The sequence below is a fragment of the Natator depressus genome, chromosome 18 (genome assembly GCF_965152275.1).
Source record: "Natator depressus isolate rNatDep1 chromosome 18, rNatDep2.hap1, whole genome shotgun sequence".
Classification (NCBI taxonomy): Eukaryota; Metazoa; Chordata; order Testudines; family Cheloniidae; genus Natator; species Natator depressus.
The window spans coordinates 6353295-6583617 of record NC_134251.1 but is presented as its reverse complement, the minus strand read 5'-3'; the positions used below and the strand labels follow the sequence as shown (position 1 = coordinate 6583617).

Here is a 230323-nt window from a genome sequence, read left to right as displayed (position 1 = left end):
TCAATGTATGTGCAGGAGTTCCCGAGGGAAGTGATGTTTATAATCCATGCAGATGCAAGCCAGGAGGAGGTGGCAACAATCAGAAACCACATGATAATGCCACACATTGTTATACTATGACTGGCCAGTATAGAAACCTCTGTTAGCTCCTATACTGATGCTTTAGCCTCCCTTTTGTCACTGTGCTAAATGAAGGCTGCAAAGTCTGAGGGAAAGAGGAAGTTTTATGTTAACTTCTGCCATGATGGGACTGGGCCTGACTAGTCTATGTGGTTTCCATTCCACAGTTAACCAGTGTGATTGCTGGGTGATGACAATTCAACTAGTCTGATCGTATCAGATCTACTACCTGATCTAGTTAGCCATGTCAGCTTCCTTCAAGCAGCCTCTCTCGAGCCTGCTTAGATCTAGCTGCACATCTGACCAGCTTCTCAGGTGCTGCTGAGCCCCACTAAAGATTCCTCAAAAGGGTTTTCAGCCCCCTGCTCCTTACAACACTAAAGTGATCAATGCATTTCTCACATCAGCACTATACTACTGCAATTCACATGACGTGGGGTTGGTGCAGGGAGGTATCTGGATGCTGCAGCAGGTGAGCAGCTCACCATTTAAACAGAATCAAAAACTTGTGAACACCCCACACCAGCCCCTTGCGTTGGCTGTGGGTTGAATTCTAGGATTAGTTCAAGACTTTTCTTCTCATCTTCAAAGCCCTGGATGGCTCAGGGCTGAGTTACCCGAGGGGCAGTCTTCTCCCTATGTTCCCCACCACATGCTACACTCAGTTGGGATGCTGCAGCTGACAGAGGCTGGGTCGAATCCTGTGAGGCTGCGGAAAGCTGTAGGATCCAGTGAGTTTTACAATCATGGAACAAACTTGCCAGCCTGATCCTGAATCTTGCCACGTTCACAGCACCCCACAAGGCACCTGTCTAGAATCATAGAATCTCAGGGTTGGAAGGGACCTCAGGAGGTCATCTAGTCCAACCCCCTGCTCAAAGCAGGACCAATCCCCAATTTTTGCCCCAGATCCCTAAATGGCCCCCTCAGGGACTGAACTCACAACCCTGGGTTTAGCAGGCCGATGCTCAAACCACGGAGCTATCCCTCCCCGATAGCTAAACAAGCATCTTCCTAAACAGTGTAGAAACAATATCCAAATCAGAAGGAATCAGCCCATCAAGAAAAGGAACTGCCTTAAAAGGAAAAGATCTGTCTTTCCTAGAGGTAATTTTGCTATGTCTCACACCGTGCTGAGAAGTGCCATAGAAATGCCTACAGAAGCTCCCAGATACCATGGTAATGGGCACTGGCAGGTATAAATAGACCTAAAGAAAATTAAGCTTGCCCATGAACACAGACCTATGTTAGCAGTGCTTGTTGGCTGGGAGTCCGCAGGGCATGATGGAAGCTGCTCCCCTGGAGGAGGGATCAGAGCAGGAGATCTCCCTGCAGGAGGGGGTGGGAGCAGGCTGAGGCCCCCAGGCCCTGCTGGGCGCAGTTTGCTGTTCCCTGCTGCTCCTTCTTTTTTCTTCATGTTCTAAAGGGAAATGAAAAAGACACAACTCGTAACATCAGCTTAAATGCAGCTGTTGTGAGCATCAGACAATGCTTTGGCACAATTGTCTCCAGTGGTTATTGCACATGGGAAGCCTCTTATGTCTGCTGATTCTTTTATGCGGCTGAGCACAGCAGAGAGTCTGGGGGTGGGGCAAGAGAGAGGCTGCTTCCCTTTGAAGTCCCACTGCCATCTTGGCCTTCACCAGGGACTGAACCAGCGACCTCCAGTGCCAAATGCATGACCATATACAGCTTGAGCTAGAGCCCAGTTCTGTAGTTGGGAGGGGTCACAGACTCCCATCCTCCATGGATCGGGCAGAGGGGGACACAACACCCACCCCCCCGACAGATGCATTACACAAACATTCCTCCTGCAAGGGATTTCCATGGCTTCCCCACTGCAGCCCAGCCAGAGAGTGGGGAGGGAGAGCTGCAGGCTTTGGCTACCTCCACTAGCTAAAGCAGGTCGTATTTTGCCCATTACAAAAACTGAATTTAGCAAAAGAGAACAGGGAGATGGTCTGAAACATTCCCCAAACGGCTCCTTTTTTCAACCCATCTAACATATTGGTGTGACCGGGGACAGGGTTATTGGAATTGTAGCAAAGCCCCACCACACTGCTAAGACCTCATCACTATTGCAACCAATAACTATCTGGCTTTGGCAGAGCCAGGCTGATCATTCTTAGAGGGCTGGTACCCGGTAAGTCAGCCTTATGCACCTGTAAAAGTGAGCTTCCACGTGTCTCAAACAACAGACTCTACAATCAAACTACATGTGGCAAGAGGAGCGCTGGGAGTGCCTCTACGGAGTGTGCTGGGGAAGTTTTACTTGGTGGAAGCAGCAGACTAACCAAGAAAAGCATCTCACCGCAATGTTCAGTTTGATGGTCTGTCCCTCCTTGAAGCCCAGGTCTAGTTTGGGTCCCTGATCTGGGTTCTGGGCTTGTTTTGCAAGCTCACTCTGCTGTTTAACCCATCTGTACGGGGAAAACGAAAGGTGTAAAATGAGGACAGAGCACATATGAGAGCTGCTCATGGCTAAGTGCAGTGCTGGTACAAGGAATGAAGGCCATTTAAAATCCACATTGGAAACAAGTTGCGTTTCTTTCATTACCAGCACAGTCTTAACAACGAATTTTAAAAATCCACTTTGGGTTTTTTTGCATGTCTCTGGGCCCTGACAGTTAAAAAGCCAGTTTCACTTTTGGGCCGTCAATTAGAGCTGGGAAAAATTTTTACTATTTGCCAAATAATGCATTTTGGGGGCACCAGAGCTCCTCGTCAAATTCAGCAAAGAGTTTCTGCCAACAAACGTCAGAACAGTTTGTTTTGAAAAAAATCAAAACAGGTGGTTTCAAAATTGTTGCTGTGAATAGATATTCGAACAGGATTGTTTCTGCTTGACCGAAACTTTCTCCAGTTTTCTGTTTCAGTGAGAAACCACAAAAAATCATTTTTGGTTTGAAATTAACTTCACTCCAACCCCCTGGTTTGGTCACCAAACAAAAAAAAAAATTTCAATTATTCAGTCAGCTCTGCTGTTAACACCGCATTGGTTGGAAAGCACGCTCTACAGTGGAAAACTTATTTGCTCAAAACCAACCTACGTGTGTATTTTTCAGCTAAATCACCAGGTTTTATAACAAATTCTCAGTTGGGGCTGTGATGCGGGCAGACCAGGTGTTAGGTAGGTCATAGCTGGAAACCAGACCAGCTCACCTGTATGTTAATATTGTTCAAGATAGGTGTTAGACTTGTAAGAATGTGTTTAGTCTCTATGGAATGCTTGTGAGTTGCTGCATGCATTAATTTAACTTGCCATGTCTGTATGCCATGCAATAAGAAGATTATGTATGTTTTGCTTTATAACTAAAAATGACTGCTCTGAACCCAACCCAGAGGAATGGTCCACCGCCCATCAAGAAGGGCTATCAAAACTAAATGGGCCACTGTGGAACATCATGATACAAAGACTCGGTAAATGGCCCCTCTCATGCCCATGAAGATGCTACTTGCAAGAAACCCAGCCCATCAGCTTGAAAGTTGGAAGAAGGGGATAAAACAGGGACACAAGAAAATATTCTGACTCTCACAGGGCTGGAGCTAGGAACCAGATGCAGAGATTCCCAGGATCAACCTGGGTGAGCCCTAAAAGACATTCAGTGCTAATAGATTATTACAACTCTGTCACCTTTCAGAACCACAGGCTAACTCCTTTGTGTAAAATATCTTGTAAATAACTCATTTCTTTTTCCTAGTTAATAAATCCTTAGCTTACTATAAGATTGGCTACAGGTGTTGGTTTGGGTGAGAGATCTCAGGTACAAACTGACCTGGGGTAAGTGACTAGTCTCTTGGCACTGGAAGCAACCTGAATCTTTTGTGAGCTTCAGTGTATGGCAACCAGCTATCACTAAGTCCAGCTTGCCTGGGTGGCAAGATAGACTGGAATGCCCAAGGGGACTGTCTGTGACTCCATGGGAAGACTGTTATTGTGCATCAGGAGTTCACATTTGTTACTGGCTTGGTGAAATCTAATTACAGAACATACCACCAGCTTGGGGTCTCTGCCTTGTGTTTTGACAGTCTGCCCTGAGGTCGGCACTCTCAGCCATGAACCACTCCAGACAGCGTGATGGGGCCATTTTGAGTTGTCCCTTTAAACAAATCTGACTTGCGTGGATTTCTGAAAGCAGCTCAGTGGATACCCATGGTAATGGGCAGTAAAGAAAGTGTGCAAAAACCAGCAGGCTGTTTTAAGGAAATGTTACCAAGTTTATTTTTAAAGCCTGCCTGGGTGCAGTAGTGACTCTTTCAATATGCATGTGTGTCCTGAGGACCAGCCAGCTGCAGTAACTGCAGTGAAGCAGCGCAGACAAAGCTACTCCTGCTATTCACAGTGACAGCAGCCCAGCACGTGCGATGTTAGCAAGGAACAGTTGCTCAGTCACCGTCTCACTGCTCTGCTCATCCCGACAGGCCCGCAGTGCGGGAAGGAGCAAATAACCTCCCTGGGCTAGTGCACAGCCTCGCTTTCTGCTAGCAGTTAGAACCACAGCCACGCCTCTCAGAGGTGGTCGCTCACCCGTTCTGGCCATGGGACGAGAACAAAAATGGCAACCAGCGGCTTGGAGGAAGGAGATAAAGGAGAAACAGCAGCCAGGGAGGAACCCATGTGGACTGGCATGTGAGGGCCCAGCAGAGATAAGTCTTACTCCCTCTGTGGGGGGCTTGGGAAATTTTGGCAAGACAAAAACATTCCACATTTGTTTTCTGTACAAACACTCCCCTGACCATGTTTCCCCTGCCTAGTGAGTCGAGAGCTAACAGCTTCCAACTGCAGCAATTTCGGCAAACACCTACCAAACTGTGCGAATGCCACAAAAACAGCCCAGAGAGCAAAGGAAGAGAAGAAAACTCACTTAAAGTGGTCTTGAATGGCTACATTGAAGTCAAAAGCATCCCCTCGGTCTACAAATCCAACTCCGATAAATGCACGGCGCCCTGGGAAACAACGGAGAGTGAATGCTGGATTCAACAACAAATTAACCACCCTCCACAAGAGAAAAGGAGACACTCGCTCTCCCTGCATTATGCTTTTTTCATAGCCCTGCCATTCTCTTAGGACTCAGGAGAGCATATTTAATAGCTGAATTCTATTTCTCATCCCAGCCTCTGCCTTTGCTCAGCCTACCAGCCGGGGGCATTTGTTTCTCCTCTACAGGGTAGTTGGATCAAAGGGCCCATCTACCCAACAACGCTACCCAACGTTTCCAATTTACATCAAATGAAGATGCAAAAGCTGGCTTTCAGGTGGGACACTCCTTTCCAGTGTCAGGAGTGTCCCAAGATCACGTGGGCTAAAGACTAGCTTTCCCCCTCCTTTCCTTTCTCCAACCTTCCACCAGAAGAAGATACTGTTCAGTGACATCTAGCTGCACCTCACCATCCTCCCACTGCCATTGGGTTTGTTTTGTGTTTGTACAGCCCCTCACACAATGGGGGCCCTGGTCTATAACTAGTGTTTCTAGGTGCTTTGGCAATACAAATAAGGCATTTACTAGGGCCTCTAATTTTCTTTGGGTGCCCTGTGGCAGCCACAGCCACCTGCAGTTTGTGGCCCCATTTAAGAGCTGCTCAGCCCCTGCGGCATTTACCTTAACTCCAGGTTTGAACAATCTCTCCAATAGGTATGGATCATAATTTGGTTCCTTTACGGTTAAAGTGAAGCCTATCCCCTCAGCCCTGAGAATATTGTTCAGCAGTTTCAATTTACCTTTCAGAACCTTCCCCTGTTTGACACCCTTCTTCCCTATATTCTCTCTCACTCGCACACTTAAGAGAAAGCAGGCTCTCCTCCCACTGCAATAGCCAGCTCTCCACCCTGCACCACAGCCAGCCTTTATTCAGGTTATAAAAAAAATCTAGGCCTGGAATCTTCCAGCCTTGAGATGGTTCCGTGAAACTCATTTAAAACAAATTAAGTGGATTTAATACTGGTGAAAGTTGTTAAGTTGACAGCACTGGAGACAGATTTTGTTTATCCACAGAAATGATACAGTAAAGCCAGCACCAGTACATGTTCCCCTATATTCTCCCACTTGTTTCTCACCCATGACCTGTAGCCTATTTTAGCCTTGGCCTCTCTGCTGAGACTGCCAATCAAGAATGCTTTTTGTATCGTGGTGTCACTTCCTACTAGAAACTGGACTAATGCCTGGTCCACACACAAAGTTGTCCCACTTTAATTAAAGGTGCAATTTTAAACAGATTTTATTAAACCAGCGTAACTGAGTGTGAACTCTCTTACATTGGTCTTATATCAGTTTAGCTTCTATTGGTAAACTTACATGAATAAGCTAAATGGACATAGCCAGTTTTAAACGAATATAAATGTATCCACACAGGTGCTTGCACAGCTTAACAAAATTGTTTTTTTTTAAACTGATTCAGTGTGTAGACTAGAATTGTGTGGAGGATGGAAATCCCATTTCATAAAGCATTTTGAAATCTGGCTTTGTTTTGAATTGGAACAAAACCCCAAACTTCATAAATTCTTTGAAAAGGAAAGTTCTGAGAAAAAATTGTTTTGGATTGATCAAAACTATTTCAATTTAGATTTGTATTATAGATTACATAGAATACAAAATTTTAAAAAATTCCAAATGAAAAGTAATTTCTAACAAAAAATTGAAGTTTTTGGCACCAAGAATGTGGAAATGAGACATTTTGACACAGTCAGAACTTTTATTTTGTTTTTTCTCCAAAACTAAATTTTGGAAAAATTGACATGATTTCACGAAGTGTTCCAATTTTGATGGAACTCCAATTTCTGACATAACACGGTCCTGGGAAAGTTTTTCCCATCAGCTCTAGTGTAGACAAAGAATTCATTTCATGCAGGAGGCTGAACCATAGTCTGGCGGTAACAATTTCTGATCATTATTGACTTCAAGATGGATCTGGACTGAAAGGCTCCTGATCCCATTAACTATCTCCTTTGCAATCAACTGCCCTACACTTCTAGGCTGGACTTTAGATGTAATGTACATTTATCCCTTTCAAATCAAGAACCTGTATCATCAGAATAATAATAATGGAAACCTGCTAAAGAAACTTATTCCCCAAGACTTGTATGCCTCAGTATGCAGAAGAAAAGTGATCTATCTGAACACCGCCCATACCACTTTCATCTTCAACCCGGATGACAAAATATCTGCTGGAATCTGTCACACCCTCTACTGCGATGCTAGGAAACTGGTCCACAGGTGCCTGGGCAAAAAGTTCTCCTAGAAACAAGAGTAGGAAACACACATTAGTTCAATAACTCAGTGTTCTCCTATTCTTCATCGGGATACAATACATACAAAAACAGCACTTTACACACAATGAATTAAGCGTGACAATTCTCCTGGATGGTAGGTTTTATCCCCAGGATCTAAGGGATTCTCATTCTGGGTTCTAACAATTCGACCACATTTCCTTTTTTAGACTGAGACCCCTTAACTCTTCCAGCCTTAGATAATAAGTCTCTTCTAGCACAGCTACTGACCCAGAATGAATGCACTTACTGGGCTACTCGGCTGATCCCAAGGAACGTAAGAGCAAGGCACTGCCACACAAGAAATCCTGGGAGAAAGAGGGGCCAAGGACACTGCAGTCACAGAGAGCCCAGGCAATCGGGGGTGGGGAGGGGAGAGAGAGAACTCTGTTTCTCTTCAGTGACCAACCTCTTTCTGACCTGAGCTTGGCGTGGGGAGAACAATGGGGCTCCAGAGGCAGCCACATGGAGTTCCCATCACCCAGAGTGAGAGCTGCAGTGATGAAGGTCCCTGCCTGGGGAGATGGGAGAATTATAATGAACACCCCAGTCTAGCAGAAGTGTTTCCCAGAATGCACCACTCATGCAGTTGTCTGTACATTTGCTTATGAACACAAAAGCACCACCTTGTTAAGCCACCGTAGCTACATCTAAAGTTCTGCTGTAACATTCACTACCCTGGAAGGGCTAGCAGCCTCCCTCTGGGAAGGAGGAAGAGAATTATTGCGCATGGGCTATAGATGGAAAGTGCTTTTCTGTGGACTTCACAGGCTGGAGCCAGACGGGTTTCCCCAGTTGTTGACCTGCAGCTTTTTATCAAGAGCACAGACCTGGCTCATTTCACACCGCAGATACTTGTATGGCTTCCTTCTCACCAGCCTCTTTGTTAGCTTCCAAGGCACTTTTCAGCACCCACATGAAGTCATTCTGCCACACGGGGAAGATGGCAGCTCCAATCCTGTTACTGAAGTGAGTTTTTCTCCAAGGCACCTATTGTCGGGGCATCCAAGCACTGCACAAGACTAAGGAGCATAAAAGCCCACAGCAAAGCGCATGGCAAGTGGCAACCCTCTCCAAAGAATTACAGTACAGAGAAAGGAAGAAGCCTACTGAGCAGGCAGCCTCTTTGGCTTTAGCACCACTCCCACTTGTAAAAACAACCCAGTACACAGTTTCAAATGAACATGACTATACATCTGGGATCTTTCAGGTTCCAGCACTGGGCATTTCTCTTTAAGATCATTCCTGACAATAGCTAACAAGGCTGGACAGGCCTGCCTGAGATGGGAGCCCTTTTCTGAAGGGAACGGAGGGGAGAAACCCTAAGTCTAAAGCACATGAATGCTGTATGGCTTTCCCTTTACCTGAATTCTTATCCTCCAGTTTAATGAAGGCCATCTTCCCCTTGGATGTTATCCGCAGCCTGCCACTCCATGAGGGCTGATCCAGCTGCCACTCTGCAGCTCTGTGGAAGAAAACTACTGTTAACATCAGAAAAGTCACTCAAATCTTAGGCTTCAAAAGTCCCTCTATTATCACTCTTTGTATTGCAATAGTGCCTAGGGCACCATAAAGGAATTGACTATGTTATTATTAATTGTACCGTACTACTGCGTAGTAGCCTGAATCAGGGATCCCTTGTGCTAGGTGCTGTACACACACAGAATAAAAAAAGTCTCTGCCCTAGAGCAGTAGGTACTCTACAGACCTACAAGAAGAGAAAAGTCCCTGCCCAAAAAGCTTATAAGGCCCTGATCTTGAAGGGGCCTGCCTAGGCAGAGCAGCTTGCACCAGTCCAGAAGACCATGGGGCTCTGCCTAAATGGAGCAGCTTGGAGGATCAGTGACATGGTTATAGCAGGACATAACAGGCGAATGAGACAAACAAATGGGGAGTAGAGCTGAGGAGCAGGATATAACTATGACTCAAGCAAATTACATTACATAATCCAGGCCTGGCACAGGTTAATATGTAGGTTTGTTTTGGAAAGATCTTTCTGCTTGCTTAACCTCCCTCCTTGGATTTTCCGCCCAATTCTCTATCAGCTGAAATCCCATTTGCACCGATTTTTGCTTCGGAAGACAGAGGCGGTATTCATCGCCACCTAATGCTGCCGTCCTCAGCTCAGACAGTTGCCTCAGCGTGCCATGGCAAAGAATTGCAGGCCTGTCCTCCAAAGCAGGTGTTAACACAATTGAAAACACAGTCCTTTGAAATCTCCCCACTATATTTTCCACTGCATGCATCCGATGAAGCGAGCTGTAGCTCACGAAAGCTTATGCTCAAATAAATTTGTTCGTCTCTAAGGTGCCACAAGTCCTCCTTTTCTTTTTAGTCCTTTGAAAGAAGCAGCTGCACATCAGGAGACCGTTTGGAGGAACGAAGCTCTGTTTTGCAGTTAGAGCCGAGATTGGCAGGCAGGATTCGAGCTCTTCTCTTGGCTTTTTACCTGACACAGTGTGAAAGTTGGTGCATTTCCCTTCTTTGCTGTACCTCAACTTCCCCATCTGTAAATGGGGATCATTTTTCACAGGAGTGCTGTGAGGCTTGCCCCTAAGGAGGTTTGAGATTGTTGCATTGTATAAAAGATGCTACTGAAATACATCTCATGACCCCAATGCAGGTTTTACATGACCACCACATGTGGTAGGTGAATCCCTGATACAGGGAGTGAACACAGCCAGTTTGATGCTATTTTAAGTGCCATTGTCGTGCCCTGTTAAACACAGTACACTGACATACTACAATAGAGCGAAAGAGCCCATACGTTTTTTAATTCATTTTTGTGGTTTGCAATTGCTGTTGCATTCTATAAACCAAGTTGAGACTGGATCTAAAATAATCACTTTAAGGAACTCATTATTATCTCTTTTTCCATCTCTAACCATTGGATTAAAAGACCGCTCATTCCACAAGCTGAGAACGTGATAACCTTCTATAAAGCAAGTCAGTCCCAAGAATCCCAGAAGGGCTGCAAGAAAACAGGCCGAGGGGTCAACATCCTATAATGCAGTGGTTCTCAACCGGGGGTACATAGAGTTCTTCCAGGGGGTACATCAATTCCTCTAGCCATTTGTCTAGTTTTACAACCGGCTACATAAAAAGCTCTAGCGAAGTCAATACTAACTAAATTTTCATATAGACAATGACTTGGTTATACTGCTCTATACACGATACACTGAACTGTAAATACAATATTTATACCGTAATTGATTTATTTGATAATTATATGGTAAAAAATGAGAAAGTCAGCAATTGTTCAGTCATAGTGTGCTATGACACTTCGTATTTTTACGTCTGATTTTGTAAGCACGTCATTTTTAAGTGAGGTGAAACTTGGGGATACGCAAGACAAATCAGACTCCAGAAAAGGGTACAGTCGGCTGGAAAGGTTGAGAGCCACTGCTATAATGCAACAAGTTTTCACTTCACTCTTCTTTGATCTGTATTTCAAATGCAGTTCTACATAGTGTGACAGTCAGTCGTATTAACTGATGGTTTCCGCACTCTCCATGTTTCCTCTTTGAATCTACTATTCTCTCCCTACCTCATTACCTATTTAAAAAAAAAATCATATTAAAAAATGCTAAGATGCGGTCTTGGGTAACGATGGCTGTGTCTGATGCAGAACACTGCAGTACCACCACACTAATGACGAAAATGTAGCCTACAACATGGAGAAAAAGGAGATCCCTAGAAAAATTAATTAAGTTAGTTTGTAGAATGACTTTAATACTCAATGCCTAACTGAGCGGCAGCGTGTCTAATGGATAAACCACTAGGCTAGGACTAGCAAGATCCGGCTCGTACCCCTGATTCTGCCACTGCAGTGCTGGCTGATCTTGGATAAGTCCAGGGCAAACGTGTTTGGCTATTACCCCTCCCTCCTCCCGGTATCCCCCCACACTCAGCCGGGGTCTCAGCGACCACAGGGCTCAGCTCTGCCTCTGCTTTCCCAGGAAAGGTAGGCCACAAGCTTTCTCCCTTGGTCACAGCACCAGGTTCAGGGACGGCGTGAAGATGGGGGGCGGCGGCCATTCCCCTCCTCGAGCCTCAGTGTTCACGCTCCCCTTTGTCGACTCACACCGCCAGCCCTTTGGGGCAGAGACCGTCCCGCTACGGGCGGCGCCTGGCGCGATGGAGGCCGCGAGGTGCTGCTGTAACAGCAGCCCCACAGTTCGGACACGAGCAGGGAGAGACATGCGGGGGGCGGCGGGGCAGGAGAAACGGGGCAGGCTCAGACACTGATCACGGAGAGCGGGCGGCTGGAAACGGGGCTGGGGGGAGGCGCCAGCCAGGCCCCACGGAGAGTCCCCGGGGGAGGGGGGTCGGGGTCAGGCCCAGCCCAGGGCTGCCCAGAGGCGCCGCTGGAGCCCCACGGGCGCGCGAGGCTCCGTGGATCCCCGGCCCCGCCCGCGCCGCTGCCACCGCGGCCTGGGGCCCAGACAGTCGCCCCCGGTGGGAGCCCAGAGGCGCCGGGCCGGCCGGGGGGGGAGGGGCTCGGGCCGGGGCCCGGCTCACCTGTACCCGCGGTTGGAGGCCCGCGGCGGCACCCGGTACACGTGCACCTCCGGCTTCACGCACAGCACCGACTCGTAATCGCTGTCCGCCATCTTCGGCGGGAAGGGACCCGGAAATCCGGGGCCTTCGCTGCCCCGCCCACCCGGGGGGAGGGGGGCGCGCGCGCGCGAACTCTATGGCAGAGACTGCAGGCTAGAGTGTCCCGCAGGGGGAGGAGCTCTTCCCCCTTGATCTCTATGGCAGAACCTGCAGGCTAGAGCGTCCCTCAGGGGGAGGGGCTCTTCCCGCTTGGACTCTATGGCAGAACCTGCAGGCTAGAGCGTCCCGGAGGGGGAGGGGCTCTTCCCACTTGGACTCTATGGCAGAAGCTGCAGGCTAGCGCAGCCTATCCAGAAAAAAGGTTTCTTCCCCACCCCCTCCCCCTGTAGCCGACGGCCTGAAGCTAGAGTGTCCCCCTCCCTAAGCCCCGCCCCCTTGGAGGTCTGAGGCTCTGGGGGTGCTGCCAGGCCTTGGCCCATAGACTTGGGCGGTTCCAGAGAGGGCGGCACACAGTGATGGGGGGAGGCCTGGGGGCCCTGGGCGCGTATCCCGTGATGCTCAGTCAGCTCTGCAGTTGGCTGAGCGGCTCTGTGAGATCTTTCCCAGTGAATGGTGGGAGAACGTGTCTGTCCCGTGTGGCCGCAGGGGCGGTGGTCGAAGTGAACCAGTTCCAGCCCGGCACCCCCCGACTGGCAGCTGTGGCCTTCGTGGTGTGTGGGGGGCAAGGCCTGGATCCTCCCCTGAACAGTGGCTTGCACCACACGCGGGCACCCGTGCTGCTCCCACTGGGGAACGGGAGGCAGGTGCAGGGCGCGAGACATGGTGGAGAACATTTCAGCAGCAGCTTGGTGCCGGGGAATTACAGACCAGTCAGCTTCACTTCGGTACCCGGACAGATAGTGGAGCACATAATTAAGCAATCAGTTTGCAGACGCATAGACGATAATAAGGTGATAAATAACAGCATGGGTTTGTCAAGAACAAACTGTGTCAAAGCAACCTAATAGCTTTCTTTGACAGGGTAACAAACTTTGTGGATGGGGGGAAGCGGTAGATGTGGTATATCTGGACTTTAGTAAGACTTTTGATACTGTCTCGCATGACCTTCTCATAAACAAACTATGGAAATACAGATGGAGCTACTATAAGGTGGGTACATAACTGGTTGGAAAACCGTTCCCAGAGAGTAATTATCAGTGCTTCACAGTCAAGCTGGAAGTGCATATCGAGTCAGGTCCCACGGGGACTGGTCCTGGGTCTGGTTCTGTTCAGTATCTTCATGAATGATTTAGGTAATGGCATAGACAGTACACTTATAAAGTTTGTGGACAATACCGAGCTGAGAGGAGTTGCAAGTGCTTTGGAGGATAGGATTAAAATTCAAAATGATCTGGACAAACTGGAGAAATGGTCTGAAGTAAATAGGACGAAATTCAATATGCAAAGTATTCCACTTAAGAAGGAACAATCACACACACAAAATGGGAAATGACTGCCTAGGAAGGAGTACTGCAGAAAGAGATCTGGGGGTCATAGTGGATCACAAGCTAAATATGAGTCAACAGTGTAACATGGGTGCAAAAAAAGCAAACATAATTCTGGGATGTATTAGCAGGAATACTGTAAGACATGAGAAGTCATTCTTCCGCTCTACTCTGCATTTATATGGCCTCAAGTGGAGTATTGTGTCCAATTCTGGGTGCCACATTTCAGGAAGGATGTGGACAAATTGGAGAAAGTCCAGAGAAGAGCAACAAAAATTATGAAAGGTCTAGAAAATATGACCTATGAGGGAAGATTGAAAACATTGGGTTTATTTAGTCTGGAGAAGAGAAGGCTGAGAGGGGACATGATAACAGTTTTGAAGTAAATTAAAGGCTGGTACAAGGAGGAGGGAGAAAAAATGTTCTTCTTAACCTCTGAGGATAGGACAAGAAGCAATGGGCTTAAATTGCAGCAAGGGTGGTTTAGGTTGGACATTAAGAAAAACTTCCTAACTGTCAGAGTGGTTAAGTACTGGAATAAATTGCTTAGGGAGGTTGTGGAATCTCCATCATTGGGGATTTTTAAGAGCAGGTTGGACAAACACCTGTCAGGGATGGTCTAGATAATACTTAGTTCTGCTTTGAGTGCAGGGGACTGGACTAGATGACCTCTTGAGGTCCCTTCCAGTTCTGTGATTCTATGAGAAGGGAAAGTAGATCAGCACATGCAGAAACGGAGGGGTGGAGACAGCTGATGCTGCTTGTAATGGCTGATACATCTTATTGCTAACCAGCAGTTCTGGACCATGACCACAAGCACTGAGTGGTGGGAAAACATCACTGAGCAGATCTGAGATGACCAGCAGTGGGCTCAGAACTTCTGCATGAGAAAACCCACATTCCAGGAGCTCTGTGAGGAGTTCATCCTGGCCCTTCAGGGCCAGGAGATGCTGATGTGAAGGGCCATGGCAGGCTAGAAGCGAGTTGCTATTGCCCATCAGTCATCAGATGATGCAAGAGCTCAGTGGCATAGGTGATAGTTTTCTACCAGAGTCTTGGAATAACTGTTCTCTTTTCCAGGAAGGAATCTCCAGGAAAGTTCATATCATCCAGTGCCACCACAGCCTGAAATAGTGCAAAGACCAGCGCTAATTGTGACAGTGCCCATATCATGCTGGGTGCCAACCAAAGACACAGAGTGTTCCATGCTCTTAAGTGTTCACAGTTAAAGGAGACATAAAGCAAACAGGGGCTAGAGCAGGGTAAAAGTCAGGTAAAAGTTTCCCCTTTCTAAATTCTTCCCATTGTTGTATAGAGTCATTTGTTTTAAGATCCAATAAATAGCACACTGAGTTTCAGTAGTTCAGACACTTTTTTGCAGGATCAATTTGTACCCTCAAAAATATGCTCGTGTTGTTCATGTCTGCAGATACAAATCTCTATCTGTGGCACGTGCATGGCTTCCCATCACTGTAGTATCTGAGCATGTCACTATCTTTAGTTTATTTTTCCTCTCTTTCCCCCCACTCCCCCATGTATGAGGCATTTCAGAGCTATCTTTCCCGTTGTACTGATGGTGAACCAAGGCACAGAGAGACTACATGACTTGTTCAAGGTCACCTAGGAAGCCTGTGGCAGACCAGGGACTTGAACAAAGGGCTCCCATGTCTTAGGTGAGGGTCTGAGCCACTGGACTATCTTTCCCTTCAGTAGCTGCATCTCCTACCTGATACCAAGATAACATACACCTTAGAAACACTGTGACATTCTGGCGTGTAATCCAGACCAGTGAGAGGCTGTGTCACCCTGCCCTGCAAACGTGGGTCCCTCACTATGCTTTGCTGCTGTAGCTCCTACCTGGGCAACTCACAGTCAAACAGCCTGCAGGTCACACCCTGAGTGTCTGTATATAGCTGCAGCCCACTAGTCACACATCAGTCACACTCTGGCTTCCATCAGGCCTTGGTTACCACTTGCAGGGTGACTCCAACACACTCCCACTTCTGGATTTCCCCCAAAAATGTGTGTTCTGCACTGTCCAGCCTTCTCCTGGACAGTCCAGATATATTAGGTCTGTTGCCCTCTAAGGGGATCAATATAAAACAGTTTGCTACCAGAAATGGAGTTACCCACATAGTTCAGTTTAAAGACAACACTGGTCTGTTCTTAATTAAAGAATAAAACAAGTTTATTTAACTGCAAAGAGGGAGATGTTAAGTCATTACAAACATAAGGCATTAAAGTCAGAAATGGTTACAAGAGAAATAAAGATAAAATCCTTCCTAGGACTAAAACATAACAAGCTAGACTTGGGTCAAGATAAAATTCTCACCACATGCTCCCAGCAACAGGGCTGACTAAATTTCAGGTCAGGATCTCTCCCAAAGTCAAATGGGCTTGTTTCTTTTGTTGTCTTAGGTGAAAGAACGAGAGATGGATAGGGAGAGAGAACTTGGGATGTTTTTGTCTGTCCCTTTTATAGTTCAGTCACCCTTTGAAATGCATTTTCCTGAGGGCTGTGCCTAGATAAAGTTCATTCCTCCTGTGTGGATGGAGACAAGCAATCTGGTGGTGAAAGAGGGTCCATGCTGTTGTTTGCTAAGATGCTGATTTGTTTGTTCCTGCCCTCACTCTTTGCCAAAGAATTGGCCACTTGACTGGTGATTGTCCATCAGTTTTGATGACCACTTGGCTAGATGCATGAGCTTGTCCTTTGTCTTTAAGAAACAGGTTCACTCCCTCCCCAGAATTGTCCAGCAGACGCACTTCAGCCATGATTTCAGCTTAAGTCCATAACTGTATTACACACTTTTCATCATATTATTGACCAGTGAGTTATTAGTTTTCAGATGATACCTCATAAGGCATATTTTGTACAAAGATTGTTACAGTAAGGTGTAGGGTGTGAACAGAGGGGTGCATTCCATCACAAATACCTAGGACGGATGCAATGACACAGATCAAGCAGTTAGGTCTGGCATTAAGGTTTGTGCCCACCATTCATTTTGGACACACTTCTTGCTGTACAAATTATGTAGACACTTTCTTCTTTTCCTTGCCTCCCTTCACACAAATAAATGTGTCCATTTATCAAAAGGGTTGTCTCTATATTCTCTCTGGTTGTTGCCTTCAGCTGTTGTCCAAATAAAGGGCCTTAAAACTTTACGCTATATTTGCTGGAGATGTGGTGGAGGGAAATGGTAGCCATGGATGTATAATTTACTTTGGGTGTTAGTTGAGCCCATAGAACCTGCTAAAGACTACCCATTTATCTCACGTGAGCCTGTGTCTGCAGGGTGGTGGTGGAATGGCCCTTCATTGTTTTGAAAACACATTGTACATTTGGGCTCAAGAAAAGCTAAAGGAAGTAGCTGGAGTTGTCAAGAGGTTCCATCTCCCACTGTCTACTTCTCGTTCCCTATTTTCCCCCTCCACCGCTAAACGGCCCTTGGCTGGATTGGAACCAGTGACCTAGAAGTGAACAGCCACCAGCTCCCGCCTTCAGTTCAGGTGTGCTTAAAGCAGAGGAAAGATGGCATAGGTATTAGGGTGCTCACTTAGAAGACCCATGTTCAATTTCTTGTTCCACCACAGTCTTCCTGCATGACCTTGGGCAAGGCACTTCCCCACTCTGGGCCTCAGTTCCGATCTGTAAATGGGTCTAATAGCCCTACCCTGCCTCACAGGGCAAATACATTAAAGCTTGTGAGGAGCTCAGGTACCGTGGCAATGGGAGCCAGATAAGTCCCTAAGACAGTAAGTATTTTATCAGCAGCGCCATGCCTGGGTCCTGCTTGTCTGGCATTGTAATGGCTACATTTTGTAGTGTAGTTTCCCTTTTGGTTGTTGATGGCCATATTGGGGGAAACTATTCTGTTGTTTCTGATTTTTTTTAAAGCAATAAAACATTTAAAACAAACTTCCACTGACCTTAGTGGGAGCAGGCCCAATATTAGTAATTCTCTTTTTCAGGTGCATCCCAATCATCAGTTGTTAATACACTCTCCACAGGAGATGTGATTTGTAGGGCCAGGCAGTGAAAGGTGCTGAACCCCTCAACTCCTGTTGATATCAGTAGGAGCCGAGCGTTCATCAGCTCCCAGGATCTGGCCTCACAACCACTCAGGTTGAAGTCGGTGGGAGTTTTAACACTGATTTCCCTGGGACCAGGATCAGGGTCTTAATTTACTCCAACAGCAGTTCAATCCATTAGAGCATCAAGGAATCCTTGCACTGCGGAGTCAAGGGGGTTAATGTAGTTTGCCAGGCACCCCACCACCGTATACCAGCCCTCCCCAGGCTTTGAGATCAGCCTAGCTAGTTCCAAGGGACTTTCTTTTTTGGGTTGTTGCTGTGTCATCCAAGTTTTCCCCTGAACTCAGTCCCTCTGTGAAACATTCCCAGAGCAGGGAGCCAGCTCCCAGTTGCAAGCAGAGGTGATGAGCTAATAGAAGCTGCCAAGGCTCCATCAAAGCATTCCCAAGTCCCTGCAAGCGCTGAGTCATCAAGGAAGGGAGGAGATCATGAGCAATGGTGAACAATTCCAAGGACCATGCAGATCAGAAGGCGGTGATGCTAGAAGCAAGCCCAGTAATTAAACTGGCAAAGGGACCAGCAGGGATAACTGGTAGGTTTGCTTGGATGAATGTTTAATAAATAGGACATGACAGAACATGCGTTACTGTGCTACAATCACCTCACCCATGCATCACAAGAAGCCTTATATGGGACCTTAATATTTAAGGTCAGACTTAAGGCTGGCTGGTGGTTGTTCAGGATGAAGGTAAAGCTACATGGGATGTGGATTGTGGAAAGGAGCTGGAGCTGAGATTGCAAAGGGGAACTGACTAGAGCTTATGCGGGGTGATGTTGAATGACGCAACTGCTTCTTTCCTAGCTGCGTGTGATTTGCATTGGTGGGAGGTGCAGGGAAGCATCTTAATAGGTTAAAGTTTTGTCTGAGAATTTCCCAGCTTTATAATGGATGAACATTGATAGTTCTTCACGTGAATGGCTATGAACGCGGTTGTGTATTATTTCTTGGATGTCTCCTGTGCCATCCTGAGCTGCATGGTTTGTCCTTATCCCACGATAGAGCCATTTCCCCTCCACTTCACAGTAACCCCATTGCCCAACTCCAGAACGTTTGCCCCCCTACATTCTGCATCTAGGCATTACTGTAATACACAGTATTCCATGTCCTGCTGTTACGTCTCAAGTACATTGAGATGCCCACATACAAGGTCGCATAAGATAGCGTAGCTGTAGTCTATTCATGAGCTATTTACTGTTGCTGTAACTAAGATCAATGCAGAAGGCCACTGGCTGGCACCTTGGCTTCACAGACAGCTGCAAGAACAGTAGGTTTGCAGCAGGAAAGGCAAGTCTGAACTCATGAAAGCCCCATGAAATCCTGTTCTAAAGCTTCCACTGAGAGTTCTCACAACAGGAAATAAAATATCCTACTTGCTGCACTTCTCTTGCCACTGGACCCCAGATCAATAGTTGGACTGCGAACAGAACATGGGTTACCACGACTTCAGCGTATCAGATGAGGGGTAGCAATTATGTCCCAATTGTGGCCAATACTATAACGGGGTTCAAATGGGAGCTAGATAGATTCATGGAAGATAGCCAGGATGGGCAGGGATGGTGTCCCTCGCCTCTGTTTGCCCGAAGCTGGAATTGGGTGACAGCGCATAGATCACTTGATGATAACCTGTCTATTCATTCCCTTTGGGGCACCTGCCATTGGCCACTGTCAGAGGACGAGATACTGGGCTTGATGGACCTTTAGTCTGTCCCAGTATGGCCGTTATGTCCTTTATGTTCTCCAAACAGCACTACAAGCAGTAGAGGAAGTGAAAACTGAAAGCTCCACAAAGGAGAGCTTAGTTCTGTTGTATGGTTGCTCCTAGGAGTTTGGTACCTAGCAGACAGTCTATCCCATGGTGCTGTGACACCAACCAACTAATCCCCAGCTACTGAAGAAACTGGTATAAACCTGAATCTAATCTCAAACTGCACCCGATTTCCTTGTCGTTCCAGCCTTAATGCTCTCTATAGAAATCACATCTTTTGCCTTCTCTCCAAAGATAACGAGATGGGATTGTAAAGTGAATTTAGCTCTGGAGAAATCTAAATTGTGCCACGCTGTATACAGACAGGGCACTAAGTTGTAAAAGAGCTGATGCTGTTCCTAAGCTTGAGTGCACCAGTGAAGCTGGAGGATGTGATGTTGTAGGATATCTGAATATATGGTGACTGACCATTCCTGCCCGAGGTCCAGGTCCAGTGATATGAGGAAAACTCATCTCCCTCCACTCAGGGATATGCACATAATGCTTTCTAGTGTTCAGTTCACTTAAGTCTCACATGAGACTGTTTGCGCTACCATCCCCATAGCCTGGGACTTGCACAGAAACTGTTAGTTTCTGTGATTTAGGAGAACCTCAAAAGAAAAGGGAAGTGTGTTTTGCAGAACAGAGGCAGCTTTCCACCCATGCTGCTGTCTAAATCACACGTTGTAAAGGACCCATTGAAGGCCACTCTGCTTGTTGTGTAGGTGACTTGAGGGTTCAGGATCCTACAGATATGTTTCTGTTTAGTACAAGGTGCCTTAGGACTTTTGACTGCTTAACCCGTTACAAAGGCTCTCAGACTTTTCATAGGCTCTCTTCCATAGTCTAGATCACAACTAGGATCCATGACAACTGCATGAACCATCCTGCCTTCCATCCATGGTTACTTACCATCCCAGGGGCAATTGCTACCAGTTACTTTGCTGGGATTAGCTGTCTAGGTAAGCAAGGTAGCAGTAGCTAGTTTCTAGTGCTTGCTTACTTTCCCCTCCTTAATAGGAGAGCCAGCATCCTAGAGCAGCCAGCTCTCTGAACCATCCCTCCACCCCTGCCCTCAGAAAGCACCCCTTTTAATTCAAGTAGTTTTCACATACATGGGAGGAGACCCTATTTCAATGACCTGCCCAGTACATTAAAAGCGTATTATAGAAACCCAAACAAGGAGACTATATAGGAGTCAAGTAGTTTCAATCCACTCTCAGCAGGAATGAACTCCCCTTGGCCAACAGTTATTCACAACCCCTTGTCCTCCCCTTCCGGTGTTGTGCCTCTTGCATGTGTTCTCACTCCAGTTTAGACTGTAAACTCCCCGGGGCGGCTTCTAGAGCCCAATTTAGCCCTGGGGCGCTCCAGGAAGAGGGCACACACAGTTTGAAAAAATAAAACGGCATTTTAAAAAGTTTAACACATTTATTTAAAATACAATTTATAAAATGTTTTTCTGCATACTTAGGAGCACTTCCATGGGGAGACAGACAGCTGTGTGTCCTGCAGCAGATGCACACAGCTTTGCACTTACCACCTGAATACACACACATGCGTGCACACGCATACACACACACACACAGATAACCATAAAGTGCCCCTAAGAACACACACAAAAAACCCTATAAACATGTATTAGAACAAGAGCTCTAGCCCCTCTGCGAACAGGGCCTTTGACTTATCCCAACACTGATTTCTGGACAGGATCACTGACCTACTGTCCACGTGGAAGAGGGGGCCTAGTGGCAGGTTTCTCCAGGAACGTTCCCCCCCCCCGCCCGCAGGTTGGAAGCATCCTGACTGACCACGCTATAAGGATGAATAAGCTGGAGAGGGGTGCCCTGGTTAGCTCCCCCCACATAATCTTATATTAGTTATGTGAGGTTGATGCTGGAGGACGTGATTTTATCCTATGAGCAGCTAGCAAGGATGTCAGACCCCTGATATACAGGTACCAGGTGGCAGAAAAGGGATACTGTTGTCCTAACATTGGCAAGATATCAGAAGCTAAATCAGGAGGCTTTTGCCATCAGCTGGCCAGCCAAAGTAATAGCTATTTTAATTATTGATTAAGGAAAGGCGTGGTGACTACACAGTTATCGCAAATGTCTTTCCCCATCCTCTTCTGTTCTACCCTCCCCCATCCAGCTACTCTTCCCATCAGTTTCTCCTTGCTGCCATGAGGGAAAGATGTTTCCTGTGAAGCAGCTGCTGGCGGCTTGTACAGGTGCTCATGCAGCACATTCCAAGCCCTACCTGAGAGGAAGTTAGGTAAACATCAGATTACAGTCTTATAAAACCACAAGGACTTGAGCCCAACTGCAGGCCTAATGGGACATCTGTACACCTGTGCCCACCTCTCTGATTACAGCAGCGTAAAAAAAAAAATTATAATCCTTTAACAAGCACTCCAAGGGCTCACTTGATTTAGGGAATCGGGGGAGGGCAGGACAGAAAAGAAATTCAGTTAAAAGATCAACGTTCTAGTAGATTTCATCTTTTGTACACAGGTAGTTTATTTTACCAGTTGTTTGCTGTATTTCTGTACACATCTTGGTTTACTGTATGGGAATCTCCCATACAACTCACTTTAGGCAGAGGTTCTGTACAGCTGCTTCCTTTCAGGCAAAAGAAGATGGGTTCAGGTGCCCAATATTCAACCTATTAAGCACAAACAGTGGCCCATGTCATATTGCACCTGTACAGAATACATCCTCCAAAAAACCAACTGTGTGGAAAGGCAGCTTCTGGAAACACAGTGAAGCAGACTAGCCCACGGTCCTTTTAGGTGAAGGGATGATCTAAATCCTTCTTGGCCTCTGGCTGCTGTCACAGAAAGATCGTCTGTTTCTATGCCACACATGCTGTATACAGTAACAGGTCCTATCAACATGCTGAGACATCTCTACTACTGGAGTCTTTCCAGCATACAAGATACATTCTTGTTGCCCCAGCAGAAGGAAGCTTTAGTGTTCATCTAATCCCTTGAGACAATTAATATTAAGAGTTGATCAGCTTCCTTGTTGTCTAATATACAGTTAGACAATGCAACACAACAGTATAGGGCACAGGAGAAGCAATGGAGTAGCTATATTTGACAGCTTGCAACAGCTGATTTGGTGGTACCTTAAAATTCTCTTCCATGGCCAGGACCCCTTCCTCAGACCCCTTTCTTTTTTGGGGGCTGGAGGACAGAGCTTAGCAGAAAGCCATTTGTTACCACCAATGCATGAAAACAGGGATTTTTTTTCCAAACTTTATTGAACGTGGTTTGTTCCCGATGTCTATGATTTCTAGAAGTAAATGCATCAAGTACAGCACTGGAATTGTACCATAAGCCATCGGTCCATCACAAGCCACTTAGGGTTCAAACCTTTGGAGCAGTGGTTGCCCAGCCTCCTGCCATACGTCAGCCTTCCAACAAGCACATGCTGCACAGAGCCAGGCTCGTTACCATGCACTAACCGGAGTGGACCAGTACAGCATTGAACTAGTCTATTCCTAGCTTGTAAACCTAGATGCAACAGAGCCCTGTTCCTTCACCCTGCTTTCTCTGCTGGAAGCCGCAGGCAGGCAGTAGGTGTCTCCATGGGATCTGTCGACATTCCCTTCTCCCCAAATACAAGAAATGTATTACTAAGTTTTTCCTCAAGCCAGCAGAAAACTAGCCAAGCTTATGACAGGTGCAGTAAGTGAACTAGGCCACTGGACTCCACTGGTTTCTGGGGCCAAGGCAATTAGAAAGCCCAGGTACCTGGAAGTCCCCTTCCATTTGCTTGGCAGCAGTGGAGATACAGAACGAGAAGCTAAGCTTGCCAAATCCTAGCCATTATATTGTGGAAATTCCTAGAAACTCCTTTTTTAGAACACTATCAACTACCTCTCTCAATTAAAACAAACTAAACAGTTAAAACCCTTCCCATGCACTTGGTTTAAAGTTGATCTGATTTACAAACAAAAAACAAAGATCCTTTGAAACAGAACTCGCTCAGAAGTGAGAGAGACAACATGCACATGTGGGGAGGCTTCCCATTCCTCTTTTAAATCCCAGGCTAATGAGTATGATAAACATTATTGCTGGCGCTAGCTTCAACTGAAGTGGCACACACGACTCTGCACCTGTTCAGAGTCCTTAACGTACCCCCCTTCCTTTTACAGTGACTTGGGACAGCCCTCGTCGGTGTGCCAATCACAGTGGGTGGAGCAGGGGGTCACAGTGCATGGGGTTCAAGGTCACAGTGGGCAGAGCAAAGGGATCACAGTGCAAGTAAACCAGGTAGTTCCCTCTGCTCAAGTCCATTTGTCCACCACGGCAGTGCAACCCGTGGCAGCTGACCCTGCTTTTGACAGCGTGATCTCTTGCCCATATCTATCTGCGTTGTTTGAAGCCTTGTGAACCATCAGGACCCAGTGGCTGCCGTATCACATTATTGGGCTGCCTGGAATCTTCTGGCTGGGAGATCCTTGTTGGCCTGCAGGAAAGAAATCAGTCTTAAAAAGAAGAAATACGTCTACCTCCCCCATGCAATTCCAACTAAGACGGGGAAGAGTCCATCAGTGGAAAGTCACCGCCATGGTGAAAGTGCTGCTGTACTCTGCAGGATCTCACAGGCAATTGAGAATTGACTAGTGCTCCATTTCCCCAAGCCCTGCTCTTCGGCAGCCAAAACTCAGGTAACTTCAAAGTCCAAGTTCCTACCCTACCCGAGCGGAATCATCCTGCTCTGGTTTTGTTACCAACTCCTTTGTTTACTGATGTTCTTTAGGAACATTTATCATTTCTTTCTTTTGTCAGAGAGCCATTTATCATTTCTTTCTTTGTCAGTGATGCACCTTTTCCCACCCCACGCACCCCTTTTCTTTTTTTAAACTGAAGTCCTTTGGTCTTTGGAAAGAGTGGCTGCTGCTCTGTTCAAACAGGACTCCAGTTTAAGCTGACCTCCAGCTAAACATAACCTTGGAGGGGGGGAATACACTGGGAAAGGACTACAGAGCCAATTAGATGTCGATCAGAAGGCAGGGCAGAACATGCAATATGGGGTGAGAAAGTGCCTCTGGAGCAACTGGTCTGTCCCTTTCTAATCTCCAATCAGTGATAAAGCAGCACGGCTGTGGGGGGGGGATGTAAATTCAGCTTGTTCCACACCATTTGAGTTAGGCTAGCCAGCTCAGCTTGATAGTCACAGACAAGACTCTCAACTCGGTAGCCCCCTTGCTTGGGGAAACAGTCACATTTTGTTGAAAGGTTATGCTCCCTGTGTAGACAGACAGACACTGATCTGTGCAGAATTATTTCTAATCCTTTTGTTTTACTATTAAAGACATTTGTATGAAACATGGCAAGTCCTTCCTTGCAGAGTCAACCTGCTCCTGCTGCCTAGTCCCCTGGTTATATCAGAGAAAGTTTTGTCCTCGATGAAGGTGTTTAAAAGCCCACAATCTGTATCTAAACACCTTTGCTTCCAATAAGCATTTGCTTTCATTTCTATGCATTTGAGCTATACCGTGTCACATTTGCTAACAGCATGCCCCCACCTCTCCGTGGGCTTTAGGTATGTGACATATTAGGTATCAGCCTGGCTCCTCTTCCCTCTGGAGGACTATCATCTGTAGGATGGCATTTGCTGAAGGACTTCCTACAGGGGTTAGTTCAGGGATGCAGCTAGAATTGCCATTAAGCCCCAGCCATTCTCACCTGTCTAGAATGGGTTTCTCCTGTTCCTCTTCTGGGCTTGCGCTGCCCAGAATTCGTTTTCTGGCTTCTGCGTATTCTGCTTCTCTCTGTGCCAGAGACTTTACTGGAAAAGCTGGTCTGCTCACAGAGTTGGGGTTACTAAGCACACCGTTAGTTGTGGGCCTCTTTAAGATCCTGATCTGTGGAGGAGGACCTGAGGGAAGGCTGTCGTCCTGAATGACAATCGGCACTTTAGGAGGAGATTTTGATTTTCTACTGTTTAAGAAAAGACACAAACATTTAATTAGTATCTGTATCCCACTGACAGAAAGTGTTAACTGCTGGGAGCGGGAGCCCTACCAGACGGATACCGTCTTCATGACTAGGAGGTGTCTTGCAACAATTAAAGACCTTGTTATAGTTGCAACTCAGATACTGTAGTAGAGAGCATCCTTATTTGAGATTTGCCCACTCAAGTCAAACGTGCAGAAGGTAGACCTGGTGCTTTGGTTCCTCTCCTTTAAAAAAAAAAGAAAAGGGGGGGGGGGGGGAAGAAGAAAAGGAGGGGTGCTAGGACACGGACCAGAGAATCTCACTTTCAACTGGGTGGGATGATGAATTAGAGTTTTTTGTTACCAGTTTCAATCTTAAAAATTAAAAGCCCAAAGTTTCTGAGTTGGGGTGTCCCAAGTTAGCTTGTAAATTCTTTGAGGCAGGAAGTATTCTATAGTTTTGTGAGGCATCTGGCCCATTCCTGAGTGCTAAAAAAACCCCATAGCACCTACATTTGAACATGTAGGAAGGAAAGTATACTTAAGTCATCTCAGGATTTCCTATAGCATGCATCAGCATTTGATATTCTCTCTCCAGCTCCACCCACCTTCCTTTCTGGAATTATGTCCCCACAACCCCACTGCACAGATTTTTGGTACAGTCCCTCTCCCACCTAAAATCACAACAAAACAATTCTGTTAGCTTAGGCATTTGCCCTTACTGAGCCACCAGAAAACTGAACCAAAGACTGACACTCATCAGGAGTTTACATTTTTTTTTTTTTTGGTTTGGGGGGGAGAAAGAGAGGTGGGGAGGGGAGGTAGAGCAAGCAGGAAGATAGAAACCCAATTCACATCACTGACAACAGTGACAAGTCATAGAATCATAGAATATCAGGATTGGAAGGGACCTCAGGAGGCCATCTAGTCCAACCCCCTGCTCAAAGCAGGGCCAATCCCCAATTAAATCATCCCAGCAAGGGCTTTGTCAAGCCTGACCTTAAAAACTTCTAAGGAAGGAGATTCTACCACCTCCCTAGGTAACGCATTCCAGTGTTTCACCACCCTCCTAGTGAAAAAGTTTTTCCTAATATCCAACCTAAACCTCCCCCACTGCAACTTGAGACCATTACTCCTTGTCCTGTCATCTTCTACCACTGAGAATAGTCTAGAACCATCCTCTCTGGAACCACCTCTCAGGTAGTTGAAAGCAGCTATCAGATCCCCCCTCATTCTTCTCTTCCGCAGACTAAACAATCCCAGTTCCCTCAGCCTCTCCTCATAAGTCATGTGTTCCAAACCCCCAATCATTTTTGTTGCCCTTCGCTGGACTCTCTCCAATTTTTCCACATCCTTCTTGTAGTGTGGGGCCCAAAACTGGACACAGTACTCCAGATGAGGCCTCGCCAATGTCGAATAGAGGGGAACGATCATGTCCCTCGATCTGCTGGCTATGCCCCTACTTATACATCCCAAAATGCCATTGGCCTTCTTGGCAACAAGGGCACACTGCTGACTCATACCCAGCTTCTCGTCCACTGTAACCCCTAGGTCCTTTTCCGCAGAACTGCTGCCTAGCCATTCGGTCCCTAGTCTGTAGCGGTGCATTGGATTCTTCTGTCCTAAGTGCAGGACCCTGCACTTATCCTTGCTGAACCTCATCAGATTTCTTTTGGCCCAATCCTCCAATTTGTCTAGGTCGCTCTGTATCCTATCCCTACCTGCCACTGTATCTACCACTCCTCCTAGTTTAGTATCATCCGCAAATTTGCTGAGAGTGCAATCCACACCATCCTCCAGATCATTTATGAAGATATTGAACAAAACCGGCCCCAGGACCGAACCTTGGGGCACTCCACTTGATACCGGCTGCCATCTAGACATGGAGCCATTGATCACTACCCGTTGAACCCGACAATCTAGCCAACTTTCTACCCACCTTATAGTGCATTCATCCAGCCCATACTGCCTTAACTTGCTGGCAAGAATACTGTGGGAGACCGTGTCAAAAGCTTTGCTAAAGTCAAGAAACAATACGTCCACTGCTTTCCCCTCATCCACAGAGCCAGTAGTGATAGGTTTGTGGCAGCACGATGATGTAACCCACCCAAGCCAGAATACAGGCACAAAAGTCTCACTGACACAGAGCACAGCAGGTCAAAAAAGAGTTGGTACATGAAGAGGTTACTTGGCTTTCACCAATTTCTTCATTCTATTTCAGTTTTGGTTTTTTGTTTGTTTTTTAAATGGCTTCCCTATAGGTGTGGCTATATCTGCTCTTGAATACGCTACTTCAGGGATCAAATTATCCCCTTTCAGCTACACTGCTACAGATTAGAGGTGCCACAAAGTGACATATTACATAATACAAGCTCCCCATTTCTTAGCTCAACTGGAGGTTAGTTACCCACTAAATTTGATATATCTAATGCAATTTACCCTCCTGTGCCAACTCTCTGAACCTGCAAGTGTCCAACTCCAGGCAGGGGAGCCTAGAACAAGGGTGTTTCAGACCAACAGATCACCATTACCTTTCCTTTTGTGTAATCTTCAGTTTCTTTTCCAACTGTCTATCTATTTCCTGTAAGGGATATGAGAAACACAGTGTGAAACCTCTCTCCTTTTATAGAGAATTTACAGATTCTACTTGAGGACACTTGTAATTTCTTTAGTCTCACTTTTTCCATTACAACAATACTCTTACTTGCTTGCAAATCACACACAGAAAGATACCAATCTGAAAAAAAAATCCAAACTCTTATACGAAAGGGTCATGTACATTTCCCTGTATTCGTTGGTATTAGCAGTAGGAGAACAGCAAAGCATTAAAGATCATTTGGGACCCATACTAATGGCTTTTTAAAAAGTTTCATGGTGATAGAGTGGCAGTTCATCTAATCGGAACAGCACCTTTGATCCCAAGGATTCCCCAAGCACTTAAGCGACCACTGAAGCTTCCTCTGGAGTGAAATGTGACTGTTTAACAATCAGAGTAACATTAAACAGTTTCACATATTATACACTCCATTGAGGAAAAAGGAAAATATACCTGAGTGTCTCTGGTACAGTTACACTGGAACAGACCACTGGGGTAGCTGCTGCTCCTTGATTCAGTCATGCAGGTGGTAACTAGCAGGGCTCAGGGAAGTGTATACCGCTGGCTCAGCTTGCTGTCCTCTGCCCATTTGCTAGCTTACAAAGCTATTATATGAACTCAACTCATAACCAGAACCATCGTGAAAGCTTGCTCCTAAGGAGAGAGGCTGTCTGCATTGCCATCACGAGCCATTATCAGGTTGGAAGCTATGTGGCCTACTGCCATCCATTCAGCTACATGGGGTTTGCATAGCAATTCCCCACTATACTAAGAACAGGGAAGGGGTGCAAATGCTAAGTCACTGACAACCCTACTTGGTTCTATATAAGTATGGTTTTACTATTGGTTGTGTGGTTCTAGGGCCACCAGCCTGAGAAACCTGTAGCCAAAAGCTCAAGTGACTATGTTGAAATTGGTAAAAGTACTACCAGATGGCAGCTTCATAATGTTCCACTGAGTTGTGTGTTCAAGAAGCCACAGCGGTCTGGGTGGAGCAAACTTTGATTTTAACTGGAAAAGGGCAATGAATGGTTTGGTAGGTTTTTCAATTGCAAAACCAAACCAAAGTTAAGCCATTTGACTATGACAATGACATAGTTCTAGGCACCCACAGCCTCTTTCGACCTCATAAAGACTCCTAATATTGTCAGAAAAGTTAGCAGCAAGTTGCAATGCTACACAGACGGTTGAGGGTGTATGCATAAATAAAGCATATCAGAAGCTGCCTACTTCTGACCACCTGCAAGAACAGAAAGACTGGCTGGGAACTGGAAGTGGAGATGCAGCCATCTTGGCTGGGAACTAGAAGTCTCCTGTACTGGCTGGTGCTGAATCTGAGGATCAAATCAAGGTGAAGGAGCTGCCTTATATGTCTGCACAAGTCCAAAAGAGGTTATTTCCTGCTATAGAAAAGAGCATTTAAAAAAAAAAAAAAGTGTTGTGAAAGCCAAGTGCTTAACTACCTCGCCCCAGGTAGTAGACAACTGGAAGGATGCTTCCTCAAACATCTCATTAACAACTCTGTTATTTGGGAGTAGGATGGGGAAAGAGCAGCATCTCAACCAGCTTACGAGTTCCATGCTTTTAATTTACAGTGCTATTTCAGTTACTTTGAACACCACACAGTGACCAAGCTTCAAAATCAGTCTTGTGTCCAAAACATCCAAGCCAATCGTGTCCCACAACTCCTTTAAACAGGAGCTGAATTTGATAATCCCCTTCTGGGGAACATGGAAGACTAGACTCCTTGTTACACTCAACATGCAGCCAGCAGTAGGGAACAGATACCTGGCAGGATAGCACAGAGAAAGGGTGTTACAGGTTTCAAAGTAGCCCTATGGAAATACAATTGGAAGATACAAAAAAAGCAAAGGGCTTACTGTAAGCACATGAAGCTTTACAAGGCGTCGAGCTGGAAAGCCTACTTTGATTTCTCTTAAATGTCTGACACGAGAGCATGACTGGGCTGAACCCCTTACAGAATACTGACTCTTGGGGGGGGGGGGGGAACGACACCTGTGTTTTGGGGAACATCACTGAATAGTTTCTCATTACAGCTCCTAAATCTCTACTTGCAAAATGACACATCAAATATCTGCCTGATGTATTTATACCTAGTGACAACTTACAGTAGCCAGTACCAATACCATTTCACAATCTTAAATAAGAGAAAAACTAACCCGTGTTTTCTCACGCAAGTACTGTCTTTAAGCTGCATCACATCACATCTTCAATCTGTATCTTAGAAAGAGTCCCATTCTCCAATAAGATCACTCTCTAGATCTCAAAAATTTAAGGTAGAGGCACCTTTGCTTTGCACCAGCAGAGATTCATTGGCATTTTGCCAGGTGTCTAAAGGCTTCAACCAATTTGCACATGTTGCAGAGAGAGATTAAAAAAAATACAACAAAGCCATACTATTTGCTTGAGGGTTTTGCTTCCTTGACAGGAGCAGAAATTGCTTTTCCAAATCAATCAGTAATAAAAGTCTGGGACTATTCAGCTGTCAATACCCTGCAGTCACACAAAGAGGGGGCTATGGGCCACATTTTAGAATCTCACAGGCAGTTTTCATGGCACACAGATTAAATTTTATTTTTTATAGCAGAGCATTCAGAGTATTCTGAAATCTCATTTTGGTGATGCTGGAGGGCTCCCACCTCCATAAACTCTTATTCCCTCCCTCCCCACCCTTTACTTTCTCTATCACCATCCTCAGAGAGCTAGTGCCAGAAACTTCCCCTTTCAGTCAAGTCAATTCAAGAGTTAAAAGCCACCTCTCTTGTAAAATTATTATGGTTTTCACATTAGATTCTTTTCTGCACATGTAAAGACCACTTCCTTGCTTCCTTGGATGCACTTGGAATGAGAGTCAAGGGGCTTGTCTACATGGTGAGTGAATGGACCACAAGCCAGAATGTGAACTTAGAGCACATGAGTTTCACACACACTAACACTGCTTGTGTGCACGTCTACAGTGCACTAACAGTTCCTTAGTGTGCTATGAAACCAAGTACATCAAAGCTCAGTAAGGAACTTTTAGTGAGCTGTAGCAGCATCCGCATGGCACATTAACGTATGTTAAAGTAGTGCGCTCTAGGTTCACAATGTGGCTTGCACTATACTAACTTGCTAGGTAGGCAAACCTAACGTCGCAATCCCTCTTAACTTTCTTCCGATCAAACCCCTAATTACAATCATACTAACAACTGTAAGTTGCTCCTGACAATTTCTCTCATTTCCCTGGCTAGAACAGCCTCACAATCAGAGCAGAGTTGAGATGAAGGAATATCCTGGTCATGCCACAAATCATTGTAATTAGAACGACTGGGTACTCTTCCAAGAGGAGATACTTCCCATCTTCACCCTATTCCAATTACACAAACACTTTGTGATCACACATGGGGGGAGGGATAGCTCAGTGGTTTGAGCATTGGCCTGCTAAACCCAGGGTTGTGAGTTTAATCCTTGAGGGGGCCATTTAGGGATCGGTCCTGCTTTGAGCAGGAGTTGGACTAGATGACCTCCTGAGGTCCCTTCCAACCCTGATATTCTATGATCCAATATTGCTGTCACATACTAGATCCAGCCCACGCAGTTCTTCCTAATAGCCCATGTCAGCAGTGACCCCACACCATCTTATCCTTCTTGTGCCACCCAAGTCCTCAGTCAGTTGGTCACATGAATCCAAGTGGGAGCAATTTGTGTGTGTGGGGAAGATACCACATGAGAAATAGGAAACACTACTACATCTCAACAATCTTCCCATTGGACAGGCAAGACCCCCATTTTTCCGTTTCAAAATAATCTATCAGTTTTATCAGGGTGCCCTTTTAGACTAAGAACGCCTGGGGTAATCCACGAAGGATGACACTGCAAAGGGAATGAGTGTATTGGAGGAAGGGTGCACACACATCTATGGTCCAGCTGAGTACTCTGGATCTTCAGCAACTGATTAGTCATGCTTAGTCAACATGGCATGCATAGTCATTTAACAAACCCCTATGATTTGGAGGCATAGCAGCTGCTCTAACTCAGATTTGAAATGGTTGGTCACAGAAATCACATGCCAAATGTCTTAACAAAATAGACTATAAGATTCCAAAGTGTCCTCACAAATAGCTGGCATTGTAGCCTACCAAAAGTCATAGTCAGTGGACTATATACAGTTGTACTCAGCTTAAGTGGTTCTACCATATATTTTCATTACATCAAGATTTAGTACAACAGAACACAGTAGAAGAACCTGTATAGAGCTGCTCTCTCCCACCATCCCTCCTATTACTGTGTTCTATTTCTTTCCTTCTCATGACTCCTTGCAGTGTAATTCCTTGGTCAATTTCAGGACTCCTCACTGGTCCACTTCTAAAGCATGATATGGCAGCACAGAATCAGCTTTTCCCCCACTGTTACCACCCTCACACCCTCTCCCAAAGAAGGTTTCCTTGTTACACCCATGATCCAAATAATCCTGACCACCACCCATGTTGGGGTTCTAACACCAGTCAGACACCCACTATGAACAGCAACAGACAATCGAGAGCTTCCAATTATGTTTAAAACTCCAGTGGCTAGCGCCCACCAAGGGGTTTACCAAGACATTTTGTAATTCATGTGTATTTATGCAGAGATACTGTATTAATCATATATTTTCTCTTGAAACAAACATTGTTACCTCACACTCTTGACCTCTATTTGAGATTGGTTTTTTATTAGGTGTTGCTATATTTTGCACTCATGGTAAGAAAAGTCAAGTTACAGTTTGCAGAATGTTACCTATTCAAATTATGTTGCCACCTTACTGGACAGTGTCCCTTAACGGGTCAGCAAAAAAATTTGGGATATTAGTGACCTCTCTTCCACACGTCTAGCAGTCCATAACACTGCATGCATTTAGGGCTTGAAAAGTTGATGCACCTCACAAACTTTGGTCTCAACACTTTGAAACTGAAACAAGATCACTTTAGGGGCTCCCAGCAGTCCTGTTTTTGTCAGCTGATTCTCAACCAACTTCAGCTACTATCCTCACATGCTGCACTGTCACTGAGCTATGCAGATAACATGTTAAAATTAGGGTCTGATTTATGGCTCCTGAGTGCCAGAAGCACTACAGCAACTGAAAGGCACGAGCTTACAGGAGAGACAATCAGACTTACTATTAGAAAATATCATGCAGCGCACACACAGTCATTAGTTGGGTTGGTCACACTGCATGAGAGCTATGTTTATCTTTTGAGATTATTGGATTCTGTTATGGGAGGATACCTCCTCTTCACGATTTCCTATATACCAGGTTTACATTAACAATAGCTAAGAAAGTCCATTTTACATTCCCCTTTTTCCCCTGCAAAGGGATCCATGAATAGATTACTAAATTTAGTAAAAGAATTCCTATATGCTGTTTTTGTCTCAGTCATTTTTTAAGACTCAAGAGAATCCAACAGAAAGCACAGTGTTTTGCTTATCCTTTGATATTAAAAGCCTGTTGTGGACAGGGGCTAACAGAAGCTATATATTTATCATGAAGTAGGTCTTTAATATCAAAATCTCCATCCATCTGCATTAGAGACAAATGCTATAAATATCAAGACCTAATGAAAAGTAATCTGTCGCATCCACCAAGAACAAAAGGCAAACCTACCACAATCACTGTCTACAGTCACTTATCCTGACTGAGAATTCCACTAATAGAGGACTAGTGTTCTGCAGCATGCATTAGAACATGTAGATGAAGGGCATCCATCTCCAAGGCAACCCAGAGATGCACATTCCAGACATCTTTTGGTTGGAGTCTGCATCCACAGTTCAGTACAGAGCTAGACGCCACACCAGGTAGGCATGGTTCTCCAATTTGTGGGGAAGTGGTGGAAAGGGAGAAGAGCAAGAATTAGCGTATCACGAATAGCCAAATTTGAGGTGGAGTCCCCACCTAGTTCTCCTGTTCCCAAGAGACTAAAATAGTGAGTGAAGGAAATTCCCTGAAGTTCCCCAGTGGCAGAATTTCTGGAAATGTGCAAATAGTGATAATTTGCCTTATTTCTGAAGATTTTTCTATATATGGACAATGTTTACACTTCAGATGTACTGGTATTTCTCCTATGTCTCCTGCATAGGCTATAATTTTTTTTAATGTTAAAATTAGTGCTTCATCAAATAGAGGAGTCTCATTTATGTCTGAAAAAACAAAGTTAATGCCCAAGGTTACTGGGAACTGAAAGTAAACAGTTATCTATTTTTTTTCCAGTTAGTTTACTTTGTGAATTGCGTATTACTGTCCTACTATTTCTCCTGCATAGTCAATTTCTCCCTTGCTGAGAATGAACAAGGGAACAGAAAAAATCCAGGCAATATTCTCATAAAACTATTCATTTTCTGAAAGAGAATCTGTTTTTTTAAGTTGCTCTTTAAGAATAAGCTTGAACAGCATTTTCTGTCACTTTAAGGAACAGTAAGGGAAGCAGTCGAGTGAACTGAAAACACAAGATTGGAGTTATTTTGTGGAAAACCAAGAGAAAATGTGTGGTGGAGCAGGCTGTAATGGTCACCAAGGAGAGAAGTATTATGCCACCTTAAAACACTGGAACATTTTGAAGTTATGATTCTGAACAGTAGCCATGCCCCTTTCTGAACTTTGTACAAATTACTGCTGAACACACCAAAAAAAAAAAAAAAAAAAAAAAAAAAACAACCACCCTAAATCCTGCTCACTTTACTCACTTGAGTAATCCCATTTGAGAGTGAATAAATGGAGTGGGATTGGGCTTTAGGAGTTGAATCCTTCAGCAGTGATGTTAAACAAGGTCCTTTCTACTTATTTGTAAGGATGCAGTTAAAACTCCTATGGCATTTTATGAAGCGTAGGGGGATAACTCTGAGGACCTGGCTAGAATATCCTTACTTAGTGAGAACAGGTTTTAAAATGTTCAAGGTTGCATGAGCCATTGCTGAGTGCATAATGCAGCCATTCAACCACTAATATCCAACTCACTGCTTCATAAGGTGCTTTGGGATATGCTTGAGTACGAAAGGCATTAGATACGACTAATTCTAAGATATGTCTAGTTTGTTTCCCCATTAATTTCTCTTCTCAGAAATGTTTCATTAATTAATGGAACAATAATTAATTTTCTAGGGTACTCCCATTAAATCCTGGCTGCAGTTTGTAGCCAGTGCAAGGTTCACAGTCAAGACTATTTTCAGCTTCACTGGGGCTTAGGTTTTCTGAAGGTAGCCAATTCTTAGTAGCAGCCTGTGCAGTTAGACAACTGGGAAACAGCAAGTACCACAGTTGTTCTGCAAGACTACATTAAATCCTAAGCAGCGACTTACAAACTTGTGTTCTGCGGCTTCAGAACAGCTAAATATTTTGATGGGATATAAAAGCCTTTAAATAGTTATTTCACAAATTCCTTTGTAATCCTTGAACCTCATACATTTTAAACCTCGTCAACATCCTCAGCCTTCAACTTTACCCTGAAGCCATATTTGTATGATTCTTTGTTCACACATTAAAATCCCATTGTGTTCCACCGAATTCAATGGATAATTCTTTTATGACAAGAGGACAATGCTGATTAGCAGTCACAGGGTCAGACTCCATAACTCTGAAATAACATTTCCCCTTAGCTGTTGTGCTTTGATCACATTTCAGGTCAATTAGAGTTTACTGCAACAGATCCTGGGAAAGATCCTAAAGTAAATTCCATATTAATGTAGGGAGGCAGTGTGATTTAGTGGCTGAAGCAAGGAATTGGGAGTCAGAAGACTTGAGCTCTGACTGCTACTTACATGCCTCTGCTAACGCATTTCACAGTGCTATGAGACCCACGAGTGAAAGGTAGAATACACAGCAAATGCACAGACAAAAAAAGTGCAGATCAGAAGTACAATCACTACTCTGCTCAATCGCTCTTATATATCACCTGGCTGCTAAGAATTTAGAAAAACTAAACTGTCTGCTCCCCATGGCACACCATGGAGCAAGATGCATCCTAGCCAAGTGGCCAGGGTTCAAAGTCAATTTAAACTTAGACTTTGAACTACACCAGGCTCAGTTTTAAGCTTCCACAAAGAGCCATTAGAATTAATATTTTAGCACTACTCCTTGGAAGAAGAAGCCATAGCACCATCAGCTGAACAGTACTACTATAATACGAGATGGTTGAGCAAATCTGAATTTATCCCTCCCACTGCTTCCGTAAGAGATGTTACCAATAAGTTGGCTTATTAAGTTGTTAAATTTGAAGCCACAGTTTGAGAATGGAAACAAGTTTCCAAAGAACAAAAAACTATCCTTAGGTTACTATCAGTTTCTTTGCAGGTAACAGTGACATAACACCTTGGGGAAAGAGTGGCACAGCCGTATTGGAAATGGCTATTGGTAAGACTCACCGAAGGGTTACATCAACGTTTCTGTCTTTTACATGAAGATTCAACAGCTATTTTTAAAAGGACGAATTGGAATCAGTCGCTTCACTGCAGGTCTGTACCAAGTAATTGGAATTTGGCTTCCAGTACAGAGTCAGTTTTACGTAAAGATCAGAATTACATCGACGGCGAAAGCGGTGAAGAATACTATTGTCACTAACATCTCTGTTTATGAACAGAAACACAGGCACGCCAACTCCTTCTAGCCTGTAAGCAATGGCAGCTTTTCCTTCCTACCAAGTTCAAGTAATGGTGGTGAGTTCTAGTAAAAGATGCTGAATTGTATGTCTGGTATACCATGTATCCTAACTAAATGTTATGCATGGATTATTTTTATAGACACGCAGGCTTTCCTTCTACCCTGTATTTTTAAACACCAACATTGTACTGAAGAGCAAAAAATGAAAGGTTAAATTCCATACAGCATCTGTCAGGGTATTTGGCTCATGAACTCTGAAGCTGGAGGAACATATTTGTTGCTGTACTGGTCTTCAAAGACGACGGCCAAAGAGATCATCAGGATTTTATAAATAACTATTAGTCAGGCCCAACTTACAGCTGCAGTTACCTTCACTGAGATTAGTAAACGAACAGTATACTCTGGGAGACTTCTGGCTGGGTGAAAACAAGCTAACGCTGTATCAATACAAACCTATTTCTGTCTTGAGGTACTGATATAGTGCATAATTTACAAAATACCATTGATGAACAGTTGATCAAACCAACATAAAGCAGGCAAATTAGAGCTCAGGCTGACATACCATTGGCTCCAAATGACCCCTTTTCTCCATACTCCCCATACACTTATAAGGCGGACATTCTAGCCTTGAAGTAGTCTCCAGCTTGAAGTCTACTCAGATTCAAAAAACAGATTAAAAATGGTTCTAGGTGCTACACCTACCTTTAGGCCCTCAGCTAATTTTTGTTGTTTTACAATTATTTTTGAAAAATGTTATAGCTGTACAGAGGAACTCTCACAAACAGGAAACTTAAGTTATGTTAGTGGTTAGGATGCTAGGCTTGGACTTGGGGGAAGATGTGCATTTGATTCTCTGCTCTGCCACAGACCGTCGACAAGTCACTACATCTTTCCATGGCTCAGTTTCCTCATCTGTAAAATGGGAACAAGCAGTATTTTCCCTACCTCCTGGGTGTGTTATGAGGATAACTACATTAAACATTGTGATTGTTCAGATACTACAGGAATGGGGGCCTTAGACAGAAATGCACAAAGTAAACCAACTGAAAAACATGTGTTTACTCTAGTCGCTCTGTTATAGTCATCTTAGGTGTAACTTGCAACAAGATTCAGAATCGAGATTTAAATTTATCTCTCTTTTAATTCTCAAATTCTTGATTTTTATTAGTTTAAAGGTGACCAGCAAAGAAAGGAGCTGGATTTATGCCTGATTTGCCTAAAAGTTTTTTTGTTTTAACATTTTCTGTTTTCCTTGACATAAGAAATTAAAGTCTTGTCTGCCCGGGAAATCTCTGGGTATATTTACACTGCCATTGGCAGTATGACTGCAGCACATGTAGACACACCCAAGCTACCTTTAATCTACCTAGCTAAGGTACCAATACCGGTGAAGCCACAGCAGCATGAGCACGTGCCCAGACTCCCTGGCAGGCTTGTATTAGGGCAGCTAGCCTGACGCTGCTACAGCTTCATTGCTGTTGGTGCCCAAGATTAAAGCTACTTTGGGTATGTCTATACACTGCGGTGCAGACATACCTTCTGATGACAGGACATCACAAGAATTGAGAGGGAAAGGCCATTTCCAGACAGCATGTTTGAAACTCTGACTCCTGGGCAACGAACAACTTTTTGAAGTTTCACCAACTCATTCTTTCAGTTCAGCTGTGAGAGCACACAATACATGTTTTCAGACATCTAGGAATTCCTCCAGCAAAACCAGGGAATACTAGACTAGATATTCCTGATATTTTAAGAGTATCAGACAAGACACAACTTTCAGGACAAGCTGCAGTAAAAGGGAATACAAAAGCCCAATTCTTTAAAAATCCTTCATACATCATTTTCCCCACACACATTTATTATTACTTAGGAGATAAAAATAAAATATATATGCAAATAAATCTACAAGTTCTATATTGCCCAACTGACAGAGTACCAACTAATGAGTCAATCTTTTGTAAAGGTATAATTAACAGGTAGGTATTCATAAAATTGTCCATAGGGACACTATCAAATTAAAAGTCATGTTTATTTTATTTTTTTTTGCTGGTTACTAATACCTGACACTGATAATATGTTTAAAAAGACATTTACTTTTCACAGTTTATTTTTTGCACCATATTCATCTTCACAAATGACTAGAATAATCAATGTAACTATCTAGCTCTCATGCACTAAGAGCAATGCTGCAATGTTGCACTAAGTATGCTGTAGAGGCATGTATAAATTCAAGTGAAACTTTTCATATGAAGTCTTAAAACGCACAAAGAAAGATTTCTATTATTTTTCACGGTTTTTTTTTTTTTAAAATAAAACAAAGAGGGTTTGTTTTTTAAAAAACTAAGCCCAAATTTCAGGCCTACACTACTCAGGAGTTCCTATTTAAACAACTGAGATATTTTAATATTTACGCACACATTTTTAAAGGAATACCATTTACAGAATGGCTTACACATTTTTCCAAACCCACCCGTCTTACGTGCCATGGTAGAATATGAACTACCTACAGTTAAGTACTTAACCTGTTTTGCTTCACCTGCCCATAGTGCTTCTCCAGATGGAAATTGACAAGCAGTTGTGCTCCACTGGGTAAGCTCTGCATGTCGTAGTCATTGGGATTGCTCTACGCCGAACAAAGTTTCGGTGAAGGAGAGAGAGAGAGAGAGGAGAAACAATGACCTATCAGCAACAGATGATCAGGTCAGTTCATGGGCTCTTGCACGTAGCTGTTCCCTCATGGTTCTAGTAGCAGAGTGATTCCACTAAGGCAGCTCTCAAATTTTATAGCCTTATAGCAGTTACAGCAGTTTACATGAAGAGTAAGCGTGTCTATAGCTATCTTTAGAATGGCAAGTGTTTTATCCTTTGTGAAGAGTCACACTGCCTGCTTTTACCATCTCATCTCATCTCCCGGACCACTCCCTGTATGTATTCTGTTCCTCTTTTCCTGTGGGATCTCTCTCCACCACTGGTGGCCCTGGTCTCACCGTCAGCTCCTAGAGTCTCCAACTGGTGGCTGGCATCTCCAACCTGAGGGTAGCTCCTGTTTCCTCTCCTATGTAGCAGCAGCCTCTATAGGAGGTAGCTAGGTTTGCTCCTTCTTCCAACTGCTGTTACAGGCATCAAGAGACTTGACAACTGTAGAAGCAGCTGCAAGTATGGAGGAGTTAGCACCATGTGGTCAGTCTGCTCTCCGTTGAGCAATATAAATACTACTGCACTGAGGATTACAGCAGTTCCCCCTGTTGGACCCACTGGGAAAACACTTTAAGGAAGACCACCACTTGAGATGAGAATTTCCTGTAAGAGAAGTTTAGAAACAACTACTAAGGGTATAGACTGGGGGGGACACAGAGGGAAAGTGGGTGGAAGCCTGGAATTCCTACATTCCTTCAAGTCATTGGTCTTGGCCAGAATCATCAGCAGCCCTCCAGACGAGTTATGTACCTTCATGGAACATTTTAACGAGATGGGGAATTAACACCAATGTTCTAGACAAATTCTAATAGCAATGATGATCACAGCATTGACAGACTGCATAATTGTTTCACTGGCAAACACTATCACTCCACTCCTGGCTTATTTAGCTTAATGGCTTTCAAACAAATTGAAACCCAATATCCTTTAACAGAGAAAAAAACAGTTTTACCCAAATAATGATAGTGAGAAATGAATTAATAAGTGTAAACAAGGAAGTAGAGAGACATTGTCCAAGACCAAATTCTATCTTCTCACACTTTAAAAGCTTACTGTTTATTTAGCTTGTCCACTCTCTGAAAAGGGAAGATGCTAGGGCACATCTCACAAGAATACTAACTCCCTGCTCCACATCACTGACAATTCCCCTTCCCTCACCATGCAGCTGTGTGCACCATACAGGTTACCCACCTACACTACCACTCAAATGATGACCGCATTTCAGTGGTGCTGTATGTAACACAACTTTGGGATTCTTCAGAATGAAAGACACAATAGATATGTAAGTTATTGATCTGGCTATTGAAGATCAAAAATGGGTGATTGATATTTGAAGTGAAACAAAGGGAATACTTGGTAATACTAAAACCAGGCACGTTCTTATCTTAAAAAAAAAAAAAAGTATAGAGAGGAATCATGCTTCTTGTCAGCCTCTGGTTAGAGATACCAGCTCTTTAGTTAATGAATTTAATGTTGCACGTTTGACAGAATCAAGTACCAGCTACCTTACCAGCCACATCACCCGCAGCAGGTGATGAGCCAGAGCCCACCCAACATCACGACACTTTGCAAGTCTCACTGCGTCTCTCTAAAGCGAGATTTCATTTGAATCTTTCACAAGAGCGGGCGAGTTAGCTGCAAAACTTTCAGCACCTTCCCTGTGGTTGCTTTGTTTCAGGCTATCTTTGGAGGTAGGAAATCCTGACTCTAAGCCACAGCCAGAACTCTGACTATTATTCAGCCTGCGATGAAGATCTCGCCCAGAGGCCCCCATTCATCGCCACATAAGCCAGACACATTTCTGGGGGGGGGAGCGATAGAGTTTAAACGCAGTGAGAGGCACGTGCGAGTCCAGCCCCAAGCCCCTGACCCGACCCAGCCCCCCAAGGAGAGCTGGGGCCCGGCAAGCCGGAGACACAATCCTGCCCCCGTGGACCCACGCGGGCCAGCAGCTGCCTGTCCCGCCGGGCCGGGCGGGGGCGATGAGGGCGGGGCAGACAGGCCCCAGCAGGAATGAGGACACGGCCCCTTTAAGAGGCCTAGCAGGCGCTCAGGGGCCCGGGCTCTTCGCTGCCGCCCGGCGGAGACCACCCAGGCGGGGCCCCCTGGCCAGGCCGCGCGGCCTCGCCCGCGCTCCCCAGCGCGCGCGGCTGGGCCCGAGCCGGGGCCCTTCCTCACCCCGCTGTCGGCCGCCTCCTCCCAGCTCTCAGCGACCTCCTCATCTTCCATTTTAACTCTCCGCCGCCGCCGCCAGGCCAGCCCGCCGCCGCGCATGCGCCCTGCCCGCGCCAGCGATCGGCGCGGCCGCAGCCTCAGCACATGCGCGCCGTGAGCCGACCTCGGCCCCCTTTCTGCACGTGCGCGCTCCTGCCGCCCCGCGGACATGCGCACTGCACAGCCAGCCGCCCGGCTGAGTGAGCTGGGGCGTGGACACACCTGTCCCCCCGGCCCCCAACCCATGGACACACCTGCCCCCCCGGCCCCCCATCCACGGGCAGCCGGGCGATGGACACACCTGTCCCCCCGGCCCCCAACCCATGGACACACCTGCCCCCCCATCCACGGGCAACTGGGCCATGGACACACCTGCCCCCCCCGTCCCCCAACCCATGAACACACCTGCCCCCCCATCCATGTGCAGCCGGGCCATAGACACACCTGTCCCCCCCGTCCCCCAACCCATGAACACACCTGCCCCCCCATCCATGTGCAGCCGGGCCATAGACACACCTGTCCCCCCGGCCCCCAACCCATGGACACACCTGCCCCCCCGGCCCCCCATCCATGTACAGCCGGGCCATAGACACATCTGCCCCCCCCCGTCCCCCAACCCATGAACACACCTGCCCCCCCATCCATGGGCAGCCGGGCCGTGGACACACCTGTGTCCCCCCCGGCCCATGAACACACCTGTCCCCCCTAACTCCCGCATCCACAGGCAACCGGCCCATGAACACACCTGTCGTCATCCCCCCCAGCCCATGAACACACCTGTCCTTCCCCCCCAAGCCACAGGCAGCAGGCCCCTGAACACACCTGTCCCCAAAGTAACAACAGGCAGCCAGCCCCATGAACACACCTGTCACCATGTCAGGAGGGGAGATAAATCTGACAAGGACCCGGGGAGTGTGAGGAGAACTGGGACTGGCTGGGCAAAGAGATGGACCAAGGAGCCAGTGGGGATGGAGACTTTGGTGATGGGGGTGGTGGGTGAAAAGCGGGCTGTGAGGGGAGGGAAATAGATCGGACAACGAGCCAGGCACGGGGAAACTGGGATAGGATGGGCAAGGAGAGTGGAGACAGGGAACTTAGGGTGTGAACAACTGGTAATGGCTTGGGAAGGAGACTGGGCTGGGAGCTGGGCATGGGGGGGGCTGGGTGTGAGGGAGATGAGGATGGGATGTAAGACTAGGACTTTCCAGGCAAGAGGTCTGGGAACAGGATGAAAAGCCTGAGGAGTGAAGACTGGGACTGGCTTGGTGAAGAGAATGGGGCTGGACCAGGAGATAGGGGTGGAGAGGAGACAGGACTGGGACAGGGACAGGTTGAAGGGGATGGAGCAGAAGGGGTCAAGCTTGTGGGGAATGGGCAGAAGAGTCTGTGCCCACCAGAGTGCGCTCCTCTCTAGAGCCGAGAACGGAATCCCAGATGCTGGAGTCTCACCATTCCTCTGCTGTCAGCAACTTCCTGTGAGACTCACTGGCAAATTGTTCCATCTCCCTCTAGTGCCGGTCCCCATAGAGGATGACAACCTACTTCTGCTAACAGTTACGCCATTAGGTCAAGTGGCAAAGGAGTGTGCAGTGACCTTGCCTGCTGTAGAAATCAAGAAGAACAAACTTGGACGGAGCCCACAGAGACCATTGTAAAGTCTACAGAAGCAGATTATCTCCAGAGCTCTGTTGATGGTTAACACCTTAGCCAACAAATTGCTCTTATATGAATACTGCCTCCAGCAGCTGCTGCTTTCTTGAGAGCACAGCAACATATTGCAAAGACCTCCTTTGTCTCACTCTCTAATATAGATATTACCAGCGCTGGGAATGACAGAAACCTTTGGTTTGCCAGTAATCGCACCACCCTATCCTGTGGTATCCATCAGCTCTCACAACGTAGGCAGGTTTGGGCTCGGCCAATACTTGCATAAGAGGCATCCAAGAAGCACCTTGGTGCTGCAAAATGGGACTGACAATTTAATAGATGGCGGGCGCCTTTCCTGTATGTTAATGTTGAACTAATGCCCCAGGATAGTCCTAAGAGTTGCGGTGGTGCGATTGGTGAGATGTAACTCCAAAGTCCTGGCTCCTTGGGGCTGTTGAAGTTGCCAAGGCATTTTGTAGGAGCAGAGGTGGCCAAACTCCCATCTGCCTCCCTAAATTCCCTGGTTTGCACTCTCAGGCAAAACTTCAGCAATGGTAAAGCACAACAGCTTCCTAAGTGCATCAGCTGGGCTGATCGGTTGATAGAAGGGATATAAAAGCATATGATGTCACTGTTAAAGTTTTGTGTTACAGGGATGTGACGTTATTGACATAATCTGGGACCGTATAGATCATCGTTGCAACCAACGTCCTGTAGTGGCACCAAATCATATAAAGGGGGCCAAATGAGGTGTCTAAGACAAGGTTATGGTTTGTTGATTATCCTGTCTATATGTGTGTATCATTTTTGTAGTTGAAGTTATGAATATTGGCTCTATACTGTCTGTAGTTCAAACTTGTGCTATGCTTCTGGGTGACACCCCAGACAAGCTGGTGTCAGCTCAGCTTAGCTTGCTTGATGGCCCATTAAGGACCATGAGCTATACAGCTGACCCATTGAGAGAAGGCAGACACGCCTTGGGACTCAGCAAGGCATGCAGGGACCTGCCTATGGACAGAACTCTGAGGTGTTTCCAGGCCATGGGATGGACAGCTTGTCCTTGGGACAAAGAAAGAGAGACCACATGGCAAGAGACTATAAAAAGCTGCTGCAGCTCCTCCATCTGGTCTTCAATCCTGCTTCTTACCTCTGGAGGGACCTAAGCTTTGAACCAAGGACTGAAAGACCCATCCCAGCTGTGGCTGTTCTCCAGAGACTGGATTTGAACCTGCAGTTTATTCCATCACTGCTGCAAGCCTGAACTAAGAACTTTGCCATTCCTGTATATAATTGATTCCATTTAACCAATTCTAGCTCTCATCTGTATCTTTTTCCTTGTATGAATAAACCTTTAGATTCTAAAGGATTGGCAACAGCATGATTTGTGGGTAAGATCTGATTTGTATATTGACCTGGGTCTGGGCTTGGTCCTTTGGGATCGAGAGAATGTTTTTTTCTTTTACTGGGGTATCGGTTTTCATAACCATTTGTCCCCATAACGAGTGGCACTGGTGGGGATACTGGGAAACTGGAATGTCTAAGAGAATTGCTTGTGTGACTTGTGGTTAGCCAGTGGGGTGAGACCAAAGTCTGCTCTGTCTGGCTGGTTTGGTTTGCCTTAGGGGTGGAAAAACCCCAGCCTTGGGCTGTAACTGCCCTGCTTTTAGCTGTTTGTACTGAATTGGCACTCTCAGTTGGGCCCCACCAGAACCAGCATTGTTACAAGGGAGCTGGCGGATGTGTTGCTTTTGGGTATCTGTTGGTGATGGACAGGAAAGCCTGATGGAGTGCTGGAGTATGCTATCGATAGCATTGTACCCAAAGTGAAAGTGGGCACGAAGGCACAAGTCTTTCCTCTTCACTCACTTCCATTCTTTCAAGATTTTGGGCCAATCCCTGGGGAGTACCCCTTGATGCGATGGGCAGGCTTGTGTGTTCCAATGACGCTCAGACTATGCCAGCGGGCGTTTGAATTCCTGGGAGGACTCCCTATGTCAGAGAGGTCAAAGGACAGCAAGCAGACGAAAAGCAGCCCAGATTGGATTTCAGTGATGGGCTAACAACATATCCTCAGAAAACAGGGAATTTATAGAAACACAGGAAGGTCAGTACTCATGTGGAGCCTTGTTCGTGGCCTAAGTGACATTGATGGCATGGAAAGGATTCTGATTCAGAAAGTTTTGAGTGGATGAAGTGTGTCCTGCTGCAACCTTGACTTCTACTAATCTTAGCGTTTGTTTGCTAGTAGTAACCCTTAGAGAGACAAGGTGCGGGGTGTCGTGTCTTTTATTGGACCAGCGTTAAAAGATGTGACCTCCCCCACCTTATCTCTCTCATATCCTGGGGACTGACTCGCTTCAACTACACTGCATACAACAGTAATCCCTGCTAGTTATCTAATTCCTTTTAGTGTCCACACAAGGACCCTGCCCTAGTCTCTAAAACCCAGAATTTGAATGGTATTAGGCATATAAAAAATCTGGGCCTATCTGCCTTGGTCATTAGTTAATTAGCCACATCAAAAAGATTGAATTGGCAGCTGCTCCTCACCTCAAACCCAAAAAATTATTAACTGTAGATTAAATCAACCCAATCAGTCCTGCCTGTGATGGAGCTTATCCCCCATCATGGGCAAGGTAAGAGATAAAACCCCAGTTAGTGAGGTGCTGCACCTGATTAACTAATGGCCTCCTAACCAGAAGAGACAGAGCTAGGCCTGATAAGTAGCCTGAGGGAGTTCAGGTGAGGGAGTTTGTTCCTCTCCTTTGAGGAAGGTCTAGGCCAGGTAGACTAAGCAAAGCTATAGGGACAGGACTGGCTACTGGAAAAAAGGGGTGAGATCTAGGGGAGACTGCAGAGAGGGCAGGATTTTCCTATAGAGGGAGGCTCATAGGGGGCAGAGCAGGCTCCTGTGGGAGGGAGCCCTGAGATACGCTTTGTAAGCAGATAAAAGACAGGGCAGAAGAATTATTCAGTTTTGCCTGAACCTGGCTGGAGGCTGGTAGCCTGTGGGAGGTGCTGGAGCTGAAGATAGTTGCAACACCCTGCCCTGACCCATCTGGGAGGGTCACCCAGGGTGAGTGAGTACTACCAAACCTCTCTTACCACAAACTGCTAGCTTCTATCCCCTCTCCAAAAGGCTGGATAAAGAAGGGCCTTGCAACCTTCCCTGAAGGTTAACATAGTCTGGCTACTTCTTTCTTTCTTAAGGGTCTTAAGTGGGAACACACGCAATTGACTGTATAAAATTGATTTCTAAAAAAATCAACTTCTATAAATTTGACTTAATTTTGTAGTGTAGACATAGCCCAAGGGTGAAGGGTCCTCTTGGAAAATGCCCTGCTATCTTATATCCAAGAGGCTGCACCTTTGCTGATCCCAACTGCAGCAGTATGAGAGGGGGAGAGATGTCACCCCCTTTAATCTCAAATAGCCAGGTCTCAGGCCAGATGGTGTTCCTAGGGCAATATGTTCCCTATCCTCAGGGATAAATAGCCAGTCAGTACAGATCAAAGACCTGGTGACCTAGTGTTGCCAGGCTGCACCTATATCTGTAAGCACTCTTCAAACATCTGGTGATAATCAAGCACATGGTACTCTCTCTACAGGAGCATGATTGAAGCAAATTGAGAGACTCCCAAAGCTCTCATTGACTTAAAGAACCCGATCCAAAGCCTATTTACTGCTTATCTGCCTTGCAGGGGTGTTGTGAAGCTTAATTACATATGTACAATACTTTGAGGCTTTTGCTTGGAAGGTGCAATTTGACTGGAGTTCTGAGGATCCACTCTCCTTTGAGTTTGAACAACAGTCAAAATTCTGGAGCAAAAATATGGGGGAAAAGATGCCAATATCACTTGTTGAGACACCACTTTTTCAGTCACAAAGGGCCTGATTCTCTCCCCCTGCTGTAGGATAGGCTTAATTCTCATTGATTTCAGTGGCAGCTACTGCTGACCTTTGGTCGGAGAATACAGATCACATTACCCCAGTGCCACACAGTTATGCAGGATCTTGAAAATAGTGGTGTAACCCACTGGTGAGTATGTGCCACAGGGATTATATGGTGAAGTTGCTTGTGATGACCCAGGAGGTCCATTTCAGTCTGATGTTCTTGGTCCTCCTCTGTGCTGGTCCACACACACAATATGAGCTGTAGCTCACGAAAGCTCATGCTCAAATAAACTGGTTAGTCTCTAAGGTGCCACAAGTACTCCTTTTCTTTTTACGAATACAGACTAACACGGCTGTTACTCTGAAACCTGACAATATGAATTGTCACAGTCCTCCGCTATAGAGCCGCAAAGCGCGAGCTACAATAGCTGGATTTAAACTCCAGAGGTTGGTCTGTGGTTCAGTCCCACTGTGTCAGCCAAGAGGGCAATTGTCACACTGTAACATTCTACAAACCACTAATCCTTCAGTTTCCTGGACAGATAACCTATAAAAGCCAGGGAGCTTATATTTACTCCACTTCCCTCTGACAATGGTATAGGGGTGGCAAGGTTTCAAATGAGCCCTTTGAAGAGTGGTTTAAAGTTAACTAATTCAAACAGTGGTAACAAACCTGAATTCTACCAGCGCTTGGGATCCGGGTTAGGGTGTGGGGAGGGAAGGCGTTTAGGGCCTGCCCTCATCGTGCCAAGGTGCTGAATGACTTCACTGGGAGCTGAAGCCAAAGGGGAATTGGTCACCCAGCCCCTCCCAGCACTGGGCTCTAAGAAGGCTGGTGTAGTGTTACATACAACTGGGGGAGTGGAGTTCATCTGCTGTAAGTGCAGGGGACAGAACCCAATTTGAAGGCCCTTCTGTGCCTCCTGCTGTTGTTTCACCGGACTCACCTGAACTTCTGGTATGCAGATTAGACATAATGGGCTGAAAAACTCTCTAGTGCAACTCCCCTTAAATCAGTCAAGTTACACTAGGGATGAACTTGGCCCATTCCCTTTCGCAGGAGCTCCCAAAGGTAAATGCCAGGCACTTTTTCAAGCCGTATTTGTTACTGTGGCTTGTGACTGCAGAGCAACTCATTAGGTTTATTTTTATTTTATTTATTTAGATTTACATCACAAAAAGACTCCTATGCAAGGACCCTAGGGCCCCCAACACTTAAATGTACAACATTATACTGCCCCCAGCAGCATTAGAAAGCAAACATTCTTACTAGAACAATACCTCAACCTGGCCATCTACAAAAAGCTCCTTTTCATCTCCATCATCCTGGGACCATCTCCTCAACTCTCCCCAAAACCTGACGAAAGGCAGCTGAATGCAATTACGGCAACGTACTAGCAGATGGCGACTAGCATCCTACGAACTCCACCTAAAAGCCTCCTGAACATGGTTAGGTTCTACACTCCTCCTTAGATCCCTTGTCTGACACCCCCTTTCAGCAGCCCCCACCCCATGCAGCTGAATCTGCAGTCTCACTCTCTCTGCGTGCTCTCAGGGGTGGCCAGTACAGTCATCCTCTCCTCTGGAAGGTTATGCCAACAAAACATCCAGCCTGTGGGAGGAAAAGATATTGCAGTGCAAAGCCTCTGCATCTTTTGGGCAGAATCTAATTCAGCAGTATGATGCCATGCGTTGAAGCAAAAGCTTCTGCAAGCCGCAGCAGGACTGAGAAAGGCTGTGAATACCTTCCAGCTGTCCACAAGGCTATTTGTGCATAAAGGTCAGCCTGACTCAGTTGCCTCTCGGACAGAAAGCATGGGCAATGCATTGCATGCCGTTGCGGGGGAGGAGGGATGCAGCATTGGTGGAGGTGCTGATCTCCAAGGGCAACATTAGGCTGCTTCTGTGCCTTTCCAGAAGGAACTGAAATGTCCCAAGGCACGTTTTAAAAAAAGAATCCAGAACAGATGTGTGTGTCCTGGGCAATAAAACAGCTGAGAATGTCCTTGGGAGCTGCTCTGTTTGCTTGCTTACAGGCTCAGATTCAGCGGCTTCCACCAGTGTTATCTTGGAGGGGGCCCCAGCCCTCTTTTTTGCCTTTGCATCTCCCCTGATCCCTTAGGAGTGATGGAGGAGGAGAGCGTCCCTATGTAATGCCTATGTCCAGCACATACAGTAAAACATATTCTAGTGACTGAGGGTAAAATGTTCAAAAGCACCTAAGTGACTTAGGTACGGGGAAAATGGGACCCAGGCTCCCAAGTCACTTAGATGCTTTGAAATATTTTACTCTAAGACTCGTCCCCATAGTACTTTATATGCTGAAGTATATGCACATCAATATTGGGGGATAAAGTGTATTTATGCCCTGAAGCAAGTCCTGGCCCTCACCTCTGCAGGCATGTGCCTCAGTAGAGGCAGTGAGCGGAAACTTGCTCTGAATGAGGGGGCAGAGTGGTGGTGCTCTGCATGGGGAGTCTGGGGCAGAGGAGCGTTGGGGTATCACAGAGAGGAGGAGGAGTGGGATGGGTGCTGTGCATGGGGAGCGAGGGGAACTATTGAGACTTGGCAGAGCGGGAGGGTTCCTACCTGTGCGCCGTGGTGGATGCTCCAGCCCCTCCTGGGTCCTGCTTCCACCACTGCCTCTCCCCCCACCACTTGCACACAGTTGACAGGGAATGACACATGGGGTGGAAACACAGATCAGCCCCACTATATTTCCATTGCAGGGCACTAGCTCACACTCCCCACAGTCCCATTCTGCTACTTCTGTGCCTCAGTGTTGCGGAGCCCAGGTCCACAGGGCTTCTCTGAGCAACCGTCCATAAGGGCTATTTAGGTGGCTCACGGACAGGTTCAGGTGATCTGCTGCTGTACATGTTGTTCAGTCCTTCCACCACACTAATGGCTGGAACAGTCTCAGTGGAGGGGTATCACTGCCATGTTAAGGGCTTGGAAGCACAATTCTTTCCCCACTATGGATCTCGTCACTGCCCAGCTGTGATACTTGGCCTGGGTGCTGAGGAGTGGTTACATTTTCTGTAATATTTGTATGAATCCTTTGCATGCCTCAGTTCCCCACTGTACTGTGCATTGCTACCCAATGGATGTGAAAGGATGAACACCAGTGCTGGAAGTGAGTGAGAGAGAGTGTGTGGGTGTGTGTGCGTGTGTCTGTCCGTCCTAGCTGTCTAGGTGGAATGACTGGGTCATTCCAGAGCTGGTTGAGAACAAGACAGATCAATAGAGGATCCAGCGATAATGAGACCCCGCAATGACTGAACAATCAACACAAGAAACCCTAGGAGAAGGGACATGTGACCTCAGCTGGAGAACAGATGGAAAAAGTGTCAAACAGCTGGAGTAAGGGCTGTCCTTTGGAGGTACCCAGCATTCACATTTGGAACTAAGGCCACAGAGCCAGATGGAGCTGATAACAGCCTTCATTGCACTGGCTTGGCCAGGATGAACTGTATTTAACCTTTGTCTCTCTGTGATAACCTAAGGACTGTCAGCTTCTGCAGCCAGGTCACTAATACATTGTTACCTTGTTTTGGAAAGGCTGCCACTGCCAACACTCACTGAGAGCATTGTGCCCTGAAGGGGCCCAGGACAAGCCTCCTCCAGGCATCTGGTTCAGCTGGATTCACTGCAGGGAGCCAGGGGGAGAAACAGGGATTGCTGGGGCCCGAAGGCCCAGTCTTGGTGGCCATGGGCCTGTCCCTGTAGAAACATGTGGGTCCTTGAGAGCCGGCACACTAAAGGGGTCATTCGTAAGGGACTGGTTACCGACTGGGGCATAGACCAGAGCCTGTGAATCCATGACACTTGGCCTGGGTGCTGCGGAGTGGTTTTGGCCCTTGATAATTCTGTATAATAATTCTAATTTTAAAGAAAAAGAAATTCACACACCAAAAACTTTGTGAACAATAGGTTAAGGATGCTACATTACAAATACTACGTACCATGAAAGTTGCCATGAAAGTTGCCATTAATAAAATCTAAGGGTTAAAGTATAGAAATGATAAACACTGTATATACCCTTATGGGAAATATATTGGCATGAGGAAAAAATGTATGAAGATCCACATTCAACATTTCAAGAACAATCTTAACACTTTCTCTCCCTCCCATGTCACAGCAGACATGGCAGTGACTGCTGTAATCTAGGTGGCCCGAATGTTTCTGTTCTCACCTATTTTCACTGTCCAGTCTCTGGCCCTTTGGGCAGTTTCCCAGGCATGGTCTCTGCCTGAAGCAGACTCCTCGTTAGCAATGGTCCCTGGGGCGCTTGTGGCTAAGAGGTGGCTGGAGCAAGCCTCACACCTTTTACCTGCTCTGCACGCAGGAGGGTTGGGAAGGGGAGACTTGGGGGCACCGGCCTGGCTGAGGCGAAGGGGTTTCTGAAGTGTATGCAGGATGCGGCTGAGCTGGTCAAGGGCCCGGCTAAAGGATTCACCCAGCGTAGGGTGCAAAGGGCTGGGGGACAGGGCCTGCAATGGCACTTTCTCTAGTCTGCAAATGACCTTCCAAACATGGTGCCCAGCATCGGCACTCTCCCTCCATGACTGCCCTTCTCAACATGGCGCCCACCCCTTTCACGCCCCGCTTAATTGCCCTTCCCAATATGGTGGCCGCATTCGCCCTCTTCAGTGACCTTTCCAATATGCCGCCTTTCTTTGCCCTCATACTCTACCTACCTCTATTTGCCTTTCGCAACATAACAACAACTCCCCTTCCTGTGCGAAAACTGCCCTTCCAAATATGGCGCTCAGCCTGTCCTTCTTCGTTGACCTTCCAATAATGGCGTCTGTCCTGTCTCATTTGTGTCCGTGCTGCGACTGTCCTTTATGGTTATTCGTTTTCTCCCTTCCCCATATGGCTCCCGGTTTGGTTAAACCTTCCTACTGGCCTGTTTCGCAACTGTGTAGCCTCCCCAGTATGACCCCCAGACTGCTCCCCTTTGCTTGACCTTCTCAATATGGCGCATTTCCCGTCCTTCTTCTCACGTGACCTTCTGAACACGATTTCCGCCGCTCCCATGTCACGTGACCGGGCCGGCGCGCGCCTGCGCGCTGCGCTCCCCCTCCTGGCCGGACTGGAGCGCTGCTGGTTGCGATGCTGCCGAGCGGAGCGAAGATGGCGGCAGCCGAGGGCGGCTCGGGCTCCCGGTGCCCGCTGCTCTGAGGGGGGTTGGGCAGCGCGGCCGCGGAGCAGGGGGAAGGGCCCCGGCTCCTGCCTTTACCCCGGGCCCTGGAGAGAGCGAGGCGGCGGCGGGGAGGTGAGTCCCGCCGGGGGGCGGAGCGGCGCCCCGGGACGTGGGGGAGGGGGCCCGGCCAGGAGCGTGAGGCGAGGCCCCCCCTTCCCCCCCCCCCCCCCGGCCGGGGCATGGCGGGGCCCGACAGCCAGTGCGGGAGGAGCCCCCGGGGCTGCGGGTGGGATCCCCCACGAACGACAGTGGGGTCGGGGAGGGGATCGGGTCTCCCTGTAGTGGGGGACTCCCCATGTGAACGGGGGCCTGGGAAGCTGCCTCTGGGGCCATGAGAAGGGAGCTAGTTCCTCAGCTTGGGGTGGGGGGAAGGGAAGGGTGAGGAGCTCTGCTTGGGGGCGCTGGGGTGTGGGGAGAATCCCTCCGCTCCCTGCCCCCGACCCCGGCTCTGGTTTAGGGAAGTGGAAACCCGAGCAGACATGTCCGCTCCCCGTCTGGGAGGTGAGAAGGGTCTACGGCTTTCTGTGTCCCGCCCCCTGCCGCCAGACCTGGGGACAGTGGGGCTTGCAGCCTCTCAGCAGGACTCCGAGAGAGGAGGTGGTTGTGGGAGCACCTGCAGCGTTCTCTGCTCTTTCCTGGGGCGGAAGAGTAACTAGCCCTGGGGTGTGCTCAGGGAAGACCTGTTCTGGTGTGAAGGTGGCTGGCTGCTTTTAGGGAGGGAGGTCTGGAAGGGGGGATTAAACAGCAAATCCAGGGACAAGAGTTGGAGACTCTGCCCATCCTGTTCGTTAGAGAAGCGCTTGAGTTCTCTGTGCCTAACGAAAGCTGTGTATTTTTGCTGTCTTTGATATAATGCTGATGAGGGAGTTACACTCCAGATTACACACCACAGCTCCTGCCAAACCCTGGTCAGTCAAGAGTAGTCTACATATAAGGCATGATTCTTTAAGTTTCCATTCTGATTGCTATGCTGAAGGGGAGGATGGTTCTGCTCCATCATAGCATAGTGCTTGTGTGGGGAACAGTTGCACTAAGATTCCCATTTGCTTTCTTTTTATTACTCACTAAATACTAACTTCTGAGAGGATGTTGCAACTTCACCATTTTAGGAATAAGGAAAAAGCTTGTTTCTCTTCTCAGTATTTTCATTGTCTCGGATATTGTTTGTAAGAGCACATTCTGAGAAAAGGGATTTCTTTCAATATGTTCTGTTTTTGTGAAAGGCATTAAACTCTGTACTAATGTCTTGGGACAGCCAAAGCTGTCATAAAATTGGGATTTCATTAAAAAACACAAACTTCAGCAATGCAGCACAAAGCATGAATTTCAAATAACGCGGATCCAGACAATCAGGACTGAGAGAACTTGCGTTCACTTGTAAGTGTTTTTCATAACAAGGCTGGTGTTATAATGAAGTTGCCAGTAGAAATAGCATTTTATATGTATAAAAATAAAGATGAGTCTAAAGAAAATATTTCAGATCCATGGAGAACTTGGTGTGAGTTCAGAATCTAAACGAGGCTCTGCATTTTGTGCCTTGGGTGTCTGTGAGAGATATATGTTGGATTTAAGAAGCTTACATTGTGTTAATGCTAGTGGTGAACATAACATAAACAGCAAGAGATGGTAGCATGGGTATTACTTTACATTATCCACCTTCTCTGGCTTTCTTCTGGTAGTCTGTTTCACTGATGGTATGAGTGAAGAAGGGCTTTTTGTTAAACTATGAACTGAATAGTATTACTTCGGTGGGATTGCCTCAAAATGCATAGCTCTTACGAGGATTACATTGTATTGCTGTAAGCAAGATGAAACCAAGCCTCTCTGGCTGAAGTATTTTGCACAGATGAATTCAAATTTGAAATCCTAACATATTCCATCTGAGAACAGGTGTTTATTTTTTCGTGGCCTCCGAGGCCGAGGGTGGAACATTGGCACATAGCATTCCTGATTTTGTGACCCAAACTCTGCTGTTGGAGGTGTTGGGGAAAGAACGAAAGGTATATGAAGGTATATTGAAATGTATGTCTGTAGTGTATGGCATCAGTTTGTTACCTGTAACTATTTCCTGCTTATAAACTAACCCAATTGTGGGACTTCTGTTGTGAGGCTTGCTTAATGCCTATTGATGGGCACATCATTTGCATTAAAATGGCTTCAGTTATCATAGTGAGAACTGTTTACACTGCAGGCTAATAAATGGTGGAACCTTACAAAAGAAACGCTGTTTATTTGGGCAGAGAAAAACAGATTTGATCTGGGCAGAAATCATGGTCCTTTCTAAAGGAGTGGTTGACTGCACTTGAGATACCACTACTAACCTAAATTCTAAACTTAAGAGTAGCAGTATTCAGCCTTTAAGAGCCATCTTGCCATCTAATGGCACCACAAAGCTGGAAAGAATCTGTGTACGATGCCCCAGTATTGTGTGCATTATGAAGTCACATCTACCTGATGACATTACATTGTCATGACAAATTGATGCAACATCACAATACAATGGTTATAATCAGGGAATGAAAAACTTATCTGATGTGCTAATCAGAAGACTGAACCTGTTAGCTAGATGCTGACTTGAAATATTAGGGGAGGCTTACCATCATGGTTTGGGGCAGTATTTGATGAGAAGTGCTAACCCAGCTTCTCGGGAGGAAGGGATGTTGGGATTCTTAGTAGGGTTTTGTCCCTGGACCTTGCTTGGGGAAGGGTAGGGACCTCTTTCTTAATAAGAGATTACATTGTTGCATACAATAGGTATACGCAAAAAGAAAAGGAGTACTTGTGGCACCTTAGAGACTAACAAATTTATTTGAGCATAAGCTCTCGTGAGCTACAGCTCACTTCATCGGATGCATTCAGTTTTCAGTGCTGTGTGACATTTCTCTCTCATACACTCTAACGGCAGCAGGTATAATAGTAAAACTGAGCTTTCTATCATCAGCCTTTACTGTCTCTCGATAAATAAACTCTCTTGCTAGCCCTCAAATTGTCAACTCCAATAATGGATTTTTCTATTCTCAAAATTCAAGAAAGTTGTAAAAGGACCTTTTTAAAGAATGAGGCTCATGCGCAAAGTGGACACAAACATTGTAGCTGTTAAAATTGTTAAAATTGTTAAAATACAATATCTCAATCATTCATTGGTAGTAAGGAGCCTGAATTAAATTTTACGTGATGGAGGATTTTAGGTAATCGGTATTAGAGGATACTACTACTGCTGTTTTTGTTTCTGGCTTTTTGCTGGTGAGGTGCATTTGGAAATCCTTTCGTTAGAATATTAAAATATTAAAACAGTCTGGCTCTGTACTGTATTTAGTTTTACATTTTCTTTTCATATGTTTAGTGGAAAGAGTGACATGAACTGTTGGCAGGGGACAAGGTACACATTTCGTGTGCAGAGAGGAGGATTATTATCAGCTCATTCCCAGAATATGAATGTTTTTTTAAATGTGTGTGTTCAAAACTTCACTAAACTTAAATTGCACTGTAGTCAGCTGAGGTAGTTGCCAATTTATGTTGCTTCCACAGCATAATTTATGCTGCTGAGAGTTGCTTAACAAGGTTACCAGTTTATATAAACACACCTTTGTGACAGTGTGAAGCTTTTCCCCCTGTATTTGGTTATCAGAGGAAGTTGTCAAAGATATTGATTCATGTCTCTCACAAATTTATGACACTAATAAACACTGATGAATTTCATAGTCTCATTGGCTTTTAAAAGACAACATCTGATATTGGACATGGGCTTAAGAAAACAAAGTTTGGCGTATAGTCTCAAATAGCTGGATTAAAATTTCCTTTCCAGAATGCTTGCATATAGCCCAGTGAGACATCTGTATCATTATTAAAGTGGCAATACTAGGCCTGGTATTGTGCAAGATGCAGAAAATATTGTTGTTACCCCTGGGAGTTTACAATCTCAAGTGCCATGAATGTCCTAGAGCTTTAGTTCCTTCCCATTAGATTGTTTTGTGGTTTGTCCTCTTCCCTAGTTTTCTAGAAACCATTGATACATGTATGCTCCTTTAGCCTGGAGATGGACACCACCCAAATGCCTGGAAATACAAACAAATAAAAATGGGAATTTACCTCCCATCTAATGTGAATTGAAGCATCATTTACACTCCAATAGTCTGTATTGCTTCCTCTGACTTGAATGCATTTTAAAATGTTTGTCTGGTTTATTTTGTCCTGTGAAGTTCCCGAGTTCCATACTGGACCGGGCATTCATTGGTTTTCGGTGGGTTCTTAGTGTTACCTGAATTTAGTTTTTGCTTGCTTGCTTACATGAACATCATTGCACTATGTCTGTAAATGTACCCTCTCTGGCCATGATTTTGTCAGAGCTAATAAGATCAGTAGTGTTAATTGCAGAACTCTGGGCTATCCAGGAAATGGTGTTGGACTCAGAGGAAGGTGTTACTCCCTGAATCAGTACTGAACCAGTGTATGGAAGTACTATGCTGATTGTGTACTGGAAGAGAGAGTCATTTTTCACAGTGGTAAGGATATAAACCCTGATGTCTTGGCAGAATTCAAATTTGGTAGGTGTACATTCTGCCTAATTAAAATGCCTTCTGTGGGTTGATGAAATATTAATTTTGCTGGCACAGAGGGGATATACTGTCCTAGAGGTGGGTGCATTTCATTAGTAGGTGAGTGAATATATGTAGTATTCAAACTGATTTAGGATCCTTCAGGATGAAAGCCACTGCATAAGCATAAAGTTTCTCTCTGAAAGGTAGACTCTCTTTATTAAATATGTCTGAACCTGAAAAAGCAGTAAATCCATCCATGTACTGGATTCAGGTGCCAAATTTTGTAAGTGCTTAAACAGTGATATTTTCTTATGGCATTTGTTTGACGGGGAACCTGGTACTGTCCATTTGTAAACTTTTGTCACACTGGAATTGAGACTGGGAACCATGAAAGAGGTGTTATAATGTGTCCAAAGTCCCCAGACTGCTTCTGTTTAAATCATAACAAATTTGGACATACTTCTAGTGTATAGGGGGAACTATAATAGTAGAGGCTTCATTCATTTTTATAAATTGTTGTGAATCTCCTTGTACTTCTCTGTGAACTCCCAGTCACAAAGAAGGGAGCTGTTTGTATTTGGGAGATGAACCTTTCTGAAAGACTGAATTCTTTACAAATCTATATTTTTCAGAAGGCCATTGGTTTACTGCTCTGACTGATGTTATGCATGATCTGATTGCAGTTCTAACGAGGCTTTTGCTTGTGTGCATTATGGTGGTAAGATTTTTTTTTTTTTAGACACAAGTGGATGGAAAATCACTAGTCTTTAAGTGTTTCTTGTGTTACGTTTGAGTAAATACATTTACAGACAAGTGTCAGTGGCTTTTTTTACCCTTTTTACATATTCTATTCTATGGAATCAAGTATATGAGCTAAAATTATTTAGATTAAAGGTAGCAGTTCAAGGGATAAGTGGGGAAGTTAACTTTTCCTGTCTTGCTGAATTTGTACTGTACCCCTTTCCCACTCCTAGGTCTGCTTCACTCTGGGGTAGCTAGGTGATTGTAGGTTTCAGAGTAGCAGACGTGTTAGTCTGTATCCGCAAAAAGAACAGGAGGACTTGTGGCACCTTAGAGACTAACAAATTTATTTGAGCATAAGCTTTCATGAGCTACAGCTCACTTCATCGGATGAGTGCAGTGGAAAATACAGTGGGGAGATTTTATACACACAGAGAACATGAAACAAGGAGTGTTACCATACACATTGTAACAAGAGTGGTCAGGTAAGGTGAGCTATTACCAGCAGGGGGGTCGGGGGGAACCTTTTGTAGTGATGATCAAGGTGGGCCATTTCCAGCAGTTGACAAGAGTAACAAACCATTATGAATTTCTAATGTCAGAAGCCCACTTGAGTATGATGATTCTGAGCCAAGCATTAGCCTGTTCCAGGCGTACCAGAAAGTGTAACTCCGAGACCTATAAATTGTGTAGCAGGTGTGCATGCTGTCTCCTGTCACTGTTTCAGAGAACATCTTTGACTCTTGGACTACAAACTTTTTAGATCATGTGCTGTTGTGTGCTATTAGATGTCATCATGTTTTGTCCCAGTAGTTGATGAAATGAGCCCATATATATAGTTCATTTTGATTGTAGCCACCTGATCACTCTGCCTTTCTGACAATGGGGAGCGAGGAGTCAAGAGATCTAGTTTCTAGTTCTCAGTGCACCCTGGTTTGCTTCAGTTGACCACTCTATAAAATGGGGATACTTTGTGAACTCTTGTAAGATCTTTGGAGGAAAGGTGCTAAATAAATGCAATAGAAGATCAAAAGTTAATTATTGAATTTGCCAGTGGCCTGTGTAATTTATTTGTAGTATCCTTAAAAAAAAGTTTCTTGGTGTGTTGCCTTTATAGGGCATTTTGCTAAAATGTTATAAAAATCTAAACAAAAACCAATTCTGAAAATAGTTGAAAGACAGGAGAGAGCGAAGCAAATATATACTTGTCCAACTTGTGTTTTACGTCTTTCCTCTTCTGACAAATCTAATGAGAGAAAACGAGCTATTATAAAACTCAGAATCCTTAAATTACTAATGAGAGCTAATGACCTGAAGAATAGCTCTGTGTTGCTCAAAAGTTTTTCTCCCACCATCAGAAGTGGATCCAATAAAAGATAGCTCAGCCCCCCGTCTTTCTCAACAATCTAACTAGAAATGTAATCTGTGAATTGTCTCTAGTATTGTACTGAAGCTGGATATTTGTACTTAACTTTAATTTCACATTTTTGTAGATTTGCATTGTGTCTTTCTATTCATGGGCCAGTCATCTCTTGATCTTTCTTAGTCACTGGGCTGCTTGTAGTTTTCTCATTGTCCTGTCCTCCTCCCTCTTAAGTGTGTAAAGATTTAGTATAAACCTTAATGTCAGATCTGTCCATGCATGTGGCTGATCACAGGGGAATCCAGAAAAATTACCACCTCATAATGCAGAATAGCCATTGTATCCCCAATAACTCGCCACCCTTAGAGCCAATTTGTTGTACTCTTCATCTTTGTATAATGTTTGGCTGGCTAACGGGGGAGGTACTTATCCTTCTCTTCCCCATCTGCATTACCTCCTTAAGAATCCAAATGAATCACTTCTGACTTGCCTGAAATAGATCAACACTCCAAATGAGACCAGTGTTCCTTCTGAATCCTGTTTACAGAGCTGCTTTTCCTCCTGCATGCATGTGTAGAAATACTATTGCTAGTCATGTAAGAAACATCATTTTTAACAGTCTTAAACCTCTAGCACTGGAAGTTTTAGCTCTTCCAACTTCTATTGGTAGTGCAGAGCTTATTGATGATTAGCATAAGGGATTCCAGACTGCCAGCTACAGAGTTAGTGGTAGCTTGGCAGGATTTTGATATGTAAGTAGAAATGTTGCCTTACAAATCAGTCCAATATTTGTCCAATTGTAGTTTGACTGTTGTAGGGACACATGGTGCAGTCATAATTACATGCATCCATTGTCCCTGTAATAATGTACTTGCCTAGTGCATATAGAACCCAGTGAAGAGATGCAAAATATCTTTCATTCTGAATTGCAGTATACTAAATATATGTAATTTTTTTTTATGTATAGATCAGCGATCAAAGTATTTATTGCTTCTTTGCTCTCCCTGGTCATATCATGAGTGAGAATGCCAGTGACAAATGCTGACACATTTGAATTTACATGTTAAACCCCTTTGCTCAATGTGACGGTAAACATTTGAGTTCTCTGCAGAGTTCTGTACTTACCTTTCTCATATTGGTATCCAACAACCTTTCAGTTTTTGCTTATTGTGTTTTTAGTTTAGTGCTAACTGTTCTCAGTTAACTGTCAAAAATATCAAACGAGCTCTCACAAATAGTCGAGTATTAATTTTAATATCTAGAGAGGCAGTGTCCTAGTTTATTAAGCACGGGTTAGGGAGCCAAAAATCTCAAATTCTAATCCCAACTCTGTCAGCAACTTGCTGTGAGTCTCTGCTTCCTCAGGTTCCTTATCTATAAAATAGAGTTAATGACCGCAGTGAAATGTACAGAGTTAGGCAGTGGAGCACCCGCTGTCTGAATGCTGTTGGAATTTATAATAAAAATATTATTTATGAACGAACTTAGGTTAACTTTTTTTGTAATTGAACAGCAGGTTTATACATATGAAGTGCTGTCTTTGAAGTGTGGTTTTTTTAATAACACACTTTTGGCATCATGTAAATTTTTTTCTAATTAGAAACTGAAAATTATACATGCTAGTGGTTTGTTGCATTAGTTTTGTCAGCTAAAAAGTAGTGCTTTAAAGAAAAAAAAAAAAAAGAAAAAGCCTTGTGTATAGGGAAAAACCTGAGGTGATGTTTCCCTCCTCCTTTATCCTGGTCAATATGAAATCGAAAGTTAGTAGGTGGTTAACATTGTACTAACTGATTTTTGTTGTCCTTTCCTTTGTAGCATGAAAGCTGAACGTGGCTCTCATCCTTTCCAGACCTACTGTACCCCTTTCAGGAGTCTGATTTGTCTTGCGTACCCCCAAGTTTCACCTCACTTAAAAGCCACTTGCTTACAAAATCAGACATAAAAGTGTCACAGCACACTATTACTGAAAAATGGCTAACTGTCTCATTTTTACCATATAATTATAAATCAATTGGAATATAAATATTGTACTTACGTTGAACAATGTAAGCAAGTCATATGAAGTTTTAGTTTGTACTGACTTCTCTAGTGCTTTTTATGTAGTCTTTTGTAAAACTAGGCAAATCTCTAAATGAGTTGATGTCCCCCGGGAAGACCTCTGCGAACCCCCAAGGGTGCAGGTACTCATGGTTGAGAACCACTGCCCTAGTTCATAGAACGTGATTCATGGGATCTGTGTGGTTATGATTAACCAAATGGATGCCATGAAGCATCTTTTTAGGACAGGCTTGGTTAGTGGGTCACAGTTCTTCATGGGATATATAGTCTAGAATACAGCGTTAATCTGAGTGGATATGAATCAGATACGGAGGAGACTGTCTGGTGCAGGTGCTAAGATGGTAATGTCCATGACAAACTAGCATTACCTAGATTCTCATGCCATAGCTGCTAAGCAGAAAGATCATTGCAATAGCCAACTCTTCAAAGCAGTGCATTCGGACAGCTTTAGAGATTGATTGATTAAATCCTGAATGCTGAACCTGTCCTTTGCTTTTGCAGCATCTGTTGCTTTTTGATCGTAAGTTACATGGCATTCCAGGCACTCTTCCTACCTTCAAATTAAATGTCTCAAGGCTCCTTGTTATGTGAATTTCTTAAGCAACATGACAAGGTGGGGAACGGAGCATCATGGTTCTTAAAATTAGGATGCAGTATAATTTTGCTTTGTTGTAAATACAGAATTTGCTTCTCTGCAAACACACTTCATTAAGTGTATGCATGCTTATTCAGAGGCTAGTAGAACTAGACATTTAAGATTTGGGTGTAGAGTGAAGCAGCATATACTGCTCTGCCAGTAATCCTAACTTTGACCTGGAGTTTGTGCTGAAAACTCCTTTTATTGAGAATTTGAACTGGCTCTCGGAGGCTAAGCATGAATCTGGTGGATACTTGTCAGAAATCTGAACTTTATTGAAGTCTCAGTCATACCAGTACACGTACTGGAAGCTGCAGTTGATTGCTTGACTTTGAGCATTAAACAAAGTATACAAATATTAATTACTAATTACTTTTCTTCCCTCAAACCTCCATCATCCTTCTAGACAAAGCTATATCTGCCTCCGTACTCCATTTAATGTACAAAGTCAGATGACAGTTTGTCTTAATTTCTCTCTCATTTCATTTTTCATTGAATGACAGTGTCCATAAGGTTACTTTGTGCAACTCAGGCTGTCTCAGCTGCTACTGGAACTCAGCATTAGGCCGGTATTTATCTTTCTGAAATTAAGGTTTTGAGGCACAGGCCTTGAACTGGGGGCAAATGTCCAGTATACAAAAGGAAACAGTAATTTTTTTTTTTAAAAAGTATCCCTGTAACTTTTTCTTGTGTATGCTTCCTGACTTAATGTTCTCAACTATAAAAGCTGTTTTTGGTGTTAGGGGTGCAGTACCCAGATGGTCAGTGTTTTCCTTTTGTGTTTGTTTTGTTTCCTTGTGGCCTGTTGAAATTTCATGAAGCAGGTGCAATCTAGCAGGATCTTTCCAATCCAAGAATGCTGCAAACTGTATGGAATTGTCACTCGCGTTGGGGTGCTGCTTTACTGTCAGAACAAGTGTAATTGACACATGGTTATCTCCCTGACCTTGTGTGACAATGCAGTCTTCTTGCACTCTTTTCACTTGGTGTTTTGCAGCATTAACCCCTTTCTTTCATTGTCATTAAGTTAAACATGGATGTCCTGCTGCTGAATTAATGCTGTCATGCAAATAACTAGTCTTTTTCAACTTGGAAATTCTTGTGTTACTGCTGTGACTGGACATAATATACCAGTTGTATATTTTCTCAGACCACTCTTCTCCTTTGCTTCTGCCCACATTTTGTCCTTGCATGTGGCTCTCAAATCTTACCTTCAGTAATCTTTTTGTCCTGCCCCATTACATGCTTCATGATTATTTCAGTGCTTGGTTAACTTGACCCCATTATTGGCAATTCCTGTGACTCTTGTTTTCTTGGTTCCCTTTCATCTGTCCCATGTGCACGATCAATTCTGTTTGGTTAATGCCATCTGATGCTCATTGTTAGTCTGGTTTTTCACTTTGATCTATTCAAGTACACAGTCACTCAGATTTACCACCTGTCCATTTGGACTACACAGGCTCATTTTTACACCACTCATAAATATTCTTTTGGCAGCTTAAAAAAGGAGAAATTGTGTTTGCCCTCCATTTTCCAGGTCTACTTATTTCCTGTGTTTGCTGGTGAGTTTGTTAGGGATTAAATTTATAGTCAGTCCTTTAAAAAAAAAAATCTGATTTATACACTAAATGTAGTTTTCAAAATTAGGATTAAATCCAAAAACAATTCTCAAAATAAATAAAAATTCCCATGTGGTCAGTTGCCATTTTACCTGTGCTATGTGTTAGTTGTTGGCTAGCTTAAATATAAACAGTCTTCAGATGGCCATTTGAGGATCAGACAGCATTTGCACATGTTTAAAAAATTAGGGAAGATCCTAAATTAACAGTATGGCTCAGGTATTGTTACTCCTGCATGATATCTCTCAAGTAGTACGTGTGTGTTTGATTAGCTCCTTGAAGAAACTAGCACCTTTTGCATAAAATCCCCAAATGCGTTAGTTCACCTGATTGTTAAACCTGAATTCCAAAAAGTAAACTTTGAAAATGAATGTCTTTGCTTATTGTGGAGAATTTTCACGTTCATCTCCCATCCCTTGCTGCTGATCATTGTCACTTAGTTGATGCTCTCTCTGATGCACAATTTGGCTTTGTGCATCTGGGGCTGGGAGTGGGAGGGTCACTGAAGAGTAATGTAATGGCTACAAGGGGTAGGACAGGGGAGTCTCTCAAACCTAGGTCCCAGTCATGTGAGTACCTGTTTCATAGTTTGTATTGGAAACAGTGGTTCATATTTATTTGAGCATAAGCTTTCGTGAGCTACAGCTCACTTCATCGGATGAAGTGAGCTGTAGCATACGAAAGCTTATGCTCAAATAAATTGGTTAGTCTCTAAGGTGCCACTAGTACTCCTTTTCTTTTTGCGAATACAGACTAACACGGCTGCTACTCTGAAACCAATGGTTCATATTGATCAGGTGGTAGAAGTAGTACAGGAAAATAATCCTTTATTATAGTAAAAAACTAAGATTAATATGTTACAAGTGATGTCTACTGCAGCGTAGCTGGAAAAAGCAGCCTTGAATATACCTGGGTTGCTTTAAATCAACTCCACAGTTCTTGTTTTTCTTCAGCAAAAACAAATTTTCAATGTAATTATCCCTGCAAAAAGTAAATTAATTGGTCAAATATAGGGATATTGTATTTTAAGACTGCACTGAATCATTTAGTCTAACAAAAATCTGCAAACATGGCATCTGTTTTATGACTCTTATTAGTATTACACACACAGCTCTATTGGTTCTAGAAGTATAGCATGTCTTCCTAATGACATAACTGTAGGCTTGATTTTATGCACCTAAACCTATAAACAAGTTGATTAGATTTAGTGGTCTTTGTAGGTTAAAAAATAATTTCAGACACCACAAAGAGGAACAGTCCTGCATAGTAACCTTGAGAGTTGTCCTCTAAACAGTGGATTTAATTTTAATTTACTAGTACAACTTCACATGCTCTGCAATCCAATATCCTGAGAAAGGAGTTGGGCTATATTTATTTAAAATATCTAACTGTGACATGTCTTGTAGCCTTTATCAAATGCAAACTGGGTTCTTGGTAATGATTCATTTTAGGCACTTTTGGAAAGACACCCAAATTCTTGCTGACGTTCCAAAATTTGTTCTGTACAGACTCTGTACCACCGTCAAGGTAAAAGCATTGTACTTTGTCCTCAACTTACATTAGGATTGGAAAAAAGTCTACTTATCTTCTTAAATCTTCCGATACATTCTGAAGCCTGAAAGCCATCTCTTTGCTAATTTGTGTCCTTTCCCCCTTTTTTCATTTGACAAGCATGCACTTCCCTTTTTACTTCGGGTGGAGCTGAAATCAACCAACTTTCTTTTCCCCCTAGGAAGGCACAGCTCTAAAAGTAGTTAACAGCTGATTCAGAGCCAGCAGAGGGAGCACAGGAGCAAAAACGTTTCCTGTGTACTTTCCACTAGAATAAGTGTTCTTCTCAAAAAGAAAAGGAGTACTTGTGGCACCATAGAGACTAACCAATTTATTTGAGCATAAGCTTTCGTGAGCTACAGCTCACTTCATCGGATGCATGCAGTGGAGTAGCCAGTACATTGCATGCAGTGCATGCATCCGAGGAAGTGAGCTGTACCTCACGAAAGCTTATGCTCAATTAAATTGGTTAGTCTCTAAGGTGCCACAAGTCCTCCTTTTCTTTTTGCGGATACAGACTAACATGGCTGCTACTCTGAAAAATGTCTTCTCAGTCTCATCAAGAGCAACACATTTAAAAAACAAATTCAGATACTTAGGTCTTGTCTGCACATGGAGTTGTTCCTAATTAACTTTCAAAGTGGTTTAAGTTAAACAGGAGCACTTATTCCAGAATAAATTGTTCACATATGGAGTTAATCTGCAGCATGTGCCCACAAGACTCCAGAGAATTAGTCCACTAGATTAGAACCGTTTCAAAATAGGGTCAAATTTGTGTCTAAATTACTTGAATGTCCTTTTTTTAATTAATCCAGATTACACAGTTTGTGCCAATTCCAAGCTTAATTTATATTTGGCTCAGTCAGTCTGGATAGAATATCTTTGAGTTTTTTAATCAGAGTTGATAGCTGGAAGTGTAGAATACACTCTTGATCTCAGGATTATAGTCCTGTAGTTAGGTGGGCCACCCAGTGGGAATCCACCCAGCACACAGGTTGTTGATCCATCTTTGTAACTATTTGACCTGCAGGCAAATGTATTTAGTGCAGAGTGTGATTGATCCAAAGCTTGTTGGGCTAATGATATGCATTGTGAACTTTAGCAATACCTAATTACATGACACAGAACAGCTCCTTTAGTGCTGTTGTTGTCTATTATGACAGCTCTTCTAGGAGAGTTTTTTCCACTTGGCTTTAAATAGGTTTAAAGAATAAAACTAGCATGAAGGCAACTTCAACTAGTAATAAGGCTATGAAACAAAACAGAAAAATCCATCACGTTTATTTGTGAAGGATATTTTATAGTGTACCTAGGTATTAAAGGTCTAAATTAATTTTATGCAGCAGGCTGTATGTGCAAAAATATGTGGAGAGAGACTAGGACTGAATGTCAGCTGTGGATGTAAATGTTTTTGTGTTTTAGCTTTTTGCCTGAGTTCTTGCAGTAATATTTTACCAACTTTTTCTTTAAAGATTCTGGTGTCTGACTGTGTTTTCAGTTTGTCACCAGAATTTGGTGATGGAATAAGTTTTAATATGTATGGTTGGGTTATGCTCAATATCGTCAACGATTTAGATCAGCGGTTCTCAAACTTCATTGCCCCAAGACCCCCTTCTGACAACAAAAATTACTACAGGACCCCAGGAGGAGGAACCAAAGCCTCAGCCCATCCGAACTCTGTCGCCAAAGCCATAGTCCACTGGCTTCAGCTCTGGGAGGGGGGCCTGTAACCTGAGCCTCGTTGCCCAGGGTAAAGCCCTCCTTCTTCAGTTTCAGCCCAGGGCAGTGAGGCTCAGGCTTCAACTTCGTCCCCAGGTGTCAGTCTTGGGTTTAGGCTTTGGACCCAGGCCCCAGCAAGTCTTATGCCAGCCCTGGCAACCCCATTACAATGGGGTCTCGACCCACTTTGGGGTCCCAACCCACAGCATGAGAACTGCTGATTTAGATAATGGCATAGAGTGTACACGTATTAAGTTTGTGGATGATACCAAGCAGGGAGGGGTTGCAAGTGCTTTGGAGGATAGGATTAAAATTCAAAATGATCTGGAGAATTGGTCTGAAGTAAATAGGATGAAATTCAATAAGGACACATGCAAAGTACTCCACTTAGGATGGAACAATCAGTTGCATGCATACATACACAATGGGAAATGACGGCCTAGGAAGGAGTACTGCAGAAAGGGATCTGCAAGACGCGAGAAGCGATTCTTCCACTGTACTCCGCGCTGATTAGGCCTCAACTGGAGTATTGTATCCAGTTCTGGATGCCACATTTCAGGAAAGAGGTGGACAAACTGGAAAAAGTCTGGAGAAGAGCAGCAAAAATGATTAAAGGTCTAGAAAACATGACCTGTGATGGAAGATTGGAAAAAACTGGGTTTGTTTAGTCTGGAGAAGAGAAGACTGAGTGGGGAATATAACAGTTTTCAAGTACATAAAAGATTTTTACAAAAAGGCATGAGAAAAATTGTTCTTGTTAACCTCTGAGGACAGGACAAGAAGCAATGGGTTTAATTGCAGTAAGGGTGGTTTAGGTTGGACATTAGAAAAAACTTCCTAACTCTCAGGGTGGTTAAGCACTGGAATAAATTGCCTAGGAAGGTTGTGGAATCTCCATCATTGGAGATTTTTAATAGCAGGTCAGACAAACACCCGTCAGGGATGGCCTAGAATTGATAATACTCAGTCCTGCCATGGGTGCAGGGGACAGGACTAGATGACCTCTCGAGGTCCCTTCCAGTCCTATGATTCTTTCATTTATAACAACACATAGTACTGGACTCTGTGTAATTGAAATAGGTTTTTACAGGCTTGTATCTGGTGTCCTTTATGTATAGTAATACTGTACGGGTTTTAACATGTTCAACAGGAAAGAACTACTTATGGAAAATCATTGCTATTGCATACATTTGAGTTTTACACATGTGAAACAGCAGGAATCTATGCAAATGTTTATTTCATTCTCAAGGTTTTAGATTTCTTTCTTTGGGTATCCTTTTGAAAAGCAGTTAGGGAGAAAAGCTCAACTTCAAACCTCACTTCCAAGGACTCCTGACTGTCCTGTCAGAGCTAATGGTGTTGAGAAAAAGCTTACTGAAAACATCTTCCCATGCCTCAGTCTGACTCAATCCTATGCAGCCATTTTATGTCTCTGCAGACAAGGTATGTTGCACATCATTCTGGTCCCCAAAGCTCATTGCCCAGATGCACATTTTTTTAGTCTGGATGTTCCAGTGCTTTATAGAAACATTTTTCTGCAAAGATAATTCATCCGATTTGCTAGGTACAGCAGTGTAATGACCAAATCCCTCTTCCTTTTTCCTACTCTGCTGCTGGACTAAAGTCAGGAAAAGAGTAGGATTTTGTTTCCAGCACAAGTGATGTCAGGTGTTTCTTAACCTGTTACTGACATTTACTTTAATCACAATTGTAGCGCTACTCTTCCCTTGCGAATTAATTGGATTTTGCAAAAGAATTCTAGAATCTCCCCAAGGGAAGTGGTTTTCCTTTATTATTGAGCGCCAGCAATTCAAGGATTGATTTAAATTTTTACATACACATTACAGGATCTCTTCCCTACCTCTCCATCCACCCCAAGATCCCTGACACTCTTAAATATCTGTTCTCTCCCTGCTATTCCTCCACCTGTCACTTAGTGCTTAACAAGTAGGCTCTTAGAATTGCTGTCTTATTCCTTGAGTTCCGTCATGTACGTTCAGTGCTCTTCACCTGACTGCATTGGACTTGACAGTCTGTACAATCTGTTTTTGTAAATAGCTTTTCTACCATATTTTTTACTGAGGAAATAGGATTTGCCCGTTCTGGCACTAAGAAAAACAAGTGAAGCTTGGATACCTCCTGTGGTTTTTGGGGTATTGGTGGTGCTAGTGGCACTGGGATAGACTTGGCGAGGCTTGATTATCTTGCTTTGTTTTATGCCTTAGCATTTTCCTTCAGTTCAGTGCTGCCACACTTTGTTTCCTATTTTGTATGAGACTATGGTGTGATCTTCCAGGGGGCTGGTTCAAAGAAAAAACAGTACTTGTAGCGCAGGTCAGAAGCTCTGAATATGTGACCTGTCCGGTGACTGGTCGTCATCACATGCATTGCCCCAATACCACAGCTTGAACGTTCCCCCTCTGACACGGTGATCTTTGGAAGGACATGGCTAAGTGCATAGAAGCCAGCCATTTTTATTTACCTACCCATTGCTTTTTTTTCCATTTGGCAAACATTCATTTTCCACTCTTGCCTCTTACTGGAACTGAAATGACTCCCGTGGTTCTTGTTTCCACCAGTATCCTTGGTAGTGCAGCTGTGGGCAGATAGCATTAGCTGTTAGCGAGAGCATGAAACAATCTGCAAATCCAACACAAAATGTCACTTGAGAATTTTCTTTTCTGTTAGAGGTGATTTCTTTAAGGGGAAAAAAACATAACAAAATCAACCCCCAAGACTTAGAATCTGAAGAACCCCTCCCATTAGATAAGTGTTTTTAAGGTAGGTTAACAATTGTCTAAACTACTGGAGTGTCTCAGTAAATGCTGACTAAGGCCATGTCTACACTACTGGGACGGCAGCAGTACAGCTATGGAGCCACAGCCCCATGGTGTCAATGCAGTCTGAAGTGATGGACATTTTTCCCTTCACTGTAGGACAGCGGTCTCCAACCTTTTTACGCCCAAGATCACTTTTTGAATCGAAGGGCAACCCAGGATCTACCCCCACCCCCTTCCCCAAAGCCCTGCCCCGCTCACTCCTCTCCCCCACCCTCACTCACTTCCATCGGGCTGGGGCAGGGGTTTGGGCTGCGGCCAAGGGGTTTGCAGTGTGGGAAGAGGCTCTGGGCTGAGCCTGGGGCAGGGAGTTTGGGAGCAGGAGGGGGCTGTGGGCTGGGGCAGAGTGTTGGGGTGCGGGAGGGAGTGCAGGCTCTGGGAGGGGGTCAGGGCTGGGGCAAGGGGTTGGGGTGTAGGAGGGGGTATGTGGTGCTAACTCTGGGAGGGGGCTTAGGGTGGGTTGGGGTGCAGGAGGGGGTACAGAGTGGCTCTGGAAGGGGGGGTCAGGCTTGGGGTTTGGGGTGCAGGAGGGGGTTTGGGGTGCTGACTCTGGGAGGAGGTTCAGGGTGGGGCTTGGGGTGCAGAAGGGGGTGTGGGGTGCTGGCTTCAGGAGGGGCTTCAGGGATAGGGGTTAGGATGCGGCCTCCTGCCAGGCAGCACTTGGAGCGGCTCCCGGTTGGCGGTGGGCACAGCGAGGCTGAAGCAGGCTCCCTGCATACCCTGGCCCCACACCACTCCGAGAAGGGGCCATAGCGCCCTTGCAGCCCCGGGGGGGGGGGAGAAGGGGCACGTGGCTCTGCGCGCTACCTCTCTGCAAGCACCGCCCGCTGCAGCTCTCCTGCCCAATGGGAGCTGCGGTGGGCAGTCCTTGCAGGCAGGAGCAGCGTGCAGAGGGAGACCCCTGGGGCGACAGGGCTGCACTGGCCGCGGGAGGAGTGTGGGGCCAGGGTAGGCAGGGAGTCTGCCTTAGCCACAGCCACACTGCGCTGCCGGAGACTGTGATCGACTGGGAGATCCTCTAGGATCGACGGGTTGGTGACCACTGCTGTAGGAACACCACCTCTCTGAGTGGTTGCGGCTAGGTTGATGGAAACATTCTTCTGTGGCTCTAGCTTTGTCTATGCTAGGGAGTAGGTTGGCATAGCTACGGGTTGCTCTGCGGTGTGGATTTGTTTTACACCTCTGAGTGATACAGCTATGCTGACCTAAATTTTAAATGTAGACCAGACCTAAAGCCTGGCCTACACTACAGAGTTAGGTTGAGGTGGGGGAGCTTACATCAACTTAACTCTATAAGTGTCTATGTTACAATTTTGCGCCCACTGATATGAGTCACTCACTACACCAACCTAATAAATCCACTGTGTCAGTGTAAATTGAGCAACCCAGGGCTCACAGCCCAGAGCCCTGCACTGCCCCACGCTGTCAGTTACATGATGGAAGTGCTCCTGGTGAGGACGCGCACTGCCCACAGAAGGAGCATAGTGTGGACATGAAAAAAACAAACGATTCAATGACTGTGGTGGCTGTATGTCAGCATAATTAAGTTGACTTAATTTTCTAGTGTAGACTTGCCTGGGGATACATTGGGCCTGCCTTCGCTTTGAGGGAAATGCTAAGCTTTAGGTAAGACATGTAGGCCTTTTGTCTTAACCCTCTCTCTGAATGCTGCATTCCTGTAGATACATTGTTTTGAAGAAGCTGTACTGTAGTGGTTCCCAAACTTTTTGCTAAGGTGACCCACCTACTCCATTTTGTCCTTTTTGGGTACCCATCCGCTCCCCCGCCCCAGCTCCCTGCTTCGCTCTTCCCAGCCCCATTGCTTTTGCTCTCTCAGCCCTACCCCCTCCTGCAGCCCCAGCTGGCTCCTCTCTCCCCATGGATGGGTTGTGATTGCTACAAGACTGCTGACTGTCTGCTTGCTGGCTCTGGCCATTTCCTCTGCATTGCTACAGCTACCCATCTCCTGCTCTCAGTTCCCATTGCTTGGGGAGTGTGCTCCAGGCGGCAGCAGCAGTGTGAAGGAAGCAGCAAGGGCCAGGGAATGGACAGTCAGCAGCCGGTGTGTGGCTTGGAGGCACTTCCATTGCCAGTGCAACCACTAGGCGAACTAGGCGGTCGCCTAGGGTGCCAAGGGTTGGGGGCAGCCAAAAGTGCACTCCGCGGAGGCGGTGGAGTGGAGGTGAGCTGGGGCAGAGGGGCGCGGGGAGGGCCGCCTGCAGCAAGTAACGGGGGGGGCGGGGAGGTGGCGCACAGGGGAACCACTCCCAGCCCCAGCTCACCTCTGCTTCACTGCCTTCTCTGAGCGTGCCGCGCCGCTCTGCTTTTCTCCCTCCCAGACTTGCATGCCAAACGGCTGATTGGTGCTGCCCGCGGCGTGCTCGGAGAGGAGGCGGAGCAGAGGTGAGCTGGGGTGGGGAGTTGCTGCATGGCTTCCTGGGCTGGGGGGGGGGCGCCTCAGGGTGGCGGGGAGCTGCTGTGGGGGGGGTGCTTCAGGGCAGAGGGCGTGCGGCGGGGAGCTGCTGCGGGGGGTGGGGGGGCACTTCAGGGTGGAGGGGGGGTGCAAGGTGGAAGTTTTGCCTAGGGCGCAAAACATCCTTGCACCAGCCCTGGGCAGTTCCTCCACGCTGCTGCTGCCCAGATCCCTCTCCCTCAGCCTGCTGCCCAGGGGATGTGAGAGTGCGGGGAAGATCTGCTTAGAAAACACTGCTGGACTGAGTCACTGTATATTCACCGACTGGTCGCAGCTCCTGAAGGGAAGTCTGCTGCAGGTACCAAACCCAGCTGGGCTTGCTAAGGCAGCAGAGTTAGTAAATGGGTGCTGTAGCCCAGGACCCAGTCTGAGTGGAAGAATTGCAGGATGCCACCCTAGCGAGGTAAAGGCTTGAGGCCGAAGACGTGGAGGTGGGTGCTCGCCAGAGAGATTAGCTAGGGATACCAGGCAACTGTGACAGGAGTGTTTTAATATTTATATATAAGCAATTTAACAATCTGTGGTGGTTCTTATCAGATTTCAAGACAAGTCTAAGATCAAAACAGTAATTTTTTTTGCTTACATCTAGCTTCCCCACGTTTTTGTTACACAGCAGTGAATGGTCACTTCAGCAGATTCCTAAAACAAGCAAGTTCTATTTCAAATGTATCTGGGAAGGGAGGGCAGGAAAAAATGAAACCCTATAAAATGCCAAAAGCAGTTATAAAATGCATTGCCAGTTGCAGCGACACAGCTTTTGGGGACAATCAGATAAATTTGATCATCACTAGCCTGACTTGAATTTTATTACATGAATTTGTTCATTTATTTATCTATTATTTTAAGTGTTTTGGATTTTCTTTTTGGTGGGGTTTTGGAGCTAGTTGGTAAATGTTTCGAAATGTTCATGCTGCTTTGGAATAAAAACACTTCTCTCAGAAAATGAAATAGGAGAATATACATCCGGTGAAAAATTAAAGGATGCTTCAGAGCAGTCCTATTATGTGATAAGTTGTTAGAGTAAAACTGGGCTCCAGTCTGTCTACATGTTGGGGGTAAATGAAGACTTTATATTTTTGATGTGGTGCCATCATTTGACTTCAATATAGATGCGCTCTTGATCTTGAGTATTAATGCTGCACAAATTAATATTTACAGCTTACCTAAACTGAAGCCTACTTTATAATGTAAATAGTGGACACTCAAAGTGCTAGATTTGCTGATCAATGATGTCTGGGAGCAAGTCCTCTATTATCCAGGAAGCCCTGCTTTGAACTGTTGGAAAACTTAAGTTCAAAATAAAACAATCATATGGAATAATTCATAAGGGGAAGATGATCTGTTCTTTCTTAACTCAGAAGTAGAAATAAATACTTCCTTACCTAGATAGTACTCTCATCTGCAGATGTCAAGTGCTTTATGAAGGTTGCATGTTAGAGATGGGGACGCTGATGCACAGATAGGTGATCTGACTTGGACAAAGTCATCAAGCAATTTAGTGGCAGAGTCACTGGCCTGGGACGCTGGTGCTGTTTTCTAGGATCCTTTTTCCCTGAATAACAGGTTCTTATTTTCAGTTTTGTTTCTCTGTAATAAATCTTCTGGAGTGGATCATAGCAAAAGCGTTTCTCCTTCCCCCGTCCCACCCCAAGGTAGGTGGAATGGACTGTAATCCTACAACAGTCTTATGGTAGCCACTCCCTGCCCAGTGTAAAACACTGCTTGTGTACACAGATTTTTCTGACAGTAACAAATCAAGTTGTGTAGAATTATTTGTCCGCAGATTTTTGTGTTTGTGGAGTTGAAGGAGTGTGTTACTAATTTGGGGGTGTGTGTGTGTGTGCGTGAGAGAAAAATAACAGTGGAAAGGCTTGGAGGAATATTTGTGAAACTAAAATGTTTAGAAAACCATAAACTAGCAAAGTGGAATGAATCCAACTATTTCTAATGTGACATGATTTTACACAGCAGGCTCTAATACATCCCTGGCTGGGGTTGTTAGGTTCGTTTCTTTGATTTCTGCTTGGAGAGTAAATAGGACTTTCATTGTTTCCATGTTGAATCCTGTAATACCAGCGCCCCACCAGTTTCAACTTCCTTTCAGTCCACTTCCTGTGATTTTTTTCCATAGAGAATTTCAAGATTACACAGATGACAATTAGTGTTAAATATAAATGTTGAAGGGATGCATTCACTGGAACTTGATGCTTAGTAGCCAAACTAGTTAGAAGCACTTTCTCCTGTGCTAGTCAATATCATACAGTTCATCTTAATATACACTTTCTTCATACACGGTATGAGGACGTTTTTATGTAGTCAAGTGTAAACTAAATCGTGAAGATTTTAGTATTAGAACAGATTAACTGGTTCATTTGGGGAAAAAGGTGCAGGAAATGAGAACGGAACAAGTGGAGCTGCTGACACTTGAACTAGGCTAACCCAGATGCTGATCACTCAGGCTAACCCTGCAGTGCTGCATGCTCTAAAGTGTCTGGACAACTTGCTTTTCGTTTCTCCACGCTGCTATTTGCAGCTATTTTTCTGGCCCGTGCCAAAGACTGAACTTGCTGACTGCGCTTGCTCCCTGTTTGGAAAGATTTGCTAGGATTATACTTCCTGAGTTTTTAGCCTATATAGAGAGGGCACCAGAACACCTGTTTAGGGGAAATGGAGTGCCTCACTGCAGCCTGATAGACGTTGTAGGCAGACATGAGATGGATAATGGAGTGGGGGAGAGCATCGTTGTTATACAGAGGACTAGAGTAGCTGGTTGTGGGTGCACAGGAAGTCAGATTGGGCATCAGGTGTGTTTCATATAACAACTGAAAGGAGGAGAGAAGGATAAAGTGACATACATACTGAAAGTGGACTAAGGGCTTGTCTACACCACGCAGTTTTAATGACCAAGGCTGTGTTGACACAGCCTTGTTGCTAAAAGTCAGTGTGTGTAAACGCTCTTCTTCGATACTTTCTCTGCACTTTAGCCAAAAAAATACTTCCAGCCCCACGAGCGGTGTTAGCTTTGTCGGCAGGAGAGTGCTCCTGCTGACAAAGCTGCTTTCACACTGCCACTTGCGTCAGCAAAAGGTTTGTCTTCGGGGGTGGGGGGGGGTGGGGTGGGGAGGCAGCTTTCTTAAGTCCCCATGAAAGACAAAAGTTTTGTCAACAACTTCGCAGTGTAGACAAGACATAAATAGTGAAATATATTACGTCACTTTTGGTTCATGAATTTTATCCCCTTTTGCAAGCCAGGAGAATTTTAAAATTATACATATGAAAATTGTGACTACGTTGGGTTAATTGCTGGAAACCTGGTAATCTGAAATGGATACTCTATAACCATGCCCAATGTAAAGAAAGATTCTCTGAATAGAACCTGTGCTGAAAATGTGTATGGCAGAGTTTAAGAACTAATTGCAATGTGGGTGGTATCCTTAAATAGAGAAGCAGATTTGTGTAGAACTTTATAAATGTGACACCAAGAGCTCTGTGCCCTCTGGCTAGGACGATAATGCAAGAAGCTGAGAGCAGGATAAACTACATCTCAGAGGTGCAGTGTCCCTAACTAGAGTGTCAGAAGTGCTCCGACTTTGCTACTCTCTCTGATAGGGTTTTGCTTCAAACAATGTTAGGGATCTTGATCACAAAACAGCAGTTTGGATAACTTAAACTAGCATGGAAGGAAAGGAGTACTTGTGGCACCTTAGAGACTAACCAATTTATTTGAGCATAAGCTTTCGTGAGCTACAGCTCGCTTCATCGGATGAAGTGATGCATCCGATGAAGCGAGCTGTAGCTCACGAAAGCTTATGCTCAAATAAATTGGTTAGTCTCTAAGGTGCCACAAGTACTCCTTTTCTTTTTGCGAATACAGACTAACACGGCTGTTACTCTGAAACCTAGCGTGGAAGGGTTTTAAATGGACCAGATATCTGATCTGTTACGACAAATATTGTGATAAAACATGAAGACTGGTATTACCTAAGGGATTATGGGCTCCAGGGCCTTTACACAAACTACTCCTAGGAGAAGTGGGAAACACACACCACTTTTAATCTGTTTCTGAAGCACCCTTCATGGTATCTAGGCACTGTATATAAATAATAGAAAACAGGGATCCCTCCAAACAGGACAGGCATTTCTCTGTTCTGCTCTCCCACTGGATCATTGATTGCTTTTTTAGAACAAAATGTTGCATGTTTTATATCTTTGTATTTTGGGGTAATGCTTTATGAAAGAGGTAAATTATGCAGCTTGATGGGAAGATGGCAAGGACTCTTCCTGATCCCCTTGGGCAGGTTATTCCGTAGTCTTGGTCTAACTACCGAGTCTCTTCCCCTTGCGTTTAGACTTGGGTTCCATTAGCCATGTTGCAGTGGGTCCTGGAAGGAGAAGTGAACCTTCATTTAGTATGGTCCTCTCAACAACTAAAAATGTTTTACCATACATCTACTAGCCAGAAATAGACATGAAGGACAAAGGTAGATATCTGAGAAACATGAATACCCTTGTGTACTCCATTACTGTTGATTTCTAGGTTTGCATTTGTTAAATTTTGGAGGCAGGTGTATGTTTTTATCTGTTCTTGTCTAAGTAGCATGCAGTTTGCTGATAGTAACAGCAGTTATGTCAAATCATTCTGGTTCCAGGCATTCTTTGTCATAACATTTGCTATATTAGGGAGTAAAGACGCTAGAAGATTTGAGAGCATCAGATGATATAACTGTAGCTTTTAGCAGTCTGTAAATTTGATTATATATTTTAAACTTTATTTCAAAGATTTTGACAGCCCATCTAATTTAGACTAGCTCTCCTAGAATTTTACATGGTTTTGCCTAATAAAAGCAGAGCAGTTCTGTTTAAAATGTACAATCCGTGCGTGTTCCTAAAAGTTATACAGAACTTTTCTTGTCTACTTCTATTCACCCGGCAAGTTCCATGGCTCTTTTGTTTGTTGATTCTGTTTCTATACCAGTTTGTTGGTAAAAATAAGCTGCTGTGTTTCAGGACTAACGGTGAAAATTACTCTTATTTGGTCACCTGGCAACACTCATCATACATGTGTAGGAGAATGTGCTGTGTGAAATTACTGACCTTTGAAAGATGACATGCATATATACAAATAATGTAAGACACGCACTGGTCACCTGCAAGGATTGTATTGGTTAATTGCATAATGGTCCAGCTATCCCATTTTTCACTTAATTGATCCCAGGAGAGAATTCTGTGGAGGTTGAATTCTTCCATGCTTTGTTTCAGCAACGGGGGTGTTTTTTTAAATGTTGATCTACTTGAGTACAGTCATTCGGAATTCAATAGGTTTCAGAGTAACAGCCGTGTTAGTCTGTATTTGCAAAAAGAAAAGGAGTACTTGTGGCACCTTAGAGACTAACCAATTTATTTGAGCATAAGCTTTCGTGAGCTACAGCTCACTTCATCGGATGCATACTGTGGAAAGTATAGAAGATCTTTTTATACATGCAAAGCATGAAAAAATGGGTGTTTACCACTACAAAAGGTTTTCTCCCCCCCCACCCCACTCTCCTGCTAGTAATAGCTTATCTAAAGTGATCACTCTCCTTACAATGTGTATGATGATCAAGTTGGGCCATTTCCAGCACAAATCCAGGTCCCCCCCAAAACCTACTCTCCTATTGGTAATAGCTTATCTAAAGTGATCACTCTCCTCCTTCCTGAGGAAACTACAATCCATTGGTGATCTTCCTGATAACACCATCTGGCCACTATGGATGTAGAAGCCCTCTACACCAACATTCCACACAAAGATGGACTACAAGCCGTCAAGAACACTATCCCCGATAATGTCACGGCTAACCTGGTGGCTGAACTTTGTGACTTTGTCCTTACCCATAACTGTTTTACATTTGGGGACAATGTATACCTTGAAATCAGCGGCACTGCTATGGGTACCCGCATGGCCCCACAGTATGCCAACATTTTTATGGCTGACTTAGAACAACGCTTCCTCAGCTCTTGTCCCCTAACGCCCCTACTCTACTTGCGCTATATTGATGACATCTTCATCATCTGGACCCATGGAAAAGAAGCCCTTGAGGAATTCCACCATGATTTCAACAATTTCCATCCCACCATCAACCTCAGCCTGGTCCAGTCCACACAAGAGATCCACTTCCTGGACACTACAGTGCTAATAAACGATGGTCACATAAACACCACCCTATACCGGAAACCTACTGACCACTATTCCTACCTACATGCCTCCAGCTTTCACCCTGACCACACCACACGATCCGTCGTCTACAGCCAAGCTCTGCGATACAACCGCATTTGCTCCAACCCCTCAGACAGAGACAAACAACTACAAGATCTCTATCAAGCATTCTTACAACTACAATACCCACCTGCGGAAGTGAAGAAACAGATTGATAGAGCCAGAAGAGTTCCCAGAAGTCACCTACTACAGGACGGGCCTAACAAAGAAAATAACAGAACGCCACTAGCCGTCACCTTCAGCCCCCAACTAAAACCCCTCCAACGCATTATTAAGGATCTACAACCTATCCTGAAGGATGACCCAACACTCTCACAAATCTTGGGAGACAGGCCAGTCCTTGCCTACAGACAGCCCCCCAACCTGAAGCGAATACTCACCAGCAACCACATACCACACAACAGAACCACTAACCCAGGAACCTATCCTTGCAACAAAGCCCGTTGCCAACTGTGCCCACATCTATTCAGGGGACACCATCACAGGGCCTAATAACATCAGCCACGCTATCAGAGGCTTGTTCACCTGCACATCCACCAATGTGATATATGCCATCAAGTGCCAGCAATGCCCCTCTGCCATGTACATTGGTCAAACTGGACAGTCCCTACGTAAAAGAATAAATGGACACACATCAGATGTCAAGAATTATAACATTCATAAACCAGTCGGAGAACACCTCAATCTCTCTGGTCACGCGATTACAGACATGAAAGTTGCGATATTACAACAAAAAAACTTCAAAACCAGACTCCAGCGAGAGACTGTTGAATTGGAATTCATTTGCAAACTGGACACTATTAAATTAGGCTTGAATAGAGACCGGGAGTGGCTAAGTCATTATGCAAGGTAACCTATTTCCCCTTGTTTTTTCCTACCCCCAACGTTCTTGTTAAAGCCTGGATTTGTGCTGGAATTGGCCCACCTTGATTATCATACACATTGTAAGGAGAGTGATCACTTTAGATAAGCTATTACTAGCAGGAGAGTGGGCTGGGGGGAGAGAAAACCTTTTGTAGTGGTAAACACCCATTTTTTCATGCTTTGTGTGTATAAAAAGATCTTCTATACTTTCCACAGTATGCATCCAATGAAGTGAGCTGTAGCTCACGAAAGCTTATGCTCAAATAAATTGGTTAGTCTCTAAGGTGCCACAAGTACTCCTTTTCCTTTTGCTGAATTCAATAGATGAAAAATACACTATTTCTGATTCCCATCCCCAGTCGTTTCTCTCATTCTCACGAAATGGCTGTACTTTCCCTCCTGTGAAATCCAGGAACATCAATATTAATCCAAAATTATCAGTCAGTATTATTGCAAGTCACTAACTCTAAATGACATTAATATTTTATATAGACAACAGACATCAAAATACTGTAACTTAGTTTTTAATGTAATCTAAATATATGTGAAAAGATCATAAAGGTTGCAAAGCTGAGCGGTCAGGTAACACCGAAATTGAAGTTGCCCATGCAGTCTTAATTTAGTCCTCTTGTGTGTACATTATGATTTCCACTTATGCTGATGTATTTGTGTCTTTAAGTAAAGACACCTTCCATACGCCTGTAATTCTCAATCTGGACTTGTTCTAAATAACAGGATTAATGTATTCCCCAGTTTCCAGCTGTAGGAAAGTTATCTTCCTATAAAAAAAACAAAAAACCAAAAAAAAAAAAACCCCCCCACTAAGTTACAATAACTTAAATTACAATTTCAGAGTAACAGCCGTGTTAGTCTGTATTCGCAAAAAGAAAACGAGTACTTGTGGCACCTTAGAGACTAACCAATTTATTTGAGCATAAGCTTTTGTGAGCTACAGCTCACTTCATCGGATGCATACTGTGGAAAGTTTAGAAGATCCTTTTTATACACACAAAGCATGAAAAAATACCTCCCCCCCCCACCCCACTCTCCTGCTGGTAATAGCTTATGTAAAGTGATCACTCGCCTTACAATGTGTATGATAATCAAGTTGGGCCATTTCCAGCACAAATCCAGGTTTTCTCAACCTCCCCTCCCCTCCCCCCCCACACAAACCCACTCTCCTGCTGGTAATAGCTTATCTAAAGTGACAAATTACAATGAAATGTTATCATACATGGTATGTAACTAACTTATTCAGGATCAGGTGAATACTCAAAGAACTTGGCTAAGGATGCCTGCTTACTGGTGGGGGAGCTCTCCTCTTCTGAATGCACTAAAAAGGATGACCAAATTTCAAAATAGCTATCCTCTTTTTGGCACTCTTCTTGTGTACGTAGTTGGTGTGAAAGCTTTTCTATTACAAGGACAGTCCATATTTTATAATACCACAGTCCATAGGAGGAGGAATCACATATTTCCAATAATGTGCAATACAAAGTCTAATTGCTTACTTAATACTCCAGTGAAGGATCTGCATTTTAAACAATGTGAGAAGGTTTATTTTATTATTTTATCCTTAACAAACTGGGGAATGCTAGCAATCCAGTATTTTGTCAGAAGATGTCTCTCTTTAATAATTTCCTCCAAAAACTGTCTTAACTCCTGGATGCAACCACCACATGTTCCTATATCCCCGCAAACCCTCCAGTGGAGAGCCTCCATAGTAGCAAAAATATTATGGCTCTTAACTGGAGTTCAACGCCATGTACACAGTAATTTATACATTTCCTTGAGCTACCCAAATTGAGGATGTATATCTCCTTTCCCATATAGAGACCCACTTTTCCATATAATTTGTCCAAATCCCTCTCATCTTTTCATCTGCTTTTCTTCTCAACATATTTTTCAATCAGAATTGTATATATTTTAGAAATTAAACCTTTTGTTCCAACTTGTTCCTGGGTCAACTCCTCAAATGTGGTTAAAGGTCTAGATAGAGCTGACTTGTAGCCAGAGTTCACAATAAAATGTTTGACTTGTAAATACTGAAAATACAAGATCTTTATATAGTTTATATTACATATCTCTTGGTATGATTTCAAATCAGGACCCACGAACAGCTGTCTGCATTGTGTAATCTCAGCTTTTACCTGCAACAAATAGGCACTTTAATAACCAGGAATTTATTTTTAGGCAATATCAGTGAAAGGGCCTTGATTGACAAGAATTAAAAAACAAAACAAAACAAAAACACTGTCCAAAGCTGCCAGGTGGGTGAGTGGGTGGTCTTTTTTATTTTTGATCTAAATTTCTTTTTAACCCAATAATTAAAAATAGTTATATTTAGGCTCCTGTCCTGTTTAAGTGGTCTGTCATTAACCCCGTTGATCACATTTTAATCGTGATGCATAATAAATCAAATTAGGGAAAGCTTACTTTTTAGGTTATACAGAACTTTCAGGTTCACCCTGTTTCTTTTATGTTTCAGTACAAATTTTAATAGCACATCCTGCCATGTTCTTAATGTCATGTCAGGGGTGCACTGAAACAAAAATAACTTTGAGAGGACACTCAACCTTAACCAAGGCTACTCTACCTAACCAAGAAATGTTATATTTGGTCAATTTCTCCAAGTCTTTTATTATTTATTCCACAGTGGAGGGTAATTTGCCTTTAAAATGTTTTCTCCACAGTGAGTATTTTAAAATATTTTAAAGATTCCTTTTCCCATTTAATTTCATGGAGCTGACCACAGTTTTTGATCTTTTTGGGAATATTAATTTCTAAAATTTCAGATTTATCATTTATTTTGAAACCTGATACCTGCCTAAATTTCAAAATCAATTGTTCTTATATTTTCAGGATCCAGAAGACTCAATTAAAAATTACAGAAGTCATCATCAGCATACAGAGCTATTTTGTGTTCTAATCCAGAAGGTGATTTGATACCCTTTATCAAGGGGCAGTTTTTCACATTTATTGCAAATGGCTCTATTGCCAAAACAAACGGGGACATAATGGGCAACCCTGTCCCTTACTGCTACATAAATTAAAAGAAGGGGATTAATGACCATTAACCACAGCAGAAACTCAGGGTTGAGTATAAAGAGCTGATATGTCCCTATAAAACTTATTTCCAAAACCAAACCAAATTCTGCCTGAGGTACTCCTATTCCAGTCACTCAAAGGCTTTCTCAGCATCCAAAGGAAGCAGCACTCAGGAAGATTACTAGAATTAACATTACAGATCAAATTCAGAGTTCATCTGCTATTACCAGATAAATGCCTGCTAGCAGCAAACTCAAATTGGTCAGGGTGAACACATTTGGACAATATGATAGCAAGCAAACTGAAAAAGTTCTTGGCATAAGTTTTAACATCCATGTTAATTAGGAATAGGTCTGTATGTTGCGCAGTTGGTAAGATCTCTTCCTTCAGGAGTGACCACAATTTTTGCCTCTTTCTAGGAATCTGGAATCTTGTTTCCTTGCAATACACCACTGAACAATTCAGTTATAACAGGGACCAGCACTTGCTTTAGCGCTCTGTAATACTCCCCAGAAAACCCATCAGGACCTGGCGCTTTATTGGATTTTAAATTCTCAATTACAACTTCAACTTCCTTTGCAGTAATTTACCTATCAAGACCTTCCTCTGACAGCTAAAGTAGTTTCACTCTTCTCAAATGTCTATAAGTTTAGGCTTTGGATGTTCTGAAGGGTACAAAGATTGGAAAACGTTTTAGTGATCTGTTTAATGCCTTTTTATTTCTAACCAGGATGGATGGCTGATTATTTGTTAATTTTTCTGGCTAAAAACATATCTTTATTGTCCTTTTTCATAATTTGATATCTGTTTGCTTAGTCTTACATGTTTGTAACAGGTGAATCTTCCCTCCTATCATATTTTTTTCTATACACTCCTTTAGTACCTGTAGATTCATGTCTACCTTCCAAAATAGAAAGTTCTTTAACCAAACTCTTTCAAGAGCTCTCATCCTTTTGAGATATAATGCTTCAATTATAAGGATCCTCCTCATTACTGCCTTTTCAGCACCCCAGAGAACATTTTTGATCTCTTCCATATAATTTTGTTCTATATATCTGAAAAATTTCCTTCAGCTTTTGAATTCTGAGGGAGTCCTATCACAAAGCTATATTCAACCACCAGGCCCTTTGTTTTTTCACTGTCTCAGGCCATATCTACACTACAAAATTAAGTCGACCTAACTTCCATCGGCATACAGCCACTTACATGTGTCTACACTTTGCTGCTTGCGTCAGAGGTGCGCGTACTCACCAGGAGTGCTTGTATCAATTGTACTGTCAGTGTGGGGGCATTGTGGGACAGCCCCTGAAAGCCAGTAATCATCAACATAAGCAACAGCGTCTACACTGACACACTGTAGACCGAACTACATCAACCTTGACTTTATCCTGCTCGTGGAGATGGAGTTATACCAAGTCAGCCTAGCAGGGCAGTTATATCAGTGGGAGCAAAATTTTAGTGTAGACACATCCACAATTAGGTCAACGTAAGCTGCCTTACATTGATTTAACTGTGTAGTGTAGAGCAGGTCTCAGTCTTTTAATCTAATATATTATGCAGGGACTTGTCAGACCAAGTAGTAACTTCCAGATCAGCTTTTTTGACCAAATTAGCCAAGGTCCTAGAAACAAAAATTACATCCATTCTGGAATAAGATCCATGAGTAGAAGAATGTGTAGACCCTGACATCTGGATTCATTTACCGCCAGATGCCCATGAGATCCTCTTTTTGTTTGTGATGCAACAAATTTGCTCTTCCTCCTCCTGATCACCTGCTGTGTCCATTTGATTGATCCAGAGTGGGGTTAAGCATCTCATTAAAATCTCCCCTAGAATAATGTCCCTTTCCCTAAAACTTCTTAAAACCCTTAAAAAAAACAAAAACCAAAAAACCCCAAAACAAAGCTCTCCCTGATTGAGAATATACACATTGGCTAATGTGAGAAGTTTACCTTTCAAGGACCCCTTAATTAAAGTATATCTGCCCTCTGTCTCTGAGTTGTGCAGAAACAACAAAAGGGAAGTGTTAAGCGAAGAGTATTGCCACCTCTCTTCTGTTAGATTGCCCTGGAGAGAGAGACAATGTCTGTGTCGAAGAAGTATTTAGGTATTATCATTTTTCTTCAAGTGTGTTTCCTGAAGATACTGGGGAAATCCTTTTTCAGTGAGCAGAATACCCTTTTCCTTTTTGTTGGATTGTTCACCCCTTTAACAGTAACAGTCATGACATTAATAAACTCACCCATGAATTCAAGTCTGTTCTTGTCTATTATATTACCATTGGTTAAAAGCAGTGAGCCCTCTTAGCCAGGTCTCCATTACATTTGTGCCTCTTTAAACATGACAGTTTAGATAGTTCCTATCATATAGCAATTTTAAAACTCCAACAAATATTGCTTTTCCTTTTTTAAGCATCTATATTGCTGTACCTGATCCGGAGTCTGATTTACTGTTAAATTTTTTAATTGAGCCAACATTTTTATTAATCTTTCTATTAAAACATAACATTTAACACCTGCTTGTTCTCTTATCCTGTTTCCGTATCTGTGCATTTCCCATTGTTGCCTGGTCCTCTCTGGTAGTGGGTGTCTGGGTTATACTTCCTTTATAGGCATTTTAGTTCCCTGCTGGAGGGGGGTTTCTCTTGAGAACTAATCTATATGTAATCTTATCAAACATCTTTATAATAGTGCGGCTTATGAGATTATTTATACCATCGCTGAGTTCACTTATTCTTAACATTTTCCACCACAGATGACCCTTCTCCAATTAACATAAAAGTTGGAATGTTTGTGATAATTCTGACTTCAAACTTTCTTCAGTAGGGGAGATCTGGGTCTCTTGATAATTTGTTGTTAACTTTGTTTATAATATAAATCACATTAAATTAACTAAATATTTTATATCTCTTAAGTATATATTACCCACAGAGTTAAATATCCTGTCAGCTAAAGTTTTTTAATCCTTAAACTCATTGTTTAGAAAACTCTTTACCTGTTGATTTTACCTAGATTTTACCTGCTACTCTTCCAGCCAGTGATCTCTCCGCTTCCATATTACATGCTCTATTAATCAGATATTAGATCAAGAGTCTTTATTTGAGAAGAGTGACTGTTCTGGCAACTGGAAAATGTTTCCTTAGCCCTCAACAGAACAAATAGTTGTTCAAAGTTTCTCTTCTCATTGGGTGCCTTTGTTAAATGCTATTCTAGGTTGTTAGCTTCTTGAGCTAGTCAAGACCACTTGACTTTGGAGTTTTTCTCCTTCATTGGTGGAGTAGGAGGCTTGGAGAGGCTTGTTAGCAGCCAGCTACCAAGTGGGATGCTCCCAAGTCCATCTCATGTTGTAAATTGGACTCTTTCATGCTCTAGTCATATTATTGGCAGACTACTCCCTCGAGTGGCTACATAAAGATAATAAGAAAAGGAGTACTTGTGGCACCTTAGAGACTCTCAAATTTATTTGAGATAATAGTCTCCTAACTTACTGCTTGCTATGTTAAGGTCTGATGTAAAGGTCAGGTCTGGGGAGAAAATGAACTGCTAGTTTCCCTTCAGATTCTCTTCCCATTCCCAGGGTGCATCGTCCCACCCCAATCGTATTTGAATCTGTGCAAGATGGTAGCAGTGTTCTGAATGACTGTATAGTTCCTGGCTCTAGGAGCCTTCAGATGTTCCTTGATAATCCAGCAAAGTTGTCTTAGGTTGATCAATTTGTTGGAAGAGATGAAAAAGATTGATGCACTTTGTATCACTTGCAAGTCAATGTTTATAATTTAGCATATTGTTTAAAATATATCTATACATAAAGGGAAATTTGTTACTTAAATAAAAAACCCCTCCCCTGGGAGCATGGAGAGATATTGCTCTTCATTATGGTATGATTGGAATGAACATTAAAAGCTGGTTTGAACTAGCAATGAGCATGTAATTATGGAGCAGCTGCAGCACCACCCATCCCACTGATGCCTTAGCCTGGCAGCTGTGTGTGTGTAAACTCAAATTACCACAACTCTTCCACTAAAATGGGATTAGTCATTCTCCTGGGAAATGGGGTTTGATGTTTTTAAAATGACTAGGATGGTCTTAATGAAGACAGAAGCCTGTGTACCACATTGGTTGGCAGATTGCCTGCAGCGATTGGTTTAAGGCTTCGAGCACTGCCTAGTCTAGCATTATTGTCACTGTATTATCCTATTACTTTTAGTCATATCTAAATAGCTGGAGATACTGACAAAGAGGTCTGAAGGGCCATAAACCCCTACTTTGCCTGCTGTTTTCTTCTCCATACCTGCTGTGGATAGACAGCTGGACACAGGTGGTATTGAAATAACCTTTTAGTTGTTTCTTATTTGTTTAAACTCTAGCGACTTGTAAGCCATCTAAGTAAATTATCAAGTCAGTACTTTTCTATCTGAAACTCTGCAGTAAATGTAACAAGTAGATTAAGTGATGACTCGCCTCGTATTCTACAAACTGGAGCTCTATTTTTGTCAAATATGAGACTCCATTGTTCTAGCATACGCAAGAGAAAATTGTTCGTGTGGCTAAGATAAAAGTGGGAGGCTGTTGGTGTCATGGGACACCGCCAGTACCAGGTCGAGTAACTGAGAATGCCGACCAGGGAAATAACCCATTTCCTTCCCTGACAAAACGAGGGATGCACCCCACCCATGTACTTATTTTCTACACCAGTACTGACTTGTACCCTTAATACATTCCATGGGTGGCATACCTGAGCCCCCTTATCCACTGACGCTTTAAAAACTCCCACACCCCAATCTGGATCTGTGCTGGTTATGTGATATGTATGTACCTCGGGAACCTTGTAACCGATACTTGCAATCCCCCATAACCCAAGCCCAACCCCAGGTGTACAGTACCTTCCCTCTTAACTTGTGTAAATTTGATTTTAAACATTAACTTTAATATTTTTAAAGCTAACACAGATTTCTGAAACATTTTATTAGCTTATCCTGCAGTAGAATTAACATTAATTTGAATATAGCTCTAACTGTATCAGGAGCAAACTCCTCCTACTTCTAAGCATATTTTAAAGTCAATCTTTATTTACACAACTGATCTCTAAATGAAGCTTTTGAATTGTATTTGATGGGAGTTAGGAACTGTACAAATAATGATGGACAATAATGGAAATAGTGACAGGCTGAAAGACCTTCACTAATAGAAAGTTTTTTCTTTTAATTTCTGGCACTATTTGGGCAAGTTGAGTGGTATCTTCTGTCATGAAAATCAAATGGTTTACAAGGACACAATGTGCGAGTGTGTCGATTATATAGGTACAGGGGACTATTTCGTTAAAAAGTTTGGAGTTTTGGCTCCGAATTTAGGTTCTATTTCTTGTTTTTATTTAATAAAAAGCTTTCAAACTTTTATAAATAGAAATAATGTATTTGTTTGGGTTTAATTATTTCCCAGTTTGAAACGCAAACATTAGAGCGCAGGGATAAGAAAAGTGTCTCCAACTATTACTGTTTTTATTGTTCAAACTGAGTGAAGTGAAGAAAATGAGTAGGTGACAGTAAACTGTCTTTTTGTGCTTTCAACTTCACTAATCTGTGGTGGCACAGGTAACCATTTGTCATTTTAACAATTATTTTTAAGCAGCCATGACCTCTGAATACTTTAGATTGACTAAAAGAAAAGGAGTACTTGTGGCACCTTAGAGACTAACCAATTTATTTGAGCATAAGCTTTCATGAGCTACAGCTCACTTCATCGGATGCTCAAATAAATTGGTTAGTCTCTAAGGTGCCACAAGTACTCCTTTTCTTTTTGCGAATACAGACTAACACGGCTGTTACTCTGAAACCTTTGGATTGACTGTCTCTCATTGACATGCACAGCTTATTAAACCCTTCCCTTGGCCATAAACACAAGCAATGGAGTTTGAGGCAATTGCTTGAAGTCTAGCTTAGCTTCATGATCTAGTCTCCTCCTTTGCTTTCAGCAGCAGGGCAACTCCCAGTTCAAGTTTTAATTTCCCCTTTTTCTCATCCTAGACCCCTGTCCCACAGGGGGGCCTAGAGGAGAAGACCCTGCCATTGTTGGGGCCCTGTGGTGAGTTCCTTGCTTGGCGAATTGCAAACTCGTTCTTGATTACATTAACAGATGATATGGGACTGAATTTCTTCATTGTGGTAACCTCTAGATCTATACCTGGAAAGAACCATTAAAATGAACGTGCAACATCTTGTCAGCCTTAAAAGCTTAACTTTTAGTAGCAGCAAATTTCATTTAAAGGCTTTTAAACATTAATGAGCCTCTATAGTCTGAAATCACCAATTTTCTGTTTTTCCCTTTATCAATAAAACTTAAGCCTGGGGTCACAACCCCAGATAAGATGGAACACTGTCACTACAAGTGGCATATGATGAGATCCACATTAGAAATTGATCCCACGATCATGGTAATAGACTGTAATGTTGTGCCTAAATTAAATACACTTAAAATTACCCATAAGAAGAAACTCTGAAACAGTTTTTCACCCTGGTTTTATTAAAATCCCCGTTCCCCCTTAAACGATCATTCTGTAGCTGGTGACCACTGGTGGTGGAGGTGGCGGTGGCTTCCAGCGTAAGGCTGGTTCCACTGATTACTTTGTGCATCTTGCTCACTTAAAGTAGGTCGTTTGTGCCATTGTCATGCATTATCACTGCCACACTTAGCAAGAGGACTGAAATATCAAAATATTTTGCCTCGCAGTTTATTGAAGCAGAACTTGGTGTAGATCTGATGTCTAAATCCAATGTGTGAGGCTTTTCTAAGCACACTATTTCTATATAACTTTAATGTGTTTTTTTTTTTTTCCTTCTTGAAGCTGTGGAGTGGAATGCCATGGCCAGTTCCTCGGACAGTGAAGATGACAGTTTCATGGCTGTGGACCCAGAAGAAGCAGTGGTGGAAGGGACAATGGAGCAAGACGATGAGCTGCGTGCTGAGCTGGAGGTTGAGGAGACCAGGCATAACCGATCGATGTTGGAGCTGCCAGAAGAGGTTTTAGAATATATCCTGTCCTTCCTTTCACCATACCAGGAGCACAAAACCGCTGCTCTTGTCTGCAAACAGTGGTATCGCCTCATCAAAGGTACAAACAGCAGCAGTGAGATCTTTTATCCTTTCATTTGAGGAAAGATCTATTAGTTTTCCTATCCAGTCTTTTTGCCTTGTTTTTAAAATTCATCTCACTGTTGCTTGCCATTCCCTCCACACGTTAATCTGGATGCTGCAGCGTCTTGTTGTGCTTACAGAATTAATGCCAGAAGAATAACTAAAGCTGTTTGCTTCATTCTGTGCAGATAGGGCTCGCAGGAAAGCACCACATAGTGAGGTCTCATCTACTAAAAAAACGTGGGGTGTTTGCTTATTGGCCCCACACCAATGTGACAGACTCTGTCAAGATAAAACTAGTCAGCTGACTACTTCTGTAGTACTCCCAGGTATTGGTGTATGCATTGTTGCCCACCTTGCATTCAGATCCCTCTCTTCCATTCACTGTAGCACTTTATTCGTTCCTGGACTCCCTGTCTAATGTGGCTGTACATATTGCAGAATCTCAGCCTTTGCGTGAAGAGAATTAAGTCGCTGGCTTTTGTGGTTTTGAAGATAAACTTCATAATATGAACTGCATGTAAACTGATGTTGTATATCTGCCTGTGTTTGCAGATAGCCTGGAACATTAGCCCTATGGTATGAGCTACTCCTGTTTACCTCAATGTAATACTAGTTTCAAAGCATAATAGGGATGTTTTAAATATCATCAGCATTCTTTCAGTGGTGCTCATTGTAGAAGAATCATAGAATAGAATCTCAGGGTTGGAAGGGACCTCAGGAGGTCATCTAGTCCCACCCCCTGCTCAAAGCAGGGCCAATCCCCAATTTTTGCCCCAGATCCCTAGATGGCCCCCTCAAGGATTGAACTCTCAACCCTGGGTTTAGCAGGCCAATGCTCAAACCACTGAGCTATCCCTTCCCCCAAAGAAGCATTCATCAAAGGTGCTTTATCATTCTTGGATGTACAGGCAGATACTGGACAAGTCCCCTGCTCTGCCACATGCTTCCTGTGTGACCTTATTATGCAAGGCATTTAGTCTCTCGGGGCCTTAGCTCCCACTCTGTAAAATGTGGATAACAGCACTGCCCTGGCTGACAAGGGTGTTGGGAGGAGAAATACTCTAAAGATTGAGGCATTCAGATGCTGCAGCAATAGGTGCCCTATAAAGTACAATGAATTAGGTAGACCCTCACCCAAATTTAAATTCACCTCTGTCTGCCCAGAATGAAGGAGAGCGGATGCTTTCCTTCCCCAGCGGTAAATGCCTCAACCAATGTCTTGTTTCCAAGAAACAAAATGCTCCCATGTCCCCAACCACTACCTGTATTCCCTGTCACAAGATGCTCAGATATTAGAATGATGAGGGCTGGCCAGGAGTGGATAAAAATCAATTAGTTTAAAAAAAATGGTTTTTTATTTAAATACAGGTTTATTATTAAAAATGAACTTATTTAAAATTAAATTTGAAATTTACAACCTAAATTAAGGCTTAATCTGACTGTAATCTGATTAAAAAGTAATTTTAAATAAAAAAGTAGTACATCTTTGCTGTGCAAGTTTTAAAGTCAGACCCCTGAACTGGTGGAAGTCACTGACTAAGCACCTGGAACCAGAGCTTGTCAAAGTGCTAAAACCGCTTTTGATGACAGTAGCCTCTTCTGCTGGTGCAGAGAGAATATTTTCTTCATTTAGTTTATTCAGCCAGTTCAGCTCAACGAGCAGTTGGTTCAAAGTAAAACTAGCTGGGAGCTGTGAAAGCAGGAAAACTACATGTGAGGTTGAGATCCGTTAGTTCTAAAATCCCAAAGGACATGGTGACCAGAAACAATCAGTCCGGTTCACGAACTACAGATAATACTTTCTTTTGTTTAATAAATTAGTTTTAAATTCAAAACATGTTCTAATAAACTTTTTTCTTATGTATCCAGCACATTTGAGGTAGTTTTGTTTAATTAAAAAAAAACCCCAAACCCTAAATGCTGTTTTTGTGCATTTTTAATTCTCAAATTTTCATCCAAATGGAGCCTGACACAAATAAAAATATTCATCTAGTAATAAGTAATGTAGCATTCACTTCAATTTCTAATTCAATTCATTTTCTAATATAATAAACTAAGACTGAGTAAATGTAGGTTAAGCTACAAATTACTTTAATAAATGCACATAGATATCTGGTTAGTGAAAAGAAGCACCAAATTTAGTGCAAAGACTATAGTTGAAAATCAGTATGTTTTAATGGTTACCAACTAATGAGAATCAGCCTTTCTTTAAGAAAATAACTAAAAAGTACAAGTACAAAACAAGATGAAAATGAATGATTTCAATCAAGGTTTCCTGCTTGATATTTAAATTGCCTTGATTTGCCCCAGGCTGGACTGGATAAATGCACAGAATCCTACAATGCCGTTGTTTTCAAAACAAAAATGTGCAGCACAGTAAGTTGAGGGCAGTGCAAGATAAATGGGAATTAATATCAAGCAGTAAATACTGTATTGATGGTATTAGATTTGATTAGGGCTGAATTATAAAAGGCAAACTTGTCTTATAGGACACGGGGTATTTTTACTTTCATTAGAGACTAACCAATTTATTTGAGCATGAGCTTTCGTGAAGTGAGCTGTAGCTCACGAAAGCTCATGCTCAAATAAATTGGTTAGTCTCTAAGGTGCCACAAGTACTCCTTTTCTTTTTGCGAATACAGACTAACACGGCTGTTACTCTGAAACCTTTACTTTCATTGCATTTTTTCCCTGGTCACACTTGTGGGCTGTGTCTTAGGCCTGCAGTTGCCATCAGTGTCCATTTGTTAAATGACCTGTGCTGTATTCTCTGAGCAGGGAGTTCTGCACCTTCTCCCACATTATCTGGCAGTTTGAGAATGTCGCCTGCTTGGTCTCCTGGAGGTGACGGCCATTGAAATGCAGAGGTTTTCTCTCTCTCTCTGCCTGGAAGCTGTGTGTCACCACCTGGTATTTCTGGAAAATATCTAACTTGCAGGTAAAGCACAAATCCCCATCTCAGTTTAAAAGATTTTGAGTGGATGGGGAGGACACATTGCTGCGATTCTCCCTCAGCTTACTTCTACCCCCTTTAAAACAACCACAACAAAAATAACTGCGCTGGTCATCCCGATACTCATTAGCTTGTTTTATTGCTGTCCCAAACTCTTCATCTGTGTCTTTTTTTTTTTTTTTAATTTATTTTTTTAGGCTGTCTACACTGCCGCTTTCAGCGCTAACACTTTAGTCGTTCAGGGGTGTGAAAAAACACCCCCCACGAGCGACAAAAGTTTTAGTGCTGAAAAGCGTTAGTATAGACAGCGCTTTTCGCTGAGACACATGCTCCCGGTGTTAAAGCTGCCACCCCTCGCTTGGGGTGGTTATTTTTTATCGTCCGGAGAGCTCTCCCCCGGTGATGAAGCGTGACTACACTGCCCACGTCACAGTGCTACCAAGGCAGTGTGCTGTAACATGGGCAGTGTAGACATACCATAAGATTAAGCCCTTTGGGGCAGGGGTTTTTGGTCTCCGGAGCTCTGTGTGCTGGCTGCTGTAGTATGCAGATTGGAGTTTAATAACAATGTGCAAAACTTATTGCTGGCTCTTTGCTGGCGGGAAAAATGAAGCAGGTAGGTGTTGAGACAGAAATACCTGAGTGTCTAGTCTTGGCTCTGTGGGGAGCCTGGAAGTCACTTTGTGCAGTCTTCTTTTGTAAAATGGGATTGGTACTTGTCTACCTCATTGGAAGGTCGAGAATGGATGTTTGCTGAGTTCTTTGAACATGTAAATGTCTATATCACGTCTAGGTATTCTCTCCCCTGCTCTGAGTTTGACAGGTCATAGTTCAGATGGAGCACTTCTGAAATCGAGCAATGCAAAATTCTTTCAGCTCATCAAGTTATGGGAGGTAACAAACACTTCTCCAGCACTCCTAAAGCAGCACAGCGTTCAGCCCCTCATCTGAAACTCACCCTCTGCTGCTATGTGATGTGCAGTCACCTGCTTGCTTGTTCTTGCAGTTACCATGGCTTAAAGGTATAAAGGAGAAGACTGGAATGAAGTAGAAATGAGTGATTCACCCGAAAAAAGAATGTGGGAGAGGCGCACTGTGTACAGCAGGGATGAGTGGCTTTAGGCAGCATACATTTGCGTGACTAGTTAGTCTTTAATGCTGGGAGTGTGGTGGGGGGAGTTGTTGTTTAGCAGGTATGTCATTTTAGCAGCTACTATTGACTATGGCAAATGTAGTTGCTCACCTGTACCCTACAGTCCAGAGAGGGTCACTTGAGGTAAATGCTGTTTGTTTCCTAATGCTTTAATTTTTCCTGTTTGTCAGGATATCTCTGCTTTGAAATCATATAATTAAGGTTACATTTCCAATGTGGCCTCCTGGGGACCAACTGCCCGGGGACCAACTGCCCAGGGATCTAGTGCTTTAGTTTGAAATTTTCCTGCCACAAATCATGAAGTATGATACTTAGGATTTTTTTTGGGGGGGGGTGGGTTTCCCAGCACAGGGCTTTCAGTAAGAATTTTTGGGAAAATCTCTTGTCAAGTTCTAGCATCTCCACTGTCATAGATTTCAAGGCTGGAAGGGACCATTGTCTAGTCTGACCTCCAAAAATGTCTAGAGCAGATCTTTTAGAAGAATATCCAGGCTTGATTTAAAAAATTCTGTGATGGAGAATCCACTACAACCCTTGGTAAATTGTTCCAGTGGTTGGTTACCCTCACTGTTAAAAAAAAATTATACCTTATTTCCAGTCTGAATTTGTCTAACTTCAATTTCCAGCCATTGGATTGTGTTATATATTTTTCTGCTGAAGAGCCCATCATTAAATATTGTTTCCCCCATTTAGGGGATAGTAAATTGTAAGTAAGTCACCTCTTAACCTTCTCTTCAAGATAGATTAAGCTCCTTGAGTCTATCTATCACTAGAGGGCATGTTTTCCTATCCTTTAATCATTCTTGTGGCTCTTCTCTGAATTCTCCAATTTATCAATATCCTTCTGGACACCAGAGCAGGACTCAGTGTTCCAGCAATGGTTGCACAAGTGTCAAATACAGAGGTTAAAATAACCTCTCTCCCCCTACTCAAAATTCCCCTGTTTATGCATCCAAGGATCTCATTAGCCCTTTTGACCACAGTATTGCACTGGGAGCTGATGGTCAGCTGATTATCCACCATGTCCATCAAATCTTTTTCAGACTCACTGCTTCCCAGAATAGAGTCCCCCATCCTGTAAATATGGCCTACATTCTTTGTTCCTAGATGTATACATTTACTTTTAGCTGTGTTAATACTTAAATGGTTTGCTTATGATCCAGATCACATTGTATCAGTGACCTGTCCTCTTCATTATTTATCATTTTCCCCCAATTTTTGTCATCCTCAAACTGTATCAGCAATTTTGTTTCTTCTTCGAGTGATTGCTCATGTGTATTCCACAGTAGGTGTGCATGCTTGCCATGTGTACTGGTGCCGGAAGTTTTTTCCCCTAGCAGTACCCGTAGGGGGGAGTGCCCCAGCGACCCCTGGAGTGGCGCCTCCATGGCGTGGTATAAGGGGATCTGCGCCTCCCCCCCCCTCGTTCCTTCTTGCCGCCAGTGAAGGTGCATCGGAACTACTCTGCTGCAGCTTTGCTGTAGCTCGGCCCCAGAACTGCTTGTTCGTTCAGTGTTAGTACCTGTAGTTAGTTAGCTGCTCAGTTAGTTAGAGCGTCCGGGCCGGGGCATGCCCCGTGCCCTGGATTTTAAGTCATGTGACACTTGTAGGCGATCTATGCCAAGGAGTGACTCACACGCAGACTGTTTATGCTTTTTGGGAGAAATCCATATCAGCGATCATTGCAAGATTTTCAAGTCGTTCAAACCTCGGACCAAGAGGGAAGGAGACATTAGGCTCCGGACCATTCTGATGGAGCTGGCACTGATCCCGACTCCGGTGCGCCACTCCGAGCTGACACCGCGAGCCTTCGACCAGTCGGCACCGCTCCCCATCCACGGGGCACAAGAAGGCGCAAAAGACTCCTTCGCAGCAGCACCGAGAAAAACCTGGGGCAGAGGCTAGACCCATGTCAGGCAGTCCTCGATCCCCTCAGGCTTCCAGGCCTCCGATTCGCGTAGAGCGGAGTAGCCCGGCCACTTCGGACTGGGTCTCCCCAGATGTCCGGATGCCCTCCATGCCGGAGGCCCTACAGGCAGACCGGGACGTCATGTCCATGCCGGTACTAGGAGCGTCACTGATGTTGGTCCCACGCTGCAGGGACAAGCCACCGCTGGGATCTCCGCAGTCGCCCCTGGCTCAGTACCGATCTCGGTCAAGGGAACGTTCCCAAAGCTGTTCGCTGCCCAGCGACCGTTCAGGGCAAAGTCCACGTGGATCGCCCTCAACTCCCACCAGACTGTCGGGTTGGGTGCCATCCGACCGAGACTCTCGGCACCGCTCCACTTCAAGGAGTGAGTACCAACGGGACCGAGGCAGACGTTGCCAGAGGCCCTCATCTCGGAGGGTTACCGCAGCTGGTCATGGCACGGACATCAACCCCCGTTCCCGCTCAGAATCCCACTCCAAGACCACGCCAAGGCATCGCCTCCACAGCCCAGGGCATTGATCGCCAGCGTCTCGCTGTCGCGGGTCCGTCCGTTGGAGCCGATCACAGAGCAGCTGCTACCGATGGTACCGGTCCTCCATGTTGAGATCGTGGTCCCGTGGTCGGTGTTGCTCCCAGCACCACTGCTCCTCCCGGTCCCAGGACAGCAGCAGGCCGTTCATCAGCCTGGCCTCCACTCGTAGTCGTCCCTCCATGGGCTAGGCCAGCCAGGCCGAGCAACCGGGCCCACTGGTGCCGCAGCAAGTGCAGTGGCTCCGGGCCCTGTGGCCGGCCCAGTGGTACCAGTGGGCACCGTGGCCCCTGACGCAGCCCCGGTGGGGGTTCGCTCGGTAGCTGGAGCCTCAGAGGCATCATCGGCCTCCATCTCCAGACCTCCAAGGAAGAAGTCGGTGGGATGTACACCTTCAGTACCGTACCCAGAGACCAACCAAATGGTGGACCCTCCCGTGCCGGCGGACACCCAAGGAACGGCACTGGCCTCCGCGGCCTCCCCGGATGAGGCGATTATGGCCTCGCTCCATTCAGTCGCGCAGGAGGACTTTAGGGCCCATCAGGAACTCCTAAAAAGGGTGGCATCAAGCCTCCACCTCCAGGCAGAGGAGATGGAGGAGCCCTCGGACTCCCTGTTTAATGTGCTGTTCTCTTCAGCACTGGGCAGGGTAGCCTTGCCTCTCCATGAAGGGGTGGCAAAAATTTCAAATGTTCTGTGGCAAATGCCGGCCTCGTTGGCCCCCACCTCCAAGAGGGCGGAACGCAAGTACTTTGTACCCACCAAGGGACACAAGTACTTATACACATGCCCGGCGCCCAACTCCCTGGTGGTCGAGTCGGTCAACCACAGGGAACAGCAGGGCCTGCCAACCCCTACCCCAAAAAATAAAGATTCACGAAGGCTGGACTCTTTTGGAAGAAAAGTTTATTCATCCTCGAGCTCCCAGTCACAAGAGGCAAACCACCAGGCTCTCCTGGGCTGGTATGAATTGAATCTGTGGGGCTCCCTTCTCAAGGTTGAGGACTCCCTCAAGGAGCATGATAGGAAGGAGTTCAAGGCGCTGGTGGAGGAAGGTACAGTGGCTGCCAGGGCAGTCCTGCAAGCGGCTTTGGATGCGGCGGACATGTGGTTTCCATAAGAAGGGCGTCATGGCCCCTGCTGTCCGGGCTGTCCAGTGAGGCGCAGGCCGCCATGCAGGATCTCCCATTTGATGGCAAAGCTCTGTTTGCGGAACAAACGGATACAAAGCTGCATGGTATAAAGAACTCCCTCATGACCCTCCAGACTCTGGGTCTCAATGTCCCGGCAATGGCGAAATTTAAATTGAAGCCACAGCAGACTCCCGCTCAGGCCTCCACCCAAAATACGAGGCTGCCTATAAGAAGGCATGGGACTATAAAAGGCTCCCTCAGAGGCAGTCGAGGCTGGCCCCGCAACCCGGGTCCGCCAAGGGCAAACAGCCGGGGAAAAGGCGATTTTGATGGGACGCTCGGGGGCGCCCTGCCAGTCCTCCTCAGGGATCCACCCTCAATAAAGCTCCAGTTCAAAGACAAGGGGTTCTACTCCCGCTATTTCCTTACTCCGAAGGCCAAAGGGGGACTCAGGCCCATCCTGGACCTGTGAGATCTGAACCAGTTCATGGTGAAGCTCAAGTTCCGCTTGGTCTCCCTGGCTTCCATCATCCCCTACCTGGATCCCGGGGACTGGTACGCTGCCTTCGATCTGCAGGACACGTACTTCCACATTCACATATTCGAGGGGCACAGATGCCTCCTCCGTTTCGTGGTGGGGCAGAATCACTACCAATTTACGGTCCTTCCGTATGGCCTGTCCACTGCCCCCAGGGTATTTACAAAATGTATGTTAGTGGTAGCGGCCTACCTCAGGTGCCAGGGGGTCCAGATTTTTCCCTATCTGGACGATTGGCTGGTCAAGGGCAGCTCCCGGTCGCAGGTGAGGGATCATGTGTTAGTCCTGGTTCAATGCATGGAGTTTATCAGGGCGATCCTGGACGCCTCGTCGGCCACAGCTTTTCTCCCACCGGACAGGTTCGAGACCATGAAGGGGCTCATCAACACTGTCACAAGGTTCCCAGTGACAACAGCCAGAGTGTGCCCCCAGCTCTTGGGTCACATATCCGCGTGCACGTACGTGGTCCGCCACACCAGACTGCAAATGAGGCCCCTCCAGCTCTGGCTGACCTTGGAGTTCTCCCAGGCCAGGGACAGGATGGACAAGGTCCTCACCATGCCCGACTTGGTTATCGCCTCCCTACAGTGGTGGTCCGCCCCAAGCAACATGATCCAAGGGGTCCCGTTCAGGGACAGGGCCCAGTCGCTGGAGCTGGTGTCTGATGCATCGGACCTGGGTTGGGGGGTTTATGTGGGGAATGTTCAGCGGATGTCTGATTACAGTGTAGACATACCCCCTGAGAGCATTGTGCCCTGAAAGGTCACAGTACAAGTCTCCAGCAGGAGTCTGGCTTGGCTGGATTTGGTGCATGGCGCCATGGAGAGAGACTGGGAATGCTGGTGCTGCCAGCCCAGTCTTGGAGGCCAAAGGCCTGCCCCTGTTGAACCGTGTGGGTCCTTGAGGCTTGGCACACTGAAGGGGTCACTCCCAGAAGACTGACTACAGTCTGGGGCATAGAGAGACTCCATGACAGTGGTGCATAACTGAAACTAGAATCCAGCTCTCAATGAGCTATTCTCTTGGTAGGTAAATCTGGTATTTGTTTGCTAATGTTAAGATTCTCTAAGAGCTAAATCCTCTTCTCTTGTATCTGGCTTAAGTATCGTGGCTTGGTACAGGAGGTTTTGTGAATGCTGGCAGGAGCGAATGTTTCCAGGCCTTAGAATGTCTGCCAGGATGCTCTGTGACAGCTACTGTAGCCCTGTGGCTTCAGTAGACACTTCTCCTTCCATTGGGGGCAATGTCTGGTGGATTCCCAGAGCCCCATCCCAAATCCCTCGGCATAAATCCGTACCCCACATACAGAACCTGCAGCTCTGGTTCTGGTCCTGCTCTGCATGGGGGCCTTTGTGGCCACAGGCAAAGGGGCTAAATCTTCCCCTTAGTAATGTGAGAAATGAACAGATTTTAATTATGGTATGTTCTAATAGGAATGTTTAATTGTAAATTTATTTTTAATGTTGCCAATAGCAGCCAACATGCAACATACCTTTATAAGGCATTGTGACTCCTCCAAAGGTTCATTTCAACAAACAGGCAGATGCTCATCTGGCAAAGAAGCAGTTGTGCACAGATATGTGATGATTAGGACACAACAGGCTTGCATGGCAGCGTAGAACACCGGCATTGTTGATCTTAAAACACCTATTTTCTAATGCCCAAAAGTGTACTAAGCTCCTAAGCTCCTTCACCACTAACGCAAAAAGATATTTATATACATCAGACATCTCTGGCATCCATCTCTCACCTGGTCTCTTCAGCGTCTGGCTCCAGCTGGCAGATGAAATGGTATTGCATTGTGGTTTGAGGGAGGTTCATTGGGCCTGCCACTGTTAGACTTTGCTTCTTTGTCAATACATTTGTCTCACCAGCCTGTATATCCTCCATGTTTCTCCTCTGCAGAGACCCTCCTTAACTGTAGTCTAGGCGTTTAGCACACTGACCCCAAACCTCCAAATTCTCACTGTCTTCAGCTGTTGAGCCCTCTGACCTATTTCTGACTCTAATTTAAGCACTTGCCTCTGAATCAGACTCATTAAGAACATGGTAATCTTACAGTGCTGGTAATTTACCCTAGCTAGCTGCAGGTTTTGGTCAGGAGAGGATAACTGATACAGACAATACGTGTACGTGATTAGATTGCACAAAGGGTTTATTCTGTCATCAACCTCTAGAAGTTGAGAATTCTTGAAAACAGATATTGTGCAGATCACTTATAATTAGTTACCACCTTTGGGCACACTCACTGGCTTTGAGTTGTTTGTCCTCTCCCCTCTTGAATCCTCTGTGGGCCTGCACTAGAGCAGTTATAGTCCTTTTGTCAAACTGCAAGGACTTACCTTCTGATCACTAACCACCTTCTTACACCTTCCATGCTGCTCCTCCATTACCAGCCTTATGACATCATTAATTAAACTGTAATTATTAACCTTTTATCATTTTCTTTTCCGACCTGGTATTGCAAAAAGGAACAGCAGTCAAGTCTGCATGGCTTCTAGGAGAAATGGATATACTGTCATTTATTTCTGTGGCTCCCATAGCCTTAGCATTTGCCATACTGAGTTGGACTGTTTGTTCATCAAGACCAGTGACTTAACCCAGGCCTAATTTAGGCATACTATGGGTTGTTTATTTTCCTCCGGAAATTGTGCAATGCTGATCATGGAGGAACAACTCCTTCCTAGACTTGTGACGATAAGTTTATGCCAGAAGCATACTCAAGTATTGTTTTCTCCCTTTTCTAGGTGTGGCACATCAGTGTTATCATGGCTTTATCAAGGCAGTCCAAGAGGGAAATATTCAATGGGAGAGTCGCACGTATCCCTATCCTGGAACCCCAATCACACAGCGCTTCTCACACAGTAAGTACCCATTTAGAAAGGAAATCTGAACTCTGCTCATCCAGTAATTTAGCGTGTTCCACCCCTAGCAGCTGCTGTCACGTTTGCAGAGCATTTATAATGCAAGGTGTTTGTACTTTGACCCAAGATGTAGCAGTAGTGCACATCCCTGTAATTGGGTAAAAGTTAAATGTATGTGTGCAATATGCTGTTCTGACAACACAAACAGTGTACGAGTATAGATACGTGATAAACCATTTGTTGTTAACACTCTGGTGTTAAGTTAAGAGGAAAAGTGACTGAGTGACTTAGGAGCACAACTCCTATTGAAAGTCAGTGGGACATGTGCTCCTAAGGCATTTGGGAACTTTTGAAAACCCCACCCTTAGACTTAACTAATTTTCTTCTTTAATATTCAGTCCCTCTTAGCTTTCTGCAGTCAAAATGACAGAACCTTCACTCTAATGACTTGAGTGCAGTGACATTGGTAGAGCTAATGAATTGGAGCCTATACATGGCTGCTGGATTGGCATCTGCGGGTTTCTGCAGTAGATAATGTTTACATATTTCTGCATTATTTGGAGGAGCTAAGCTATATTTTTCTTCATATAAAGCATGCAGGATTGCAGATTAGAGGTACTGAAGCAATCACATTTTGATATGGATCTGACCTGTTCATAGAAGCCAATGACTCAACTGATGCTGCTTAGTTTAGGAGTGAATCTTTGCTTTCTGCTTCTAAAGTTCTGTAACAAAATTGAAAAATGTTCTCATGCAGGGACGTAAATCAAATGACAATTCATTTGTATTCCAGTAGCTCCTAGAGGTTCTAGTCGTATTGTGCGAGGCAATTACAAACAAATAACACATTCAGTCCCTGTCTATCTACATCTCTGGCTCTGGCCCCTCTGGAAGATGGCTCTCGAGGGAGCAGGATTTCATTGTAAAAAGGTAAACAAATATAAAGTGAGTGGTAGGATTCTGAGCATCATCAGTCATAACATTTTCATATTCCCAAGTAGTAATTTATTCAGTGAGTGATGCACAGCGCCTGCACACACCCACACCCCTCAGGTTTAAGTACCAGTGCTAGTAAACCACCTGAAGATAACTTGCACATTGTTATGTCTTTCCCTCACCCGTCTGGCGCTATTTTTACTAATTGCCTTTAGTAGCCAGGCTCAGGGGGCAGCCAGGGAATTGGATACAGATTTCTAGGTTTAGGGTGAAACTCGCCAAACCCAATAAAACTCCCTGCCAGAGCAAAATTTTGAGACTCTTTACTAAAAATAAGCTGTGAAAAATCCCTCAAATTTCCTCTTTTTCAGTGTTGAAAATTGTAGATGGGTCTGTTCTGGTATATTTCAGGGTGCAGACACACACTGTGGCATCCTTCACCTAGGAAGTAAACGGATAGCAAGTTTGCTTCATGAAAAGGGATCTCAGCCAGGCTTGGTTGAAAATGCTGGAGAGAACTTTGGGTGAGAGAAGCTGTTAGTCAGGAGGATAACTTGGTAGTTAAGTTTAGGCTTTAGAATGCATGGTTGTGCCATTTTATACATAACCATTTGTTCCCATCTCTCTCTCTCTCTCTCTCTCTGCTTTTTATTTGAATCTCTATTCTTAAATTCCTTTGTTTTGTAACTGAGCTCAAGTGCTGTGCATAATACAGGAGTGATGGTCTAAGGTAGAACTGGTAAACTGTGGTACACTGTTCCTTTGGGAGCAGAGGATCTCTGTGTATCCAGTCATCAGGGTCTGGATACCTCAGGGGGACACCTGGAAGGGACCTGGGGACTGGGGTGCATCTGTTGTCAACCTGCCAGGCAAAGATGGCTGGTGTAGCCCAGAGGAGAATGTGGGTGGCTGACATGCTGGTTGTGCCTAGCTGATTAGGCAAGAGTCCCTCATGTTGGAGGCGGGTAGTAATAATGTGACTCTCAGCCCTGGGTGCCCCGAGAAGTGTCACAGTAGTATCTGTGTTAACTCACATCCCACACACCAGTCTAACCCTCAGCGAGTTCAGAGGGTTTTTCAAAAGATGCTTTGTATTCAGAAAAGATGGTTCGAATTAAGTTGTTTGGTGCTGTCCTTGGTCAGATTTTTGGACAATGTCTCAGTGTGGGCGAACAGACCTCTGGTTCTTGACTTCCATGTAATCAATTGTTCCATATTTTTGAAGATTCCTACATTAAAGCCTGGAGGGAAAAAATGCATTGTGTAGGTCTGATTTTTGCCAAGTGTATTATAAAACTCAAGCAATCTTTAGTCATACTGTTTTTGTCTTGATCAGAATAAATAAGAACCTATTATACAAATGTAGTATAATCTAAAAATATACAATTACAATAGAACAGTGACTCATCTAGTAAAACACAAGTGACTGATGCGGTCTCATAGCTACATCAAAAGGTCGTGGCAAACAGCAAAGGAATGTAATACGTTACGCCAGAAAAATTGATCCTTCAGTGGAATATTTGGTTCTGCAGTGACGTCTAAATCCCGAATCTTTTTTCTCAGTAGTGAAGCATGTTACCAGAATACTGGCTAATAGTTATTTTAATTGGGAAAATTCTGAATAGCTGTCAGCAGTCCAGATGGTATGTTCACACCTGTACAAGGGCATGGGGAGAGAGAAACTCAGAAAAACATACCCATAGTGGTGGTTGCTTCAAGAGTGGTCAAATTGGCTTTCAGCCATATGGTGGCTTACAATAATAGGAACAAGACCAGCTATGTCTTTTTCTTTGTACGTAACATTGTTAAATGTTTCTGCCTGTTGGCTTTCAGTTGGGTTGAAAGCTTGGACTGAAGGTAGCAGGCAAATACAATTTTAATATATAAAGTAAAACCATGGGAATTTTTTCACTGCAAACATTGGGGTTGGGGGGCAAAGCAGAGGAATGCAGGATTTAGTTTCTTGAGGTCTGGAATAGTCTATACTGGCACTGACATATCAGATTAAATCTATTCCTGCTTTTGATGTAGGTAGTGTAAACAGTTATTGTAGGCCCAGTGGTGGTCTTAATTTGCAGTCTTACCACCCATTGCTGTGGTGCTGTCAACTCTCTTAAGCTAAGCAAGGTCAGGCATGGATAAGAGAGCTCTAAGAAACCCCCAGGTGTTGGAGGGAGTGGTGCTGGTTATTTAGTGGATAGCATTATTTCCTCTGAGTCAGTACTGAACCACTGCTGCAGTGTGTTAGGAGCTCAGTGTACTATTGGGAAGGCAGCCTTTCATGAGAGATGGAAACTGATTTTGATGACTTAGGGTCATGAAAAACCCAGAGATGGTTTTCATAAGAGTAGGGGTTTAGCTTGGTGACTTCACTAAATTTTAACTCTCGTAACTGTGTTTTGCTTCCCTAAATTGGTGGTGGTGGTGGTATTCATTTCCTGTCCTAAACTGCAATGCCATGTCTGTGTACTATTAAATAGCTGCTGTATTGCTCCTCAGCAATTGCAGCACTTCGAGGGTGTGTGAAGGGATCTGTATAGAGAACCGGTACCAGTTTGTTATAGTGCTTTGGGACCCTTCACTGAGGAAGCCGTTGTATATAAAGGGCTGTCCTTACACTCCAACAGTCAGGTCCACTAAGGAGACTTCACAAAGAATTTACAATATTTTCATTGGAAAGGTGGTGGGGAATGCAAGTTGGATCTAAATAGAGCACATTTCTTTTCCTTCCTCTTAGGGTGAGACAGATAAACTTCCTTTATTTCTGACCTTTAAGGTAATTGCTGTACGCATACTCAGTTTTGATGCTCTTCGTTGTATTTGGTAAAGTTAACAAGTTGAACACTTTCTTTGATCTGAAGGGTTTTATGTACTGAATCCAGCCTTCTCTGTTATAGTCCGCTGATCTTATGCTGGCTGTCTCAAACTACTGTATAAGAAGCTGTGATATAGCATAGAAGTAATAGACAAAATTTAGAGAAAACACAAATGTTTAGAATAAGATAAATTTGAAATCAGTGCTGTTGATCATCTCTCTAGGGTAGGTATTCAAATATAATGGAGTGTTTTACAATATTTTTGTTTTATTTATGATGATAGTGGTGATGGTGGATTTTAGGAGCACAAATCCTCTTGACTTTCAGTGGGACTTATGCTCCTAAATCTTAGTTGCTTTTGAAAAATCTACCCTTAGTTCTCAAATTCTCATGCCATCTGCCCAGCAAAAAGCTCTAAGTACAACTACTTCTAATGGACCACATTTTCCATCCTACTTCATGGATTGATGCTGGCCCTTTAAATATATACAACTGGAATTTTCAGTTGTACTGTCATTTTTACATAAATGGAGCTGCCTTCCTTTTCCAGAAGCTTTAAATGGTTTGCTAAAGAGGGGCAGGAAAGCACAGTTTAAATTATTTTGGTCTACGATTAAAATACATACTGTGTTGACGTCATGGTGCCTGTCTGGCTGGCTTGTTTTTAAAACCAAATAGAGGAGAAAAATGCTGCCACCTCCCTTCAAAAAATAATAAATTGGCTGCACTATGATGCTGCTTGAAAGCAGCAGTTGCCAAGAGTTTGGATTGGGGTGGAGGAAAGAGTTTCAATAACTCTTAACCTGCCACTATTAGCAAATGATTGGTTTGCAGTTTGGCAGGGAATCCATCAGGCAGCCTCTAATGCTTTTGTATTTTCCCATTATCTCTTTGTATATGAACAAGGTGAAGTTATACTTGTATTTGTGTCTATTGATTTAAATTCCACAAGATATGGAAGGCTAGAAATAGATCTAGTGGACTAGTACCCTGCCCTTTCACCTGTAGAGACTGGGGTTCGAATATACATTGAGCCACTATGTGAAAATGAAATGTGGTGTTAGCCTAGTCCTTATCGGACATGTGCCTACATCACAAAACCACTGCAAAACTTGGCAGTCTCTGCTTAGGGAGAGGCCCAGGACGATGGCAAGCAGTGCTGCAGGTCAGCATCAAGGTGAGCTGCCAGAGCTTGGAAAGTAACACAGACACAATATAATGCAAGGATGGTACACCATATCATCCACCCTAAAATCTATCCCAATATTAGTTCTGCTATTGGTAATTTAGGGTTGAGTGAGTGTGGTAGATGTTAAGCCCTTCCGTTATGTGGCAATGGTATTCTGAGTAGGAGAAATAGGAAAAAATATTTGATTATACTCCCTGTCTTTGAACACGCTGTAAGCATGTATATGCCAAATGATTGTGCTCTGTGTAAGATGTTGACTTGGACCATTGTCCTTGCGTGCTCTGTATCTGCAAATCCCCAGTTCCTGCTGTGTGGTCAGCTCATGCACTGGACTTTTCTGTAAAAGCCAAGGGCATTAGAGCTATTGGCCTTTCTGTGGGCTTTGAATAGAGGAAGCAGGTGATCTGAATGACAAGTCACAGGTCAGACAATGAGCCATTTCTGAAAGGAGGAGATGGGTTTCATTGCTTCCCCTGCTGAGTGGAGTTGTCAGTGGTTGAATGTACTGTTTTATTACATCTAATTCATTCAGACCTAGTGGCTCTCTTTGGTGGGATGGATATGACTGGTGTGCCTATGGGTGGGCTGTGTTTAAAAAAGGGTCATTGACACTATGAATGTATTACTGAGTTAAAGAATTATGGCAGGGGCATTTGATCAGTAAAATCCAGGGACCTTTTACTAGTACTGAATAAACTGACTTTGAGTTCAGAATAAATCCTGTGAACAGTGACCTTTGGTAACAGCGACCTACCCTAACGTATTCCCCTGGCCACCAGAGTTTGAGCATCACTCCACTTGCTCCTGTTGTTCCACATTTCCCTTTGTTTTCTGTCATGGATATTTTGATTCCAGTTACGTCCACCAAGATGTTGGTTAATTCCATAACTTGTGATTTAGAGGAAGGGAAGGGCTGGCGCAGTTTCCAAATACACTGTGTCCTCGAGTTTTACGTCAAAGGACAGCAAATATCAGGGTTCATCAAAGCTGCAAAGACCGAGCTCTGATATTGTAAAAGGTGCAGCTCCAGTGCACTCTGACAACCTCGAATTTCCTTTCCAGCCTTCTTCCCTTCGTGGTGGGATTACCACCCTCCTATCTGCTGTTACTCGTATAGCTTTGCTTCACTTGTCTTGCAGGTTATTTATGATGGTGCTTGGTCTTGAACTTCCGCATCTGTTGCTGTGGTTTTGTTTGCATAATTAGAGCTACTCCTTCACTTCTGTGTTAGATCATCAACCACATGCTGGTCTACACCATTGGCTGAACTTTGACATTCTCATCTGTTCTTCTCCTGTCCTATCCCTGTCCCTTGCAAGGACAACTATCAGTGCTCTCTGCAAACCCCAGCTGACGCCCTTTAGTTTTCCCAAAGCTTAGAACACTTCACTCTTGCTGTACAGACATCTTTTTGGGGGGGGGGGGAGGGCTGTGATTTACAACTTGCTTTAGTATTAGCATTGCTATCACTTTGTTCAGTGCAGTTCTGTAGAACTTTGGATTTTCTTAATGGTTGGAAGTATCCGTACTGATATGTATTCAATCAGTGAATCCTCATTGAGACTTAAGTGCCAGTTCTCGGTGCCATCTGTTTTGGAGAGGGGTGGTTTTGCTTTTTGAAGTGGTGTGTCCAAAATCAAGCTTTGGAACAGCAGGTGGGCACTCCAAGTCTTTACTGACATTACAGCCCATCTTCATGGGCTGTTTCAGCAGAGAACAGAGCCAAAGATTCCAAGGCCAGAAGGGACCATTGTGATCATCTAGTCCGACCACCTGTATAACATAGGCCATAGAACATCCCCAAATGAAGTCCTAGAGCAGATCTCTTAGAAAAAAATCCAACCTTGAGTTAAAAATTGCTAATGATGGAGAATCCACCATGACCCTTGGTAAGTTGTATCAATAGGTAATTACCCTCACTGTTAAAAATTTACACCTTATTTCCAGTCTGAATTGTCTAACTTCAGCTTCTGGCCATGGGATTGTGTTATGCCTTTCTCCTAGATTGAAGACCCCTTTATTAAATATTTGTTCCCCATGTAGATACATATAGACTGTAATCAAGTCACCCCTTAACCTTCTGATTGTTAAGCTAAACAGATGGCGCTCCTTGAGTCTATCACTATAAGGTATCTTTCAGGGGTGCTGGAACAATTTGTATAGTTCGGGTGCTCAGAGCCATTGAACCAAACTGTAAACCCAGTATATGATGGAAACCACTTCAAGCCAGGGGATGTGGCATGTTTACTAATCCTTTAATAATTCTCATGGCTCTTCTCTGAACCTTCTCCAATTGATCAGCAATTTAGATTATGCCTATTGCAGAACTCCAAGTACTTGTACAATATTAAAAATACACAATCAAATGCAATAATCTGTCTAGCCAGGCCCTCAACAGCAATATAAATTAAATATCAGGAAATAAACTTCTTCCTCACCTCCAGCCATGCTACGTGCCTCTTGCCAAAGCTCTGAGAAAATAAATGAACTTTGCAGCATGCCTTGAAGGTTAAAATTTTGGAGCTATTTCAGATCAAGGATTAATTGAATTCCTGGGTGGAGGACCATTCATGGAGGACATCCCTCCCTTTCAGACCAGGAGAGTGACAGCTTGATTGCAGTTGTCAGAATTGTTCAGAGTGAGATGGTCTTTTGGTATAGCCCCATGTAGAGTGTATTACAGTAGACTTATTTTTAGGAGACAAAGGCACGGATAACTAGTGAAGTCTGCATCCCAGAGAAGAAAAACCTCACCAAGCAGACTGGAAACAGTCTTGCAATTTGTTACCTGATCATCTGGAATAGCTGTTGTGAATTTAAAATCTCTCTCCCCTCTCTTTCCTTTCACCAGTTTGCAAGCTCAAGTTACAAACAGCAGATGCTCAGCCTCAGTCAAAGAGGCTTATTAAAGTTCAGCTAATTCTTCCAGTTGCTTTCCCCAGCCTGCCTCTCCCTGACCTTTTGTCGTGTCTGGGTGATCCTGTGCCAGCTAGCTGTCTGTCATTCATGTCCCTGTCGCTGACACTGGGTTAGATGAGAGACATGAAAAAGGGTATCCTTGCCACACTGAACTATACAGGACTGAAGATGAAGTAACCGTACAGGACTCATGAACATAAGAGGGAAAGTGGTCATTATAGTAAGAGATAACAAGAGAACCCAAGACTTTGAGGGGAAATACTCAAATAAGGAAGTTCATCGGTATCATGTTGGCCTCTTGCACTAGTCAGGATAGTTTAGTAGTTTGAACTTCAGAGATCGTATATCCGGAATTTCTGTAGCCCCATGTTCAAACCCTGGCAGGATCAAGTCACTGTCATTCTTTTAGGGCAGATAGGACCTATTTATAGTTTCTGTTCAGTATGTTCTTGTTTACTCTTGTGAAAGGTGCTCCCATCCCATAGTGATGGTACCATGGGATAAAAACCTGGATGGGTAAATACAGGCATTATAGATCTATGTCTTAGTGTAAGAATCTGGGTTTTCTTCAGTCTTAGCCAAGATTTCCCCTTTTTACCCTCTTGTCACTTTTATGCAGCTTGCTGTGCATCAGCTACTGCTAGCTCCACCTGAAAGTGATCTGCCTTTTGGCTGCTTGTTAAGTGTTCTGTGCTTCTTCAGGGCAAAAAGTTCTCATAAAATATTATGTTACTTAATATCTCCCTCTATCTGCATATACTTGGGCTACGTGCTGTACACCTGTAGTCTTTGTGGCACCTTAGACACTAACAAATTTATTTGGGCATAAGCTTTCATGGGCTAAAACCCACTTCATCAGATGCCTGGAGTGGAAAATACAGTAGGCAGGTATAAATACACAGCACATGAAAAGATGGGAGTTGCCTTACCAAGTGGGCGAGTCAGTGCTAACGAGACCAATTCAGTTAGGGTGGACGTGGCCCATTTCCATCAGCGTGGAGCGGTTCTTTGGACTTCAGCCACGCCTGCTGGGGCTCAGGGCTTCAGCTGGAGAGAGGCTGACGCTCCAAGCCCTGTCAGGTGGCTCCCGCATGACTGAAGCCCTGGCAGGTGCACCCTGGCTCTCAAATTTCTGAAGATTTTGTTGTATGCAGCTCAGAGGGTGAGTAAATTTGGCTACCCCTGGCTTATGACCACAATCTGTAGCCCACTAGCAACCCCCACTGCCTTCTTTTCCCCCCTATAACTGGAGGGTTTTGAAATGTGTGTTAACTACTTATTCTAAACAATCTGTTCCACTTTGTATTTAGCTGTGACACTGAGTACCTTTCCCAGACCTGAAGAAGAGTTCTGTGTACCTTGAAAGCATGTCTCTCTCACCTGGTCCAATTAAAGTTATTACCTCATTCACCTTGTCTCTTACTAAAGTTTGACAGCAATACAAATCATATGGACTAGCTTAGAAGAAGTGAGCATGTTGAATGTGCGATTCTCAGATAATCTAACTGAGCTTTGAGGTGACAGGTTTTTTTTATACTTTCAGGAACAGGTCCAGTTGACTGGATAATCATTTTACAGCAAAGTTGCTGTAGGTTTACTTTGGTCCGTGACACTTCTAGACTACTTAGTGTTTATTTAAAGGACTCTAACATGTATTTTCTCTATTGTGAGCAAATTCCCTAATTTTATCAAAAATATGGGGGAGATAATTTTAACTGATTGTTTTTTGTCTCCTCCTTTTTTAGGTGCATGTTACTATGATGCTAATCAGTCAATGTATGTGTTTGGTGGCTGCACCCAGAGCAGTTGTAATGCTGCGTTCAATGACCTCTGGAGACTTGACCTCAATAGCAAAGAGTGGATCCGTCCTCTGGCATCAGGTGAGATGTTAAAGATCTTTGATTGCTCTTATTCTTATTCCTTACAGTAAACTACCCAAAGCTGACCCTAAGTGACTTCCTTATAGGGCCCCACAGCTTGATACTTAGCTTGTCCATTCCTATCATCGTTAGCTTCTTTAGCTGAATGCTTTTTAGGTTGTATCTGTTGGTAAATGCAGAGTTTTTTTTTGTCCTTCCATCCAGAGAACTGTACTCTGGAGCAAGTTGAATCAGAGAATCTCAGGGTTGGAAGGGACCTCAGGAGATCATCTAGTCCAACCCCCTGCTCAAAGCAGGAGCAACACCAACTAAATCATCCCAGCCAGGGCTTTGTCAAACCTGACCTTAAAAATCTCAAAGGAAGGAGATTCCACCACCTCCCTAGGTAACACATTCCAGTGCTTCACCACCCTCCTAGAGAAAAAGTTTTTCCTAATATCCAACCTAAACATCCCCTACTACAACTTGAGACCATTACTCCTTGTTCTGTCATCTGCTACCGCTGAGAACAGTCTAGATCCATCCTCTTTGGAACCCCCTTTCAGGTAGTTGAAAGCAGCTGTCAAATCCCCCCTCATTCTTCTCTTCCGCAGGCTAAACAATCCCAGTTCCCTCAGCCTCTCCTCATAAGTCATGTGCTCCAGTCCCCTAATCATTTCTGTTGTCCTCTGGTGCTCGCTTTCCATTTTTTTCACATCCTTCTTGTAGTGTGGGGCCCAAAACTAGACAGTACTCCAGATGAGGCCTCACCAGTGTCGAATAGAGGGGAACAATCACATCCCTCCATCTGCTGGCAGTGCCCCTACTTATACAGCCCAAAATGCCTTTAGCCTTCTTGGCAACAAGAGCACACTTTTGACTCATATCCAGCTTCTCGTCCACTGTAATCCCTAGGTCCTTTTCTGCAGAACTGCTGCCTAGCCATTCGGTCCCTAGTCTGTAGTGGTGCATGGGATTGTTCCGTCCTAAGTGCAGGACTCCACACTTGTCCTTGTTGAATCTCATCAGATTTCTTTTGGCCCAATCCTCTAATTTGTCTAGGTCCTTCTGTATCCTATCCCTACTTTCCAGCATATCTACAACTCCTCCCAGTTTAGTGTCCTCTGCAAACTTGCTGAGGGTGCAATCCACACCATCCTCCAGATCATTTATGAAGATATTGAACAAAACCGGCCCCAGGACCGACCCCTGGGGCACTCCGCTTGATACCGGCTGCCAACTAGATATGGAGCCATTGATCACTACCCGTTGAGCCTGACGATCTAGCCAGCTTTCTGTCCACCTTATAGTCAATTCATCCAGCCCATACTACTTTAACTTGCTGGCAAGAATACTGTGGGAGACTGTGTCAAAAGCTTTGCTAAAGTCAAGGAATAACATGTCCACTGCTTCCCCCATCATCCACAGAGCCAGTTATCTCGTCATAGAAGGCAGTTGGATTAGTCAGGCATGACTTGCCCTTGGTGAATCCATGCTGACTGTTCCTGATCACTTTCCTCTCATCTAAGTGCTTCACAATTGATTCCTTGAGGACCTGCTCCATGATTTTTCCAGGGACTGAGGTGAGGCTGACTGGCCTGTAGTTCCCCAGATCCTCCTCCTTCCCTTTTTTAAACGTGGGCTCTACATTAGCCTTTTTCCAGTCGTCCGGGACCTCCCCCGATCGCCATGAGTTTTCAAAGATAATGGCCAATGGCTCTGCAGTCACATCCGCCAACTCCTTTAGCACTCTCAGATGCAGCGCATCCGGCCCCATGGACTTGTGCTCGTCCAGCTTTTCTAAATAGTCCCAAACCACTTCTTTCTCCACAGAGGGCTGGTCTCCTCCTCCCCATGCTGTGCTGCCCAGTGCAGTAGTCTGGGAACTGACCTTGTTCGTGAAGACAGAGGCAAGTAAAGCATTGAGTACATTAGCTTTTTCCACATCCTCTGTCACTAGGTTGCCTCCCTCATTCAGTAAGGGGCCCACACTTTCCTTGACTTTCTTCTTGTTGCTAACATACCTGAAGAAACCCTTCTTGTTACTCTTAACAGCTCTTGCTAGCTGCAACTCTAAGTGTGATTTGGCCTTCCTGATTTCACTCCTGCATGCCCGAGCAATATTTTTATACTCCTCCCTGGTCATTTGTCCAAGCTTCCACTTCTTGTATGCTGCTTTTTTGTGTTTAAGATCAGCAAGGATTTCACTGTTAAGCCAAGCCAGTCACCTGCCATATTTGCTATTCTTTCAACACATCGGGATGGTTTGTCCCTGTAACCTCAATAAGAATTCTTTAAAATATAGCCAGCTCTCCTGGACTCCTTTCCCCCTCATGTTGTTCTCCCAGGGGATCCTGCTCATCAGTTCTCTGAGGTTGTCAAAGTCTGCTTTTTTGAAGTCCAGGGTCCGTATTCTGCTGCTCTCCTTTCTTCGTTGTGTCAGGATCCTGAACTCGACCATCTCCATGGTCACTGCCTCCCAGGTTCCCATCCACTTTTGCTTTCCCTACTAATTCTTCCCGGTTTGTGAGCAGCAGGTCAAGAAGAGCTCTGTCCCTAATTGGTTCCTCCAGCACTTGCATTAGGAAATTGCCCCCTACACTTTCCAAAAACTTTCTGGATTGTCTGTGCACCGCTGTATTGCTCTCCCAGCAGATATCAGGGTGATTGAAGTCTCCCATGAGAACCAGGGCCTGTGATCTAGTAACTTCCGTGAGTTGCCGGAAGAAAGCCTTGTCCCCCTCATCCCCCTGGTCCGGTGGTCTATAGCAGACTCCCACCACGACATCACTGTTCACACTTCTAAACTTAATCCAGAGACTCTCAGGTTTTTCTGTAGTTTCATACCAGAGCTCTGAGCAGTCATACTGCTCTCTTACATACAGTGCAACTCCCCCACCTTTTCTGTCCTGCCTGTCCTTCCTGAACAGTTTATATCCATCCATGACAGTGTTCCAGTCATGTGAGTTATCTCACCAAGTCTCTGTTATTCCAATCACCTCATAATTCCTTGACTGTGCCAGGACTTCCAGTTCTCCTTGCTTGTTTCCCAGGCTTCTTGCATTTGTATATAGGTACTTAAGATAACTTGTGGATTGTCCCTCTTTCTCAGTGTGAGGCAGGAGCCCTCCCCTCTCGCGCTCTCCTGCTGGTGCTTCCTCCCGGTATCCCACTTCCACACTTACCTCAGGGCTTTGGTCTCCTTCCCCAGGTGAACCTAGTTTAAAGCCCTCCTCACTAGGTTAGCCAGCCTGTTTGTGAAGATGCTCTTCCCTCTCTGTTAGGTGGAGCCCGTCTCTGCCTAGCAGTGCTCCTTCTTGGAACACCATCCCTTGGTCGAAGAATCCAAAGCCTTCTCTCAGACACCACCTGCATAGCCATTCGTTGACTTCCACGATTTGATGGTCTCTACCTGGGCCTTTTCCTTCCACAGGGAGGATGGACGAGAACACCACTTGCGCCTCAAACTCCTTTATCTTTCTTCCCAGAGCCACCTAGTCTGCAGTGATCCACTCAAGGTCATTCTTGGCAGTATCTTTGGTGCCCACGTGGAGAAGCAGGAAGGGGTAGCGATCCAAGGGCTTGATGAGTCTCTGCAGTCTCTCCGTCACATCGTGAATCCTAGCTCCTGGCAAGCAGCAGACTACTTGGTTTTCCCGGTTGGGGCGGCAGATAGATGACTCAGTCCCCCTGAGGAGGGAGTCCCCAGCCACCACCACCCACCTCCTTCTCTTGGGAGCAGTGGTCGTGGAACCCCCATTCCTAGGACAGTGCATCTCATGCCTTCCTATTGGCGGAGTCTCCTTCTGTTCCCTTCCCTCAGATGTATCATCTAGTCCACTCTCCACATTAGTACTTGTGGAGAGAACCTGAAAACGGTTGCTTACTTGGACATTCCCCTTTCTTCTTCTGGAGGTCACATGCTGCCAAATTTCTTCACCGTCCTTCTGTCCCCACTGTGCAGCCTGCTCTGAAACTTCAGAATGTTGTGTCCGTAGAAGCATATCCTGAAGTCTGTCTAGGAAATCTTCAGTTTCTCCTATGCAACGCAGGGTTGATACTTGTTTCTCCAGACCTTGAACCTTCTCTTCCAATATGGAGACCAGCTTGCACTTTTGTACAGACAAAGTCACTTCTGTCCTGTGGAAGAAAGACAAACATGGCACATCCTGTGCAGGTAACAACAGCTGAACGCTCCCCATCCATATTACCTTCCTTCTACGAGCTTCCTCAGGAGTTGTAGTAACTACTCAGAGAAGCCTGCAAGATGTAAGCCTCAGTGGGCTCTCTCCAGGCAAACTCCTTCTGTTAGCCTCTCCATTCGTGGCTCAGCTGGTTCGCAGCTTACTGGCTTTTTATAACAGTCAGGCCCACTCAAGGCTCACCTGGAACAAAGCACTCCCAATTCACACTTTTCAAACAATCAAGCACACGGTCAAACTGACACTGTCCCCACAACAGACACTCAGATACTCACCAACACAGCCCCCTAATGCAGCCCTTAGCGTACCACCTCTCAGACAGAATGCCTTTTCTATGGTCTAGCAAACTGTTTTATGCTACTTTGTGCTATGTATAATTAGTGACACTTAGGTGAAGTTGAGAGCTTGGGTTGCTAGAAGTCATTGTCCCAGTGCTGAGAGCTTTGAATAACTTTGGTGGTTGCCAGTTCAGGTATTTGGAGGAGTGGATAAAACATGTCTCAGCTGGTTACCCACAGCAACCAGGGAGCGTGGGAAACAGGTATTCATGCAATCCCCATATTGTGAGCTAGAGCAGAAAAGGGCTAAAAGTTATTTCCCACAGTGGTTTTAAACATTAAAAATCTGTGTTTAAACATGTTTTTTTTCCATATAACTCACGCTTTTGCAACTTAAATTGAACAACTGCAGAAGTAGAGGCAGCTCTTTGGAATGAAATGAGGTGGCAAGCACATGAAATAGAATTCACTTCAATGTGAGGTGCCCTCCTGTCACAAAGGAAGCCAATGGGAAAACAGTGTTATCACTACTTATTTGTGTTATCTTAGTGCCTAGGACTGTCCTTGTCATGGATCAGAACTCCATTTTGCTAGGCTCTGTACAGACACTGAGGAAAGATGGCCCCTACCCTTAGTATCTTTCATGCTCATCCCAGAGAGTTGGGTGCCGATGACCTTAACAATGTTTTTTTTAATCAGAAAATCCAATGTCTTGTATCTAAGGGTTAAAAATAAGCAGGTAGTGAGTGCTTAGACTTGAGCTCAAAGTGTATAAAGGTTTGACTTAGGCTGTGTCTATACTGGTGCTTTTGTCAGTCAGGGTGTGTGGGGTGGAAAAAAAAAAACATACCCTGACCAACATAAGTTTCATTGATAAAAGCACTGGTATGGGCAACACTGAGTTGGCAGGAGATGCTCTCCCACCAACATAGCTACCGCCGTTCATTTGGGGTGGTTTAATTATGCCGACAGAAGAGCAGCTACACAGGAGAACTTACAGGTTTGTAGAGTAGACATAGCCTTAGTGAGGAGAAGACATGGATGTTCCAAGATCAGAGTCATGAGGGTTTTTATGGGAATGATTTGCAGTTCTGTTATAAGACAATTTGCACAATTAAAAAGGAGGAGCTGATGAAGATGTCAAGATTGTTTGAGGCGCAAATTGTTGGTTTAAGAAGTTCTTTTATTTAAAGATCTGGGAGATCTGATCTATTTCTGATAACTAATCCTTGCAGGCGCTCAGATGGTGATGGACAACCTAATCAAAACTCAGGATTTTTTAAATCTTCTTACAATGCAATAACTTAACATCTGTATGATCAAACTTTGACTTATTCTCTTCTTCCTCTCCTGTTGTAATGTTGTTCCACCCTGGATATGTTTAATCTGGTGAGGAGTGGGGAAAGTGATGTAACTGGCAGTGGTTCTTCATTGAGGCTGAATGTAGTATATGGCCGGCAGGTTTTTTTTATTTAAAAAATGTTCTTATTGTGTTTAATGAATCTGGATACTAGCACCCTGATCTGCATCTAGATCCCTCTGTCAATAATATGTACAGAAAAATTCCCACTGTCTTAACAAACAGCGCTCTTAAAGAGCAAGTCCTGTGGGAATATGTCAGAGTTAAGTCCTATGGGAAGATCCCCTGAGGAAATATTTCTGCATGCTGTCATCAGCACACGTGCCCAGATCAGATCACAACTGAAACTTCAGACAAGGAGTCTAGCTGAACAGAGTACATTTCTCCATCTGTCTTCAGATGAGATGACTCACCCATGCTAGTGCTTCTGGTGGTTTCTTGCCCATAGCTAGCTGCCTTTTGGTGTCCTTGCCACATTATTCTCTACTGCCTGGAAAAAGAGTAGGAAACTAGAGGGGCAAAAGCAGAAAAACAGAGTAAGGACATTAAATTCAAATGAGTCCTTGAACAAGTAAAAAGAAATGACATTTAAGGCACATGTGGAATTCACTGCATCTTGAGGCAGAGGTAAATGAAGGAGGTGGGCTTTAAAAGGAGAGCTAATTTTATTAACACTTGGTTCTGCACAGGGAAATTAAATTAAATCTTACGCTTCAGTGTAAGCTAACAGCCTGTAGGGGATAGGGAAGAATCCCAACTACCTGTCTTTCAGATCCAGTATTACACATTTAACTCACGACACATTATGGGTTGAGATTTAATCTAGAGGCAGGGCCTCTGCAGGAGGCCAGATACTAGATTTGGCAAAGGCTTTGATCTGATATGACAAATTTGTGTGCTTATTTAGAATGAGTCTCTCAAGTAGTGAGAAACTGCTTGTCTTGAAGAAATTTTGGTACTGTACTTGATGGCTAAGTGGACAATGGAATTGCTTCCAGAGGTAGTTCAAAGTACACCTTTTATGATCGTATATTAAGATCCAGCTGATCCTTAAGGAAGAAGCATGAAAGATATTTAGTTTAGGGTCTATGGAATCTGTTTGTTTTTCCATTTGGCGGAAGAACAAGGAGCTATCTTGATTCCATTCCATAGGCTCAGGAATCAGTTCTTTGATACTTCCCATATTCCATCTTATCTCTGCCTCTTGGACAGCTGTTTTGTTGAGAGAGTGAGGAAGACCTGGCTATTGCTCCTTAAAGCAAGCTGAAGTGTGTTGACTGAGGGCCAGGCTGCATGCTTTGGCATCTGCCCAGTCTAATGATTTTAAAATGAGCTGAGAAAGGTCTTAATGCCAGTCACATTCCTACTGCCAGAGTTCCATAAATGGATCACACTGTCTGCAGGTGAAGGGCTTACTTTGTTTCAGTTCATACCTGTTGTCTTCATTTTGTTTTTGTCCTATGGGGGAATTAGACTAAAGGACAATGAGGTTGGGTACAGCATCTCCCAACGGAAATATTGTGCTTAAGCTAGCAATAAATATTTAGCTTTCAAAGAAAAAATTGGCTAATGCTTGCTTTCTCTCAAAGACATATGGAGGAGTGAAATAATGCCTTCTGGTTTAAAGGAAACCCCCCCATTGTTGAGATTTCAAAATACTCTGTTTATATCTGTAACCAAGGCAGGGCTTTCTTTTTATATTTACAATGTAGTTAACATTAATAGAGCTAAAATATTAATACCCTGTAGCAGGTTTTGAGACAGAGCAAAGGGGAACCTCTCTAACCTTTACTCCCTTTCACTCTTCTGGCCACATCCCTATCCCAACAATCTGCAGTTTCCACTCCATGCAAATCTGTCTTGGGCAGAAGGGTGTGTGTATAGAGGTGATTAATGGGCAGGATCACTGGGAAGCTTGCATGCAAGCTCACCACCAACTGGAGGGGAGAGAGCCAGAGCGGAAGACAAATATATGGGGTGGCATGCAACAGCTGCAGGGGAAGGGAGTTCAGAAAGGACACCTGGAGGTTTGGTTTAAGGAGGAAAATAGGTCAGCCAGGCTTGGAGGATTTACCAGTATTCAGGGCTGAGGTCAGGCTGGGTTCCCTAGTTGAGGCTGTAGGCATTAATGTTGTATGTGGGATCTCTGGAATATGTAGAATGTGCCTGGCCAGTGTGAAATGCACTAAATAGGATTCTTTCCTTCTGGGTGCCTAGAAACCACGACAGGACACAGGTCCTGGGAGCCCACCATAGCCAAAGAGTGAACTGTGTCCCGTCAAGACGTGGGAAAGGGAGTTGGGGAAATAATTTACATCAGTGGTGTCCAACCTTATTACACAGGAGGGCCACATACACCTAAGCACAACCTTGTGTGGGCCAAACAGATTCTGCATATTTTAATATATTTTACGTTCAGCTTGTTTTGTATGTATTTAGATAGGTTGTTTCTATGTATAGTAGTGTCTATTTACACACTTGTATAAATTAAGATGTAAACATGATGACAGAAGGCTAACGAATCGTCTGTTAGTACATTGGGTTGAAGCAGGCTGCAGGCCTTGTAAAATGCTCTGGTGGGCTGTCGGTTGGGCACCCCTGGTTTACATTAATCAGTATGCCCAGGTGTCGCAATAGATCATTGTTGGATAAATAGGCATAAGAGTGTATCCCCAAAGAGTCGTCATTCTGGTTAGTCTTTGCCAAAGGAACTCCTTGATCATCTACATTTTTTTCTAATCTCTTTTCCCATTCTGTTGTTCATATGTTTATATTCCTCTGGAGCCCTGCACTTGGTTCCTGTGTGCTTAGGCCTTGTGTCAAACCTGAAAATACTCTTTCTGACTGAGTAGAGGAAGGCCTACAGCACAGACCACAGTAGATTATCAGGATGCCCCTGTTCCCTAGTGAGGGAAAGGGGGGTTTGAGGGAGGGGACTTTAGAACCTGGGTGTTTATCTTAGCATCACAACCATGACAACATAACTGGTTTCCCAAAGTGATAAAATCCCAGGAATAACCATGACACAAGAGTAGTTGAAGTCCAAATGCTGTTCAAGTAGATGAGCCTCTTCAGAGCCTGCTGCATTCCCCATTGGTTCTGCCTCATCAGATCATTAGCTAAGCAGCCACCACCTTCTTTCTTGGTGCTGTCTTCCCTACAGCTACCTGGGGAGGAAAGCTGTCTATATTTTACAGCTCCCAAACTTCTCCCTTTCTTCAGCATGCTTTGCCATGAAAAGTGCCCACCGGGCAATGGCCTTCCCTTCCCCCTCTGATATCAGAAGGCATCAGTAGACTCATGGCTTACGTCTTCCTGTTTGCTGTGAACATGCATACTAAGCCCCTTCCAGTCAGAGCAGAGGGTAAAACTTTCCAGAACCTGCTTCCTGGTGCTTTCCTATCCCTAAAACCAGGCCATCCCAGCCTTCTGTCACTGGGGAAGTGGGAGCCTTCTCTTTCTTGGCTCACAGATTCATTCTCGGGGCCCTAACAAAACATAAACAGAGAAAACTAATTCTAGCTGTCTAAAAGCACTGACCCATTCCTTATTCTCCAGAGACAGCTTGTCTTGTCACAGGGCCCTTTTTATAGGTCTAACTCCTTTGGGAAAGAACATTCCTACCCCAGTTGTAATGCTTTAGCCAAAAATGAGAAGAAAAATTTCACTTAAAGCTTTATCTAGAATATTCTTGGTGGTATATATTTTTCTTAAGTAACGCAGTGCTTGTATCGGATGGTTGCTCCAGCAGCTGGCTTTATTAATCTTATTCCTTATGTCTGTGACTCTCTCCTTCCTTTGATTACTCTTGGGGGAATTTTGTCACTGCGCGTGCACAGAATTCATGGCCCCCATAGATTTCTTTGCTTCCCCGCAGAAAAATAACTTCTGATGGGGAAGCAAAGGGAAGCTGCAAGAGCGGTCATGTGCCCCTCCCCGGCAGTGTAGGCAGGTCAGTTTGGGCACCTGGAGTAGCCAGTAGAGAGACAAATCACTGCTGGGACGGGAGGCTGGGCATTCATGCGTGTTAGAGAGAGACACACTGACCATCTCGCTTGCTATTGCGGCATGCTGTGTGTGGAGGGGCAGCTTTTTGTGATGTTTCTAGGGAGGTAGGTGTGGGGCAGGCTCTGTCCGCTCAGGCAGAGCAGAATGTAGCCGCTTGCTTGCTTAGTGAATTGTTCCCATTGTTCTTAGTGAATTCCCCCAGGAATATAAAACAGGTGTAAAAATGTTAAGGCTCCTTTACATTGCCAGAGTGGTGTAAAGGAGTCTTATTTTAAAGGACATTATGACCTTATAAATGCTTATTGTGCTCTAGTGATTAGAACTGGTCTAAATTTTTGGACTGAAAGAATTTCCTGTCAAAATGTGCTTTATGAACTGTTTGCTACTGACCTTCCTGGAGATGCTCAGTAGCCAGTATAAATTGTGAGTTTGAGTCCCCAGCCCTCGCTTGCTCTTCAGTTGTCTGTGATGTAACACTGAGCATATGGCTACATATATTTTTTGACTAATAACCAGAAGTAAAGGGTCAGTACCAGGTATGTTACTATCAGACCGAGGGAGTTGGGGATTTCCTTCAATGCTCCCCACCCCCATTCTTCATCCGTTATATTGCCGTTTAAATAAATTACCAAAATAATTGAAACCAGCATGATTATATTGCATTATTTTAACAAATAAAATATGCAGAATTTTAAAATATTGTGCTCAAATGTTTAATTTTTTGGCACAGAATTCCCTCAGGAGTACTTGATGCATGTTTCCCCTCCCCAGCCTTTACACATTGTCTGGTCCTGTGTGTGTGTGTGTGTGTGTGTCTGGGGGTGGTTATAAGAGCATAGATGTTGTCACAATTAATGCTGAATGCCCTTATTTAGGTGAATGTTCTACTGATCAGTAGGATGCTGAGCATTCTCGCCCAGTGTCAAGCGCAGGGTTCACCAAACCTTAGCCACTGGAGTTTTAGGATCACAGTTCCCCTCTTTAACTGAAGTGGGAAGATGCAGTTGATGTTGGTTCAGTAAAGCTAAAAGACTCTCTGAATGAGCTAGGATAGATGCTCTTGTCATCTGTCCATCATTCTGATGTTAATGCAGCCTTTCTGATGTTGGACGGCTGCATTGGCTGCGGCATGATAGAGCAAGAAAGTTGGCCTTTGGTCATTTTTGTGCTGTCATTGGCCTTTGAATTCAGTGGTGTAACCTTGACAAAGCAATCCAAAAGACTGAGGCCGAGCTTTTGTAGCTCTCATGAAACAGTGAGAGATGTTGCTAAGAGATGGTAGTGAGATTTTGTAGCAGCAGCACCTGATTAAATCTGGCAAGATTCGAACGTGAGCTTCCTTGTTCATAGTTCTGTCACAGATGGTTGTGTCTTCTGTAGCTGGGGATGAGGCATAATCCAATTGAAAGAAATGGTCTTATTCCTGAAACCTTTGGGTACTAACAAAAATCAGTCATGGGCCTGAACTGCTGCATTAGAGACTGCAGGCGTTCAAAGTGGACACCTAGAATCTATTAACTTGTATCCAATTATGGATGTAAAGTAATGGACAGCAATACCTTCCTCAAATCATGATATACATGAGCACCACTTACCTGACCGCTGTGGGCCCACTTTTGGCTTCAGAAGGGCTCTGAGGTAGCTGTAATGTTATAGCATGGCCTGCGCTGGGCAGTTACAATGATGATGGTAGTTGGCTGGTTTGATTTGAGACCCTAACATGTGATTATGATAGGATGGAAGGGGCAGTCAAATAATTATAAGTCCTCATTTTCAGATCACCTTAACGTACAGCTTCAGCACACTTTCTGAGCCCTATGGGAGAGGAACTCTGTTTACGTCTGTCCATACAGCATCAAGCACCTTGTGGGCATTAATGCAACGTATATAACAACATGTGTATTTGGTATTCAGGAAATGATTCCGTTCCTGTTGCTCTCGTGCTCTCTCCAGTTGAATAATTACTCTATCCTTGGTGTTTCTGTGGCTAGAAAATATTCCAAGACACTTATTTTCCAGGTGATTATTGCATACATCGAGGCCAAGTGACTTTGCCTGCCTATAAAGTGCTGTAACTGCTCATATATAAGCCTGAAGTTTAATCATTGTTAGACCCCTGTGCGGATACAAAATTTGTATCCGCATTTGAGCCACAAACATGGTCCACGGCTATCCATGAATGCACACGTCCACGGATATAAAGTGGATATCCACAGATTTGTGGGGCTCTAATCATTGTTGGTGTTTATGTGGCTCCAGCTACCTCAGACTGGTCATGTTGTCATGTCAAGGACTTAGAGAAGCAATTTTTGTTACTTGTTTGTTTCTTGGAGTAGCTAGTTCTAGTGTATGTAAGAGGCTACTTTAACCTCGTAAGTAGGGTTACCAGATAGTAACTGTGAGTAAACGGGATGGGGGTGGGGGTAATAGGTGCCTATATAAGAAAGTCCCAAAAAACAGGACTGTCCCTTACCCTACTCGTAAGTAGCACAGAGTTGATACAAGAAGCTATTTGATTTACATTGTTGTGTTCTAAATTAGCTATAATCACACAGGAAAAAAGCAGGGGAGATCATTGTGGACAGCTCAATGAAAATATCTACAAGATACTCAACAGCATTTTTAAAAAGCCAACAATGTTAGAATGCATAAAGAATGGAATAGAAAATACTGAAACTGTCATTAAATTGTTAGTATACCCTGTGCTTGGACTACCGTGTTCAGTTCTGGTCACCCTATCTCAAAAAAAAAAAAAAAAAAAACAGAGACAGAAGGGATCCAGAGAAGAACAATGAAAGTGAGTGGAGGAATGGAAAAGTTTCCGTATGAGAAGAAACTAAAAACATCAGAGTTTTTAATTTAGTCAGGATAGGGTAGGGGATGTGATAGAAGTATGTAAAATAATGCTTCTTAGGCACATACAGTTTACTTTCTCTCTATCTACTTTCTCCTGATATAGAACAAGGGGGCATTCACAAAGACTACAGATTAAAGGAGATACTGTTTTACACAGTGTATAAGGCCAAATCTACAAAGTTTTCCTGACATAGCTATGTTGGTTAGCAGTATTGAAAAAAATCACATCTCTGACCGAGCTATGGCTCCCTGTGTGGGCATAACTTATACTAGCAAGAGTTCTTTTGCTAATAAGTCTTCGGTCATTTGTGGAGGTGGTTTAACTATACTGGCAGAAGAGTTCCTTTTGCCAATATAGCAAATCCTTTGCAGCGTAGACTAGCCCTAACCTTGTGGGACTAGTTGCCAGAAGACTGTCCAATAATTTAATAGGATACAAAAAGAGAAAATGTATATTGATAATGGAAATATTTACAGTTGCATTAGGAATAACCCCTGCTCCCCCCATGTTTGAGTATAAACCAGATGCCATCTGCCTGAGGTTAGTGTTTAAAAAAAATAAAATAAAGTTGTTCCATAATTATCTATTGAAGTGTCTTGCACTGAAGCGTTTGGAGGAGACACTAAACTAATGGACACTGAACTCCTGTGCAGGAGACACTGAACTAGACAGACACTTGACTGACCCTGTATTGCAATTCCTGTGTTCCTATTATGAAAGACTTTTATGCCCTAAAATAGGGAACACTGTAATATGTGCACCTGCACTGAACAGAATAGGTCCTCGTCTGAGCATACCAGTACTCAGTTGTCTAAGGCAGTGGTTCTCAACCAGGTTACTAGTTACTAGGTTACTTCGGGTTACTAGATCTCATTTGAACCCATATCTGTTCCTAGTAGACTGATATACTACCAACTGTGTCACTATGTCTGAATTACTACATGTATCTCATTATTGTATGCCCGAGGCAAATCCAGTCTTTTAGAATAATTCTTTCTCGTGTGTAGGTCTGGCTTTTTCTTCCCATAGTAGTTAATAAGTTTCTACCTTGACTCAGCCACTTGGCTTCTTTGTGTCTCAGCTACTGCCTTTGCAAACTGTGGATACTACCTCCTTCACATATTTGTTGTGAGGCTTAATTAAATGTTTCTAAAGAGAGCTTCAAATGAAGGATGCTGTAGAAGTACAAATTGACTCAATCCTTCTTTGCTATTGGCTGCACAAAGGCTTGTACCAGTGTCTTGGAAAATCAGCTACTGCATATGTATGTACAGGTGCTATAGTTCAGTGGTTCTCAACCAGGGGTATACAGAGATCTTCCAGGGGGTACATCAACTCCTCTAGATACTTGCCTAGTTTTACAACAAGCTACATAAAAAGCACTTGTGAAGTCAGTACAAACTAAGTGTCCTACAATGACTTGTTTATAATGCTCTATAGACTGTTCACTGAAATGTAAGTACATTTATATTCCAATTGATTTATTTTAGAATTATATGGTAAAATGAGTGTCAGCCATTTTCCAGTAATAGTGTGCTGTGACGCTTCTGTATTTTTATGCCTGATTTTGTAAGCATATTTAAGTGAGCTGAAATGTGGGGGTACATAAGACCAATCAGACTCTGGAAAAGGGATACAGTAGTCTGGAAAAGTTGATCTTTCATGCTGCCTCCCTTCTGACACATGTCACCACATGATAGCCTTTAATACACAGTATTTCTGACATGAGTTTTGCCCTTGAAATTAAATGCATTGGACACGTCTCATTGTCTACACTTTCAACAAACTCAAACGGGATTGGAAAACTCTTCAGTGGCACTGCAGTGGTCCTCTTCTGTGCCATAGTGTGCTGTGGTGGAAAAAAAGACCTTTAAAAATGATAGGCTGCATTGGGAAAACCGTGGGAATGGGTATGAGCGAAAGCATCTCTGAAGAGGGTTTCTGGTGACTAGAGAAATATGGTTAAATTTTACATTTATTATAGCATTTCATCCTGAGAGGATCCCAAAGCAATTTTATAAATAACCACATCACTGAAATACAGCCGCATCTCTGGTACAGGACAGCAACTGACTGTCCAGCAGTAATGGGGATGAAGATTTTGGTCAAGGAATGAGATCTTTGATGTCCACATAGAACAGACAAAAGCTTGATCATAGCCTCCAAATGTAGCAAACTGCAGGGTACTTGGGCATTTTTGAAAATTGTACCCTGAGTCCCATTTTCAAAAAGCACTTAAGAGCCTAAATCTCATTGAGAGTCACTGGGACATAGGAGCCTAAGTCACTTTTATATTTGACTTGAATTCCTAAACCACTTTGCTTTTGAAAAGTTAACCCTTAATTGATGTGCTTCAGTTGAATAAAGGCCTGGATTGACCCTGCAAGACTCGGGTCTGTGGTTCCATGAAATTCAGGTATTCTGAACCGGATGCACATAGAGCCCCTTGACTAGTCCATCCTTGACAGGCTGGATGTTAGTTTGCTCTCTCTATTTGTGCAGTTGTGGAAAATGTCTTTAGTGGAATTTTTTTGATTAAATCAATTGCTATTTGTGTTCAGAAGGGGTGAGCCATATTGGAGATTAGACACTTAATCTAAGGGCAGGTCTACACTACAGCGGGGATCTATGCTCTGAGATCGATCCGCTAAATAGACCGCTGGTGGGTCTAATAAAGACCCATCAAATCGACTGCAGGTTGTTCTCTCGTCGACCCCCTACTCTACCACGGACAAGAAGAGTAAGGTAAATCGACAGGAGATTTTCTCCCATCAACCTCCCGTGGTGTAGACCCCATGGTAACTCGACCTAAGGTACATCAATTCCAGCTACGTTATTCATGTACCCAGTGTTGCGTAGCGTAGGTCGACTTACCACGGTAGTGTAGATGTAACCAGTGTGTTTTGTTTCACAACACAGATCTGTCCTCTCTTGACTTGCAAATCCTTCTCCATTTCCCTACTCTGGCCTTTTCTTTGTTTGCAGATTTAGTTTTCCTCTGTCTCATGAATGACAAGAGAGCAATTAGCGCTGCTTTTCAACTCAGATGAAAGCAGAGCTAACTACTTCTTCTGAGGATGGATTCCCCATTGTGCCTATCCAGACAAGCTCCTGGGAATACCTATATTGTGATAGAATACCATTCCCTTTTGGAAGGCAATGAATATGGCATTCCATAAGGCCATGTTGGGAGGTGAACAGCTCCTCTGAGGCCAACAGAGGTCACATGTGTTGCAGTCCCGAATATTCTTGTGTGAATGGTTATGGTAATAAAGGGATGAACGACGAAGTTGTGCCAAAGTAGGGAATGTGTTCCCTGCCCCTGTAGACTTACAGTTTGCAGACATAAACCCAGCATGAGTTCTATAACCATCTGTTTAGGGATCCAGAAACCTGTGGCAGCTCTCAGGCTTCCTGTGCTGTTGAGCTGTCCGGCCAGTTATGACTATACCTTCACTGCAAAACCAGGTGTATGCTCACTCTGTGTATCTCAATGTAATGTCCTAATGGAGACAAGCCAGGCAGAGGTACTTTTCTACCTTAATGTAGCTTGTCAGTGTCACCCCCATGTCCCCAGTATGGGGGATAGTTTTTATCTCAGTGGAGCTAGTCAAGGTATCCCCAATACTGGGGACATGGGGGTGACATTGACAAGCTACATTAAGGTAAAAACTATCTGTGCCTTGTCTCTACTGGGACTTTACATACAGAGATCTATCTCGATGTGAAAACCCGCTGCTTTTGTAGTGAAGACATAATCTTAACTCTGTTAATTTTTAATCTGATATAATTGTTTCTTCCTGACAGAAGCTTTATTTAATGCCCTGAAATGACTTTCCCATATGAAAAGGACTGTGGCTCTTGAAGTTGCTTCCTCTCTTTTGGGGGACCTTAAAAACACTGATATCTTTCAGAGAGAAATGACTTCTCCGCTTCTGTCACAGTGCCAGCTTCTCTCCCCAACCACCCAATCCTCCCACTCTGCTCATGCCTGGGAGCCACAGTGCCTGGCTGCAGTGTGCCCTTTGACCCAGCCGGCATTGTTTGAATTCTCCTTATCAGTGCCTCTGAGCAGGTTTCCAGAGCACTCCAAATCATTTCAGCTACAGGAGTAACAGAAATGACATTTGTAGGCCCCGGGTGAGCTTGTCATAGAGTACATGAAGTCACCCTATGATTTTCATTTTTGTTCTCCCCTTAACCAGTATGACTTCAAGGTGGGGAGAGTGTTTAGAATGCTGTCAGCCTTCAAAAAGAAAATGCACCTCTGGTCCTCACTACTTTCTTGTACAGGAAGGTTGAGATACCAACTGCTCCATCCATTGTGCTGAAGTGCAAGATGAAGGAAGAAATCCCTTCTCTGAATAGGTTAGTCTATGCAGATAAGAACAGGACAGAACAATTAATGGCTAACTGTCTTTACAGCTGGAGTGCCCTTGCTGCATGCAGAGGGCTCCCTCATCCAGCTCTTTAGCTGGGAGTTGAGCTCCCTCATTACTGGTGAAGACAAGGTGAAGCTGATTGGGATGAGCTCTGATCTCATTCCTGTTTTGCCACTGTGCCAAATGCTCATTCATCTGGTGCATCTCCATCATCAGCTGCCCGCTTTGCACTAGCTGCATGGCATCCATAGAGAAACAGATCCATTTCTGCTCTCATTGCGCCTCTGTGCTGCTTTTGAGGAGATGGTGTCTTTAGTGTATGCTTTTTTGTGACCACCAGTAAGGGGTGTTGGCAAATGGAATGGGCATTCCATCTTTTATTCCTCAACATGGTGCATCGATTCCATAATGTGCGAACTCCAACAGTATACAACTGTCTCTGCTTTAAGCAGCTTAGACCTTCATACAGATCACTACCTGTTTTTACCAACAAGCACGCTGTAAGGGCATGCAACAGAACATGCTTTATATAGTGTGGACTGTGTGTTAGGGAAATAGTGTTCACTTCACGGTTATGATTTGTGCTAGTTATTGGAGCTCCTTGCCACTGGCAGCGTAGCCTTATGTGGTAGGAATGTTTGTTGCTTTGTTTAGCACGACTTGCCCAGATGAAAAGAAAATGTAACTGCAGCCAGAGGAAACAAGGAGGGAAATTGTTCAAAAGGAATCAAAGGTTTTAAGCAGTCTTCTGTTTTTCCTGGTCGTGTTGGGGGATCTCAAGGCCTTTTCTCCAAATCACCAGGATGCAGAGAGGAAATCAAAGTGGTCGATGCATTGGAACAGGTTCAAGTCCTGGGAGAGTTGATTTAGCCATTCATCTGAGAGTAGATATGTTGAGTTCCATGCGATGTAATGGGTAGGTCTTTCAGATGAGATCTCAGAAATGCGGAACCTGTCTACCCTGTGGACATTGGATCCCAGGACACTTTTTGTAAGAAGAGGGACTTGCCCCAGTGCTCTTAAGGTGGGTGGGAGAAATTCTCCTTCCCTCCATTGTATAGTGTGGTTTGCACTGATTTGCACTTTGCTCCCCAGTGGGGGCTGTATATACATAGAATGTAATGTGCTGATTTTCCTTTAGGATGAAAATTCCTGTGTAAACATTGTATAATATATGTTGGGAGACTTCAACCTGAACACCTTAGTGCTTTTGTGTAATTAGTCTCAGTCCCTGTGTTAGCATACAGATTCTGTATTTTTCCATGGGGTCTTTCCACTTGTGCCCCTCACATCAGATCACCCTTTACTCTTAGCTGCTCTCCCCTCATATCTCTTCCCTTACGGAAAGGGTGCTGAGTGCACATAGGTACCTGTAACTGATTGGATTTTAACAAAGGAAAACGTTAGAAGCTGGAAGAAGCTTCCTACCTGATGGCAACAATTGTAAAGACCAGCAAATGTGTATGTATGGGAATGGGGTGGCTTTGACATTCCAAAGAATACTTTCCTGATTAGAGACAACACTTAACAGTTTTTAATCAGTGTTTGTAATATAATTTTTTTTCAAAAGAAATACTTCAATGCTCAAATCAGTGCCAGCACCCCTTCAGTATCAAATAAGCATGCACATTCCATGGGGAAAGGCAGTTTTGATAAGGGGAAGGATTCTGGGTTACAATCACATGGATAAGTGTTGTTAATGAGAATTATATCAAAAAGTGTTCAGCAAAATACACCTACACTGCTTATCCCTGTGGAAACTAGCAATCTTGTGCCTTTGTGTAAGAGTCCTTTCAGTTCATCCTGTGCAGGGGCAGAGGCTAATTGTCATGAGAAACTGCATTCACCTACCTGCATGTCCTCAGCTAATGAAATTGTAGATGCAAAGAAACAGACTGCTCAAACTCCTTTATTATGTTGACTGCCAGAATTATTCATGTTTCTGGGAGGTCGTTTACATTACCAGAAACACTCAGTGTGAATTTTCAAGACAGCTGACCCTGAAGAGCTGCTGATTCCCTTCCCCAGCATTCATTTAGTGCAGCAAAAGGAATTTTGGAAATCTCTTCTTGTATTCAGCATCTTATCTTTATTTCTGAGAGTTTTTGCTTTTATTTTCTTAGAAACGTATACAAGCAGCCAGACAGCCCCTCCATAAGACTGTATCAATGTGGCTGTAGTAGGAAGGAATGAAAAATAACTTGTTACTTTAACCTTCTCATATTTAGATTCTGACAGACAAGGTCCATGGGCATGAATCCCTCCAGAGAGTAATATAAGGATTTTTCCCACTATTCCCTTCACAGGCCTTCTTGTCAGAGAATGGTGTAAGGAATTTTTTGCTGCTACTCTTCTCCCCCGTTTTCTCCAAGTTAGCATGTAAAGATAGCTGTGAACAGGAAAAAGAAAAGGAGGACGTGTGGCACCTTAGAGACTAACACATTTATTTGAGCATAAGCTTTCGTGAGCTACAGCTCACTTCATCGGATGCATGAAGTGGAAGGAGGGTGACTATTCAGGGTTTTGGGAGCTTTGTGTAATGCACACTCATTTAAAACATGACCTCAGGTTACATGAAAACATGGAAAATATTGCTGACAAGCATTTTATACCAAAATTGGGGAAAACTATTTGTGTTCATGTTAGTAAATAATGGGACCAAGCTTTTCAAAAATAGGTACCTAAAGTTAGGTTCCTAAGTCCTTATTTAGACACCTAAACACATGGCCTTATTTTTAACAGTGCTGAGCACCCAGTCTCTGCCATTGACTTCACTGGGAACTTCTGAGTACTCAGCGCTTCTGAAAATCAGCCACTTGGGAGCATACCTTTGGGCACCTGTTTTTGGAAATCATGGCCAAGGCCTCTACTAATCTGCTACTTATGCAGCTTTCTACGAGGCTCCACTTGGAACACTTTGCTTTTAGCTGGTCTCAAAGTCAGTTGCCTTAATCCTTCTAGATTTAGAAAAATAAATTACAAAAAAGTCCTACATACAACCCATAAATATTTAAATGTGCTGCTATTTATTATATCTATAATGGATTGCCCTGGGAAGAAAGCAGATCAGCCTGGCAGATCGGACCAGTGTCCCAGCATGGTGTTAGCTTCCTTGGGTACACTGATCCTGTCTTTCAGGTGAAAAATGAAGCCCAGGCCGTGACCAGTGTGGCATTTTTAACGAGTAGAAACATATATTCCTGGATTCTTGGCCAGATTCTCACCCTGATAAACTGACTAAATTCCCCATGCAATTTTTTATGCATACTGAGTTCATTTCCTCTCCTAAACTGTTACATAGTTTTACTTTTAGATACCTGTGTCCCACCCCAGAGGTGGCTCTGCTTCAGTGGTGGAATGAAGTGGTACCAATATGTGTCATGCCTATAGTACAGATGTTTTGAGAATTAATTTGCCAACATTTGTAAAGCATATGGAGATCGTCAGGTGAAATGAATTAAAGAATGTTGTTGTATGCCACACAGTGAGGCCCTTCTAAAATTCTATGGCATGATGTTTACTGTGGACTGCAGAGACACCTATTGGTAGGAGTAGAATAGATCATTTGAAATAATCATACTGCTAAAATGTGCTTTAGTATTGTCTGATTTTGCTCCATGAAGTTAAAGCCCTTATTATGCCTCTGTATTAGTGATGCTCCCTAATGTTGGTTGAATATATACATTTGTTCAATGTACATTATACATTGTGGGGGGAGAGAAAACCTTTTGTAGTGATAAACACCCATTTTTTCATGATTTGTGTGTATAAAAACAAACATCTTCTGTATTTTCCACAGTATGCATCCGATGAAGTGAGCTGTAGCTCACGAAAGCTTATGCTCAAATAAATTTGTTAGTCTCTAAGGTGCCACAAGTCCTCCTGTTCTTTTTGCGAATACAGACTAACACAGCTGATTAATTATATAATTAAGATTAATTATACTAGTATGCCTTTAACCAGTGCAAAAAATTCATTGCTAATATGTAGTAGTGTTTTCAAACTAAAAATATATTTACCGATCAGTATTATATCTTTAAAGAAATACAATAGACTGTTCTGTACTTTCGGTCATTAGAAGGGGTCTGTTTAAATTGTTTGAATTTTTTCATCCTTAGTTATTTTAGTTACTTTGAAAGCATTTCAGTTTTTTACTTGCCCATCATCAAACTTAGAAAAAAAAACCTCATTAGATCTGATACATGCATCCAGAACAAAAAAGCACTAGCCTAAATCAGGCCTGTTTGCAGCCCAAAGGTGAATTTTTGCATATGGAAAAATTCAAAGAGCTTTATTTTCAGCAGTTTACCAGAACAGGGAAAAAAGTGCATTTCATGGTCTAAGAGAACTGAAAGCAAAAAAAAAAAGCATTAGGCAATTTTTTTTGCTAAAAGATGTGTGACCATCCACAACGTTTTTTTAGGGGGCGTGGCAATTGGTTTTAACGGTAAGATTTACAGATGTGAACCAAATGCAAAAATTGTATCCGGGCTTGGATTCTGAAATTCCCACACTCCAGCATGTAGTATGTGTTTCTGGAGCTTTTTGCTAGGGTCTGTCTCCAGGTACATCTGACCTGTACATGCTGTGATTCCCACTTTCTTGCATCCTTCCCCCCAACACTTATTTTCATCCATTCTAATGAAAGTGCAGAGTACCAGATCCAAAAGCACATGAGCATCTGTATATTCAGAGTCCTCCAGGTTCAAATAAACAGCTGTTTGTTTCAGTGACAAGAAGTTGAAAGAACCATAGTGTCCTCTTGTTCTTTGGCATCATGCTATAGGTAATTAGTGAACAAGCTTATTTGAATATGCAGTCAAACAGGACGTTCTTAAGGAAATACAAGGTGATGGTTGAGATGCTCACTCGGTACAAACCCATGAAATTTAATTTCATTGGTTCCCACTGCAGCTATAACTCAGCAACATTGTACGTAAATGATTCCCTGTAATTTCTCTGATTTTATTGACATGGACTGAAAGAACCAAGAGATTTCGCTCATTGCTGTAAATGCGCTCAAGTCAGCAATCCCTGTACAGAGGGCTTGAAATGTGCTGCATGATGCCAGGGATTGTATAGCTCCTGCAGCCTGTGCAGTCGGGCTGTGCATGTAGAGCCATTGCTCTCCCCTGCTCAGGGTTTGGTTTCAGTATATGTACAAAGGGGTGGAGTTACATGTGCTGTGGAAAGGAGCTTCACTTTGATGGTGTAAAAATGTAAACCACACTGTCTTGTTGATGGGTATTTTGTGTGAAATATTTCTCTTCCTCCCAAGAGGAAATGTTCCTTTTGACATGGTGAATAAAACAGAGCTGCAAACTAGCAGTGCTGTTCAGTGGGATGGCTGTGGAGCAGAGAACCAATTGAGTGTACCCATCTGCTCAGCTGCACACACCCAACCCCCTTCCCACCAATTATTTTTATATTAGCACTTTGTAGTATAATAAAGCAATTTCCATTTTCTCCATGTGCATCCTTAAGGGAAGATGAGCAGCAGGAGCTGATCAGTCCTCCACCCCCACTTCAGATCAGAAAGCCTTTAATTAGCCCCAGCATTGCTTTGTGTAGCATTTTCACTATTACTCAAATCACTTGAATTCTGCAGAGTACAGTATCAGGCAGAAAAAACATGGCAATTAAGCAGAGCATTGCAGTAAAGGGTGTTTTTCTGACTGGCTTTCTGCTTCTACACGTGAGTTGAAAGAAAGCTTAAAACAATACTGATCTTAGGAAATTTAATTCATGCTTTGTTATTAGCTGTCAAGTTGATTGTGTTTATATGGAATACTTGGTGACCGCTTACCAAGGTTTATTCAGCGCTCTGTTGGAATGATATTACTGACAAGGGGCAAAGAGACGAGCGAGTTACGTTACAGTGCTCATCCCAGACTAGTGCTGAAAAAACCTTTTCCCCACACCATCACACATTCTGTGTATGCTGCGTGTTACAGAACAACTAGTTTACAACTGCCTTAGATGACAAATTGGGCGGGGGTGGGGGGACACATCCGGGGTCCTGTTTACACTGGCCTTGCTGTCACTGCCCCAAGTGATATTGCAGCAGTGGGAACATTCTTGACAAATGTTAGTGTAACAAGCCTCATGAATCCAATTATACAAGGCTCAGAGAGGGAGTCAGAACCTCTAGTAATGACTATCAGTAGTTTTCTGTTCCCACGGGACAGTAAAATTGTGACTCTTGAGATCTTCAGGGATAGAAGCAAGTGCTGTCATTCTCATTGGAAAGCTTGGGAATCTCCCCTTTCCAGTGGGATAGAACCCATGTTTCTAGTTCTGCACGTAGGGTGGCAAGATATCAGACCTTAAATCCTTCACTGAAGAAAGTCTGAATATTCCTGGCCTTGGTCCAGTATAACTCTTTTTGCAAGGAGGGATGGGAGTGCCACACTTGAGTGTGAGAGAGAGAGAGGGGAAACCTTTCTCTGAATAAGCAGCTGTGTTTTAATGTTGAGAGGTGTGCTGCATATTTATTTAGTAAGATCTTCTGGGTGCCTCAGTTTGCTTTGTAGCAAATGACCAGTTAGGAGCTTGGGAAAGGTTTTATCCTTTGCTCTTATACACCTCTACCCCGATATAACGCGACCCAATAGAACATGAATTCAGATATAACGCGGTAAAGCAGCGCTCCGGAGGGGCAGGGCTGCGTGCTCCGGTGGATCAAAGCAAGTTCAATATAAGGCGGTTTCACCTATAACGCAATAAAAAATTTTGGCTCCCGAGGACAGCGTTATATGGGGGTAGAGGTGTATTATAAAGATACTTGGGATTTCATATACTGCTAGTTGTGTGCAGGTGCCTTAGACACATTAGACAGGGTCCCTGCCCTGAAAAGCTTATGGTTGAAATGGATTTTGACTATATTGTGAAGTTGCAATTCAGAACTTGTTTAATTCTTTCTATATTAAACTAAATTCCCATGTGAGATGCTCCAGAGAGCACACCTCTCTCCTTTTCTCTACACTGTGAAGCCTGGAAGCAGGAGGAGCAAATTAACTGGGTTTTTTTTCCTAAACCCAGATTACAAAGGGCATTGAAAGAGGATGGCCCTGCAAAGGAGAAACTGAACAATGCTTTCTTGACTCTTCCTTTAGGGTCTTTGTGTTGAGAAGGCCCAGTCTAGGCTAGTAGTAAATTCATGTCTTTTGGGACCACTCAGAATCTTAATGTTGCCTAGTTTTTAATGTCTCAGGACAGAAATAGGAAGGGTGATTATCAGGCACTGGTACAAGGGAGCTGAATATTTTGAATTACAATATTTCCCAGACCTTGTGGTTTAAGACTGAGTTGGAACTATAGTTTATCAGTACCCTCAAGGAACATTATGGAGATTTCCTCTTGACTTTCCTTCTCCTAGCACTTCCCCTGTAGTATTACCTAATTCTGATGCTTATGTTGTGATCACCAGGAAAGTTAATTCTCTGCCTGTCACTTTGCTTTCTGACCTCTGAACTGCTGCTCTTCCAGGCTCAGACACCTCATGTTGTCAGTTGTTAGAGCTCCACTCAGCAAACTGCTTGGGAAAGGCTTTTGAAGAGCAAAATGTGGGCTGGATCATGAAGGCAAGGACCTATGGATATCAAACTGTGCTGAAGTCCTCATGATGTAGTGAATGATGTTGAATGCAGCACACCTGTCCTTGGGACCAAGCTATGCCCCATATGGCAAAGCTGAATGAAGTTCCATGTGCTAGGGTCTAAGATCTGGCTTATTAAGTATTGTCACTGTGAACCCAGCAGTCACTGTAATAAACATGGACTTGAACATCACACCAGCTGTTATAGATCATTCAGAATTAGTGCAGTGGATTTCATTGTTTGACAAGTAGTACTGAAGAACAGGAGTTCTGAATTCTTTGTTTTCCAGGGGATGTGCATTATTTAAGCAGTAACTTGACAGTTGATGCTTTCTTTGGGGAATTATTTGGGGTGGTGTTTTAAGAGGTTGAAGGCAGTAATTTCAGCCATGCAAGTACAACACTCTTCATCAATGTGCACAGCTTGTTAAATCTCATATCTGTTATAAAATTGATTGACAGCCACTCAATTTGCAGGTTTTCCTGGGAGGAGTTGCTATCGGGTATGGATGTTAGTTATGAGATGAATTGCACAGAATCAGTCATAAGACATGAGCTTTTCAGAATTGTTGCACAGTTGTAGCAAACTTACTGTAAAAACACAGGAGAATTTTGATTAATTACATTCCATTGCAGTTGCTCATATATTGCCATTGGCTGATTTCACAGAAGGCCAAAAAGCTTGGGAAACATCTGCACTGATTAACAATGGCACAGAATGTTGCTTCATGTATCTGAATATCCAGATTTCATCATCAGTTCTCATTGGTTTATATCCTTTCTTTGGGGTAGAGGGCAAGGAAGTTTAGTTAAATTTGTTCCAATGACTGTGTGTCTGATAAGATTAAGTGCATGCAGGGTTAAGTGCAGGATTATCCTGGAGGGTGAAATCCATGTGGATACCCACGCTTGTTCAGAGTTTCTCCCATGGAAAACCTGGCTTCAGGACAAGAAGTTGGTCTTATTTTCTGCAATTTCATTGCTCTGATTGTAGTGTCTTTATCTTATGCTCCAAGGTTTACCAGTACTGCTCTGCTTTTACCAAAATGGCAGTGTCTGCATGTGTTGAAAAGTCACCACTCCCCTGGTCCTTCAATCTCTGACACTTCCAGTATCCCTGAATTTTAGGGGGTTATTTTGCTGTCTTTCTAAGGCTCAGCAGCATGTTGGTGGCTTCTCTGCAAATGCTTCTCCACCTTTACAAGTCGCTTAATAAAAGTTAGAGGTAAAATAAAGCCCCTTTCTCTGCCAAGGCAGGATTGTTGCTTTTCTAGTGTCTTGTCCAGTTTTGTTTTCAGTGTTCTTTTTTAAAGGCTGTTGGTACCAAGAACTTTCCTTTTCCGAGAAGGAGAGAGTGGGTCCCTACGTTGCATTTGGGAGCAAGCCTGCCAGTGTGGGTCCGCTGACGTGTGGTAATGTACCAGCACACTAAATAGAACTGAACAGACAGTGCTTTGATGTTGCAGCTTGGGCTTGGAAGGCCACCACCTCCTGGCTTCAGAGCCTGCGCTCCAGGCCAAACAGCCACATCTACACAGTTACTTTTAGCACACTAGTGTGAGTCTGTGACCTAGGCTGAGAGGCTCACTTCCACACACTGTGTAGACATAATTGGGACATGCCTGGATGTCTCTAAAGCCATTAAATGAACTGTCGGGATTTGGGAAAGTGGGAACCTGTGAGGTCCTGCTGTTTTTCCGGAAAATTCTCACCCTCTGCTGTGAGTTGCTGTTCTCAAACAGGTGACATGACCAATAGCGCTGGAGAGGAGTGTTGCTAGAGACCCAGTTGCCATGCATGCTCCTCCAACCATTAAATAAAGCTCTTTCCGAATACGAAATCGTAATCTAGACTTGGAACCTCCCTAGATAGAAAGTCCACGAAGTTTCCCCTTAGAACATTCTTATTTTCTCTTATTTAATTTGTCATCATGAAGGCCTCACTTCATGGTGATTATTCTGTGGCCTGAGGAGCTTCTCTGCTGGTCCTTCTGGAGTCATGCTGGTAAAAGGACAGAGCTGGTTTTGAACTTTGTACATCACATGCTACCACAATGTAGCTCTGAGACTACTAGACTGTCCATACCCCAAATGTACTATGGTACATGTATTTTAAACATTGAAAATACTTGCAATATAAGCTTCTGTCTTAGATAGTTTCTGGTGGGACTCTGTCTTGTCTAGAATCGCTACAGCTGCACTGCTTTAGCACTGAGTGTAGTTGCTCACTAGAGTCACAGAAGCAGTTCTCCCATCGCTGTAGTTAATCCATCTCAAGAAGTGGTAGCTGGGTCGGCAAAAGAATTCTTCCATCAACCTAACGCTGTCTACACTGGGGGTTAGGTCGGTTTGACTGTCTTCATGGGGTGAGGATTTGTCACATCCCTGAGCAACGTAGCTGGGTCGATGTAAATTTTCAGCTAGACCTCGCCGGGGGGGAATACTTTTCAAAGCATTCCTGGAGGCTGGAGAGTGCCTCTTTGAAAGATTCATATCTGCTTCGTGAGTTGGCAAATTCATCAGTTGAAAATTAAGTAACCAGAAGCCTGGCAGAAGCATCTCGCCAAGCAAAAAGGTGCAATGCCGTGTGTCCTTGAAATGTTTAGTCATTGCTAGGCCCTCTGCATGCTGAAATCCTTACCCTCAAGGAAAAGGATCCAAGAATTGTGCTTCCCATAAAGACTCTTTACATCAGTATCAGTGGTGAGCAGGGTTGAAGCGGGAAGTATCCAGAAGTCAGCACAGTCAGCTGATAAATGTAGCTAGTAATTTATTCTAAAACAGAGCCCACTAGATCTCTCTGTGGTTGACAACTCACCTTGTAGTGCAGCGTTTCTTAAACTGGGGTCCATGGATCCCTGGGGGTCCATGAGGGTACTCCAGGGGGTCTGCAAGCCCCACAGATGAACTCCTCCCCCTCTCTGCCAGCACCTCCTGCACTCTGGGGAACAGCTATTCAGGGCGCACTCGGGGGTCGGGGAGGAATCCTGTCTGGGGCCACCGGCCCCACTGCTCAATTCCTCCCCCTCCCTCCCCGTGCCTCCTGCACACCTTGGAACAGCTGTTCCCCAGCATGCAGGAGGCGCTGGGAGGGAGGGAGAGGAGTGGGGATGGGGTGCGTTCGGGGGAGGGAGTGGAAAGAGGAAGGGCAGGGGTGGAGCAGGGGCGGCAAGAGGAGGGGCAGGGCCTTGGGGGAAGGGGTGGAGTGGGGACAGGGCCTGGGGCTGAGTGGGGGGTTTGGGGTCCGTGAAAAATTTGAAATCAAAATGGGGGTCCTTGGGTTGCTAAAGTTTGAGAACTGCTGTGTCACTCTGCTTCTAACAGACAAAGTCATAAAGAGAAATAAGCCCACCTGTGTTGAAGAACTTTATTTTTGCCTTTGAAATGCTGTTAAGCAAATTTTATGAAGTTGTTTGAAGGAGTCATTTTGCAGCTCCAAGTAGTTGAGCCTGTCCCTGTGACGTTTTTGATGGCATACTTCATCTTTGCATTCTGCACGCTTGAGACTTGGGAAGTCAGGAAGGCTGCCTGTCAGTTCCCTTCTTTGGAGTGCACAATCAGAACTCTTGTTTCATATTCTTCTCCAAGAAGCTCCTGACCTTTTCAAATGCCTGAACTTGCAAAGTGACATGGGGAGTCAGTAGACAGACAGCCAAGGAGACTGTGCTTAGTTTATGGTGGGTTTAGCGTGTTGCGATGAAGTCATTTTCAGATTAGCGTCTATCACGGCGGTTTCTCAGTTGCATTTGTTAGCCTTTTCTCTACTGGGGACTTTTAGATAAAGAATCTGCTGCTGCCACCACAAGGTGCAATGTGGTTATTCTATTGCTCAGAGCAGAAACAGCCTTCTGTCACTCCCTTGCTTGGTCACAGCTTGATCAGTGTGGTGGATGTGTATTCTTGTGTACTTTGTTTTTCACAGCTATTCTCTGGTTGATGTTTCCATCTTCACATGAAACCATGTAGAACTGTCTCACATTTATCTGGTTTCTAGATTAACTCTTCTGAAAGTACTTTCCTGGCTTACCAAATTGTGATTTCTCCTTCGTGTCAGAATAAAACCCCACTCCAGTAATGCACCTGTTCACCATCTGTTAGCAGACCAAATGTCTCAAACAGTCAGGGCCAGATTCTGCCCCCATGGACAGATGGACAACTCCTGTTGACGTGGTTGGGGGTTGTGTGTGTATCTAAGTCAGGAATTTGACCTTCAGGTCATAGCAGTGACAAGATTTGTCACTTTACCTGACTATACATTATAGAGGAATCAAGTCAGTCTGTTATATTTTTGTAGTGATTTCTTCCCAGGTTCCCAGCTCTTACACACTTTTTTTTGTTTCAAACTAATTTCTGACCCATTTTAAGAACTGATCAGAATGCATCTTTAGCTTTGGAGTTGGTACCAGCATATTAATTGCATACTTAGAAACTGATCAGCCTTTATTTAATACAGAGTAATGTTCTATTTTTATTCTTCAATAGAAAAGAAAGATGTATTTGCCTTTCTAGTGGGAGATAAACTTTTGCTAAATATCTATTGTCCTCACCAAGCTAGGGGATTAAGCATACACCATATTTTAAATCTTTCTGTGATGGGAATCCATTAATTCTACATTCACCTGGCACCGGTGGTGTAAGAAGACAATCTCCTTGGCTAGTTCCTTAAGACTGGTGGGTTCTCGGAGCTCTTAACACAAAACAGTTGCGTTGGGAAAATTTAATTTTGTACGGCCAAGTAATTAGCGATGAAAGTGGATATTGTTAAGAATTTGATCAGTGGCATAGAGCAATCAAATCTGAACCATTTCATTTTAGTCATTAAGGAAACTAAATATTTTTGGAACTACTGTCAATATATTTTAGTGTGTGAATTACCATTTGGGCTCCATGTTTTTCCCCCTTTGTCCCTTTGTCCTCCATCTGACAGCAACAGCAAAATGTGCTCATGCCTGGAAAAAAGGGATCCTGGGGCGCAGGGGACAGTCTGTCGTCTTGTTTTGTGTGGGGGATGCTTTCATGTAGGCTTTGAACTTCCCGTCACTTGAGACTCAGGCTTGGACTAATGACTTTGCACAGCTGTAGCACCTTATATCCAAAGCTCTCAAAGCATTTTACAAACATTGAGAGAAGTTTCACAAGTCCCCTGTAAGGCAGGAGTGTTTAAATAGCTGTTTTCACTTCTCAAAAATAGAGTCTTGGTTCTGTGTCTCATTACCTACTGAAATACGCCTCTGTATAAACTGCTCTATTAGGACCGTAAACTAATTAGCTTGGGTCTGTTAGCTCAGCATTTTAGATGGTAATAGTACATTTTTGGCCAAATGCATGGGCCTTGCCTAGAATTGCACATCAGTTTCTGCAGTCAGGCTTGCTTAAGTGTGCATTTCTAATTTCTCTTTCTAATTGTGGGCACAGTTAGGTTTTTATCCTTGCTTTGTGTGGTGTGTCTCCTTACAGATTGTCATTATGACCTTGCTACAGGGTACTGTTGTGAGAAGGTGCTAGAAAGCTTCTCTGCAAAGTACAGAGAATCACTTCAGATCTACTGATTGACATGGGAGTATTTGGGGGGAAGTGTCACTGGGTCTATTCTGTCTGGGACAATTTTAATATTTGACTGGGAAGTAATACAGAATGTTTTATACCTCAGATTGTTTGTTCAGCAAGGTCACGCATGGTGCAGCACCTCGGCCTGTTAGCACAAGGAAAGTTTGTATTTTCTCAGTGAATTGTGGCAGGTTCCCTGATAGTTCAAAGGGATGTGATCCTTTTCTAACTGTTCTTGGGAGAGGACTCTCTCTGCCATGGAGAAGACTATCTCTGGCCAGTTCAAAAATAGTCATGTTAAGAACCAATTCTGAGTAGTACGACTAATTACAAAGACAAGATGTTCAACAAAAAAAAAAAAAAAAAAAAAGTCAAGATTATAAGTTTTATAATTTATTGGGGGGAGGGATAGCTCAGTGGTTTGAGCATTGGCCTGCTAAACCCAGGGTTGTGAGTTCAATCCTTGAAGGGGCCATTTAGGGATCTGGGGCAAAAATTGGGGATTGGTCCTACTTTGAGCAGGGGGTTGGACTAGATGACCTCCTGAAGTCCCTTCCAACCCTGATATTCTATGATTCTACGATAACCAGTCAGTTCAGTAATATACTGGCGGCGTGGAGTGTGAGGTGAGATCAATGTTCTTTGTCTGATTTAGTAAAATAGAAAATAAAAGCCATCTGATCTTGGGTAATATGTTGCAACAGATTTCAAGCCCTGGGATACAGCCACTTTTCCCTCTGTTTACATGCAGCAGCAGTACAGCCCAGAGTGCCTCATCTGAGCTACATAACCAAGACTGGGACCAGTAAGCCTTTAGAATTTTAAATGGAGTAAATCAAAGATAACTTACTTGTTAGATAAGGTGCTTTGTATTGTAAGAATTCTCTCCTGCCATCTGTAACCTGCAGTCTACCATTGCTCCAGATTCTGAGATGTGACTGTTAATCCCTGCTGGGAATATGTAGGGTTAATTTTGCAACTTCCTAGCTCTGTAAAATGAGATTCATAATATGCTGTGGCTTGTAAGTACCCAGGAGATATTCCTTGGGGAAAAGTTACTAGTTATTTGGAGATAATTATTGCTTTTATTCAGCACCAAAGCAATAATTTAAAGTGATATGTTAGAAAGCTAGTAATTTCCTGTCACTGACTGACAGATGTTTTGCCATACGTGAGATGTGCTTTCAGGCTTGTACTAATTACGATGACACAAATTGGCAGTAGCTTTCTTCCCATGCTCCCTACTCTAATTTTGTCATCTTTTCCTCTCTGCCTTTTAGAGGGGAGGTTCCATTTTGTCACATTTCAGTAAGATCTGTGCACAGCTTGGCTGCTGGTTTGAAATGCCGTTTGCTAACTTTTTTCCTTTCTCTGCTCCCCTCCAGGTTCTTATCCGTCACCTAAGGCTGGGGCCACTTTAGTGGTGTATAAGGACTTGCTTGTGCTGTTTGGTGGGTGGACGCGGCCAAGCCCCTACCCTCTGCACCAGCCGGAGAGGTTCTTTGATGAAATACATACCTACTCGCCTTCCAAAAATTGGTAAGAGAACATCCTGAGAGGCTGGATTGGAAATATGCCTTTTACCTTGAAAGTGTATCCATACACTCTGTCTATACATACGGAGCTGCTCTTAAAAGCTTGGCTGAATCCCTCTGACCGACTTTGCTTGTGGAGATATAGGAGGAAGGAGAAATGAACATTCCCTGATCTTGGGTTAAATGTCCTGAAGCTGTTGTGACCCTGGGTAAAATATCTAGTGAAGTAATGTCCAGAGACGTGAAGAGCCAAGAGTCCTACTGTCTGAGCTCCCCGATGGCCATAGCTTCCTTATTTTCTTAGAGTAGGAACTAAAATGAAACTAATCCAGTTTTTTTCTTAACTCCTTCCTGCTGAGGCTATATAGATGCACAGTTTGAGAGTAGAAGTAGGTATTTGGAACACGTAGTTCATTTGATCATACATTTTGATTCTTTATTATGTCTTAAGTCTATTTAGCTTTTTTTTAACACCTAGGGATTTTACTTAAAGTAAAAAATTTGAGGGGAATAAGATGAGGAAGAAAAGGGACACGTGGAACGGAAGAGGAGGAACAGACGAAGTCTCACATCCCAGGTGGTATTTCGGATTTAGCTGGCGGAGGTGGGAGTGTCATCTGTATCTCCCTTGTATGGCCCCGTCTGGTCAGGACATATCTCGGGATTAGGATGGAGGAGGTCTGGGGTCACAGGAGATGGTGGCGAAGCTTGCTCCAGTAGCCAGTCCAGGCAGGCAGACCTCCTATTTCTGAATTGCTGCCTGCTCTGTCAGACTTTAAGATTAGCTAGGAACATCAGAAAAATATATTAAAGATGGTAGCAAAACTCTTTTTCTAGCCCCCCCTTCCCAGAATAAGTGCTCACTTACAACATACTTCCCTTCAGAACTGATGTATGTGAGCTAATGCCTTACTAAAGTAGTGATGAATCCTACCTCTGTTTCATATGGGCATTTAATCACCAAAAGGCTCAGTTATCTATTGCAGTTGTGGGCAGTGTCTTTAGTGTGCTGTAGGTAAATAGTTAATGATAATAGTTGAGGACAAATTTCATTGAAAATACCAGTACTACCAATTTAAGATCCTCTTTCCTTGTCATGTTAAACAGTTTACAGCAAGCTAACATTTTCAAATACTAGCTTTTAGTCATATTTGGTCTTTGTAGACGTTTTTCCATGACGTTTTCTTCTCTGTAATAAAATGTCTTTTATGAACCTGCTGTTTCTTGTGACATTATTAAGACTTGAGCTAATTCTTTTGAATTGCTGATTTCTCTGCTCTTCAGATTGCATAGAGGGCCTTTCCTTCGTATTTGCCTGTAAAGTGCTATGACCACTTAAGGAGCTAGAAACGTTTCCTCCCCAAAGGGATTTATTTGGTACAGATCTAGAGCCAACAAAGTAAATGTATTTTCTTTTCCATGTTGCTAGCGTGTTCTCTGACAACTGACTTTCCCAGCACAACTACACTTCAGTATGAGCTGAAGTGCCTTGGCTGTACTTTAGTTTGAAAACAGTACTACGTATTATCATTAATTTCAGACCTGTTTTGGTTCCAAACTAAACTTCGTCTGCCCTCCATTCAAATAGTGTTGCTGGTTCTGATACCAGAGCATTTAGTCAAAATGCTCTATCTCAGGTTTATTCTTTTTCTGTCTCTTCGTTGTTTGCGTCATCACCTTGTTTTATTTCATGTTCATTTACATTTTATAAATCCCTGCTCTCCACACTCTTGGTGGCCTCTGTGGTATTTGATACATAACAAATGATACAGTGCCCCCCTTTTCAATAAGGCAGCGTTTAGATCTCGGGGGCTAGAAATTGCAACACCAGAAAGTCATGAGCCAGTGAACTTTCTCAGGAGGCAGTTTTCCATTTAAGGGTGTAAGACTGTTTGTTTCTTAAAAAAAAAAAAAAAAAAAATTGGCCATTTGCCTTTTTCATCTCTGGAGGAGAAATCTGAGGGGAATTTGTAACATAATTCACAGATTTTAATGTATCCTCACCTGTTTCCTTAGGTGGAACTGCATAGTGACAACACACGGCCCCCCTCCCATGGCAGGCCACTCCTCTTGTGTAATAGACGACAAAATGATTGTCTTTGGAGGTTCCCTAGGATCTCGGCAAATGTAAGTTTATAACTTTTTTCCCTCAGAGGTATTACTGGGAATCCTGTGAATGTGAAAAATGAGGAACAAACATTGGGTAGGGTCAAGTACGGTGTGGGGCAGAATTGATGCAAGCTTTTCACCCAGAGCTGTGACAGTGCATCATGATCCTACCCTCCCCCACTGCTGTGCCAGTCTCTAGAGCTGAGCTGGTTCATTTTGCTGATTCATACCACGTTGTGAAGTTGATAAGCATTGTTTAGTGAAACCACTGAGCCCACATGGAGCTCCAGTGAAGTCAGTGAGGCTGTGTGCCGTGGTCCACCCACATGGAGGCCTAGACTTCCACCTGGGAGGATTCGAGGTCAGAATGGCTCTTAAAACGAAAGTGAATTTAGCAGTCTCTGCTAAGGGCAGTTTATCCACTTCACAGTGCGCTGCGTCAGCAAGCTCCGTTCAAGAAAGTGCCCTGGACTGGAATAAGGGAGGGGAAGTCAGGTTCCTGGCGCATGGTTTCAGCTCTGGGTGGGAAAGCTTGTATTTATGAAAATACTAAATTGCAGCGTGTCTGTGTAGCCTTGGGCCTGCTGCTCCCCACCTCCCCATTGCTGCCCCGTCTTGGAACAAAGCTTAATCAGTACTTGATGCATGCTCCTGATTGGCTGCTGTCCCATTACTGGTTCCCTTCTCTGTGGTAACCTGTGTGACACACCAATACACACACATCCCCTGCTTGTGGGAGGAATCAGTTTAACTCTGCTAATGTGCCCCGAGGTTTGAGCACTACTGTCTAATGAGAACAGTGCTGCAGTCTTCCTAACTGTTGCTTATTTGAGATCCCAAGGGACTGGGTCTCTGTACCTCTGGTTCCACGTTTGTCATCTTGTCCTTGCAGGAGTAATGACGTCTGGGTTCTGGATCTCGAGCAGTGGGCTTGGTCGAAGCCAAACATCTCTGGGCCTACTCCTCACCCACGTGGCGGCCAATCTCAGGTGACTGTCTCCTGCAGTTATTCAGCAAACATTGCAGTACCTTGCGGTGAGCTCTACAAGGAGCTCTAGCTGCCTGCACGAAGTGTCAAGGATAAATTAGAGAAGCAAAATCCCATCACTCATTTTGTGATCAGCTTCCCATCCTCACCTGAGGGGCTTCTAAAAAGTAATTCCCCCTTTCTAAGCCATCTTTGCAGTCTCAGCATGCCAGGCCTTTGCCCCCTTTCCACCTATTTCACCGCTTTGAGAGGATGCATTTTTAAAACTTCTTGATGTTGAGCCAGTTTGTAAATATCTCCGTGTTTTGTGCATGTGCCAAGACTTGTGATTAACATGTCTAAAAAACAAACCTTCCCATTTTAACATTTTAAGCAAAATACTGCAGTCTGTCTCAACATATAAAGGATCCATTTGTGCTTGCCCTGTGGGGGACCCCATGGATTACCAGACCCACCAGATTTCAGATTTCAACTGACATGGACAATGCCCAGTAAGATCATTAGTTTTCTGGAGCCCATCTTGACACCCTGCATAAGCCCTACAGCATGCATGCCAGAGCGTCGCCCCAGATTCCCCATCTCCTGTCCTGGGAATGACAGGGGGAGGGATAGCTCAGTGGCTTTGAGCATTGGCCTGCTAAACCCAGGGATGTGAGTTGAATCCTTGAGGGGGCTGTTTGGGATCTGAGGCAAAAATTGGGGATTGGTCCTGCTTTGAGCAGGAGGTTGGACTAGATGACCTCCTGACGTCCCTTCCAACCCTGATATTCTGTGATTCTGTCTGACTTTGGTACCAGCAGGGCATTGATACTGCTCTCTTCACCGTACCACTCAGCCTGGTGATGGGGGCCATATAAATACAGACCATGGGCATTTGAGTGCTAAATGAACAGAGTTAAGTTCCCTAACTAGTTCCCTCCACTTAGCAAGTTGCATTTTGACTCCACCTCCTGGATTCATTGTCCATGTATATTAGGTGGAGTCACAAAGGTGTCAGTTTCAGACAGGCTGGTGAGAGAGGAGGGGTTGTGCCAGCCCTTAAAGGAGGTTCTGTGAGTAGGCTGGGGCAGGAAGGATGTGGGAGGGAGCTGGATGAGGATGTTGCTTTGCCTAGGGTCCTGCAAAACCACACAGCTTCATGATAAAGCAGTGATGGTCTTGCTTAAAATATTGTTGTATTCTCCCAAATCTGTAATACTTTTCTTTGCCCCTTTAGATCATTATAGATGATGAAACCATTTTAATCCTTGGTGGTTGTGGCGGTCCAAATGCAGTAAGTATATAAAGTGTGCAAGCACGAACACCGAATGTGTGCCCCTTCCTTGTATGACACAAGCTTCTGTATACGGCCATAGTGGTCATAGTTGCACGTTATCACAATAGCAGCTCCATAGGTCAACTTCTTGGTGTGCTGCAGAGCAATCTTGACTGGTGGGCTTGGCAGCTGAATTGTAGACTTCATGTAGTTGTCACCCGTGCTATAGTTGCCCATAAATAACTCCTAATAAAATGCATTGCAGGTCTCTAGCACCCATGCAGGCATCTCAGAGCAGTTTACAAACATGCCCTCTGCGATAGGCCAGAATTAGAAATTGGATGAGAAACTTAAGGCACAAAGAGGTGACTTGCCCTTAAAATCCCACAGTGGTAGTCAGGGATAGAACCCGGAATACCCATACTGTGCTTTCACTTCCAGGCCTGGATTCCTTGCCATCTGTAGGAAAATGGCTCTCGGAAATCTTTGTTTCTGGGGAAGATCTCTCTGCACTAAAGCTAAGTTTCTGGTTTTGTCACACTTTTCTTCGCAGCTGTTTAAGGATGCTTGGCTACTGCACATGCGCACAAACCCCTGGACATGGCAGCCATTGAAAGTGGAAAATGAAGACCATGGAGCCCCTGAACTATGGTGTCATCCCGCATGCAGGGTAAGGGGGTCAGAAATGGGGCAGGGTGGTATTACGAAGAGGAATTTGTCATGAAGGAAAGCTTATTTATTTGAATCGGATCTCCTGGCTCGTTAACATGATATGGTCTCTGCTAGGGTGTTCTCATGTGGAATATCCCGTGACTGCTGGTTCACTGGATGTTTGGTTTCCAGCATACGTTTTTCACCAATGCACTAACACACCCGTAGGGGTTTAGGAACATCTCTGCAGCAGTTTGTAATAGTGCGCTCCATTTTTTGTCTTTTAGGTGGGACAGTGTGTTGTGGTCTTCAGCCAGGCTCCCAGCGGGAGAGCTCCACTTAGCCCCAGCTTGAACTCTCGCCCATCTCCTATCAGTGCCACGCCGCCAGCCCTGGTTCCTGAAACACGGGAATACCGCTCTCAGTCTCCAGTCAGGAACGCCGACGAAGCTCCTTGTGTGAATGGCCGCTGGGGCACCCTGAGACCTAGAGCACAAAGACAGACACCATCAGGCTCCCGGGAAGGGAGCCTGTCCCCATCCAGAGGGGATGGGTCACCTGTACTGAATGGTGGGAGTTTATCCCCTGGAACCGCAGCAGGGGGGGGTGCTTCATTGGACAGTCCTGTACAGGCCATATCGCCCAGCACACCTGCTGCTGAAGGATATGACCTGAAAGTTGGACTTTCCCTGGCGCCGCGACGAGGATCGCTACCAGATCAGAAAGATCTACGCTTAGGGTCTGTAGATTTGAATTGGGATCAGAAACCAGGTTCTGTTAGCTGTCAAATGGATGCTGTGGACAATAGGACAGTTGGTGGAAGCATGAGAAATCCCCCAGAGCAGACAAATGGAATCCATACCCCACCTCATATCACTAGTTCCCTACCAGGGGCGGTGTCACCAGGTGCACTCCGAAGAAGCCTGGAGGCTGTCAAGGCCCTGTCTTCCAAAGGTGCATCTGGTTCAGCAGCATTAAGTCCTCCTTTGGTGTCTTCACCAGGATCCCCTGGTAGCCAGAGTGGGAGCAGTGCCGAGGTGGCGCCAGCACCACGCCCAGGCTCCGCCCAAGGGGATGGCCATTCCTTACCTCCGATCGCTCGTCGCTTGGGCCACCATCCACCGCAGTCTCTGAATGTCGGCAAGCCTTTGTATCAAAGCATGAACTGCAAACCCATGCAGATGTATGTGCTAGACATTAAAGACACCAAGGAGAAAGGGCAAGTCAAATGGAAAGTGTTCAATAGCAGCTCCGTGGTGGGGCCACCAGAGACCAGCCTACACACTGTAGTGCAAGGCAGGGGGGAACTGATCATATTCGGTGGCCTAATGGACAAGAAACAAAACGTGAAGTACTATCCCAAAACAAATGCCTTGTACTTTGTGCGAGCAAAAAGATAATGTGGCAAAAGCTGTTCAACCCCTTCCCTTCCTGCCCCACCCCCTTACCATGGCTTTCTTTTTTTAACCCTTTCTCTGTCACGCAGGCATTTAAACTGTGAACTAGGGAACGACAAACCAATAAAATCCAAACACAGTTTCAGCGCTGCCCTCCAGTTTCCAGTCTATGATCCTGGCTCTGGGCTTGGTTCAGAAAGTCCTATTTTTAAAAAAAGAGAGAATATTCTGTTTACAAATGGGGAGAAATCTCCATTCCAGTGGGATGAACTGTTGCTGTGTTCTAGCAGGAGCTTCACTGCGCCTTATCCTTTGCTGGTAACTAGACCAAGAATTTGGGGTGAGTGGGTGGGAAAACTTCTAGGATCCAATAACTTCTTCAGAATTTTTCAGGAGTATAGAGGGGCCCTCCTCTCTCTCTCTCTCTCTCTCTCCAATTGCAGTTCCTATAGGGATGCTGGTAAGAATGGTCTTCAAAGAACATACTGAATAGCTGCAGGCAGGAGGCTGTGTGCTTGTATGCACTGACAAATACTCATGCTTATCTGTTGAATGTGGCTGCATAATGAAAATAGCGCTTTTTTTAATCTATCAGTATTGCAGCCATTACTGTAATCCTTAATCTGCAAAATGACACAGATGCCTTTTTTCCTAAATGCTTTGGCCTGATAGAACTATTCTTGTCCAATACAATGAGAGAGTTAGAAGGGAGAAAGGACAGTTTGACATTGAAATGCCAGGATCATCCAGAATTAAATTTATACAGCCCACCTTAGTATTCCACCGGGTAAAGTCCTGCACTAGATCAAACCAACAGCTTGGATTGATGACTTTGGAACCCCTGATGGTCTTGAGTTGCAAGCTGCCGAAATAGTGCATACAAATACATCACTGACGTTTGAAAACAGTAAATAATGGAAATCACAATTTTAGAATGATTTGTACATGCGTGGTTAGGATGTTTTATAAGAATCAGTGGCTATGTGCATCCTTAAAGCTTGACTTCTACTTTTTTTCCCCCCATAAGATTTTGTTCTGGATCCTTTTGTTATCTTGAGAGTGCTCGACTCCGTACTTGTACCTGTACAGACAACTGTCCTGCAGGCACTGGGATGTCTTAGGTCATCTTTGCTTATCAAACAGAAAAAACATGTGTACAGGTTCAGATTGCTCAAAGTACTTAAGCACATGTTGAAGTCCTGTTGACATTTAAGCATGTACTTAAGTGCTTTGCTAAACTGTAGCCACACAGACCATATTCAATTCTTTTTCATAGCTTGTTTGAGCTAGTAATTTATGCGGTTACTACAGTTCAAATTCCCTGGTTCATGCTCACATTAAAGTTATCCTGATGGATAATGCATCGGAAAATAACATTAATCCAAAGTAACATTACAATTATATCAACCAACCAAAGCAAGGGAAATTCAGATGTAAAGCTGCTGCTCCATCCTTTACTATAGATTACGTTTTAGCAGTTTGCTACTCCTTCAGTCTTACTCCAGAGTGCTTTCTTTTCAATTACTTTGAACTTTTTCTAGCTTTCTCTGAGTGTACAAGACATTTTGGCAATCACTGAACTGGCAAATTTTAGTCTGGAAGGGATTTTTTCAGCCAAGTTACAAATACCTGCAAAGTAAGGGTTGAAGTGGAATGCTGGCCCAGCATTAACAGCCTCCGGGGTAATCACTGATGCTGAGAATTCAGTTACCTAAATCAACAAAGACTTTAGTTCAAATCAATTCTGATTCCTTTTAATGTACACTTTTGGATGAATTCTCTTTCCTTCCCTCTGCAGCTTGGAAGAATTGCAATAGAGACCGGCTGATCCACAGAGGGGCACCAGTTTGCCATAGGTTTCTTTCACTAGCCTGTGATCCTGGCTGCTTCTGAAGCCTGCAGTTTTCATCGGACATTGTGGATTGTTAAATCTGTTGGCCCCTGTTCTACAATAGTCTCCACCCACACAGGGCCCTGTTGTAGTTGCTGGGGCTCCACACATTGCAGGATTCAAGGTTTATTATTTTTACGACTTTCTAAAGCAAAAACTACTTGTTGCTCACACCAGCAGGTTCAGAACGTTGGCAGTGCTGGTTTTAAAAAAAAGCAGGGGGAGGGACTGACAAGCTAGGCTGCACAATGTCTCATTAGACAATAACGAACTAGAAAATACACTTTGAAGCCAATACCCAGACCTGCCTGAAAGTGATCTGCCCCTGCGGTACACCACATTGTGGTGTTAATACTGTCACTGAAGCACAAAGCTCACTTTCCCTCATCTCATTATATCATGATGGTCTCCAGCTTTGCCTTGGCCAGAGATGTTGAGAACTGTTCCAGGTGCATTGTAGGGCTGTTCAGAGAGAGGAGCATTTAGTTAACTACTGAGCACGCATAGTCCTGAAGTGGTGGTTAAGCGCTGAGAAAACGTTCAGAAACTGCCTGTATTCCTTGAGCAGACTAATCACAAAATAAATCTTAATACATATGTGGCATAAAAGTAGGAAATCCTTTCCTAATCACAGTGAAACCTGCACACTGGGCAGATCTGTGATAGTTGTCATTGCATTGGATGTACCACGAAGTGGCTCCTTTAAGATTTCCAATATGATTTTGTTTGGACTTTTAACTGTCTCCACTGGGCCACTGAGTTTTGCTGGACCTTTGGTGGTCACTGAAAACACTTTTTTAAATCTAGAATCACAAGCCTTTTTAAAGGGAAAAAACCCTTCTCTAACTCCAGTATTCTTTCCCATTCTGCCCCTGCTGAGAAGGTATTTGTTCAACAAGCCCCAAATGGTTTCTTTGAACCTGATGGTTTAAAAATGAAAGAAACCCAACCATGGCTTTATATTTATCTCCAGGCCTCCAGTAAAACCTGTCTCCGTTAGACTGAAAGGCACTGAAGGTACCTCTTTGTACACTGCATTTTCAGCACACAAGACTGCTTCAATTTCTGTGTTCATCTTGAGTGCAAGAATCAGTTTTGTAAAATGCAAAGGTTGTGGTGGGGTGGTTTGAAACCCTTTTACGGGACGAAACAAATTCAGCCACTGTTGGTTTGTTAATGCTGGACTGGGTTTAGTGCAAACCTGGTCTATCTCCCAGATCCTCCAGTGTCACTTGAGCCTTGAAAAATTGATTTTGAGGGTGTGAGCTATATTTGAATGCACCTTTAATGCTGTTATATAGAATCTTTATTAAGTCCAGCTCTGATTATATTTAACATGTAAGCCAGTTTTGTCTCAATTAAATGAGACATCCCACCTTACAGTATCTTTATCAATATTTAAAATGTTCTTCTTGAAGCTTTAACCCCTTCTATGGCTGCAGAGGGGCCTTTCATGATGATGGCATTGGGTTGACTGCTGTTGCTTAACGTAGCAGAGGTGGGTAGTTCGGGGTTTTTGTGTTTTCCTCCTCTGCCCCAGCTTGATCAGAACTCCATTGTGATTTCCCTATACAGGATGAGATTGACATGTTTCATTTGCATGTCTGTCTTTCACCCAGGGTTGTTTGAGAGCAAAAACTGAAAGTTTTAAAAAGCCAACTGCTAGTGAATTTACACTGATGTCTGTCACTATAGGATTTATACCCTTCCCCACAGACACACATCATACCCCAGCCCTCAAGTGCTCGAAGTTCACTGCAGAAGATAAAACTGTACAAAGTGACATAGGAAGTGGTCTGGGTAATTCTATGGGCAATTATAATAGCTTCATACCAGGTTGCAAGCCACATGGAAACTGTAAGGGGTCTTCCCGGTCTTGCTTGTGGCATTTCCCAATTCATATTTCCATCTGTTCTAGTCCGTGTGGTGATCCTGGCATGATGATGTTTCACTGCTTTGCTTCATTTGTGGCCTCTTTACCAACACATTCATGTTCTGCTAGGTCAGCAGACTGGAGTGGAGGGACCCAGGAACACAAAGAGCAGTCCCTTTGCCTTTCCCTCCTCTGCCCTGTGTGTGTTGCAGAAGGCATGTTCTGCATGGTTTCAACATGGCTCCCAAAGTGGTCTCTATGAATGACAGAAATGTGGGTCTTTATTTCCTCCCCCATCCTGTCCCCAGACAAACAGGTTTCGTGTAATACGCACAAAGTGTGATCCAGTGTCGCTGGTGCTGTGACTCAGGTGTACAGGATGACTTTGCCCTACTCGTCATTTTAGGCTCATCCAAGTGTAGGAATGAAAAGTGGATTTCATTGATATTTAAATGTGTAAATTTCATTTTTGTTAATGTTTTCCCCCAATGAATTTTTAGCAATTTAACAAATAAATAATAATAAAAAGATGGCTGGCAGTTGTTTTTAAATGACTGGGTTTTAAATCTAGCTTTCATGTAAACTCTGTATATTGTTCCAGTGGCATCTACTGGCTTTCTTCCCACATCTTGCTCCCTCTGTGCCGTTTTTTCTCCACCCCCCCCCCGCCCCCCTGCCTTGTCCTAAGGGCTTGTTGCTATGACAGACAGCAGACAAGCCTTAAGGGTTAAGTTTTGAGATTTAAATTGAGACGGGGAGGAGTTTTATTGTTTCAGTTAAATGTATCTGTTTCGTTGCACTGCCTTCCCTTACAAGAGGACAATACGATTCCTTTTGAGTAAGTGGGCCGGAGTCAGGCAATTCCTACTATGAGATCCTCAGCGCCCTTTGGTTGGCTCTGTACCTTGCTATCTCTGATCCTATGCCTTGTGAGGCCGCTGGAGGGGCTATGACCTCACATCATGAGTTGTCTTTTTCCAATTTCTTGGCTGCCCCTTAAAGGGCTTAACACAACTTTGAAATAACTAAAATGACAGAGGTTGGCTATTTTCAAAGGAGCCAAAGGGATTTGGGCACTCAGTTCCCATTGCAATTCAGTGGGAGTTGGGGCCCAAGACCTTAATCCCCCACCCAGTGAACTCCATGGTGAAGCTCCCATTGACTTCATTGGTGCAAGATCAGGACCCAACTTGCTTAGCCTCTCTCAAATCTCACCTACATTCTTGAACAGGGGCACCGTGTCCAAATACAGTGAAAACTTGATCTAGTTTATCAGGCAACCCTTTGTCTCATGGGGTGCTGGGTGACTTACTTTCAGAGGTCCTAAGCACCCACAGTAATGCGCTGAGCCCCATTCACTTCAGTGCGTCCCTAAATCAGGGCTTGAGTGCAATTTTTTTCTCCCTTTTCAGGACCATTTACTAACCAATTCAGATGGCACCATGGCAGATTTTGTGGTGCATCCAAGATTGGGCTCTGAAGAGAGGGGGAATTATACCCCCAATATACAATTAAATGTCCAACAATAAAGTGATGCGGCAAAAACATGCAGCGCATCCCTATACAATGGGGGAAGATTTTTCAAAGGCATAGATGGCAGGTGTCTACTTTTTGGTTTGGTTTTGCCTCTGAAAATTTCCCCATGGGTCTTTGGTTTTTACCCATCTAAAGGGCAAGGGCTTAATTAAACTAAGATCCATGCTGATGTGGGTCATGTGTGGTGCTAAGAGGAGCAACTCTCTGAATGATAGTCACTAGAACAGGCTTTTCTTCTGGTCTAGGGTACGGGAAATGTTCACAAAACTTGGCTGTGATGCAAAAGGGTTGAGCCATTGTTTTTCTATGGAGTGCCCGTGGGAAATGTTACTGTTTGAAGTTGGTAATGGAAACCCCTTTACGTAAGAGGGAAAAAAAGGGACTTATCACAACCCTGCCTTTGAAACTCCAGCTGTTTGTGAACCTCTATAATGATCCTTGTTCTTATTGGAGTGTCACTCTAGGGGTTCAGGGGGGAGTGGCTGGGGCTGCATGCAGGCTTTTCAACAGAATTGCCAATGTTCTTCTGTACTCGCACAAAACCGAACACCTTTGCCCCACCCCCCTCTGAGGCCCTTGAAGCCCCGCCCACATCTGAGGCCCTGCCCCCTGCTCACCCTATTCCCTCCTCTGTCACTCACTTTCCCCACCCTCACTCGCTCACTCATTTTCACTGGGCTGGTTTGGGATTGGGGTGTGGGAGGGGGTGAGGGCTCTGGCTGGAGGTGTAGGCTCTGGGGTGGGGCCAGGGAAGACAGATTTGGGGTGCAGGAGGGGGCTCTGGACTGGGGAATGGAGCCGCGGGGGGTTGGAGTATGGGGTGGGGGCTCTGGGCTGGGGGTGTGGGTTCCAGGGTGGGGCCAAGAATGAGGGGTTCAGGGTGTGGGAGGGGGCTCTGGGCTGGGGTAGGGGATTGATGTGTGGGAGGGTTGAGGGCTGGGGGTGCGGGGTTTGGGGCACAGGAGAGGTTCCAGGCTGGGGCTGAGGGGTTTGGAATGCAGGAAGGGGATCAGGGCTGGAGCAGGGGGTTGGGGCATGGGTGAGGGCTCTGGCTGGGGCTATAGGGGCTGGGGATGAGGGATTCGGGGTGCAGGAGGGTACTTGGGGTGAGGGGTTCGGATCAGGGTGGGGGGTTGAGGTGCAGGCTCTGGGCGGTGCTTACCTCAAGCTGTCCCCGGAAGCAGCAGCATGTCCCCACTCCAGCTCCTACAAAGAGGTGCAGCTAGGCTGCGCTGCCCTGTCTGCAGGTTCCCGGCCAATGGGAGCTGGTGCCTGGGGCGGGGGCAGTGTGTGGAGCCCCCTGACTGCCCTTTCGCACAGGACCCGGACAGGGATTATGCCGCTGCCATGGCCCCTGCCTTAGCCCCGCTGCACCAGTGACTGGGCTTTTAATGGCCCGGTCAGCAGTGCTGATGGGAGCCACCAGGGTCCCTTTTTGACTGGGGGGTGCTGGTTGAAAACGCAACACCTGGCAACCCTACTTTTAAAGATGCAAAAACTGAGATTAAAAAGCATGTTGTCATATCAGCAGTGCTAGTGTCTGCAGAGCTTCTCTTTGTCTCCGGGGGGAGGTTCTGGGGCTTGCAGTCTGCAGGAGGGCAGGCGAGGTGACCTGAGTCTCAGCTCTGGGCCGATGGACTCTCTTTTGTACAGCACCCTCCACCCGGGGCTCCCAGGCCAGAGTGGGGTCCCTAGGCCCTGCTGTAACACAACCGCCAGGAAAACGTGCTGAGTCAAGGCAGGGCACAGCTGCATTGCGTGGCTATGGGGTGATCGATCCCTCGTGTGCACCCTTCTAGGCACAGGGTCTGGGACCAGCGAAAGTGCAAAGCTCTGGCCTCCCGGGAGGGCCCACAGCCAGTGCACGGGGTGGGGGGGAGTTTCTTCGCAGGGATGTCAGCTGCCCCTGGCGCTGGAGAAACGGCCCCCGCTGGGGCAAGCTGCGAGCTGTCGGGGCCCGCGGGGTGCAGGCCGGTGCAGACCCAGGCAGCGCCCGCGGGGGGCGGGGCTGCCCTGCGCGCGCGGGCTCCTCGCGCTGTCCGGCCCCACGTGCAGCCCTCGCGCATGCGCCGCTGCCGAGCTGGGGCAGGGCGTGGGAGCGCGCTCAGAGGGCGGGGCGAGATCGTGCGCGCTGAGGTCACACGCCGGCGAGGCGGAAGTGGCTGCAGGTGAGAGCGGGGTCCCCTCAAAGCGGCAGGCGCCGGGTGCGCGCGCTTGGCGGTGCTCGCGAGGGGAACGAGGAGCCACCCTGGCCGAGTGGAGTGGAGTGGGGTGGGGCCCCTTGTCACACGTCATAGTTGCTCCCCTCCCCCACCCCAAGACCTGCCCCAGGTTCTCTGCCACTGACTTGCTGTGTGACCCTGGGCCCCTCCTTTCCCTGCTCTGTGACTCAGTTTCCCCATCTGCACCATGGGGCCTGGCAACGCCGACCAGCCCTCTCCCCTTTGCAAACCGCCACCCGCTCCCCAGCAGATGGCTGCTGTGTAATTGTGAGGGGGTGGCACCAATACCTTCCCAAGGGGCCCTGTGCTGTCCTCTGCCCCTGAGACGGAGACCGGCGGGGAAGGCGAACAGAGCCCGAGAAGCACCCACAGCAGCTGTGTGGAGTTTCCTCCCAGAGGGAGGAGGGATGAATAACATTGGGGTAGTAAGAACTTTTATACAGCATGAGCCAGAGACGTTACCTGCGGGAAACCGATCATCACATCAGTGGGTTAATAACAGGTCTTGTGTTTCAGCCTGCGGTGTCCAAGGCACTTTACATGAATCGGAGAAACACTTTCCCTACCACTGAAATGCATCCACTTCTGGGGTGCAACATGGCAGCTGTTTAACAGTGCACAGTAATGCTGCACAGTAGTATAGGATGGAATGTGAGGAGGAATCCTGTATCCAGACAAACCTACAGGAAGGATTTAAGGAGGCAGATTATAATTACCTGACCTGGAGTTTGGTCAGGACACAAGTTAATGGGTAATTATTAGTTAACTTGGAGAAGATGGGGATTAATATGAGAATTGAGAGGTGGATAAGGAACTGGTTAAAGGAGAGACTACAGCGGGTCATACTGAAAGGGGAACAGCCAGGCTGGAGGGAAGTTACTAGTAGAGTTCCTCAGGGATCAGTCTTGGGACCAACCTTATTTAACATTTTCATTCATGACCTTGGCACAAAAAGTGGGAGTGTGCTAATAAAATTTGCATATGACACAAATTAGGAGGTATTGCCAATATGGAGGAGGACTGGAATATCATACAAGAAGATTTGGACAACCTTGAAAACTGGACTAATAGAAATGGGATGAAATTTAATAGTGCAAAGTGCAAGGTCATGCGCTTAGGGACTAACAAGAATTTTTGCTATGAGCTGGGGACGTATCAGTTAGAAGCAACAAAGGAGGAGAAAGACCTGGGTGTATTGGTTGATCACAGGATGACTATGAGCCACCAATGTGATGCGGCTGTGAAAAAGGCTAATGCAGTCCTATGTTTCATCAGGCGAGGTATTTCCAGTAGAGAAAGGGAAGTGTTAGTACCATCATACAAGTCACTGATGAGACCTCACCTGGAATACCGTGTACAATTCTGGTCTCCCATGTTTAAGAACGATGAATTCAAACCGGAACAGGTGCAGAGAAGGGCTGCTAGGATGATCCGAGGAATGGAAACCTACCTTATGAGGGGCGATTCAAAGACCTTGGCTTATTTAGCCTAACCGAACGAAGGCTGAGGGGAGCTATGATTGCTGTCTATAAATACATCAGAGGGATAAATACCAGGGAGGGAGAGTTGTTATTTAAATTAAGTGCTAATATGGACACAAGAACAAATGGCTATAAACTGGCCATCAACAAGTTTAGGCTTGAAATTAAATGAAGGTTTCTAACCATCAGAGGAGTGAAGTTCTGGAATAACCTAAGGGGAGCAGTGGGGGCAAAAAAACCTAACTGGCTTCAAGACTGAGCTTGATAAGTGTATGGAGGGGATGGTAGGATGAGACTGCCTTTGATGGCATGTAGCTGATCTGCAACTGCTAGTAGCAAATATCTCCAACAGCTGGAGATGGGACACTAGATGGGGAGGGCTCGGAGTTATACAGAGAATTTCCCATGTTTTTGGCTGGTGGGTCTTGCCCATGTGCTCAGGGTCTAACTGATCATCATATTTGGGGTCGGGAAGGAATTTCCCCCCAGTTCAGATCAGCAGAAACCCTGGGGGTTTTTGCCTTCCTCAGGAGCATGGGGCACAGGTCGCTTGCAGGTTTAAACTAATGTAAATGGTGGATTTTCTGTAATTTGAAATCTTTAAATCATGATTTGAGGACTCCAATAACTCAGTCAGAGGTTCTGGGTCTATTACAGGAGTAGGTGGGTGAGTTTCTGTGGCCTGTGATGTGCAGGAGGTCAGACTAGATGGTCACGATGGTCCCTTCTGGCATTAAAGTCTATGAGAACAGTCCAATGCTTACTAATGAGAATTGCAGTGTGTTCTTCAGTAACCCCAAAGGGAATGCATCCGATGAAGTGAGCTGTAGCTCATGAAAGCTTATGCTCAAATAAATCGGTTAGTCTCTAAGGTGCCACAAGTACTCCTTTTCTTTTTGCGAATACAGACTAACACGGCTGTTACTCTGAAACCCAAAGGGTCAGTAGCTCAATGAAAAACCACACAGGGCCTCCCCTAGTACCTTTGTAGGGCACTGGCTAAGTACTGACTCGTAATCTCAGCTACTCAGCTATCATTAAAATGTACTAACTATTTTTAGGAAATGAAGGAAAGCTTACCTGTTGGGGGGGGGGCGCTAATGTGTGGTGTGAGCGGGAGGCCAGCATTCAGTCTGTTCACGAAGAAGAATAGACCCCACACATCAGCAAGTCTAGGCCTGACTGTTTTCCATCGACTCTGTTGAATGTCTAGAAAATCAGTCCAGCAGCTGGCAGAGGAATAATTTATGCAGCTAACACATCTGTTCCCAGCTTGTTAGTTTCTTTGCTTTGATCAGTTGCCTTTTCCCTTAAGAAGGGGATCAAAGCGTTCAGACGTCTACCTCCTTTTGAGAGGTGCATGTGAGGTTGGATATACAGCCTGTGCTAGTCCCGCGAGCGCTTGCAAAACCCTAGGCAGGGCCCCCAACTAACAATCGCATTTATTCATTGTTATGGCCTTCAGCAATACCACCTTGTGTTGTGGAATTCCCTCTCCACGTCAGGCCAAGGCAGTGTCGGGATGGGAGAGCTTCCAGGAACACCCAGGAGCAGTAGGTGGCGGTGCTAGTGATTCACTGGTGGCATTATTCCCTCGGAATCGGTATGGCATCAGGGCTTTGGCATAGCATTCTGCTCCTGGACTAGCAGTGTCACAGCGCTGTCCTGAGCACTTGCCACCTGGAAGGATCCCCTGGCACTTTCCAGGAGTTACGCCCATTGTCCTGGCCAGATTCCAGCTAGGCTACAAGTAACTACGTTCTGCTCATCTAAACTCCCGCAGCTTTCAACTGGGCATGGCATTTGTCTTCATTTCTTGTCAGAAGCTGCTCTCCTGAGCTGTGTGCTGCTAAAGAGTCAGGGGCTAGCTAGAGAACTCATCTCTTCCCAGTGGTCAGTCTAGCACCCGACACCCAGTGCTAAATGCCCCAAAAGAAATAGCATCTGTAAAACTGGGTGATTCCAGGGTTTCCCAGACCGTGAGTCCTGTTTGTGACAGAGCCTGTGTTTTTATGTATCCGTATTTAAATGAACACAAACAAAAGAATGACCTAGACCGCCTTGCCATCAGTCACAGATCTATAACAAAAGCCAGGTATCATCTCTGCTTTGGAAGCCTGGGGTCTAGAGTAATAATAATTATCCCAAGCTCTTACATAGCATGTGTTATCAGTAGAGCTCAATGCATGTCACAAAGGAGATCAGGATCATTATCCCCATTTTATGGAAGGGGAAACTGAGGCACAGAAGGGCAAAGCACTCACCCAATGTTGTCTGGTGGGAGAGATGGGAATACAGTCCAGTTCTCCTGAGTGCCAGTCCAGTGGTCTGTCCACCAGCCTACTCTAACTCCCTTAGAGTATCTGGTAGCTGCTGGTTCTCTCTTAAATTAACCCCATTATTATTATTAATTGTCGATATTCCAGTAGCCTCTAAAGGTCCCTATTGAGATCAGGGTCCCTTTTTGTGCTTTCCCCTTTTCTTGCTGCACAGACACATAGTGAGAGACAGTCCCTGCCTCCAAAGAGCTTACAGCCTAGACAAAGGGCGGGAGGGGAAACTGAGGCACATAGAAGGAAATAATTTGCCTGCAGTCATAAATCAGAGTAAACCTATTGTATTTTTGATTTTTAGTAAATTTATTATCCACAGATTTAATTCCCTTCCCTTCTCTCTCTTTACACAGATTTTTTGACAATGGTCCAGTAGCAGACACTGACTCTCGCAGCCACCTGTCCAGATATGGCAGTTTCCACTGGATCTGTGATCGTCCCAGACTGGCACAAGTCCCCAGAGGGCAAAGAGTACCTGGCCACCATCCTGCGGAAAAACAAGCGGAAATTCTTTGGTGAGTCCTCTCTGCACCCATCACCGCTGCAGGCCCTAGAGGCAGCTGGTGAGAAGAGACGACTCTATGGGACAAGATTAAGCCACAGTAATGGAGGAAAGTGGTGGGAATCAGGCTGCTAAGTGCCTTTGCCCCCCATTGAGGCTTTTATTGGCCACCTATTTTTGGTACCACTGGGGAAATAAAACTGTGAATTCAACAATGGATCATTTATAGACGTTATTGAATGGGCCTGGGGAGCAAGAGTTCTAGGCTCTGGGCTTCAATTTCCTCCTCGGTAAACTGAGGATGTCATAAATATAAAGGGAAGGGTAACCACCTTTCTGTATACAGTGCTATAAAATCTCTCCTGTCCAGAGGCAAAACTTTTTCACCTGTAAAGGGTTAAGAAGCTTAGGTAACCTCGCTGGCACCTGACCCAAAATGACCAATGAGTGGACAAGATACTTTCAAATCTGGAGGGGGGAGTGGGGAACAAAGGGTTCTGTCTGTCTGTCGGTGTGATGCTTTTGCCGGGAACAGATCAGAAATGCAAGCCTTCCAACTCCTGTTAAGTTAGTAAGTAATCTAGCTAGAAAATGCATTAGATTTTCTTTTGTTTAATGGCTGGTAAAATAAGCTGTGCTGGAGGGAATGTATATTCCTGTTTTTGTGTCTTTTTGTAACTTAAGGTTTTGCCTAGAGGGATTCTCTATGTTTTGAATCTGATTACCCTGTCAGGTATTTACCATCCTGATTTTACAGAGGTGATTCTTTTACCTTTTCTTTAATTAAAATTCTTCTTTTCAGAACTTGATTGCTTTTTCACTGTTCTTAAGATCCAAGGGTTTGGGTCTGTGCTTACCTGTACCAATTGGTGAGGATTCTTATCAAGCCTTCCCCAGGAAAGGGGGTGTAGGGCTTGGGGGGATATTTTGGGGGAAGACGTCTCCAAGTGGGCTCTTTCCCTGTTCTTTGTTTAACACGCTTGGTGGTGGCAGCATACTGTTCAAGGACAAGGCAAAGTTTGTACCTTGGGGAAGTTTTAAACCTAAGCTGGTAAGAATAAGCTTAGGGAGTTTTTCATGCAGGTCCCCACATCTGTATCCTAGAGTTCAGAGTGGGGAAGGAACCTTGACAGTGGATAATAAGGGTTAATTCAGTACTGTTTGCAGTGTGCTTTGAGATCCTTAAATGGAAGGACAAAGCGTTACTTGCCGCATGCCCATTCAGACCCATGGCATCTGTGTCATAAGACGTCATGGGATAAGAGGGAAGGTCCTCTCATGGATCAGCAACTGGTTAGAAGATAGGAAAAAATGGTCAGTTTTCAGAATGGAGAGAGGTAAATAGTGGTGTCCCCCAGGGGTCTGTACTGGGACCACTGATGTTCAACATATTCACAAATGATCTGGGAAAAGGGGTAAACAGTGAGGCAGCAAAATTTGCAGTTGATACAAATTACTTAAGATAGTTACAGACTGCGAAGAGTTACAAAAAGATCTCACAAAACTGGGTGACTGGGCAACAAAATGGCAGATTAAATTCAATGTTGATAAATGCAAAGTAATGCACATTGGAAAACATCATCCCAACTGTACATACAGAATGCTGGGTTCTAAATTAGCTGTTCCCACTCAAGAAAAAGATCTTGGAGTCATCGTGGATAGTTCTCTGAAAACGTCCACTCAATGTGCAGCAGCAGTTAGAAAAGCGAACAGAATATTATGAATCATTAAGAAAGGGATTGCTCAGGGATGGGCAAACTACGGCCCATGGGCTGGATCCGGCCCGTCAGGGCTTTGGATCCGGCCCGCGGGATTGCCACCCTGTGGCGCTGCAGGCCCTGCGTCACTCCCGGAAGCGGCTGGCACCACGTCACTGCAGCCCCTGGGGGAGGGGGAGGCAGAGGACTCCGCGCTGCCCTCGCCTGCAGGCACCACCCCCCACATTGGCTGGGAACAGGGAACTGCGACCAATGGGAGCTTCGGGGGAGGTACCCGCAGGCGAGGGCAGCATGCAGAGCCCTCTGCCCCCCTGCCTCTCCCAGGGGCCGCAAGGACATGGAGCCAACCGCTTCTGGGAGTGGCGCGGAGCAGGACCAGGGCAGGCAGGCAGCCTGCCTGAGCCCCGCTGCGCGCTGCTGCCCCCCCCGGAGCCACTCCAGGTAAGTGCTGGAGCCCGCACCCTGAACCCCTCCTGCACCCCACACCCCAACCCTCTGCCCTGAGCCCCCTGCCGCACCCCGCACTCCTCCTGCACCTCAACCCCCTGCCCTGAGCCCCCTCCTGCACTCCTCCCTGCACCCCTTCCTTGAGCCACCCCCACACTCCGCACCCCCTCCTGCACCCCAACCCCCTGCCCTGAGCCCCCTCATACACCTCACAACCCCTCCTCCACCCCTTGCCCTTCGCCCCTTCCTGCACACCACACCCGCACCCCTGCCCCAGCCCTACATTCATGGCCCTGCATGCAATTTCTCCTCCCAGATGTGGCCCTCGGGCCAAAAAGTTTACCCATCCCTGGGATAGGTAATAAAACAGTAAATATCATAATGCACTATATAAATCCATGGTACACCCACACCTTGAATGCTGCATGCATATCTGGTCACCCCATCTCAAAAAAATATATTAGAATTGGAAAAGGTACAGAGAAAGGCAACAAAAACGATTAGGGGTATGGAACAGCTTCCATATGAGGAGAGATGAATAAGACTGGGACTTTTCAGCTTGGAAGAGCGACGACTCAGGAAGGATATGGTAGAGTTTTATAAAATCTTGACTGGTGTGGAGAAACTGAATTATGAAATGTTATTTCCTCCTTCACATAACACAAGAACCAGAGGTCACTCATTGAAGTTAGTAGGTAGCACATTTAAAAGAAACTAAAGTACTTCTTCACATAATGCACAGTCAACCTTTGGAAATCGTTGCCAGGGGATGTTGTGAAGGCCAAAACTATAACAGGGTTCAAAAAAGAACTAGATAAGTTCACGGAGGACAGGTCCATCAGTGGCTAGTAGCCAGGATGGGCTGGGCTGGTGTCCCTAGCCTCTGTTTGCCAGAAGCTGGGAATGGGCAACAGGAGGTGGATCATTTGATGATTATCTGTTCTGTTCATTCCCTCTGGGGCATCTGGCATTGGCCACTGTTGGAAGACAGGGTGCTGGGCTAGATGGACCTTGGGTCTGACCCAGTCTGGCCCTTCTTATGTTGTGTTCTTATGTGTGAGGACGTCATTATCCTTATCCCCACTTAACAGATGGCGAAAGTGAGGCCCAGGGAGGGGAAGTGACCTGTTGAAGCCCAGTCAGTAGGTCAATAGCAGAGCCAGGGATAGAGCCCACTGTTCGGTCTCACAGTTTCCAGCTCCTGCTACTAGACCTTGTTGCCTCCATGCATGTTGTGTTCCCCCGAAGCTTTACGTAGTTAGATACGAGACGGGACACGGTATATCCAGGGGCTGGAAGCTAAAGCCAGACAATCGCAAACTAGAAATACAGTGCAGTTTTGTAACAGGGAGGAGGGTTACTAACCATTGACAGAACGTACATAGGGATGGGGTGCAGTCTCCATCCTTGGTAGGCCTGTAAATTCAACCTGGATGTCTTTCGGAAAGATACGCTCCAGCTCAAGCAGAAGTTCTGGGCTTGATGCAGGGCTCACTGGCTGCAATTCTCTGGCCTGCGTCATACAGGAGCTCAGATGAGATGATCATAATGGGGCCTTCTGGACTTTACTTCTGTGGATCTATAAAGGATAGAAAATGGGTCATTCTGGGATAAATTAAAACCCGGCCAACTTGGGGTGCGTGGAGAGATTGATCCTTTAACTGGGGGCTGGGAGAGCTGTGATCTCAAAACAAAACTGCTTTTTGTGGAAGTTGGGTGGGGAATGTAGGGCTGAGACGTTGACAAGTGCTGTTCTTTCATTCCAGGGCTGATTGAAAGGCCAGTGCTCCCCCCGCAGATGGCCGCCGACACTGCCAGCTATAAGATTTTTGTCTCTGGGAAAAGCGGCGTGGGTAAAACCTCAATGGTGGCCAAGCTGGCTGGCCTGGAGGTGCCCAGTGCACATCATGAAACAACAGGTGATTGATTGGAGGGTGGCAAAGGGCCACTGACAGGGAGTAAGACTGTCCCTCAACCTTCCCAGCACGGGGGAGAAGCAAGACAGGATGGGGGATGGTTTCTCTGGGCGGCAGCGCTTTCCTGGGAACTGCTGGTGAGATCACTAGCAGCAGGACATTTTGCTCTAAGCCAAGAGACGACTTAGAGGCAGCCATAGAGGATAGGGAGCCAGAAGGTATTTCCTTACCCATCCTGGGTCAGCCCCATGCTGGTCTCTGCTATGGGCCATGTCCCTGCTGTCAGTGACCTGCCTATCTACTGCTTTCCAGCTCCTTGGTTTGGATTGCAGTGTATCGGAATTGGGTGGTGTCCCTTTAACTTGCTTGGGAGCCCTCCGTCTTCTTTTGCAGAAGCCACCAGAACCTAACAGAGCCCTGGTGTATCTATGGAGCTAGGCCTTGTGTGTATCTAGCTCGTTAACATGGTTATTTGAAACCCAGCTGGGTTTGGGTCATTTTCTCCTGCTTCTGCTGTTGTGTCGAGAGCACAGGCACAACAGGGATGGGTGAGGAGGACAGGTCTCCCTCCATCTCAGCAGGTGGCTGGAACAGAGCAGCAGCTTGGAGCTAAGGGAAGAAAACCTTCAAGCAAGGGAGCAGGAAGGAGTTCTTCCCAGTGCAAGCGACTGGCCCGTGGGATAGACCCACTGCAAGTGAGAAGTCGGGGCAGTAGCACTGCAGGGAGCCTGGAACTGGCTGCAGGTGTAATAGGGCCAACTTCAGGGGTCAGCCGGATTCCAGATGCCCTTTGCCTCATTGTCCTCTTCCTCCTACTCCCCAGTACAGACACGATGCTTTCTGTTAAGCATCCAGCCCTGTGTGCAGAGGTTTCCCCCAGAGGCTCACAGCACACAAGTATTTTGTGGACAGGGCAACTTCTGTAGAATAACATAACAAGCCAAAGCCATGGGACGGTATTTTGTGGCTAGAGGAGACCTGGGGCCTCAAGACTCTGGCTTCTGCTCAGGTCTCTGCCACCATGTGACATTGGACAAATCATCTTATTTGTCCTGGGCCTTCATTTCCCCTTCTGTGAAACAGAAATCCTAACCCTTTCCTGGCGGGAATGTGAGGGCCATGATGAGGTGAGTAGAACAGCAGCTGATTGCTGGGTGTGTACGTGCAGCGTTGTTATTCTTTGGGCATCTACCTGAGCAGTGTTGTTATTCGTTGCACTGTGTCATTCTCCTGGGTCAGCCACAGACTCTCTCCCTGAAAACTGTTTGTTCTTAAACATCTTTTAAAGGCTGGTGAGTTTGGCCAATGATGGGATGTTCCCTGTGTTACAAGTGGGGAAACTGAGGCACAGGACGAGGCTGAGACTTGCCCAAGGACACGCAGCAAACTAATGGCACGGAGAGGAATAGAACCCAGGTCTTGTGACTCCCAGATCAGAGAACTGTCCATGGCCTTCGCTGCTGCCTTAGCATGGCTGCCATGCCCACTATTTGAAGAGTGTAGCAGGTATCAATTGATAAAACCTCAAAATGTCCCTGTGAGGTTGGTATGTCTCAATCTATTTCACAGATGGGGAGACAAGCCCAGAGATTATGAAGCCCAAGGTCACAAGGGGTCATTGGCAGAGTCAGGATTAGATGCCACGTCTCCTGTACGCTGGCCACTGAATACGTGATTCCCTCCAAGCCCCGAGAAAGGGCTCTGGGTGCCCTTAGGGAACTTGGAAGCTAAACAGGGGCGATCTTGTTTCAGGGATCCAGACGACGACGGTATATTGGCCGGCCAAGCTGAGGGACAGCGGCAGGGCGCTCATCTTCAGGTTCCATTTCTGGGACTGCGGAGAAGCAGCTCTAAAGAAGTTTGATCACATCCTACCTGTGAGTCAGCCCCGGGGTTGGGGAAGCTGTCATGACCTGCTGTCTCCCTGGGAGCTGAGACTGACTCAAAGCACAGAACTTGGGTCCGGATTTCTGCCTCCCAAAGCTCGGGGGATGTTCAGAACTGGGCTGGAGGGTTAAACCTGTCTCTAACAGCAGGTGTTAAACACCCTTCTGGGTGCTATAAACTGCACCCCATGTACATCGCAGCAAAACCACTGGGGAGGAATGGGTCTCTTAAAGGAATAAACGGCCCGTGTCAGGAGAGAGAGCATGGGCTGTCGGCACAGCCTGCATGGTAAGGGGTAAAGCTGAGGGTTCACAGCAGGACCAGATACCCCCTCCCCTCTCCTTTGTCTCACTGGGGAGGTGGGCCTGTATGGCACAAAGCCTGCCAGCTTGGCTCCAGAAGGAAATGCCTCAAACTCATTGGGCCTGATTCTCATTTACATTTTATGCCCCTCTGGCCTTGGTGCAAATGAGAGTCAGGCCTGCTCATGTCAGGCACACCTTGCTGGGCCAGTGCTAGCCAGGACTGATGCTGGTTGGCCTTTCACACTTGGGGGAACTGAGGCACGGCAGGAGGAAATGACTTGTTTCAGATCACACAGGTGTCAGTGGCAGTCAGGAATGGAGCACAGATGTGTCTGCCAATCCAGGGTTAAGGCTGCTAACCAGTCCCTCCCTGCACTGGCTGGGACTAGCTGTGTGCACCCTGGCTGACATCCACAGTGTCGCTCCCTTCTAGGCCTGCAAGGAGAAGGCAGATGGCATCCTCTTCCTCTTTTCTTTCACCGACCGCTCATCCTTCGACGACCTCCCCAGCCAGATCTCCCGCGTCACGGAGGGATCCGAAAACTTCGTCAAAATAGTGATTGGCTCCAAGTATCCTTGACTCGCTGGCTCCACTCCACCCTGTCGATTGCTCCTAGCTCTAGTGACACCGGCCGCTGGGGTTTCCCAGCATGGCACCCTCATGCGCCTCACACAGCAGTGGAAGCTCCTGGCCTGCTTGGGGTGGGAGTTAGCGAGACACAGGCAGGGCTGTTTGCTTCCTGTGATGCTGCAGAGGAAGCTGGGAATTTTTAGCACGTACACAATAGTTACGCCTTCAAATCCCTATGCAGGCAGAAACTGGCCTGACTAATCTAATCGCCTTTTATGATGAGATTACTGGTTCTGTGGATGAAGGGAAAGCAGTGGATGTATTGTTTCTTGACTTTAGCAAAGCTTTTGACACGGTCTCCCACAGTATTCTTGTCAGCAAGTTAAGGAAGTATGGGCTGGATGAATGCACTATAAGGTGGGTAGAAAGCTGGCTAGATTGTCGGGCTCAACGGGTAGTGATCAATGGCTCCATGTCTAGTTGGCAGCCGGTGTCAAGTGGTGTGCCCCAGGGGTCGGTCCTGGGGCCGGTTTTGTTCAATATCTTCATAAATGATCTGGAGGATGGTGTGGATTGCACTCTCAGCAAATTTGCGGATGATACTAAACTGGGAGGAGTGGTAGATACGCTGGAGGGGAGGGATAGGATACAGAAGGACGTAGACAAATTGGAGGATTGGGCCAAAAGAAATCTGATGAGGTTCAATAAGGATAAGTGCAGGGTCCTGCACTTAGGATGGAAGAATCCAATGCACCGCTACAGACTAGGGACCGAATGGCTAGGCAGCAGTTCTGCGGAAAAGGACCTAGGGGTGACAGTGGACGAGAAGCTGGATATGAGTCAACAGTGTGCCCTTGTTGCCAAGAAGGCCAATGGCATTTTGGGATGTATAAGTAGGGGCATAGCGAGCAGATCGAGGGACGTGATCGTTCCCCTCTATTCGACACTGGTGAGGCCTCATCTGGAGTACTGTGTCCAGTTTTGGGCCCCACACTACAAGAAGGATGTGGATAAATTGGAGAGAGTCCAGCGAAGGGCAACAAAAATGATTAGGGGTCTAGAGCACATGACTTATGAAGAGAGGCTGAGGGAGCTGGGATTGTTTAGTCTGCGGAAGAGAAGAATGAGGGGGGATTTGATAGCTGCTTTCAACTACCTGAAAGGGGGTTCCAAAGAGGATGGCTCTAGACTGTTCTCAATGGTAGCAGATGACAGAACGAGGAGTAATGGTCTCAAGTTGCAATGGGGGAGGTTTAGATTGGATATTAGGAAAAACTTTTTCACTAAGAGGGTGGTGAAACACTGGAATGCGTTACCTAGGGAGGTGGTAGAATCTCCTTCCTTAGAGGTTTTTAAGGTCAGGCTTGACAAAGCCCTGGCTGGGATGATTTAACTGGGAATTGGTCCTGCTTCGAGCAGGGGGTTGGACTAGATGACCTTCTGGGGTCCCTTCCAACCCTGATATTCTATGATTCTATGGTCCTAACAGGCACCTGTCAGGAGGGTCAGTATCATTAGCTCTGCTTCACAGATGGGAAAACTGAGGCTTGGAGCAGGGCAGGGACTGGCCCAAAGCTACACAGGGAGCCAGTGGCAGATCTGGGAATAGAACCCAGGAGTTCCTGGTTCCCTCTGTATCAGAGATCGGTTGGAGGGCACTCACTGATGTATCTCCTTCATTCCTACTGCACTAGTCAGGCCAGGGCTCAGAAACAGGCAGTACGTACCCACACCCTGGGGGTACCTGCACCTCTCTGAAGCTGCTGTCTTGTTCTGCAGAATCTCCACTTCCATTAGAAGCGGGGTGGGGGGGGGGGGAAGTGACATCAGTAGGTTGTGATTAAAGCCTCAAAAACATGAGCGGGGCGTCACCGATGTAGGTCTGAGTCTGCAGAGCGCCTGGGGAGTGGCTCTAAAGAGGTGTGAACTGTGCATCTCACCGGTGCAAACTGGGGTCGATTCTGCTTCTTGGCAACCCCTTGGTTGCCGGTGAGAATTGTCCAGCAGTGCTGATACGTGGAAGGCAGGTTTGCGAGGCAGCAGCCAGGGAAGGAAGAACTGGGAGGCCTGCTCTGACTGCAGCGCCTGCCTGGGGGTGGGGCAGCTGTAGGGAGCAGGAGGCTGCAGCCCAGGTGCTGGACATTTCTGCGGGAGCGGGGATGCTGGGGCCTACGGAGCTGCATGCCCGTACCTCTCCCTGTGCTCTCCAGGGGTTGGGGCTCAACACGTCCCCTTCCCGGGAGCTGCCTGAGGTAAGCGTTACCCGGAGCCCACACCCCTGCCTAAGCCCTGAGCCCCCTCCCGCACTCCGTACCCCTTGGCCGGAGCCCCCTCCTGCACCCCAGAACCCACACCCCCAGCTGGAGCACTTACCCCTCTGTACTCCATCCCCCTGCCCCAGTCCAGAGCCCCCTTCCACACTCTGAACCCCCCATTTCTGGCCCCAGCCCGGAGCCTGCACGCCCAGCCAGTGCCCTCACCCCTTCCTGCACTCCAACCCCCTGCCCCAGCCCAGTGAAAATGAGCAAGTGAGCAAGGGTGGGGGAGAGTAAGCGATGGAGGGAGGGGGGATGGAATGAGTGGGGGGCGGGGCCTTGGAGAAGGGGCAGGGCCTCTGGGCAGGGGCAGGACAAGAGTGTTCAGTTTTCTGCAATTAGAAAGTTGGCAACCCTATGCATAGCCCATGGGCATAGTCAGACCTCCCAAGCGGGAGCCAAGCTCCAGGAGCCCAGCGGCGCTGGGGAACACGCACGATCCTGGGTGGAGCAACTGCCCCGTCTTCTGTGGGTGGCGTCTCATCAGAGCCACTCACATGGGCAAGACTCATCTTGTAGGCGGAGCTTGGAAGAGCACCTCCATCTTTTCCCCCCTCGATGGGACCCCGCAGTCAGGCTGTTGGAGGATGACGGGGGTGGGTGTGACTGGGGTCCCGTGGGGCAGAGTCCCTGGTTCTGTCTCAGGTTTCCTGTAGCACCCATCATGCCAATCGCGGACCTGTAGAGCCACATGCCGCTCTCGTGCACTGCCTGGGTGTGGGTGGCACTTGGGGCAAGCAGAGAGCTGGGCAAATGGGCCCGTGCTGCCAGGAGCCCTTCCCTTTGTCCAAGCAGCCAGCGGGGAGGATGGCGAGAGAGGAAGGACTCATGTGCCCCCTCCTCCCGTCAGGAAGGGGGGATATTGGGCCCAGTCTAGACTTGGTGGTGACCCCAGGCCGGAACGTGGCCCATCGTGTTGGGTGGAGCCATGCAGTGGTTGTGGTGTGATGACCCGGTGGCGCACTGTGCGGCCGCCCTGTGCCATGATGAATGCTGGCTCCTTGACGGTGCCCGCCCAGGTTCGACCAGTTCATGCACACCGACGTCACAGAGCGGGACCTGGCTGAGTTCCGGCGAGCCTGGCGCCTGCCCGTGCTGCGGATGAAGAGCGTGAACGGGCCCCGGCTGGCCGACGGGCGGACCCTGGACGGCCGTGCTGGGCTGGCGCATGTGGCGCACGTGCTGAACGGGCTGGCGGAGCACCTCTGGTACCAGGACCAAGTGATGGCTGGCCTCGTCCCAGCACCGCAGCCTGGCACAGAGGAGACGTCCCTGTGCTGAAAATCAGCTCCCCAAAAACTCAGGATGCAGCCGGCAGGTGGAGCCAGAGGCCTTTCAAAAGTTGGTTTGATGGGACTCTGCTGCAGCCATGTAAGGACCAGCTCTAGCCTCCAGATCTGGGAGCCCCTGGCCCCCACTGGCTCTAGCATCACAGAGGTGCCCTGCTCGGCACTGCCATCACGCAAACCTGCGGCCAGCTTGATCTGGGGACCTTTGTTTCTGGGAGCCCTGCCCTGAGACAGGACGGGCCCGATTTCCAGAGGAGCTAAACGCCCCCAGCTGACACTGACATGACTTGGGATCAGAGCACCGCAGCCCCAAGCCTCTCACGGCGAGTACCCAAAATCACTGACCACTCCCGGCTTTAGCTTTGATCTGAGCCAGTCCAGAAGAGCTCCAGCCTGCATGCTCCTTCCTCCATCCCTGTAGCTAACCAGGATGGCAGCAGCATCCCGGGTGACAGGCCACAGGAGCCACTGGAGGCTGGCACTAGAGGAAGCACTTTCTGCAGCATTGTTTGGGGGCTGGGGAGTTTTGCAGCTCTGGGGTAGGGCGTGTCCCAGCACTGGAGTGCCAAGGCAACAAGGCGAGCTGGGTGGATCGTAGCCCACTGTGCATTTGGACATGGCATTGCTAAACGTATCGTTCGGCTGCACGCACTTCTGAAGCTCCCATCACCTTAGTATCTGGGCTGTCTCAGGGCTCAGAGGAGCTCGTACGGTCACTTTCAAGGTTATTAAACATTGATAGCGCCTGTCATAGAATCATAGAATCTCAGGGTTGGAAGAGACCTCAGGAGGTCATCTGGTCCCACCCCTGCTCAAAGCAGGACCAACCCCAACTAAATCATCCCAGCCAGGGCTTTGTTAAGCCGGGCCTTGTCAAGCCAGGCCTGTCTGTGGATTGAATTGAATTTTATCCTCGGGGGGGGGGGGGGGGGGGTTAGCCTACGCTGGCTCTGCCTGCGGCATGGAGGTGTCAGGTTGCAGTCCCGTGTGGGACTTGAGATGAGACTCTGCCCCTGTTTGTGCTGATCACAGGAGAGCTGGCATCATCGGGTGCCGTGGCCAGGCAGGAAGCTGGGCTGGCAGCCCTGGAGGGGGCCAGCTGTAACACAAGACACTCTGCTTTAGGGGGGCAAAATGGAGCCCTGCCCTCAGTGGACCTGTGAGTAACTGTCAGGCCCTGAAACCTGAGGCTCACAAAATTAGTGGCTGGGTTTGACAACATGGGCCCATGCGCTAGCCAGGAGCCCAGCTCCCGGCAAAGCCAGTGCTCATTGTGTTGTCCTGCAGGAATCTCCCACCCTGTCCCCAGCCGCACCTCTCCACCCTGCGACGGGGAGCGCGGGTTGGGTTCTACGGATCAACGATCGTATCCTAAAGGTGGCACTTCAGGAGCAGCCACTCAAGATCAACTCTTTCCTTGTCGCACTGACCCCTCTGGCCTGCGACCCTCGTCCCTGGGCCGATGTAGTAATAGGATTTTATGTTTGTATTTTGTATAATTTTAAATAAAGGATCAAGAGTAATAATGTAGCATGTATTAAATGTTTTGCGTATGATTTCACCATATGCTGCCAGCCACCCTTTCTGAAAGCAGAAAGGAATGGCCTGATGGGCCATTGGTAAAGATGCATCAGCCAGAATCTGTATCTGAGCTGATTTCAAGGCAGTAACAGACCTTTTAGGGTCACCACTTTGTTGTAGGTTTAGTATTTTAAAATAAGTACAAGAATGCAGTGATTGTTTTCTCTTTCATTGCAGTTTGATGTTCCTGTTCAAATGCTCTGTGTAAATCAATTTTGTGTTGTGTGTGAATGAGGAATGTGTGTGTTAAGAGGTAAGTGTGAAGGCCATCGCTGGACCAGATGTTCTAGGGAGGAACCGAAGAGGTTGCAACATGCCCCTATTGAAATGTCAGAGGAAGGCAGATTGACGACTTTAAAGTGGCACCTATCGATGGGGGCAAGATAGCTGTGATCAAACCAGCCTGGGGTAACTCCCTGAGAGACTTGGTGAAAGAACAAGATAAAGGATGACGAGGACAATTTAAGAAAACAAGCACTTGTCAAACAACAACTGATTACAGCATGACAGTGCAAAACTCATGGGTCCCAATGAAGAAAAATCACTGTATAAACAGCGGCCTTGCCATGAAACTTCGGGTTCGTCCTGCCAAGACTTCCCCGGAGCATCGTGTCGTGACTGACAGAACCCGGCTCCTCCCTATCTGTGATCAACCTAGCTGACCACTAGATTGATCCGCAATCTGGACTGGTAACTGTAACATCGAATGGCAAGAGAGAGAGAGAGAGTGTGTGTGTGTGATTGAATGCATATGCTAATTGTTGTATCTTCGGTAAACGTGGCGTATTGCCTTTTCCCCTGAAAAAGATCCCATGCGCTTCTTATAAGCATAACACCCACGCTTCAGTTTACAGGGCACCTTCTACACATCTCACGTGGCTGTGCAGTCGGACAGTGCACACCACGGCCAGCCAAGGGTTCCTCCCATTGGTGAGGAGAGGCCTGTGAGGGAGGAGAGGTGACATTAAGGGGGCAGAGTTAAGGTGGCATCTGCTGCTCTTACCACCACCCAGTTTGGCTGTAGAGTTCAGCAACACCATGAGCCCTGGGGCAAAGGTGGTAAAGTCCCCAGGCTCTGAGCGAGGGCTCGGGAATAGCAGATGAGGCTGGGGGAAGCATTTGGAAGTTATCAGAAATCGTTCAAAGCCCTCAACGTCACCTGAGGCGAGGGAATAAAACAGACGGTGCCTCTACCCCAAGTTACTTTAGAGAGACGGCTTCGCAGCAGAAGAGAGAGGGCTTTTCAGAGAGGGAAATGCACACTGGTTTCCAGTCCCAGATCTTAGAAGCCTCATGTGATTAACCTCAAAATATTCACCCACCCCCCTGCCTAAGGATCACGCAAGTGGCTCTCCAGGGAAGAATTATTGTAGGGGCTGGGAATGGAAAGCAAGTTACAACTTTACCTGTGGAATTGCTAATGTGTGTGTGAGCTGCCTGTGGGGGAGGGAATGAGCGTGGTGTGGAATTGGGTGTAAATGATCACTTGAGTCGGACCCAGAGTTCCCTTCCAGGATTGCTCCAAATACAGACAGACACCAGATGGCCCGAGAAGCAGGGGTGGCTTTCACGGAACGTGTTGGGGATCACGTTATGCTGACTGTCGCCCAAACTCGCAGATCCGTGGCTGGCTCGTGCCAGGTAACATGCACGGCTCATTTCAGCTCCTGGCCAACGGCGGTGTCCAGGGGCACTGGAACCATGTGTATCGTGGGGGGGCTGAGAGCCACTGAACCAAACTGTAAACCCTGCCTATGATGGAGACCACTTCAAGCCGGGGGTGCGGCAGCTCCCCTAGTTCCAGCACCTATGGCGGTGTCTCTTGTGTGCCTGCCCCCACCTCGCCCCTCTGATCACGTCCCTCTTCTGGGTGCAGGCTTCCTAGCTACCAGCAGAGGGTTCCAACAGCCAGGGTGCACTTCCTGGGGAGCTTTATTCAGCAAAGAAGATTTTAGGAAGTGAAGGGAGATTGACAACGAACCCATCGGAGTCATGTCTAGATGGTCTTGTCTATAGGGAGTGAGGGGAAAAGCCACTTCGCTTAGATCTACTGAATCTACTGCATGGCTCCCTGGGATTTTTATTCTAATATCCCCTGGAGGGCCCCATTGAAATCAGGTCTCCTGTGTGCTGGGTGCTGCACGGACACATGGCGAGACAGTCCGTGCCCCAGGGAGCTTACAGTTTAAATAGACAAGACAGACAAAGAGTGGGAGGGGAAACTGAGGCATGGAGCAGTGAAGTGATGTGGCCAAGGGTTCAATTCCCTGTTCTGTTGGACTTCGGGCAAGTCACTTCTGCCCTGACCCTCAAAGGTATTTAGGTGCCTAACTCCCTTTGGAATCCCTTTGGGGCTCTGCCCTTAGCTTCCCTGGGCCTCAGCTCCCCATCTGTACAGTGGGGATAACAGCCCTGCCCTGCCGTATGGGTGTGTGTGTGTTTGAGATCCAGTTAAGGTTGTGGGGGAGCAGATGCTCTGGTGCTGAGGGGCTGCTAAGGACCTACAGAAAGGTCCTTATTGTACAGATGGGCCCAGAGAGATTACGTCTCACAGGGAATTGAGCACTAACCACTAGGCCATCTTCCCTCTCCTTGGACTAGGGGGTTTGATTCCCCCTCTTGTTCCTTCATCTTGGCTGTTGGGGGAAGGGGGAGCTCCACCTAGGGGGGATGATGCAGAACAGAGGGTTGGGGAGGCAGGTCGGACAGACCAGTTTGAGGGGAGAGGAAAGCCCCAGAATGACCTTGCTGGGGAGGTTTTGCTCTGAAGTCTGCCCCTCAGCCCCACTTCTACTCTGGGGTCGCAGCCACAGCCCCTTGGCATGCAGCACTGCACTAGGATCCAGAGACAGATGCACCATATGGAAACTGCACTGGCAGTAATGCCCCCACCCCGCCACTATCTCCGCCACACCCTCCACTCCCCACAGCAGCTGGCAGGAGAGAATCAGTGCAGACCCAGGGCCTCTTCCTGTGAGAGAAACATGAGCATCTTTCTCTGCGTGTCTCCACCGGCCTGGAGATCTACGCTGTCCTGTACCGGAGACGGGCTGGGGACTGTCACAGCGTGGAGAGCTGAGGATGGAGGCCGAGACCTTCATTGTGTCCTGGTTTTCTGGGACCATGATGAAAGGCAGACAAGGAAGATTCCTCCACCCCGGAGTCTTTGCTGAGAGTTGGAGCCAAGCTCAAGCCAACCTCTCTAAAGGTTGGGAACACTCAAATGCTGGAGGGTGTCAGTGGCCACCATCAAGCAGGTCTTTGATCCAAAGACCATCACAGGCCTGGTTAAAGCCGTTGTGTGCACTAAATACCCTTCTCTCAGCAAAATAGGAGGAGCAATTAAATGCCCTGTTATGGAGTGATAGTTAGAAGTAATAGGAGGCTACTGCCCAAGGCACTGGACTGCATGGCAAAGCCTGAGCAGGGTTAAGCCATGGGGTCTGAGGGGCTTCCCTGGGTCTGGTGCGAACGCAGTTGCTGGGTTCATGAGTAAGGTGAGAAATCTGGCAGACAGTAAGAGAAGCAGTCCTGAGTGTGGCCTGGAGAGGGAGCAGAGAGACAGCGCTCCTTGAGCACAGAACTGATTGAGGGGGCAGACTTGGGGCTTTCCGAGTGTGACGAAGTGGGACTGTTCTTAATGTTTCCTCTGAATAGTGTGGGGGTGCCTCAGTTTCCCCTATGAAGTTCTTAAGTATCTAGGTGGTGCGATAAGGGTGTATGATCATTGCAGAGCCCTAGAGGGCAGGTGTGTGCAGGAGTCTGGACACAGAGAATGGCCGACACCCTGTTTCCTGGCAACTGATGGCCTGGGCCCTTCCCCCCTGCAAGGTGAGAGCTAAAGGGTTGGAGAACAAAGGAATCAGGTGACCTCCTGGCCCGGGAAAGGAACAAAGCCCAGAGGAGGAGGGGCTGGAGGGAGTTTCAGTTTGGGGCTGGCTAGGACATGGAGTGAAGTGCAGACGTGGTTGTCTGGCTCACTGCCCTCCAAAATGGACCCAGCTGAGGGGTCCTGTTCTCTGCACCTACAAGCTCTGTGTCAGACCATGTTCCTGTCGTCTAATAAACCTTCTGTGTCACTGGCTGGCTGAGAGTCACGTCTGACTGCGAAGTTGGGGGGCAGGACCCTCTGGCTTCCCCAGGAGCCCCGCCTGAGCGGACTCGCTGTGGGAAGCGCACGGAGGGGCAGAGGATGCTGAATGCTCCGAGGTCAGACCCAGGAAGGTGGAAGCCGGGTGAGCTGTTTGCCCTGCGGACAGGCTGCTCACCGGAAGGCGACTGCCCCAGAGTCCTGACTGGCTTCATAGGGAGCAGTTCCAGAGCATCGCCCGGGCACTCCGTGACAACTGGTGGCAGCGGTGGGATCTACTGCACCCCGTGGATGGCGCTTCCTGCAGTAAGTGACTGGGGAGCAGTAAAACAAAGGGGGATTGATGGGGACTAGGCGTGCTGAAGATGCAGAGAGAGACGGTTTCAGGGGGCGGTTAACCCCTAGGATCGTGTGACCAGAGAAAAGGACTTTTGCAGTAACAGGGTCCCCCAGGGGACTGCAGCGAGCGGTCCCAGGGGCGGAGGAGTCTGCAGCTCGACCCTGGCAAAGAGGTGGTGACCTCGAGAAGGGCTGGCACACTAGGGGTTTTCCCTGGAAACCGTGGGGAGCTGCGAGCACACAGGCCTGTGAGTCCACAACAACTTGGGAAGAGTGGAGTGATGGTCTGTCACCGTCTTCTTAAGAAGGACATTGTAACCCTGTGCAAAAAGAGAGGGTTGAGCATTGGAAAGTTCACCAAAGCACAGTTAATCGTGCAGCTGGAGGAGGATGACCGCTCTAAGGGACAGATTCCTGACCCCAAATGGGGCTATAGCAGGATCTGGGAGCAGCTGGAGTAGTAGCCAGGCATCCCCAAGACTCCTGTCCCTGACCAGACGAGGGTCTTCACGATCGGGTTCCCCATCCGGGGATCGGAGATGGACGGGATTGGAGCTGAGTCCGAGAGAGCAAGAGGACTGTGAGAGACAGCGAGAGCCCGAGAAAGAGCTGCAGAAGCAGCAGCAGCATGAACTGGCGGTGGGGGAGCGGAGAGGCCTAGGGAACCTCCCCGGGGTGAGTGGGGATAGACCCCGGGGGGCCAGTTCCGCAGGGAACCTCGAGACTAAATTGCTGCCCCTGGTTAAGGGGGGGGGGATGTGGATGCCCACCTCACTGCCTTTGAGCAGGCTGGAGATCTGAACCAGGGGGACCCTGCGGAAAAGCCCCGGTGTCTAGCTCCCTTGCTGGGTCCCAAGGCCATAGACTCTGTCGGCCAGATGGGTGGGGAGGTGGACAGGCTCCCACTCCTGACCCCAACCTATATGTCTGTGTGGAGTTTCCTGGGGCCAGGCCCCTCGGACCCCCAGTGGGAGCGGAAGGTGATGGTCAATGGGGAGACATTCCTGGGGTGGCGAGATCCTGGGACAGAGAGAACTGTTGTCAGGCCCTGGGTGGTGCAGCCTCAGAGGTTGAGGGGCTGTGTGAGCTGGGTGAGGGTCCCAGGGACGAAGCCCCTCGCCCTGCCTATGGCCCAGATCCCTGTGCAGACCCAGGAGGGGTGGGGCTGGCTGGTTGTTGGGGTTCTCCAGGATATCGGCTGCAAGACCCTGTTGTGGGGGGACTGTGTCTCTTTGGGACAGGATCCAGGCCCTGCTCCGGTAACTGCCAAGGGTTTGAATTTGAATCCAGGGAACCAATCAGCGGAGAGGGAAATGGTCAGTGAAAATGCAGATAACCTGGCTGGCAGGTGGGGGGAGCCGCTAAGCTCAGGCTACCTGCCTGCCTGTAACCAGACCCCTGGGTCTGGGTGGGACAGAGAGATGCTCCCCGCCCCCTTGCACACTGGAGAGGGGGCTCACACTGGCTCTGATGCAGTGAGGAAAGCAGGGAGCTCACTGCCTACCCCCACTGGGACAGCAGCGCTGAGCACAATGGGAGCTGAGACCCCAGCTGAGTGAGGGGAGACACAGGCAGGGCAGGGGATCTGTTGGGAGTGGCAAGGTGCTGGGTAAGGAAAGTTTGGATGAGCCTAGGCAGCCTTGTGATCTGATGGCTTTGTCTAGTCAGCAGGGTGGGAAGGCGAGGAGAGTGGAAGATGAGTGTCCCTGGACCTTACCTGTTAGCTGGGTGGAGAATTGGGACAGTGAAGGAAATGTGTCTGTGTCTGTCAGGGGTATTGACTTGCCTATGGAGGGAGCTACCCTGATCTCCAAGCAGTTGTCTGTGACCAGCCCTGTGTGCTGGGACAAGGGGAAAGAGATCCCAAGCTGTGTGTCTGGGAAAGGAGAAAGTGTGTCCGGCTCTTCTTTGTCTGTGCAGCAGACAGAAGGGGCCTTTCCGCCTGTGATGGTTGAGGGTAGTGCAGTTGTCTCAGAGCTGGTTCTGGATTCAGCTAAAGCCCAGGAAGGGAAGGGTCCTAAGTTTGTGTCTGCTCGGGAGAATGGCCCTGTAACTAGGTCACATCCAGTTAGTGTCTATGTAAAATCCCAGAGCCCAGACAATTCTGGTGCTTGTATTTTGCCTGTTGCTAGTGTGTTGTTGGGAAAGGGTGTCGCAACTCTGTCTAATCAGGGTGAGATCCTAGCCAGGGCACAAGGAGAGCATGAAGGTGATGTGATTGTGTTACCTACTGAGGGTGTGGAAACCTGTAGCAAGAAGGAAAAGATTCCTGAACTTGTGTGTGGCAAAGGGAAGGAGAATGCTTCTGACCTTTTCTCTAGGAAGTCTGTCAGTTTGCCTGAAAGGGGATTGTGTAGGAATCCGCCGGATGGGCTAGAGGTAATTCTGGATGTAAGGGAGACCCAGTGTGGAGAGCTTTGAGAAGGTCTCAGATGAAGTGAAAGCTGTTAAGAAAGTTAAACCGTCCTATAACCAAGTGGCTGTGTTTGGCCAGCTTGATGGGGAGAAGACCCAATCCCAGTTTGACCCACTGGGGTTTTGGGGTGGCCAAAGGGCACGGGCCGCATAAACCTTCCCACATGCGGCCTGCGAGTGCTATCGACCACCCCCGACCTAAGGGAGGGCGTGAAACTGGAAGGTCCTGGTGTAACTCCTACCAAGGAATGGGAGAGATGCTGGGGCATCCATGGGAACGTTGGTGGCTTCGAACTTCCCCAGGTCACCAGCTAAAGTGACCCTGCTCAGTTCGATCTCGAAGGGGGGAGAGATGTGACGAAGTGGGACTGTTCTTAATGTTTCCTCTGAATAGTGTGGGGGTGCCTCAGTTTCCCCTATGAAGTTCTTAAGTATCTAGGTGGTGCGATAAGGGTGTATGATCATTGCAGAGCCCTAGAGGGCAGGTGTGTGCAGGAGTCTGGACACAGAGAATGGCCGACACCCTGTTTCCTGGCAACTGATGGCCTGGGCCCTTCCCCCCTGCAAGGTGAGAGCTAAAGGGTTGGAGAACAAAGGAATCAGGTGACCTCCTGGCCCGGGAAAGGAACAAAGCCCAGAGGAGGAGGGGCTGGAGGGAGTTTCAGTTTGGGGCTGGCTAGGACATGGAGTGAAGTGCAGACGTGGTTGTCTGGCTCACTGCCCTCCAAAATGGACCCAGCTGAGGGGTCCTGTTCTCTGCACCTACAAGCTCTGTGTCAGACCATGTTCCTGTCGTCTAATAAACCTTCTGTGTCACTGGCTGGCTGAGAGTCACGTCTGACTGCGAAGTTGGGGGGCAGGACCCTCTGGCTTCCCCAGGAGCCCCACCTGAGCGGACTCGCTGTGGGAAGCGCACGGAGGGGCAGAGGATGCTGAATGCTCCGAGGTCAGACCCAGGAAGGTGGAAGCCGGGTGAGCTGTTTGCCCTGCGGACAGGCTGCTCACCGGAAGGCGACTGCCCCAGAGTCCTGACTGGCTTCATAGGGAGCAGTTCCAGAGCATTGCCCGGGCACTCCGTGACACCGAGCAAAGGTCCTGCCTGTGTCCAAGGGAGAAGGACTGGTTGGACGTTCTGTGTAGATAAACAGGATTTCACCAAAGCAATACCTGACCCGTATCGTCCATTTCTTCTGCTAACGGAAACAGCAAGGCCCTGGATGTTCACTACCTGCTCAATGCAAAAGGGGCAACAGCCTCCATCCCCAGACTCCTGTTTTCTCAGGCGCCTCTGTCCTGCCAGTTTGTGGCCAGCACTGGTCATAGCAGCCCCCTGGGCCCCCATTCCTCAAGAGAGACTCTTGGAGCAGGATTTCCAGCCCACGGAGCACACTGGAGAGATTTGGACAAGTCATGTGGGGCAGGGCTGGCTTTGTAGTGAGACAGGGAGCTAGGGGCTCCTGGTTCTGTTCCCAGCTCTGCTGCTGACTTGCTGTCTGAATGTGGGCAAGCCATATCCCCTCTCCGTGCCTCAGTTTCCGCATCTGTAAACGGGGACTGATGATCTGTGTTTCCCATGTGGGGCAGGCAGCTCTTACTGATCATGTATGTAAAGGGCTTTCTCTGAGCAATGGAAGGGCTGATCCATGGGCAGCAGGATCTGAACTGAACCCATGCTCCAGATCCGCCATGATGGGGTGGGGGATCTGGGACCCCCTACATCCCTCCCCATTATTCTGTCCCTCCCTAGTCAAGCCTGGCTCTGCAGCACTTGTCCTTGCAGCAATGCTTCCTCTGCCCCCAGCCTCAATCAGAGGGGAAGCTGGACTGGCAATACAAAGTGCCCCTCCACCCTCCCTCCAGCCCAGGAGCCTTTCCTCCAGCCTTGGTGGCCTCTTCCAGGCTGGGACGCTCCAGAGCTGAACTTGGATCCTGCTCATGTGCTGGCACCTGCCTGCCCACCACTCCTGCTGACCCTTCCCAGCTGCTGGGGCATCCCAGGGATCATTCTTAGGGGAAGGATCTGGGCGTGTATCATAGGTGCTTTGCTTGCTGCGTGGCATCAGTGGCACTTGCTGGCGGAGAGCAGAGTAGCAGGAGGTGGCAGCTCGTGGGGTAGGTGGTTCACTGGTCCCCTATCCAAGGGGCTCTGCCCCTAGGGAAGCAGCAGCAATGAATGTGGGTGACAGATCTGCTGGGTGTTGGACAGCACGTGGCTGGAGCCGCCTGCAGAGAGATGCAGGACGTGTTCCCACCGTGGCCAGTTAGCCCGCTGTGTGCGATCCCACAGAGGCCCGCAGCCCTGGAGACGCGACGTGCAGAGGAGCAGCTGGCTCGGAGCTGCCATGGCAGGGGTGTGGCTTTGCTTTTAATGGAACCTTTGTGCTCTGGCTGTCATCTCCTCCCAGAGAGTCACAGCGATCAAAATCAGAGACTCGCCCATCGCCTTTGGATGACGGAGCACAGACTGTCAATGCACCCAACCTGCAGCCCGCCCCCACTGCTGGGCCAGTGCTGACTCCCACCCCCACAGCTCTGCCGATCTGCAGCCCCCCTGCTATTCCAGTCCTGGACCCCTCCCAGCTGTGCCAATGCACCTGGATCACAACCCATAGCTCTAGCAGCTGGTCCAAGCCGGGATCCCCATGCACAGCTCTGCCGATGCCCCTCAATCTTGACCTGCTCCTGGGGCCAAGCCAGAACACGGGGAGGTGCCTTTTATACAGACACAGCAGGGTGTGGCCTGAGCTCAGCCAGCTCACTCTTCAGTTGGGCCCAAAGACAGCTCAGCCTGGCCATCAAACTGAGATCATCGCATGGGCCGCTCGCAGTCAGCGGGTCACTCCAGATTTCTGCGTCTCCCAGCCGTGCGCCACACCGGAGCCTTCCATTGCCTCCCCGTCACGTGGGGACGTCAGGTCATTTGCTGTCAAGCAGAGCCCGGGCCAGGTGCAAAGCCGCGTGCATGGTGCCAGGGCCCAGCAGTGAACCCTGGTTCATGTGAAACGACAGGCAACAAGTGTCTTCTCCTCAAGGTGCAGGGGTATGTTGGCACAAGGGAGCGAGAGCGCAGAGGGAGGGCGGGAAGGGGAATAGATTAATTCATCCACCTTTGGGAGGCTAAAATTCCTCTGCTCCTCCCTCCCTGGGTCTAGAAGCAGCTGCTTCGGCTCTTGTTTTCAGTGGCTTCTCTCTCTCCGTTTTTCATGGAGGCGTCTTTAATATTTAATGTCTCTTTCCACTGGGGACCAGGACTTTGCGCAAACTTGAGAGGCCGAGAGACTGAGAGAGATGCTTGCAAGAACTGTAACTGACGTCATTCCTCTAATAGCATCCTCTGCAGAGAGCCCCATTTCACGCAGCCCAGAGGAAGCTGCCATCAGACCGGGCTGGGCCCAAGCTTTGTAAGGGCCAGAGGATTACGGATGCTGAGACCCGATGCACATGGGTCAGGATTCCAGTCAAGGCTGTTTTCTAAAACACCAGCTCACAGACTGCAGCTCTGACCTGCTGCAGGAGAGCCTGGAAGCGCAATTGACGTGGCTACGGCCAAAACCGAAACCGACGTGTCTCTTTTCCTTGCACAAAATGGCCAAAACCGTAAAGAAACAGCAGAAACGCAGCAAAGTGAACTGGGCTTTTAAAATTCATTCCCTTTCTGCGGGGGAGGGGGGATCTTATTGTTGGCTTCCCCTGGGCTTGTAGCTTAGTGGCTCTTTAGGCTAGTAACCAGCCCCTAGCTAGAGCGAGAGACAGGTAGATGTGCAGTTAGAGCGCTGGCCTGGGAATCAGAAGGTCAGAGTTCAATTCCTGCCATGAATGTGGGTGCCCGCTCTGTGCCTCAGTTTCCCCATCTGTGCAGCAGGAGAGGGGTTGTGCAGCTTAATTCATCGAGTGTGTGCAGCGCTTTGGGATCCTGCGGGGGGGGGGGGGGGACACTGTTCCAAGCTGGCGCTGTTTTGGCACCAGTTAGCTGAGCATGGCTGTAACCACTAGGTGATGCTGCCTCCTACACGTAGAAGGGGGACAAGCCCTTAATCCTTTGGCTGTGTGACTCTATCTTGCATCAGCCCGTCCCGCCCTGCTGTGCAATTCACTGCTGTTCACCCCTTGTGCCATGTGGGGCCCAGAGACACCTCAGCCCCACACCGGAGCAGGTCTGCATCTGCGGCTCTCTGCCTGGCATGGAAAGGCTGCATCCATCTACCCCCCTCCCGCACACACCCCCCAGGACTCCAGTCTCCTCCTCCAGCAGCAGTGCCTACATCCTGCACTGATTGGAGCTCCATAATTACCAGCCAGGACCAGGCAGCTGCTGCTGCTGCTGGACCCCGTTCCCCTGGCAGCTCCGTCGCGGGGGCGTGCACAGAGGGAAGGAAGGGGGGTCTCATCGCAGCTGCTGGTTCACTAGGAATTACAATGCTTCCTTCTCCCTCTGCCATCACCTCTCACCCACCTCCAGGCGCAGGGATGCTTTGAACGGGGGCTCCTGGAGTACAGACCGCACACCCCCACATGGTGCTCAGTGCAGCCCTGGGGCTGGAGCCCAGGCCCCCAACGGCTCCCCTTTCGGGGTAGCAATTGCTCCTGGGTACTCTCGCTCTGGTCCCCCGGGGGGCCATGGCAGCAAGGTCCTGAGGTTGGCATTGCAGACCCAGCGCCATGATCCGGAAGAAGGGGTCGGAGGCAGGCGCTCAGGACGCCAGCCCACTCATCGCCCTGGACAAGAGCCGCTCCCGCCTGTCCAGCGGCTCCTCCGGCACCGTCTACAACGGGGTGCCCTACGGCGGCTTCGTGAGTACGAGGGGGCACGCGGGGAGAGCGGCTGACAGGGCCCTTCAGGTGGCCGGCTGCTCCGGGCCGGCAGGGCTGCTGCATAGAGAGGGGTCCGGGGTCTGCTCTTCCTGAGGCCCAGTGCAACGCCGCAGACTGCAAGGGAGGGAGAACAGAATTGGGCCCAGGCGTTCCTGGAGCTCAGCAACCCCAGCCTTGTCCTGGCGGCGCGGCTGGCGGTGGCGACTGTGGGTGTTTGCCAGTGCTACCTGGCTAGGGGGCTGTTGTGATAGTGTGTGTGTGTGTGGGGGGGTATTCTCAGGTGTTCCATGGCAGGGGGTTGTGGGGTGCAGTTGGTTTCGTCCTTGTTTTCATAAATCTTGCCTGCACTGGTGAGAAAAACACCCGGCGGTTTCCAGAGTGTCCAACGCGCACGCAGCCCAGCCCCCACGCCCCCCGGCGGAACACGGACAGGTGTGTGGAAAACCGGGTGGATCGGTTTTGTGAAAATCCCCAGCTATTCCGGCTCTGTGCCCCCAACCCACCGCTCTGCCGTCACCCCGCAGTCCCAGTCTGCAGCCCCGCCCCACCCACCCCCAGCTCTCCCAGGGCCCGGCGCCACTGGCCAAACTGTGTATCGTTTTGGGGCCGGAGACCAACGCCAGCGAAAGACAAAGTTGAGACCGACAAACTCGTTTCGCTTGTGGCCCTTGCAGAATTGCTGCCTTGCAGTCACTAGGGCTGGTGGTTCACCCTGAGCCGTGCATGCTGGCAATAGACAAGAGACCCCCTAGATCGCTGCTGGGGAGCCAGCAGCTCCGATTCCCACGAGTGCCCCCAGCGCAGGCTGTGGGGGGCGTTGCCAGTTCCCCCCTCATCCCCAAAGGCCTCTGTGGGTCCGGGGTCTGAGCTGGGAGCGGCGAGCCCCCCAGTGCATGTTCAGTTTGCAGATTCTACTCTTTTCATAGCGGATGGACAGACAGACAGGCATGTGAGGGGCTGGAGCAGGGATCCCTCTGTCCTCCCTGGCTCAGGGCACCCCTGGCCCCAAGGAGCCTCTGCTCCAGCTAAAGACTGGGAGCTCCAACAGAAACAGCTCGCACCACGCAGCACCCATCTGGAGGGCAGCAAAACGCCCCCGCCCGTGATCCACCCTAGACCGGCCGGTACTCCCACGCCGCCTGCCTCCCCCACACTGCAGTGCAGCAGCTGAGCCAGCTGTGGGTGGCAGCCCCGAGGCGACCAGACGGGCTTCCCCAGGGGCATCTGCCACCCTGGCATCGGCCCCATCCTCCCTGCTTTGCCACAGCTGGAAAGGCTGCTTTCCCAGTGGTTTCTATTCCAACCCTCGTGTTCCCTCCCCCCCCAGCAAGCCCCTCTTTCCAGGGGCGATGCCCTTGGTGGTGCTGAGTCCTGGGGGGGGGTGGGGTGGGGGGAGTTTGTCAATTTCACAAACTGCAGCTCTTCCCATGTCCCCGATCTCTGGGAACCGCCTTTGTGATAGAATCCCTGCAGGAGTTTGGGGGAGGGGAGCCATAGCTGCCCAACAACACCCCCCCCCACCCCACCCCCACCGCCCCCCAGTAATCCAACCCTCCCCTTCCCCTCAGTCATTCCAGAGTCCCAGCCCTGCCCCTGCCCTGGTTCAGGTGGGTTTATAGTCCCAGCTCGGGGCCCTCTCCCTAGGCCAGCGGCGCTCAGCCCGCGGGCCGCTTGCAGCCCAGTCAGCATGCTGCAGCCCTTGTCCCATCCTCAGGGCCACACAGGGAGTATACGTCTCGTGTGGCTGCGGCCCACAATGGTTAGCCGGCGGAGAACCGCCACTGCTCTCGGCTAGACCTCTGCAAAGCTCCCTCGGTCACTTACAGGGGGGCATTTCAGCCTCTACCCTGGCTTAATGGTGAGGAGTGGGAGTTAGAGGAGGAGAGAGCAGAGGATGCCGAACGCAGACTGGGTGGGTGGGGGGGTCATTGCAGTTCAGGGGCTGCCCGATTTGAGCCCGACCCGCTGTGAGAATCCCCAGTAGAGCCTGGTTTCTCGCTCTTCCATGTGCTGACTTCTCCTTGAGCTAACAGAGACGGTGTCCGGGGGGTGGGGGCCTCCGCACAGACCCAGGGCGGTAAGCGAGGTGAAGGTTTGGCCTTCGGGATAGCTGGCGTTCTGTAGCGCATCTGCAGAACCGTAGGGGGGGAGCCTGGGGCTGGGATAGTGGGGGGCTGCAGGTCAGGACTGAGGGACACCGGCAGGGTTGTGTGTGTGTGTGGGGGTGAGCCCAGGGCTGGTCTGGCAGGGGGCTGCAGGTCGGGAGTGAGGGGCACTGGCAGAGCTGGTGGGGGGTGAGCCGAGGGCTGGGATATCAGGGGGGCTGCAGGTCTGGACTGAGAGGCATCGGCAGGGCTGTGGGGTGAAGCAGCCCATCTGGTTCTAGGTTCCTCCTCTAGGTTTCTTGAGCACGGAAACATTCCCCTGCTCCCCCCCACGGAAACAACAAATCCGACCTTGGGCGTGGGGACGAGGCTGGCCCAGGGCGCGGGAGCTGCACGGTTCTTCTCTGATCCCATCACACCTCCCCTGCCCCCAACATGCCTCCCCTGCCCCCAACGCTCCTCCTCTGTCCCCAACACGCCTCCCCTGCCCCTCTTGTTTCCTGGCCACAGGAGGAAGAGAACGAGGACGATCCCATCTATGTGCACGCTGACGAAGGCTATAGCCCCAATGTCAGGGGCAACTACTTCCGAGATGGGCAAACCCAGATTGGTGAGTGCCCCTCTGCCCTGGCAGCTCCCCGGGCCCCCTGTCTGGGAGCAGTGCTCGCGCCACGGGGGAAGCAGCTGGGAGCGGGTGGCTGCCAGCCCAGGCTCTCCGAAGAGCCCAGCGGGCTCCAGCCAGAGGAGCCCAGAGAGGGACATGCACCAGTGCAGGGCCCTCTCTGGCTGTGTGCGCTGGGCCCAGCGCAGCCCAGGAGGGGGACCCGGGTGTCTACGCCATCCTATGTCACTGCCCTCTGCAATCTGCTGTAGAGCAGCCCCGGAGATCTTTTGCCTTGTGCCAACTGCCAATGGGCCTCCCGGGCTGTTCTGGGGGCTGGGCACAGAGATGCTCGTTGCCCCAGGCAGAGGCACAAAGAGCAAGTGACTTTTTTAAGGACACCCAGGGGGTCAGCAGCGGAGCCAAGAAGTGACCCTCCATCTCCTGCGTCCCAGCCCCATGACCCTGCTTGCTCTGCGAACGTGTGCTCCCCACATCTCTTTCCCTTGGCAACATCATGTGGCAGAGGGTTCCACCGGCTAACGTACATTGTCCTGAGCAGTAATGAAACGATCCAAAGCCCTTTGCTTGGCTACGTTAAAGATGCTCCCTCCCTCCCCAGTGCCCTGCTCACACCTGTGGGCTGCGGCTGCAGGGGCTTCCCGTTCGCCAGCTAGACAGTCCTGCCGCAGAGCCCGAGGCCACGCCCGCTGCAGTGCCAGGGGAATCTCCGCTAAGGCTAGTGGTGAGGAGCCCCAGCTGGTGGAGAACGAGGGCTGCATGTGCCAGAGGGAGGCTGATGTTCCCTCCAGCAGGGGGCAGTGGTGGCATGTGTGGGCCCCCACCCCACCCTGGGGGCCCTAGGGCTGCTGCCCTCCCCCCCCGCCCATCCTGTGCGTGGTCTTGGTACTTTATTATCACGGTGAGTCCAGCCCTGCGGGAGGCTCCCACCGCCTGGCCCGCTGCAGGGCTGGACCGCAGCCCCCTCCCCTTTGCCCCCGCAGACTTCGTGCTGGTCTGGGAGGAGAAGGTGTGCCCCCCGAAGAAGAGGAGGGGGAAGCTGGCCAGAGACGTCCGGCCAGATGGGCACCGCGAGCACTGGAAGAGGAAGTTCCTCAACAACCTGAGAAATGCCGGGCTGCTGATGGAGAAGGTGAGAGGAGAGACTTATCCCGTGGGCCCCTGCCATGTGCCTCCCCCAGGTCCCTGTCACGTCCCTCCTCCCCCTGGGCCCCGGGCCCCTGCCATGTGCCTTCCCCCAGGTCCCTGTCACATCCCTCCTCTCCCCTGGGCCCCTGCCATGTGCCTCCCCCCAGGTCCCTGTCACGTCCCTCCTCCCCCTGGGCCCCTGCCATGTGCCTCCCCCCAGGTCCCTGTCACATCCCTCCTCTCCCCTGGGCCCCTGCCATGTGCCTCCCCCAGGTCCCTGTCACGTCCCTCCTCCCCCTGGGCCCCTGCCATGTGCCTTCCCCCAGGTCCCTGTCACATCCCTCCTCTCCCCTGGGCCCCTGCCATGTGCCTCCCCCAGGTCCCTGTCACGTCCCTCCTCCCCCTGGGCCCCTGCCATGTGCCTCCCCCCAGGTCCCTGTCACATCCCTCCTCTCCCCTGGGCCCCTGCCATGTGCCTCCCCCAGGTCCCTGTCACGTCCCTCCTCCCCCTGGGCCCCGGGCCCCTGCCATGTGCCTTCCCCCAGGTCCCTGTCACATCCCTCCTCTCCCCTGGGCCCCTGCCATGTGCCTCCCCCAGGTCCCTGTCACGTCCCTCCTCCCCCTGGGCCCCTGCCATGTGCCTCCCCCAGGTCCCTGTCACGTCCCTCCTCCCCCCTGGGCCCCGGGCCCCTGCCATGTGCCTCCCCCAGGTCCCTGTCACGTCCCTCCTTCCCCTGGGCCCCAGGCCCCTGCCATGTGCTTCCCCCAGGTCCCTGTCACATCCCTCCTCCCCCCTGGGCCCCGGGCCCCTGCCGTGTGGCTCCCCCAGGTCCCTGTCACGTCCCTCCTCCCCCTGGGCCCCGGGCCCCTGCCATGTGCCTCCCCCAGGTCCCTGTCACGTCCCTCCTCCCCCCTGGGCCCCAGGCCCCTGCCGTGTGCCTGCCCCCAGGTCCCTGTCACGTCCCTCCTCCCCCTGGGCCCCGAGCCCCTGCCATGTGCCTCCCCCCAGGTCCCTGTCACATCCCTCCTCTCCCCTGGGCCCCTGCCATGTGCCTCCCCCCAGGTCCCTGTCACATCCCTCCTCTCCCCTGGGCCCCGGGCCCCTGCCGTGTGCTCTCCCCCCCCCCCCCCCGGGTCCCAATCGCGTTCCTCCTTTCTCCCCCCTGGGCCCCAGGCCCCTGCCGTGTGCCTCCCCACTCCGGTTCCCGCCGCATCCCTCCTCCCCCTTAGGCCCCGGGACCCAGCTGTGTGCCTCCCCCCAGGTCCTATCGCGTCCCTCCTCCCCCCGGGCCCCTGCCGTGTGGCTCCCCCAGGTCCCTGTCACGTCCCTCCTCCCCCTGGGCCCCAGACCCCTGCCATGTGCCTCCCCCAGGTCCCTGTCACGTCCCTCCTCCCCCCTGGGCCCCTGCCATGTGCCTCCCCCAGGTTCCTGTCACGTCCCTCCTCCCCCCTGGGCCCCAGGCCCCTGCCATGTGCCTCCCCCAGGTCCCTGTCACGTCCCTCCTCCCCCCTGGGCCCCGGGCCCCTGCCATGTGCCTCCCCCAGGTTCCTGTCACGTCCCTCCTTCCCCTGGGCCCCGGGCCCCTGCCATGTGCCTCCCCCAGGTCCCTGTCACGTCCCTCCTACCCCTGGGCCCCGGGCCCCTGCCATGTGCCTCCCCCAGGTCCCTGTCACATCCCTCCTCCCCCCTGGGCCCCAGGCCCCTGCCATGTGCCTCCCCCAGGTTCCTGTCACGTCCCTCCTCCCCCTGGGCCCCAGGCCCCTGCCATGTGCTTCCCCCAGGTCCCTGTCACGTCCCTCCTACCCCTGGGCCCCGGGCCCCTGCCATGTGCCTCCCCCCAGGTCCCTGTCACATCCCTCCTCTCCCCTGGGCCCCTGCCATGTGCCTCCCCCCAGGTCCCTGTCACATCCCTCCTCCCCCCTGGGCCCCAGGCCCCTGCCATGTGCCTCCCCCAGGTCCCTGTCACGTCCCTCCTCCCCCTGGGCCCCGGGCCCCTGCCATGTGCCTCCCCCCAGGTCCCTGTCACATCCCTCCTCTCCCCTGGGCCCCTGCCATGTGCCTCCCCCCAGGTCCCTGTCACGTCCCTCCTCCCCCTGGGCCCCGGGCCCCTGCCGTGTGCTCTCCCCCCCCCCCCCCCCGGGTCCCAATCGTGTTCCTCCTTTCTCCCCCCTGGGCCCCAGGCCCCTGCCGTGTGCCTCCCCACTCCGGTCCCTGCCGCATCCCTCCTCCCCCTTAGGCCCCGGGACCCAGCTGTGTGCCTCCCCCCAGGTCCTATCGCGTCCCTCCTCCCCCCGGGCCCCTGCCGTGTGGCTCCCCAAGGTCCCTGTCACGTCCCTCCTCCCCCTGGGCCCCGGGCCCCTGCCATGTGCCTCCCCCAGGTTCCTGTCACGTCCCTCCTCCCCCTGGGCCCCAGGCCCCTGCCATGTGCCTCCCCCAGGTTCCTGTCACGTCCCTCCTCCCCCTGGGCCCCAGGCCCCTGCCATGTGCTTCCCCCAGGTCCCTGTCACGTCCCTCCTCCCCCCTGGGCCCCAGGCCCCTGCCATGTGCCTCCCCCAGGTCCCTGTCACGTCCCTCCTCCCCCTGGGCCCCAGGCCCCTGCCATGTGCCTGCCCCCAGGTCCCTGTCATGTCCCTCCTTCCCCTGGGCCCCAGGCCCCTGCCATGTGCCTGCCCCCAGGTCCCTGTCACGTCCCTCCTACCCCTGGGCCCCAGGCCCCTGCCGTGTGCCTGCCCCACCCCGGGTCCTCATCGTGTTCCTCCTTCCTCCCCTCTGGGCCCCTGCTGTGACCCTCCCACCCAGGTACCCGCCGCATCCCTGCTCCCGGGCCCCTGCCACGTGCCTCCCCCCTCCAGTCCCCACCATGTCCCTCCACCACCTGGCCCCCTGGCCCCTGCCATGTGCCTCCCCCCTCGGTCACCGCCGCATCCTTCCTCTCTCCTGGGCCCTGAACCCCTGCTGTGTCCCACCCCCCCAGACCTCCCCCCAGTCCCTCTCCCCCCAGGTCCCTCTCCCCCTGGGCCCCAAGCCCCCGTAGGGTTGCCAACTTTCTAATCGCACAAAACCGAACATCCCAGCCCCTTCTCCGAGGCCCCGCTCCCACTCGCTCCATCCCCCCTCCCTCCATTGCTCGCTCTCTCCAACCCTCATTCACTTTAGCTGGGCTGGAGCAGAGGGTTGGAGTGTGGGAGGGGGGTGAGGGCTCCGGCTGGGGGTGCGGGCTCTGGGGTGGGGCCGGGGATGAGGGGTTTGGGGCGCAGTAGGGGGCTAGGGCAGGGTGTGGATGGGGTGCGGGCTCCGGGAGGGAGTTTGAGTGCGGGAGGGGACTCCGGGCTGTGAGAGGGGGTTCGGGGTGTGGGGTCCTGGTGGGGCTCACCGCAGCTCCCAGGAAGCGGCCGCCAGGTCCCTGTGGCTCTGAGCCGCATGGGCGGCCAGGGAGGTGTCGTGTGCTGCCCTTCTGCCCGCAGGCGCTGCCCCCGCAGCTTCCATTGGTTGCAGTTCCTGGCCAATGGGAGCTGCGGAGCCGGCACTAGGGGTGGGGGCAGCACCTGGAGCCGCCCTCGCGCCTAGGAGACACAGGGCCCTGGCGGCCGTGTGAATTCTGGGCAGGCAGGGAGCCTGCCTTAGCCCCCGGCCCCCGCTGCCCCGCTGACCGGAGCCCCCAGAGTCCCTTTTTGACTGGGCGTTTCGGTCGAAAACTGGATGCCTGGCAACCAAGGCCCCTGGCGTGTCCCTCTCCGCTCCAGGCCTGACCCCCCTGCAGTGTCCCCCGCTCCAAGCCGCAGCCCCCCCCGGGTCCAGGCCCCTGCTGCATCCCATGCCCCCCAGGCCCTCACCATGTCCCTCCTTCCTAAGGCCTTGCCCCCGTCCCACGTCCCTCCCTGCTCCAGCCAGGCCTGGCTGCTGCTGATTGGGGTGACTGTGCATTGGGGGGATCTCGAGGCCTTGCTGGCCCCAGGTGAAGGCAGTGAGGGAGAAGGCGGCTGTCTCCTGCCTGATCCCAGGGCTGTGTGTCCCATCCCTGCCCTATAGGCCCTGGCCTGGAGCTGCCCCTGGACGCTGGCACATGGCAGCTCTGCCCCCCTGGGGGCTCCGTGTTCAGCCCCCTCCTGCTTCCCCCCCAGGAGGAGACGCGGAGCGAGCGGAAGACCATCCACTACCTGAAGCTGAGCGCCCCATGGGACGTGCTGGTGTACTATGCCGAGGAGCTGTGCATGCGAGCCCCCCTGCAGGTCCGTGCGCCCCAGCGGGGCAGGGTCTCTCCCACCGGCCCCCCCATTGCCCTTTGCTGGGGGAGGGTGCCTCCCACCCAACTCTGCCGGCGCCCCTCAATCTCGACCCGCAGCCCCCTACTATCCCAGCCCCCACGTCCCCAGCTCCGCTCGGCCCCCCGGGGGTAGGAAGTAGTGGGGGGACGGGCTTCGTCTCCGCGCGGAGGCGACTGTCTGTCGGGGAGGTTCCCCTGGCCGCCCCCAGCCCTGACGCTCAATCCCGACCGCAGGCCCAGCCCAACCCGGACCAGAACAGCTCCGCAGGGGTCCTGGGGAGTCTGTGCATCCCCAACCTGCTGCACCAGAGCGTCCCCAACAAGCCCGTGGACTATTACACCTGCGCCTTCCGACGGTCCAAGCTGGACAAGTGAGTCTGGGCGGGCGAGCAGGCCGGGGAGGGGAGGGGAGGGGGCAGCCGCTCCCAATGGGCTGGGGCTGAGGGAAACCCTCCCCTGGTGCCCGCGAGTTCCTGTCCAGCGATGCCGTGTGGGTAACTCGCGAGGCAGCTGCTTGGGGCTGAACGTGATGTTCATAAAATCGATAGCTTCCCTGGCCCAGCTCTGCCGGTGCCCCTCAATCCCGACCCGCAGCCCCCCTGACATCCCAGCCCTTTGGCTTTGTATAGTTATGTACCGAGCCAGCCAAACACACCTGATGCCCACCTGTGCTGCCCCCCCAGCTCTACTGATGCTCCTGAGCCATGACCCCTAGCCCACAGGCCTTCTCCGAGCCCTGACTGGCCACTGGCCGTCGTGGGACCTGGTTTCCTAGGCGCCATGAGAGCAATTGATCAGAGCCCCTGGTGCCCATCTCAGTGGAAGAGATTTTCCAGCCCTTGACACAGATGAGTTTGGAGTCAAGCAACCGGGGGCAGATCCTAGTCTGAATTTCAAGGCAGGGGGGGCGAGTGGAAGCATTGCCAGGAAAGTAACTCCCAGCCCTCACCTCCTGGGCTGTTTGTGCAGGGAAGCCCCATACTGAGGGCCTGGCCCTGTGTCACGGAGTCCCTGGGCGATGCTCTGGAACTGCTCCCCATGAAGCCAGGCAGGACTCTGGGGCAGTCGCCTTCCTGTGAGCAGCTTGTCTGCAGGACACACAGCTCACACAGCTTCCACCTTCCTGGGTCTGACCTCGGAGCATTCAGCATCCTCTGCCCCTCCGTGTGCTTCCCACAGCGAGTCCACTCAGACGGGGCTCCTGGGGAAGCCAGAGGGTCCTGCCCCCCAACTTCGCAGTCAGACGTGACTCTCAGCCAGCCAGTAAAACAGAGGTTTATTAGACGACAGGAACATGGTTTAAAACAGAGCTTGCAGGTGCAGAGAACGGGACCCCTCAGCTGGGTCCATTTTGGGGGGCAGGGAGCCAGACAACCCCGTCTGCGCTTCACTCCATGTCCCAGCCAGCCCCAAACTGAAACTCCCTCCAGCCCCTCCTCCTCTGGGCTTTGTCCCTTCCCTGGGCCAAGAGGTCACCTGATTCCTTTGTTCTCCAACCCTTTAGCTCTCACCTTGCAGGGGAGAAGGGCCCAGGCCATCAGTTGCCAGGAAACAGGGTGTCGGCCATTCCCTGTGTCCAGACCCCTGCACACACCTGCCCTCTAAGGCTCTACAATGATCACACACCCTTACCCCACCACCTAGATACTTAAGAACTGCCTAGGGGAAACTGAGGCACCCCCACACTATTCAGAGGAAACATTAAGAACAATCCCACTTCGTCACACCCTGCTGGTGGGATGTTCCCAGAGAGGCCAGCAGACGGTGAAGGCAGGCGACTGGAAGGGCTTTCAGAGGCAGCGGCTGCCTGGGTGCTTGAGAGCAGCCACTTCCCACCACGCAGCACGTGCTGGCTCCGTGCTGCGTCTTGCAGGCTCATGCCCAGCCTGCTCCCACCAAGGCAGCTGGGCTGGATCGGGCCCTTTCCCTTGCTGCGTGTCAGGATACCTGGGAGGGTCAGGAATGGACCCTCCCATCCCTTTGGGGGCTGGGTGACTCACAGGTTCTTGGCCCCAGGCCCATCACCGCAGTATCTGAGCAGTTCCCTGTCTTGACTGGGTTTATCTTCCCCCACTTCCCGGGAGCCTGGTCGGGGTTGGGCCCTGCTGGGCTGAGAGCCCAGAGACACTGAGTGACATGCCCAGGGTCACACAGGGAGTCTGTGGCAGAGCAGGGATTCAAACCCAGGCCTCCCAAGTCCAGGCTGCTTCCCTGACCACTGGGCCACCCTTCCTACTACTTCCTGCTACTCATGGCACGTCCCGCACTCTGGAAGGCGCTCAGATACCCCGGTGACGGGCCCGGAATAAATCCCTGGGCGGAGGAGATCATGTGTTGCCCCCGTGACCCTCTCGAGGGCGCTGGAGCAAAGCCAACACCTCGCAGGGTCCCCCTGAGGCTTGGCTGGAGGCAGCGGTAGGGTTGCTAACTTTCTAATCCCTGAAAACCGAACACCCCTGCTCTGCCCCTTCCCCGAGGCCCCGCCCTCTGCCCCACCTCTTCCTTTGAGGCCCCCCGGCCTCACCTGTAGTGTGCTCCCCTTACCCCCTCTGTCGCTTGCTCTCCCCCCCTGCCCCCGTTGCTCACTCCCCCTCCCCTGGGACTCAGCTGGTGCCAGCAGAGCCGGGCTGGGAGGAGCTGAGGCCGAGTCTGTCCATTCGGGGCACAGCGTGGCACGGCAGGGGTCAGCCCCCGGGGCAAGGGGCTGGGGTGGGGAAATCGCGGCACAGCGGAGCAGGGAGGGGGGTCCCTGCTGGGGAAATCGGGGCACAGTGGGGGGTGTGGGGGGCAGACAGGTAACACCCCCCCCCGACCCTGGACGGCGCTGGCACCTACTTTGGAGCCTGGTCCAGGAGCCACCCAGTTCTCGCCATGGGGCTGGGGGGTGGGAAGAGCAGCAGCTGCTGGGCAGAGCTGCGCCCCCAAGCTCCAGCAGCAGCTGCTGCTCTTCCCACCCCCCAGTGGCAGAGGCCAGTTACTGCAGGTAACTGGACTTTTAGCGCCCGGTCAGCTGTGCTGACCGGACGCTGCCAGGTTCCCTTTTCAACTGGACGTTCCCGTCAAAAACCGGATACCTGGCAACCCTAGGGGACCCCAGGCCCAGGGACCAAGCCCGCCAGGCAGCACCATCCTGGCTCTCTCTTCCCCGGCCCCACTGCAGCGGGGCTGTTTGTTGTTTATCCCCCCCAGGTTCCTGGGCAGCGACTCCCGGGACTCCTACTTCAGCAACACCCAGCGACATCGCATCGTAAGTGGGGTGGGGGGAGCCTGGGGACCTCAGGGGCCTGCCCCCCTCTGCGCCAGCCATGCCAGGCAGCCTGAGCTCTGCGGCTGCTCTGCCAGGGGCGGCTCTGCTGAAGGTTCAGGCTTGGGTCCAGAATTAACCCTCTTGCCCGTCGCACTAGAGACAGCTCCGCGGACCCGTCATGTGGCGGGAGGCCAGATCGAAATCCCCTCGCTCTCTAATGGGCTGATTTAACCCCCCCTCAGATCCAGCCCACCGGCTCTGTGTGGAAACCCCCACCCAGATTCCCCCTTCATGGCTTCAGGCCCAGCTCTGTGCTTCAGCCTCTGCGGGCCCCACAGCTGGTGGGAAATGCTAGAACCAGCGACGTGTGTTCGAATCCAATCTCAGGCTCCAGGGCGTGGCTGATTGCCTGGGGAAGGGTCAGGAAGGCTCCCTCTGCCCTGCATCTAGCACAGGCCAAGGAGAGTGTGGGGGCATCAGAGCCGCGGGCAGCTCCTGCCCTGGGGGCTGGGCCAGAAAGGTCAATGCGAAGGCTCCCGTTAGCGCCCCAAGGCCCAGGTGTGTGAGCTCCACAAGGCTGTGCCCAGCTGGGGCTTGCTGGGTTCCTGCTCCGCGTGAGCCCCGGCGAGGGCAGACATTGCTGATGGTGCCGCGCCCCTCGGGTCGGCAGGTCTATGAGATCCTGGCTCGCACCGTCTACGGGAAGCGGAAACGTGCCGAGATCGGGATCAACCGGCTGCTGAACGAGCGGGTGTACGCCGCTGCCTTCCCACTGCACGAGGTAGGGGCTGCCGGGTGGGCTGCCTTCCCTCCGGAGCTGGGATGGGGGGGCCTGGGAGGGAGCCGTCCCTCTGGAGCTGGGATCGGGGGGCCTAGGAGGGAGCCGTCCCTCCGGAGCTGGGATGGGGGGGCCTGGGAGGGAGCCGTCCCTCTGGAGCTGGGATGGGGGGGCCTAGGAGGGAGCCGTCCCTCCGGAGCTGGGATGGGGGGGCCTGGGAGGGAGCCGTCCCTCCGGAGCTGGGATGGGGGGGCCTGGGAGGGAGCCGTTCCTCCGGAGCTGGGATGGGGGGGGCCTGGGAGGGAGCCGTCCCTCTGGAGCTGGGATCGGGGGGCCTGGGAGGGAGCCGTCCCTGTGGAGCTGGGATCGGGGGGCCTGGGAGGGAGCCGTCCCTCCGGAGCTGGGATGGGGGGCCTGGGAGGGAGCCGTCCCTCCGGAGCTGGGATGGGGGGGCCTGGGAGGGAGCCGTCCCTCCGGAGCTGGGATGGGGGGGCTGGGAGGGAGCCGTCCCTCTGGAGCTGGGATGGGGGGGCCTGGGAGGGAGCCGTCCCTCTGGAGCTGGGATGGGGGGGCCTGGGAGGGAGCCGTCCCTCTGGAGCTGGGATCGGGGGTTGGGGGGGGCAGCTGCTGGCTCCGCAGGTCCTGGCTGGTCACTGCGGCCATTCAGCTGGCACTAGGCGGAGGTCCTGGGCACCGCAGAGACCCTGCCCCATCCTTGCTGTGCAGGTGGCCGACCCACCTCCCTCTCTGTTGCCTTGATCCAGGGCCCCTTCGAGACGCCTGAGTCTGAGGTCCCTGATGAAGCCCTGAACCCTCGCCAAGTCCTCTACCGCTTCTGGGCCCAGTGGGGCTGCTGGTACCGGTACCAGCCACTGGATCACATCCGCGAGTACTTCGGGGAGAAGATTGCCATCTACTTCGCCTGGTTGGGTGAGAGCCCACCTCCTCCTCCCTTCTGTCCGCCTCTGCCCCACGCCCCCGCCCCCTAGAGCATCCCAGGGGCCAGCTTAGGGCTGGGATGGGGATCACGGGGATTCTTCCTGGACCCTGATGGACACACAGAGCCCTGGGGCTTTTCTCTGCCCCCAGCCGGGCTCACCCAGCCTGTGCTGCCTGGTGGCACCGCCCAGGGCTCTCGGGGTCCTGGCCAGCAGAGGCAGACTCCCAGCACCCTGACTGATACGGAAGGGGCCGTGGGGCAGGACCACATGGGCAGTTCTCCTGGGTCTTTCCCTTGGTGCTGCCGCTAAGTGCCAGCAGTGCCATGTGGATGCTGCCCTGGTGCCCCGTGCTCCTGCTCCACAGGGGCGTGGGCAGGCGTGGGGTGGAGGAGGGCGAGCGAGGTGCCATGGGGAGCTCTGTGAGTGCCTTTGTCCTGCCTCCAGCCTGCCAGGTGGGGCGGGATTGTTGTCCGCATTTTACAGCTGGGGAAACCGAGGCACAGACGAGGGAGGGACTTGCCCCAAGCCACACAGAGCATCAGCCCCAGGGGTAGAACCCAGGAGTCTTGGTGCCCCACCCTTGATGGAGAGGGGAGGGAGGGGGTCTCCTGTGCCCGGTGTCGCCCTCGTCCAGGGGCTGGTCTCACGTGCCCGTCCCGTCTGCAGGCTTCTACACAGCCTGGCTGCTCCCTGCTGCAGCCGTGGGCACCATGATCTTCCTCGCAGGCCTGTTTGCCATGGGAACCGACACGCCAGCGTGAGTCTGTGGGGCTGGGGTGGGGAGTGGGGGGGGGGGGAATGGGACGTGGTGTGTGTGAGGAAGACAGCTGCCATGCTACCCTTCCCCCCTCCCCCAGAGCCCCCCCGCCCCCCCTGCCATCCAGCCCTCAGACCCAGGAATTCACAGGCTGCCTACAGCCACCGTTACTGTTGTGTGCCCCGTGCTGCCTTCTCGCAGGGCCGGTGGGCAGGGCAGTTGCGGGGGGGGGGGGGGGGCTACTCCAGCAGCTCCCGTCACTCTCCGCTCCCAGGCCTAGCAAAAGCCATAGGGTCACTGCTGTGAGAAGAAAGGGGGTGGGGGCGAAACAGCGAGGTGCTTTGATACGTGGTGAATAGATAGAAGGTTGGGTGGGTAGGTGTGTAGGTGGTGGGTGGGTGGGTGGGTGAGGGGATGATGGGTCATAGGATGGCGGGTGGGGAGATGATCAGTAGTTGGGCGGATGTATGGAGGAATGGCTGGATGGACGGGTGTGTGAAGAGATGCATAGGTGGATGGGTGGATGTTGGATGGATGGATGGACCGGTGGGGGGGTGGGGGAGTGGAGGGACGGATGGGTGTGTGGGTGGATAATGGGTGGGTGGATGATGGACGGATGGATGGATGGGTGTGTGAATGGATGGATGGATGGACGGTTGGGTGGGTGGGTGGAGGGATGGACTTGTGTGTCTCTGGGATGAAGCCGAGCCTGAGGAACCTGAGCTCCATCTCTGGGGTGGACGTTGAGAGATGTTGGCTGTTCTCCCCGCCCGAGTTCAGAGGCTGGGTGGGAGTTCGGGGCACTTACTGCTGACTCCATCCCAGGTTGTTCTGGAGCTCCCTGATGAGAACACCTGTGCAAGAACTTGTGTGTCTGTGCAGACACATGCATGTGCGGGTATGTGTACATGTGTGCACACATGGTGGTGCATGTGGGGATCTGTGCATGTGTGTGCGTGTATGCAGTGGGGGTGGGGTTGGTGAAGCGCTAGCCCTGTGTTTCTCCTGAGGAGCCGGGCCCTGCTAACCCAGCCCTGTGCTCGCTCCCCCCAGGCAGGAGATCTGTGAGAGCGGAGGCCAGTTCCTCATGTGTCCGCTCTGCGAAACGTGTGAGACCTGGAACATCTCGGAGATCTGCCCCATGGCTAAGGTAAGGGAAGGCTGCTTGGGGGTTAATGCAGACAGGGCCCAGACCCTGCTGCCCAAGGGGGCCCAGCTCGATGCAGTGAGAAATCCCTACCTTCGGGGTTTTCCCTGCACAGACGCCCACAAAGCCATGTGTTGGAGCTCCCCGCGCTGGCGCTGCTCGGAGCTGTGGGGAGGGGACTGGAGCTCTGACTGCAGGGGAGCCCCTGGCTGCTCCAGTCCCAGCATCTCCCAGCAGGAGGCGCTGTAGGAAATGGCACAGTAGTGTCGGCCCCAGGAACTAGCGCCAGCCTGTCCCACTCAAGGTGGGAAAGGCGTAGGGGCACCGGCTCAAGGAGAGCGTCCAGCTACCCCCACACCAGCAGGAGGCGCTATAGGAAGCAAGGCTAGAGGTGTGAGATGGAGGCGGTGAAGATGTAAATGCATGTGCAGAGGGAAAGGGCTTTTGCGTCTGGTGAAGAGGCTGTGTGGCCCCTCTGTTCTGTGCCCCTGCAGGTCGGGTACCTGTTTGATCACCCTGGGACGGTTTTCTTCAGCGTCTTCATGTCCTTCTGGGCCGTAACCTTCCTGGAGTACTGGAAGAGGAAAAGCGCCACACTGGCTCACCACTGGGACTGCATGGACTTCCAAGAGGAGGAGGTGGGTTCCCACGACCATCCATCCACCGCGGCTGGCTCTGTCCGTCTGCCGTCAGGCCACCTTGCTGGCCAGGATGGGTGCAAGTGTGTGCATCGGGGATCCTTCCGTCTCCTCCCTGAGGCCAGAGGGGGCTATGGCTGGATACACGCCTCCCCCTGCAGGGAATGAGACCTCCTGCCCCAAAGCTCAGGCACAGACCAGTGGCGTTTAAGGAGACTCTCTCTCTTCAGGCCTCCAACCACTAACTGGCACCAGTCCCAGACACGGGAGCAGGGCCGAGCACAGTGATGCACCGACTCCCCCAGCAGTGGCACTGAGTTGGCAGGTGGCACCATTCCTGTATCCCCCTCAATAGCCCACCAGGAGCCCCCACCCTTCTGCTCCCCAGCTGTCCCCTCCCTTGGGCGGAGACCTGTGTCTCTCTCCCTGCTGCCTGGGGTATTTCCAGGCTGTGCAGCCCTCTGCTTACATAGTGCTATTGCCCAGCAAAGCAGGCTGGCAGGTGGCCAGCGTTTGCACTTTCCTTTCTCTCCAGAGGCTGCAAATGGTGCATTGCCTGAAGTTATACGGCACCACCCAGCTCTTCCTCAGCAAGCACATTGGTTCGTATGGTAAAAGCATTGCAGGGAAAATCGATTAAACAATAAAGGAACCTGCACACGTGCTAAACAGCTGAGCAGAGATCGCCCCACTCGAACCAGGGCTGTGGCTAGTGGTTAGTTCTTCAACTCCCCTAGGAGGTTCTCCTGGACTCCCAATTTCTGCGCCGCTTATGCTCAGAACTAGCACCCCCGTGAGGGTGAGAGTCACCCCTTTAGCCTCTCTGGAGAGCCCCTGAATAGGGCCTAAGTGGACAAAAGGCCCCCGCAGGGTGATGCGCCGAAAGGAGATCTACAGAGTAGGTGCCTCCTCCTAGAGATTTCCTAGGGAAGCTACTTCAGCGTGTCTGGCCCCTTGTTTTAACAGTGTCCTCTGAAGCACGGAACCTTCCCAGAGTTTGCATCAGCCCCATTTCCCCCGAAAAGAAGTCACTTGCCCTCCCACAATAGGACACAAACACCGGCGGTTGTAACGCTGGGAACTCCCACGATACTTACACTTAACTCAGCAAGGAGGTTGCAGGGTCTGGGCACGCCTGCGGATGCCCAGCTGTCCAGAAGAGTCCAGCAGAACCTGTTCTCTCCCCAGCGGGGATGCCCTGGGAGGGGGAACCACACCAGTCATGCCAGGTGAATGGGGGCTAAATCCCCCTCTGGCTCCGTTTCCCCTCCTGCAGGAGCGGCCCAGGCCTGAGTTCGCTGCCATGGCCCCGCGGATGGAGCAGAACCCCATCACGGGGGTGAAGGAGCCGTACTTCCCCAGGCGGGACCGCCTCTCCCGCGTCCTGACGGGCTCCATGGCCATTATCATCATGGTAAGGAGGAGGGCAGGGCCCGGACTGACATCCCCTGCCTGGGTGAGGTGGAGATGTGCCCGCGTGGGACACTGCCCTGTTCTTTGAACTGGCTGGCTGGGGCTCAAACTCATCTGCCACGGAGCAGGGCGAGGAGAATGCTGACGGCGATTCCTGTCTCCAGCCCTTTTCCCTCCTCTCCTAGCGGGAGCACAGGCTTCTGGCACCGAACACCGCTCCGCTGCCTCCTAGCTCGGGCCCTGTCCCCAAGCCAGCCTTCCTCTCCGCCCGGGACTGAGACCCGGAAAACTCATCTCATGCCAGCCATGGTGGTAGTGAATTTAAACCCCGCTGACCTGGGGAAGCTTAGGCCCAAAGGGCTCCCTATCCCCCCGCCCCAGATCCCCCCCAGCGCAGCGTGCAGGGACCCCGGCAGAGCTGGGAAGCACGGGCAGGTTGCGAGGGAGGCCCCACGACTTGGGCTGGGTGCTGACAGCTTTGATCGTTAACAGGCGTGGCAAAGAGAATGGAGGTGATTAGAGCAGACAGCGCCTGGATCGGGTGTCACTTCCAGCTTCCCCCAGCAGGGGTCACTCTCCTGAAGCCCCCCGTTAAAGGAGCCCCTGGCGCGGGTGGGAAGGATGGACTGCCCGTCTCCACGGGACATCTGTCCTCCTTCGGCCGCCTGGGGTGGGCTCCTTCCACCAGAAACGTGGTGAAGCGGCCTGGCAGAGTGACAGAGTGTCCCCCAAAGCTGCGCCGAGACCCGCATGGGGGTGCTAACACTCCCCCCCAGAGTGTTTGACACCAACCCCGGGCCCCAGAGACCCCTCACTTCACCCAGCCCCACAAGAGAATCGAGCCCAGGGCAGGCCCGGGCCAGGTGTTGGCAGGTCAGGAGGCTGAGAGCCTGCGCCCCGCTGGCACAGTGGAGCAGTCCAGCAGGGGGCGCTCGCTGCTCCGCGTGCCGTCCACTCCCCGAGTCCAGCGCCGGGCCGCCCACCTCCTGCTGCTTACGCCTGGGCTTCCCCTTGCCCCCTCCCAGCTGTGCGTGGTGATGATCTTCCTGGTCTCCGTGATCATGTACCGGGGCATCGTCAGCGTGATGATGTATCACACGGGCAATGCCATTCTCATGACCCAGGTGAGTCCTGTGCCTTGCGGGGACTCGGAGCCACCCCCTCCCGGACAGCCCTGTGGTCCTGCTGTGCTTGGGGTGCTGTGAGCTCCCAGGGAGCTCTGACGGACCCTGCTTGGACCCAGCTGCTGGCCACCTAGCTGTGGAGGGCACGTTGGCGGACGGCAGCTCCTAGGGCCGCGAATAGCGGAGCCCCAGCCAGCACTGTGCAGCTGCTGGAGAGGAGCCCACCCGGAAAGTCTATGCCAGGGCTCAGCCGGACCTGGGGCAGGGCTATGGGGCGAGTGCTCTGCCCTGGGACTCAGGAGACCTGGCTCTATTCCCGGCTCTGCCTTGGGGCAGGTCACTGCCCTGCTCTGCACCTCAGTTTCCCCATCTGTAAAATGGGGCTCGTGACCCTGACCTCCTTTGTGAAGAGCTTTGGGAGCTGGCGCTGGCTAGGAGCCAGGGGTGAGTCGCGACGCGGGAAGCTCCCATGGCTGGCGAGGCTCCCTGGAGGGAAGCGCGTTGCTTGTCTCGCTGTTTTACAGGCTGGGAACATAGCGAACATCAGCAGCACCCTGGTGAACCTGGTGCTGATCCTCCTCATGAGCCAGGTCTACACCTCCCTGGCGGAGAAGCTCACCCGGTGGGGTGAGTAGGAGAAACCATTGGCAGCGCTGCCTGGCTGGGGCTCCCCCCGGGCTGCTCCCACTGTTCTGCAGAGACCTCAGCCTAGGCCCAGCCCCGGAGCCGTGTGCGTGGGAGCGTGGCTACTCTGGCTTCTGGGGCTTCAAGGGCTGGATGGTGCCACCTCAGGCGAGTTCTGGGGGGCACCCTGCACCTTTGCAAAGGTCTGACACGTCCTGGCCTTGGCCACCTTCTGGGTGCCAGCCGTGCTGTGTGAACGCGGTGGGGGCAGCGGCAGGGCTCGGGGAAAGGCTGTATCACAGATCCAAGCTCTGCTGAAATAAATATGGTTCCTCCATGCCAGGCCAATTCAGCTACAGAGACCTCGGCCCGTCCCCTGTGTGGGAGGAAGGGGCGGGCTCTGCGGGACCCAGCTGGTCACTCCCACTGGGATAAGCCCCGCACCAAGGTCACCAGTGGGCGTATGGAATTTTTGATTGGCTGATGCCCTTTCCACTGGTCTGTGCAGGGCGTTGCTTGGGACCGAAGGTCCTGCGAGTGCCTGTATCCTCTTTACAGCCAGGCCAGCTGAGAGCCCACGTCATTAGGGGCCCTGCTGGAGAGAGAACCTCATGCAATAGGCGTTCGAGTCCCCCAGCCACCGACTTGTGTAACAGCCCTCCCACCATCGGTTGTCAAGGGGGATTGAAACGGGGGCATTCAGCGCCAAAAGCGCCTTTCCCACTTGAGCTAAAGGAGCAACTCCATAAGCTGGCAGTAGTAGTAGACTCTTACCCTCTTACATGGACCAGTCACTAGAGTGGGACAAACACCCTGACTCCTGTACTGTGGGTTCCATGTGGACGTGTATTGCTCCTGTGCCCGGCTCAGCCCTGATGGCAGAGCTGTGACTAGAAACTGTTGCAGGAATCCTGTAAGGGTCTGAGCCCTGGTCTGTCAGCAGGAGGTGCCAGCGTGAGCTGGGGTTGTCTCAGATGTGGAGTGCAGGGAAGGGGGCATCCTCAGTGGCAGAGGAAGTGACGCTCCCTCCCGTAGTCTCATGCCCACTGGCCCGGGGAGCTGACTGGCTACCGTGGCCGCTGGGCAGTGCCCATGTGTAACTTCCTGACGCCGCCCCCTTGTGTCCCCTCCGCAGAGATGCACCGGACCCAGACCCTGCACGAGGACGCCTTCACCTTCAAAGTCTTCATCTTCCAGTTCGTCAACTTCTACTCCTCCCCCTTCTACGTGGCCTTCTTCAAAGGCAGGTGCGAGATGGTGTGCTGCTCCCGGCTTTGTGGGCCAGGGGCCCGGGTGACAGGGATCACGTGTGAGGCAGGCTGGTCCGGGGCCTCCCTGAGGCAGAGAGAGAGGGGACCGGTGTAGTGGGGAACCGGGCTCCGTGGGCAGAGCTGGAGGCTGCGGCCACTTGAGAGACGTTCTGTCCCTGAGCCGCGCCACGTTCCACTGCAGTAACACGAATGACGCCGGTAAACGTGCCCAGCGTGTGTGGCACCGCGTACACGGTGCAGGCACGCTCGCGTGAGCCGTAAGCGTGTTACATGATGGCACATGCGCCTGCACATGGCACATGCATGTCGGCATGCCTGACCTATATGGCAGCGTGTGCTGTGCTTGGCACATGTTAGCATGCTGGGTGGCCATATGGTATGTTGTGCTCCCCCTAATTCTGTGTCTTCCAAACACCATTCTGACCCTGGCCGTGGAGATAAGTTCTGGGGAGGGGTGGCTGGCTCTTGACACCCCTTCCTAGGGAGGGGAACCCCCCCCTTGGAGCCGCCTGCCAACCCCCAGTTCAATCACATCCTGTGTAGGGAGGGGCTGGACCCAAGGTGCACAGTGATCAGCCAGGGAGGAATGATGTGGTTACTCTGGGAGGACCAAAACGGCAGTTGTGACTCATCTGTGGAACATCTGGCTGCTTCAGTCATGCCCGGGATCCCTGTGCCATGTGTCTGCCGATGCCCCTGCACAATGGATGCACTGTTCAGCTGTGGGCTTGGAGATTCCCCCCCAAAATCACATGCGGGCGAGGTTTATGAATACGCCATTGAATCTATCACCCCCTCTCGCCCTGCATGAAACTGCTCTGCCCTCTTCCTGTGGGTCCTCACCCGGGTTGCCAGGATCCTCTATAATTATTAACACATCATAGATTTCATGGGAAGCCCCCTCCCCCCCATCTGAAAGAGGGTCAGATCCCCGAGGGGCTTTGCACAACCAGCCGGCTGGCTGGCTCAGAGATGCTGCTGCCCTACTCTCCTAGCCGCAGATGCAAGTCTTCGGAGCAGGTGACTTAACGCCGAATTTACGCGTAAAAAATCCCAAACCTCCCGCATGTCCTGATTTCCGTCTCCCATCGCTGGAGTGCAGGTGACATTGGTTTTGGAGCTGGGAACTGACAAACCAGAAACCTGACCTACCCCGAATTCAAACCCCCGACCTTGAGCCTGGCCCCCACAAACAGGGACTGATGCGAAATCTAGGCAGCTGGTGGGAGGATTGCAGGGATTAAATCTACCACCAGGGGGAGCCCTTAGAGCCCCAGTCATGAATGACCCCCCAGGGGAAGCACATGTGGCATGTCAGAGGCTGCGGGTTAGGTCCCTTCTCCAGTCCCTGGCAGGACCGTCCTGCAGGGCAGGGGTTGGGCTGAGTCTGGGCTGCAGCTGCTGCTTCAGAGAGGAGACGGGGACGGGCACCCACGGCCAACGTGACACTTGTTGGCGTACGGGGGGCGGGGGGAGTCTGTGCTGGAAGTGACATGCTGCTGAATGACCCCTCTCTCGAGCCCTTTGGTCCTGCAGGGCTGTAGCACCGGCGGGCCCATTCCTTGCGGTGGATCCAGGCTAGGGCTGAGGGAGGCCCCCTGTGGCGACAGGGGTCAGCGCAGGCCGTGGGGGCCAGCCTGAGGGTCAGAGAGAACCGCCGGGTCTGGCTCATGTCCAGCAGACTCCCCGAAGAATCGCCTGCCTGCAGCTATCTCACATGCCTTGCAGGGTCGCATCCCTGCCCCCAACACACCCACCCCCTGTCCCTTCCCTGCCTCTTCTCCTTTCCTGGGAGGGGCAGCCAGTGCCGGGGGGGCTCTGTCTCTGGGACAGCCTGGGCAAGAGCAAGGCGATGCGGAGCCAGAAAGGGCCATTGGGTCGTCTGCTCCGCCCTGCATGGCACAGGCTTGAGGAGGTCCCCCTGGGCTGGGCCCATGCAGTTGTGCTTGGCTAAGGCAGGAAGGCAGCCGGGCTGGCTCCGAAGCCCTGAGGAGACGGAGAGCCCGCCCCCCTCAGCAGTCTGCCCCAGTGGTTAGGCATGGTGAGAAATGAGCCAGTCAATGCCTGCCCTGCCACAGATCAGAGAAACAACCGACCAGGCCTCTCCTGTCCCTGCAGGTTTGTGGGGTACCCTGGGCAGTACGGTACGCTGCTCGGCCTGAGGAATGAGGAGGTGAGTCTTGGGGGCGGGGGACACCACAGGGAGCCTCTTGGAGCCCCAGCTACGGCCAGGACCCCAGGGCGCTAGGTGCTGTACAAACCCAGAACAAAGAGCCTGTCCCCGCTCCAAAGAGCTTTGATGGTTTATCCTTTACCAACCAGACTTCCTGCTCCCTTGGGGTCCCTCCACCCCGTCCTCAGCATGCCCAGCCCTTAGGAGACTCCTCTTATGTCCCACTGCAACGGCCTTAGGGACCCTGCTGGGCTTCTCTGATGCTGCCAGGCAGACAATTCTGCCCGGGGCAGATCACTGCACTTGGCAGTGGCCGCTCTCTGAGATGGGATCCAGGCCGAGACGGACCCCGGGGGGTGGGGGCTCCCGTGCTGTGAGTCTGCTGGGGCTGCCCTTGGAGAGGCCGTGCAATCCCAGCGCGGAGCTGCTCTGGCCTGTGCTGGGAGCGTGTGGGGTCTGGACCTCCGGAGGCTCAGGTCTCTCTCCCCCAGGGCTGGGTCTGGCTGGGTTGTTCTGCACTGGGGACGTGCAGGCCGAGCCAGCTGCTGAGCTAAGCCAGCCCAGCTGAGCTTGCCCTTTGCTCATGGCCTGAGTGACCGTGTGTCTCTCCTGGCTCCTGCAGTGCGGCCCCGGGGGGTGCCTGATCGAATTGGCACAGCAGCTGTTCATCATCATGGTGGGGAAGCAGATCATCGGCAACATCCAGGAGTTCGTCATCCCGTGAGTGCCCGGCGGAGCCTGGTGATGGGGCAGCGGAAGGAAACCAGCTGGCTTGGTGTTAGGCGGCCGGGAGCTGTTGGGGTTGTGTTGGGCTACACCCTATCCCATAGGGCTGGGAACCGTCAGGGCAGCACAGACAGGAGCCAGAAGGCGGGGGGCGGGGGGGGGGCATGCTTGTAAGTGGCCAGAGCATTCGGTGACAGTCAGGAGCCTGCGTGCATCTGTCCGTTCAGTGACTGGAAAAGGAGGTTCCAGGGGCTGAGCTGGGGCCTAGTCTGGATGGCTCAGAAATCCAGTGCGGGTTTCTCCTCTGGCCAGGCTGGGGGGCTCTTGGCACTGACCCATGGCTCTAGCAGATGGCAGTTTCCACCTGTGATGGTTGCAGGGAAATCCTGGACAGCACCTGTGTGATACAGATTAGGACGCAGCACATGGCCATGTGCCTCACCACCACTGGCTGGTGTAAAAGCAGCCTCCACCCTCCACACACACACGCCTAGGCCAGCCCATGGATTCTCCCCTGTCCCCCTTCCCCTCTCCACAGCAAGCTGAAGGCCTGGCAGCAGAAGCGCAAGCTGGCCAGGGTGCGGGGCACGCAGATCAGCCAGGAGCCCCCGCGCTGGGAAGAGGACTACGAGCTGATCGAGTGTGAGGGGCTCTTTGAAGAGTACCTGGAGATGGGTGAGCGAGGGGCGCAGCCGACCGGGTTAGGAGACGCACTGGCCGCTGGTGCCCAGAGACTCTGGCTCGGCCTGCGTGGAAATCCCAGACCGCAGGTCGCTGGAGCTTCAGCCTTAATGCGGGGAGCTGTATACCCAGCCCCGCGGCTGGAGGGAGAGCCAGGACCAGGCCTGAAAGGTGTTTGATTTATAACTAAAAGCTATTCATTCTATAGAGAGCGCTGGCTGGGGGAGCTCCCAGCCATTTGCAGCAGGAGGCGCTGTAGGGAGTGGGGCAGAAGTGCTGGCTGTGGAGAGGTGCGCCCAGGTACTCCAGTCCCAGCCTCTCCCAGCAGGAGGCGCTTCATGGGATCCTTCTGGCGATGGGGGAGCAGACCCTGGCTGAGCGGCCACCTCACTCCTTGCTCCCTTGGGCTTGCAGTGCTGCAGTTCGGGTTCATCACGATCTTCGTAGCTGCCTTCCCGCTGGCCCCGCTCTTTGCCCTGCTCAATAACTGGGTGGAGATCCGCCTGGACGCCCAGAAGTTTGTGTGCGAGTACCGGCGCCCGGTGGCCTACCGCACCCAGGACATCGGGGTCTGGTTCCTCATCCTGGAGGTCCTGGCTCAGATCTCCGTCGTCGTCAACGTGAGTGCAGCGCCGGCTCCTCGGAGGCCGTTCCCAGCCACAGCATCCCCAGGCCAGGCACTGAGCACGCCTGGAACAATCCAATGCCCTGTCCTCTCCTGACTCACCCTGCCAGTTCCATGCCCTGCTGGCTCCCTGCCTACATTCCCACTGCCCCCCTGCTTGGAGCAGCCTCCTGCTGCTTCCCTGGCACCCTCCTTCCTCCCTCTCGCCCAGCTGCCTCTGCTGGCTGCCTGCCCCTGGCCTGTCCCTGGCAGGAGCTGCGTGGGGTGGGACCCACACAGGGCCCTTCGTACACTAATCACCCGCAAGTGATACTGATGCAGCCCAAGGACTCTGCAGGGGCCCCAGAGCACTGGACAAAGCCCAGCTGCTAAAGGAGCGGTGCCCCCGGTGAAGGTGAGGGTGCATTGTGTCCTGTCTGCTTTGGGGATGGGATCTGAAGACAGAAGGCGGCCAGAGCAGGGTACCATGTGCCCCAGCTTTCCCTGCCCTTGGTGCTTCTCTAGGGGCCTGGGGTCGGAGGTGCGCCCTGTGACACCCATCCAGGCTCCCACATGTCTCCCTGTGGCTCCCAATCCCCTTCTCTGATCTCTGCCACCTGACACCTTCCAGCTGGTCTTAGGTGACTTGAGAGACAATGTTCTTTGACAGGGTAACAAGCTTTGTGGGTGGGGGGAAGCGGTAGATGTGGTGTAGCTCGACTTTAGTTCGGCTTTTGATACTGTCTCATGTGACCGTCTCATAAACAAACTAGAGTAATATTGCCTACGTGAAGCTACTATAAAGTGGGCGCATAACTGGTTGCAAAACTGTTCCCAGAGAGTAGTTATCAGTGGTTCACAATCATGCTGGAAGGGCATAACGAGTGGGATCCCTCAGGGATCGGTCCTGGGTCTGGTTCTGTTCAATATCTTCATCAATGATTTAGATAATGGCACAGAGAGTGCACTTATAAAGTTTGTGGACAATACCAAGCTGGGAGGAGTTGCGAGTGCTTTGGAGGATAGGATTAAAATTCAAAATGATCTGGACAAATGGTCTGAAGTAAATAGGGTGAAATTCAATGAGGACAAACGCAAAGTACTCCACTTAGGAAGGAACAATCAGTTGCACACACACAATGGGAAATGACGGCCTAGGAGGTAGAGCTGCGGAAAGGGATCTGGGGGTCAGAGTGGATCACAAGCTAAATATGAGTCAACAGTGTAACGCTGTTGCAAAAAAAGCAAATGTCATTCTGGGATGTATAAGCAGGAATACTGTAAGTAAGACATGAGAAGTCATTCTTCCGCTCTACTCCGTGTTTATATGGCCTCAACTGGAGTATTGTGTCCAATTCTGGGTGCCACATTTCAGGAAAGATGTGGACAGATTGGAGAAAGTCCAGAGAAGAACTACATAAATGATTAAAGGTCTAGAAAACATGACCAACGAGGGAAGATTGAAAAAACTGGGGTTGTTTAATCTGGAGAAGAGAAGACTAAGAGGGGACATGAGAACAGTTTTCAAGCACATAAAAGGTTGTTACAAGGAGGAGGGTGATAAATTGTTCTCGTTAACCTCTGAGGACAGGACAAGAGGCAATGGGCTTAAATTGCAGCAAGGGGGAAGTTCAAATCAGACGTTAGGAAAAACTCCCGCAGTGTCAGGGCAGTTACGCACTGGAACAAGTTACCGCAGGATGGTGTGGAATCTCGGTCAGTGGCGGTTTTAAAGAGCAGGTTGGACAAACACCTGCCAGGGCTGGTCTAGATGATACTTAGTCCTGCCTCAGGGCAGGAGACTGGGCTAGATGGAGGTCCCTTCCAGGTCACCATCTCTATGTGGTCCCTGAAACCCTGCACTGACTTGGCTGCTCTCCTCCCCCTGCCAGCCCCGTTCCTCTCCTTCATTGCTCCCAGCAGGGCAGCCTGTGGCCCGAGCCTTCAACCCGCCCTGTGGCAGCCCCGTGCGCCCCACGGTGGGGAACCCTGGCTCAGCTGTTCTCACGCCTGGGGAGGGGGAACGGGGGGACGTCCCGGATGACTCGCCATTGACCCCCGTCCTTCGCGCACTCAGGCCTTCCTCATCGCCTTCACCTCGGACTTCCTGCCCCGGCTCCTCTACCAGTACGAGCACGAGAGCCAGTTGCAGGGCTACGTCAGCTTCACCTTGGCCTACTCCCCCCTGCGCTACGTGGCCACCGGCAACCACACCCTGTGCAGGTGCCCGGCACGGGGAGGTGGTGGGAGGGGCGATGGGGAAAGGGGAGGGACAGCACAGGGGGTTGGGGAGTGGGCGAGGGGGGAGGGTGATGGGGAGCTGCAGTTAAGACCCTTCTCTCCCCAGCTGAGCAGAACCAAGGCCATTTTCAGAGGCTTCCCTGGGGCTGGGCCTGGAGCCGTCCACCACCGGGTCAGTGGGTGCAATGAAGCTGGGGCTGGTAGCAGGGGCAGTGGTTCAGGGGCTTGTGTGAGATGAGGTTGGTGGGTCTCCATCCAGTTGCCAAAGGGCAGCTGCCAGGAAGGCTCCGCCCGCCCTTGGCACCGGCTGGCCACTCACTGGCAGGTCAGCAGGGACCCTGGGCTGACTGGGCCGTGGGGCCTGACCTCCCAGCTTGTTCCCTGGGGGGCTCTAGTTTGGGGGGGTTGGAATGTGGGAGCTGCCAGGGCTATCAGTCAAGTAACCTTTCCTCGCCCCACCCACCAAGGTGAGGCTCACGAGCGGGGGACTGAGCCAGCCCCCCCTAAGCTGCTGCCCCTCCGTCCAGGTACAAAGCCTTCCGGGATGCCAATGGGAACTACACCCTCTTCTACTGGAAGCTGCTGGCCATCCGCCTGGGCTTCATCATCGCTTTCGAGGTGAGCCTCGGCCAGCACCGTGCAGGCGTGGGCTCGGCGATCCTCCCACCGGCCCCCTGTGCTGCTCAGAGCCCCTGCCAGCCCTGCTGGACCCAGGCCAGGCCGGGCAGCTGAGAGCGAGGCGGGGAGAGGTAGGGCCACCCCTTCTTCTCTGCTGGGTCGCTTTAGGGTCCTGGACCATGCCCATCACCCTGGCTTATTTCTTTCCAAGTGGATCAGAAACCTCCGGGGGGCGAGGGTGGGGGTTGCAATGAAGGGCAGAGGAACCAGTCTGGGCACACAAACCTCACCCCGAGACCCCAGCTTGAACCAGACCTGAGCTGTGGCTCCTTTCCAAGGACCAGAAAAGGTCTTTCCTGCCCCATTCCAACTATTTGGCATTTTCACCTGACTTTCCGCCCTCCCTGGCTCACTCCAGAGGCGCAGGGAACATGCCAGCGAGGCCGGCTGTACAGCGCCCCCACCTGGAGGACTTTCATGACTGTCCATGACACACTTGGACGATGAATCGGTGCTGCGTATCCGAGCCCAGCTGGAGCAGAGGCCCCGGGACTCTGGCGAGAGGCCTCGTTATTGTTATGTGTGTGACCGTAGCATTAGGATCTGACAGACGCTCCCTGCCCCTGGCGGTTTGGTATGAAGCTCCCAGATCTGGGAATGCAGAGTTTTGGTTGGAGGGTAAACCTGGAGGTGTTGAAGGTGCCCAGACGTCGACTGGGGGTGATTCTGACCTGGGCTGGGCCAGGAGCTAGGGAATCAAAGGGAGGGGATGGACGGTGCCCAGTGTGGCCTGAAAGGCAGGGCTGGGACCAGGCCACATTCAGCACCCTGCCTACTGCTTAAAACAGGTTTCAGAGTAGCAGCCGTGTTAGTCTGTATTCGCAAAAAGAACAGGAGGACTTGTGGCACCTTAGAGACTAACCAATTTATTTGAGCATAAGCTTTCGTGAGCTACAGCTCACTTCATTGGATGCATTCAGTGGAAAACACAGTGGGGAGATTTATATACATAGAGAACATGAAACAATGGGTGTTACCATAAAACAGTCTCAGTGAATAGGCCAGTGGCTTGCAGCCTGTGGGCTGGAGGCGAGCGGCTGCTCTCTGTGGGGCTGGGTGGACGGCCCTCCTTTGCTGTAGGGCTGGGATCTGCGTAGCTGTCAGGGCCCCTGGACTCTAGTACCTGAGCCCCACACGGTTGTCAATGTGTCTGTCCTCATGACTCCCTGATGCCCCACAAGGCTAAGTGCCAAGTTCAGGCCCTAACCACTGGGCCAGCCTTCCCCTCTGGCCAGGACTAACAATAGAGGACCATTGCGAATAGAGCCTCTCTGAACCTTGTCCTTTCTTCTTGTTTTCCATGTGGCTTTATCCTCTCTGCCTCTCTCTTTGTCCATCTGTCCCTGCTTCTCATTTTCTGTCCGTTTGTCTTCGCCTCCCCTCCCCCCGCCCCATCAGCACGTTGTCTTTTTCTTCCTGCGCCTCATCGACTGGCTGGTGCCCGATGTCCCGGGGTCGCTGGAGCTGACGATGAAGCGAGAGCGCTACTTAGCCAAGCAGGCGCTGGCCGATAACCAGGAGGTGCTGCTGACGGTGAGTCGCGAGTCAGCTTCTCCAGGTCAGTGTGCGAGGAGCCGGCGGACGCGTGGCTGTCCTTGTCCCTCTGTGAAACAGACGCGGGCTAGCGAGTGACTAACAGGAGACCCGCGGAGTGGGAGGCCCTGGGCTGGAGAGGCTGGGAGCGGGGACAGTTGAGGTCTGGCCCCGTGCGTGGAATCGCTCTGCTTCTCGCTACCTCATTGCCCTCTGCCAGCTGTTCGCCACCGGCTCTCTGCGATGGCGCATCAGGAGAGGCTGAGTTTTCTTCTGCGCTAACTTAGCGAAGTGAGGAACTCAGAGCTCTGGCTCCTGCCGGGTGCAGCATGGACAAGTGTGAGATTCCGCACGCCCAGCTCTGCCGGTGCACTTCAGTGCCCATCTGTCCAGTCCGGCCCCCCCCAACTCCGCTGTTACCCCACAACCCTCATCTGCATCAGTTCCCCAGCTCTTCCAGCCCGGGCCTCGTGAGCACCAGGGTCTGCTCCGCACTCTTGCAGGGGTTTTGTGATACGAACAAACGTCTGCCAGGGTCAAGCAGAAGCCGCCAAGCTCGTATCACCTTTGGGACCCCAGATCTCTGAGTGCAGTGGGCTCCTGCACTAGCCCTCCGGGCGCCAGCTGATCCCTGGGATAGAGCTCGCCACTTCCTGTCACAAAGTGGGTGGGAGCTGATTGGTCGCTTCAGGACTCGGCAGTCGGGAACAGTTGGCCTCGGTGCCAGATCCTGCAACGCGGGTATCTGCTGGGGCTGTGCGCTAGGCCTGCTGGTACCTCAAGGTCTGTGGGCCAGATACCTACCAGTGAACTTCAATTCATAGGTTACACCACCTCCTGATGTGTGTCTGCCCCACTCTGCCACTAAGAGGCAGATTTGGTTCTGCCAGCTGGCTCATTTCCATCACTTCCCCTCAACTCCAGAATCCTCTTCGGGCAACACAAACTCCGGTCCTGGATTTCCCTGCACCTGTAACAGGGCGGGGGAGGGGGGTTTAGCCAGTGGGATCTGCAGTTAGGGCAGGCCAGGTGACTAACCCGGACTGGATCTCTCTGCTCACCTGGAATGGGCTCTGGGGGCAGTCTGGGCTAGGATCCAGCACCCCGTAAGACAGACTCTGGGAACAGCTCCTGCTGCTGTTTCTCGATTGTTGTTGCTTGCTGTGGTGTGTGTTTGTGTTTGTGCAATACACACCCATGGCGCTCACCTTTCCCTGGCTCACTCCAGACAGCCCAAATGTTCCCTGGCCCATCCCCACACCCTCCTGGTGGGCCCCATCAGCAGCATTCGTCTGCTAGGTCACTGTGGGCAAAGTGGGTTTGGCAATGTTGCCATCTGAATGCTAAAGGGGGCTGTGTGCCAGGGTGGGGAACTGCCCCCCCCCGCTCCCAGGGCCCCCCCCCGCAGGGGGTTGCTCCTTTCTCTTCATTCCCATTTTGGTCTGATTATTAGGGTGGTGTTGCTGCTCCCCGAATGAACAGGATGGTGCGTGAGAAACACGGAGAAGCGGGGTCCGACCCGATTGAGACACATGGAGTGGGAGTTTCCAGAACGCTTCGCATTGCATTGTAGTTTTTTGGGGGGGGGCAACACCCCCGTGTCCCCTCAACTCTGCCCATTGGCTCAGGGCTTCTGCCCCATGGGGAGCACCGGGGCTCGGGGCTCCAGAATTCAGCCCTGCTGCACCTGGCTTCAGCCCCTCAGGGGGCACCAGGGATCAGAGCTTCAACCCCGCAGCTCCTGGCTTCAGCCCTGCGGGAGGTGCTGCGGCTCAGGCTCTGGGTTTTAGCTGCAAGGCCCCGCGGCCCCCCTGAAAGGGTTTGTGGCCCTCCTGTTGAGAACTGCTGGTGTATGAGACCCTTTCATAGAGCTGAGCTCTTCATGTGTGAGCTGTGGAACTCATTGCCACAGGGGAGCTGGAGGCCAGAGAGGAACGGGCACTTGGGTGTATCACTGCAGCAGTCGTGGGTTTACATCAGCTGGAGGAAGAGTGCAGTTCTGCAGGGGGGAAATGCCACCCCCACCCAGACACAGCCCCGGTTAGCTCCTTCAGACCTCCCTGGTCTGTGTCCCCCCCAGAGCTGGAATGAGGCACCAGCACCCATGTTTTACCCTCTCCCCTGCTTGCAGGATTTTATTGCCCCCTTACCCCCAATCTAGCCACCCCCTATAGTTACAGTGCTACTGTGTGGATCCAATCCTGTAACGCAAGGGGCCTCCCCACCCCTCGCTTGCAGGATCCGGCCCAGAGCCAAGACCATTGGTTGAATTCTAACCATGCCGTTGCCTCTCCACCCAGTGCAGCAAGCAGCCTTTCATCCAACAGCATGAGCTAGCCGCGCCGGCGGGGAGCAGCCCCCGGGGGCTTGACAGATGAGAAGGCAGAGCTGGCTGTGACCGGGGCCCCTCCACACTTGATCAGGTGACTTGCCACCGGCAGGGTCCACGGAGCTGTCCAGAGGGGCCAGCAAGGCAGCAGTGGCCCATCAATGCCCCATGGATGACCTTCGACCTCCAGAGTGCCAGGGCGAGGCTCGACGAACTCGGAGACATGTGCCTGGCCTGGGTGTCACTAATGAGGCAGATGGCATGTGTGGAGTATTCCAAGCCCGGAGGAGGAACCTGGAGCTGGCTGCAGGTGTGCTCCTGGCTGAGTTGGCCCAGTGGGCCCCTCGCTCGCCCCCAGCCTGCGAACGCTTTGCTGCCTCCAAGACGGGTGGTGATGGGTCCAAAGTTGGTCACGCTCTAAGGCAATCAGCAGCAGGGGCCCCATGCGTCCGGCTGACTCTGACCCATGCCGCGGACCCTCCTAATCGCTGTGAGTGGGGCTGGCTGTAAGGCCAAGGTCACTCCATTCAGAGGCGAGCCGCTCCGGGACACAGAGCAGCAGCTGGAAGGGTGCAAATGCTTCAATGCATTGCCCCAGGGAGGAGCAGTGAGACATCTCCCCGCTCTGTCCTGTTGTTCATCCCCCCGATGCACACAGTGGGTCTGAGCCCTAGTGGGCCCATAGCCCAAGTTGCTGGTGCAATTTACGGCTCCTTTCACGGCTGCACGGAGGTACCAGTAGAGACAGAGACACTGTGCCAACTTTTCCCTTCCTCCCAAGGCTCTTGGTGGAATTAGTCTGCCAGCCCCAGCTCACTTACCTTCTGAGCCAAGATCGTCCAGAGAAGTTTGGTAGCAGCTCCTGCGGGCTGGGCTGGCTGGTGAGGAGGGCAGGAGAGGCTGGGGGCAGCCAATAGATGCCAGCAGCCAGTGATACACCCAGGCCTCTGTGACTGTCACGTCCTGTCCCCATGTCAGAACCGGGCTGTCAGTTTCTCACACTTAGAATGTTTGTGGATTGACCCCGCGCCAGGGATGTAGTGATGAGCACAGGTCCTTACCAAACTGGGCTAGGGTTCTGGCTCAGTTCACAACAGAGGACACAATAAATTAGACCCCCCAAGGAGCACGCACCTTGTTATAACTAAAGAGCACAAAGCTCCATAAAGACCCAAGGCTTTCAAGCCCTAAGGTAGCACACTTACACCTAACAACTCGGATGCAATAACGAGATGAATGGGAAATGGAAGCACCTCAGAAGCCCTGAATCAGGAGCCCAAAGAACCTGAAATATCATGACTTCAAGTCGATTTTTTAGACCCATCCTTTCTGTAACTGCTGGGCTACATATCCATATTCAGTCCCTCTCTGTGGCCAGCTAAGGTTTTCCCTGTCCATTATCCATGCATGGCACTCCCGGTGTCCAAAACCAAACTGCCGGTCGTTAACATTAATAATTTGCACGGATAATTTCTTAACAATCCCTATACAGCTGTACAGTCAAACTATCTCGGTACCGCCAGGTTACCAAACTGCCAGGCTTCAAGACCCCCTGATTGCAAAAGCGGGTCTTGCAGAAACCAGAACTCGTGACCTGGGGTTACGTTCTCAGGCTGGAAGCACATTAGCTAAAATCCCAGCTTTTGCATGACAAAAATGTAGCCTTTTCCATGGAGAAAGGCAAAGCCTAGAGCCCCCAGTTATTCGTGGTCACCAACCATGTTTCAATCTAAGAGCCTTACAAAGCTACCACCCTTGTACCACACGGGTCTCGACACTTACAGCAAGTTAAGTTTGTGCATGGGACAGGGCGATAGGTCAACACAGGGCTGGGCTGGTGGGAGCCAGGGCCACTTACTCCGCTGCCCGTCAAGCCAATTGCAGCTGCAAGCTGCAGCCACCAGTGATGTGCAGCTGTTCCAGGCCAGACCGAAGCAGGGCAGGGAGGGGATAATTTCAAGGCTATAGAAAAGCTTCCACCATTGGTTGAATTTCCTCCATGTGCATGCTCATTCCCAAGGGGAGCCACTGAATGAGGACGTTCCCTGCCCGGCTCACCTGCAGTCCCCCTAAGCACCAAAGGGAGGTGCTGCAGGGTCAAGTCAGACGATGCGATCCTGGTGTGCCAAGCTTTGCGGCCTCTTCCAAGTCCTCTGTACGTAATGCTAGTGACTCCGCTGAGCCTGGTCTGCCTGGAGCATGTGCCCCAGGCCACGCAGAGCCCCTTGTCATGCTGTATGTGCAGGGGGGTGAATAAAACCTGGAATGACCTGATGGCAGCTGGCGTGGTTGTGTGGTGAGGGGTCGGGTGAGTTGTTTGCTTGTCCAGGGGGCCTGGATCTCCAGCTCTTACTGAGTGGAGCCAGCACCACTCTCTTGCTGGGAGATGCTTAAGTCAAACACCAGTGACTGGGCGAGGGTTGCCAACTTTCTAATCGCAGAAAACCAAACACCCCTTCCCCGAGGCCCTGCCCTGCCCCTTCCCCGAGGTCCGGTCCCCATCCATCTTCTCTCCATCCATTCCTCGCTCTCCCCCAACCTTGCTCATTTGCTCATTTTCACCTGGCTGGGGCAGGGGGTTGGGGTGTGGGAGGGGGTGAGGACTCCAGCTGGTGGTGCGGACTCTGGGGTGGGGGTGGGGATGAGGGGGTTGGGGTGCAGGAGGGGGCTCTGGGCTAGGCAGTGGGGCTGAGGGGTTAGGAGTATGGGAGGGGGCTCCAGGCTGAGGCTTGGGGTGGGGCCAGAAATGAGGGGTTCAGGATGTGGGCTGGGGGCTCTGGGCTGGGGTAGGGGGTTGGGATGCAGGGAGAGTGGGGTGCGGGCTTCAGGAGGGAGTTTGCAGTCTCTAGGCAGTGCTGACCTCAGGCAGCTCCTGGGAAACGGCAACATGTTTCTCCAGCTCTGAGGCAGAGGGGCGGCCAGGGGCCTCTGCGCGCTACCCCTGCCCGCAGCTTCCATTGGCCATGGTTCCTAGCCAATGCAAGCTGCGGAGCCAGTGCTTGGGGTGGGGGCAGCATGGTGTAGTCCCAGTCAGTAACCCATGTGGCCCAGAAGGTGCCGCGCTGGCAGAGGCCTGGCCTGGCGCTATCCCGTAACCAGCTCAGCAAGCTGGCATTGCGCAGTGTGGATGGTTTCTTGAAGCCCACCTGTGTTTAGCCAATCCGCCCTCCCACCAGCACTCTGGCAGCCTGGCAGGCATTGTGCCATGTGCTGCTCTGGGCGGTTGCGCCCTCTCCCCTGCTGAGGTGGGATGGGCCATCTGCCTGTATTTCCCCACGATCGCTGGGTTCTGGAAAAGAAAGACAAACCCACTGCTCCGTCCCTGAGCAGGGACAAAACAGCTCAGCTGTTGGGGTTCGAGCTAGAGCGGGACCTGGCAGGACCTGGACAAAAGCAATGCAGCGCGCCCCAGCCCTGTGGCACCCGTCCACACAGTTGCATGCCCAGCCCTGGTTGCCAAATGGGAGGGAAGCAAGCCCAGCTAGGAGGCGAACGAATGTCCTTGCAAGAGGCTGTTTGAGACAACAGTGAGAAGGGCCGACACGGGCCCATATAACTCGCGCCTAGGTGAGTGTGTTGTTGAAGACATGCCCAGCATGGTATTTATAACTAACGTTGTTAAACATTTGGGTACAAAGGCCACTCCCCAGAGTCATCCCCAGGTGTCACAAAGAACGTCTTACAAGTCTGTTCTCAGGCTTAGATCAGATCCTAGGCTTCGGTCCAGCAAAGTGTTTAAACTGGAGTTGTCCCATTGACTTCACTGGCACTACAGATATACTTAAATGAGTCACTGGATCAGGCCCCTAAGCAGTGGATATTGGTGAAAGGTGGTTTCCCACTCAGTCCCCCAAAAACCCAGTGCCAGCCCCCCCCGCTAGCCCCCCAGGCTGCCCTGGACCCCACGTCCCCCTGAAGCGTGGGCCAGGGGCGGTTGCCCTGGTCCATCCTATGGACAGAACTACTCCGGGTCCAGGGCGGCCTGGGGGGTTAGTGGGGGTCTGGAGGGCTGCAATTCGGGCTCTCTTGGTTAAGAGTCCCCATCTTGAACTGGGCCACATACCGTTCACTTACAGAACTAGCATGGAGACATCCCTTTCTCAACAACCTTGTCTCCCCAACAAGCTGGCCAAACACTGCCACTTGGTTATAGGACTGTTTAACTTTCTTAACAGCTTTCACTTCATCTGAGACCTTCTCAAAGCTACCCACACTGGATCCTTCAGCAGGAAAGTCAGTGGATCCATTCACAACAGAAAATTTCTGGCTGTTAGGAACTGAAACTTTCTTGATTAAATCACTTTCACGCCCTTCAGTTGCAGTAAACTGCTTGCAAAGACTCCATGAGGATTCCTTTCCCCAGGGCTTTTCTATGCAACAATTCACCCCTCACAGAAATTCTGCTTTTACCCTCTTTACCTAGGGCTTGCTCTAGAGGAACACTTTCCTGAGCAACAACAGACTCTTTCTGGGTCTCCCTTACATCCAGAATTACCTCTGGCCCATCCGGCAGATTCCTACACAATCCCCTTTCAGGCAAACTTGCAGACTTCCTAGATAAAAGGTCAGAAGCATTCTCCTTCCCTTCGCCACACACAAGTTCAGGAATCTTTTCCTTCTTGCTACAGGTTTCCACACCCTCAGTAGGTAACACAATCAAATCACCTTCATGCTCTCCTTGTGCCCCGGCTATGATCTCACCCTGATTAGACAGAGTTGCTACACCCTTTCCCAACAACACACTAGCAACAGGCAAAATACAATTGTCTGGTCTCTGGGATTTTACATAGACACTAACTGGATGCGACCTAGTTGCAGGGCCATTCTCCCGAGCAGACACAAACTTAGGACCCTTCCCTTCCTGGGCTTTAGTTGAATCCAGAACCAACTCTGAGACAACTGCACGACCCTCAACCATCACAGGCTGAAAGGCCCCTTCTGTCTGCTCCACAGACAAGAAGAGCCGGACACGCTTTCTCCTTTACCAGACACACAGCTTGGGATCTCATTCCCCTTGTTCCAGCACACAAGGCTGGTCACAGACAACTGCTTGGAGACCAGGGTAGCTCCCTCCATAGGCAAGTCAATACCCCTGACAGACACGGGCACGTTTCCTTCACTGTCACAATTCTCCACCCAGCTAACAGGTAAGGTCCAGGGACACTCATCTTCCACTCTCCTCGCCTTCCCACCCTGCTGCCTAGACACAGCCATCAGCTCACAAGGCTGCTTAGGCTCATCCAAACTTTCCTTACCAAGCACCTTGCCACTCCCAACAGATCCCCTGCCCTGCCTGTGTCTCCCCGCACTCAGCTGAGGTCTCAGCTCCCACTGTGCTCAGCACTGTCCTTGCTGTCTCTCACGGAGTCCCTGGGTGATGCTCTGGAACTGCTCCCCACGAAGCCAGGCAGGACTCTGGGGAAGTCTCCTCTCTGTGAGCAGACTGTCTGCAGGACACACAGCTCACCCGGCTTCCACCTTCCTGGGTCTGACCTCGGAGCATTCAGCATCCTCTGCCCCTCCGTGCGCTTCCCCCAGCGAGTCCGCCCAGGTGGGGTCCTGGGGAAGCCAGAGGGTCCTGCCCCCCAACTTCGCAGCCAGACTTGACTCTCAGCCAGCCAGTAAAACAGAAGGTTTATTAGATGACAGGAACATGGTCTAACACAGAGCTTGTAGGTGCAGAGAACAGGACCCCTCAGCTGGGTCCATTTTGGGGGGCAGTGAGCCAGACAACCCTGTCTGCACTTCACTCCATGTCCCCAGCCAGCCCCAAACTGAAACTCCCTCCAGCCCCTCCTCCTCTGGGCTTTGTCCCTTTCCCCGGCCAGAAGGTCACCTGATTCCTTTGTTCTCCAACCCTTTAGCTCTCACCTTGCAGGGGGGAAGGGCCAGGCCATCAGTTGCCAGGAAACAGGGTGTCGGCCATTCTCTGTGTCCAGACCCCTGCACACACCTGCCCTCTAGGGCTCTGCAACGATCATACACCCTTATCCCACCCCCTAGATACTTAAGAACTGCCTAGGGGAAACTGAGGCACCCCCACACTATTCAGAGGAAACATTAAGAACAGTCCCGATTCGTCACACATGTGGATTGCAGTCACTGCTGGGGGCTGCGTGGTGGGGGCATCCCGACTACCTGGCATAAGGTTTCCTTGCCGCAGGAGAAGGGAGAAGAAGCGGAGCCCCGAGGCCAGACTCCAGGCAGGATCACTGGGAGGCGAGGGACCTGAGTCCCGCTGGCTCGGACCCCTGCGAGGGGTGGTCCCAGTGCCCCCCTGCAACACCTGGGCAGTCTGATCCCCCCCGGCCAGGGGAGTTCTGGGCTGACTGATCTCCCGGCATTTCTCCAGCTCGCCGCTGGCTGGGAGGAGAAACTGAGCGATGGGGGGGCAAAGACAGACAAGGGGGGGGGCGTGTTGCTAAGGGAGCCTCCTGACGCTCTGTCTTGTCCCCTTCATGCTCCAGCCCTGCGTGACCGGGCCTCTTCTGCAGCTTTGCCACTGAACCCTGGCCCCTGACTCTGGCCCGTGGGCGGCATCGGCCTTCCCACGGTTCCCAGCCCAGCAAGGCCGCTTCCCAGGGGCAGCCCTGCTTCCCAGAGCGGCTCTGATTGCCACCACCTAGGGGGCATGGTGGCTGCTCCCTTCCACCTCCTTGTGCTGGGACAAGCCCCTCCAGCCTTTGGCCCCTGGCTTCTCACAGGCCCTGGGGACACTGCGTGGGTAGAGGGGCACCCGCGTCCGGAGCCCCGTGCGGCAGGGCACCCAGCGGGTTCCATCGTCTCCAGAGAGCCGGGCAGCGGCGGGGTGGGTGCGCTGGAGCTGCCCGGACGGCGGACTCGCACGGAGCCGACGCGGGGGACTTTGGCCCTGTGCCTGGCGGCCGGGTTGTGGGGCTGGATGGGAGCTGGGGGAGCGGAGCTCAGGGCCCTCGCTGGGAAGGGCCAGGCTAAGGGCTTGCGGGGGAAGCGGCTCCTGGGGGGAATCTGAACAAACCCACGAACAAGGAGGCTAATTGCGGCCCCGCGCCCGAGCCGGGGCTCTCGGCCGCTGGAATTCAGCGCCTGCAGTGGGGTGGGCGGGACAGCGTGGCCGCCCCCTGTGATTTACAGCCCAGCAGAGAAGAAGGAGGCGATGGGAGGAAGTTCGCTGGCTCCTCCGCGCTGAAATGACCCCCGGCGGCACCTGCGGTGGGGGAGCCCAGCTGGGAACCCCGCCTGGAGAGCCGAGCCAGACCCCAGCCCGGGGCCAACCCCCAGAGCCAGGGCCAGCCGCCAGCTTTACACAGCGCCCGGAGGGTGGGACACCGCTGTCCCCACTGCTTCACCAGCCCGCAGCCCCGTCACGTCCCCGCTGAGCCCAGGGCCTGGATGCACGGTGCCATCGTGTCAGGGCGGTGCCCACCCAGCCCTGGGCCACCTCCCGGCCCCTTCTCCCTATGCCAGCGTGTCTCCAGGCACCATCGCATCACGGTGCCAACCCGCCCTGCCCCGTGCCACCCTATCACCGCCCCGCTGTGCCCCGAGCAGCGGTGCCAGCCCAGGGGAGAGCGGCGCTGCCCCACCCCCAGCACGGCAGCTTGTCTGTGCCCCGCCTGGTCCCGGTCTGGGGCCGGGGCAGCTCTGATCATGAGCTTCCGCCCCTCCCAGGGCAGGGTGATGCTGCCCCGGCCTCGCAGCCCTACAGGAATCGCAGCCGGCGAAGGGTTGCTCAGCCCTTGTGAAAAGCGACCGTGGCCTCTTCAGTGCCCGCAAAGGGGGCAGGTGTAGCCCTTGGCTTTTCCAGCCCCCTGGGAAGAGGGCTCCACGGGGGGAGGGCGTGCTAGATGGCTCGGGGCAGGGGTGGCTGCCCCCACCCCATATGGCTCTGCAGGAGGCTGAATGGGCCGGCAGCAAGGGAGCAGGATCTTTGGAAAGTGTAGGGGACAATTTCCTGGTGCAAGTGCTGGAGGAACCAACTAGGGACAGAGGTCTTCTTGACCTGCTGCTCTCAAACTGGGAAGAATTAGTAAGGGAAGCAAAAGTGGATGGGAACCTGGGAGGCAGTGACCATGAGATGGTCGAGTTCAGGATCCTGACACAAGGAAGAAAGGAGAGCAGCAGAATACGGACCCTTGACTTTAGAAAAGCAGACTTTGACTCCCTGAGGGAACTGATGGGCAGGATCCCCTGGGAGAATAACATGAGGGGGAAAAGAGTCCAGGAGAGCTGGCTGTATTTTACAGAATCCTTATTGAGGTTACAGGGACAAACCATCCCGATGTGTAGAAAGAATAGTAAATATGGCAGGTGACTGGCTTGGCTTAACAGTGAAATCCTTGCTGATCTTAAACACAAAAAAGAAGCTTACAAGAAGTGGAAGATTGGACAAATGACCAGGGAAGAGTATAAAAATATTGCTTGGGCATGCAGGAGTGAAATCAGGAAGGCCCAAATCCCACCTGGAGTTGCAGCTAGCAAGAGCTGTTAAGAGTAACAAGAGGGGTTTCTTCTGGTATGTTAGCAACAAGAAGAAAGTCAAGGAAAGTGTGGGCCCCTTACTGAATGAGGGAGGCAACCTAGTGACAGAGGATGTAGAAAAAGCTAATGTATTCAAAATGCTTTATTTGCCTCTGTCTTCACGAACAAGGTCAGCTCCCAGACTACTGCACTGGGCAGCACAGCAAGGGGAGGAGGTGACCAGCCCTCTGTGGAGAAAGAAGTGTTTCGGGACTATTTAGAAAAGCTGGACGAGCACAAGTCCATGGGGCCGGATGCGCTGCATCCGAGAGTGCTAAAGGAGTTGGCGGATGTGATTGCAGAGCCATTGGCCATTATCTTTGAAAACTCATGGCAATCCAGGGAAGTCCCGGACAACTGGGAAAAGGCTAATGTAGTGCCCATCTTTAAAAAAGGGAAGAAGGAGGATCCTGGGAACTACAGGCCAGTCAGCCTCACCTCAGTCCCTGGAAAAATCATGGAGCAGGTCCTCAAGGAATCAGTTCTGAAGCACTTAGAGGAGAGGAAAGTGATCAGGAACAGTCAGCATGGATTCACCAAGGGCAAGTCATGCCTGACTAATCTAATTGCCTTCTATGACAAGATAACTGGCTCTGTGGATGAGGGGAAAGCAGTGGACGTGTAGTTCCTTGACTTTAGCAAAGCTTTTGACACGGTCTCCCACAGTATTCTTGCCAGTGTAACCCTTCTGCCCATCAGAGTTGGCAGCAACGAGGGCCGGGTTCAATATCTAGGGGATCCATTCCAATAACACAATGCAAACCGGCTCGAGCTCCCACCCAGTGACCTGGGACAAATATATACCACCCCCGCTGGGCGCCTCCAAGAGGCAATACTTCCCCTCTTGCAAGCACATAGTCTGAGTGTAGCAAAAAGCCTTTTAATAACAGAGAGAAACAAGGTGGCATTATGTTGGGGAAACACCACCAACAGGATTCATAACACAACCCATGAGCAAAAAACCCACCCCAAGCAAATTGGGGCATGCCCTTTCCCTTTGGTTCTTGAGTCCAGCAACCCCAAATCACCCAAAGTCCCAAAAGTTCAATGACCCAAAAGTCTCTGTCCCTGGTCAGGGCAGCCCCAGAGTTCAAAAGTTTATCTATAGAGCTTTACCACCCAACCTGGGTGGAGATGGGGGTGGAGGTAAGAGGCACCTTACATGATCTGAAGCTGACCGCCCCACAGCTCCATAGGCCTTCGCTCCGCTCCGCTCCGCCAGCCGCCTCACGAACTGCTTCGCTCAGGTCCGCTCTGCAGCCCACACACAGCTCCCACCGTCCCACAAACTGCTCCGCGTCCCACCAGCAGCTCCCGCCGTCCTACGAACTGCTCCACCAGCCTGTCCACAAGGCACTCCAGCCGTCCCGCAAACTGCTACACAATATATCTTCAGGCTCCCCCACTACTTAACACAACGCTCAGTGATTTCAGCTCTTTGGTGAATTCAGCTTGTAGTAGGGGAGCCTCAGTGCTAGGGCACCATTAGCCCAAAGTGAATTCAGCAGCCTGTAACTAGACTCCTAATAGAATCAAAATTAGCTCTGATATTCCACAGTGGAGAGAGAAGGAAGTGCAATTAGCATGTAAGGCCCTCACCAAGGGGCCCATACCACCAGGTATTAATACTTGTCCCCCAGCCTCTCTCCATTCACAGAGTTTTGGAACCCATGTCCCTTGCCTAGCGAGTGCTACTTAGTTGATGGCGAGTCCCTCCATCATAACAAAAGGCCAAGTACAGTTCCAAGCACAGTTCCCATAATCAGGGTAATAACAATTTTTTCTTCCTGCCCCAACAACAGAGACACTGGGGATCCCACAGCAGCCAAAGTGACCATTTGGGCAGCTATGGCCTCATTCTAGTTGGGGTGGGTGTGCCTATGCAAATGAGATCAGCCCCTGAAGTTCTTTTCCACAACTTGCCACACCTCACCACCAGATGTCAGGGTGGAGCTCATCCTGACACTGCTTACACCAGCAAGTTAAAGAAGTATGGGCTGGATGAATGGACTATAAGGTGGATAGAAAGTTGGCTAGATTGTTGGGCTCAACGGGTAGTGATCAATGGCTCCATGTCTAGTTGGCAGTCGGTATCAAGTGGAGTGCCCCAAAGGTTGGTCCTGGGGCCGGTTTTGTTCAATATCTTCATTAATGATCTGGGGGATGGCGTGGATTCCACCCTCAGCAAGTTTGCAGATGACACTAAACTGGGAGGAGAGGTAGATACGCTGGAGGGTAGGGATAGGATACAGAGGGACCTAGACAAATTAGAGGATTGGGCCAAAAGAAATCTGATGAGGATCAACAAGGACAAGTGCAGAGTCCTGCACTTAGGACGGAAGAATCCCATGCACCGCTACAGACTAGGGACCGAAAGGCTAGGCAGCAGTTCTGCAGAGAAGGACCTAGGGGTTACAGTGGACAAGAAGCTGGATATGAGTCAACAGTGTGCCCTTGTTGCCAAGAAGGCCAATGGCATTTTGGGATGTATAAGTAGGGGCATTGCCAGCAGATCGAGGGACATGATCGTTCCCCTCTATTTGACATTGGTGAGGCCTCATCTGGAGTACTGTATCCAGTTTTGGGCCCCACACTACAAGAAGGATGTGGAAAAATTGGAAAGCGTCCAGCGGAGGGCAACAAAAATGATTAGGGGACTGGAACACATGACTTAGGAGGAGAGGCTGAGGGAAGTGGGATTGTTTAGTCTGCGGAAGAGAAGAATGAGGGGGGATTTGATAGGTGCTTTCAACTACCTGAAAGGGGGTTCCAAAGAGGATGGCTCTAGACTGTTCTCAGTGGTAGCAGATGACAGAACAAGGAGTAATGGTCTCAAGTTGCAGTGGGGGAGGTTTAGGTTGGATATTAGAAAAACTTTTTCACTAGGAGGGTGATGAAACACTGGAATGCGTTACCTAGGGAGGTGGTGGAATCTCCTTCCTTAGAAGTTTTTAAGGTCATGCTTGACAAAGCCCTGGCTGGGATGATTTAGTTGGGGCTTGGTCCTGCTTTGAGCAGGGGGTGGGACTAGATGACCTCCTGAGGTCCCTTCCAACCCTGAAATTCTATGATTCTATGAAAGGGACATGAGCCCAAGGCAGCCCTTTGTCCCTGTGTGTGTTAATGCAGCCCCCCCACCCCCATTGCTGCTCCCAGCAGGGTTCCAGGGGCCCCTCCTGGGCCCGGTGGCTGGGAGCCCTGGGGCCCCCAGCCTGCTGTTCGAAGAGGAGCAGGTCAGTTAGCTGAGTCCGGGGCCGGGAGCCACTGCTGCTCCCCAAGTTTCATGTTCTGAAAACATCCTGATGCCACGATATAAATCCCTGGCATGGCCACCCGGGGGTGGGGGGGGGCTACGATAGAAGGCTATAAAATTATGACTGGTTTGGAGAAAGTGGGGTCACCCAATGAAAGTAATAGGCAGCAGGTATAAAACAAACCTAAGGAAGCATTTCTTCACACAACACACAGTCAACTGGTGGAACTCCCTGCAGCGGGATGTTGTGAAGGCCAAAAGTATAACTGGGTTCAAAAAAGAACTAGATAAGTTCCTGGAGAATAGGTCTATCAATGGCTATTAGCCAAGAAGGGTCCCAACCCCATGCTCTGGGTGTCCCTAAGCCTCTGACTGCCAGAAGCTGGGCCTGGACAACAGGGGATGGATGTCCTGCTCTGTTCATTCCCTCTGAAGCACGTGGCATTGGCCACTGTCAGAAGCCGGGACACTGGGCTAGATGGACCATTGGTCTGATCCAATCTGGCCGTTCTTATGCGCCCTGTGCAATGGCCGTGGCCCCCCAGCTGTCCCCACAGTGAGAGCCCAGACTCTGCAGCATCTCACCTCACTGTCCCCTGCTGGGCGAGGGTCATTCCCCCTCCAGAGTCCAGTGACTGACCACGGCAGAACCATGGAGGTGCTGCGTCACCTCCCCCAGCACAAGAGACCATCCCAGCTAAGCCTGCCAGACTCAGCTCACCCACTGCCCCGGGCTGAATTCAGAGAGCCCACCAAGGACCTCCTCTAGAAGCCTAGGGCCAGAAATCTCCTTTGTAGCAGCACCCCACCCCCACTCCCTGCCCTATCATGGAGAAGCGCCTCTCCCTCTCCCCGGCGTCCCAGCAGGTGCTGTCTTCATCTCCATCCTGGGACCCATGTTAACCCTGCTCGGCTACTCCAGGGTGGGAGACAGGGAGGTGCTTTCAGGAGCACGTCCATGTTCTGGCTTGGGAATGGCAACTGGCGTAGGAGCAAGCCCCAAGCTAGCTGGAGCATGCCGATTTCACAGTGGTTGCTGTGGCCGAAAGGGCAGGACCTCACCTCTTGGCTCGCCAGCCAGGCCTGAGCGAGGCCCGTCAGCACTGAAAGCAGAGAGGCCTTTACCGCGCTGCACTCCAGGAATATTAGTCAGGTGGCAACTTGAACTGCAAGGAAGCCACGTCCCCCTTTGGCATGTGCCATGATGATGACAAATAACTCCCATAGCTGGCAGCACCAATAGGCTGGTATACTTCCTCCTCTCCCAAATAGCTCATTACTGGAGAACCTGGCTGAGATCCAGGGCCCTGATGTGCCAGCCACGGCACATGTAACCCACACACCTCCTGGGTGCGGTGTCTGTCCTAGCTGGTGGAACTGAGACCACTTAGCGAGATTAATGGGTCTGGTCTACAGCCGTGGCTAGCAGACAGGTGGCTTTTAGCTCATGCAGTAGAGGCTTGTGCACTAAGCTCCAGAGGTCCCAGGTTCGATCCTGCCCGCCAACAACCCGGCTCTGTCTGTGTGAGAGCCAGCCCTTGCCCCAGAGCCCTTGCAGTCTAACCAGCTACATCAGATGCAGGCAGGTGGCACTAAGGCCCAGATCCACGGAGAGATTTAGGCACCTATCTCTCATTGATTTCAACGGGAGTTAGGCACCTAAATACCTTTGAGGATCTGGGCCCAAGGAATTGAACAGGCCTGGGGATAGAACCTAGATCTCCTGAGTCCCAATCCAGTGCTTTATTCACAGCCCAGCTTTCTTGCTAGCCGCTCCTGTGACCCAGCCACTGGTGAGAGGGCCGTCAGACTCTGAACCAGTGGTGAACAGCCAGACTTCCCCCCCGCCCTGTGCTGACACCCTGCCCCCCAACAGCCCCATATAGAGCTGACAGGGGAGCTGAGTCTCCCTGGCCTCTCTGCCCGGATCTACCCCAGCAGTTTTTGCCAGGTGTGGTTTTGTGGGAACTGGGCCCAGACCCCCAAACACATTTTTCAGCCAGTCAGAGGATGGCCAAGCTGTCGCAGGAGGCTGCAGGACCACGCGTTGCCCTGCCGGGGGGAGCCGTGGCACCATCAGTGGGTGCAGTGACCTGCTTAGCCGGGCACAGGGCCACGTCTCCGTGCCACACAGGGCAGGTTGTGGGCTGCGCCTATGGGGATGTGGCCCTGGGGATGCCAATTGCACACACACAGGCCCTTGTATTCCCTGGCTGCATCGCTGGGCTCTGGGAGGGGCTGGCTATCTCCAGTGGGGCCAGGCTGTAAGACACTTGTGGACTGGGATTTTGGGTGGGGAAACCGCAATTTTCACACACCGCAGCGGGTGCTGCGAACTTGAGCGGTGCAGCAACCCCGGGCGTGACCAGGTCACAACGCCATGCACTCAAATTCGGCCCCTTCTCTCTCGATTGTTACAATCCTGCCCGAAAGGGCTCTCAAGGGCTGCAGATCAGCTGTTCTTATACCAGCTGGCGAAAGGCAGGAGAGGGACACGACCAAGAAAAGACAGCGGCTGGCTTCATAAGCCGTGACTGTTCGGTTTGGTGGCCGATTTTTTACTGCCCTTTCACGTATTCTGCATTAAAGGCTGGGCAGTTATTGTTCGCTGTGTTTTGTGACAAGTAACGCAAGGCATGGAAAATGCTCCGTTGCAAGTGATGACTTGCCAGCCAATGATAGAGGGACTCGTTTGAATCCCACAAATGCGCTAGGAAATTATTTGCATGTTTTTTTTCCTCTATGTGTTTGAACAGATGCTGGGCATCCATCTGGAAAACAGGGATCCAGTAGCAAGCCCTTGCGAGTTTGTATATGGTACATGAACCGACCGCACCAAACCCACAACTTAAACAAACCGTGGCCACAACTTTTGAACCCCCCAAATCGCTACTTCCTCACAGCGTTCCCCTGGGGCATCCTAGAGGGACTCTGCACTAGCTCCGTTACTCTGTGATTTTAAGGGCAGCTATTTAAGGGAATAAAGGCTTTCCCAGAGGTTCCCATTGTGATGTATTGAAAACTGTGTCAAAATTACAGGCTGTCACTTTCAATCCTGAGGTTTTTTCCCTAGCTCGGTTTGCAGGTGAGGGGGCTCTGCAGGGAAGCCTGCAATCTGGTTTTAGAAGTCAGTCTGCAGAGAGCCAGCCTAAAGGAAGGTGGGATGAATTGTGCCTCTCTTAGGGAGCAGCCTGTTTTGTCTCACTCTGGTTTGGGGTTTTTGTGCTTCAGCAATCTGGATTCTAGGAAATAAAGCGAAGTAACAGTGCACCCTTCCAGCTAGAGTGTTTTGATGTTTTTATCTAATTTCTCTGTGTGCTGTGAATGTAACATCATGGTCCATTGGAGAGCCACAGAGCAAGTGCAAGGAGTTGAACCTCTCCACAAGGAGTACCCAGCAGGTCACGGTTGTTTGAGGAGGGGCTCACACTCCAGGCCTCCAGGTGCTATGCTGGGAAGTTGACCCTGTCCCTGCTACAGAGCTCACCTGGTCTTGGGCTTAAACACCCCTCTCTGTGTCTGCACCAGATGCCGGGGGGAGGGGTTTCAATGATGTGTTAATTACAACATGTCAGTTCACACAGCTCATGTTCCTGGTGCAGACCCAGTGGTGGGGAGATGGGAAAGGCCTGATTACCAGGCGCTTGGGAGGAAAGGGGCTGGCATGGGTTTGGGGGGAGGGGATTGCAGGTGTGGTATTTGACGTGTGGGTATTTAATTCACACTCCCACATTTAAACACAAAGAAGGACTCAGGCCAGCTCTGGAGTCAGACTCAGTTCAGTGCAGGGGGACAGGGAAGAGACATGTACCTGGCCAAGAGACCAGGGGCCTGGCTCTGAGTCCCTCATCACTGGCCCCACTGCCTACCTCGCCATCCTCCTCGGGATTCGGACGGGGCCCATCACCCCGGTATCAGGGCTGTCTGTTGTGCCCGCTACATAACGTTTTGTGGGTGACACCCACAAACTTTTGGAAGTGGAACCTTTTTTTCTCCGGGAACACAACCTGCCCGGCTAAAGGACCCCCACCGGCTGCGTCTCCTGGAACGAGGGGCAGTGCTGTTGTGGCCCTGTTGGGCCCTGGACGTTGGAGAGACAAAG

The 230323-nt window shown here is 48.8% G+C and overlaps 5 protein-coding genes across 13 annotated transcripts in view; 3 read left to right on the top strand and 2 right to left on the bottom strand.

Moving 5' to 3' along the window:
* The window catches only part of NECAP2 (NECAP endocytosis associated 2), a 16174-nt gene extending 4138 nt beyond the window's left edge, over positions 1-12036 (bottom strand). Inside the window, exons 1-6 of one of the 2 annotated variants that reach the window (XM_074934110.1) lie at positions 11906-12036; positions 8749-8849; positions 7248-7352; positions 4986-5067; positions 2432-2540; positions 1363-1540 (exon numbers count right to left, since the gene is read on the bottom strand). In XM_074934110.1, coding sequence (XP_074790211.1) covers positions 1363-1540; positions 2432-2540; positions 4986-5067; positions 7248-7352; positions 8749-8849; positions 11906-11997 — 667 coding nt within the window. In that variant the 5' untranslated portion in view covers positions 11998-12036. Of the gene's footprint in view, positions 1-1362; positions 1541-2431; positions 2541-4985; positions 5068-7247; positions 7353-7804; positions 7897-8748; positions 8850-11905 lie in introns of those variants that run through there. The other variant, XM_074934111.1, reaches the window with a different exon arrangement.
* An 8442-nt stretch (positions 12037-20478) lies between these two features.
* On the bottom strand, positions 20479-41433 carry SZRD1 (SUZ RNA binding domain containing 1). Of its 2 annotated transcripts, XM_074975448.1 has the most exons (5): positions 41318-41428; positions 38979-39065; positions 27752-27801; positions 24970-25224; positions 20479-23746 (listed from the first exon to the last, which is right to left on the bottom strand). In XM_074975448.1, exons 1-5 carry the CDS (start codon positions 41411-41413, stop codon positions 23644-23646), a joined length of 591 nt encoding a protein of 196 aa, XP_074831549.1. In that variant the 5' UTR covers positions 41414-41428; the 3' UTR covers positions 20479-23643. The 2 variants fall into 2 exon arrangements, with proteins under 2 accessions (XP_074831549.1, XP_074831550.1); XM_074975449.1 differs by lacking the exon at positions 38979-39065 and having other exon boundaries at positions 20481-23746; positions 41318-41433.
* A 10526-nt stretch (positions 41434-51959) lies between these two features.
* FBXO42 (F-box protein 42) lies at positions 51960-152217 on the top strand. Of its 5 annotated transcripts, none has more exons than XR_012642316.1 (11): positions 51960-52175; positions 88645-88911; positions 99921-100037; positions 109643-109777; positions 141372-141525; positions 143538-143648; positions 144523-144619; positions 145835-145891; positions 146427-146543; positions 146812-148239; positions 149720-152217. XR_012642316.1 is itself a non-coding variant. In XM_074975323.1 (11 exons), exons 2-11 carry the CDS (start codon positions 88662-88664, stop codon positions 149736-149738), a joined length of 1989 nt encoding a protein of 662 aa, XP_074831424.1. In that variant the 5' UTR covers positions 51960-52175; positions 88645-88661; the 3' UTR covers positions 149739-152217. The 5 variants fall into 5 exon arrangements, 4 of the variants coding, with proteins under 4 accessions (XP_074831424.1, XP_074831421.1, XP_074831423.1 ...); XM_074975323.1 differs by having other exon boundaries at positions 146812-147743; XM_074975320.1 differs by lacking the exon at positions 149720-152217 and having other exon boundaries at positions 146812-149713.
* A 3122-nt stretch (positions 152218-155339) lies between these two features.
* CPLANE2 (ciliogenesis and planar polarity effector complex subunit 2) lies at positions 155340-171093 on the top strand. Of its 2 annotated transcripts, none has more exons than XM_074975282.1 (6): positions 155340-155389; positions 159611-159772; positions 163691-163843; positions 165593-165717; positions 166466-166602; positions 169938-171093. In XM_074975282.1, the coding sequence occupies exons 2-6, from the start codon at positions 159667-159669 to the stop codon at positions 170197-170199; spliced, it is 783 nt and encodes a 260-aa protein (XP_074831383.1). In that variant the 5' UTR covers positions 155340-155389; positions 159611-159666; the 3' UTR covers positions 170200-171093. The 2 variants fall into 2 exon arrangements, with proteins under 2 accessions (XP_074831383.1, XP_074831384.1); XM_074975283.1 differs by lacking the exon at positions 155340-155389 and adding an exon at positions 156072-156194.
* An 11486-nt stretch (positions 171094-182579) lies between these two features.
* On the top strand, positions 182580-216737 carry LOC141974419 (anoctamin-7-like). 2 transcript variants are annotated; one of them, XM_074934123.1, is made up of 23 exons: positions 182580-183423; positions 186060-186159; positions 187155-187303; positions 191422-191529; positions 191799-191935; positions 194754-194811; positions 195482-195592; positions 196354-196519; positions 197197-197287; positions 198341-198437; positions 198929-199072; positions 200349-200486; positions 201511-201609; positions 202134-202236; positions 203369-203480; positions 205623-205677; positions 206300-206397; positions 206942-207078; positions 207499-207704; positions 209766-209911; positions 210457-210547; positions 212006-212140; positions 213594-216737. In XM_074934123.1, exons 1-23 carry the CDS (start codon positions 183292-183294, stop codon positions 213711-213713), a joined length of 2733 nt encoding a protein of 910 aa, XP_074790224.1. In that variant the 5' UTR covers positions 182580-183291; the 3' UTR covers positions 213714-216737. The 2 variants fall into 2 exon arrangements, with proteins under 2 accessions (XP_074790224.1, XP_074790225.1); XM_074934124.1 differs by having other exon boundaries at positions 182880-183423; positions 212006-212165; positions 214446-216737.
* Positions 216738-230323: the final 13586 nt, after the last annotated feature.

What these genes read in the sequence shown, in the direction of transcription:
- SZRD1 (XM_074975448.1), bottom strand. Translation starts at nt 41,413, where the DNA reads ATGCGCGGCGGCGGGCTGGCCTGGCGGCGGCGGCGGAGAGTTAAAATG. An exon ending in TGGAGAAGCACTATGGGCAG is followed by an intron (nt 27,802 to 38,978) that starts GTGAAGCAAAAC and finishes TATCCCTTACAG; the next exon opens with GAAATAGATAGACAGTTGGA. An exon ending in GAGAAACCCATTCTAGACAG is followed by an intron (nt 23,747 to 24,969) that starts GTGAGAATGGCT and finishes TCTTTCCTGCAG; the next exon opens with GCCAACAAGGATCTCCCAGC.
- FBXO42 (XM_074975320.1), top strand. Translation starts at nt 88,662, where the DNA reads ATGGCCAGTTCCTCGGACAGTGAAGATGACAGTTTCATGGCTGTGGAC. An exon ending in GATCCGTCCTCTGGCATCAG is followed by an intron (nt 109,778 to 141,371) that starts GTGAGATGTTAA and finishes GCTCCCCTCCAG; the next exon opens with GTTCTTATCCGTCACCTAAG. An exon ending in GTTGTGGCGGTCCAAATGCA is followed by an intron (nt 145,892 to 146,426) that starts GTAAGTATATAA and finishes TTTTCTTCGCAG; the next exon opens with CTGTTTAAGGATGCTTGGCT.
- CPLANE2 (XM_074975282.1), top strand. Translation starts at nt 159,667, where the DNA reads ATGGCAGTTTCCACTGGATCTGTGATCGTCCCAGACTGGCACAAGTCC. An exon ending in TGCACATCATGAAACAACAG is followed by an intron (nt 163,844 to 165,592) that starts GTGATTGATTGG and finishes ATCTTGTTTCAG; the next exon opens with GGATCCAGACGACGACGGTA. An exon ending in AAAATAGTGATTGGCTCCAA is followed by an intron (nt 166,603 to 169,937) that starts GTATCCTTGACT and finishes GTGCCCGCCCAG; the next exon opens with GTTCGACCAGTTCATGCACA.
- LOC141974419 (XM_074934123.1), top strand. Translation starts at nt 183,292, where the DNA reads ATGATCCGGAAGAAGGGGTCGGAGGCAGGCGCTCAGGACGCCAGCCCA. An exon ending in CGACGGTCCAAGCTGGACAA is followed by an intron (nt 191,936 to 194,753) that starts GTGAGTCTGGGC and finishes TATCCCCCCCAG; the next exon opens with GTTCCTGGGCAGCGACTCCC. An exon ending in GTGGCCTTCTTCAAAGGCAG is followed by an intron (nt 203,481 to 205,622) that starts GTGCGAGATGGT and finishes CTGTCCCTGCAG; the next exon opens with GTTTGTGGGGTACCCTGGGC.